General features: G+C 38.4%; 17 protein-coding genes across 22 annotated transcripts; 9 read left to right on the top strand and 8 right to left on the bottom strand.

Moving 5' to 3' along the window:
• Positions 1-1253: 1253 nt before the first annotated feature.
• LOC133529101 (uncharacterized) lies at positions 1254-21608 on the top strand. The gene is made up of 6 exons (XM_061866720.1): positions 1254-1645; positions 9419-9539; positions 17575-17781; positions 17966-18202; positions 18857-19143; positions 20642-21608. The coding sequence occupies exons 1-6, from the start codon at positions 1633-1635 to the stop codon at positions 21043-21045; spliced, it is 1269 nt and encodes a 422-aa protein (XP_061722704.1). The 5' UTR covers positions 1254-1632; the 3' UTR covers positions 21046-21608.
• A 350-nt stretch (positions 21609-21958) lies between these two features.
• LOC133529100 (splicing factor ESS-2 homolog) lies at positions 21959-39861 on the bottom strand. Its single transcript, XM_061866719.1, has 8 exons — positions 39554-39861; positions 38047-38200; positions 36739-36926; positions 29451-29576; positions 28727-28900; positions 23268-23440; positions 23028-23156; positions 21959-22548 (listed from the first exon to the last, which is right to left on the bottom strand). Exons 1-8 carry the CDS (start codon positions 39710-39712, stop codon positions 22245-22247), a joined length of 1407 nt encoding a protein of 468 aa, XP_061722703.1. The 5' UTR covers positions 39713-39861; the 3' UTR covers positions 21959-22244.
• A 10346-nt stretch (positions 39862-50207) lies between these two features.
• LOC133529319 (uncharacterized) lies at positions 50208-53550 on the top strand. The gene is made up of 3 exons (XM_061867015.1): positions 50208-50958; positions 52373-53423; positions 53480-53550. The coding sequence occupies exons 2-3, from the start codon at positions 52724-52726 to the stop codon at positions 53548-53550; spliced, it is 771 nt and encodes a 256-aa protein (XP_061722999.1). The 5' UTR covers positions 50208-50958; positions 52373-52723.
• On the top strand, positions 53400-59141 carry LOC133528922 (uncharacterized). The gene is made up of 2 exons (XM_061866430.1): positions 53400-58094; positions 58899-59141. Coding segments are annotated over exons 1-2 (4380 nt in total). The 5' UTR covers positions 53400-53715; the 3' UTR covers positions 58900-59141.
• A 285-nt stretch (positions 59142-59426) lies between these two features.
• On the top strand, positions 59427-85584 carry LOC133528921 (cell cycle control protein 50A-like). Of its 3 annotated transcripts, none has more exons than XM_061866428.1 (10): positions 59427-59561; positions 59682-59845; positions 62690-62787; positions 64394-64626; positions 65754-65875; positions 68595-68708; positions 68789-68883; positions 69603-69726; positions 71298-71456; positions 75531-85584. In XM_061866428.1, exons 2-10 carry the CDS (start codon positions 59833-59835, stop codon positions 75569-75571), a joined length of 999 nt encoding a protein of 332 aa, XP_061722412.1. In that variant the 5' UTR covers positions 59427-59561; positions 59682-59832; the 3' UTR covers positions 75572-85584. The 3 variants fall into 3 exon arrangements, with proteins under 3 accessions (XP_061722412.1, XP_061722413.1, XP_061722410.1); XM_061866429.1 differs by adding an exon at positions 72026-72059 and having other exon boundaries at positions 59483-59845; XM_061866426.1 differs by having other exon boundaries at positions 59483-59845.
• Positions 85585-87746: 2162 nt separating this feature from the next.
• LOC133528920 (cell cycle control protein 50A) lies at positions 87747-106455 on the top strand. The gene is made up of 9 exons (XM_061866425.1): positions 87747-88021; positions 88101-88234; positions 93043-93251; positions 95483-95631; positions 95964-96083; positions 96562-96647; positions 97839-97974; positions 99207-99372; positions 101227-106455. Exons 1-9 carry the CDS (start codon positions 87970-87972, stop codon positions 101270-101272), a joined length of 1098 nt encoding a protein of 365 aa, XP_061722409.1. The 5' UTR covers positions 87747-87969; the 3' UTR covers positions 101273-106455.
• Positions 106456-109165: 2710 nt separating this feature from the next.
• LOC133529204 (apyrase-like) lies at positions 109166-118495 on the top strand. Its single transcript, XM_061866870.1, has 11 exons — positions 109166-109778; positions 111347-111566; positions 113096-113287; positions 113538-113668; positions 114221-114365; positions 114569-114695; positions 114821-114975; positions 115347-115437; positions 116381-116539; positions 117785-117951; positions 118163-118495. Exons 1-11 carry the CDS (start codon positions 109678-109680, stop codon positions 118286-118288), a joined length of 1614 nt encoding a protein of 537 aa, XP_061722854.1. The 5' UTR covers positions 109166-109677; the 3' UTR covers positions 118289-118495.
• Positions 118496-118983: 488 nt separating this feature from the next.
• On the bottom strand, positions 118984-154734 carry LOC133529194 (nardilysin-like). The gene is made up of 24 exons (XM_061866850.1): positions 154453-154734; positions 154034-154238; positions 144740-144880; positions 144199-144367; positions 143815-144020; positions 137296-137466; positions 135528-135649; positions 134830-134950; positions 133943-134020; positions 132924-133064; positions 130727-130856; positions 129939-130197; positions 129008-129142; positions 128323-128371; positions 127920-128021; positions 127401-127534; positions 126604-126733; positions 125597-125701; positions 124650-124793; positions 123413-123549; positions 122398-122542; positions 122155-122217; positions 121759-121860; positions 118984-120620 (listed from the first exon to the last, which is right to left on the bottom strand). Exons 1-24 carry the CDS (start codon positions 154680-154682, stop codon positions 120420-120422), a joined length of 3420 nt encoding a protein of 1139 aa, XP_061722834.1. The 5' UTR covers positions 154683-154734; the 3' UTR covers positions 118984-120419.
• Positions 154735-155408: 674 nt separating this feature from the next.
• On the top strand, positions 155409-161666 carry LOC133528746 (centromere protein J). Its single transcript, XM_061866197.1, has 3 exons — positions 155409-158882; positions 159331-159535; positions 160770-161666. Exons 1-3 carry the CDS (start codon positions 155578-155580, stop codon positions 160899-160901), a joined length of 3642 nt encoding a protein of 1213 aa, XP_061722181.1. The 5' UTR covers positions 155409-155577; the 3' UTR covers positions 160902-161666.
• A 283-nt stretch (positions 161667-161949) lies between these two features.
• LOC133528747 (large ribosomal subunit protein mL44) lies at positions 161950-166034 on the bottom strand. Of its 3 annotated transcripts, none has more exons than XM_061866198.1 (6): positions 165843-166034; positions 165477-165755; positions 164988-165154; positions 163765-163891; positions 163349-163522; positions 161950-162362 (listed from the first exon to the last, which is right to left on the bottom strand). In XM_061866198.1, the coding sequence occupies exons 1-6, from the start codon at positions 165910-165912 to the stop codon at positions 162205-162207; spliced, it is 975 nt and encodes a 324-aa protein (XP_061722182.1). In that variant the 5' UTR covers positions 165913-166034; the 3' UTR covers positions 161950-162204. The 3 variants fall into 3 exon arrangements, with proteins under 3 accessions (XP_061722182.1, XP_061722183.1, XP_061722184.1); XM_061866199.1 differs by having other exon boundaries at positions 164994-165154; positions 165843-166032; XM_061866200.1 differs by having other exon boundaries at positions 165871-166016.
• Positions 166035-167075: 1041 nt separating this feature from the next.
• On the bottom strand, positions 167076-167997 carry LOC133528748 (DNA-3-methyladenine glycosylase 1-like). Its single transcript, XM_061866201.1, has one exon. It carries the CDS (start codon positions 167686-167688, stop codon positions 167095-167097), a length of 594 nt encoding a protein of 197 aa, XP_061722185.1. The 5' UTR covers positions 167689-167997; the 3' UTR covers positions 167076-167094.
• Positions 167998-171385: 3388 nt separating this feature from the next.
• On the top strand, positions 171386-184492 carry LOC133528924 (uncharacterized). 2 transcript variants are annotated; one of them, XR_009801076.1, is made up of 4 exons: positions 171386-171977; positions 172338-172473; positions 181905-182191; positions 183606-184491. XR_009801076.1 is itself a non-coding variant. In XM_061866432.1 (3 exons), the coding sequence occupies exons 1-3, from the start codon at positions 181198-181200 to the stop codon at positions 183660-183662; spliced, it is 414 nt and encodes a 137-aa protein (XP_061722416.1). In that variant the 5' UTR covers positions 180777-181197; the 3' UTR covers positions 183663-184492. The 2 variants fall into 2 exon arrangements, 1 of the variants encoding a protein (XP_061722416.1); XM_061866432.1 differs by lacking the exons at positions 171386-171977; positions 172338-172473 and adding an exon at positions 180777-181267 and having other exon boundaries at positions 183606-184492.
• LOC133528923 (uncharacterized) lies at positions 172221-178486 on the bottom strand. Its single transcript, XM_061866431.1, has 4 exons — positions 178295-178486; positions 177632-177772; positions 176619-176762; positions 172221-172494 (listed from the first exon to the last, which is right to left on the bottom strand). The coding sequence occupies exons 1-4, from the start codon at positions 178403-178405 to the stop codon at positions 172312-172314; spliced, it is 579 nt and encodes a 192-aa protein (XP_061722415.1). The 5' UTR covers positions 178406-178486; the 3' UTR covers positions 172221-172311.
• A 2707-nt stretch (positions 184493-187199) lies between the features above and the next one.
• On the bottom strand, positions 187200-189286 carry LOC133529226 (uncharacterized). Its single transcript, XM_061866904.1, has 3 exons — positions 189180-189286; positions 188181-188464; positions 187200-187487 (listed from the first exon to the last, which is right to left on the bottom strand). The coding sequence occupies exons 1-3, from the start codon at positions 189247-189249 to the stop codon at positions 187431-187433; spliced, it is 411 nt and encodes a 136-aa protein (XP_061722888.1). The 5' UTR covers positions 189250-189286; the 3' UTR covers positions 187200-187430.
• An 11364-nt stretch (positions 189287-200650) lies between these two features.
• Positions 200651-213697, bottom strand: LOC133528753 (E3 ubiquitin-protein ligase sina-like). The gene is made up of 7 exons (XM_061866204.1): positions 213431-213697; positions 210297-210416; positions 208765-208986; positions 206856-206996; positions 205928-206108; positions 205618-205753; positions 200651-205253 (listed from the first exon to the last, which is right to left on the bottom strand). Exons 1-7 carry the CDS (start codon positions 213460-213462, stop codon positions 204781-204783), a joined length of 1305 nt encoding a protein of 434 aa, XP_061722188.1. The 5' UTR covers positions 213463-213697; the 3' UTR covers positions 200651-204780.
• Positions 213698-216529: 2832 nt separating this feature from the next.
• LOC133529344 (macrophage migration inhibitory factor-like) lies at positions 216530-218140 on the bottom strand. Its single transcript, XM_061867040.1, has 3 exons — positions 217839-218140; positions 217556-217728; positions 216530-216780 (listed from the first exon to the last, which is right to left on the bottom strand). The coding sequence occupies exons 1-3, from the start codon at positions 217944-217946 to the stop codon at positions 216702-216704; spliced, it is 360 nt and encodes a 119-aa protein (XP_061723024.1). The 5' UTR covers positions 217947-218140; the 3' UTR covers positions 216530-216701.
• A 138-nt stretch (positions 218141-218278) lies between these two features.
• Positions 218279-233392, top strand: LOC133529345 (protein Red). The gene is made up of 12 exons (XM_061867041.1): positions 218279-218611; positions 218691-218888; positions 219477-219540; positions 220536-220610; positions 221512-221619; positions 222094-222161; positions 222527-222609; positions 222949-223109; positions 223513-223663; positions 224882-225091; positions 227131-227297; positions 231288-233392. The coding sequence occupies exons 1-12, from the start codon at positions 218463-218465 to the stop codon at positions 231360-231362; spliced, it is 1509 nt and encodes a 502-aa protein (XP_061723025.1). The 5' UTR covers positions 218279-218462; the 3' UTR covers positions 231363-233392.
• Positions 233393-234803: the final 1411 nt, after the last annotated feature.

Below are 234803 nucleotides of genomic sequence, written 5' to 3'. Positions count from 1 at the left end.
AAGAAAACTAAGTAAATTAAAGATAGCAATCTAAAAAATAGTCTCTCGCGCAAACTATTCAGTTTAGAAAAAAAAAATTAATTAGAAACCTCAATATCATTTTTGAAGACCTATCTATAGATACCCCACACGTATGGGTTTGATGAAAAAAAAAATCTAAGTATGGGGAACCCCCAAAATTTAGTTTTTTTTTTTCTATTTTTGTGTGAAAATCTTAATGCAGTTCATAGAATACATCTACTTACCAAGTTTGAACAGTATAGTTCTTATAGTTTTGGAAAAAAGTGGCTGTGACATAAACGGACAGACAGACGGACAGGACGAATCCATAAGGGTTCCGTTTTTTGCCATTTGGCTACGGAACCCTAAAAATGATTCAAATAAATTTAATATGTCAAAGGGTACATATATAAGTACATACTCCAAGTATTTTTTCATTATTATAAGTAATTTAGAGCAACATGGGCCGCGAAAACACCAGTCACAGAAGAAGTCAGGAAAATTATAATTTCCAGTAGTGAGAGTGGATTTTTGCTTTAAGATTCTTTTGATTCCCACTTATTGTTATAGCATGCCTTGCATGTTTCATTTGGAATTAAAGCTCAATTTCTACAATTACCTAATCATAATCAAATATAATCAAACGCGAGTAAGTAATTTAGCACAACGAATGAAGGTGTAAGTACGAAAAAAAACCGCAAATCGATGTACAGCTTAGCCGTTTGGCACACGCATACTGGAGGCCAAAACAAAATATTTGACCCGCAGTTCTTAAAAAAAGTTCCCTTAAGAGTGCTGAGTAATATATTTTTTGTATGGGATTTTTTTTATCAGAAACATATCGCGTGTAGTATGATATTAAAGGGCATTTTGAGGCGATTCTAAAAATATACCACATCATTATATTTAAGCCATTTTACTCAAATTAATACAAAAATAATTTTCAAAACATTTCGACTTTGGGTTTCTCCCTTCCATATGATACCAGTCAAGGTTTCTAAAAAACCCATACAAACTAAATGACTCAGCAAGTCAGCACTCCCCTCCTAAGGGATTATTTTTTAAGAACTGCGGCTCAAAAATTTTGCTTTGACCTCTAGACCTAGAGTACGCGTGTGCAAAATGGCTAAGTGTGCATCGATTTGCGGTTTTTCTTTGGTATTGGGCTCGTATTACGCCGTTCACCAGAAGGCAAATTGCTATAAATCTGCAGATTAGGCCAATGTCATTATAGTCACTGGGGCACGGGTGTTTTGGAGTAAAGAGTTATAATAACGGTGTTTCCTATGGCCGTGATACGGCACTACGGCAGTAAGCGGCCGGCCCGGCCCCGCGCAGCACGCAATCACTCACATCGTGGAAATAGCGGCTAAACCCGAACAAACCCATATTAAAAACGCTGACACACCAATTGTTAAAGCTATATTTATTTATAGCCCATAACACAGTGCCCATGCAAACACATTTTCTGTGAAGAGCAATTAAATCCGCAGTTATGTAAATCACGGGAAACTGGAGAATAAGTAGTGTATGGTATTTTGTTGTCTTTACATGTCGTAGTGATCAAGATTTACAAGAGACCCAATAGAGCCTAGAAATCCTTAAAAATTAAACTATAGAAGAATATCAACTATGGATTTAAGTGGTAAGAGCTGTTCATTTGACGTTAAGTAAATATTTAATTAGCGCGAGCAATCGTCAAGAAAGTGGGCGATCCATAAATAATGTCTAACAATGGGTAAATTGCCAATAACTGGCCACCTCAAAAAATTTAGTTAATTGTATTATTCCGTTAGTGTTCACTCCATTTCTCAGGTGTGTATTTACTGAGTGGTAGTTATTTAATTTACAAAAATATTTACTCCTGTATAATGTTTGCTAATTATTGGAGGAGACCAGTGACGGGTAATACATAATGTGTCCTTGTCCTTGTGGTCATCAAGACGTCATCGTCATCTTAGAGACACTAAAGCCTTGTCAGACGGCCTGCATCACTGCATCTTATCAAAAGTAGATTGTTAACCAAGGGATGAAATGGTGCCTTTCATCCGAGTCAAACACTGTAATTTAATTTCGAATACGATGAAAGTAAAATACCTACATGTGTATTTAAAAAAACATGACTAAGTAAACTTTTATAGTATTTCTTGAGACTACTTTCAATTAACAATTTAAGTAAAAGTATCGTGCTTTAGGGAATTAGGGAGTTAAATATCAGAATGGAAATTGTACTAAAAATCCATTTAATATCAAATTTTAATTGCTTATCGTAATATAAAAGAAAAAAATTACTGCCCGTACTGGGAAAGTTAAATGCTCTAGTGCAGAAACGTATCATTTTCTGTTTCTGCACACTTTTTCTTTTCGTTTCTGAACAACAACGACCCACTTTCAGAGCAAGAGAAATGAAAAAATGACTCGTTGTATAGCTTGTTAGTGTTACAGTCGAACCTGTCTGGCCGGTATGTTACTAATAAACCTTTAAAACTGATAGGTAGTGTGTGAAAGTAACTATAACCAGAATTTACTGCCTTATAAAAAGGGAGGTTTGTATTTGGTTGTAGTAGTAAATAAATAAAAATAAAATAAAATTGTATTTATAAGTTAGCATACATGCTTTTTACAATAACAGGGTAGATGTCTCTTTTTAAGTATTCAGAGATACTTGTGATATAGTAGTACCTGCATCTAATTGTAGTTACCTATATATTTATATTACCTACAATACCAGTAATATATCTTACTCGTTTACCTATTAAATTACATGAAGGAAAATGTTACCTATCCAAGTATAATTTTTGCTCCAATTTGCTCCAGCAAATATTGTAGGTATTTACTACTTGGTTTAATACATCAATTTACAATTTATAAGTTCATAGTTCTGAGGCGAGTTAATATCTATCATGCGTGATTGATTGGTGTTGCATGTTCACATTAACTACAGGATTCTCCAATAAGGTAAATCTAGAAAACTGCTCGTACAGGAAACCGGAGTAAACTCAATTTCGTAAAAAAATTGCCGTGGCAAAATGCCGGGACAACGCGAGGAAGATGATGAGTTGCATTTTTAATACCTAATTTAATTGCTGTATAATTTGTCAATATTTAAAATGGTCAAATGTGTGGAGCAATTAAAAAAACCGGTCTAGTGCGAGTTCGTTTTTTTGGAATGTTCAAGTTGAGCTCTTTCAAATGATACCCCACTTAGTCATTAGACTTTGAAATTTTGCCCCCTCTTCATATTGGGCATTTCCCTTATTTATTTATTATAACCTTCAATGTGTCTGGATTAGCGTTGTTCATAAATATTCCAAATTTCAAATCGATATATTTAGCGATGTGACAGATAGACGGACAGAGTCGCACCATAAGGATTTCTTTTGTCCCTTTTTGGTACGGAACTCATTTAAAATAACATGCCATAATATGCAGGCATTAAATTTTAAAAATATATGTAGTTTAAATCAATAAAACTGGTTTGAATAAAATAAATAACTAAATATTATTTATCCCACAGTATATAGCTCAATAAGGCTTATGTTGTAGGTACCTACTAGACGACGATATATCTAAATTAGGTAGATAACATCATTATAAGTAGTAGATATAATTTTGAAATACATGTACTTAAATCTATATATATAAATGCACGTGTCCTGACTGACTCATCGACGCAGAGCTGAAACTACAAATGCTAGAAAGTTGAAATGTACACACTAGGTTGCATCTATAAAGTGTACAAGAGCTAAGAAGCGATTTTGAGAAATTCAACCCCTAAGCGGGTTAAAAAGGGGATGAAAATTTGTATGGGGTTAAAGTTTTATTTTAAGCTAGGAACTTGACATGTCGTGAAAAGTTATTTTATTTAAATAAAAGAAAACTAATTTCAGCGTTTTTCAAAATTCATCCCTTAAGATGATGAAAAAGGGATTGAAAGATTGTATGGAGATCAAATATTTTTTTTGCTTGCAGGATTTTAAACTTTGTACGTAGACATATTATTAAAACACAAGAAAAGTAATTACAGCGTTTTTAAAAATTTCATCCCCTAAAGGGGTTAAAAAGGGAATGAAGGTTTGTATGGGGTTCAAGTTTTATTTTGAGCTAGGAACTTGAAACTTTGTAAAAAGGTATTTTATTAAAATAGAAGAAAACTAATTTCAGCGTTTTTGAAAATACATCCTTTGCGGTGAAAAGGGGTTGAAAGTTTGTATTAGGTTCAAAGTTTATTTTGATCGAGGAACTTGAACCTTCGTAAAAAGGTACTTTATTAAAAGAGAAGAAAACTAATTTCAGCGTTTATGAAAATTCATCTCTTGGGGTGGTGAAAAAGGGGTTGAAATTTTGTATTGAGATCAAAATGTTTTTCGAGTCCCCTAAAGTGGTGAAAAGGGGGTTGAAAGATTGTATGGAAACAAAAATGTTTTTCGAGCGCGGAACTTGAAATTTTGTATATTTGCATATTGTTAGAAAAAAAAAAGCTATTTAAGCGTTTTTAAAAATTCATCCCCTAAGGTGGTGCAAAAGGAGTTGAAAGATTGTATGGGGATCAAAATGGTTTTCGAGTGCGGAACTTGAAACTATGTACATTTGCATATTGTTAGAAGGCAAGAAAAGTTATTCTAGCGTTTTTAAAAATTCATCCCCTAAATGGGTTAAAAAAGGGTTGTAAGTTTGAATCCATTACCAATGCTTTGAAATTTCTTATAAAGGCATAATAGCCGATTACAAATAAAATTTATGTTGACGTTTTTGATATTTCAACCCCTAAGAGGGGTTAAAAAGGGGATGAAGGTTTGTATGGGGTTCAAGTTTTATTTTGAGCTAGGAACTTGACATGTCGTGAAAAGTTATTTTATTTAAATAAAAGAAAACTAATTTCAGCGTTTTTCAAAATTCATCCCTTAAGATGATGAAAAAGGGATTGAAAGATTGTATGGAGATCAAATATTTTTTTTGCTTGCAGGATTTTAAACTTTGTACGTAGACATATTATTAAAACACAAGAAAAGTAATTACAGCGTTTTTAAAAATTTCATCCCCTAAAGGGGTTAAAAAGGGAATGAAGGTTTGTATGGGGTTCAAGTTTTATTTTGAGCTAGGAACTTGAAACTTTATTAATTATTAATTCGTAATTTAATTTCGAATACGATGAAAGTAAAATACCTACATGTGTATTTAAAAAAACATGACTAAGTAAACTTTTATAGTATTTCTTGAGACTACTTTCAATTAACAATTTAAGTAAAAGTATCGTGCTTTAGGGAATTAGGGAGTTAAATATCAGAATGGAAATTGTACTAAAAATCCATTTAATATCAAATTTTAATTGCTTATCGTAATATAAAAGAAAAAAATTACTGCCCGTACTGGGAAAGTTAAATGCTCTAGTGCAGAAACGTATCATTTTCTGTTTCTGCACACTTTTTCTTTTCGTTTCTGAACAACAACGACCCACTTTCAGAGCAAGAGAAATGAAAAAATGACTCGTTGTATAGCTTGTTAGTGTTACAGTCGAACCTGTCTGGCCGGTATGTTACTAATAAACCTTTAAAACTGATAGGTAGTGTGTGAAAGTAACTATAACCAGAATTTACTGCCTTATAAAAAGGGAGGTTTGTATTTGGTTGTAGTAGTAAATAAATAAAAATAAAATAAAATTGTATTTATAAGTTAGCATACATGCTTTTTACAATAACAGGGTAGATGTCTCTTTTTAAGTATTCAGAGATACTTGTGATATAGTAGTACCTGCATCTAATTGTAGTTACCTATATATTTATATTACCTACAATACCAGTAATATATCTTACTCGTTTACCTATTAAATTACATGAAGGAAAATGTTACCTATCCAAGTATAATTTTTGCTCCAATTTGCTCCAGCAAATATTGTAGGTATTTACTACTTGGTTTAATACATCAATTTACAATTTATAAGTTCATAGTTCTGAGGCGAGTTAATATCTATCATGCGTGATTGATTGGTGTTGCATGTTCACATTAACTACAGGATTCTCCAATAAGGTAAATCTAGAAAACTGCTCGTACAGGAAACCGGAGTAAACTCAATTTCGTAAAAAAATTGCCGTGGCAAAATGCCGGGACAACGCGAGGAAGATGATGAGTTGCATTTTTAATACCTAATTTAATTGCTGTATAATTTGTCAATATTTAAAATGGTCAAATGTGTGGAGCAATTAAAAAAACCGGTCTAGTGCGAGTTCGTTTTTTTGGAATGTTCAAGTTGAGCTCTTTCAAATGATACCCCACTTAGTCATTAGACTTTGAAATTTTGCCCCCTCTTCATATTGGGCATTTCCCTTATTTATTTATTATAACCTTCAATGTGTCTGGATTAGCGTTGTTCATAAATATTCCAAATTTCAAATCGATATATTTAGCGATGTGACAGATAGACGGACAGAGTCGCACCATAAGGATTTCTTTTGTCCCTTTTTGGTACGGAACTCATTTAAAATAACATGCCATAATATGCAGGCATTAAATTTTAAAAATATATGTAGTTTAAATCAATAAAACTGGTTTGAATAAAATAAATAACTAAATATTATTTATCCCACAGTATATAGCTCAATAAGGCTTATGTTGTAGGTACCTACTAGACGACGATATATCTAAATTAGGTAGATAACATCATTATAAGTAGTAGATATAATTTTGAAATACATGTACTTAAATCTATATATATAAATGCACGTGTCCTGACTGACTCATCGACGCAGAGCTGAAACTACAAATGCTAGAAAGTTGAAATGTACACACTAGGTTGCATCTATAAAGTGTACAAGAGCTAAGAAGCGATTTTGAGAAATTCAACCCCTAAGCGGGTTAAAAAGGGGATGAAAATTTGTATGGGGTTAAAGTTTTATTTTAAGCTAGGAACTTGACATGTCGTGAAAAGTTATTTTATTTAAATAAAAGAAAACTAATTTCAGCGTTTTTCAAAATTCATCCCTTAAGATGATGAAAAAGGGATTGAAAGATTGTATGGAGATCAAATATTTTTTTTGCTTGCAGGATTTTAAACTTTGTACGTAGACATATTATTAAAACACAAGAAAAGTAATTACAGCGTTTTTAAAAATTTCATCCCCTAAAGGGGTTAAAAAGGGAATGAAGGTTTGTATGGGGTTCAAGTTTTATTTTGAGCTAGGAACTTGAAACTTTGTAAAAAGGTATTTTATTAAAATAGAAGAAAACTAATTTCAGCGTTTTTGAAAATACATCCTTTGCGGTGAAAAGGGGTTGAAAGTTTGTATTAGGTTCAAAGTTTATTTTGATCGAGGAACTTGAACCTTCGTAAAAAGGTACTTTATTAAAAGAGAAGAAAACTAATTTCAGCGTTTATGAAAATTCATCTCTTGGGGTGGTGAAAAAGGGGTTGAAATTTTGTATTGAGATCAAAATGTTTTTCGAGTCCCCTAAAGTGGTGAAAAGGGGGTTGAAAGATTGTATGGAAACAAAAATGTTTTTCGAGCGCGGAACTTGAAATTTTGTATATTTGCATATTGTTAGAAAAAAAAAAGCTATTTAAGCGTTTTTAAAAATTCATCCCCTAAGGTGGTGCAAAAGGAGTTGAAAGATTGTATGGGGATCAAAATGGTTTTCGAGTGCGGAACTTGAAACTATGTACATTTGCATATTGTTAGAAGGCAAGAAAAGTTATTCTAGCGTTTTTAAAAATTCATCCCCTAAATGGGTTAAAAAAGGGTTGTAAGTTTGAATCCATTACCAATGCTTTGAAATTTCTTATAAAGGCATAATAGCCGATTACAAATAAAATTTATGTTGACGTTTTTGATATTTCAACCCCTAAGAGGGGTTAAAAAGGGGATGAAGGTTTGTATGGGGTTCAAGTTTTATTTTGAGCTAGGAACTTGAAACTTTGTAAAAAGGTATTTAATTAAAATAGAAGACAACTAATTTCAGCGTTTTTGAAAATACATCCCTTAAGGCGGTGAAAAACGGGGTTGAAAGTTTGTATTAGGTTTAAATTTTATTTTGATCGAGGAACTTGAAACTTCGTATTCTTAGTTCTCGTACACCTTATAAATGCAACCTAGTGTGTAAATTTCAACTTTCTAGCAGCATAGCATTTTCATTTCATTTCATTTATTCAACATTTCGGCTCTGCGTTGATGAGTCAGTCAATCAGTCAGGACACGTGCATTTATATATATATAATATATAGATTTTATATAACTAATCATGAAAGCCCGGATGACGTGAGCAAAAACTTTTCTAGTGCTTTTTTTCAATACCACGACGGTGGCAAGCAAGCATACGGCCCGCCTGATGGTAAGCAGTCACCGTAGCCTATGGACGCCTGCAACTCCAGAGGTGTTACATGCGCGTCGCCGACCCTCTTAAAATTTATATCTTTAAATTTTGAATTAGAAATTTATTGATCAAACTCATTATCTTACATGCCAGGTTGTTATTGTTACACAATATTACATCAGGCTTACATTATATATTATTTCAGTTAATTAATTACATACAATATGATCATAATCACGGGAATGATCGTAATAGTAAAATAAGAGTGACAGTTCTAAATAGATACTTTTCTCATAATTTACAAACCTCTTTCATTACATATTTCCTTATCGCAATTATAAACAACCGCTATCTGACATTGACTCAAGTCAATCAGTTTAAATATAGTCCAAAAGTTGAAAGTGCACTTGTCAAGATTACGTTTACATCCTCAAGGCAAAGTTATTCACAATAAATATCAGAATGTGTTGAAGAAAAGCGATGGCGTCGCGTTCAACTTTAAAAATCTTAAATAATTTGATATCTGGAAAAGAAGTGGAACTGCGTAGTACAGAAGTAATTCATAACCACAATGAATTATTTAAATTTGCCCCGATTACTACAGTAGATTTAGAATGGTCCTTTAGTTGGCTGAAATGGATTTTATCACCAAAGCAAAGGAGTTTAAAATCGGAAAAAAAAAATAATAATTGTATATTATGAAAATTACATAAAATATTAAATTAATTTTGTTTTCAACTATAATATTTCTGAATTTCATAACGGTGGTCCAGTACATCGTGCTTTTTTATCGACATTGACTTCTAAAATGTGTGTCCTCGCACTATTGAGACGTCAACATATACCTAATTTCTCCCGTCATCCGGGCTTTGCTAATGAAATGATATACGTTGTAATATGTCTTTAGGTAACCATAATCAAATTGAGGTAGGTCAAGTAAAAGGATCGTCGTTTATTAAGTTAAATATCGGAAATGAATACCAGTTAACCAATCTATTATGGACCGAATTTTCATTGTCAAATCGTAAACAAATAGAATATATACCTGAAAGTAAAACTAGAATAACTAGAGATCTCACTTTGAACCCATAAGAGAAAAATTAACTTGTTTCAGCACAAGAGGTTATCGACGGGATCCTGTCCAAAGAGGCTACCGAGACTCCATCTGACTCGGTCAAACTAGAAGAACTCGACCTTGAGCTGCCAAAATGGTTCGAAGAGAAGAAATACAACCAGTGAGTATGACTTTCATGAATATTACCAATTAACTGCAACAAATAATCAGATATTTTTTCACAACATGTACAACATGCACAACACTGCTAAGGGTATTTAGCATAGTAACATAATTAACATGTAAAAATACTTTGTCTCTAATTGCCAAAAATGTTCAATGTTTGTTATTTTTGCATTTGATAAATGATAAGGGTAAAACGGGACCCTATTACTAAGACTCCGCTGTCCGTCCCTCAGTCAGTCCGTCTGTCACCAGGCTGTATCTGATGAACCGTAATAGACTAGAAGTAGACAGTTGAAATTTTCACAGATGATGTATTTCTGTTGCCGCTATAACAACAAATACCAAAAAGTACGGAACCTTTGGTGGGCGAGTCCAACTCGCACTTGTCCGGTTTTTTTTCAAACAAATATCAAACATTGAACATTTTTGGCAATTAGAGACAAAGTATTGTTAAAAATGTTCTGGTAATTCGTGAAACGGAAAACGACTCTTGCTCGGGCCCGGGCGTCGGGCCTGTAAGACTTGTGGTTGTAATTGGCCCTTAAACCAGTCAGACACAATGCATATTAAGAATTAAGGTCAGAAAACAAAACTTGTCTCAACTTATCATATGTTGATGAATGATGACATTAGTATCTTATTAGGGTCATCAGCTCGCCGATAATTGCATGCGATTAGCTAAGTAGGTGCAAGGAATTCAATTGCTTGATCAATTGCCGGCCGCATGCACTTAGCTCAAGAAAATTAACCCGAATATGGGCAACCAAGGAAAATAATTCGTGTAGTTTTGAAAATTGGTTCTTGCGGTGACCAGATGGACATACTATAAGTCCTCGAGGGTGGGGGGAGCGCTGGGAGGTGCGGTGTTGGAGGGGGGGGGGGGTGCTCCTGGCGGTTCTTCGTGCCAACTGGGTCAAAAACATTTTAGAAAAAGGTCACTTCTGTGGACAATACAATGAAAGTTAACGACTCTGGTACATAGAAGTCCCATTTTTCTTATTTGAGATTCAAGTACTCACCCCAAAATGTATCCTGCCTGTAAAGGTGCCGCGTAAAAATAAGCTTTAGGTTCCCTTAACTTTGCGATGTCTACAGGAAAGACGCGAACGAGTTTGCTAAACAATGTGTATGACTACGTTACTTAAATTCCATTACAATGTTGCGGGGAGCAGCAGGTCCGGGGTACGAATGCCGATTACTTATTTATTTTACAATAAATGTGTTTTTGTATTTTAGCGTAATATAAATAATTAATGATAGCTCTGCATTTCACTCAGGACCACACTACATGATGCGTACCTACCTATAAAAATATTTAATTAATTACCGCGATCAACAAAACTAATAGAAAATACAAAATTATTAAAATACTTCAATATTTTTATTTTTAATAGATAAATCTTTCTACACGTTGTAGGATTTTTTTGATGAGGCATCGGCCTGATCGGCCTGATGTACCAATAGAATATATTATACCTACATAAAACCTATACCTACCTAAACCTACGTACCTGACACCTGTCCTGACACAATTTTGTCTCATTTCATTGAAATAAATGTTAACAATATGATAAAAGTAGGCAAATTAGTTCTTCAAATAATTAGGTTCTAATGTGTTTTCATGTAATGTTAGGTAAACTATTATAATAGTCTATACCATGGTCCATATATGGTCGCAATAATTGCTTTTGCATTTTGCTTATTTTATTCATCCTAATCGACCCACAGCAGGAGCAGATCCGGTATCATCGCTCCGAGTCATATTTAAACTATATTTAGCAAACACATGCAATGCAATGCATGCAATTTTCTGTGAATGATCTGAACCTCAAAATTAGTCAAAATCCCATACAGAATGAGATTAACGCAAACGCGTACGTCACGTCTCACTATCGAATAAATGTACACTAGGGGTACTGAACCTACTACTTTGTATGCTCGAGCTGTCGCGTTCCGCATACATACATAAATAAACAATTAAACCGTATTACTGGATATTGAATCAGCGTCCGATCTAAATATACGTCGTGTAGTCTTGGTTTCTTTGGACATATTATACGTCGAGACGATACATCTGTGGAACGAATTGTAGACCTTGTAGTGCAAGGAAAAGTCGAAGGCACAAGGTCACCAATGCGTTGGTCAGGTCAGACCTAGTGAAAAATGCACTAAATGGACCACTCCACTAATGTACAAGAAGGGCTACAGTACGTGAAGAATGGCAACGGATTGGGAAGCTTGCCGCCGGCCCTGATATGACAACCACGATCAAGAGTGTGACGACAAAGAAGAACTCTGACAAGAGTGTGACGACAAAGAAGAACTCTGACAAGAGTGTGACGACAAAGAAGAACTCTGACAAGAGTGTGACGACAAAGAAGAACTCTGACAAGAGTGTGACGACAAAGAAGAAGTCGTGGTTTATGAGCACTCGTATGATTTCTTGTTTTATGATAGGATTTTTTTACATTTTGATTAATGGGCCGATTTTTAGGGTTCTGTAGCCAAAATGGCAAAAACAACCCTTGTTATATTGTATGTCTATGCAACCCTTATAGTTTCGTCATGCCAGTCCGTCCGTATGTCACAGCGATTTTACTCGGAAATTATAAGACGCAATTTAATAAAATTTGGAATTTGAGTGTATTTTCCGCCGGAGCCGCTACTTAGTTTAGAAGTTACAATTTATAAAATATATATTTAGGGCCGGTACAGACGGACTACAACTCGACTGCAACTTGTATGGGAACTTGGGAACTGCACGTCGACGTTGCAGTTGGAGTACAGTCGGCATGCAGTTCCCATACAAGTTGCAATCGAGTTGCAGTCCGTCTGTACCGGCCCTTAGGGGCTCTATAGTCCGGACGACATGACTGAAAGAAAAATGTTTATAATGTTCTTGTCATCAACATTTGCATGAATACTTTATGTATGAAACCAATTAGCATGTTAACAAATAGGTATGTAGTTTTAGTTAAATTATTAGTTAAGTAGCAAATATAATATTGTATACCCGATGTGGGTTGCCGTTGTGACTCTATGTGTATAACATTGTATTCCATCTTATTGTACACGGTTAACAATAAATGATTTCTATTCTCTAAACACTGATTTAAACTTTCGCGATTTTTACACATCTGGGAACATATCGTAGCTCCCAAAAATCGTCAAGTGAACAAGTCTGGTGTGGCTGAGCATTTACTGGAGTCAGGACCAAACTGCTCGATCGCCAATTTCTACAGCACAAAAGTGCGGGAAGCCATTGAAATCAAAAAACATTGCAATTTCAATCGGGACGAGGGTTTGGGGATCTCATCCACATGGAATCCAGTCATTAGTATATGTAAGCGGAAACGAATATCAACAGTCGAAAAATCGAATAGCCGCGCGTGTTTTACGGGTAAGTAGGTAGTTCGTAAAACACGCGCGGCTAGATGTTGATGTCAACTTTAGACAGCCTTCTCCGAGACCACGGGGACATCACCGTCCTCGAAACGTCGGACGTAAATTTAAAACTCAATACGCGATTAAGCCCCGTTTCTATAATTAACAATCAACTGACGGTCTTTCTACGGGCTGACTATTTTTTTACATCATGATAGCATCTGAACTATTATCTGACAAAGTATTAGCCGGGAGGCGACGACTGATGATATATTCTCCTGGCCCGCGGTCTATTACTCTTGTGACTAGGCACTCCCAAGTAGCACAAAAGTGCCGTCGTTTCAATTTTGAAAAAGCAGACTGGGACAAATACTCAAGGAATATCGACGAGAAGCTCTGTGGCCTGCCACCTCTGGCTGAGAACTATGACACATTCATCGAAATTATCCGTACAGTGTCATGTCGATCGATACCCAGAGGCTGCCGAACTAACTATATCCCTGGCTTGAGTTCAACGACGACAAAGCTGCTGCATAATTACGAAGCTCAATTTGCGAACGACCCTTTCTCTGTTGAAACTATACAGACAGGCATACAACTTATGGATGAAATAGCCGAGTCACGTAGGAAAAAATGGGAAGATACTGTTGCCAACATCGACATAACGCACAACAGTAAAAGAGCTTGGTCAACCCTGAACAAACTCACCGGCGACGCGCCTACAGCTGCGCGACCAGGACAAATCAGGGCCAACCAAATTGCGAGTCAGCTGCTGTTGAACGGAAAACCGCCCCACCGAAAATTATCTCGGCCCCCAACAATTCCGGAATATCACGAAGACGGCAGTGATATTAGCAAATCATTCACGCTAAGCGAATTCCGTGCCGCGATTAAAATCCTCAAAAATGGGAAAGCATCTGGAGTGGATGATCTCACGGTTGAGCAAATTAAACACCTCGGGCCGGAGGCAATGTCGTGGCTTCTCAAGCTCTTCAACAACTGTCTGGCAACGCTCAACATTCCAAAAGCATGGCGAAAGTCAAAGATTGTCGCGCTGCTGAAGCCAGGAAAATCCCCCAACAACGCCAAAAGCTACCGCCCCATCTCTTTGCTGTGCCATACATACAAGCTGTTTGAGCGCCTGCTGCTAAATCGACTGACACACGTTGTGGACCCTCAGCTTATACCAGAGCAGGCTGGATTCCGAGCTGGAAAGTCGTGCACTAGCCAGACACTGAAGCTGACGCAGCACATCGAGGATGGTTTTGAGCTCGGCATGGTCACTGGCGTCGCGTTTGTTGACCTATCAGCAGCTTATGACACCGTCAACATCAGGATCCTGTTACATAAAGTTGCTACCATCACGCGGGACAGGGGCTTTGTCCGGGTTCTAAGTGAGCTACTCCGCAATCGCAGCTTCCAGGTCCAACTTAATGCGGAAAAGAGCCGCTGGCGTCGACAAAAAAATGGTCTCCCACAGGGAAGCGTACTAGCTCCGACCCTTTTTAACATCTACACAAACGACCAACCCTGCCCACCAGGAACGGAACGGTTTCTATACGCGGACGATCTGGCCTTAGCAGCACAGTGCCACTCGTTTGAGAGAGTCGAAGAAACCTTGTCTGAGGCGCTAGAACATCTCGGGACGTACTATAAGGCAAATTGCCTTCAGCCGAATCCCAGCAAAACGCAGACCTGTGCATTCCATCTGCGAAACCAACAAGCGCACAGGCCCCTATGCGTGATGTGGGACGGAGAGGTGATTGAACATTGCCCCTACCCACGATACCTAGGAATCACGCTAGATAGGGCACTGACTTTTAAGACCCATTGCGCCAACACCCGTATGAAAGTCAGCGCGCGTAATAACCTGCTGCGGAGACTTACATCGACCAGTTGGGGAGCGACTGCACATACTATGCGTACTACTGGACTGGCACTATGTTTTTCAGTAGGTGAGTTTGCCTGTCCAGTCTGGCACCGATCTGCACACGCGGGCCTTGTAACAGCCGCACTCAACGATACCTGTCGTACTATAACTGGATGCCTCAAGCCGACCCCGCTTAACAGGTTATACCCGCTTGCGGGTGTGGCCCCTCCAGACATCCGCAGAGAGGTGGCTTGTGCTAGCGAAATGCGAAAACAACAGACTGACCCACGCCACCCGCTGCACGGCCATAACCTGCCACCCGTCCGCCTTAAAAGCCGCAAAAGTTTTACCAGGTGTACCAACCCTCTGGTGGGCGAACACTCCGATGCTCGCTGCTCACTTTGGCGGAGGCGGTGCCCACCACCAGACATATATGTGCCAGTGTCGGAGCATTTACCACCCGGTCACAAAGAACCATGGCCCATCTGGAAGGCGATGAACAGGCTCAGGTCTCAGGTTGGCCGTTGTAAACAGAGCATGGTCGAATGGGGACTGCTTCGTGGCCACTCTACTCAATGTGCTTGCGACACTGCACCACAAACCATGGCGCACCTGCTGGATTGCCCCGCGTGCCCGCACTCGTGCTCTGAATCTGACCTGAGAGATGCCACGGTCCGGGCTGTCAGTACCGCTGCTTTCTGGGCATCCACTGTTTAGGGGAACCTCGACACGAGAGAAGAAGTAGCACAAAACTGCATTATAAGGTGTCACAAACTGTTCACGTCGGTAACTTTAGCATTTATATAGAGTTATAATATGACATCCCAACTGCAATAGCTGAAAATTAAGCTATCGTCTGTATAATAACGTTATTATGCATCACCACTGCACAACTGTAATGCTGCAAGCGTTAATATAGGAAAACAGTTCTATATTATACAGCTTTTAGCAATTAATGGAACTGAGAGCTGAAATGTGGAACTGTAAGCTGTATTGGCGCATTTTTGTGGGCTTTAACTAAGCTATATTCTGAATAAGACGTCACAAGTGTACCCTTAGACGCTTGCATTTTAAGAAAGAACATGTGAACTAGGTACTATATTGCAATCAGTTATTCAGTGATATCAATTAACAATGATATAATGCGCCTGGCTGCATATAGTGGAACATTAGTAGTGTTAATCAGCTTATTCCATGCAATCCTATAATAACACTTATAAAGCCCCCATGATCGCTTTGGATGAATTCATATACTTCTGAATTACAGCAAACTGCTGGTTATTAGATCACATGTGGCTTGTGAACCCAATTGGAGCTGAATACTTGTACCAGCGCGGGCTATTAATCTGCTAATGTAGTTAAATAAGATCTTATAGACTACATTTTTATCGCCTCATAGTTATTTATTTGTTACTCGCCACCAGCGTGGCGACATTGTGATCTGGAAACAGAAAAGAAAAACTGGCGGAATACGCCGAAAAATTAATAGAGAATTTTTGAAATCCCTAAAACTCATACGGAGAGTTTAGTAGTTCATTGCTAATTGTGCCACTATTTGCGTACAATGCGGCCCACAATGATGCTATACACAAATCTATAACTGATTTGTTTGACACAAGATCTCGCCGTGTCAGCTCTTTGCTGACTTATGTACTACGAGTGGACACTTAGACAGCCCAGTACTAGTCAATGTACCTCGAGTGAACACTGAAATGTTTATACACTAAAAGCCGACACTTACCACACAATAAATCATTTATGCAAATTAACATATTAGTGCATTTGCTATATAAATCAGCCTCTTGCTCTGTTTCTATGCATTTTTGTTTCCCACGGATATTTTTTAATGTTTTTTTACAAGACTTGCATTTAATGTTTTCCATTTTCCACTACAAAATGCAAAAAACAAATGCAGATAATATTATGTGTCAGATGTTATCAAAGCTGACACGTCATCGTTGATGTACTTCTATCTGTACATATAATGCCAGTGACTACTTATTGGAGAATCATTTTTTTTTGACATGAAGCACGAACATTTGTGCAAATATTTTTATATGTGTATGTAGTGGGAATTAGTGGCTACTCATGCATATTTTTTTTGGAGGTGTACCTCCGCGAAAAGTAAAAAAAAAATTGGAAGGAAAAAAATATTTTTATTTTTTGCAATGAAGTTTAAGGACAGGATGCTGGTAAAAAATATGCATTTTGTAGTTTTTTTTATTGTTATCAAATATAATTTTGTTTGGTTCACGTAACTTGAATCGTTTATAAAATATGACACTTTCAATGATACCCTAATTATTTTACGTTATCCTGAATAACTCGCAAACAAAAGAGAATCGAGGTCTCATGTTGAGCATGGAGGGTCCTTAGGACCTAACAGTACACTACCAGAAATATCGACAAAATCCGTCGTTGGGGGCACTTCTTGTTCGCTTAGCCTGAATAATTTTTCACCTTAAGCTCCTGTGACGGTAGCGAAACGGAACGACATGATTTTACAAATACAAATATGGTAATCGACTGACGTACCCATTATTACCAATTTTATGAAATAAGAACCGCCTTCACTTACCAGTTTAAAAAGTCATAGGTAATTTCTATTGAAATTGAAAACTCATCTTGATTTCTCCAGATTCCGACCTAATAACTTAACTGCGACTTATAGGTACCGTTCCCAACAAAAAATATAAATCAGGGAACATAAAAATTTGAACCCTTGCAATTTTGATGTCGGTTAAAAAGATGTGTACGAATATTGTGTTGTGTGCAGAGGCCGCCGCTTCTACTGGGACAACTGCTTCTCGCTGACAACTTCGATGCTGATGGGGCTGCTGGCCGTGCTAGCGGTGCCCTCCATCCTCAACATCCTCATCAGCTCGCGCCGCTCCTCCTCGCAGTACACCAGCTACAAGCGATACCTCTCCACTATTCTACACACCAGTTCCTGGTTTGAGTGTGAACTCAAACCGGGTACGACGTACGTACCTACTACTGTCATCTTCCATCTGTCCTGAGAATGAAGTAAACCGTAACGGACGGTTACAGTATACGGTTCGACTTGTAATGGTTAATTGCATTAACGTTTCGTATAAAATGCTGGCGTCTAAGGTAGATTTAATCGTCCGTTCCTCGCCCTGTTTTTACCTCCTGCTTGTTTCTAGGGCTTGGAAGTCGCTATACACCGTCCGCAGCCGTCACCTAAAGGCCGGGCTCGCCGCCAAGCTGCAGGGCCTAGGCGTGGTCTCGCAGCGCGATATCGCGCTCACCCAGTTCGGCTTCATTGGCTTTGCCGTCCTGAAGCCGGACAAGTTTGGAGTGCGGCAGACTCAGGAGTTCGACTGGGACGCCTATTGTCACACATGGGCTGTCATTGGACATATGATCGGGCTGCAGGATAGGTAAGCACAACATTAGCAGTCAAATGAACATCGTCTTATTGCCTCTCAATTCGCCGCGCATGAACGAAGTGCGGTTATAGCCCTGTCCTGTCCCTGTATTGGTGTTACTTAACCTTTTGAACGCTTTGTGCCATAAACACAAACATCACTCAAACGCCAAGCTCCCGGGCGCAAGCGAGCGAATGTAAACCTTACTTGAAAGTGTGAAGATAGTTCTCCTTGGCGCTGTGGGCACGACAAATAACGACTACATTAGGTGTTTTTGGCGTTCAAAAAGTTAAGTCAGTCCGAAATTGTCCCATCTTATCTTGGTGAATCGGAAAATTGGCTTGCTGTTTTTTTTACTTTTAGTTTAAAAAAGTAAAAAAACAGTAAGCCAATTTTCCGATTACAATTTTGCAACTTGTTATTGCGACTTGTTATTAACAAGATCTAAACACAAATATCTAAGTAAGCTGGTGATGGTGACCCGCGTTAAAACAGCGAATTAAGCGCTGAATCTAGATCATTTCCATAATTGATAATGTATTTCTGTCTGTTAAAATTCCTTTTACAATTTTTTTGAAAAAAGTGCTGAACCCTGTTTCGCAATAGATTACCATTTATCGCCAATGCCATCTAGTCAAATTTGATTATTTGCAAATTTCTTTGCAGATACAACCTCTGCCGCAGAAACGTAGAAGAGACCCGGCAAGTCTGTCAGGCGATCCTTGACAGGGTTTACACACCTTGCCTGGAGAACGTGCCCGAGTACTTCGAGCACATGTCTCGTGTCTTGCTCGAGTCCATGTGGTGCATCAACCCTACCATCAACGTCGACTCGGCGTTATACGCAGTGAAACTACTGGCGGATGTGCCGGGGTACATCTATACTGAGGCCGACAGAATAGAACTTCAGAGGAGAATTAGAGAGAAACTCAAGGGGAAACCGATAGACTCAGGTAAGAATATTTTGTGGCAAACTTTAGGCTGTAAATTACATATATTGAAACGCGAAGCTATATACACATCGGGACCAAAAATTATATAATTTGGCATTGCCATGTTAGTTTGTATTGTAATACGGGCAATTTTCGGCAACTCGACGACTGGCGCCCATTTTGCGTGACAGGGGGGGACGTTGGCTACTCTTACCAGCCCAACTCCTCGAGGAATCCTTTCAAACCTTTGATGTTGAGTAGGACCTCGGGGAGGTCTCTCGAGGATCCGAGATGTTTTGCCCTGTATGGGGCCACTCCGCTGCATTCCAGCACCACGTGAGAGGCTGTTTCTCCTCTGAAGTTCTATTCTGTCGGCCTCAGTATAGATGTACCCCGGCACATCCGCCAGTAGTTTCACTGCGTATAACCCCGAGTCTTGTTTAGAACGCCTTTGACTTTGATCCTTATTCTTTCACTGGGTCACTTAGGTTATGTCCGGTAAGATGGCCGCCACTTTTTGATTATTAACAAATTTAACACATATCAGCGAAAGAATAAGGATCAAAGTCAAATGGCGTTCTAAAAGTTTTAATCATGTGTCGAAAGATGGCAGTAAATTTAAGTGGCTACAAAGTTTTCTTTCAGAATACACCTCTATTTCAAATTATCTTTGGTATATATGTACTTGGATAACTACATCAATTATAAAAAATACATGATACGTAAAATTACTTATTATCTAAGTACCTACCTTGTAACTTCGAGGTAACTCATTTATACTCATGAACACTAATATAAGAACATACATAATAGGTTTGAAGAAAAGTTTATATTGTCTCTGCCTCATAACACTTACTTTAAAATCGCTAAAACGATGCTGCGATTAATGGCTACCAACAGTTTCAAACTAAGTGTGATGCTGCCAACTTACAAAATATTCATTAGTTTCATTACGTTGTATAGTAGAAGCAATTGCTTCATAAGTCACATTCAAACGCGCATGCGACACCCTTAATATACCAGCATCCATAGACTACGACGACCGCTTAGCGTTGCTTGTTAGTCTCCATAGGCTACTGTCTACCAAAATCAAGAACAAACTGTCCACAAATTGAATTTAGCAAGCAGCAAAGGACCAGTGCCAGGACCTCATGAATTACGAAGTGTCGCTGACCAGCCCGGGCCGGGGCGGGCCAGGCGTGATACAAAGGGCCTTCATATCAGAATAGCTGGAATAAAATATCCATGAAATGAAAGGAGCAGTTTACTTAGATCAAGATTGTGGTGGGCCTCTACGATATGTTTACCTGCGGCTCCGGCTCACATTGTAACTCACGCCACTAGCCTGTTTTGACGCTTCTTATACAACGGTTGCATAAAATACTATTATCTATACGGAGTATCCAATCTATACATATATGGAGATGTTTAATTAGCTCATAGCGAAAAACAGGTATTTTAGCAAACGGCAGAAATGAGAACTGATTAAATAGTCAATTCGAGTGTTTGATTGCCGCAGGCGTGGACTCCCGCGAGCTGGTGGCGGCGCCGGCCGTGGCGGGGCTGCCGCCGCGCGCGCCGCGCCTGCTGCGCCTGCGCGACTACGAGACCATCGACCACGCCCCCGAGTACAGCTCCCTCCCTTTCTGGTCCAAATATAATTTGACCTTCTCCTATCTCATCATATTTTTCCATACCACCTTCCTAGGACGCGTGTATTTCAAACTAAACTATTTGTATAGCCTCTGGTTGATGAAATACTGCCCGTACTTGGCGTTCTTCAAGTTCGGAATCAGGAATTCTTTCGTTAATATCTTTAAGGAGGATCCCACGGATGATACGAAACCGAAACCTAATTCGGAGTATAACAAGCCGAAACCTCCGGAAACTTGGTTTAGAATCATTTTAGGCGCGTTTTGGTGAATTCGTGATTTTGTATTTGCGTTCATAACATTTTTAAAAATTAGTGATGATTACCATTCATTAATGATTCTTGACTTAAACTTAAAGAACAATCTTTACCTCCATCGCAGTTTAAGTGGTGCAGGGTGAACTCGACGAAGCATGTTATTGCCAATATAAAATTATCTAATAGTATATTGATTGTTGTAACATATCCTTTTAAGCAATTTATAATGATAAATGACATATAAAACTAAGTTACAGTTACTTTACTTTAACCAACTTAAAAATATATAATTTTTTTTTTTATATCTGTTTTAAAATAAATCTTAATTGTTGACAGATTTTAATGTTTACATGTATCATGTAATTGTATACTCATTAATCTTAGAACCCCGAATGATGGGCTAAAGTTGGTTATAAAAAATTATGAACAATTTTTTTGTAATTAGGAATATATATTTACCATTATGATAATGGGTTGACGACGTGATAATATTGAATAGCAATATTTTTAGTTTACAAACACAATATTATGCAACTTTAGATTTTATCGGAGTTATAATAAAATATTGGGACCATCAGCGATATAATTTTTCATTTCTTTATAATATTTTCTTATTAATGTGTTATTAATTATTAACTATACCGGTCAGTATCAGTGTCAGTATACATAGTATGTTTGTATAGGTAAAATATTATAATTTAATTAAACGTCACAAACTTCTATAGCAATTATATTAACAGCTTTTTGTGAAATGTGTTAATTTAAAGAAATAAAATGTCTTAAAAAGTGACAATTATACATCTAGGGTAGGCGCTATAGTTCTAATGGATGTACTTGCTCGAACCGACTTTATTTAACTTTGTGATTTAGTCTTTATTCTGGTGTTAGTTTAATGTAAGTTATTTATTATAAAAAGAGAAGATCATATAAATATTAATAATTTAATGTTTCATTGTAATTTTCCACCGATTCTGTATGTCGATAGTAGAAAGAACCCTTTAACACTTTATTTTAACATCCTTTTGATTTTGGCAGTTTTAATATGTAACGCTTACATAAAAATGCATGCGTTAACAGTGACACACTTAACACTGCAGGCTTACATCGACTTGATGAAATAAACGTCACTTTATAAGACCGCGAGAAAGACACTGTCATCGTCACACCGTCTCATATCCACTTTAGTCTCTGAGAATGCCGAGAAGGGCCTTCGCTACTTGAAGAAATCTTGCGCTTTTAATCTCGATCTCTTCTCCAAATGAATCTGAAGAAGGTTATCCGTCAGGTTGTCGGTTTGGGGTTGAGCGGCGGCCGGCTGGAGCAGGGGGGTGCGAGGGTCGGTGGCGGGGGCGGGGGCGGCGGCGGCGGCGGCGGGGGCGGGGGCGGGCCCGGACGCGGGGCGGTGGACGCCGACGCCGCGGGGGGCGAGCCGGGATCGCGGCGACAGCAGGTGCTTGGTGGCGAGGCGCCGCGCGGCCGGCGACATGCTGGCCAGGCGCTCCGTGTTCGATCTGAAACTGGACACGTCTTCGGTTAGTTGTCCGTGCGGTCGTAAATATAGTCGTTCGATTTGAAGCTGGCCTCGAGTGGCAAAAAAAGGGTCGTATAATTCTAATTGGCACCAGAGCGCGGGCTAGTCCACCGCTCAAAAAAAACAGTGTAGGTGTGCTCTCCGATAACGCGCCTTTGTTACGCATATCGAGGACATATTTTAGATATATTTGGTTCGGTAGCGTTCGACTCGCCGGCACTCAGTAACCGTATAGGGACCACACAAAAAATCGCAAATTATTTTTCCATTTGTTAATTTTGAATCTTATTTCAATTACCATAGGAGTAATTCAATAACCGGTTAAAGTGACCGGACCCTTTTTTTGCAAGTAGTGGCACGCGCGGTTTCACTTAACCATAGACAAAGGATTAGTCGCTCGGGGCCCGATACAAATGTAACGACTATAGGTCCGTCAGTCCTGTTTATGCATGTCGTTATGTATACCTGGGCGTGGGCGGCGCCGCGCGGGGCGTGGTGGGGCGGCGGCGGCGCGCGGCGCGCTCGGCGAGCTGCAGCGCGATGCGCTCGCGCGCGCCCGTGTCCAGCATGCGGTACGCCGCTCCACATCCGACGCTGAAATTAACTATTTATTATTAACCAAATAATTACGTCACCTAGCGTTTATCCTCGCTATTTCCAACGCTATCATTAAGAAAGTCCCGTTTTGTCTATAATAATACTGACTGCGGGAGCGGCGTGTCGCCGCCGTCGAGGCGGAAGGGCGTGCCCTCGATCTCGCCCCACGTCATGAGCGGCGAGGCGTCGGGCCCGGCGCCCGGCGCGGGCGAGGGCGGCGGGACCAGCGAATGGTCTTGCGCCGCGCCGTCCACGCCGATCTTGCCAAGGGCGGTCGCGTCCTGAAAATGAACACGATTTGGTAGTTTTTATAAGATCAGAGGCAAACGATTAAGGCCGGTTGTAAACGACTGATATTTTCGCTAGGCTCGGCGCCGATGTCTCGTTTTCTTAAGTGTAGCTGTCGATAGCCACATAGGTATCTACTACTGGACGTAGTCGAGCAACCCGGTCCGGTTTCCGGCGAAAACACCGGACAACTACAACCGGTCTAAACAATTACCGCCGCCCATGGACACCTGCAACACCAGAGGGGTTGCGAGTGTGTTGCCGACTCTTTTCATGAAGGTTTAAAGGTCGTATCGGTCCGAAAATACCGCGGACGAATTAGCCGTTCGAGGCAGGAAGTTTTTGGAGAATCCAGTTGAGGACTGCCAACCATCTAAGTGGTGAAGATGGAAATGTTGTCGCGCAGAGCGATGGCGGGAAGAAGCGGCAAGAGTTAAGAGTCCGCAGCAAGTTCCGCCGAATTTCACGGGTTATTCCACTACTTACCACCAAATTGTTACCAGTGGTAACTACTGGGATTTTTTTCCCACCTTTTACCACTGGTTTGGTGGTAACTACTGGAAATATTATTTCCCAGTAGTTACCACTGGTAAAAGGTGGCAAATATGCTGGCAACCGACAATTCGAGGGACGCGGTCCAGAAGCAGAAGCTGGTACTGGGGTGCCCAGAGATGAGAACAATATTCCATATGTGGGCGAATCTGCGCCGTGTAAATCTGTAGGCCCACCGCCTACGTCGGTGAGAAATACTTTCTCGATCTTTTGGGCACTCCGAGCTTTTTCGAGGCTAATTTGATCTTACGCTCTAAATAGCCGCAGAACTAGACCTCACTCGAGATGTCGAGCCAAGGGCTCGGTACCGACTCGGACTCAGTTTCATGTAAGAACCATTTCATTATATAGGACAGGGGTCGGCAAACTTTTGAAAGGCAGACCCAACTGCATTAGAAATCACCAGTTTTAGGAAGCTCAAAGAGCCGTAAATGCTGTTTTCAGTGGTGTAGGAACTGTCAAGGATTAATTTAAGGATGGCTTAAAGAGCCGCAATTGCACCTGCGAAGAGCCACATGCGGCTCGCTAGCCGCGGGTTGCCAACCCCTGGTATAGGAAGGTAAAAAATGGAGCAGCAGCCAGCAGAAGTTAGTCAAAGGAGACCGTCGATTGTGTTAAGGCACTAGGGGCCACAACAAACTGGAGCGTATTTGATTGAAACGAACCTCTTATTAATCGTCATAATCCCTAGATTACGATTGTAAAAACTGAATCACGGAATAAAACGGGAATGATGAGCAATCCTGCAGTAAAAACATAAAACTGGCAAGAAAAACATATACTATACATACTATTCCGTAAAAAAAATTACACATTTTGGCGTGTAAAAAAAACTAGAATCACTTTCTCATATAAGTAATAGTACCTGGGCGACCGAGCTTTGCTCGGTTATAACTATTTATTGTAATATGGTGGTCTATAGGTATTAATAATAATCTTAACTACATTTTTTTACTAAATTAAACTTGTCTAAAACGATAAAAAATATATAGGTATAAACTTGAACAAATAAAAAAAAAAAAAACAAAAGTTAATCACCGGGCGAGATTCGAACCCGTAACACTCGTTTAGCAGTCCGCGTTTTAACCCGCTGGACCAGACGGACAGTGGCCGGCAACACGAAATTAGCGACCATATTCTGCGTCGAAAGAAAAACGCATGAAACTGGAAAACACGCGTTTTCCCAAACATAAGACTAATCTAGATAGATTGTATACCCCCAAAAACCCCCATATACCAAATTTCAGCGAAATCGTTAGAGCCGTTTCCGAGATCACAGAAATATATATATTTATATATATACAAGAATTGCTCGCTTAAAGGTATAAGATAAAGTAACGTTTTGATCTTGTTTGTAGTTCATTATATTTTCTAATGAGAGCGACCAGATTGTTAAATGACCATTTGTAAAACTTCACTTTCAACGAAATAAGGTTTATTTAAGGTTGGCGTTGCTCGCAAATATTTGACAGAAGAAAAAAGATGGATGCGTTTCGTTTTATAAAGGAGTATAATAATAATAATATTGTCCTGTTTTGTAGGGCTAAGATGGTCGGCACTTTATCATTTATTTTGTCACCATACCTGTCACGTTCTAACAAGTATATGAGCGCGATAGTGACAGGCATAGTGACAAGTGATAAAAATGGAACCATGATACCACCGCAGAATACATTTAAATCTCCTAACTTTAAATCAAAATGCAAAGTCAAGTAAATATTTTTCTAAACTACGTATTTTAGGCATTTTCAATTTTTTTTTAGGTATTTTAGGGTTTGTAATTTAAAAGGAGGAAATATATAATAAATGATACTGTATTTATCATGGAGATATAAAATGGAGCACACTCTAACCTTTTTTTGTTATAGTAAATTGAACCTTATCACGGAGGCAGAAAGGTGTTCTTACCAGACTAGAGAAAACGGTCCACTTGAGATAGCAAAAGTGGGGCGCGGTGTCTCACTCGCACATGTTGCCAATGTTAAAAATATACCATTGTGTCCATTGTGGTAGAGTCTGGCTATTGAAATATTACACAATATTTTGGCGGGAAATTCAAAAAATCTTGGGCTGGTCACACTTTGTGTAGTAGGAATTATAGTTTTGATACTAGAAAATATTATTGATTTTCTGTGCACAAGTAAGGTACCTAATGAAATAAGTTAATATACGTTGACGTGCACTCAAAGTCTGCTCACGTAATTTCTACTTCTAAGTAAAATACAAAGACATACATATATAGACATGTTTCGCCAAGATATTTTTATATATTTAATATTTTTATATCAATTTACTACTGACCAGTCATTCCACAGATTTCTTCTAAATATTAGTTTTCAGTGTCCGTTTCTTTACACACTTGTCCTGTTCATGAGATTCAGGTATTAATAAATTCACGTACTTAATCAAAGTTATAGGTAAATGTCAGAACTAGTACTTAAAGTATCAAAATAGTAATAGAGCACCAACCTACTAAATTGTTTACGACTTGTAAACATTGCAGTTTTTCGTTATTCAACGCTTCACGTCGACTTCGCACATTATCGTAATTATTTATTTATGAGCTTAAATAATAGTTTGCGGACCTCACTCGGTAAAGTCATTAGTAATATTAAAATAAACCCCTTATAAACCGCGAACAATTTGAGTGAATGACATAAATTGACAACAGACTTTTAGCTTTTTTTAAATCATAGACAATTGGTGATACAACATTAAAATACCTGTCAAAAATATTTGGTTAGTCAGACTCTAGTATTTATATCACTATACTACTGAAATTAAATACTTTCTTATACTATTTTAGTGCTATATACAGAGTGCGGTTCTCAAATCTTTTAAGTAATTTGTAAATAATTATGATGTCAATATTATTAACTGATTAAACCAAGCATGTGCATAACAAAAAAAAACATAATTTTAATATGGTAGACATTGTAGAAACTTTGAATATTAATTGGTATCCCCAACTTGATGACATATTTTCGAGATATTTCCATAACACGTGAATGGTGGAGCTCAGCATTTAATTGCGCAATATTCATAAAATGGGTAAAAGATGTTGTGTGGCAGGTTGTAGAAGTGAAACTTTTGCTGATTGTGGTATATATTTTCACAGGTGAACCACAATAATTCAATTTTACGATAAAAATACAAGACGATAATTGTCAAACTCATTAGGGTGACCATGATGTCGGCACGATGTGAATCAGTTTTACACAATTCTTATTAAGTACTTAAGTAAGTTTATCTAATTAGATATAAATAATATTTCGGCATGATTAAATCGGTGGAATGATAGCTATTACAGAATAATTAATTGCCAAAATTGAAATCCAAAGTCCGAAACGGTTTTACTAACTATTTATATATACCTAGTCGATTCGATATAGGTTGGACACGCATTTCCGTCAGTAGAAAATGGCGGCAAATTTGAAAACTAGTTGCAATCACAGATCTACGATGAGTAGATGACGCTTAAAGAATTAAAGATAGTTGCGATGTGCAAAACGTAAGCCATCTCGCATATGAACATACCATGAGTGCGAAAGAGGCAGACTACAAATGAAAAATCGTGACCATTTTTGAGTTCGACAGTGGCGGCTAACGGCCGCCATTTATTAATTTTCAAACACATGTCCGGCATCGTAACACCTTAAGTTATTTAATTAGAAAATATTTATCTCATCCACATGGAATCCAGGGTTATAACCGCGAAAATCGAAGTTCATCAATTACGGGCGTTTTTCTCTGTCACTCTTATTACGTCTTAGTGAGAGTAAAAGAGAAAGATGCCCGCAATTTGTGAATTTCGGTTTTTGCGGTAGGGCCCCAGTTATTAGTATGTGTAAGCGAGAACGAATATCGACATAAGTTACGGCGGACCACCTTCCTCACGATCGATCATGGTGGCGGTCCGGTACGCCTATCAGCTATCAGTAACAGCTTTTAGGACGACTAAATTAAGTAAGATTTTGTGAAGCGTTTTACAGAAGAGAATAAACTATATCCATCCCTTTTCAGGGGCCATAATACTAGCACAGCAAAAAGACAGTAAGATTCTCTCTGACTATGCACAAATGAGAAAAGATCTTGGCCAAACTATATATTCCACGTTATCCTACTGGCCAAACTATATATTACACATATAATTTATGGTCACCCTAATTAGAAAGAGATGCAACGGCCCACCTTGACTTCGGTTAATCTTATAAGTCCGTGGTATTTATATCGAAATGCACGTATATCAGCTATGACAGACAGTGGCAGTTGGTGTCAAACTAGAATAAAGACTTGGCTACCCACCATAAAATTTAGTATAAAGTCAATATAAACTCCTTGATGAAAAACCCTCACGGTTTAGGTGGAGTTTAGCTATTAAAGATGTTGACGACTACAAAGCTTTTGTTAATAAATACATTAAATTACGGAAACGAACAACATAATGTCTTTTTATTATGTAATTATACTTCCAGATTCATTTACACCCAATATTACGTCTGTTTCCGTAATAAAATGCGAACGTATTATATGTTATAGTCTGTACTGTAGGAAATGCGATGGGCCCAACATTGACGATCCCTTCTCTATCCGTTGGAGTGGTAGGCCGTCGGCGCCCGACCGATTACGTCATTTAAATTTCAAATATGATTAATTGAAATAAAATCTAAATTCCAACAACTCAAAAACGACGTATGCCACTTGAAGAGCTATATACTGGGGGATACCTGGTCCCGGGCGAGCGCGGCGATGTGCGCCCGGCTGCGGGCGGGGTCGAAGGGCGCGGCGCGCAGGCGCGTGTTGTGGCGCCGCAGCGCGGGCTTCGGCGGCGGCCGCTGCGACCCGGCGCCGGCGGGCACGTACATTATGTGGTTGCGGGCCGTGTAGCGCCAGGTGTCCAACTGAAAATATTTACATATTTTAATATTTATAAAGCAAGGGCTTCCACTACGCTTAAAAAGTAAAAATTAAATTAAAAAATATTTATTTCGGACTCTGATTCCATAATTTGTTAGTATTATACACACAATAAACTTACAACTGCAACACTGTACAATTTACTAACAACTAGTGTTAGTAAAACCTTAACCTAATATCTCCGGGGAGAGGCGCCCACTGGAGCATGCATCTTGTCCCAATATCGCATTATCGGGCAATCTACACGTTCAGCAAGTATGCTCAAGATGCTGTTGATGCTACCCGGTACTCTTCGCATCAATGATCAAATTCCGGTGCGTAAAATTGCGTGGAACCCCGGCACGCCCGCCGCCGCGAACATGCCGGACGCAAAAAAAGTTGCATGCAGCTTATTCATATACTTACTTCTACTTCTGAAAATGAGGAAATAAATGCAATGCTTCATAATTTCATAGTGTAGATGACCTTTCTAGGTTCGTTGGGTCAGGTTCATCAACCTTCTCTTTACATATGTCATATGCCATAAATAATTACCTCCAGCGGGCGTTCGGTCTGGTCGGCCTGCTGCTCGACGGTCGGCAGGGCGAGCGCGAGGTCGGCCTTCTCTCGGGACTCGGCCTCGGCCGCCAGCGCCGGGCCTATCTTAGCTGCCTTTTTCTTCTGTGGGAAACAGTATTCCGTTAGGATCAGTTTTTTTAAAAACCTATCCATATTAACCTTTCGTATCGGAACGTGGATCAGTGGAGTAATTATTGAATTATAATTAATTATTAATTACAGCGCATATCTACTGACATGGATCCACTTTCCAGCATATGAATGGTTTACGTATATCGCAAACACAAATGCGAAAACAATTTATTATCTATGCAATATGCATGCTATCTTTTCATGAGAATTCGACAGCTATTAAAGTCCAATCGCAATGGGTGAACATAAAATGGACCACTTTGTTTTTTAATACGTTAAACGTGGGTACTACCACTACCCCACGAAATTAATATCTATCGAACTTGCTTATAAAATTTCACGAGAATCGGTTGAGAAATGCGACCTGTAAAGGAGAAAATACGGAATTCCGGACAGACAGAAAGCATTTTCGCTCAAGCTAAAACAGAGACATTCATTTTCGCTAGGTGTTCAATAGCGAGAGAGTGGACTGTAATTCGAAAAAGGGGGGCGATAGGGAATGAAATTTAGGGGTCGGTTGAGCAAGAAAGTTGTGTTGCGATAAAATTAAATTACTGAGTTGAGCTTGAGTGTAAAAGAACAGTGTAGGGCGAAGTTACCTTCCAGTCCGGGAGTTGTGGAGTGAAATCGTCGGTCGCCGCTGAAGACCGCTGGTGGCGATTCCGGCTGTCCTTTGTCGCAAGCTAGAAGTAAGCTTAGAACCGTTACCTTGAGTCATCCAACTTAGACCTCGGATTTTCCACTTCACGGATGTGCACGGCGTCCTTCGGCTACACAACACTGATACTAAATATGTGCTAATAATGTTACTGGTAGTAGTGCTTTGGGTCAACGCGAAAATAATAACGAGAATAGCGGAACGATGTGATCTAGTGGTAGGTTCGTGACACACTGGCTCTGTCAACTGTATGACAGGGCAACAGTTTGTCTTTTGAATATTTGAATGTCAACTGTGACATGGTGTTGCCACAGTGAATACAGAAAGTATATTATTAAGGCGTAACTGAACATTCCGCCCACCAAAATACACTAGTATTTTGACTAAGCGAGAAAGAACAATGGAAGTGGAACGAGTGCGATAATATTAAAACTAAACGAGGAATGGACAACACAAATGTAGCGCACTAAAGTGACTACGCAGGTAGTGGACACAGCTTGACCACAGGTCGTTTGTACAACCCTGTGGCAGTGCGCACAGTAACCACACGACAGATCCCGTCGGACCCGGGATGTGTATCGATAATGCGACCCAGTGGCCACTTCATTGGGCTCGTCTGCTCGTTCACAACGAGCACAAGTGCGCCAACTTCGACGTTAGGATGTCTGTCATGCCACTTCATCCGCTGCTGGAGAGTATGCATATACTCCTTCGACCATTTGTTCCAGAAGTCCTGGTGCATCTTCTGAAGCAACTTCCAGCGTTGGAGAGGGCTAACCCGAACGTCTGAGAAGTCTTCCTCAGGCACGACCGATAAGGGTTCCGTGGTGAGGAAATGACCCGGTGTCAAGGCCGACAGGTCGTTGGGATCAGTGCTGAGTGGAGTGAGTGGCCTCGAGTTGAGTAAAGCCTTGATACCGGCCTCCGCGAGACCTGAAAAGTGAGGGCTGCCTGGCGGATTAAATTCGAATTTAATCTCGCTATGCGTAGCAGCATCTCCTACTAGACGTTGCAAAATGTTGCTCGCACCGACGAAATTCTTCCCCTGGTCGGACACCAATCTATTACACCGACCACGACGTGCGACGAAGCGTCGAAGCGCGGCGAGAAACGCGTCTGAGGACAGTTCAGTGACGAGCTCCGTGTGTATGGCCTTTGTCGAGGTGCAGACGAAGACGCAAATATAACCCTTGTAAGTTTTGATTCCCCGTCCGCGACCCAGGGCTATGTCGAAAGGTCCTCCGAAGTCGACAGCAGCACTCAAGAACGCCTTGAGCTGAGCCACCCTATAAGATGGCAAATCACCCATGAAGGGCGCTGGAGCACCGAGTGGTCGGACACGGAAGCATTTCATGCATTTCGACGTGACTGCGTAGATAGCTCGCTTCGGGGACAGTATCCAGAAATGCTGCGATAGCAAATTCTGAAGCGTTTGGACGCCTGGATGCATGAAACGCTTATGATACTCGTCAATCAAAAGGGAGGTTAGCCGACTGTCGCGAGGTAGTAAAAGGGGATGTTTAACATCAAACTCGAGAGAGGTTCGCGACAGGCGTCCGCCCACCCTCAAGAGACCCGCGTCATCGAGGAATGGGGACAGTTTTTTGAATGACTTCGGGAGGGAGTTCGAAAGATTGTTCTTCACCTTCTCGATCTCCGAAGCAAAATGGCATTGTTGCACAAAGCCCACGAGAAACATTAGAGCCTGTTTTATTCCCAGGGGTGTTAAAGGGCCATCCAACAGGTTGTTAGACGTCCTTTTATTTCTCACGTTGTGCACGAAACGACGACAATATGCGAGGACACGTTGGAGTGTCCTCAGCGCCGAGAATTTGTTTATTAAATTGTCAGTCCACGTCTCCTGCACTGAGACGGAGAGGACAATCACCTTGCGCTCTTCGTGTAGGACATCCACGTCGACTGACAACGTTGGTTTAGGCCAGTCAGACTTGTCCAGCACGAGCCAAGATGGACCCTTCCACCAGTTACTATGGTGGACCAGGTCGTCCGGCAAAAGCCCTCGCGACCCACAGTCGGCTGGATTGTCGCCAGTCCTAACGTGTCGCCAACAATCAGGAGGGATAATCTCCTGGATGTGACTTACCCGGTTAGCCACGAAGGTTTTCCACTTGGAGGGGCAAGACTTTATCCAAGTCAACGCAACGCTGGAATCAGACCATGCATAAACCTTATCAATTTTGTGGAGAGGCTCTAGAGCCTCTGCGACCGACGCTACTAAATCTGCAAGCAGAACTGCGGCCAGCAATTCCAAACGTGGTATGGACAACTTACGAAGAGGGGCCACTTTAGATTTACCACAAACCAGCTGGACGTACCGCGTTCCGTTCTCACCCGACGTTCGAATGTAGATCACCGCGCAAAATCCTCGCTCTGAGGCATCGCAGAACCCGTGGACTTCGAGCGAGACAAAATCCTTGACCATTCGGCGCGGGACTGACACGGATCTCAACGAGGGCAGCTGCGCTTTGAACTCTTGCCAGTCGGAGGCAAGGTTCTCTGGCGCGTCGTCATCCCACGAGACACCTGAGACCCAGAGCAACTGCATAAGATATTTCGCGAAGAATGTTACTGGTGATAGAAGGCCTAGAGGGTCGAAGATCCGAGCAATCTCCGAGAGAATGGTACGTTTAGTGCACCGACGATCTTCGACAGCCACCTGAAAGGTAAAGTCGTCCCCTTGAGGTAACCACGAGAGGCCAAGAATTTTTAGGGAAATGTCCCCAATGGAGTTAAACTCCCGAAAGTTCTCAGAATACAGGTCTGAGGTGGGGACACCATCGAAGAACTCCTGTTGGTTCGACGTCCACTTCCGTAAATGGAAACCACCAGAAGCTAATATTGTCGACAACTCTGACCGAAGCCTCCGAGCTTCTTCAACAGAATCAGCTCCAGACACCACATCATCGACATAGATGTCGCGGTCTAGAACTGTTGAACCGGAAGGGTATTCTGCTACCGATTCCTTGGCCAATTGAGCGATTGTTCGGAGAGCTTGGTAAGGAGCGGACGAAACGCCGTATGTAACGGTCAGCAGTCGATAGTCCCGGACAGGCTCATTGACAGACGGACGCCAGAGGATACGCTGATATTCAGCATCTTCCGGGGACACTAAAATCTGCCTATACATTTGCTTGACGTCGGCCGTGAAGACAACACTATGCCAACGAAAACGAAGGAGCAAGTGGAAGATGTTGTTTTGCAGCTTCTGCCCTGGCAGTAGCGCGTCATTTAGAGAGATGCCTCGGCTGTCCTTGGCACTGGCGTCAAATACGACCCGGAGAGGAGTGCTGGTCGACGAGGGCCTCAACACTCCATGATGGGGAATGTAGAAGAACTTCCCCACATCCACCTTCGGGGGGTCACATTCCTCAAGGTGGCGACAGCTTTCGTAGTCCTTCATAAAGGCTACATAATTTTTGTAAAAATCGGAGTTACTCAATAACTTCCGCTCTAACGACGAAAATCTCTTAAGAGCGATGGCCCGAGAGCCCGAGAAAGTGGGTTTGTTGGAAGTGTCAGTAAAAGGTAGAGGAACGACAAATCTACCTTCTTCTGTGCGACGAAAGTTAGCGAGAAAATATTCCTCGCACAACTGATCCTCCTTCGACAAAATGACAGTGTTCGGGGAGCTGACATCTTCCAACTCCCAGAACTTCTTAATAGAGTCGTCAATTGACAACTTGCCCACGACCAGTTGACAGCTGTTGCCACGGAACCGAGACCGACAAATCTCCGTAGCACCGTCACCCGCGTCACCCATCAAAATCCACCCGAAAATGGTGTTTAGGGCAGTCGCCTGGCCAGGGGCCCCACGGATTAAACCGGGGCGCAACGAGGAAGCGAAAATGTTGACATTCAGGAGCAAGTCAACAGGCCCTGGAATGTGCCAATAGGGGTCGGCTAATTCCAAGCCCCTAATATGTTGCCATGAGGAGACATCAATCTGTTCCGTTGGCATTTCTGGACAGATTTTTGGCAACAAATAAGCCTCCAATGAAATAGAGATATCAGAACTTCCATGGCTTGGCGAAACGGTACATGACAATGTGCCACCGGGCCTAGCCTCCACTTCACCGATACCAGTCACAGAATGCTTCCCATATTCTGCCCGAAGACCAAGCTTTTGTGCACATGCTTCGCTTAAAAAGTTGCAACCACTGGCACAGTCAAGCAAAGCCCTTACCGCTACTAAGTCACCTTGGGCATTTCTCACCAAAACCTTGGCAGTTGAGAATAAAGAAGAAGCCGCAACATTACTTGCTACCATTGCCAGCGGACTTGATGTGTCTGATGGAGGTGGCGAGTTATTTACACCTACTGCCGGGGAAACAGGCACATTTGCCTTATTAAAATGTAACAGCGTATGATGGGAGAACCGACACTGCTCACACCGCTGTTTTGACTTGCAGGTCTTGACAGAATGAGACCCCGACAAACACAGAATACACAACTTGTTCTCTTTAACACACTTGAATCGAGCAGCGGGGTCATATTTAAGAAAAGTTGGACATGATGTAAGGCTATGAGCCTGCCCACAGATCACACATATTGGAGCGGAGACTACTAAGGCCATTTTTGGCTTACTCGAAGACTTACTACTACTAGGCTGAGGAGTACTAGCAACAAATCCCATTGACCCAGCAGCATCTAGCGCTCGGTGTCGTCTTTCAATAAAATCCTGCAACTTACTATATTCTGGGATATCATCAGAGTCATGCTCCAGCTCAAACTGCTCCTTCGTGTTCCTATCCAACTTCGACCACAGTAATTGTAAAAGTAAGAAATTTTTGTCCGGCAAATCAAAACCCTTCAAAATCGATAAGTTTTCAGTAAAAACCCTATGAACCCGTTGTAAGTCACTAGCCCGAGACGCTTTCACTGGCTCACAATGTATAAGTTTGTCATAGTATGTAGTTGCAATTAATCTAATTTTATTATATTGCTTGTACAGCGCTTCATATGCAACCTTATAATTATCATCGGTCACAGGATAATTCTTTATAAGGTCGTACGCCTCATTCTGCACACTCGATAGCAAATAGTGTAACTTTTCTACAGGGGCAATGTCTGTTCGCTTATCTACTAACGAGTTAAACAATTGTATAAAGGTTACCCAATTTTCAATTTTACCATCGAAAGCTTTAATTTGTAATTTTGGCAACTTTGGCAAGACTGGCTGTGGTGCCCCCGAACCTGCCGAAGCCCCAGCGAAAGATTGCTTTCCATTCTGCAATCGCGATCTCACTGCCCTAACTTTCGAGTCGAACATCGCGGTATGGGAGCAAATCTCGCGGTGCTCGCTTCGCGGAGCATTGCTTAGAAGCCTTATTTGTGCTTCATGAAAGTTCTTTGCAATTGTACACAATTCATTCTCGTCACATAAAGCTAATTCCGAATCCGATAGCATCTGTAAATACTCTATTCTCATCACTTGATAGTCACGAGCAATCATTACCGTGTCTACACCATCCTCTTTCTCGACAGATTTATCACCGTGCGACATGTTAATAAACACAAAACACTGCGATTATTAAACAAAAAAAACTTCAAAACAAACTGCAATTCACTTAGCTTCATAGACATACAACATAACCTTAGCTTACACTTCAATGACTGACACTGACAGCTGACAGTTGATACTTGACAACTATCAAAAACGTTGCCAGCAATATTAACAAGTGACCGAATGATTTTATTAAAGCACCACTACACGACCAACTTTCTTGCTTACCCTCGAACTTTTTAATAAGTCTACCCTAAATTTTTAATGCAAAAGATGACAAAACAAATTTGAGTAAGCAACTATAAAACGAGAAACGACAAACCATAGGTACTTTATCAAACTATGCGGATCGAAGGCCAAAATGTTCAATAGCGAGAGAGTGGACTGTAATTCGAAAAAGGGGGGCGATAGGGAATGAAATTTAGGGGTCGGTTGAGCAAGAAAGTTGTGTTGCGATAAAATTAAATTACTGAGTTGAGCTTGAGTGTAAAAGAACAGTGTAGGGCGAAGTTACCTTCCAGTCCGGGAGTTGTGGAGTGAAATCGTCGGTCGCCGCTGAAGACCGCTGGTGGCGATTCCGGCTGTCCTTTGTCGCAAGCTAGAAGTAAGCTTAGAACCGTTACCTTGAGTCATCCAACTTAGACCTCGGATTTTCCACTTCACGGATGTGCACGGCGTCCTTCGGCTACACAACACTGATACTAAATATGTGCTAATAATGTTACTGGTAGTAGTGCTTTGGGTCAACGCGAAAATAATAACGAGAATAGCGGAACGATGTGATCTAGTGGTAGGTTCGTGACACACTGGCTCTGTCAACTGTATGACAGGGCAACAGTTTGTCTTTTGAATATTTGAATGTCAACTGTGACATGGTGTTGCCACAGTGAATACAGAAAGTATATTATTAAGGCGTAACTGAACACTAGGTCAATAATTGAAATGTTTACCTGTTCCAAGGCTATAACGCGGTCGTAGCTGGCATTGTCCTCACTAGTGTGCGCCGCGAGGAACGAGTCCAGCGAGTGCTTGTCGGTGACATCCCTGGGCTTTTCTGGCGCGCGTTCAGTGCTTTGCTCTCTGGGCGGAGAGCGCTGGTGGTTTATGTCAGGGGTGTCAAATGTGGCTGGGGAGTTGTCTGAAACCGGTATATGGAGGTGGTTGGTATGAAGTTATTATGATCAGCTACGGATTGGTTGCAGGCTTTTTTTTATGTAATAGGCAGCAAACGAGCTGCCTGATGGGAAGCAGTCTTCGCCACCCATGGACATAAGCAACATCGGAGAAGTCACTTATGCGTTGCCAACCTTTGAGAACCCTAAATATCTACCTGGTTCTTGAAAACCCCCATGTCATAGCGCAAGGGACACACCTCAGAAGGTAGCTTATTGCACAACACGCACGCAACTTGCACGTTCTGGGCAAAAACGAGCGAGATGCCCGCTTGTTCTTGGTTTGCCATGTGTTGAAAAAGTGAGGATGAACTTTGTTTCTTTGCTGGCGGGAGGTGCGGTGATAAAAACGCGACCGCGATAAAAATCTAATATACATTATAAACTAGTTTTAGCTCCCAAAACTCAGCCAATTTAGACTAGAAATTCACCACGCAACTTCTTTACCAACTGACTGTGGTAAGTGGTGAATAAGTTGTACAGTGTGATATTCCGTTGCTTATCCTGAATGTTTATTTTCACCACACCAGCTCATAAATCATAGAGGCTCTTGCATTGCTCGAATTCTACTTTTCTTCTTTCATTCTTTTTTTTATACTTTTGCTAGCTCGGGTATCAATATTAGCAACTTTGCCCCCTTTTAAAACAAATAACTATTGCGTCCAGAATAAATCAAACATTTTAGTTGCAGATGTCTGTAATGGAGTTGTGATACCAGTAATGGCTCTTAGATAGGTTTTAATTCACCAGGGGGGCAAATTAAAACAAAAAATGTTTTTAAATTTTGAATTCCATATAAAATAAGAGTTTTTTTATGGTTAGGTACTTCACTACCATCCACATGCATATAATTATGTATATATAGAGTTGAGTTGTACACACACAAATAAATCTGTTTTGAAATTAGTGTTCTATCCTACTAATAGCAATCTCATATAACTGCAAACTGTACATTAGGCTAAAAATTGTTCTTCAATATTATGCTAAGTGCATCACATTCATTCACTAAAGTTTTACTATTAGGGTTTTATGTAGGTGTGTGTGTAACAATTCACGTATTTTTTTCTGAAAATACCTATAACTTACAAGGTTCAGTTGGCGGCCTCTGCCCACTGTACTTGCGTGTGAGCTCTCGCAGTCGTGTATAGTCCTTGTTCTCCGAGGCTTCCAGGTATTCATTCTGAGCTTTCAGCTTCTCTAGGTCCGGGAAAAAGTCTCTTTGGATTATCTTGGCAATGCCCTAAAATATAAAAGTGAAATTTTACATTGTAATAAATAATAAAACCCAAATATTAATTTATAAATATAACAGTTGCACCCACAACTCAAAAGGCTATATGTTAAGTGTGTAATAATACTCTTGACTCAATAAAGGCCTGTGCACGCCGGATGCGTGTGTGTAGACGTGCACATGCATATGCATACTGTATTGTCGTAAAATATGGCAATTCTTTTTCTTTACTTTTTTTATGACTTAGGAGGCAAATAAGGAGACAAATCGCCTGATAAGCAATTGCCGTCGCCCATGGACACCTGCAACACCAGATGGATTGTGCATTGCCGGATTGTGCACTGCAAGTGCATTGCCAGCCTTTATAGATGGGGAGTACACAAGTTTTAAGATGAGCTGCGGCCTTTAAGATGGGGCCTTTAAGGTGGGAGTGGGGATTGCAGTATGGGATGGGATGGGAATTCACATGCATTCTGATCAAAACCATGATATATTTTGTTTTCCAGTGCCCTATCTCCCATAAATTTTTCCTACACTTTTGGAAATTTTTTTGTGATATAGCAATAATCTTAAAATTTTCAATTTAAAAGCATGGCAATATAATAGGTACATGAAAACCCTAAAATTTAATGAGTCAAAAAGTAATACTTAGAGTAGGTTAAGACTCAAGTCCTTTAAGTCCTCTGCTTTAAAACTCGACTCAGTTTTTCAGACAGTAGTCATTAAGGTTTTTTTTTTGTTGAGACTTGAGTCCTCATAGACACCTAAGTCTTTTGTAAAGACTTGAGCCCTTTAAAGATACCTCTCAAATTATGTACAAAAGTTTTCCAAAAAGGCATTTTCTCTACATTAAATTCATGGGTTATGCACAAATCTTCCTTGTATTTTATGTATAAAAAAACACATAAAATTTATTCAAAGACTCAAGTCCTTTTAAGTTGCACTTAAAAAACTCAATAAAGGACTCAACTCGGGACTTAAAACAACTGACAATCTAACTAAAAAAATAGCTGGAGTTGTTCTAATTTAGACTTAAAACACTCAAGTTCAACTCAACAAACTAGTAATACTTCAATGAAAGTGTAGTAGAATGGCACTATTTACATGGCTTCTCTATAATTGCAGAAAATCACCTTCTAAGTTTTATTATTCTAAATTTCTGATTTACAAAATATAATTTTAATCTAAATTTGTCACCGTATAACACAGCCCAAAAACAATCAAGGTTGTAAATTATGTGAGAAGCAAGGGGTTTTGTTAGTAAAATACGGTTATTCTGTGGCCATATGAGTGACAAGAGAGACCCAAAGGTCCTAAATTTCCTTTGTTGGGTTTAAAACACAAAAACACATTTTCTCTAACCTCTACGTACACTTCTTCATCTAGAACCGTTGCTCGTTTCTTTTCCTGTCTTTTTTGTGGCACTTTAGGAACTTTGAAGACACTGCTTTCTCTTTTCAACAGCTGCATATTTTTAAGCGCTGCTTCACCTGGTCTTGATACAGCTGATTCTTCTGCCATAACGATAGCATGAATTTTCTCCTTATTAGGAGAATATAGGAGAAAACACAAAAGTATCAATACAGTATTATATTGTTAAATATATTATGAATTCGACAACAATAGAAAAAATAGTAGCATTATTAGTATTGTCACATTTAGTTTTTGACATTGACATGATTGACAATCTGACACATATCTGGCTATAACATAGCTATAACCGCTAAAATCGAAGTTCGTCAATTGCGGGCATTTTTTGCTGTGACTCTAATAGGGTTGTTTCCATCTACAAATCTTAGGGCAGAATTATATCCCAATAAATTCTTTTGGATTATAAGCAATGAGCGGAAGTCTTCATGGCAAAAATCAAACTGTCAGAGGGATTGACCTAACTGTTTTATCGACTTATCGATAAATATTTGTCACTTAACGAGACAAAGTTAAAGTAATGAAATCAGGCTTTTGGATATACATACAAACAAATTAACGGTGTCCCTAATTAGCTGACCGCCACTGTATTTTGGTATAATACTAAAGAATAAAACAGAAAATACTTTTATGATGTAAATGAACGTAACATTTAGAGCAATATATTGTAGAAGAATCTTCTTTGAAACTGAAATAAGAATCTTTCTGTATCCATTTTTTTATTGTTTTCTTTTAGGATTAACCATTTTAGTAACACGGCACGGAAATCACTCATGAAAACTCAAGTGACATAAATGACATATGTGACGCTGACATGATTTACTTTAATACGGAGATGCAAGTTGCTTATCAAAGAGGTCAAATGTTACAGAATAATCTTTTAAGTTCTTATATAATGGGAAACATACAGCACATAATAAAACAAGATGGTAAAAACTAATCTAAATTAAAATATATCTAAATAAGGCCCCCGCGGCATTGTGCCAAAGATGCTGGCAGCATTCCCTCGCTGAATGGCAATACTAATGCGCTGCGAGAGAAAGCTGCCAGCTCTCTGGTCACCGGTCGAGTCTATGAGCCTTTTACTCATTTCCTTAAAAAGTATCTTGGCGCTTGGACCCCACGGCCCTAGTGTCTCGACTCCAAACGCCACAAAGTGGTATTGGGGGCCGAGACTTCGATATTTGAAAACCTTTTTGGTTTCAGCCGCCTCGGCAGCTGCCCCAGCCTTGGCCGAAGTTCTTGGTAGATGGGACGGTGCCAGTGTATCGACGCATGTGGCGTCCCAGACTAGCACTCGACCCATCTTCCATGGGACCAGGGTCATACCGTCCGGTCTCTTGCCATCGTCCCTCGAAACGCCGTTTGGTTCAAGGATAGCCGGCGCGTTGACGGTAGCAAGAGATCGGCGGATGATATCGTTTAGGGCAGCGTGCCTGGAGAGGCGACCGGCACTTAATTGACAACAAAGGCCGTGGTGTCCAAGCACGTCGACGGTTGCGCCGCAGGGGCATCTGTGGAGGGCGCAGACCTTTACTCCTAATCTAAGGCTTGCGGCTAAACGGAGGGTATCCGGCTCTAGATATGTCCCGGTGGGGGGGGGAGGGGTAGGCATGCAGCCACTGGCCGGATTCTAGTTCTGCAGCTGCGAGGAGCCGCGCGCGTGTAGGACCAACTGAGCTGGAAAGTAGTTTATCAAAGTTAATTTTGCACAACGTGTCGTCCCAGCAACGTTGAATGTTTAATTTTGAAGGTAAATTTTGACCCGGAAAAGCCGTCAGCCAGGCGTTTCTGGCCTCCGTCAAGCACGCCGTCTCGTAGTTTAAAGTGCAGGCCTTTAATATTTTTCCTACGAGGGAGGACGTGCCATGGACGGAAGATAGAAACGCTGGTAAAGCAACACTAGAAATTTTGCGCGTACCCAGCCCGCCGAATCTGATGGGCAGGGACGCCTGGTTCCAAGAATGCTCGCTAAGTTGTATATTTAGAATGGATTCTAGGGAAGATCTAATAAGGTTGTCAATCGGTGTTAAGGAGTTTTGGTGTTTCCAAAATGGACAGCAGCGGAGCAAATAAGTAAATTTTGGTACAAAAAGGCAGGATTTTAAAATAGTCAGAGCGGAATGAGAATTGATGTCGAGCAAGCGATCGGCGCAGTTTTTGAATATAGTAATCGCGTTTGTAATGATGCTGGGAATGGCTTCTTCGAAAATTGGTGACCCTAGGAGGTTTAGTGAGTCCTTGTTTACTACTTTTATATTAGGGGTGATGGCTTGAAATTTTGATACGATGTCGGGATTACAACGGTTTAAAAATAATTCGCACTTCTCGAAATTTAATTCCAGGCCAATTAGCATAAATTTACTTTTTATTTCCGAAAGGTCTGCTAGTACAGTGTTAACATCGCCTCCTAGGGTACCATCATCTAAATACCAAACGTTAAATTTTGAATTTAGGTTTTGAACAATTGGATTGATAGCTAAACTGAAGATGGCTGGTCCGAGAGGGTCGCCCTGCTGACAGCCAACTTCGGAGGAAAGTTCGTGGTTTTTGTATAGTAATTTTGATGGATTAGCATAGCAATTTAATAAATAGTTATAAAGTTCTGGAGCGTGATTGTTGACTTCTGTAAGCAGGGCGTCCCTATTAAGCGAGTTGAAGGCATTTTTGACATCAATTTTCAGGAGTACCTCACACTGGTCATTGATCAGGCAGGTGCGGAGGGCATGGACAGCGGCTTCGCACCCACCTTTAGTACCGAAACCTAGTTGTACCGGTTCGAATTGTTTTTGCAATTTTGAAAGTATGTGTCGGACGGAAATTTTGGAAGTTAAACGCCGAAATGTTGAACCAACAGCAATGGGCCTGATCCCCCCATCTTTTATTGTGAGGGCTATAAGATTTGCGCCATAAATAATGGGAATAAAGAGGGGGTTGACTTTTCCAGAAAGCATGAGGTTAATAAGTTTGGTAAGTGCGATAATGAGGCGTTTGCCTGTATCGCCGACGCAGTGTGAGGTCAAATCTTTTAGGTGTTGCGGAGATAATCCGTCGAGACCCGCTGCAGAACCTGTTTTGAATGAAAGAATTGCATTTATAGTGTCTTTATCCTGAACTAGAAGGCACACGTTGGGTTCTGTAGGCGGATCTAGGAAGTATGGTGTTGCTGGGGCGGACGGGTGTTTGTCACGTAGAGCCAAAAGGGTTTCAGTCGAGTCCACAGACAGAACGTCGGTTGAAAAAAGCAACCGTGCGGCTCCTTTCAGGTCACCATCGCTCACTTTTCCCTCTACAGTCTTTTTCAGAATGTTGCAAGACCGGTGAGAAGGATGGTTATTTTGATGATAAATTGGAGTCTGGAGATTAAGGGGGTGAGCACAGTTGTTTTTTATTTTTTGAGTAAGTGTTAGTCGGTTATTGTCTGAAGTAGCATGAAGAGTCGAAAATGAGAATGTAAGTAGGTTTTCCCACGAATCTAGGCTATTGCTTTCCACGCAGGTATTGATGACATCGGTTAGCCGGATTGCTACGGCGATTCTTGCACCTCGCGGAATTCTTTTAATTATAGGAATGTTGTTTTTAAGGTGGCTGAGGTGGAGATGGAAGTTGTACACGTTCTGCTGAGGTGTTGACGGGCTGGGTTGGAGTCCTAAGGCGGGTGGGCATGTAGCGATGTTGGACGGATTTATAGTTTTGTGGCATTTACCGATGTGAATATTCAGGCCGCGGGTTGTTGAAAATGATTTGTGGCACTGATTGCAAGGAACAGCTTGTGAAGACGTGCTGCCTGTAGCTGGTGTAGAGGTCGGCATCCACCCAGGCTTAAAACTAAGAAAGTGTAAAAACTAAAACTTAGGCTAAAATAGGATAAACCATAAGAAAAACTATAAGATATCACACTGTTTACAAAAATAATAAAAACTGCGTTGACAAATGTCAACACTGTCACTTATTGAGGGCGCAGCCCTCGGGCGCATGTGGAACTTCTTTTTTCTTTGTAGGATGCTGGGTTATTTTCGGCCTTTGGGATCTACCGCAGGTAATAAGACAGCTTTGCACGGTTCGACAAGGAATTCTTTTATAGGTTAGTGCCGTTAGTGGTTTGACATATGGAAAATATCTTGTAGAATATTTGTGAAAATATCCACTCAAATATATTTTTTGGAAGTGAGCAAGTATATTTAATGTTGTTAAATCGTTTGAGTACCGTTTTAGTACTTAAAACAGTAATTAAAATATATTTTGTGTCCGGAATTTTATTTTGACTTCCGTCGAATTTTTCTTTTAAGTTGATTATGGATACCTAATGCGATATTATTCCGTAACATCGATAAGTCGATAAAACAGGTCAATCCCTCTGACAGTTTGATTTTTGCTATGAAGAATTCCGCTCATTGATTATAAGAACATGTTAAACTACTTTTAGGGGACCTGTAATGACTATATTTTTGTAAATATTGAATTTAAAATATCTTTTGGCACACGTCACGTTACCAAACTCGAAACGTCATTGAAGATTCTGATGACGTCACAACTCTCGGATTGACACTGTTGACAGTTAGGCGATAAACAACAAATGTCAGTTGACAGTTTGTATCTTCTACGTATGTATGTAGTTATGTGTCAAACCGTAAACTGTGACGTCACACAATTTTCAAAGAGCGTTTTGGGCGCGAAAGCATCTGTCAAAATATATTTTGTTAAAATAACATATTTTAAAGCCGTTTTTGGGATAAAAGTTGAATTTTAGGGCAACTTTTAGTTAATGTAGAACGTAATACAGGCGTTTCAAAAAATTGGAAAAATATTACGTCTTAGCAAGAGTAAAAGGAAAAGATCCCGCAATTTGCGAATTTCTGTTTTCACGGCAGGCCCGCTGACACCATCATAGACAACACATTTTACATAAGGTCTTATAAATTATCAATTGTGGGCATTTTTCTCTGTCACTCTAATTACGTCTTAGTCAGAGTAAAAGAGAAAGAACCCCGCAATTTGCGAAATTCTGTTTTCGCGGTAGGCCCCCTGAATTCATAATTTTGCGCATGGTAACTCGAATTGGTTTATGTTTTGGCGTCTTCCAGGAGGCCTACCGCGAAAATCGAAGTTCGTCAATTGCGGGCATTTTTCTCTGTCACTCTAATTACGTCTTAGTGAGAGTAAAAGAGAAAGATCCCCGCAATTTGCGAATTTCGATTTTCCCTGTAGGCCCCCAGATTTTGTACTTTTTGTTTATATAAGTTTAAATTTATCCTAACAAAAAGTGCCGCTTCCAAAATATAGATAGAGGGATTCGTGTGACAAGGATAATCCATTATAACGCTTTCTCTGCTACTTATACTGAAAGTTCCATAAGAGCATGCAGAGTAGGGATTGCAATCCGGTCCGGCGGATCCGGGATTCCGGCCGGATTCGGCACTTTTCAGGCGCTACCGGATCCGGTAAAAATCCGGTCCGGACGACCGCTTTGGCCTAGTGGGTAGTGACCCTGCCTACGAAGCTGATGGTCCCGGGTTCAAATCCTGGTAAGGGCATTTATTCGTGTGATGACCATGGATATTTGTTCCTGAGTCATGGGTGTTTTCTATGTATTTAAGTATTTATAAATATTTATAATGACTAGTATGTAAGCACTTTGGTACAATACTGTAATGCTTATGTATGCTGAAAATAAAACAAAAAAAAAAAAAATATATATATATATATACCTACTTTCAACGTGTCGGGGTTAGCGTTGTTCAAACTATTCCAAATTTCATATCGATAGCTTAAGTGGTTCTCGAGATATTTAGCGTTGTGACAGACGGACGGACGGACAGAGTCGCACCATAAGGGTCCCTTTTGTACCTTTTTGGTACGGAACCCTAAAAACAAATAAGATAGTTTTGCAGTTATTTAAGAAATCAGGCGAAAATTGATCCCTTATCTCCGAAATGACTGTCCAATTTTTTTTGAAAAAAAAAAATACCCACAGAAATTATATATGTAGGTAGTTTAGTTTAGTAGTTCTTCTTTTTTCTTAAGAATAGGTCTTAAGAAAAAAACTTTTAATAAAATTGTGTTACGTTTACCCTTGAGCGCGACTTCGAATCGCTCAGACAGACGAAAGAACACTGACCATATCAAACGTGTATCAAACTGATCCCATCCCACCCTAGCCCATCAGCCGATATACAGGAGCATGATATAAAACTTTAACTTTTACTCTTACTATAATTCTATCTATCTATATATTTTAATTTCTATGTTTTTTCCTCCATTTCATCCGCTATGTTGCTTGCCTTAACAATCTATCATCCGCTTCCCGCTCTTTTTACTAATGTTGGTATTATGTCAAATGTGTCATGTCATGTGTTTGTCTGTGATGTCCATAATATTTGTTTGTTTTAGGTTCCCAGTCTATCCTTCCACAAAAATCAAAATTAAACCGAACATTCTCTGCTCACATAAGTCAAAAGTCCACACCTCGACATTGGCAGAATCCACCTTGCTAAATTAGCGAGGAGTAAAAGCCATTTATGGAAAAAAAAAAAAAAAAAAGTGTCCCTTAGGGATCGACCCTCCCCACCTTCCCCTATATATATTATATATATCGTTGTCTAAGTACCCTCAACACAAGCCTTATTGAGCTTACTGTGGGACTTACAAGGAAAGGTACCCAACTGTCCGGTTCCGATTTGATTCATATTTATATATGTTATAGAGTAGTCTAAAATAACGGATACGTATTTTTTTTTTAGCTGCCCAAACTCAACCTATTGGGAGAAATTGTCCTCCAAAGTACTAAAAAGTACTAAATCTTCTAACTCCTATAGAAAGTGATGCTCCAGTCCAGCAACTTGCTAGGTAATGGCTGGTTTGAGTATATGTTTGAAAGCAGCAAAAAATAATGAGCACGTGTTTTGTTATATCTGCTTAAACTCATTTTTTTCCTAAAAAAATCGACATTCGAAGTTTTATAATATCTTATCGCTAAAGTTACACATAAAGACGGGTGTTTTTTTAGGAAAACTTGAATTTAAGCAGATATAACAAAACACGTGTACTTACATTATTTTTTCCTGTTCTCAAACATATACTCAAACAAGCCATTAACTAGCAAGTTGCTCGAGCATCACTTTCTATAGGAGTTAGAAGATTTAATAACTTTTAGTACTTTGCAGGACAATTTCTCCCAATAGGTTGAGTTTGGGCAGCTAAAAAAAATACGTGTCCGTTATTTTAGACTACTCTATAACATATATAAATATAAATCAAATCGGAACCGGACAGTTGGGTACCTTTCCTTGTTAGTCAATTTGTGTAATAATGTCCTATAATACATTTTTTTTTAAATTTGGCCAATATAATTTTGTGTAAATTAAAAAAAAGTAATTTTTTTTAAATCATACAGTCTACTACTTTCTTGGGCAAAAAATGAGGGAAAATTTAATATCATTTTGGTTATTAGTAAAATATCTTATTTTCTTACTAGAATGGATGTCAACGTAACAAAAAAACGTAGTGATTATATGCTCTTTGGTCAACGTTATAAAGAATTCAATCAAGGAACAGTTACGAAAACGTGTCTTTTCAAGGAGTTCCACCTCACATCCCATTACCGGGCTTTGGAAACTAATCAAATTTATAATTGTAAACGAAAATTTGAGCACTTGTGAGTGGTTATATATAATAAATGACCAATTTCATATTTTGGTTTTTAAGTGATTTTGACAATGTCACACTATTTACTACTTTTAGTTGTTTATTGTTAAGAAGTTATTTATTAACTTCAAATTATAGATTTAGGAATACGACCGTATTACGGAAAAAACTAGAAAAATATGTCATTTAATTAACTTTGATATCCCTATATCAAACCGGATCCGGTCCGGCCGGATCCGGCCGGGTTATGGCCCAAATCCGGCCGGATTGAAAATCAATCCGGTTTGCAATCGCTAATGCAGAGGTACACTAAGTATAGAGATGAAATGGTAGACCCGGCAGATGACCGTACGAGGTGCTCTTATGGAACTTATTATGGAACTTTGAGTAGAGGAGTACCTAGCAGAGAAAGCGCTTTGACTGTTTGTCCTTGTCACAGTTTCATTTTTTTATTCCCCCTCGCTAATTTTAGTATAGATTTGACAGGACAAGACAAGACAAGACAGAGCATTTATTGCAATCATATTAGGTACATAAAATTACATAATATATTATGTACCCTGCAAGGGCGACTTATGGTGGGCAACAAAAACCCGACCACATTACGAAGTTTATTTTTGGTATGTTGTCAGAAATGTAAAACGTGTTTTTCATTTAGCGCATTGAGTATATCTGTCCCTCACGGGCTCACGCGTATAGCACATCTAGTTGATCCTACGATCTATGCTCATCAGCCACCCTCCACGCCAGACATATCTCCACCTTCCGTAGCCAGACATAAACGCTTCGACATAGTGATTATATGCTCTTTGCGCTTCGATTTCACCACGCCCTCCACTTCCACGAAACGTCAAACTCGTTTTCAACAGTAAGATACTTTGACACTCAAATACGATAATTCTCTTCCGCTCACCTGGCAACAATGCCGTCATCATCAATGGCCAGAATAATAAGCAATGGCCTTTCCAGTGCTGCCAGGCGTACGATAATTCTCGTACACGTACGATAATTTGGGCTCCGGTACGATGTACGTTCCAAAGAGCATTATCGTAAGCAAATGTACGATAATTTCAGCCCTTGGACTATGCCACCCAGAAAACGTTGTTTTTGAAGCAAAATATGACACTCCTTTTTCCTTCAGAAATAGGCTGTCGCGACGGACGCGAAAATCCGATGCCACAATACTAATTCACCTGCGGCAACACCGAACAGCGCCCTCTATGTGGAACTGTGGTAAGTTAACCAACGTAGTAAGTTGGTGAAGCTAGATTCAGTATGGCGCGAAACGCGCTAGTTCTATAAAATGTGATATAAAGTGAGGAAGCCTACAGCTGTCCGGAATCATCTAAAGCTAAGTATTTTATTTACTTGGTGAAAGCTCGCAGTAGTGGTATGGTTTCTCTGTGCGATTATCTCCTTTATTCCTTTCTGGTTCGAGCTTGCCACGTGACCTTGACGTGGAAGCTATTGGGAGCCCATCTTAGGTAAGGCGGACTAGGGACTTATGATTGTGTAGGAGTCTGCGGCTTCGGCCGCAGATCCTCCTATATCAATGTGTAAGAGAATGGCAGGTTTAGCTGCTAGATGCTCCCCGTAAGGGGGGCGGCTACTATAGAGAAAGGCGTTAGGAGTTCTGTGGCTTCGGCTGCTAGGTTCTCCTTTATCCCCGTGTAGGAGTAAGGTGGCTCCGGCCGCTAGTTACTCCTTTATCAGCACGCAAGGGGCAGCTTCGGCTGTGGTACGCCCCCTTGAAACCAGAGAAAGGCGTTAGGAGTTCTGTGGCTTCGGCTGCTAGGTTCTCCTTTATCCCCGTGTAGGAGTAAGGTGGCTTCGGCCGCTAGTTACTCCTTTATCAGCACGCAAGGGGCAGCTTCGGCTGCGGTACGCCCCCTTGACTATACAGCTACTTAGGTAGTTGGCTTTGTGTAACCTACATCCGGCCGGGTAAGATGGGGCTCACTAGTAAGATATATAGATTTATGTGTGGAGGTTAATGGTTTGGAGAATACCATGTTCATAGAGCAATTTTACCCACAGATCTCGGGTGTCATACATTCAGCCGCCTTAAGATAAGCGAAGCAGATTAAGGCTCCTCTGGCCCAGGAGTTGAGGTGCAGAGAGAGTGAGGATGAAGAGTCCCTTATGGGATATGAAGGTATGTATGCGATGCATTCTATTTCCCAATTAGATCCCCCCATATAATAAGCATATATATATAAGTTGCCGCCTTTCCCCTCTTTACGGTCTCATTTATATACCGTAGGCGGCTAGGGGAGAGGCGGCCACAATGGTGGTTAATGCTGGGATTCAGCAGTTAAAGAACCAAGGCTTTGTTGAGAATAAATAATATAAAGAATGCAAAGCATACATCTTCACTATAGGCATATATGTTTACTATCGGAAATCATAGATGGCGCTAACAGTAGCGAAAACTGCGAGGTTTTATATTTTATGTGTACATTTTAAGGTGTTTTCTTATTACATCTGGTTCGATATTAATTTAGGCTTGTTTAAATAAAGAGGCTGGCATTAATATTCATCAATTGAAGATATTTTGAGTTAATAAGTCATGTTTTTATATACGTGAACGGCAGAACATCAACATTGTACGGAGCCAACATGAAGAAATTACATCGCGGTGACCGGAAGCAGTCACACGACATTTTCATAATGGATGTATTTTATTTTCAAATTAGAATGGAGTCGCAAATTAGTAAAAGAATAAACAAAGATGAATAAAAAAGGGATTGGTGCATTTGTCTATATTTATCAATTATGATATTTATTACTTTAAATTAAGTGATACACTATTGTGTAATAATGCCTTCGAGTTACCAACGTAACCGGAAAAATAGGCGGCGCGAACCGCCTAGAACAAGATGGCAGGTGTTGCCACACTAGGAAGATTATCCACCAAATCGCGGAAAATGTGCGGATTATCGGGATTCTCAAGAAAATTAAAGAAGAAAGAAAAATTATGTCGCTAAGCTGATTCAACATAGAAAAGTTATACGATAACCAATTTCCAATAAGACGCTTCAGTAGGTACGTCATAGCAAAGCGTACTTAGATATAAGTAGAAGATTTACTTTATTTTATTATACATTAGTTGTTAGAGTTGTGGATTTAATATGATTATAATAAGTAAACGTATGCGAGTCAGAATAACTAATAAGCATCTTATAAGAAACGTACGTGTAGTAGATAAGAGTTTGTATGAGTAAGCACTCTACATTTTACCTTTTATATTTACGTTATACTTTAGAACTTAAGTAGTTTTAAGAACACAAGGATGCAATCATTTATACGGAATCAACATAAAGAAGAAAGAAATTTGTTAAAGGCCCTAAATTCATTTCATATTTATCGAAATTTATGGGGTTTGAGTTGACTTTGGCAACACTGACTGTTGCAAAGCGAACGTTCCACCATTTTGAATCGTTGGCGGAAGATCTCCAAGCAGACGCGAGTTCCCCGGGAAGGTTCCTCAAATTATGCTGGTAAATATTGAGAATATTATAATTTAAAGGGCACCAACAAAGGGATAAGCGTGTAGATAGGCAAGATTGTGAAAAACTACGTATTTACTTCATAGGTACAGTGAACTCGCCGCCGCCAACCACACCGGACAAGACAACTCGGATTTGACGAAAACCCCCCTGATTAGACCTGCTATCGGACTAGACTATTTCTCGGTAAGTTTTTAAACATTTACTTCACAGTGACAGAGCTCTATTCTGTAAAACAAATGCGCGCGACGAAAATTATTTCATAGCAAGCGATCCGACAGCATGGCGGCCATGATCATTTGGGTTTCTAACAAGAAAAGGAATCCGTTTTTAACTAAGTATCCTTCCGTATGTATGAATTATGAGTCGATTTCGTCTCCTACTTTATTGAAATAATTTCACTTTCTAGAAGTTGATAGTTGGGGACGACCGTAGACAAGAGTCAACCCTATTGTTTAGGTAACACGGCTCATATTAGTACGACTCAGTTTTAGAAATATCTAGAATTTTCCAAACAAGAGGCGAACCTTAGTAATTTTCCAAGCTTACTATAGGCCTTCTGGAATGTTATCTCGGGTTCCCTAGTTAGATAGTTTGGTATTATTACGCTACCTTATTTAAACTAAGAAAGACAATTTATTTCTTTATGAATTGTTTTACGGCGTATGTACAAAGGATTTAGTTGAGTAAGTAAACGTTAAGTAAGAAGTATAATTATATACAATATTATGTATATAGGCCTAAAGGGAACATATACCTGATTTATTTTACATGCATTCCATATTGAAGTCCATGATTATATTATACGAAAGCAATTGTGGTGTGTATATGTATATATAAGTTAACATCTTCTTTCCAGATTTATTGTGGTGACTTTTATGTGCAATTAGACTCATTAGATAAGTGATTCTTTGAAGTGTTCAAATAAATAAAATTAAAATGATTACTAAATAAATAAACCAAGCAAGTGAAATAAAATTAAAATTATTACTAAATAAATAAACCAAACAAGTGAAATAAAAATAAAATAATCATTAAATAGATCAATAAAACAAGTGAAATGGAAATAAAGTATTAATTTTCGTTGTGCTACGAGTGAGCTTGAATCAGAGACACCAACATTAGAGGTTGTGTTGTGGCAACAGTGTATAAACGTCAACATCACTTACTGACGTCGATGACGCTTGTATTGGTGTAACCTATAAATTATAAAGATAAAACTAGACACATTTATATGTAGGTGTGTATGTTATGTTGCCTTCCATCCTTGTTTTACTCCCTCTCATGATATTTAAATGAAACATCGGATTATAATTGGGTCAATGGTTTCATTCATGTAATTTAATTGACTTTGATTTTTATTCTTTTTTGGTTTCAAATTTGAAAGGATTTTAGAGATCATTAGTTAAATTTAGATTTCAATATTTTGAGATCATTAAAATAAAGAATAAATAAAATAATTTAAAATTAAACAACCTAAAGTAGTATGAAACATAGTTACTGCAAGGCAGTATTAATTAAATCTACAAGCGTAATCATTTCATACATAAGCAAATAAATAGGACTTTAGGTTAAATGGGTTTATTTCTATACGTTACAGGATTAAACAAGAAAAGAGCTTATACAAACAACATAATGGACGATTTGCTTTTAAGAAGGCTTAGGCTCATTAACGACAAACTCACCACAGACATAGAAGTTATTCCTGTTACCATTAATTCAGAGAACTTAGGGCAGGCTCAAATTACTTACAGTAAATTAGATGCATCTCTGAAAAGACTTGACAACGACTTGATGGAGTACTTTCGCTTGGCTTCGACACCTGCTTCTGATGAAATATGTTTACTGAGTGGATTGCAACTTCAAGCAGAGGAGACTTTGGCTGAACTTAAAGTGAAGATCGATCAAATAACTTTGAAAAGCAACGCTACAGAGAAACCTCCGGAAGCGAATGCCTCGTGCCGACTCCCTAAACTTCAGCTGCCGGTGTATAGTGGAGACGTGCTCTTTTGGTGTGTTCTGGGACTCCTTCAAGAGCAACATTGATTCAAGAAATCTGCCTGATGTTGACAAGCTCTCCTATCTTAAAGCCTCGGTGACGGGAGATGCCAAGAAAGCCATAGATGGTCTGTCTACTACTAATGCTAATTATAGAATAGCCATATCAATCCTGAAGGAGCGTTTCGGCAAGACCTCTCATCTCATTGACGCGCATTATGCAACACTATATAAGGTTAAGATGGCCAAAAGCACCGCTGAAGACTGTAGAAAGACATTCAACGAAGTTGAACGAAATCTCAAAATTTTGGAATCATTAGGTGAAAACATCAATCACAATCATCTTCGTTTTATGTTGCTGGAGAAATTTCCACCCGATCTAGTTTACGAAATTAAGCTGAAGGTTAATGATGATTCTATACAAGAAATCAGGAACCAATTAGATAGAATTATTACCGCAAAAGAGGATGCTGAAAGGATTTCAGGAAGAAAACGCACGCATGAAGCAGAAGATAGTACAGTCGGAACTCTACATATAAATGTGAAACGTGCAAGAAGCGCATATCCACCCAAACAGCAACAAGGTCCCCCTAAGAAACAAAATCCTCAAGGAGCTTTTGATAGAAGACCGGAAAGGAAGAATAAGTTTGATAGTATTAATAAACCCAATAAATGGAACAGACCAAAACAAACTCCGACTTCTAACAAGGATCAACCAGAACCTCAGCAGGGCTCTTCGAAGGGGAGAACAGCGTGGACATGCATCTTTTGCAAAGGTGATCATTACAATGATAAGTGCTCTGAAGCTACTACCTTAGCAGAAAGAAAGAAACGACTTGGAAAGAAATGCTTCATGTGTTTGAAGTTAGGCCACTTTATAAAAGACTGCAAGAACAAACGTAAGTGTAGCATTTGCTGTAGTGAGACACCGCATAACAGAGCTTTATGCCATTTAAATTTTCAGAAGAATACTGCAATGAAGAAACAGTCCTGACGGTTCTAGGAAAGGGATTCACTACTCTTCAAACTTCTGTTGTTAGGGCTAACCCCCTAGATGATAAAAATAAACAATATAAATATAGACTTCTTTTAGATCCAGGCTCTCAGCGCTCCTATGTCACATTTCAAACTGCCAAGGAATTGAAGCTTCCCATTGAAGAGGAAAGTCATTTAACTATATTTACCTTCGGTGAAGATCCTCCTAAAGAAATACATAGTCCAATAGTTACTTTACAATTGCTGTCAAGGACAAATAAGAAGATAGTTATACAAGCCAACTGCGTTGAACGTATTTCAAGAGGATACATACCCACTGTCAAGTTGAAGGACTTACCGGAGTCATATATACTAGCGGATGACGGCTCGCTAAGCGGACAGGTGCAGATTCTGGTTGGAAACGAGTACTACTTCAACCTAATTTACGAGAAGAAAATACAATTGGGTAGTAACCTGTTCCTGGTCGATTCTGCCCTTGGTTGGATAATAAGTGGTAGAACAGAACCACAGCTTAGTGACGAGCCCTATGTAGTGACTTACGCTCAGACTTGTATAGAAACGAAGCTTCATCAACCTGACCCACCCCTTTGTGATGGAGACATAAAGAGCCTCTGGGAACTAGAATGTATAGGTATTAGTGATTCACCGAAAGCAACTAGAGAAGAAGAAGCAATCAAGTATTTTAATAATACCACTCTAAAATTAAATAATCGTTACACGGTAAGCTGGCCGTGGATAACTTACCCACCGGACTTACCCAATAATTATGGAATGGCTTTTGGTCGCTTATCAAGCTTATTGAAGCGTATGGATCAAGGCACGTTGTTATCATACGATGATACGTTTAAACAACAATTAGATAAGGGTATAATAGAAGTTGTACTTGCTTCAAGAACGTCAACGGATAACGTAGTTCACTACCTACCCTTCCATGGAGTATGCCATCGAGGGAAACCTATGAGAATAGTTTATGATGCTAGCTCCAAGAGCAGCAAAGACACCAAGAGTCTGAACGAATGTTTATACAGAGGACCACTCATGTTAGAAGACCTCACAGGTTTACTCATTAAATTTAGAACTCATCAGATAGGACTAACCTCGGATATTGAAAAGGCGTTCTTACAGATGGCGTTACACGAAAAGGATCGTGACGTAACCAGATTCCTGTGGCTCAAAGATACCTCTAAACCGATATCTCAAGACAACCTATTACACCTTAGGTTTTGTAGAGTTCCATTTGGCGTCATTTCGTCACCGTTTTTGCTAAATGCAACAATCAAACACCACCTGTCTAGTGCGGAACATCAACAAGTCAGACTAAAAGCAAATGACATATATGTGGACAACTTTGTTTCGGGTTCCAGCACTACAGATGAAGCGATGGAGCTCTACAGAAATCTAAAAGGATCTTTTCAAGATATTTCAATGTCACTCAGGGATTGGAGCTCAAATTCTCGAGAATTTATGAAGAAAGTTTCTGATACATGTAAAGAAGATAAAGTAAAGGTACTTGGTTTAGAATGGGACATTAAGAAAGATACTCTTCAGTTGAAACCTAACTTGCAAGAGGAAGCAGTCACAAAAAGAGGAATACTGAAGACTATTGCATCAATCTATGATCCATGTGGTTATGCCGTGCCCTATACTCTATCATCTAAACTCTTTCTACAAGGACTCTGGAAGGCTGGAGTGTCGTGGGACTCGCCATTGTCAAGCGAACTAACAGAAGAGTGGAACGTCATCAGACAGAACTTAGAAGCCATTAGGGAAGTGTCAGTGAACAGATGCTACATGAAGACACCAGTGGGAAAAGGCTACCAACTACACTGTTTCACTGACGCCTCCCTACAGGCTTATGCAGCATCAGTCTTTTTAGTTTGCGGCTCGGGGAAAAGCTTCATCATTGGTAAATCCCGTTTAATACCAAGTAAAGATCAGGAGAGTCTCAAGATACCCCGTCTTGAACTATTAGGAGTACTGATTGGCAGTAGATTGATAAAGTTCGTTCTTAAATTCTTCCAGCAGAAGATAGCAAGGCAAGTCTTGTGGACCGACAGCCAGATAGTCATAGAATGGTGTAAATCTGACAAACTATTACCACCTTTCGTTGCCAGGAGGATAGAAGAGATCAGAACAAATAAAGATCTGGAAATCAGATACCTTCCAACAGACCTAAATCCAGCAGACGTAGGCACCAGACCCACCTGTTCGAGAGAGGACGGGGAGAAATGGCTGAGTGGTCCACAATTTATAGTAGAAGATCCGAAGACGTGGCCAACTACATCCGGCAGTGGACCCACCAGTTCTCTCTTGACTGGGGAGGGTCTTGGGATCCAAGAAGATGAAGAACTGATGGAAATAGATGATCCAGATATACCTAATGTTAACCCGGTGGAAACGGAAGATGGCACAACTGCAAAAGAGATAATAAATCAAGAGAATGGTCAGATGCCAGACAATAAGTTTCAAAAATTGAAAGAAATTCAAGCAGAGTATTTTCCTCTAGAAGTAGAGGGAAAAGTAACTAGTTTAAGTTTGAATTTAGGCATATTTAAAGATATAGATGAGTTACTGAGGTGCAAAGGTCGTATGAAACACACAAACTGGTCATTTGACAAACGCTATCCTATACTTATTCCAAAAAATTCAGATTTCACCAACGAAATTATAATAAAGACTCATCAAGAAAATAAACATGTTGGAGTGAGTCACACGTTAGACAAGATAAGGGAAACATACTGGATTCCACAAGGAAGAAGCCAAGTTCAAAGGATCCTGAAGAAATGCCCTGAATGTATGAGACATGACGGAGGGCCATATAGACTACCGGAAACTCCTGCTTTACCGAAAGAGAGAGTCAACTATAGTTCTCCATTTACATACGTTGGTACCGACTACCTGGGACCACTTCTAGTTAACAATGGGAATGGCAATTGCAAAAGGTGGATTAGCCTTTATACATGTTTGGCTGTAAGAGCCATTCACCTAGAAGTTGTAAAGGACCTAACAGCGGAAGAAGGTTTATTGGCCTTACGCAGGATGATTTCAACAAGAGGAGTGCCTATCTTGATAACGTCTGACAACGCAGCTCACTTTAAGTTACTCTCGGAGATTCTTCAGAATCCATACTGCGTAGATAAAGAAATAAAATGGAAATTTATACCACAGTTAGCACCATGGCATGGAGGATTCTACGAGAGATTAGTCGGATTGGTTAAGAACTGTATGAAGAAAACTTTACAGAAACATTTATTGAATGACAGCCAGCTGGTTACAGTGGTTAAAGAAATAGAAGCGGTTCTTAACACAAGACCTTTAACTTACGTGGACTCGGAGCCTGATCATGTATTAAAACCTTCAGACTTTCTTACCATGGGAAAATGTATCATTATGGAAACGTCAGGAAAGGATCCTACTACGTCACAAGGAACGGTGACTAAAGACAATTTAATTAAAGGTTGGAAGAAAGCACAGATAATTCTAAGAGAATTTAAAGAGATGTTCGAGAACCGGTATCTCCTAAATTTGAGAGAAAGATATTCCCACCATCCTAAAGAACCTAGGGTAATATCCAAGTTGGCTCCAAAGATAGGTCAAATCGTGCAGATCAAAGGTGACACGAAGAACAGAGTCAATTGGAAAGTTGGGAAAATAGTATCTTTAAGAAAAGGCGCCGACGGTTTATGTAGGGTTGCCACGGTACGAGTAGGAGATACAGAGTATACAAGATCTATCGCGCATCTCTACCCGTTAGAGATCGAAGATGGAGAAGAACAGTGTAAACAAACATCATCTTACGACGAAAGCGCAGAAGAACCTCTGCAACTTCCTAATCTACCCCGTTCGTCACGCAGAGATGACATGACGGTGGATTCCGTCAACGATGTTGCCGAATCCGAGTCTCTTTCTGAGCAAAGATGCACGCAAGCAGTCAGAGATAAGCCAGAAGAAGAAGTACAACCTTATGCCTCGCCAGTAGAGGGAAGGAGTTCCTCTCAACGAATCCTAGAGCCTATGTATAGTGAGTCAAACGAGCCTAAGCCTAAGTCTATGTCCGAACCAGAACCGTTCGCGGTCGTCGACCTCGAATCTTACGAGCACACTAAGCCAGAATCACACAACCTGGAGGAGGTTACGCTAGGCAACGAGTCAAGACCTAAGAGAGCCGCAGCTCTTCGAGCCCTTGAGAAGATCAAAGAATGGACCAGCAATCTAGTCGCCCTATTCCTGCCTGTGTTGGGGAGTGTCGCGACGGACGCGAAAATCCGATGCCACAATACTAATTCACCTGCGGCAACACCGAACAGCGCCCTCTATGTGGAACTGTGGTAAGTTAACCAACGTAGTAAGTTGGTGAAGCTAGATTCAGTATGGCGCGAAACGCGCTAGTTCTATAAAATGTGATATAAAGTGAGGAAGCCTACAGCTGTCCGGAATCATCTAAAGCTAAGTATTTTATTTACTTGGTGAAAGCTCGCAGTAGTGGTATGGTTTCTCTGTGCGATTATCTCCTTTATTCCTTTCTGGTTCGAGCTTGCCACGTGACCTTGACGTGGAAGCTATTGGGAGCCCATCTTAGGTAAGGCGGACTAGGGACTTATGATTGTGTAGGAGTCTGCGGCTTCGGCCGCAGATCCTCCTATATCAATGTGTAAGAGAATGGCAGGTTTAGCTGCTAGATGCTCCCCGTAAGGGGGGCGGCTACTATAGAGAAAGGCGTTAGGAGTTCTGTGGCTTCGGCTGCTAGGTTCTCCTTTATCCCCGTGTAGGAGTAAGGTGGCTCCGGCCGCTAGTTACTCCTTTATCAGCACGCAAGGGGCAGCTTCGGCTGTGGTACGCCCCCTTGAAACCAGAGAAAGGCGTTAGGAGTTCTGTGGCTTCGGCTGCTAGGTTCTCCTTTATCCCCGTGTAGGAGTAAGGTGGCTTCGGCCGCTAGTTACTCCTTTATCAGCACGCAAGGGGCAGCTTCGGCTGCGGTACGCCCCCTTGACTATACAGCTACTTAGGTAGTTGGCTTTGTGTAACCTACATCCGGCCGGGTAAGATGGGGCTCACTAGTAAGATATATAGATTTATGTGTGGAGGTTAATGGTTTGGAGAATACCATGTTCATAGAGCAATTTTACCCACAGATCTCGGGTGTCATACATTCAGCCGCCTTAAGATAAGCGAAGCAGATTAAGGCTCCTCTGGCCCAGGAGTTGAGGTGCAGAGAGAGTGAGGATGAAGAGTCCCTTATGGGATATGAAGGTATGTATGCGATGCATTCTATTTCCCAATTAGATCCCCCCATATAATAAGCATATATATATAAGTTGCCGCCTTTCCCCTCTTTACGGTCTCATTTATATACCGTAGGCGGCTAGGGGAGAGGCGGCCACATAGGCTACAATTAGCACCTTTTAGGTGTTCGGATCCTTGGTTTGCGTCAAAAATGTTGAAATTTCCTATAAACCATTTGGATCTATCACAAAAATACACAAATAGCAAACTGATTTTTGCTCAATTTAGACGAAAATTGCGTTTTCTTTGATTATACATTGGACATGTAGGATGTAGGCTTATTTTGCAAGAAATTTAGGGAGTAATGCCTTATTGATAGGCGTACGATAATTTTTTCATCGGTACGATCATTTTGACACTCAAATACGATAATTCTCTTCCGCACACCTGGCAACACTGGGTTTTTCAGTGACATTGACATTTAACAAATTGAAACGTACTGATTATTTATATGCTCTTTTTTTAATATCAGTGCTTTCAATAACTTTTTTATGGTGGTGAAATGAAAAACGGTACGGAAAGTAGCCAAATGTATGAACTCTACCCCTTACAGCAATTGCTAGATGATAATAGAAAGTAACCCGTGAAATAGTGAATATATATTTATAATTATGGTCTCAATTTAATTTCAGGATGCCAAATCAAATAAAGCACCGACTCGCGCAACTACAGAAAATATTGAAAATGATAAACTTTCAGCACCTCAAACTCGGCACCTCGTCATAAAATCGTACGAAGATCTTATATGAATGTCGTATCTCTGACTGAACAGGATATCTCAATATGGCAACTGAAAGTAAGTTCAATTTTGTTTTCATATACCTATTACAAATTTAACTTGACTTTTAAGTCAAAACTCAAAAACATTTGAAGGGACAGGATGTGGTGTCTTCTCGGAGGACCTAAACATACACATCTCAAAACCCCTGGGAGAACATAACACGGTATTCCAAGCAGAATGTGTGGGAATAATAGAAGCTTGCAATGCCATAACAAGACGACAGGTGAAACACGAAAATATACTAATACTATCAGACAGTAAATCAGTACTACAAGCGCTATGCAGCGACAAACTTAATTCAGAGCTCATACTCGAATGTCATCGAAGCCTCACGGAAGTGAGCAAAGAAGGCAACAAAGTAACAATTCAATGGATAAAGGGGCATAGTGGATCAAGAGGAAACGATGCAGCGGACGAACTGGCCAGGAAAGGCTCAGAAACGCCGGCATATAGACCCGAGCCCATCATACCCCTACCAATATCCTATATACACAACCAGCTAGACCTACATCACAGACAACTGCACAATAAATACTGGAATGAAATGGACACATGCAGGCAGACTAAGGATTTTCTACCGGAACTGAACCACAAACTCACCAAAATACTACTGAAAACACCTCGACACCAACTACGTAAAATAGTAGGATTAATTACAGGACATAACACACTTAACAAACACCTACACAATATGGGTAAAACGGACAGCCCCATGTGCAGAGCGTGCATGGAAGAAGAAGAAACAACAAAACATATTCTCCTAGACTGCAAACAGGTAGAAGTATACAGGAACAAATATCTAGGGACTCCGTGCACACTAGGAGAGGCAATTAGCAACCTGAAAACTTTGCTAGGCTTCGTGGAGGAGCTGGGGTGGTTAGAGTAGCGCTACCTCGTTTCACGCAAAATAGGCACAATGGTTGTCGATTTGCGGAAAATGCCCAGAAGCACTAACTAACTAACTAACTAAGTCAAAACTTACCATTGCACCAGACAGAGCAGTTGTGTGATACCTATAATGTGTACAAGTGTAACTAACGAATCTTGGCTTCAAAAACGAGAATGTTATTATTATTATATATAAATAGGCGAGCACCTATTTAGCTGATGAGCCTATGTCACACAGTGTCCTGTATTATACAGTTCAAAGTTTGTAAAGTTGTATGAATGTGCCACCTGTCCTTATCCTGCGTAACTTACTGCCAGTTTGTACACTAATTTGGTTTGCTGTTATAGTCCGAGTAACCTTCGACGAAACTTCACTTGATCATGATTAGCCAATTTAAACCACCCGAACTACGATTGGTCTATTTTAAAATGAGGCGCTGTGATTGGCTGTAGCGTCAATGGGAACCAGCTCTAGGTAGACGGTTTCATGCAATATAGACTAGTTTTAAATGCAATATTTTTGTATGATAATTTATTATTTTATTTTAAAGGCTTATTATTTGTTCGTTTATTGCACGTGTTTAAAGGCAATTAAACCTTCGAACCAATTAATACATTGTGTTGTTCATCTTACAGGTTACCTGTGACGTTTAGTTAGGTGGCACAGAAATATGTCAGATGTAAATTAATGTAAATTTGATAGGTCAAAATTGGAAAAATACAGCTGGCATTTGGAATTTTGTATTTTACTCTGATCAAGATGAAAATCGATATCTGAGGATCCGAGAGGCCTTTTATTTACGAATATGAGATCAAAATTAAAAAAAATAGCCGCGGGTTGAATTTTAGAATTTTTTCATCATATTTGGTAAAAGCGCCCCTTCATTTTCATTCATCGTTCATCATATAAAAGCAAACACTGAGAAATATAAGATGTTGGGCGTTTTTGCCAAATTTGATCTCAGAATCATAATGAAGGGTCGCTCGGATCTTTAGATATCGATTTTCATCTCGATCAGAGCCAAAATGCAGAAATCCAAGATGGCGGGCGTTTGTTTAATTTTGACCTCATATTTATTATAAAGGTCCTCTAGGATCCTCAGATATCGATTTTCATCTTGATCAGAGCAAACATGCAGAAATTCGTATTGAACACGTCGTCATAGGAACAGTTTGTATGGGAATAGTACATTACTATAGAGGACGGGAAAGGAGCGTAGTGAGGTCGGCTAGGGATACGCGACCGGCAACCCCGTTTCTCGCCGAGATTTGTATAGTGCTTTTCTCAAACTTGCAATGGAAAAAAAAATAGGATGATGATGATGATGATTGTTATTATTACTCTCGGGTTACTGGAAGGGGAACGAAAATTTGATTATTTTTACGCTACGACGCACGGTTTAGGAGATACAGCCCTATAAAGATTTCTGCATGACTGAAAAAAAACTTTATGGGGCTGTATCTCCTAAACCGTGCGTCGTAGCGCAAAAATAATGAAATTTTTGTTCCCCTTTGAATCCCTGAAATGCTATTTATCAAACACAAAAAAGAAAAAAAAACACAAAAAAGCCAAAAAAAGAAAAAAAACATAATGGCAGAATTTTGCTTATAGGTTTTTTATGGTTGAATGCCAAGACGTGCCATAATTTGACGTTTAAAAACAAAAGAAAGAGAGGGGCTGATTTAACCCATCTGATACCGAAATAATAGTTATAAGTCTGTCAAGGCTTCTCCTGCCGAAACCTGCAACCTTGACTGCAGACGAGATTATGTAAGCAAGTTCACCTTTGGTATCCCTAAATATACCCATCTGAGACCACCATGAAACCAATTCCAGTCGGTAGATATGAACCTTCATTTCAGAAATATATAAGTCTGCCAAGGCTTTTTCTGCCGAAACACCTTGACAGATGAGACAAGTTTAGGTAAATATCTATCTATTTTGCCGATAACCCAATTCATTTATTTCAGAGTCAGTAAAAACCTTGATTTTAATTGGGGCTGGAGTTCTAGCTGGTGCAAGTATCCTGCTTGGCGTTGGAATTTGGTGCCTCGCCTTTGTGGATGTGGTTTGTATTTGCCCTTACTAATTGTAATAAGTTTTTGGCAAAAATACGCAAAAAGAGGGGTGTTATATGTTTGACTCCAATGTCTGTTTGTCTGTGTGTGGCATAGTAGCTCTCCAACGGATGGGCCGATTTCGATGCGGTTTTGTAAGTGAAAGCGAGTTTTCTTATGTTGGTTCTTAGCTATGTTTAATAGAAATCGATCCAGCAGTTTGAAGAATATCAGATGTTTTCCAAAATGATGTTAAGCATTTTTGGCATACAATGGATTTTGTTGTTACATACTTATATAGTGAAGTAGTTGGTTTATCACAGAGTTCCCAAGGCCACTTCCTGTCTCCATCATCAGATTAGCTCCATGTTATCATAATATTGCAATGTCATTCGATTTAAATATGTATGCATAATTTCAGCTCAACCGGAAATCGGGAAGTGGATCAAATTTAGCGTCCAAAATTTGACCCACAATATCTAACAGGGCAAGCTTGTAATAAAAAGATTGTAAAAATTCACGATTTTGATTTGATTATTAAAGATTTCATTATCTGAGTTGATTCGGATAGGAGTTCGGATAAGAGCACATACTTTTCTACCTTAGAGTTGGCCAAGGCGCCGCCTGCCCGGCCTGTTTGAGGTGCGGGCTGGCCCGAGGAGGACGCTCCAAGTGGGCTTGGTGAGCCCGCTTGTGACGCGCTGGAGGTGGACCGTCGAGGAAGAGGAGTGTCGGTATTGCGGTGAGCCGTTCTCCCTATCCTCGACGGCCGAGGTGGGATCGCAGGGGAAGAGGCGTGATGGTATCACGATGCGCCACTCTCCCTATCCCCTGCGACCTTGGCGGGGCCGTTCCGCTGTAGCGGCGTTGGTGGGGCTGCAGAGGAAGAGGAGTGTCGGTGTTACGGTGTGCCGTTCTCCCTGTCCTCTGCAGCCGAGTTGTGGTTTGCGGCAGAACCATGGACCTCATCTGCCGCCGGGCGCTGGGGAGTTTTCTGGCGCCCGTGGCCTCCTTGTGGCGGGCTCGGGGGGGGTCCGCTACACTGCAGGACGGAGGCCGAGGAGGAAAGCGCGTCGAACCATCTGGCGCGCCTGGCGTGAAGGGCCTTCGGGCATTCGCGAAGGAGCCGCTCGCGGGCGGCTGCCGCCGGTGGGGTCGCGGATGAGTACGCAAGCGTTCCTGTAACCCCACCAATAAGGCGGCGAGGTGGCATATGGGGGGTTTTAGTGGGTATACCGTGGGCCTCATTAGCCTAGACGGGACAAATTTCATCCAATAGCGCCGTGATTCGGATGGCCTAGTGATGATGGCATCTGCCGCAAATGCAGAAGAGCCTAGTTCGATCCCAGCCCTGGGCACTGGAGGCCTTAGTTACTTTTTGTTTCGTATATGACACCTATATTGGCTATATTAAAGATTTCTCCGAAACCATTAAATTTCTCTGAACATTTATGGGGGCGAAAGCTCTAAGGTAAACAAAGAGGTTATTTGCCTTCGATAGACGCACAACCATGTTTATATTTTATATAGTAATTTAGATATGTGGACGCTTTTACTATGAATAAACTGTTGGTCCTATCCTGAAGTTTATAATTCTACTGCCTATATTTATTTCAGCCTGTGTCAACGAAATTCTACTGGGAGTACATGCTCGTAAACAAATGTAACGACACCGAGATAGGAATGCCCTGCATCAACTTCACGACCTCAAATACGCCTGATCGCAAGGGTTTGTACAAGTGTGACTGCGAATTCCCTTTGGAGCTGAAACATGACCTTCAGGGCGCGGTCACTTTGTATTATGAACTGCCAGAGTTCGACCAGACCAACACGGCTTATGCATCCTCCAAGTAAGTTTGTTTTTCTTGACACTCGTTTCCTTGGGCACTACTCCTAAAACCTTTATTTTTAACCCCCAACGCAAAAAGAGGAGTGTTATGTGTTTGATGCCAATGTCTGTCTGTGACATCGTAGCTTTCCAATGGATGGACTGATTTTGATGCGCTTTTTTAGGTAAAAGCGAGTTTCCTTGCGATGGTTTTTGCTATGTTTGATGGAAATCGGTATAGCAGTTTGAAGAGTATCAGTTCTTGTCCATAATCATGTAAGGCCTTTTTGGCATAAAATGGATATAGCATAGGGGGTTTAAAATAGTAGATTGTACAACAAGGGCATAAAGCGATCTATTTCTATCCGAGGCAATGGACATTTATGCACTCTGCTTTTCACTTCGATTGCGAGGAATTTATACAAAAATATCGAATATATTAGGTTATTTTGACGTATTTTTGTCGAGAAGAAAATCATACTTAGGCCGGTCGAAGCGCGCCTGTTAGGAGCAGGCCGGTCGAAGCGCGCCTGTTAGGAGCGCGCCGGTCAGGAGCGCGCGGTGTGGGGCAGTTTGTATGGCAGATTTTGGACTTTATAGCTAAGTTAATAAGGGTCGTAATAGATGATTTTATAATATGAAATTTTATGCAGCTTACACGTGACTTAAATGTCAATTTTACGATATCATGAGAAGTGAAACAAAATAATCTATTAAATATTCACTAGTATTCTTGAACTTGTACTAGGGCTAAGAAGGCCCACTGTCAGTGCGGGTAACAACGCCCGGACCCGAACCGTATAGAACGTAAGGAACCCGAAGGCATAATTAATCAATCAATTGAGTATGCAAAATTTAACCCTATTCAACTTTGAAATAAAGTTCAAAATCAGGTGGGAAACATATCCCTCTGCTTTATAAAGGTATTTAACGGAAAAATTATTTTTTTTATTTAAAAATATCTCGTAACACCTGCTTCACATAAACCTCGATTTTATGGGGTTACTCCCACCCAAGATCTCTTGATACCATTTTCGATCCCGAAAGAAATTAGGTTTATTGGGGAAAATGTTTTCAAGATTTTTTTATAAATGATGACGGCTTTTAGTAATGTTACTCGTACTTAATTAATTTAAACTATAATTTCAGGGATGACCAGCAGTTGACGGGGAAACCGGGCGACCGTCCCGCGGAGTCATGCGGTAATTTCAGCTACAGCAACAATACGCCCATTTTTCCCTGTGGCGAAATAGCGGACTCTTTATTTAACGGTTAGTCAATATTATTAAATAATAATAGCTACTGCTGTGCCGACGGGACGTTCCCTATGTTGCAAGTTTTTAAGATAAAAAAAAGACTATTCAGGTACAGTCAGCCAAGAAAGTGGTTTACAACTTTTCGACTCTATTACTTGAAAAATTGAGTCGAAAAGTGGCAAACCACTTTCTTGGCTGACTGTACTTAAAATGATTTGAGTTCAATTTGTTGGAATAAAAAATACTTATTTTTACTAAGAATGACTGTATATACAGGGGAGGAACGACACGAAGGGTCTTCCCGTCGTTTAAGTGATATAGTATACTAAGATTAGTAATGATTAGAATCATGAATCACTACTTTTTAACTGTGGTGATAACCCTATGCGGTAGCATATGCACATCCGCTTTAAGGAATCGCTGTCGGGAAAACTCGGAGATTATCTACGTTTATTTCTGAGCGTTGACGTAATCACACTGATGTTTGAATGACGCATAAATGACGCTTAAATGAAATTAGTGCGCAAAATATTTATATCAATTACCTACTTTATTTCACATTCACTTACATTGTTCAAATGTTCCTCCTCATCTTACAATGCATGATGCAGCCCGTGCCCGAGTATGAGACAGGTGTATCAATTAACCTTTCTTTGGATTCTGTTCAAAATACCTCAGCAATATTTCTTCTAGTCTAGCCGCGAGTTAGACAACACCTCCACGTTCGTTCGTCATTCTGAGCTTGTTCGTGGTACATTGGGCAATCGAAATGACGACCAAAATGACGTAAAACCGTCCTACGGATATATGCTTATCTATTTATAAGAATCAGCCGCATTATAGTGCCATGTCAATAAGAGCAAATTTAAATACCTAAAGCCATTAGGTAAAATGTCATTTTTGTGTATGTTAGAAAGAACGAATAGAATAGAACGAAAAGAATAGGCGTTACTTTGCGGAAATCCATATTAATTAAAACACAAAACATTACTTTGCTAATGCGCGAAAAGATAACTTGCTAGTCAATCAGTGCTAACCCGTTATACTTGCGTATTTTTACATGCAATACTAATGTTACCCTCCCACCGCAACAATCAACCACCGAAAGTACAAAACTCGACACGTGTTTCGCCTTTCTACGAGGCATCCTCAGGAGATGTTGACAGTCCGAAGTCCGACGACGGAATGAGCTGTCTAGAATGGTCGGTCGACCATATTTATACCTTGGCCTCTACTGTGCAAGCGCGAGTGAGATGAAAATCGTAATAACGGCGACGATGCGATGCAACATTCAACTGTTCGTTAAGAATCATCCCCCTATTGTTATACCTAATTATTTCTAACTGTTCCAGAAACGATCCTTTCTCGCAAACATAAGGTAGTTACAAATTTCTTTGAATGTGTATATGAAAGTTCAGTATCTTGGTTACATTAAGTATGAAGATAAGCATTCTGCAACTTTGGCAATGTATTTTTTCGAAGGGAAGGGACAAGTCGGTTATATTATACATATTTCAGTACGAATGTGTCGTGAGGGAAAATCGTTCAGAAAATTATAAAAGTAGGTATTATTGGTTTGTCTTTTTCCTCGTTATATTTAACGGAAAGCGTAGTTAAATTTAAATAAGTAATGAAATAAAAAATTTCATTAGACCTTATTTGAAACACTGTGACGACACTACCAAAACTAAAAACACACTACCTACACACCTAAAATTAAAAAGGTGACAGATATTAAGTAGGAACTATACCGAAAAATCGTCTTTAACGTTAGGTAGATTTGGTTTGTAGGTAGTTAGTAGGTAGACGTAGTTATATTTACAGCATATCCATCTGACAGGGCGACCAACTTTGCCGCTGCAAGCTGGAGCTAATATAGTTTCAAGTCACGTAAATTATTTTACTGTCACTGTGCACTATTGCCTTGAAGTAGGTAGGCTAATCGTAGGTATGCTTGTAAATAAAAGAGGTAAATTGTTACAAAAACTGATTCAGAGCACTCTATGATACATCTGGTCTTATTTAGTGATATGAACGCGTAAATCGCAACTAAATTTGCATTATTTTTACCTGACCATATTCCTAAATATGTGTCTCTTTTTTAATCCTGATTTGGGCCCTACACTTTTTGAGCAGTACAGCGATCAGGCAGGGGGGTAAAGCTGGGGATAATGTTGAACCCTTCCGCGCCCAGACTTGAATTTACTACTCTGGAATACTCCTACAAACCTTGCGCTCCAGCGATAGGATTGAAGCGACTCAACCTGGGTGTGATGATGATGTGGGAGCACGGTCCTTCTGTGGTGGTATAGTGTGTTTGTGTTTAATAGTCTCCATATTTAGCTCCTTGAACTACCTGTTGACTTTTGTATGAATTCTACGTTTCCTGCCACATAAACGTTGTCTGGAAGAGATCGCTTTTTAGCGATAAGACCGCCTTTTGTTACCTGGTTCTATTTTCCTTTAAAATTTATTTGTAGTTTTACATGTATCTAAAATGTATAATTGTTGGTGCAATAAAAATATTTACTTACATTACCTTACTCTGAACTTTACCATAGGTTGTATAACTTATGGAATGTGATGCGTTTAAATGACATGGGTTATATTCTGAGAATACGTCTGCGGTTGCGTCTAATGCCACGACTTTTTTCACACATTTTGTATGGGTCGCGGTAATCAGACCGCACACAAATATTTATTTGTATGATACATGGTGTATTTTTTCTTTCAGATACTTTTACTCTGAAAAAAGTAGTTTCAGAAGAAGAGGAGGTTACCCTAGAAGTAGAATATACGAATTTAGTGACCGGCGACACATCTAAATACAAAAACCCTCCTGAAGAAGGTAAGGTTGCATCCAAATTAATTTACTTTAAATGCTTTGTTTGGACTACATGACTGACCTTACCCATTATTCTTATCCAGTACGAAATAAATTTACGAGACCAATAAATTGGGGTGGAGATCCCGACACGCAAAATCTGCCGTGGGAGACTGGTACGAGCCTAAAAGGTGTTGAGGTGAGACTAGAAACTTTTTTAGTGGTAAATCGCTTAAGACTCCAAACTCTCCCTTCAAATCCTTCTCGCCAAGGCTAGAAATATTTCTGAATTTTTCTTTGATGTCACTACTCACTATTAAAAACGGGGTATTTACCATGTAAGTACATTTGTATTAGGTACTATTACCTAGTTCCCCATTTTTTGCCACAGTTACACATGCCATCTTCAGAGAATCACTGACGGCGATGTTGAAATCAGAAAGAGACTGTTTCGGCAAAAACGCGCGTATTGATACTGTAAGTTCGATTATTTTCTATTCTAAACATATCTGACAGACCGGTCTGTGGATATAAGGAACACATTTAAAACTCGAAGCACATCACATCATGCTACTTCGTGAAGATGGCATGTGCGACTGTGATGAAGTTCCGGGAATTCATGGAAACATATATGTACGTGGTAAATATCTCCCATTTAAAAGTAGTTACATTATAATGTTTGTAGTACCTACACTGTACACTGAACACTGTTTGTAATGTTTGCAGTGCTTAGTGAGTAGGAATGGATGAGTTTTGTGTTCTTGGTAAAAATCGCCGAAGGCCCTAAGGATATGCTGTGAACCGATCGCCTGATTTGTGGAAGATTTTCCCATACAATTTATATAATTTATTTCAGCATATTACATCTATATATATTACATTTATACTCTCTAGAGTGTATGTGTATTTACTTTCCAGAACCCGGCATTCCAAGCGTGGATGGATACGAATCTGAAAAGCAAGCCAGTGTGGCGAGTGAAGAAGAAGGGCGAGTATGAGAAGGGGTTGCCGGCCGGAAACTACATTATGTTTATTGAAATGCGTGAGTAAATTAAGATATTGGAACACTGGACGATTTTAGGTCAATATGTAAATTATAAAAATAGACATTATATTTCGTCACTTTATTATTCAGATATAATTTCATTTTATTAATCATGTAGTTTCCCTATTGTACAGGTAGCATATCGCACACATTTCAGAGTAACTATTTTGATTAAAACTGTCAAAGCAACTTCCGCCCACTTCCGGTTACCGCTTACGCCGGTAAGGTGGCGGCCGCTCCGCTCTCCATTTCTTTAGATATTTGTGCGTGGTAGCGTCCACACGTCGGTCTAGTTGCCGAACAATTCGGCACAAGACCACATTGTTTTTTTTTAAAAGATCTTCGTTGCGTACTATGGTGTTATAGTAAAAATTTTTTAAGGTTGCAATAGCGGTCATTGACTTGACCCCTAACCCGAAATCGTAATTTTCTAGCGATAAATCATCTAACTATACAAAACTGTCGCAAAAAATTCATCGCTTGTGTATCATAATACAGGGTAGGATGGAGCCAAGAGCTCATTAGGTGCGTACGGGTGTCATTGCAAGTGTTAATTTAATGATAATATGTCATTTTTACATCCAAAAATAAATCTTAAATACGTTTAAGTCTGTTTGTTTATTTCTACATGGAGATGAAGTAATTTTTAATAATAAAAACATCAACTGAGCACTAACACCGCCGGCAGTACCCGCTAACTACTCAGCTATCCGCGGCTGGCGATACCACAGCCTTACATTTTATGAGTGTCGAGAGTCAGGGGTGGGGCACACTCGGTCCCATCCGTGGCGTCGGTCTATAGCTGTGAGACTACAAACCATAGTTGAATAAAGCAATAGATGTAGTTTGAGTGGAGTCGCTTGTCAGAGCTTCATACTGTCTTATTCTTATGCTAGTATTAAAGTCCAAAAAAAGGGATGAGATAAGTGTTTTTATTTTACTGTTACCTTGGAGGATTTAACAACTGGGTTCGCATTTAAGAGCTTGCCCCTCTGTCGAAAACCTCGGCCAATTATCATATGTATTGTATGGACTGAAGTTTGTCTGACATGGCTATTTGTACGTTCCGTACAAATAGCCATACATTTGACATGCCCCTCCCGCGCAAAAATCGGCAGACTGTTTGTACAGAAAATTACAGACAAGGCGTCTCCAGTTAAATCCTCCAAGATTGTTACTGACAAAATTGGTTTGCCAGACTATTACTATGCTCTGAGATATTTTTGCTTGACTAGTTTGTAAGGGTGTAATTAAAATCAGTTTTTAGCTTAATCTGGAAGTCAGTCAGATCCACTTATAAATACTATGGAAAAGGGGGTATTTACCCTGTATATATGTTTAGGCAAGTTCCCCATATTTTGCTCACCATACAAACCATAGCATAGCATGCTGCGAGGATAGGTCGCAATTAAACTCGCAGCACGTCAATTCAAGCATGATGTGGGAATGCGCCAATACAAATATACATGATTGATAACCCATTTTCAATATTATTTCACATGTAGGTGACTAGTCAGATCCAATCCAAGGTTTAATATAGAAATAACCGAGATTGTAACTCGTTGCAGATTATGGAGTTGACCGATACGGCGGGCCGAGGGTCATGATACTCGAGGGAATGTATACTGAAACGTCCCGGAGGAGCACGGCCGGAGGCGTTTGTCTCATACTGCTTGGGTTACTTGGACTCGTGCTTGGAGCTGGATACATAGTAATGCAACGCAAGAGTGAGTAATGAAATGTATTATTATACTTATATAAATAGATTATTTACATTATTTTAATAATACATTTTATAGCAAGTGCGCGTATAAAAATTAATCACAATAACCAAAACATTTAATACCGAAACACTCGCACAGTTGCAATTTAACATGAATTATTTTGACAACATTTAATTTTGAGTGAAAATACCGGGGGTGTGATTTTCTTTTTTTTTTTAGATCTTGGATGTATGAATTACAATCAAACATAAATTTTAAGAATTTGGAAAAGTTAAAAGCACTGGTTTGCAAAAACGAATTTTGCGAACGCTAAAAAAAAACAACTGTATCAAAAACCCTTGATTTGTAAATATATCTGAATTCTGTAGAGTTAGACCAAGACGATTTTGATAGCACAAGTGTTATTTTAAACGTCTAACTTCTATGAAGTTATAACGTACAAATAACACTTGCACTGCGTGTGGTATCAAAATCGTTGCCGACTTATCTTGATCTGACTCTAAACGTTTTTTTAAGTATTTGATATTAGATTTTTTATAACTAAGAACATGCATATTTTTAATTGCAAGCAGACTGGAGTCCAGAATGGGCGGCACAATAATAAAAGTACGTCATCTTGTACAGTCAGCATCAAAAGTACCTTTATCGTAACTGGTACTGTGGCACAGATTAAGTACCGTCAAATAGGGTTATTTGGAATTGAGCTATTGGACTGAATTTATCCTATATTATAAATAACTGTCATTTTTAAATAGTTGATGTCATATAACCATTTTAACCACGACATAAATTTTTTAGACTCGGCTTATTATTGCCAGTTCCAAATAATACCATAATATTCAAATACTCGTCGATATCTTAATTTTTAGGCCGCGGGCTGGATGCCAGCGGGCAGCGGGACAACTAGCGGCTGATCAAGGTCGTTCATACATTGCGTTCAATCAAATGTATGAAGGGCCTTGAATTGCAGCTCGGCGCCCCGCTGCCCGCTGGTGCCCGGTCTGTGGGCTTAGAGGCTATTTGATGCTGGCTGTTATTCTTATATTCTAGCATGCCCTCCTCTTAAAGCACTCTTTATGTTCTATGCGGTTCTCAATCGGGACTATCGGACTCGCAATGTTTATCGGATTAACTAATATGTACCTTTGTGCTTTTTAAATACTATGCTTGCAGCCTTGCACATAACGTTCGGCCTTAGCTCTTCAAGTGGCATATATCGTTTTTGAGTTATTGGAATTTTGATTTTATTTCAATGAATCAAATCTGAAATTTAAATGACATACCTAATCGGTCGGGAGTCGATGGCCTACCACTCCAAGGGAGTTGGTCAAAGTTTTTTTAAGATTACTTACTTACTCTTCTTCTTATTCGTCTTCTTATTCGTGTAAAGGTATCAAACTTTTTAAATTAAATTCTTGTCTGCCAATGCTTTGCCACTTCTAGCGCTCTGGGTGTAGCCCTCAGGAGATCTTCCTCAGTGCACATCGTTGAGCACAGGGAACATTCGATCATGTGCTTTGTTGTTTGGAGGACTCCACACTCGCAGAAAATATCACCTTGTCGGCCAATACCCCATCTCAGAAGATTATCTTTTGACCGACCAACACCCGTTCGAAGTCGGTTAAGGGCTTTCCATACTGCCCAGTTTTCCTTTCCCCCTGGAGGCAGGAGTTCCGCAGCTGGTATACGTAACGACGTGTCGTTGAGTTGTGAGTTCCATGATTTTAGGCGAGCCTCCTGGGGAGTTTGGTGCTGCAGAGCTGAATTTGTAACGAAGCTCTTCCGGGACTTAAGCCTTGCAGTAACTGGTTTGTGGTTGTGCAGGGGGTGACGCAGGTCGCGCAGTTGTTTTCCGCGCTCAACAGCCCCGGCTACGTCTCTGCGTATGTCCGGCGGTGCAATTCCACTCAGTTGGTATAGATGGTCACGTTTAGTAGGTTTTAGACAACCGGTTACTAGGCGGCAGGACTCGTTGAGGGCTATGTCAACCTGGGCAGCGTGTGAAGAATTTTTCCAGACTGGGCATGCATATTCTGCAGCGGAGAAGCTGAGAGCGAGAGCCGTTGTGCGTAGGGTATGTGGGGTTGCCCCCCATGTGGTACCGGTGATACGACGCAAGATGTTGTTCCTCGCCGCCACTTTCTGTTTGGTGTTGAGGCAGTGAGCTTTGTAGGTCAGTGACCGGTCCAGCGTCACCCCTAGGTATTTAGGGGCGGCAGTGTGTTCTAGCCGTCTGTCTTCCCAAACGATATTCAGCTGTCTGGTGGCCTGGCTGTTTCTTAGGTGGAAGGCCTGTGTTTTAGATGGGTTCGGTTTAAGCTGATTTTCTTTATAATACAGTGACAAGCTCGCCAAACCTTCCACAAGACGATTCTCCACTGCCTCGAAGGATTTTTCTTGCGATGTGAGTGCAAGGTCATCGGCAAAGAGGAAATGTTGTAGGTTATCTAAGATCGGTTGGTCGTTCGTATAGATATTGAAAAGTGCTGGTGCCAGCACGCTACCCTGGGGAAGACCATTTTTAAGGGACCTCCACCTACTTTTTTTCCCTTGGAACGATACACACACTTACTTACTCGAAAAATTGGAATGAGTGCCTTGATCTGGGTGGCTTTTAAGGGTTATGTGTCCGCCGCGAATTATTGATTTAAGAAATATTACGTACGTACGTAACGTAAGTACTGTCAGATTTATCTACCTAATTCTGGGCTATAACCACGAAAATCCAAGTTCAGAAGTCTCTGTCACTATTGACGCCCTAATCGGAGTAAAAGCAGGGCCGGATTTAGGGGAGGGCAACCGGGGCTACTGCCCCGGGCCTCCACAAAAGAGGGGCCCCCACAATAGAGAATTCGGAAAATTTACCATTTTATTTGGAAAAAATTTGGGGCCAGGGGGCCTCCACTCCTTTATTGCCCGAGGCCTCCAGACCTCTAAATCCGGCATTGAGTAAAAGAGAAAGATGCCCTAAACTTACGAACTTCGGTATTGACGGTAGGCCCTCTGGCCTCTGAATATATGCTAATTTTGAATCAGAGATGGCTATTACCTATATTTGGCCAATGAGAAGATACTCACTTTTGGCCGTAATATATAAGACGTGAACTGACGTTTGCGGCTACAGTCCAATATCAACCGTTCAAAGATAACTATTACCGCACTTAGGGCATAAAACTGGGTTTAATAAATACTATTCGTTCGGACGTTCAGACACTTTCTTGCATGTGAGTTCGCCATTCGTTGGCTAAGGCTGAAAGTTCACGATAAATAAAAAGATTGCTAATGGGTAAAATTAGGCCAATTTTATCCGGACATAAAAATATCTGTCGGTAATAAGTATTGTTATTTGTATTCAAATTATATTTCTCACATTATATTTGCTTAAAACTGCCTAAGATGCATGTTGCATGCTAATAATTCACTAGCTACTAACCTAAGTAACCTAACGAATAAGTACCTGAAGTTAATGCGACTCAATCCGTCTACGGGATATTACTTACACCAGCCCATTTTAGCAATTTTTTTTCATCCTTTGACGACAGCGTACCGCCTGCTTTTAACTCCTTAAGCTAAAAAGCAATTCATCGACAAAATTAACAATAGTGTGCTGTAGGAAAAGCGCTCGTGTATGGAATTTTCCGTAGACGGATTTAGCCACATGACCTTACCTTGATAATAAAATTTAGATAAAAAGTAAATATTTGTCCATGTCGAAGTTATATTTAAGGAAAGTAGATATAAGCTGTTTTTTAAACTATAAATACGCCTTATGTACATTATCTATGCAAGAAACAAGTGAGCGTTCCATACTATTTCCACTGGGAAAAAATATAGTAATTCATAGTTAAAAACAGACTACCTATAGTTTAGCATTTTAAACTAGGTCTATGTAGATTATTTTCATTGCCTCTTTGTCCAGTTATCAACGAAAGTTCCTTGTAATATTCAACTCGATGCGCACATACACGTTCTTGCATATCAATATGTAAAGGTAATATTACTTCTGTTGCTGACTGCAGGTACAGTTAGTGAGTTTGCGGCGTAGCTAGATCCTACTAACATTTAATCTTCTTACAGAAATGGGAGAAGACCGCTGGAAAGCTGCCTACAGGCGATAAGGCTTTTGAAAAAAAAAACCCTAAAATCTGTAGGCTTTTTTTAATATGTTAAACGTACCTACTAATAGCAACATTTTTAACCAACCATAGTAGATAGTCCTTTTGCAGCTTGCTGTACCAGGAGGAGTCTTCCTAAGGCCCACGATCCTACCCATATTACTAATTACTTCAAAGTAATTAAAACTATTTTCAATTTTAGCAGTTACATTTCTTTTGTTTATTAGATTTCAAAACAAATGAAATTTAACCATATTTCCTAGATATTTGGTTTCGAATTCAACTGACATGTTTGCTTGAATGATGGGCCTTAGGAGGATAGATATGGTTTACGAATGATCTATTAACTGTGTCCACGATTGTATCAGCAGTTGCATGTTTGCACACACATGTACTTACAAGTTACTAACTAAAAGCATATGGCATGATTGATTCGTGTTCCATGTAGTCTGTTACAAGCTTACGATATAAGGCGTTTCTGTCAATTGTTTTGTGTGATACGACCCTGCAGCACCCTCAGCTTTGTTATGGGGTCCCCCGCGGTTTCCATCGATTTTTGACAAGTTCTGAGTCGTTACTCCTGCATTTGCACTACAGATAGAATTATAAGACAAACGGCTTTCGGTTCTTCGATCTTTTATCTCCATTCTGGTGTGCCGAATATTGAAAAAAATTTATACTTATTTTTTAAGATTTTTTTAAACGTTGTCTCAAAAAACACTTTTTTTGTTACTCAATTGCTGTGCAGTTACGTTCTACTGGTCAGATATTTTAATTTTAAATTAATTAACACAAAAGTTATGGCCAGGTTTTTTGTCTAAAATTTTCAACTTTAATGCCACATATCTTGAAGACAATGAACATTGAAGTAAATATGAGATAGTATATTGCTTAAAACAGTTGCTGTTAATATGATAACTTGATAAGCTACTAAAACATTAGAAAACTAAGGGATTCAGATCGAAGGTCATTGGCGCCAGAGAGCCCCTTAATAAAATAGCTTAATACTAGTTATAAATTCCTTGCACTTGGTCCAGCTGCCGAGCGAATGTCTTCAAAGTACTAAATTATATGTAACAGGTAAATCGCCTTTTTTGACCCGATGTATTGACATGAGTTTCAGCGGTCATGGTCGTTAAAAACAGAAATCCCACCGATTTTATAAAATTGTTTTTAAATCACAAATTGGAACAATCACCCTTACTGATAACGTCACCCAAGGCACCAACAGTCTGTTGTGATGACTTCTTTGGTGTACAGAGAACGTAAGACGGTGAACTCTAATTTCTATAAATATCTATAACTATTAAAAAAAAAAAAAATCACAATTTCGTTATTTTTAGTACATACCACACCACAAACTGTTTGAATTTATTGAAGCTACTGACGGTCGACCTGTGGTTCCGCTGGGTAGTATCACACACTTTTTTTTATTCCTTAGCACAGAACTGGTAATATGTATGTACACATGTACAGAAGCTCCACTGCCTAACTAAACCGGCTTTTGACAGATGAAGACCACGAATATAGATGAAGTCGTAGTTCAGGATTCGTAAATACTATTTTACAGCTTTTCCGAGAAAAAATATCTACTCATGTGGTACTCTTAGTTTCGTTCACTGTAGAAAAAAAACACCTTACCCCCCCCCCCCCCCCCTATCCTCTATCGAACCTCGCGTGATTTGTACACAAGCTCTTGTCAATGTCACTTCGCTTTCAGTATGGATCAGACGAAAAAAGCCAATGAAAAAAGATCTTCAGCTACTTATTAGATTCCGAAGAACATCATGGGGTAGTCGGTAGTTTTTATGGTCCCCTATCCTTCGTTCGATCCGTACTGAAACCGACACCATATTAACACATAAGTAATAATAAGTATGACCAAAAAAACGCATTTATTTGTATCCAATAAGAACTCAACGTTTTTTTTTCTGTTTATATGTCTTTATAATAACGATATTAATTATCTACCATATTGTATTATCATATAACAGCAGGCAAATGTACCTATCTTATAAACATACCCCGGGTTTGGATGCGGGAAATATTGTTTGTATTTATAACTTTGTGTATTGTAAAATAGTTACTAAATTATTAGTTCAAAATAAGTATTAAACTCCAAATGTATTATTTTTACAGTTTTTACCGCACCTAAAATTCCCGGGTATGCTTATTATAACTTAATGTTAAGATATAGGATAAGATGAAAAAAATTATACATAAGCATCTCACCCTTATTTAGATTTGTGATTGAACGTTTTCAACTTGTTTATGTAAGTAGGAATACAAATAAAATATCCCACCCGTTGCATTGTGATACCCTTTAAGGTTTCGAAGAGGTTTTTTGTAAGATATTGTTTTTTTATGTTAAGCGCTTCAAAAAAACCGACTATTTCGATTTACAAAATTTATTTGAATTTCCTGTGTCGTTTTTGTGTGTGTGTGTAATGTAATGGCATTTTTTTGGGCTAAGCCGGTAATTTTTTTTCTGGGAAGAGATAATATCTCTCTGCTGATAAGATAAGAGATATATAACTAGGTTAGGTACACACGATGAAATTTAATCGGTGATCAGGAACCATTTTTTTTAAATCGGTAACCGATGGCGATTACATTTATGTAGCTCTTAACAACTTTTTTTTATCATAGAAACCTAATTTTTAAGTTGAATAAAATTTTATTTGAAATTTATTGTCACCCTACCAATGGTTTTAGTTAATCCAAAGAGTTTAAAACTTCTTTCAAAAGTAACAGCCATAAAAAACTAAAGACTTAGGAGCTGTCAATTTGTCATTGTTAAATTCCCCGCCAATACAGCCGAGGAAATGGATTCTTTAGCAGTTTGCGGTTCAAGTATTTAAATTTGGTTATACCTACATACTAGCTGTCCAATGTTAAGTGAAACGTAAACTGCTAAAAAATGAATTTCCTCGGCCGTAAATCGTGTACATCGGGTACTTCCCTTCAATAAAGCAAGGGTATCATTAACTGTAATTAATTAGATGATGAAGTAAATTGCATGAGATTTCGCATATTGAATTCTATTTAAATTTGTAATTAATATTTTTTTACTGATCACCTATTAAAATTCACCGTGTATATGCGGGGTCTGCATATTTACAAGCCAACGCAACGTTCCAAATAATAGATTATACACCAAGGGGATAAAGTACTGTTTTATGTCACGGGCGCGATATTAAATCCTAAACGTAAGGAAGCGAGGGGGTTATTAGTTAGTTAATTCCGATTCCGAGCGAAGCGATTCCATATATTTCCGACATGATTATTATTTTTGTAAAATGTAAAATTGTTATGGAATAAATGATTATCTATCTATCTATTACTTAAGATTGAGTCCTGACCTGAGTGTAGTGAGGGATTCAAGCGCGCTCAAGACATAAACAGCTTTATCTCCGAGGAGTATACTCTACTTTTCTTACCTCCTGCGAGACAATAAAAAAAACTAAGGCTACGAGAAACAATATTTTATTAATATAAATCAAAAATGGAAATGAATGATTAATACATAGCGTCAAGCGTCTTGTAGCACTCGCGGCTTTTGTTTTTTTTTTTTTTTTTTTCAATTTATTTATTCATAAACAATATTCAACTTGTGGCGGCCCGTACGATTTTCGAATAAATAAATTCTATTTTCAAATCGGTGCGGCGCCGGGCTTCACGAAATTAGACTTTAAAAACATAATAATAAGAACTACGAGAAGTGATATCACATTATAACCTTATATTAAGTTTATGTATAATGAAATTCAGTACAATATTACTACCCGGCTAAAACCAAGGGCTATAATGATTTGCTTTCGGTAAGGTTTGCATGATATATAATTTGGCATTGTCGAGCAGGTGGTGTGAAAAATATATTTACACGAATGAATTGTCACGAGTAAATATTTATATTTGTGTAACGGTGGCTTGTAAATATGTTTGTGAGCTCAACACAAACGTATAGTCAGACGCGACTTATCTTTAGCTTAGTGACAGACGTCAAACACCAAGAATGGCGAACACAATTTGTTCTCGCCAAATTCGATTCGATTTGTTCGTTGTTGCTGTTTGTTTTTGTTGTTGTTCTAGGAGTACTTACATATAAGTCAATGACATAATAAGGAGGTTTGTTCTGTTCTTTACTCATGTGATCGAGCCTCTGGTTTTCTCGGTCAATTTTTTATTAAATAATCTTGATTGTTTTACTTAGTCAGTCTTTCATATATTATACAATAATGTTTATTTTGATGTATTATGATTTAAGTATTAGTTTTAATTTATATCTTAGATTTAAATTGTAATCAAGCCATCATTTCGATTATGTATTTTATTTGCTTCAAGTTTGTACAAAAATACCCCGAAATAATTAACTGGGGAGTATCATTGTTGGTCTTTATATACTACATTACCTTTATATGCTACATTGAATAATTAACTGAATGTCTAATGGTTCATCAACATGTCAAAGGCCCTAACGCGAAATACGAAAACCATTATTTTATCTTCTATTCTATCGCTCGAATATGCAAGAACGATATAAAGAGTTTTCGATTTTCGTTGTTCGCGTAGGGTAGGTATAAGGGGTATAACTGTAACTACTGTAAGTAGTCGTTAGGAGCTATAGAGATTATTGGTGAGAAGCATTTATGGTGTCTGAGTAGGTAGGTAGATACCTAGTACATAGATATGCTTGTTTGCATATACAGTAGCGGAAAATAATCTATCATATTTGTGTTTTTTTTTAAGTATTTTTTTATGAGAACGAATAAGGCTGCCTAAACGATTATCATGTGAAAGTCCTTTAGATGGAGAGTAAAATCATATACTACATTTGTATGACACCATATAAGAAACTCGTTTTGTACGAGTTTATTAAAAAGTGCATAAAATAACTAATACTCGAAATATAGGTAAAAGTGGTTTATTAATAAAGAAATATTAGATTAGTACTTGGTACTGAAACCCTTTGAATCAAGAACAGCTTGGCATCTTCGGGGCAGGGCAATCTTTCGTTGACATTTCTTGCACTCACACGACGACCTAGCTCCTTCCATAGGTTTTCTATAGGATTCAAGTCCGGACTTTGGCTGGGCCATTCCAAGACCCTCACTCTACGTTCTTTGAACCATTGTTTAACAAGATTAGACGAATGTGTCGGATCATTATCTTGCTGAAACATAAACGCTCTGCCGAAATTCTGGCGAGCCCAGGGAAGAAACACATGTTGTAATATTCCTTCATAAACTTCCTTCGTCATAATGCCGTTTATTCGAGTAAACTCCACTTGCACTGAAACAGCCCCACACCATAAGGGAGCCGCCGCCGTATTTGACTGTAGGGAGCTGATACTTGGGGGGGGGGGTTGATTATGAATTAGCACGATATTGAAACACAGAAAAATGAATTCAAATTGAATTTCGAAATATGTACCGGCCTGTTAGCGTATAATTGGTTGAGAATAAATCAATATAACCTTTTTTAATTAGTTATCAACAAATGCAGTTCTTGGTTTCATCTAATTTAAAATATTTTACAGAAAAATCACAATATGATAGATTTTTTCCGCTACTGTACGTGAATTATCAAAACTGCACTTACATTTTTTAAATAATTGTATTTGTATACTTACAAAATTACACTAGTAAAATGTTAGATTTAAGGTACACAGGTTATTAGATTGAACCATTCAGGATATTATATTCTAAGAGAGAGAGAGAGGAAAACAATATAAATACTGACTTATGTCTGTCGTTCTCATCAGTACGTGCCGAAAAAAAGGCTATCCAATAATCCTTGAAACGGCTTCCGTCGAAAGTGTCTTGAGATTTTCCGTAGTTTTATAACCGAGTAAATTATTTACTGGGCGTTTTCACTTAAAAGTGTACCATTTACTAAAATGATAGTTAAAAAAAGTAAATGTACTATTTTTTCTGAAAACCCCCTATTATGCATTTGGAATACAAACTATTTGAATAAAAAGTCTGTAAAACGTAATTCCTAAAGTAGGTACGTATCCTTAAAGGGAATAGCTAATAACTACTTCTATATTTTAGGGATTCTGTTGTTCTGCCAAACTACCTCATATGCATTGAAAGTACAAACCGTAAAATTTACCGTTGTTTCAAAATATAGTAAGTATTCGATCTAAAGCGAAATCGAATAGTTGATGAATAGTAGTTGTTTGGAATAGTAGTGTATCTGTAATTCTGTCTTCTTCTTTTCATCCTGTTACCCCCTGCTGGGGTGTAGGGCTCGAACCATTTTCTTCCACTGACTCCGGTCCTGGGCAGCTTGGGTAACCTCCTCCCACCCCATCCCCAATACACCCAACTCTTGCTCCACGGAACGGCGCCAAGTAAATTTAGGGCGACCATGTTTCCGTTTTCCGGGCATCTTCCAGGTTCAGGGCCACCTTGGATAGGTGGGTGTCAGGCTTCCTGAGGATATGCCCTATCCAATGCCATTTGCGCGTTTGGATCTCCTGTAATTCTGTATAAGCTGTAAAATATGTAAAAGCGAAAGTATATTTTTACATACCTAGTTACATCGTGGGATGAGTTGTTGTCATTATTGGGCGCTTTGTCACGTTTTACCGTCACGATAAAAGAGGGGACCTAAATGTATGAGATTATATGCAGTTGCTTTTAAATTACCGTGGATGTTGACGTCCACGATATATTGAAAGGGACTGCATACGATAATGCAGGGGTTACCGTGCCGGTACCGTGGACGTCGTGGAGGTTACAAAGTAAAAAGCATTTATTTCGCACATACTCGTATTACACAGTATGTAATTATATAATAGAATAAAAAACTCCATATTATAATATTTATTTAATAAATACAAGCATTTATAAAATAATGTCTAATTCATATCCGCAACGTAGGGTTCGTCAGGAGGGTACAACCATAAATCAACAACAGGCGTCGTCATTGCACACAAACAATAAAGCTCAGTCAGGCTTCGTCATTAATGTCACTAACTTAAGAAATACCTATCCACTTGTGGTTTGTTGTCCGGATTTGTCGTGGATTTGCCCAAACATTCTGGTTGCATTTCTTAATCTTTTTGTGGCAAACTAAAGTGGTACAACCGCGAAAGGAATAACTGCTATTCTATTACACTCGCGATTTTCTAATGACATTCGTGGTTTTCCAAGTCGTGTCGGTTTTTTGAAAATCTTCAAAGTAAACCTCCAACCTATGAAGTATTCAACCACACACAGCAACTATCAAAATGCACGTAGCGAACACGTTTGCTAATTAACGTCACATGTGCCAACTTTGAACAGTTTATCTTCACGTAGGTATTGAAATGGAACGTGCACATCGACGTTGTGTGTCAAATTGTCTGGTGCATGTTTTGCATGGTGCAGATTGGCGCGTATTTGCCTCAACAGCAACTCGGGCCCAGTATTTATCGTTGTTTTACTATCTATAGTACTTGTGAAAACGACTACGTCTCTTTATTAAACATCAATATTAAAAATATTTTCCTATAATAATATTAATAATCGATGACATTATTTATATAATAAATGAAAAAGTTACTCAGTACCTAAACATTTTTTTACAATTCAGTATAAAATACATATTAGCTAACAATTTAATTCAATTTATTGTCCAATCATTCATTATTTAAACGCGCAACGCACAAAGCTTAACGCAGATGGCGCTGCAATCGTTTAAAATAACATAGTCAGACCGAGATAAGTTGGCAGCTAATTTGACAGCCCCGCTGACTTCTATGAAATTATGACGTTTACTTAACACTTGCGCAAGCTGGGCTATCAAAATGGCTGCTAACTTAGTTTGGTCTGACCTAGCATTGGCATATGTAATGACAAAGCTTTGTGCGTTTTCCTCATTATTTATTGCTTATTGAATGTTAGCTGTGCACATATTTCTTACATATTAATATTAGGTAAGGTACATAATAATATTATAAATGTATTAATTTATTCCTAATTTAGAAAACGTATAGCCTGACTAGTAATACATATATGATCACGCGCCATTGCGGAATATCACTGGAACTTTTCATACTATACTGAACTGTCACCCTAATCACCCTATACGAGGGCGGTTCCAAAAGTTGTTAGTTGCTCCGGCTCTACTCGTGCGATTACAATATTATTTATACCATTGTGAGGGATATTTTAATGCTAATGATGGGCATGTTTTTTAATTAATGCGAATAGTTATTTGTTATATATTTTTAATTGTAGCTGTTTTATATGGAGTTAAGAATTGCGTAGAAAAAAACGGCAAATTGAGGCATAATTAAATGAATTATGTATTGAAATCTTTGAAAAACTAACTTAAATTTACTAGTTATTCTGTTCCTTCCTATTTCCAATGTATAAATCGGTAAATAATGTTAGATATATACAGTTTTTTAAATATTTGAAATGAATGACCGCGGGCGACAAAACTCCCCACTTTGTCGCTTGTAATAAGGACAAAATTTGTGTGTATCTTTATAAGAATAACCTGTCAAGGCATCCTTTTTTACTTTTAATGAAATGACTCTTTGTTGACAGTGTCGACACCTATTAAATCATAATAGAGAGAGATTCGTAATTAGCAGCACCTAAAAAAACTAACTGTTTTTTTAACAAATACTGTTTACAAAATAACAGCACATATGGAGTCTCAATTACTCATTTTCATGACTAATATATGTAAAAACTAAGCGTTTTCTAAAAATGTTGTTACACCTCTTTAGTACCTAAGTACTTACTGAAAGATCCCTCACAAAGGTATAAACTAACTAACTAACAACTAACAATTTTTGGAACAGCCCTCGTACATGAGAATAACAGCGCCATCTTGACAATGATCATATATTACTGGTCAGGCTTTACTTAACATACTTTTTAAGCAATTTTTATAGTAGGTACCAAATTGCTATGTATTTTTTAATATTTTATGATTAAAGCCGGTCAAACAACTTTGTCAGTAGAAAAAGGCGCGATATTCAAATTTTCTATGGGTCGATAACCCTTCGCACCTATACATAGAGTCGGACCAAGGGAACTTATTTTTTTAAATTTGCCGATTTTTCTATTGAAGCCTAGCCTCCTAAGGCCCTGTGTCATAAATATATTACATAGAGTTTTTAGTCTACATTAGTGCTGAAGTTGAAATTTGTCTGAAATAGATGACGTCACCGGGCCTTGGGGCTAGGCTAGACAATATGAATAGAGTCCGGCTGATCCTAACTCTTCACAGAATTTGATGTCAGAAAGTGTGGAGTGCCATTATAAACGATTTAGCTTGGCTAATTATTCACGAACATTTTGGGATAGGTAAAGTGAGTAGTTTGCCATTAATACCTCGTATGTGTATAAGCACTGATCAGTGCGAACGAATTTAAATTTAAATTATATTGTATTAAGCAATGAATTTAAATTCATTATCTCCTTAATGGGCCAGTGGGCCTATTACCACCACACTCGCTATGGTCCCGACGTCGGGCCTGAGCAAGAGAGTTTTTCCGTTTCACCAAACATCAGCACATCTTTTACAATATTTGACATGTAAAAAATACTTTGTCTCTAATTGCCAAAAATGTTCAATGTTTGATATTTTTGCATATGTACCATTATTTTACATTTCAATTTAATTAGCATTTATTCTATTCTCATATCTCTATTAGTTTCATAAGGCCAGTCCAGGCGGGAACATTTTTTTGCCAACCTGATTAAATTGTCTGATCAAATCAGGTGGTGCGGAAACGCCCATTTCGACCGCCAATTATGATTATGACCGATATTATTCGCGACTGGGGGCATTTTTTTATTTAGAGCGCTTAATTATCACCATAAATGTATAATTTTGACGCCCATTTCTTTTCTGATCAAATCAGTTGATTTGATCATCTCACCTGGACTGACTTGGACCGACTTTATCTTCTAGTTTTTTAAATCGTAACTATTGTCTTTATTTTGATTATTAATTTATGAATTAAGTAATATGATATCAATTAAAATGTTATGTAAACAACATAACACTTTTTTATTTATCACTTGATTTGAAAACCTTAGTAGGGCTTATTGTTAAATAAAAACCGGCCAATTGTGAAACGGACTTGCGCACGAAGGGTTCTGTGCCATTACGCAAAAAAGACAAAAAAAATTGTTGTATGGGAACCCCACTTAAATATTTAGTTTATTCTGTTTTTAGTATTTGTTGATATAGCGGCAACAGAAATACATCATCTGTGAAAAGTTCAACTGTCACAGCCTTGGCTATAACCGCGAAAATCGAAGTTCGTCAATTGCGGGCATTTTTCTCTGTTACTCTAATTACGTCTTAGCAAGAGTAAAAGAGAAAGATCCCCGCAATTTGCGAATTTCGGTTTTCGGGCCAGATAGACATAGACAGTGGATTCATAGTAATAGGGTCCCGTTCTTACCCTTTGGGTTTGTATAACAAATTTTTCACAAAAGCTAAAAATGTGACAATTACTCCTAATAGGGTTCCGTAGCCAAATGGCAAAAAACGGAACCCTTATAGATTCGTCATATCCGTCTGTCTGTCCGATTATGTCACAGCCACTTTTTTCCGAAACTATAAGAGCTATACTGTTCAAACTTGGTAAGTAGATGTATTCTATGAACCGCATTAAGATTTTTACACAAAAATAGAAAAAAAAAACAATAAATTTTGGGGGTTCCCCATACTTAGAACTGAAACTCAAAAAATCTTTTTTCATCAAACCCATACGTGCGGGGTATCTATGGATAGGTCTTTAAAAATGATATTGAGGAGTTTTTTTAATACGTCATAAAATTAAAAAAAAATGTTTTCATCAAACCCATACGTGTCGGGTATCTATGGATAGGTCTTCAAAAATGATATTTAGGTTACTAATATCATTTTTTTCTAAACTGAATTGTTTGCGCGAGAGACACTTCCAAAGTGCAAAAATGTGTCCCCCCCCCCTGTAACTTCTAAAATAACAGAATGAAAAATCTTTAAAAAATATAGAATATACATTACCATGCAAACTTCCACCGAAAATTGGTTTGAACGAGATCTAGTAAGTAGTTTTTTTTAAATACGTCATAAAATTAAAAAAAAATTTTTTTTTTCATCATGGATAGGTCTTCAAAAATGATATTTAGGTTCCTAATATCATTTTTTTTCTAAACTGAATAGTTTGCGCGAGAGACACTTCCAAAGTGAAAAAATGTGTCCCCCCCCTGTAACTTCTAAAATAACAGAATGAAAAATCTAAAAAAAATATATGATATACATTACATGCAAACTTACACCGAAAAATTGGTTTGAACGAGATCTAGTAAGTAGTTTTTTTAATACGTCATAAATGGTACGGAAGCCTTCATGGGCGAGTCCGACTCGCACTTGGCCGCTTTTTATTATTAAAACACGCAAAAAAATTTAGCTCAAAAACATGATATATGCGGTCCCGATCACGGACATCCATCTCGCTCACGCTAACGCGAATATAGAACACGAACGGCCTTATGTTATACGCATGAAAGTGTGTAGCGTATGCTATAGATCACACACCCAACAACGCCGTAGATAAAAGAAAGCCGGTCAAGTGCGAATCGGACTCGCCCACTGAGGGTTTGCGTGTAAACTTACCTATGTAAATATTTTGTTGTCCGATCCCTTCAAAGAGAAAAACTGTACCGAGGCACAAACTTAAATTTGCTGATGGAAAGCGTTGTCCCCATACATCGATTCATATTTTTCATGGTTTCCGACATCTATTATCATTCTCTCTCTCTCTCTCTCTCACCAATCGTATTTGTATAGGACGATAAACCTTCGCGCCAACATTTTTTTTATTTGCCGCTTTTTTCTACTGACAGAAATGGATTGACAGACTATATATATACGTAGTATGGAAGGTAGAAGCAAGGAACAGAATCTCCTTAGGCAGAACTGTTGCAAAAGTATCCAGCTGTCAGCTATAAATAATAGTTCCAAATCTCTCCACAGTAGCGCTAGAGTAGCTAAGAACCTAGGCGTTGTTGACGGAGTGAAGTGATTAGATTTTTTTCTCAAGTATTCTATGTATTGTAGCGCCACCTATTTATGGAGATTCTGTTCCTTGCCTCTACCTTCCATAATATGTAGTAGAGAGCGCTTTATTTCCTATATATTATACTACTCTGGGAATTTATTAAATAATTAAATATCCTTCCTTATTTATCAAAAATCGCTGGGTCTGTAGAGCCCAAAATGTGACACTGGCATCCTTGCTCGACAAATCCTGGCCACATTATTGTGACGTTTTGCATGCCGTCAGACCATCTGTCATTCCGAGTTTTCCTCCACTTACGCTATAAGCTTAATTTCTGGCATTTATCTATTGTAATATCAGACATATTTTATACATTAATAAACAAGTGTTAATTATGGCTTCTAGTGAGACGTCGGATCAAAATGTTAAGTCTCGGCGGCCCGCAGGTGAGTTGTAGACACACCTAAACCGTCCTTGTCTTATCGATTATTAGTTTTAAAGACTTCTGACTATGATATCTTTCAGAATCTGCATTTAAACAGCAGCGACTGCCTGCTTGGCAGCCCATACTTACTGCCGGAACTGTACTACCAACGTTTTTTGTGATTGGGATTGCATTTATCCCAGTTGGGATTGGGCTCCTATACTTCTCAGATGAGGTAAGTGTCCCAAATAGTACTGTTTAGTTATAGTAGTGTTTATGTGTCCTTGAAGAGGTCTCGTTTACGAAAGCCATTCCTAATTTAGGGAAAATAAAACATGCAAGACATGACAGTGTAAAATTTTATAGGACATACAGAAATAGAATTATATAAATTAAATATGCAAATTGTGTTCATGGTCACACATCTGACATTTGAATTGAACTGGACTAATTAATAGGATTCTTACTAATATAAAGTTTCAGTGTCAATATATCCATGTGTAAAAGAAAATCAGTTTTAGTCGCACACAGTACAAATTATATGTTAATAACAAAAAATAAAAAATATGGGGCAATCCTAGACAAATCGATCCACTGTAAGCTCAATAAGTAATATGTTGTAGGTACTAGACAATGATATGTATAATAGATAGATATAAATAATTATTTAAATACTTCCTCCTCTAGTATGTAGCAGTGGTACAATCCGTATTTAATAATATAGCAGTTTGCACACGTTTTTAGACTTCCGTACCTCAAAAGGGAAAACCGGAATCTTTGTAGGATCACTTTGTTGTCCGCCTGTCTGTTAGGACCCTTTATCTTGGGAACACATGGAGGTATCGAGTTGAAATTTAATAAATATACTCAGATCTACAGTCCCTTGAAGCTGTGAAAAAGTCAGGTTAATGTAAAACAAAGATACGGCCGTTTATGCTGCATAAAACATATATTTCGAAACTCTCAAGTATTGTAGTGTAAATATGTGACATCCCACGGGCAAAGGTACCTTATGGCAGGTATTGAGTTAAGCATACCCTAATAATCTATAGCTTTTAAGCTATCGATAGCATAAAAAATCAGCTTCCTAGGTTGCATAATTACCGAGATATAAATTTTTGAAATTTGCATTGCTAAATCAGTGATTTCGAGAAATTGGCGAATGAAGTTTAATTCTTTCAAAAACTATGTTCCTGCTGGAAGTTACATAGTGGGCTACGAAAAATGATTCTTTGGGCTTTCTTTTATCAGAAAATATTAAAACAAGTCATGTAATATACTACCAAACCTTTAAATTTAACAATTAATATGCCTACTAGCCAATTTTTAAGAAATCGTGTTTAGCTTAAGTTTTCCTTTTTTTCGCAACAAGAAGGTCAGATTTGTATATCTATGTATTGTACAATGACTACCAAAGAAAATAAATAAAAAAATAAAACAAAAATTCAAAGGAAAAAAATATTTTCAATATTTTCATGCAAAATCACAGATAATGACAGTTTTTAGTCTTAGAGTAACAAACTATATATTTTTTCTACATAAATCAACAAAAGTCTTTAATTAACATAATATAAAACTTTCAAGAACGTTATTAGACACTAATTTTTACTTTTTGAGGCACTTAAAGTTACATAAATATAACAGTCTTTGTTCCATACATTTACGAAAAGGTACCTTATGGAGATTAACATCTACTACGTCAGTACAATCAATCAATTACTATGTTGTACATTCTCAAAAACGCTTCCATTAATTTCTATTATTCTCTTAATACTTAATAATTACGAATATAATCAGTTCTTTGTCATAATATAATTTAAAAACAACAAATACACTACATGCAAAGAAAAGGTGCCTTATGGCTCAGTTACATGATATTAAGGATTTGCTTGTTCAGAACGCCTTTTCTTATAAAAATAGACACTGCCTCATACTTGGTTTCTATGACCCACCTCACCACAGTATGCGCATGTAGGCTTCTTACGTTTTGGAACAGACACCAGACCACTGGAACTGGGCTGAGACTGAGGAGGAAGCACTTCGGGAAGAGCTTGCAAAGGAAACGCTTCGGGAAGAGATTCCAAAGGATCTTCATCCCATGATACTGGGAGTTGGGGTGTGGGGCAAAGTATGTCTTTTGATTCAGGTGGAACAAATTGTCTAATTTTTTCAAAAATATATTTTTGCCTCTCATGCGAAAGCCCTTGTGGTTGGATAACTTCAGGCATTTCGTCGTGATCAAATGTATTTTTAAACACAAAGTGCTGGGCATCAATTCCGTCAGATATTGATTTATTGCATAAAACTTGACTAATTGAAGATGGGTCAGTATTAAAAGGACTGTACGAAAGTAGCTGTGGTACGGTGAATGGTTTCTTGAATTTAAAAAAATTTACCCAATCATAAGTTTTTACATTAATGGTATCACGAGACTCGTTCCCGACCATGAATGAGATTATAGAATCCGTCTTTCGGCATGCTGATACAGCTGCTTCGCAAACGTCTTTCACCGTACTGACTTGTAATTTTCTAACATTTCTAAATTACACCGCCATAAGGTACCTTTTGTACTAAACTTTAGAAGCATATTATTCAGCTTGTAGTTCACCTATAATAAAAATAAAAACAGGCAAACACGTGTTTACTAAATAGACATAAAATAAAAATCACTATTTTTACCGATTTTTACAAAACATTGAATATCTCCGTAACTAGAAACCCTCATAAGGTACCTTTTCATGTAAGATGTCACATATTACTTGCTTGATGGGCGAGTCCGACTCACACTTTCCAGTTTTATTTCATTTTATTTAAGCACTGGGAGTAACCCATTTGTATGATGGGTTAATCGACCACCATACAGCAAATTGATGTAAAGCAATTTGATCCATATTGATCTGTCATAACACACGTTGGATACTGAGTCACTACAACCCAAATTAAGTTAGTATCACACATGTGATACTTAGGCGCTTCACGGGTTAAGCATAGATAGTTGTCAATGTCAAATGATTTATTATTACACATTCTTGTAAATTGTACACAACCACAAACATGAAGGAATTTTACTCACCTTTAACAAGTATTTCTGCTCCATCACATTTAAATGATTCCTATACCTCAACTATAGTATCTTAAGGATAGAATACTTCCAATACGCACCCCGAGACGACCCAGAAAAGACCACTCTGAAGACTAAGGATTAGGAGAGCCGACCCCAAATAGAGATGGGAATAAGGCTTGAAGAATAAGATAGAATACTTCGAAAAAAATGCATTGGTGGCCTAGAGGTCAGAGCATGCGACTTTCAACTTTTCTGGAGGTCCTAGGTTCAAACCCCGGCTCGTAACAATGAGTTTTAAGGAGCTTATGTATCAAATATCATTGATATTTACCAGTCGCTATTGGTGAAGGAAAACATCGTGAGGAAGCCAGACTAATCCCATTAAGGCATAGTTTACCCTCTGGGTTGGAAGGTCAGATGACAGTCGCTTTCGTAAAAACTAGTGCCTACGCTAATTCTGGGGATTAGTTGTCAAGCGGACCCCAGGCTCCCATGAGCCGGGGTAAAAATGCCGGGACAACGCGAGGAAGAAGAAGAAGTTAGTGGATGAAAGAAACCTGCAATAATATGTTACTTTTTGAAGGTCGTAAAAATATCTGACACGCTCTTATGGCTATCTCGTAAGATATTTTTGTGGCCTTCGTTGTATAACATATTAGTGTAGGTGACTGAACAATATTTGTTGTCTTCTAGTCCACAGATCTGTAGTAGATATGAAATCGTTATAACAATAATAATAAAAACGAATAATACAGCCTATATACGTCCCACTGCTGGGCACGGGCCTTCTCTCATGCGCTAGAGGTTTCGAGCTATAGTCCCCATGCTAGCCCAATGTGGATATCTTCTTCTTTTCATCCTGTTACTCCCTGCTGGGGTGTAGGGCTCGAACCATTTTCTTCCACTGACTCTGGTCCTGGGCAGCTTGGGTAACCTCCTCCCACCCCATCCCCAATTCACCCAACTCTTGCTCCACAGAACGGCGCCAAGTAGATTTAGGGCGACCATGTTTCCGTTTTCCGGGCATCTTTCAGGTCAGGGCCACTTGGATAGGTGGGTGTCAGGCTTCCTGAGGATATGCCCAATCCAATGCCATTTGCAATCCAATGCCAATGTGGATATAACAGGTCTATAATAAATCTATAGATACTGTGGTATGAAACCCTAATAATAGATGGAATTAAATATATGAAAAAGATGATTTAACTCAATAGGAGTCAATAACATAATTAACTAACACTTAGAATTAAATTGTATTAAGTAATTGAAACACCTAACACTTCATTTGAATTGTAAATATACATAATTGAATCAATAAAGTGATAAATAAATAAATAAATAAAACATTAATATTATCATTAAATATGTTAGCCCCCTTATTCATAAACGTCTACTAAAGTTAACAAGCCGCTAATAATCGTTTGTCCCTTTCCATCATACCCATTCGTCGTTCACTTTAGTAAACGTTTATGAATAAGGGTGTAGTATATTGGTTGAAACAAGATTTTTAGTGAAGAAATCAATTTTGCCACCACTGAGGTGTTTTTGCTTATCACATCGATGAATCACATAAAAAACAAACTTGAAAGGTTGACTTTTTAACTGGCATGTAATAACTAATAAGCTAGGAACTTTATTTAAAAAAATAGGTTCTCAAGGAAAACCATTGGATGTTACTAAATCAATCAATCAATTTTAGTAAAAATATATTGTAAACTCAGCAAGAGTGCGCCGCGACAGTACCTCGCGCGCGATTTAGATTACCCATCTTTTTCTATGTATATAAATTTAATTATAAAGAGATGGGTGGCGTATCTACCGCGCAAGATACTGTCGTGACGTACTTGTGCTAAGGACGCTGATGTGATCTTTAAAAATAACAAACCAAATAATATCTATTGTCATGCTGGATGACGTAAATGACCTTGTAACCCTTTGAAATTGTTAGACAAAAAATACCTTTTAAAAATTTTTTTCAGGTCAAAGAGCATGTAATAGACTACACAAATTGCATTAGAGAAGGTGATGAAAGCAACACAACATGCGCTACCTATATACAGAATAAGACTATGTCAGAATGCCAATGTTCAATCTCCTTCAATCTCACCGAGGATTTCAAGGGAGATGTCTATTTCTACTATGGACTTAGCAACTATTACCAGAATCATCGTCGATATGTTAAATCAAGGTAAACATTGCCCCCTTATTCATAAACGTGTACTAAATTTACGATGCCGCTAATCATCGTTTGTCCCTTTCCATCATACCAATACGTCGGAAAGAGACAAACGATGATTATCGGCATCATAACTTTAGTACACGTTTATGAATAAGGGGGTTGGAATATAAAGTTGAAAGAGGTTAACACATTCAGTGCCATCGCGCGTGTTTACGCTGCGAGCGTAGCCAATAACATGCGAAATCCCGTATGTAGCGAAAAGCGACTACGAACTGAGCGTCCACCTGGTGGGTTGCTGGCAATGAATGCGTTAAAATCGAACATTGTATTTTTTCTTTCCTTCTCAACTTATCAAATCAAACTATTCAGACAAAGTTATTTACAAAGTTATCCTATAAGTATTGTTTTAGAGTCAATAAATTATAAGCATAATGTACGAGTATATATTTGGCATTTGCTATCTTGAGCTAGAGAAGTGTCACGTGTTTTTCTCCCCACTCACCTTGGGGCGTGTCTAGTCGCAAAAGGTTCGTGAATTTACATATGTTTGTTTACACATTTCCGCGATTGAGGGTTTCTCAGAAGGCCATTTACTACATTTAATTCTTTAATTTATAAAAGAATCATATCTATTATAATGGACCGTTTTATTTAGGCTGCACCACTTTTGAGGGTTCCGTACCCAAAGAGTAAAACGGGACCCTATTACTAAGACTTCGCTGTCCGTCCGTCCGTCCGTCTGTCACCAGGCTGTATCTGATAAACCGTGATAGCTAGACAGTTGAAATTTTCACAGATGATGTATTCCTGTTGCCGCTATAACAACAAATACTAAAAAGTACGGAACCCTCGTCGGAAAGTGGGCGAGTCCGACTCGCACTTGTCAGGTTTTTCATTGGAAAATTTTATGCTATTTCAGCTCTGAAAGACGAGCTCTTTCGGAGATGATGATGGAGATCCTGATGGGAAAAAAGTGTCCCAAACTAATTACATACATAAATACATATAATAACACCTATTTCCCGGAAGGATAGGCAGAGACCACGGATTTTTATTTGTTGCACTTTCATAACATTCCTCATATGCGCTTGCTGGTGTAAAGTTCCCTTGACCTGGCCTTTCTTCAGGATTTCCCCGATTTGATCAGAGAAAGTCCGCCGATGTCTACCCCCTTCCAGCTCCTTCTTCTACTTCATTACATCTACGAAAAATGGTATCGGAATAAAAATCTGGGACACTCATCTCTTATACGGATCAAGAAAGCACATGATTATGAAAATATTCCAAATATTAAATAGGGGGTTGTTAACTTTAGATAAAATAGTTCATAAGTTCTGTCACAAAGGTTCACACAACCTTTAAATAAAAAAAGTTTGCCATGATCTAAAAGCTTGTTTTATACTGATCAAGTGATCAAAATGTAATATAATTATTTTAAAATTTAGATCGCGTCTTTATTTACTACTTGTTTACTTTGGGATTGTCATTAGACGCAAATACGTGGCTGGATTGTGAAAAATTATACTTAACAAAAGGGAGTAAAAATCATTGCCACATTCATAAAATAAGTAAAATTCTGTATTTTTATGAACCTACTTTATTAGAACGTTATTTTATCACCAGCATTTAGTTCTCCGACAAGTCTGTACTTCAGCTATTTCCCTTCAAACTTAGGGTACTTTTCAGTGACTCATCCAACGAGTAGGGTTGGTAAAACACGTAAGGTTCCAATTTTGGCAATCAAATACACATGAATTATATATTTTAAGAATATAAAAGATCCAGCTGGATCTTTTAATAAGGTAAAAGATCCAGCTTTTGTTTTATGTAAGACTCAACCATGTAAAAAAGAAAACGAAATAAATAGGGATCAAAGTCACCTTGAACAGGCCGCGTATTTTTTGCATGTTTTTTACAACATTTTTTCGAATATTACATAGAATGTTGCTATTATTTAATAAAATGAAAAATAAAATAAGTTTAATATTTACAATGATTAGAATGAGTAATAAAAACTATAAGTAAACTAAAACTTATGCAAAACTGACACAGCAAATTACGTTAAATTATATTGTAAGTAATTTCAACGCATATATATGAATAATAATCTGTACCTATAGCTTTTTTACCTAGAACTTATGAGCTGACTAAGTATATCTACTACTGATGCTACAGGCCCTTTTTATCTGGCTATTTAATCCCACTGTTTCAGATTGTATGACCGTGTTATAACGTTACAGAGACGACAACCAGCTGCTTGGGCGGCTGTCGCTGACGCCGTCGTCGGACTGCGAGCCCTTCGCATACGTCACCGAGAACCCCAACACGCCCAACGCCAGGAAGATACCCGTGGCGCCCTGCGGGGCTATAGCCAACTCCTTGTTCAACGGTATCTATTATAAATTTTATATTTAATTTATGAAAAAAAAAAACTCATCTGCATAGCCGAGCAAGATAGAGTTAGACTAAGCTATGTTGGCACAGTTTGGGCTATCAAAATCGCTGCCAACTTAGCTTGATCTAAGTATCTTAATTTGCATAGTTCAACAGAATAAATAATACCTATCTACTTGTCTAACAAAACCGATGTTTGGCAGGGAAGGTTCACGTTGTCCTCCCCTAATGCATGGCCAGTTCTCTTGAATTTGTTTTTATGTCTGAGTAGAGTTAATCGATTTGTTTAATTTTGTAAAAAGATTATTTTTGTTTTATTTGCGACAGACACGCTGACGGTGTGGTCGGAGGACCTGGGCCGGACCGTGCCCGTGAGCCGCACCGGCATCGCGTGGGACTCCGACAAGACCATCAAGTTCCGCAACCCGCCCGGGGACCTCAAGACTGGTCAGATATCCTTTTCCGTCTGCACAAAATAAGTACCTTATCGTATAGTTAAAGGTGTCCATGTTACATTATGAACAACTCCTAAGTAACATTCGAGCTCCTTAATAAAAAATCTAACTATACTATTACCCCCTTATTCATAAACGTGTACTAAAGTTACGATGCCGCTGATCATCGTTTGTCCCTTTCAGACGTATTGGTATGATGGAAAGGGACAAACCATGATTAGCGGCATCTTAACTTTAGTACACGTTTATGAATAAGGGGGTTAATGTATAGGTAGGTAGTAAAGTACAGAAGATTCTGTCACCCAACGTTGAAATTTAGTTACTTATTCAAAATAATTGTTTGTGTTCACCTGAGATCTCCGATTTTGAGATTATCTGAATTTACTATAGCCCAAAGCAACTAAAAGTCCGAATGGTGTGCATTTGAATAATGTCTGTTTATTTATACTAATCAACAATTGTAATTGCAGCGTTTGCCAACTTCAGCAAGCCGGCTAATTGGGCCAAGAACATTTGGGAGTTGGATTTGGAAGACGACAATAATAACGGTTTCCAGGTGTGTATTTCATGTTACAACTAATTCTAGTAACAGCCTATTAATAGATTAATCAGTTAGTTGTTTGTTTAGTTAAAAACACCTGTATATGATTAGTAGCTTTAACAAATAAAGATCTTATACGTGTAGCTTTGTAAAATCCTGTTACATAATATAAATTGGAGCGTGCTGTTGCTGTGCGCTGGACTATTTAGGGAACTTTTTTATACTATTACTATGAAATTTAGTCGATCACCGTTGTTAATTTGCGCAAAAACAAAAGTATGTCTGTTTTTGTTGATTTTATTATCATTATTATCTGTTTTGTATGAAAGTCTTAAATATAAAAAATGTGCTATAATGACAAATTGATCATTGTATCAATTTTATCACTTTATCTTTAATTTAAATTAGTTTTTGTGGTTGACCTAATGAAATTATAACAGAATAGTACATTAGGGGTCATCCGTTAATTACATCACATGATTAGGGGGTGGGGGTCAAGAAAATTTGACATGTTATGAAAGGGGGAGGGGGAGTCACAAACTTGTGACGTCGATTTAACTTCATCAGAATCATCAGTAAGCGAAAATATGTTAGTTTTTTAAATTTGCTGTACAGTTAAATAACAATTTTATGGAACGATAATCATTTTTATTCTTTTAATTTTCTTTCCTAAACAGTTTTGAGTTATAAAATTACTAATATTTCTTTTTTCAAAAATATTTTGATAAAATATGAATGATACCTTGATGCCTAATTCGATTTACCGATTTCCTTGAAAACAAAATGGCCAAAAATGTGACGTCACACCAGGGGGGTAATGGCTCGCCAAATGTGACTAAGTCTGACAAGGAGGGGTCAAAAAACCTAGAAATTCGTGTGATGTAATTAATGGATGACCCCTTACGATACACGTACGAAAAATAGGAATTTCACAACGATAAATTAAAACACGACCGAAGGGAGTTACGAATTGCCTATTCGCACATGTATCGTCAATATTATACAATACATACGGCCCTTTAAATTTTCGACATAGTTACGTAATGTGCTAACTATCGCACTAGTGCGGTAAAATAGCACCATATGTTCTGTAAAAATATTTAGCGAATACGTTAAAAAGCTGCATTTAAATGGAATATAATCCGCACACGTCCTCTTTAAAGGCTAAAGTGAACTGTAAATCTGAAGTATTAAGGTCGTTTTCAGAACGAGGACCTAATCGTGTGGATGCGCACGGCGGCGCTGCCGACGTTCCGCAAGCTGTACCGGCGCGTCAAGCACGACGAGCAGGGCTTCGCCACCGGCCTGGTCAAGGGCCTCTATACTCTCAAAGTCGAATACAGTGAGTATCAACCTTATTGCAACGACTTAAAGTCCTTATTAGTCAAGCACGACGAGCAGGGCTTCGCCACCGGCCTGGTCAAGGGCCTCTATACTCTCAAAGTCGAATACAGTGAGTATCAACCTTATTGCAACGACTTAAAGTCCTTATTAGTCAAGCACGACGAGCAGGGCTTCGCCACCGGCCTGGTCAAGGGCCTCTATACTCTCAAAGTCGAATACAGTGAGTATCAACCTTATTGCAACGACTTAAAGTCCTTATTAGTCAAGCACGACGAGCAGGGCTTCGCCACCGGCCTGGTCAAGGGCCTCTATACTCTCAAAGTCGAATACAGTGAGTATCAACCTTATTGCAACGACTTAAAGTCCTTATTAGTCAAGCACGACGAGCAGGGCTTCGCCACCGGCCTGGTCAAGGGCCTCTATACTCTCAAAGTCGAATACAGTGAGTATCAACCTTATTGCAACGACTTAAAGTCCTTATTAGTCAAGCACGACGAGCAGGGCTTCGCCACCGGCCTGGTCAAGGGCCTCTATACTCTCAAAGTCGAATACAGTGAGTATCAACCTTATTGCAACGACTTAAAGTCCTTATTAGTCAAGCACGACGAGCAGGGCTTCGCCACCGGCCTGGTCAAGGGCCTCTATACTCTCAAAGTCGAATACAGTGAGTATCAACCTTATTGCAACGACTTAAAGTCCTTATTAGTCAAGCACGACAAGCAGGGCTTCGCCACCGGCCTGGTCAAGGGCCTCTATACTCTTAAAGTCGAATACAGTGAGTATCAACCTTATTGCAACGACTTAAAGTCCTTATTAGTCAAGCACGACAAGCAGGGCTTCGCCACCGGCCTGGTCAAGGGTCTCTATATTCTCAAAGTCGAATACAGTGAGTATCAACCTTATTACATTGATTTAAGGTCCTTATTGGTTAATCACGACGAGCAGGGCTTCGCCACAGGCCTCGTCTGGGGGCTCCACATGCTCAGAGATGACTACAGTGAGTTTCAACTTTTAAAATGTGACAATGTGTAGGAGCGGAGAGAAAGGTAAGTGAATGGTACTCACACCACATCCTTACAAGAGGCTGTGGTTGTTACTTAAAATTAGATTGTAACTACTGTATAAAAGGTTCAAGTTTCTTTGGCTCTAAGACCCGCCATTCGTTAAACGTGAAAATGTAGTACACAACAGATTATCGCCTCACTTTACACATAACATCGTTTCTCGCAGGATACCCGGTGACCGAGTTCGACGGCAGCAAGTCGTTCGTTATCTCGACGACGTCGCTGCTCGGCGGCAAGAACCCGTTCCTGGGCGTGGCCTACATCGTCGTGGGCACGCTGTGCCTGCTGCTGGGCATCGTGCTGCTCGTCATACACGTGCGGTGCTCCAAGAGGTAACACAACCGCCCGATCTTGGACTTTATCTCGTTGGGATAAGGGCTACGAGTGGTTATCTCTATGCTAGTAATAAGTCGTTCGTAATCTTGGCGACGTCGCTGTTTAGCGGCAAGAATCCGTTCCTTGCCGTGGCCATGTTGTGCGTGTCGCTCTCCTCGTCGTACACGGGTGCTCTAAAAGGTATTTGCTTTAACATTAACTGACCAATGTAAACCCTATTGTAACTTGATAAGGTCTACCAATAGTCAGATAAATATTGCTCTTAGTACCACGTTAGGTCATCTTAATAGTGCTTTGATATGATTACGATAGAATGTAGGATAAATTTTAGGGTGTTAAGTAGGATCCTCTATCTAAACAATACAGGAAGGGGCCAAATAATCTGATCAATTTATTTTAACAATATATTTCGTTGGCATATTAACCTTTTGAACGCCAAGAACACCTAAAGTTATCGTTACTAGTCGTGCCCACAGCCCCAGGGACAGCTAAAGGTGTTATGGCGGACGCTGTCAAAGTAACCTTCACACTTTCAAGTAAAGTTTACTTTCGCTCGCTTATGCCCGTTAGCGAGGCGTGACAGTGATGTTTTTTTATGATGTAAAACGTTCAAAAGGTTAAGTGTTAAACATTTCTCTGAGTAAAAAAAATCAATCAACGTCATACACCTCTCATTGTCAGTTGTAACTTGTCAATACGCCTAATGCGCTGTGAACAAAAATGTACTTAACGAAATTTGATTCTTTTTTACTCTACATATCAGAATACGTGCTTAGTGTTTCGGGTTATTGGTGGCCACTCTGTATAACCTTTCATTTCCGCTTCTTTTTTAGCTGATGAACGCTCTAACCCTATTCTCCTTATAACCTTTCCTGCTCCAGCATCATAGGTCCTCCTCCCGATTCCTTGCTCCTAGAAGTCACCGAGAGCCAACCGACTTGCCAGTAAGTTTTATGTGGCCAGATCTTAGAATGGATCATTTCATTTCACATCGTGAAAAAGTTAAAACTAACCTAACAATATCATGAAATGATCAAATTCTATGATCTGGCCACGACACACACACAACTAGCCATAGTAAAAGGAAAGCTGTCGCTTTAGTATGTAGTATTTATTTTATATACCCTAATTTAAGAAGACAGAATAAAACAAACATTATGATAATAGAGTGACATTAAATAGTAAGTAAGTAAATATTCTTTATTGCACCAACAATTATACATTATAGTACATGTAGGTAATGACATTATTTGTAGCAAAGATTAATGTCGGACCTATTTTGATAAAATCTCATCTCACACTGTTACACAAAGTTGAAACGCAGTTACTCTTTATGCATTCCATACATCTAGTCTGTCAAGCCGTTTTCGTCAATTGAAAAAAGCGGCAAATTTAAAAATTAGGATTCCGTGCCTTTTTCTACTGACAAAGTTGTTTGACAGACTATACTTATTACATTTTTCTTTTGATTGACAAAGCATGGTACGAGTTTTTATTTAAGTAGGGACGATTAATTGTAACTTTTGTTAGAATTGTCGCGATGATTAGTTGCCTGGAAAGAAAAGTACAGTCAGCGATAAAAGCTGGTACCACATTTTTTTTGCCAGAATTTTAATTATTTTTATCCCTTTCAGTTTATTGAAGTATTTCTTTTTTACAAGTCTCTCGTCTATATGGTTTTATTATTGCATAATGATGCTCCCACATTGCCTGTTATTATAACCTTATATACCATCGTGAGACAGGGAAAGCATGACTGTTTGGATACTGTTTTTTTTGTTGTCCCTGTCACACTAGTGTGGAACACCATACCATAATCTTTAAATATTAAACGCTGTTTTTATTTCCAGTACCACCGAGATGATCAACGTGAACCCCCGAACACCGTACTCCTAAACGATGACGTCTCAGGTAACGCTACTAAGCAGAATCAATCCGTCTCTATCTACAAAGTAGTGCCAGAATGGGACGAATAATATCTTTATCATCATAGGCCGCTAGGTCTAATAGAAAACGATATCAGTAACAAAATGAAGTAAACGTCAAAAATGTCATAATTATAATTGGATGGTAGTGCTAATAATAAAACCGGCGTGTGGGGTTCCGTAGTTGCTCGTCCGTCATAATAGGCAGAGTTCAAGAGGAATGTGGAGGACCCGCACGAAATCGTTTTTTCACACAAACGTAGTCCCCATTTTCCTCTCTGGATATTAACATTGTTGAAAATATTTTGACACAATTGGTTGTATATCAACAACAGCTATGCCCGTAAACGATGATTTTTTTCAAATTTTAAATTTTTGTAAGAGTTTAGAGCATTTAAAAATGGTTTGAAATTTGTTTTTCGCTACTATTTTTTACAATAATAAAAAAAATTAACTTAGGGGCATAGCTATGGTTAAAATACATGGAATGTCAATATCCAGAGAGGAAAATGAGGACTACGCTTGTATGGAGAAGCGACCGTCCCCTTTCCTCTAAAAGGCAAATTCCTAATTGAATATGGAACCCTTATTTTTGAATTGTTTTATCATTTTGCTACTGATATAGTTGGCTATTCCACTTTAAAGTGCAAAACACTTAACACCAATCAACGCAACGATGCCTTTCTAAAACTGCTGTACTACCAAAGAGTTAGTTAAACAAAACTGAAAAGTTGCGTAAAATAGAGTCGCTAGATTGCCCCAAACACGTTTATTAATGTTTGAAAGTTGCTACTATTTTTAGGGTCTGTTTCATAATGTCCAAGTCCTGCATAAGCTACTTGCCATTAATTACAGCACACGAATTTCTGATCCCCCCCCCCCCCTCCTTGTCACACCTGGTCACATTTGGCAACCCCCTCCCCCCTGGTGTGACGTCACATATTTGGAAATCTTGTTATTAACGAAATTATTATTGAGTTAATAGCAATTTAAAAATTTCACGCATAAAAACTATATATCGTTGCAAAACTAGTTATTTAGCTGTACTGGGAATACAAAAAAATCTAAACAGTTTTTGTATACAAGTTAAGTGACATCACACAGCTGTTCACTCCCCCTCCCTCATGTCACATTTTCTGTAGCCCCTCCCTCCGCCTAAACGTGTGACGTAATTAATGGATGACCCCTGACGAATATAGTCATCGTTGGCGTTTCACAATCCTTAAAAAAAAAATTAACTGGTGGCAAAGATACATTGTTTGAGTCAGATGCGAAAATCTAAGACAATTTCGTGCTTCGAATTTGACAGGTAAACAAGATGGCGCTGTACAGCTCCATACTTGCGGTATCTCTGATTGTCAAAAGTTGACGTTTGATAATTCAGTGACCGCAAAACAAATGGCGTAGTACAGCGGCACGTAGTACGGGGCACGTTCTTAGGGTTCCGTACCATAAAGGTACAGAAAGAACACTTATTTTCTTACCCCCTTATTCATAAACGTCTACTAAAGTTACGAAGCCGCTAATAATCGTTTGTCAGGATGGAAAGGGACAAACGATTATTAGCGGTTTCGTAACTTTAGTAGACGTTTATGAATAAGGAGGTTAGGGTTTACCTCTCCATTACAATCAATGCTCTTTACTGGTAGATAAGGTGCTAAGTTTTGAAGGAAGTTTTATCTGGCAGTTAATTTATTTGTTAGTTAGCTATCCAATACTTTGCTCAGGCTTTGTGAAACAGACCCTTAATGACAAAGTACTCTGTTATAACCTTTTTGCTCTCAGTACCCCTAGTGTAACTTTGATCGACATCATAACGTGACGAACGCGTTTGCGTTAAGTCTCATTTTGTATAGGATTTTGAGTTTCCAAAACGTCCCGCTTGGCGCGCTCTTTCTAAATCCAATACAAAATAAGACTAAACGCAAACGCGTACGTCACGTTTCGAAATCGAATTTATTTACACTAGGGGTACTGATCCTTGAAACTTTTACTGTCAAGTATATAAATTTTATTGTCAAGTACAACTATTATCATTGACATATACTAAAAAGTCGCACGTCCATGTTTTATTTTGATGAAATTTAAAAAGGTAAATTAAAATACCTGATAATGTATAGAGGCCACGTAAGAATACGATTTGCTTTGCAGTTTGTCCATTTATCCCTTTATTTTATTTACAGTTTTGTAATTAAAAATGAAATGTCATTGAGATTTAAAATAATGAAATGTATTATTTCATGTATGTGGTTGTGCGTCGCCCCTTGAAGGGCGTCCATAGGCACATGGCACACTGCATCAGATTTGCACGTCGCTGCGAAGTTAGAGCGAGACAACGGTATTTGCGTATTATAGCGTGCAAATCGGAAGCAGTGTGCCATGCGCCATAGGCTACGATAATCGCTTTTTGTAATCGCTTACCATCCGGTGGGCTGTATGTTTGATTATTTAATTAATAAAAATTACTAGCAAACATTCTACACTATTAACGAGTTAATGAAAAATTAAAAATTGCACAATTTCATATTATCGATTTAAAAAGTACTCGTAACATCAAGTTCCTTATTAATGTTGATTAATTATTGCTTGATTAACTAATCAACTTTTGTGCAGGATGTGGGTATTTAAAGTTTATATTTTACATATTTCTACATTTTATGTAGAAATGGTATATTAACAAATTATTTGGTGTGTTTAACTGTTTAAGTATTGTTTAATTGTAATATGAAATATTTCAGAATTATTGCACATGATACTTAAATAAATTACACGTAGACGTGTTAGATTTTTGTTAATTTTTTAAAGTAGATGCGAACATAAATATCGGCTTCGTATATAAATTGATTATAATGCATTTGCTAAATAATGAATTGACGGTACAGTCAAAGTAAAAATAGCTTAGGCCTACCACTTGATGGAGGCGGTTGGGAAGAAGATTACAATAAATATTTTAATTAAACTTGTCGCAAAACTAAGTGGCGTGTCAGGTCATAATGCCATCTCTTTCACCCTTGATTGGTCTTAACAAGAGAGATAGTATTATGATCTCAGTCGCCAGTTAGTTTTGCGACAAGTATAGACTAAAACTTAAAACCAAGCTACTGCTAGAAAACCACCGCGCAACAACTTTGCCAATCTCTCGAGTTAAGTGATAGGCCTTTACATGCGAATCTGTTAAGTAAATTAACAAGTATTGTGTTGATATGGTTGCATTTGAGTTTGTAGACATATGTGACACAAAGAGGCGGCCTGTCACATATAAATATATGTGACAAGCCAAAATTTTAAAAGAAAATTTAAAAAGAAAGTAAATGTTTTCCCGCCAAACATTGTCTATATATAGTTTTAAAAAGTATATATGATTGGCCACCTCTTTGTTTCATATTTGTCTATTGCAAAACTTATCTAGTGACCTATTTAAAAGACATATTCATGCGATTTGCGCTATCGTAAAAGGATAAGTTCCTTTTGATTTTTTTGTATCTCGCTCTTTACTTAAAATTGAAGTGATGCTAACTTGCGATTTATTTATCAAAATATTTTTTTATTTAAAATAATGTTAGTTTATTAGTATTAAACTTAAATAATAAATGTTAATGAATTTTATTATATACTAATTAAGATTTCAAGTGCCTTCTTGTTCACAGTAGACGCTTTTGTGTAATATTCGAGCATTATTTCCATTATTATCGATCGTATCGTATTTGTAGCATTCTAATTAGCATCATAAATAAATTAAAAGAACGATTTAATAGAGTGCATTTATCTATAAAAAAAGCGCGCTATCGATTAACCCTTTTCCTGCGCAAGACGCGATCACGCAGAAAGCCAAATATTCATTGTATCAGATCCACATCTTAAAATCTAAGATAAAATAGTGCGCTCGAGTTTAATAGCTGAAGATGGCGCCATCTGTACGTCACGCGCAATTGGACAACGTTAACTTTTGGCAACCAGAGTGACTGAATAACGTACTCGTATGGAGTCGTGCAGCGCGATTTACATTAGCTATCAAATTCGAACCACGAAGTAATTTTTGACTACACATCTATGGGTCTTTGCAGAAAATCAATGTGACGACTTTTTCGGTTTACCGGTTTCAATACGCAACGGTTTTATTAAAACGCGCGCAGTGAAAGGTTACATAATGTGAACAACTACCCGTACCTAAAGTCATAAATATAGTATAAGAGATATAATAATACCTATGAATATTGTAATATTGGAGCACTTGGACCAAATCATGAAATATAATAGCTTTTGATATGTATGTATAATGCTTTTATTATTTACTAAGTCAGTATTAATGCCCTCTGGATTCTAAACAATAAGACAATAGAATCAATGGATTTTTCCATATTTCATTTTTTTTTACAGTAAATTGAAAACGTATTGATCTCCATAAACATTGTTTATCTCGCTTCAAGTACAAACTTGTATTATGTATACTCGTTAAATGTGGATGTTATGTTATGTACTGAATTGTTTGCCTCAAACCAGTTCGACTTAAATAAACAATAAGATTTTCAGACACTATGCGCCAGGGAATGCAATGTTTATAGATAACAATAAAATTTAAATCCTTACAAAATAATGATTAACCTTTTTTATGTGTGTGGTTAAAAAACATGAGTTCAAACTTCGGTCATTAAAAAAATGATTTCGAAAAAAAAGCTAAAAAATCGGTCAGGATCATAAACAGACGAGAGGTTAAGAATGAAGCGAAAAACGAACTACAAAATTATCATATTACATAGACAAAGGCGTAAAGTAGTGCGAAATATTGTAGCTACAATATTGAGAGCTGGAATAGATGGCGCTGTACGGCGACACGCTTTGTGGTGCACAGTCCAACGTTAGCTACCCCATAACGTACGGGGCCGTGCAGCGCCATATACTTTGGTTGACAAATTTGTCACAATTTGTTTTGCACTATTTTATTTGTCTGAGATACATTTTAATCAACTTTTGTTAAATAATTAACGTAATTTATTATAATTATTTCTGTATGTACATTTATTTTGCAATTCGGAATTAACTACACTTATTGGATCTCTAGGTACAATATGTATTGAATATTTTAGATCAATGTTTTTATGTCTTAGGATTAGTTGTTACATATGAAATAAATGTTTAGATATTTAAAGATAAGAACTTCGTTTTATTTAGCAATTCCTCTATAAACGCAAAATTTTAATTACTTATGTGTGCACATATCGAGTAAAAGTGCATTTTCATATTGTCTACGTAACTTAGTTATTCTCATAATCAAAACGAGATGCAATTGTGTAGTTTATTTTTCCTTAGGCTCACATTTTTTGGTTGTAGTTCACATTCCCCTTTCAGTATATCACGTGTCATAGTCGAATGCGGTTCACAAAACTAATGCGTTTGATTTCACCGCAGCGGTTGACAATAGATCGTCAGTTTTTTCTTCCCCGCTAAATACCCGTTAATATCCTGGTACAATATAATTAAAACGCTTAAGTACGTTAGATTTCTCAATTTCTGCAAAATATAATATCTTAGTCTCTACCAATTTAGGCACCTAACTGATCAATGGTAATTTAAAGTTGTCTATCAGAATAATTAACAAACGATACGTACCAAATCGAATCTGCTCTTGATTCGTCTAAAACGTAATACATACATACACACTTGAGTAGGCATGATCGGAAAGGACTTATTTCATATCTATGCATGTGATAAGTACATATGTTTCGTTATCGTCATTCAGAAGGCTAATTATTCAAAGATATGAAAAACGATCGTCGCACGCATTTTCTTTGTTTCAATAATGACACCGTATATTAAACCGAGGTAGGCCCAGGACGATTTGTGGTACCTAATTTCGATTCAATTGTCTATCTAGCGCACTTTACTTAGGTATACCTAATAATCATATGGCTAATTGTCTGTTTTTTTTAACCCTTTGAGCGCTATGCCTATTAACCTCCTAAGTCCCAGAGCCCCCTAATAAAGGCTTTATTCCAAAACGTAATTTTAACTTTGATTAACACGTTCACTGAACTCCCAAACTGAACTGTCAACCTTACGGCTTGAGCTTGAGACTTGTCGTGACCCATATACGGGGCACGGACAGTGAATGTGTAGATAAGTCAAGGTTCCAAATTAAAAAAGCGGCAAAGTGCGAGTCGGACTCGCCCATGAAGGGTTCCGTACCATTTATGACGTATTAAAAAAACTACTTACTAGATCTCGTTCAAACCAATTTTCGGTGGAAGTTTACATGGTAATCTACGTCATATATTTTTTTTAGTTTTAGTTTATCATTCTCTTTTTTTAGAAGTTACAGGGGGGGAAGGGGGGGACACATTTTACCACTTTGGAATTGTCTCTCGCGCAAAGTATTCAGTTTAGAAAAAAGTATATTAGAAACCTCGATATCATTTTTGTAGACCTATCCATAGATAGGTACCCCACACGTATGGGTTTGATGACAAAAAATGTTTGAGTTTCAGTTCTAAGTATGTGGAACCCCCAAAATTTAATGTATTTTTTTCTATTTTTGTGTGAAAATCTTAATACGGTCCACAGAACACATCTACTTACCAAGTTTCAACAGTATAGTTCTTATAGTTTCGGAAAAAAGTGGATGTGACATACGGACGGACATACAGACAGATAGACATGACAAATCCATAAGGGTTCCGTTTTTTGCCATTTGGCTACAGAACCCTAAAAATCGTATTTGTCTATAGCAGGCATTCTTCTACTTCTTTGCCTACCCACAGGGCGGATGACTTGCCAGGGCGTCAAATTGTCTACGTATTTCGCTTCTTGCGGCAAACCTACAACGTGCCGTCGTCGCGTAACCGACAGCGGTACGTACCTATGTGTGCTGAAAATAATAATAACATACCGATTTGCTCAAATTACCTACTTTTCAACAAAAACATGTAATTTACCTTAAATTTAAATCCCTAAGCTGTCTACGCCAATTGATTTAATGACATTATTGTATACTGTGACAATTCGCTGTATAATAAGTCAATGCTCTATGAATCGTTGACAATTTTCCCTAGCTCTTAGGGTCAGTTCTACCAAACACAGTTAACAGACTGATCAACGTCACGTAACAGAGATCTATGAACTTCCCATACAATACAATTTAGCGAACGCTTTAACGATGACAGACGGTTTGGTGCAACCGACCCTTACTTAGTCTACATTCGCAATAAGTATATAGGTAATGCTCTCGATAAATATCGTTATGACATACATCGTTAGAATCGAGCATCTTTTTCTAATGGAACATGAATCACAAATGTAATGCACAACAGATAAGTACTATAGTATTACCAACAATAAGGTCGACTCGTCAAAGGGTATTGCGGATACTGGTGATTTAGTACCTAAGTGGTTTAAACGACGGCGCACATACGGACTTATTAGATACACACGGTCGCCGAACACTGCGATGTTGGATCCGATGACTCTTGCAAGGCTCCTCCGCCCGGCGTGTCGAGTCTGACGACTCTGACGTCAATATTGCCAGACAATTACTAATCGACCAACAAATAACGGAAATAGTCTTTTCGGGCAACGGGAAAAGTTGTTGTTTAATCGATCGTGAATATTGATACCCGAGCAAGCGAAAGATTCCAAAATTGAACAACGAGGGTAGCGAGTGGTTTCAAAAATGGAATATTGAGGGTTGCGAGAGTTTCAAAGCACGAGGGTTAAACAAATTTTGCCCCCGAGTGAAACACAAAAAAAAATATTTTTCGTATTGTGTACGCTCGACGGATCATGGCCATGAATGGGTTAAGATGATTTATTAATTTAGTTAGATAGTACATAATATGTACTTAAACGTTAAACACATAATATTATTATGTGTTTAACTAATAATAATAAAAAACATGTAATTGTCAGGCAGTACAATACTGACATCGGACTCGAAGCGCCCGGTGAAAGAGTCATCGGCTCCCATTCGCAAGTGCCCGGCGACCGTGTGGATCTAATAAAACAAAGTGCACAATAAATGAATACCCACGTATAGATAGCCTTCTATCATTTTATAAAGTGAAATATTACTCTGTGAACGATACATATCAGTGGTGTAGCTTCCACAAAATGCCGATTTGCTTATTTTGAGACGACTGCTCCTGAAGAAAAAGGAAAAACCTTAGAACTTGCCTATTGTCTAAGGAACTTGTAGGCGTGACTCTCCGCCAATGATCTGATGAACCGAGATTCAGAACTCTTTTATCGCATTGAAATATCGCCGATATTCTGGCATTCCGTTTATCTGAACGAAATAAAGTACCAAACTAATCGTTTTATCTTCGATACGCAGCGTTTTGAGGATTACCGGTAGTTGTGGTCCGTCGTCCGCGTGTTGACGTCGCGATGGCCAAGCTAGTCGTGTGGGCGTGTCTGTTGGTCGCCGTCGCGGCACAGGACGACTTATACGAACTTAATATTATACACTTCAACGACTTCCATGCACAGTAAGTACATTTTATTTTATAAAAACTATATACAGTTGTGTGCGATATAATTAGCAGTACATATGAAAATGTAAATTGGGGATAAACTATAACTTTAGATTAGATCAATAATATTGGATCGTTTTATATAATTCTTCTGCATTACTTGACATTGTTTCAAAATTAACTGTAACCTTTACTTAAACTAAACTAAACTACAAACCAAGTAGTGTAGAGTAGTGTAAAGTCTAGTAGGTACCAGTAGCGGCGCGAAAAAATTCGGGCTAGGCAACTCGGAACAAAAAAACACCTTAACATTATGTACTTTTTTTTCATGATAAAAGTGAGGCGTGCGCTAGGTGTGTCCTTGGGCGCGACCTTTTGCAATTAGTGTATAACCACCTTTGCTATACTATCATACACACAACATACAAAATATCACTGGTTTAGTAACTTTATATATAAATTTGTGCACACAAGTAAGTAAAATCACATAAAAACATTAATTAAAACTCTAATAATAACAACAAGCCTTGGTAACAACCGGGACGGGAGTGTTCACAAACACAAATTCTAAAACCTATTACTACAAACCTACAAACAGTACTTTCTTTGAAGAAACGTTCTTTATCAAATTATTAAACTTGAGACTACATAAGATTCTTGGATTATTCTATTAAAATTCATATTTTTTTTTTTTAAGTTTTTTACAAAAATTGTTATCAATGATAGCAAAATACTGTACAATTTTATGGATTATGAATATGTGCGTGCATTTTTCCGATATAAACCTTATGCTATTACGTTTAAGGTTTTTATTCAAATGAATAACCCGATACAAGACCGAGTTGCTTTGAAGCTCTTTCGCGTGGACTCTCTGTAGCAAACTTTATGAGAGTGTGCGTGAGTTTTCGTATCTGTTTAGTGGCGCATGAATGAATAGTCAAGCTTAGCTTCACTTCGCGCGCCTGCTATGATTAGTGCTTTAGTAAATCGTGTTTTCAATTCCAAGGTAACGTAATACGTAGTGTTTTCATTATGGATATATTTTTAATTTTAATGATGATATATAAGTTTGGTTTATTTAGCAATAAATTTTAGGCAAGCCGGTGGGAATCGAGTTGTATGGACCCGCCGCCCCTGGTAGGTACCTTGGTATATGACAAGATGGCTACTTACTATCACCACACCACCCGCCGTCAGCACGGTGTCCATCCTCAAACCCTAGAAGCGAAATGTTCTCGCACTGGTGCGGTTTAAGAGGAACTTCCTCCCACAGACGCTCCGGCTGTAGACTGAGCTACCTGCCGAGTTTTCCCGAGGGTCTACATTATGAGGTTCTTCAAAAAAGTAGTGTACAGATTTTTAAAGGGTCGGCAACGCACATGTAACACCGCTGGAATTGCGGCGTCCATAGGCTACGGTGACTGCTTACCATTAGGCGTGCCGTATGCTTGTTTGCCACCGTCGTGGTATGAAAAAAAACTTTTCTACTGGTGTTGGCTCTTCTTTTCAAAATTCTGCCGCCCCTGACCTATTCCACCCGTTGCCTAAGGAATTATTCCAATGGTGTGCTACGAATATTCCAGCTTCGAAGAAATCAGTCCCTCGGGCTCAATATGCAACCCCTCCGACTCCTGCATCGGCGGCTACGCGCGACTCTACACCGCCATCCGCGAGGCACGCGAGGCGGAGCCCGATTCGCTGGTGCTGAACGGCGGTGACACCTTCCAGGGCACCATCTGGTACAACTTCCTGCGGTGGAACGTGTCACAGCACTTCATGAATCTGCTGCCGCATGACGCACACGTTAGTGTCTTATTACCTTTAAATCGATCCGCATATATCGCGTCAGCACTTGCAAATCACTGCAACTTCAACATGGATGCCGTACCAATCTGATTACAGCCTTTTGCAACGTAATAGTGACATGAAAACTCTTCATATTTTGCCATTCCTTTTATTGAAATGTTGGAAAAATAATATGCAGCAACAATAGCAACCTAATTATCACCTAAATATTTAGGTAAGTTGCACGGAAACAACAGTCATGTTGATGACCATACATACTTCCAAGTCTTCCAACGAAGTACGTAGGTCTTTAATTTTAAGACGAATGTGGAAGACCCGCGAGAAATCACCTTTTCATACAAGCGTAGTCCTCATTATCCTCTCTGGATGTTAACATTATTGAAAATATTTTGACATAATTTGTTGTATATCAACATTATCAACCACAGTTATGCCAGTACGTTTGATTTTTTCGAATTTTTAATTATTTAGTTACAAGCATATAAAATTATGTATGAAATTTGTTATTCGCTTTTAATTTTTATAATAATACAATAATCGAAAAAAGTCAAACGTCCCCTACGTTTGCTATTAATCATAGCTATCAAATTATGTAAAAATATTTCCCAAAATTTCAATGTCCAGAGAGGAAAATTCGTAGTGCAACTCTTTGCATTGAGAATGAGCCCCTGCTCATTCTCATTATAAATAAATAAAATAATAACATCAAGTCAGTCTTATATTATCAGTCTTAATTTACTTAATCCATATAATCAGATATGTAATAGTAATATAAGTATGGCTATAAAAATATCGCAAACAAATTGATTTGACAACCTGATTAATGGGTTCGAGTAGGTATTTTGTCTGATTGATTGATGTATGACTTCAACTTCTGTTCGGATAAATATTTTTACAGTACATATGGGGCTACTTTATAGCACTAGTGCGAGAAGTAGCATATTACGTTACTGTGTCGAACATTTAAAGGGCCATATGTACTGTAAAACGTTGTACGATACATTGCGAATAGGTAATTCGCAACTCGTGTCGATTTAAAACACTCCCTTCGGTCGTGTTTTAATTTATCGCCACTCGTTTTGAATTTCCTATTTTTCGCACTTGTATCGTAATGTACTATTATCAGAACGTATATACCTATGTTTTATTAGGTACGATAATCTTACAGGGCAGGAACGCGGAAAAGGTAATCACATATATGTATAGGTACACTCAGTATTTTTTATTTATATTGGTCCCATCCAATTGTTTAGTATAATCATCAGGTACAGAACTACAATCACTTAACCGTTTTCCAGGTCGTACCAATCTACAGTTTTCCATAAATTATATAATCCAATCTGGCCTTGAGGAAAAGTCATATTTCCTGAAAGTGCAACCTAATTTGAACCTTAAATCATTCTAATTTAAAGTTAAAATTATATTGGCGTGTACGTGGTCGAGTCGATAAATCGTGGATAATATGCCTGGAAAAGGGTTAAAACAGCGAATTTTTCGGTCAAAACTTGAATTTTGTCCTCACCCAGGTGCTGGGCAACCACGAGTTCGACCACGGGCCCGAAGGCCTGCTTCCATACCTGGAGCGACTGAACGCACCGATGCTCGGCGCCAACGTGAACACCACTTTCGAGCCGGAGCTGACTCCTTACTTGCGCAACCACATCGTGCTGGAGCGCAGGGGGCGCAGGATCGGCATCATTGGAGTGCTGCTTAGAGTGGTTTGTATCTATATTCCATTGATGTTCAGTGTTCGCCACATCCAAATACTGGGCAACCACGGGCACTTTATATGGCCGATAGCCAAGGGGAGGGGGAGGGGGGAAATCATACGGTAACTAAATATTAGGTTATCAAGCGCAAACTCTGTTATTAATAGGTACTAACAAGGTATGACAGAGCGCTATCTAATTTAGTTGTCAAAATGGAGGTAAGATTTTACCTTAAGACTAAAAACTCTTATGATTTCAGTTCTCAGCGCCAATTGGAGGCGTAATAATGGAAGACGAGGTGGAAGCCATCAACCGCGAGGCAGTCATCTTGGAGGAGCAGGGCGTCGACATCATCATAGTGCTGTCTCATTGTGGCTACACTGCCGATTTGTAAGTAGATAGGTAATGGGGCGGCGGTGCCATCGCTGCAGGCCACAAAACAATCGGAGACGTAATAATGGAAGACGAGGTATTAGAAGCCAACAACTGCGACGCGAGGCGGCCTTATTGGAGGAACAAGGCGTCGACATCATCATAGTTCTGTTTCACTGTGGCTACACTGCCGTTTTGTAGGTAGATAGGTGGCGGGAGAGGTACCACCGCTACAGGTGACAAAACAATCGGTGGCGTAATAATGGAAGACGATGAAGCTGGAATAGATAGATAGATAACGGGGGAGGGGTACCATCGCTACAGGCCATAAAACAATGCTTACCACCAGAGTCATTGTTCATCACGATTATTTTTATGATGATGATTAGGTATACTATCAGTAGGGGTGTTTGGCAGTTGAGTGTTCTAATAATATAATCTGAAAATCATAATGCAAGCGTACGCCTCTCGTCTCTTAAGCTTAAAGATACTTCTGCTTGTAAGACAATGCAAGAGACTTGTCGCCAATCTGAGGCAGTAGAATATTCGAATAGGTATGTTCATTTTCAGGAGAATGGCGGCGGAGATATCGTCCTCCGTGGACATCATAGTGGGCGCTCACTCGCACACTTTGCTGTACAACGGGGACTCCCCGAGCGGCGACTCGGTGGGTGGGGATTACCCTACGCCTGTAGTGAGGAGTGATGGACATCGTGTAAGAATTATAAGAAAAACCTTTACATTGCATAATTTCTTAATTATTTAAGTGATTCTTTAGGTGCTTATGTAGGTTTCCGCATAGGAATAGGATCACAGATAACGGTCCTAAACAGTCTAGTCAAGTTTCTACATTAAAATATAGAGCCTATTTTATGTACGAAAGCGGTCTTTACCAAACAAGCATTAATGTTTCCGTAGATCCTGGTAGTCCAAGCGTCGTGCTACACTCGGTACCTGGGTAACATCAAGCTGTTTATCGATGACGCCGGCATCATCCAGGGTTGGGAGGGAGTGCCTATTTTCCTGGGAACCTCGATCGTACAAGGTATGAGTTAAAATTCGTGTAGGTACTTAAAGAAAAAACCTTCAGCGTATTTTGAAATTGAGAATTTTTCTCTGATGCGTATTTTTTTCCTGTGTGTAATGAATATCTCAATCCAATGATGGCAGACCCTCAAATGATGGCAGAATTAGAGCCATGGCGCGCGGAAGTGGACGCCGTGGGTAAGGAGGTGCTGGGCCGCTTGCTGACTCCCCTCAGCCGCTCCTGCTACTCGCGGGAGTGCAACATCGGCAGCTGGGCTTGTGACGGCTTCCTGCATCAGGTGAGAGTAATGGAGCTTGCGCGATCATTGCCCGAGCAAGCGCGAAGCATCCCAGCTTCAGTTTTGTCAAAAGTGCTTTTGTCTGAATTCGACTCTCCGACTCTACAGGACGCATTCTTAATAACCGATTTTGCGAGCAGGTTTATTAATTATATGGATTTTAATGTCAATTCAGAGTTTGCATTTTTTCTATAATGCCGGAGACATGGGGATTCACGAAATCTACAGTACACAAAGCCACTAGTAAATAGCTTGTGCAAGTTGAGATGTGTGACAGAAACACAAGTAATGGACTAAATGGAAAATACGTTTCAAGAAGTCTCTGCCAAAATATCATACGGACATTTATTTGTAATTAATGGGTATTACAGCTGATGGAGCGCGCTAAGGATGGCTCGTGGAATGAAGCGCACGTCTGCTTGATCAACGCCGGCGGCCTGCGTGCGGCCATCGATCGCGGCGGTAACGTCTTATTAGATCGTGTTTCGTATTATTAATAATATTATAAAATAACTATGGCAGCCTCTAGCCAAATAGATAAACTTAATTAACAAAACACTATAAAAATGTATTATGAGCCAGATATATCGATGTAAAGCGAATGAAGAGAAGCTACGAAAACATTTGGGTCTGGTTAAAAGACTGGACAATAGCAATTTAATCTGACCTAACTTTTAAGACCTGATTCTTTGATAAGCAGGGTGGACCAAATTAAAAGGCTTAATTTGTTTATCCCCACTTCCTAACGCGTTCTAAAACGCTAAAATGTTAAACGCGAATTAATAATTTTATGCCGTTTTTGCAAAGGATATACAAAGAGAATTTGAAATAGAGGTGGATTGGAAAGGTAAATTTACTGCCATCCATCGACACATGATTATTAAAACTTTAGAACGCCATTTGACTTTGATCCTTATTATTTCACTGATATGAGTTAAATTTGTTAAATATCATAAAGTAGCGCCATCTAATAGATCAAAGGCCAAAGGTGACGGCATCGTTTTGAGCGATGGCGCCACAACTAAAGAGTAAAGTAAGTATATATGCCACAAACTTTAGCCGATGCCCGGTAAGACATCAGTGTAAGAATAAGGTTCTAAGTCAAATGGCGTTCTAAAAGTTTTAATCATGTGTCGAAAGATGGCAGTAAACTCACTGTGGCTACAAAATTTCCTTTGACAATCCACCTCTACTTCAAATTCTCTTCGGCAGATAGCTACGGAAACTATAACCACTCACTTGCTTTTGGTAACTGTAGTTACCAGCTGTCACGCTTATTTTATTATATTTAATAATAGAAGTCACTGAAAAATATGAAGCATGTGAGTGGTTAAGTAAATTGAAAATAAACAAATTGTTACGATCCACATTTTCAACAAAAATCAATAATTTCCCGTTTTCACAGAGGTGACGACAGAGGCCCTCTTGATGGCGATACCGTTCGAGAACTACGTGCAGGTGTACGACCTGAAGGGGGAGCACCTGCTGGAAGCGCTGGAGTTCTCCGTGGGCGTTTCCATGGAGCCCGGGTTCTTCTACAGCGGACGCATGCTGCAAATCGGAGGTGAGTTGGCGTTTACAAATGGGATCGACCTACTCCTCATGATACTCCTGTTAGCGATACCGATACAGAATGACCTGTATGTATGACCTGAAGGGGGAGCATCTGCTGGAAGCGCTGGAGTTCTGCGGTGGTGTCTCAATGGAGCCGGTGTTGATGTTAGAATGAAATGTAAGTCTCGTTCCGTTCCGTTAAAATTGTCTAAAACTGGATAGAAAAAGTTGAGGTTGCTCACAATATTTTACGATAGTCAGTTGAGAAATGCGACATGTAGAGAACAGCCGGACAAACGAAAGTCGATATGTTTCGTATTATAATTATAACTGTCGTTACTAGCTCTGACGTCTGGCACCGTAAGAAGTGTAAAAACCACATCATCAACTCTCCTATCAAAGTATTGACACAATAGTACATTACTATAGAGGACGGGAAACGAAGGGTTGCAGACCAAGTAGATATAGGGATAGGGGTACGCGGCCGGCAACCCCGTTTCTCGCCGAGATTTGTATAGTGCTTTTCTCAAACTTGCAATGAAATAATCAAAAAAATAGGATGATGATGATGATGATTGTTATTATTACTTTGGGGTTATTAGAAGTGGAACGAAAATTTAATTATTTTTACGCTACGGAGGAGGAGGAGGAGATACAGCCCTCTAAAGATTTCTGCATGACTGAAAAAAAAACTTTATGGAGCTGTATCTCCTAAACCGTATTCTCGTCGTGGCGCAAAAATAATTAAATTTTTGTTCCCCTTTGAAGCCCCTGAATAATATTTAACAAACACAAAAAAGACCCGGCACTACCCGTTCAGTGTTGTAAGTTCATAGTTTCTTGCTACCCAAAGGTTGTCTGGAAGAGATCGCTTCTTAGCGATAAGACCGCCTGTTGTTACCTAACTTTTACGTGTTTTTTCATTTCCTGTCTATTTTTAACTGTATGGTGCACAATAAAGAATATTTACTTACTTAAAAGAAAAAAAAAAAACAATAAAGACAAAAAAAAATAAAAAAAACATAATGGCAGAATTTTGCTTATAGGTTTTTTAAGGTTGAATGCAAAGACGTGCTATAATTTGACGTTTAAAAACGAAAGAAGGTTGCCTTACAGGCCTAGGTGTGTAAGGCTGTATGAAATTCCTTACCATATCATCTTGACTCATCGCGCCTGATATGTGGTATTTCCGGACCTAATTTGAAGTAAGTCATGTCCACATTTCATTACAAGTTTGAGAAAATACCGCTTCCAGGTCTGCGCGTCGTATACAACGCATCGCAGCCCGTCAACTCGCGCGTGCAGGCGGCCGCGGTGCGCTGCGTGCAGTGCGCCGTGCCGCGCTACGCGCCGCTCGACCCCGGCGCCGTCTACCGCGTCGTCACGCAGAACTACATCGGCGACGGCGGCGGCGGCTACACGGTAAATAGGGATGATGAGATTAGGCCGAGGCCAGTGCTACGGCTAAAGTAAGCTAGCACGAACAATTTCGTACATTACCCGCCATTTATTACCTCTGTCGCATGCGAATAATTATATTGCTGTCCCGCTCGCAGTGGCATTGACCGCTGATATCATGAACCAAGAAATTGGGTGTTGACAGCCTCAAGTAATGCTTATCCCAATATTTTAGATGCTGTCAGAAAACCGCGAGAACCTGGAGAACCTGCATCTGGACTACATGATGCTGCAGGAGTACCTGCGCCACCAGGACGCCGTGCTGCGCGACCTGGACGGACGCATCGAGATCGTCTTTTAGAAGTTTACGACCAACTTGGCATGTCGTCAATATCCTGATATCCGATTTTATACGGAGTTAAGCAATTCACGTTAGTCAAATATCATTTTAAGATTCCATAATGGCTCAGTTTCATTGGTCGATGGGGCCCGCGTGCGGGGTGCGGGAAATTACCATAAAGCATGCCATAGGAATTCGGGGAACTGTTTTCATTAATCGATAGGGCTCATATGCGGGGTGTGGGAGATATCCAAAACGCATGCCATTATGAGTTTATATCGACCCAACTATCAACTTATGAGTTTCACTAGTCATTATACCGCCTGCGGGGAGTCCCCGCACGCTTTATATCGACCAATGAAAGTGAGCCATATGGGGCCACGAATATAATTCCCACCTTGAGTTTTATTTCAAAGTAGGGTTCAATTTGGTACAATTTCTGATTCGCTTTGTATCCGTTAAATGGATAATGTCAACATATATTTGATATATTTTACAGTCGAACTTGAAAGAATCGGTCAACTACGTACAAAATCAGGTGTTAGTGCTCTATTCTATACTGTTTTAAGTATTTAAATAATTAGAAAGGTGACAACGCGACAACGGCCGCGCTGTCACGTGTTGAGACCCGATAAAGTAAGTCTAGGATTGATAAAAAAGTTGTAGCTGTTGTAAAACAGTTACCATATATTGTAATATAAAAAAAAAACATCTAATCCAACAAAACGAGTTTTATTTGTTCCACATCATTATTTGCAATAACTATATTTAAATACAAAACTTATTTACATTTTTTTCCTGCACTGCTACAGTAAAGTAGCACATAAGTATTTGCAATTTTTATAAAATAATTTATATACATAGCATTATACTAATATTTTTTACAAAGTAATAAAATAAGCCAGCAAATATATAAACAACCAAAAACTAGCCTATGTGACTATCTATGATATATATACGTCTGCAATAATGCAACAAGCCATATAAGACCTCTATTTTAAATTCGCATATCGATGTCAAGTACTTCATAATAGTGAACACAATTTTATAAGTGCACCTGTTACGCCCTTAGCTTACATATTTGTCAATAACATTATGATTAAATAAACAAAAATATTATTACAATCAGTAAAATTGATTCTGCGTTCAAAACAAAATATAGCTAATAATGATTTTGAGTATATTGATATAATAATTCAAGTCTAGTTTTTTTTTCTTTTTCTACTTGGAACTCTGAAGATCACAAGCTTCAAGTCCGAATATTTTGTCATTTGTCATAGTTATAGTAAGAACGTTATTTTACGTATTACATGTAATGGCTTGATTTTAAATAGCCCTGTATGTACCATTTATACATTTCATGTTTACATATTGCACTAAGATATCGGCTGTCATACGCACTAAGATAATATAAATTAATATTTTATACTTACTGTATTTTTTATGCTGTGGAGACTTTAAATGGGCACCTAAGAGGCAACCGAGGTTTAAAATTGACTTCCATTTATATGGTATATATATGAAAGGCCGCTTTCGATTAACGTGGAGTGGACTGCATAAAATTTACTTCACAAGTAAGTTTCCTATAATAACAATAAGTTAACGAAGGTCTGGGAACTCGCATGTAAGTTTCGTAACATTGCGGTATTTTTCATTTGACCGTATTCAGTATGGTTGGTTTTTCCCTTCATTCAGTACGGGAGGCAAGCTTTCAGTAGTAGGGTCAAAATTATTTTTGTTGTTTTGTTTTTTGTCCTCCAAAAATGACTGGAGTTTTTTGTATGGGGCGCTAAATTTCATACGTTTTGATATTTCTCAAGAGAATTATAAACTACAGCTATATGCAATAGCACTGATTTAAAAAAAAATATTTTATAAAAGACAAAAATAGAAGCGTGACAGAGTGGTCAGAAACAAGACAACGAAAATAATTTTGATCTAGTAACCATACACAATAGCACGGTTTTAGAGAGTAAGATAGGAGCCGAAAAAAAGTTCAGTTCTACTATGCTTAAGTGGTCGAAAATATAACAAAATTCGAATGGATCGCGGGAAATGAATGATATGTGACTGAGAAAGTATAAACTCTGGCTGGAAAGAAAACCAGACGGTTCCCGTTCGGGCGACTTACATAACGAAGCCCCCCCCCCTCCTAGCAGGTGGCGAGCCGCACGAGCGGCACGGGCACGAAGGGCAGGCGCTGCTTGAAGGCGCGCACGTCGGGGATGAGGTCGCGGACGCTGTCGGCGCCGTCGCCCGGCTCGGCCGTCGTCACGATGCGCAGCGCGTAGCCCACCGGCGCGGGCGCGGGCGCTGTCGTGTTGTTGGGGGTGGCGGATTTGTGACCTACGATCTGGAAATGTTTTTCCATTTTATTGTATGGTTCGAATAAAAAGGATTTAGGTCTTGTGGAGGAGTACCCCCAAACCAAACCGGGACCGAACCTCTGGAGTCTTAGTTTGGGAGATCTAAGTTTCCAGCCAAAAATACGAGTGTAGGGGTTCAAATTTAAAATTTAGTGTGGTCGGGAGCGTAGAGGGTCTAGCGGGGCTTCAGCTGGCTTCCTCAAACTTCAACAAATGTGTCAAGATGATAAAGCAGCAAATTTGCCCACATAGAGATATTGCACGCACGAAATAAAGCACGAGATGATTACGAGAATAACGTAGACACCACGACAATAGTTATTTTTTAACACAATTTATATTTAATAAATCGGATGAAACTAAAAAAAGTGGTGACTTGACCGTGACATCACTTGTGTAGTTTTCAAAACTGATTTGACTAGTAAGAACGTGCCCCATTGATGTCTACTACTGCTAATTTAAAATGGAATGTAAATGTATTGTTTAGGAGGTTCAAATTTCTTGCACTCTCAATAATATGCACCTCAACTTAAGGGGCTACCAGGCCAAATTCGCTCCTTTTACGTCGCTATAGCATGATTAAACGTTGTATAAACAATAAAGTTCTTTCCTTAATTAGGTCTACTGATATTTCAACAAACAGTATCACTAGTTAATATTTTTTTCCGAGAACCCTTTTCTCGAGTTAAAATCCGTATAAACTCCCTCATAATGCAACACTTAGACATGAAACTTTAACCAATAGTGAATTACGATTTACACTTCAATGACGTCTGCCGATTTTGCAATTATATAAATAGTTTTTGAGAAATCGATACTATTCAAGTTCGTGCGTTGCCCCGACGCGCGGGTCCCGGCGCGGGCGACGCGGGGCAGTCGCCGCTTGGCCGTCGGACGGGGAAGCTGTGTCACTGTGACTTTTGAGAGTTTTGAGTTTAAACTGAGCGAACGGACGCAATAATTTGTATGCTTGTGGAAATTAAATTGTACAAGTAAAAGTGAATAACGAGGGAGTTGGAACGCGTGAGGTCATTCAGATAGGGGACGGCCTTAAATCGCTGATGACAATCGTGCTTCATGTGGAATTCGTTCGGCGTATGTTTATTAAAATGCTAGTTAAAGTACCTGTATGGAAAGTTTCCTGAATTTCGACTTGTTTCCGGTCGAGAAGTGGTTCTCGACCCAACTCTTGAGATCTGACAGCTTGATTTTTTCAATGGCCTCCGCCTAAAAACCAAACACATGATTACATTAACCATTAAATTGTACTGCGATTATGTCAAACTGAATATTATTATAACGACTTATTTCGTTGTATTTACTGTTATTTAAATTGATGTGAAATTTTATCGTTATTAATAAAGTTCGTCGCAGTTCTAAAAACTCACAAACCCATGAATATTATTATTTTTATATTAAAAATGCAACCCATTCTTTAGTTAACCGAGATTAATTCTCCAATAGTAAAAAAATATAAGCATTTAAATCATGCTATTTTTTCTGTAAGTATATGTATCACACCTCTAGGAACAGCCTTTGGAACTGGTATTCCCTGCTAACAATTTCTCTCCAATTCCTTTCGACCTGAAATAAATCATACATATTAAATTTTTCATAATTAAAAAAAAAATGTACGTGTAGTGTCGCTTGTCTAGTGGATTACTTCTATGACAGCAACACTTTTTTAATTATTTTTTATTGCCTTGCACATTTTCACCTTTTTCTACCAAGTATTAAGTAAGTAGGTAAGTTTGTTGTTGTTACCTCCTCTTTGAGCTCGTAGTCGGTGGTATGCTTGAGCTGCACCAGCGAGCTCTTGGTGGCTTGGAGAGTCTTCTCCCCGAGCCGCCGTACGTCGCGTGAGAATTTCTTCATGAACGCCTCTATACGGCTGTCCACATGTGAAACACTGACAACAAGAAAATTAATTTTAAAAAAATAGGTCGTTGTAATTTCGTTGTAATGATGTATTAACTTAGCCAAATAAATTTTTGAATTTCGTTTAAAAGGCATAGGTAACTTGGTAATTAATGTCATTTGACAACAGACATTGATAATGTAAGACTTGTTAGATACATGTTGCTACAACTGTTTTTTTTTTTTGCAATAGTATTGATTCTGTTATTGTTTCTATTTCGAAGCATGCTAGATTTGAATCAAGTTAGATAAACGAGTAAATATTAACACTTAAATAAAGCAATTTGGGTTACATAAATATCCCTACAACGGCACCGTTGAAGTATGGATGGTGCTTTGCAGAAAAAGTTCTTAAAATGCGTATTAGGTTTTCATTAACTTTAATATATAATTTTAGATAATATATAGTCTTAAATAATAGGGAAAATTACGCGAAACTCTGGTAGTGGCGCCCCCGCCACTATCGTAATCCATCACAATCTGAGAGCCTACCGCGAAACAAGACAATCGAAATTCCGTTATCCAACCTCTCTATCAATCGCATATTCGAGCGATAAAGAGGCAGATAACTAAATTTCGATTTTCCGGTTCCCGGTAGGCCCTTTGTAAACAAACTGCCTTGATTTATCAATGTCTTATTTTATTATCTGTGAAAACTTGCCAAAAAACAATTTAAAGCATGTATAAGTTATCTCTCTCTCTATTCTATTCTATTTTGCTCTAGTGCTGCACTCTGGCGGCAGAACATTGCAGTAATACTCCCTATTGATTAATTACTAAAAAATCTTGAACAGTAACACACTTTGAACCTTATCTCCTCGCAGTAAGGCATTGAACGGTCAGTTCTACGAATCAATTGTACCTGAACTTGTCGGCCTGCGTGTTGACCGTGACGCTGACGCCCAGCACCCCGAAGGTGTACCGCATCATGCTGAACACGCTGTACCCCAGCTGCTCCTTGGTTCGCAGTACGTCGAACACTGGCTCTTCCATCACCATCTGAAAATACATCTTGATTACTGCTTCAAACGGATTAAAGGTTGTCAAATGCTTGTGAAGTTCTAAAGTAGAACTAATTGTAACCGCGGCCGGTAAAACGTCCCACTTTGTCGCTTGCCATAACGCCGAGATTTGCTTGTATCTTTATACGAATAACCTTTCAAGGCGTCCTTATGGCAAGTGACAAAGTGGGACGTTTTGCCGGCGGCGGTCACAATTTTAAAATGAACACGCCAACAAGGACTAGATAAAACTTATCTAAAAACAAAATAAAACTTATAAAGAAAATCCATCGAATCCGAATGCAGATAATTTCACACTCGTTATATTCCGAACGAAAACCCTGCCATATACCACACGGTATATTATGACAGCAGGGTAAAAATATTGGCGGGGGTTTCTACATTTGAAGATAGGTTTAGCACGAACACGAAAATGATAAAACATATACTAAAATTAGTTTACTTCATAATAATATGGGCAAGAATTTGATGTGTCATTTTATTGTATCAGCGACCCTCATTTAGAAATCTTGACAAGAAGGATCAAACTTTACTGGAAATATGTAAAGCTATATTCGATGACGTTTTGCTGTCATCCCCCATCAAACAACACACGGCTATGTCTGAAACGTGTGAAGAGTCTAAAAGGGATAGTGTAAGAATAGGGAGTATTACTGCAATGTTCTGCCGCCAGAGAGCTGCGCTATCACATATCCTAAAATATTCTAAACCATAGAGTAACAAACATACTATGCCTTAAAAAGTTTTTGTTTTCAAGATTTGTTTACAGAGGCCTATCACGAAACGCGAAAAACGAAATTTCGTAATCTGCCTCTCTATCGCTTGAATATGCAATCGAGTGATAGAGAGGCAGATAACGAAACCTCGATTCTCGTGTTTCGCGGTAGGCCCTCAGTATGTGCTAAAGGCGCCCTCTACGCAGAGTTTTGCGTAATATTCCCTATAGGTACATTAGAAAACATATTAGAAATTGGGTATTGAGTATATATAACTTTTTTTGTATAAAAAACTCTTGGCTTTTGGTGAAGTCAAGGTAGTTTATCACAGGATGCTGTATTATACAGTATGAGAGCTCACCATGAGAACTTCGAGTGTGGCGGTGTCTTCACGGGTGGTGGCCTCCCCCTGGTAGTAGTTGGTGACGATGCTGTTGGTGGATTCGGTGTTGAGGCTCATCACGCGGATCTTCTTCTCGCCGAGTGGCAACTGGTGCACTTGTAACTGCAAATTGTACTTATATTAAAAACAATCCATTAACGCAGCCCCGTACAAACTTTCATATATATATTGCTTCCCCTTAGAAGACGACTGAGGAGTTATTAAGTTCAACTTAAAAGCAACGAATGTCAACACAGGCGTCGAAAATCCCTTAAGAGTCCCCGGCAAGCTCAGCCGAATTCCACCTCCATACAAACGGAGTTTCGTTCTCATTTTAAAACTACGGGTTGGATTGTAATGAAACTTTGCACACATATATGCTAATTACAGGACTAGATATACCTTATCCTATTGTAAGTATAAAGATTCAGAGAGCAATCTTGCTAGTCGTTTCAATATGAGAGTTATGTGACTATGTTTGTATGAAGAACTGAGCTTTCTGGGGGCCCTTACAACATGTTTAAAGTTATTAGTTTAATTTTATTTTATTTATTTATTTCAAAAGACAACAATGGTCCATAATGGTTAGTAACATTTAAGGTTTAAAACTAAGTGTTAGTAGAACAAATACAAAAAGAAAAGCGAAAAGTACAGCAAGCAGTTTAAGCTTGACAGATTATTTTTATGGATTTGATTGTTTACCTTGTATTTGGGCGGCCTGATCTCATATATGGCTTTATTTTATTTGGGTTATGGTTGCATAAACTAACTTTGATATACGTGTACGCATCTTTCTTGCAAAACCCCCAAATAAATTAAAGGATCCTCGAAACAGATCGAAATGTGTGCAACGATAATTATCCCATTACATAAGTATCCCATTAAAAAAATATTACCTCAATAGCAATAATTTGTTATATACTCACATTAGGAAGCTCATTTTCAGCAAGTCCTTCCCATCGGATCGTAGACAAAACATTGTCCGATATCCGAATGGCTCGGTCCCACTCAATGTTGCCTTGGATCAGCACCTGTCCAACGAGACAATAGTCATGAGTCGATGATAATATCTAGTAGTCATTACTATGCCTAGTCAGTCTAGGGTATTCAGTAGCAATGTACTAGAAAAAGTTGTCTCCTCTCTTCCCGAAAGTTAATTTCAGGGACTCGACCACCCTTTAGAAAAAAAAGTCTTTAACTGGCTTAGTCGTTTATGGAATAGTCCCAACGATTTGCTCTCCCTTTGAATTGATTACCCGTTAACTTTGCTTAGCTCTATAGGGTTTCCCTTTCAGAGCCACCACTACAAATGAACACCTCTTCCTAATTAAAAAAAATTATGACACCTGCTGTGCTGTCAACGCGCTAGATATCCGGTCCTTCACTTTAAACATAAATTAGCAACATTAATTATATTTTCAAGAGAAAGTTGAAAATGACATATGCATTATAAGGGATACACTTTTAAGAGGTTAGCGCTTAGGAACGGGTATCAGACATTCGGAAAGAATACTGCTTACTCGTATTATGAAGCGCTTTAAAAGCCGAATGAAAAGGTTTTAGAGAGCAAAAGCTTTGGTAAGCAAAGCCTTAGGAAATATCCCGGTATCCCCATCCAAAACCCTCGAAGGGGATACCGGACCGGTCCCTAGACTTTATTTAATGATACTGGAGCCTAATTTCTGGTTGTGGCTCTACCGCTATAACGACGCTATATCAGGTCTGCAGAGATCAAGATTGAATTCTACATTTTAAACTTTTAAGTCGGTTTATGGAAAATTTAGACCCCTTATTATCGCTTATTATGTATATATATGGCTTATAACCTATTAAAATCTTTGGCACTGGTTTCATCAACGTTTTAATTTTCGGGAAAACAAAGACAAGTAAAAACCTAAGTCTGTGTAGAAAATGACCAAAGTGAGAGTCTAACCTGCAAGTAGAGTTTGCTAAGCAACTGCTTGCTGAATTCCTTCAGTTCGTCTAAAGTGACGTTGTGCACAATGGACGCCTTGTCTCGCGGTGAGATATACGGCTCGAGCAGTATGTTCATCCGCACATCTCTGTAAAAAAAGAAGTTTCATCTCTACCCATTCGAAAAAAGTCAAATTCAAGGTTATTGTGACTAATTGACACCTCAAATCATCCAGCGATTATATTATGGTAGTAGTATTTTCTTCGGCGATGCGGTATCGTAGCGGTAGGAGTTGACGGGTGATGAGTAAGCTTTTATCTGATTGGCGAGATATGTAAATGTTCGTTGATGATAGTTTTGTATGGTAATGCGAATCATGGCGCCTGTACGTATGAAATTTGTCAATGAATAGAATCAGGCGTCGCTTTGCGGAAATTAAATTCATATTAATTAAAACAAAAAATATTACTTTGCTAATCCGCGAAAAGATAACGTGCTAGTCAATCAGTACTAACCTATACTTACTTCCGTATTTTTAAATGCAATGAATATCTAGGGATTCCTCGTAGAGAGGCGAATCACCTGTCAAATTTTGTACTTTCGGTGGTGGGTTATTATATTTATTTGCATATTTATTTTTGCGGTGGGAGGATGGGAACATTAATTGCATGTAAAAATACGGAAGTATAAAAGGTTGGCACTGATTGACTAACATGTTATCTTTTCGCGGATTAGCAAAGTAATATTATTCGTTTTTTTAAATTAAATTTGTCTTCTTTCATAATAACAAAGTCGGGTAGTGAAAGTATATTAACTTGGCGAGCTTGTGCGGCTTGATGAGCACGTTGTGGTAGGAGCGCGCGCGCACGTCGCGCACCGCCTCGAACAGCGGCGCCGGCAGCGCGCCGCCCGTCTGCGGCATCTCGCGGGTGATCAGCTCCACCAGCAGCTGTATACAGACACCGTATTTGTGGTTTATACACAGGAGCCTGATTCAGTCTACTTTTTGAATTTACACTCCCAGCGACCCCCCCGAGGGACTGATTATTCACGGGTAGGGCCGGTTTTTTGGATATAATGACTGTACTAATAAGGAAGGTGTCTTTTTAGACCCGGACTACTGGGTCTAAAAAGACACCTTCCTGAAAAAGATGGGTTAAATTTAAAATAAGGGATACCTCCCAATAAATTTACTATAAAATAAAATGACAGCTTAAATCTGCCAATGTATTTGATAGGCTAAATTGCTACCATATCACCATATAAAATAAAACCCTGGGCAGAATAAAAAATCTATAGACAATGTAAAATTATATACTAATCGAATGACTCACGTGTAAATTTTGACTGTACCCGGACACTTTGAGCGTCAAGCCTTTGTCGGAAACGTATAGTGAGTGCGAGAGGTCCGCCATATTTGCCGGATAAACTTCTTCCTGAAAATACGTACTAGACATTAAACAGGTCAATAAGTGATGTGTTCCCATTTGTCCCCGCCGGGCACAGGTTGCAATAGGTGCTTCATATAAATCATTCCTATCAGTCCGCGCCTCATGTACGGTAGCCGTCATGTAGGGCGTTAAGTAGTAGGGAATACATAATAAGTAAATCACTTCTACCAATCCAAAGTGATCCTAGGGGCCTTCCTAAATTTGATATAAATGAACAGTCATCGTAATTTTTACAGCAACTTAACATTCGTAGTCCTCACATTATTACACAAAAAAAAATACTCACTTTGAGCCCCTGTTGTAAAACGTCCGTCCACAAATCCAGAAGGCAAGCGCTGTGAAAATATCGGCATGTTTTAGTAGTTATTGGGCTATTTTCATAGATATTTCAGTTCGAACGCAAAAACCATGAGTTCGGGACGCGTGGTCAAGCGGGGTCAAATTTCTATTCCGAGGATCTCGTGTTGGAATTGAATCAATGTATTTTCATTATAATAGATTTCTTGATTATAGTACGTTTTTTTAACACTAGAAAGAAGGTAAGCGAATTTGACGTATCTTTTTTTTGAAAAATAAATCTCGTCAAATATGTCACAATGATAAATCAAATCATTTACAATATTTTGCTTTAATAAGTTATAGTTACTGATTTATAAAAAGCGTTTTTCAATAAAAAGACGTCAAGATTGTTTACCTTTTTTCTAATGCTAAAAAACGAACTACAGTTTGTCAAGGATATTAAGTTACACCTCTCCATATCGAACTCAAATCACGTGAAAATGTATTCCTTAAAATAATAACCAGCGCTTTATAATTGATATAATTATTTACGTTTCATATGATATTTTCTAATCGAAATTGCGTGATCTATAAAATCAAGAAAAGTTGACTTTACAAACATTGTGTATGTAATCACGGGAATTATCATTAGAGAGCAAAACGGTTTATAATTTGTATTCTAGACTACTCACTCTCTCGGAGACTTCAGGCTAAGTGGCGTGATGAAGTAGAAGTAGAGAAGCGCGGTGGGGAAGCGGAACTTGAAGTCGGGCTTGTACCACAATTCCATGTGCTTGTTCTTGCGGAGCAGGTTGGGCTGGTCGAGCCTGCGAATCAATGTGGGCCTTAAACGCTGGTCTTTATGATTCAATATTGATTGTACGTAATACATATCCCAAATGGACGCAATCCCCAGACGATCACCTTTTATACAAAATAATAGTCATTAATTTCATTGACATTCTATTGTGGGTTGGAACGTTTGTGCACAACTGTTATTTGTGTTTTTTAAGAAGTCAACTAGTCACACTACAATATAACAAATTATAAACTGAAATAGATTTCATATAATTCCTATTTCCTTGGTCTGAATTAAAGATTATAATAATAATATAATATAGAAAACGTGACGAAGCTCTCCAGTGTCTTCACCATTGCACCTTTTGTAAGTTAACGTTAACACATTGCAAGTTAGAATAAAAGCTAAAAGTAAAGTATCGGGCGCCACGGGTTTTTCCCACTAGTTACCACCAAGTTATTACCAGTGGTAACTACTGGGATTTTTTTTTTAACGCTAACCAAATTTTGGTGGTAACTACTGGGAAAAAATTGTCATCTTTTACCAGTGGGAACTACTGGGAAAAAAATTCCCCGTAGTTACCACTGGTAACAACTTGGTGGTAACTAGTGGGAATAACCCGGCGCCACAGTGGCGTCAAGGCGCTCGCGTCTTAAGACGCACCCACGAAAAAAGTCGGTACTTTTGGCGTGTTTGTATGTGTTGCGCCTATACGATTTCTTTAAATGTGCGCGTAAGTGTTCTGGGGCTGGGCGCCAATGTAACATAGCGTATATTTTATCATTGTTATTTGGTTTTTTAAGATATATAGTATTAGTTTTTACCTGAAATTATTGACAGTGGCCATGAGATCATCCTTAGAAAGTATCGTCGTCTGTTCCCCTCTCTTCTGTGTCCTCTTGTAAATGTCTTTAGCAGAGCTATTAGCCAGATCTATGCCGAGTTCCTTGGCCGCGTCGAGGTAGGGCTGCGGCGGCGGCGCGAGCGAGAAGTCCGTGGTGAGGTACACGTTCTTGTCGGGGATGTGGAACTGGCTGTACGGCGCCACGTTGAGCCAGCGCTCCAGCCAGGCGGGCGGAATTGCTAGTAAACGAAAATATACCATTGAAAATACGTTCGAATAGCATATTTTAAAGACTTCCGCCGATGAAATAACCTGTTTTCAATGTTATCGGTTATGCAAATGTACCGGTACACTAAATTCGACTAAATTTAGATTTTTTTTTTCTTAAAATGTATGAATATGGAATAAGAAAATTAAGTACTATAGAGACCGTGCGTTTGAATCGAAAGCGAAAACAATTCACGCTTCTAAGTAGGTGCTGCCCCCTACACCTCAGGCTGGCCCTATTTCGCATAGTAGGGTCTTCTATCTAGTGGCTTAAATTTATAAATGGAAACTTGATATAATGTTTTGCTCCAATGGATAGGGGGCTTCGGTGCTGCCGTCTAGTTCATGTGCGCTCCCTATTAATGAGATAAAGTGCCTACCTACCTGTGTGTACCTGTTTGGTTACAAGGTACTTGACTGTTAGAGAGAATGTCACATGGCATTAAGTTGGCCATTTGTAATTTGTGCAAAAAAGTAAAAATAACTAAAGTCGTTCCATACCTTCCCTGCGGTACTCTGTACCGAACCACTTCTCCTTGGCGTCGTACTCGATCTTCTGCGAGTGCTTGTTGGACAGGATCATGATGTTCACGCTGTCGGCGCTCATACACTCCAGTACCTCACGGATTCCCTGTAACATTACTTCCATTAAGGCCCCGTAGCTTCGTGTTCTTCTCTCACTCTGACTGAGCGTAAGCGTGAGCGGAAATCATATTATTGAATTTAAATTTGTTGTAAGTTTTAACAAAAAAATAGTAATCGACGAGTTTCTTCAAAAATAAAATTGCGCATTTTTTAAGGCAATTTTCATATTTTTCGCTGTTGTGCATAAATTGTTAGAAGTATGTGTTAGACCTATGTTCGTGATTTATTTCTATCGAGCGAAAGTCAAAAATTCAGGATTCGAATCGCTGAAGACACTTGATACAATCCTCAAGATTGCTAATGACATTTTTAGCAAACGTATTGTAATAAAAAAAAGCGGTACGATTTTTTAAATTACGCCGCTTTCTAACCTACAGCACCTAAAGAGGGCAATATTCCATGTGATCGTCCATACAAAAAGAGAAAAGGTTTTTCCACTTCTAAATATTTTCCATTCTCCCTGTTTTTTTAGAATGTTATTTACACAATTAAAAACTAGGTTTACAGGATATTCTATTCTTCCCTTATTTTAGTTTAATGAATGGTATAATAATGGTATTATTGTAATCATGGTAACAATTACAGGCACTCCTGCCCTGATAATGTTCCTAATTAAGCAGTAAACGTACCTTAGGATCATATTTGTAGTAGAGGCGGTCGCCGGTGATGTAGTGCTCGGGCGGGTAGAAGTGCATGTTCTAATAAGCAGTAAACGTACCTTAGGATCATATTTGTAGTAGAGGCGGTCGCCGGTGATGTAGTGCTCGGGCGGGTAGAAGTGCATGTTCTAATAAGCAGTAAACGTACCTTAGGATCATATTTGTAGTAGAGGCGGTCGCCGGTGATGTAGTGCTCGGGCGGGTAGTAGTGCATGTTCTAATAAGCAGTAAACGTACCTTAGGATCATATTTGTAGTAGAGGCGGTCGCCGGTGATGTAGTGCTCGGGCGGGTAGAAGTGCATGTTCTAATAAGCAGTAAACGTACCTTAGGATCATATTTGTAGTAGAGGCGGTCGCCGGTGATGTAGTGCTCGGGCGGGTAGAAGTGCATGTTCTAATAAGCAGTAAACGTACCTTAGGATCATATTTGTAGTAGAGGCGGTCGCCGGTGATGTAGTGCTCGGGCGGGTAGTAGTGCATGTTCTAATAAGCAGTAAACGTACCTTAGGATCATATTTGTAGTAGAGGCGGTCGCCGGTGATGTAGTGCTCGGGCGGGTAGAAGTGCATGTTCTAATAAGCAGTAAACGTACCTTAGGATCATATTTGTAGTAGAGGCGGTCGCCGGTGATGTAGTGCTCGGGCGGGTAGTAGTGCATGTTCTAATAAGCAGTAAACGTACCTTAGGATCATATTTGTAGTAGAGGCGGTCGCCGGTGATGTAGTGCTCGGGCGGGTAGAAGTGCATGTTCTAATAAGGAGTAAACGTACCTTAGGATCATATTTGTAGTAGAGGCGGTCGCCGGTGATGTAGTGCTCGGGCGGGTAGTAGTGCATGTTCTAATAAGCAGTAAACGTACCTTAGGATCATATTTGTAGTAGAGGCGGTCGCCGGTGATGTAGTGCTCGGGCGGGTAGTAGTGCATATTCTAATAAGCAGTAAACGTACCTTAGGATCATATTTGTAGTAGAGGCGGTCGCCGGTGATGTAGTGCTCGGGCGGGTAGTAGTGCATGTTCTAATAAGCAGTAAACGTACCTTAGGATCATATTTGTAGTAGAGGCGGTCGCCGGTGATGTAGTGCTCGGGCGGGTAGTAGTGCATGTTCTAATAAGCAGTAAACGTACCTTAGGATCATATTTGTAGTAGAGGCGGTCGCCGGTGATGTAGTGCTCGGGCGGGTAGTGGTGCATGTTCTAATAAGCAGTAAACGTACCTTAGGATCATATTTGTAGTAGAGGCGGTCGCCGGTGATGTAGTGCTCGGGCGGGTAGTGGTGCATGTTCTAATAAGCAGTAAACGTACCTTAGGATCATATTTGTAGTAGAGGCGGTCGCCGGTGATGTAGTGCTCGGGCGGGTAGTGGTGCATGTTCTAATAAGCAGTAAACGTACCTTAGGATCATATTTGTAGTAGAGGCGGTCGCCGGTGATGTAGTGCTCGGGCGGGTAGAAGTGCATGTTCTCCGCCAGCGACTCCACGTAGTCCGCCGGCTGGGACTCCTCCTCGAACCGGAAACTTGTTTCTTCTATAGTCTGAGGAAAGGAACAGAATCATTCATTTGGACCCGGGAATGTCCTTAAACTACGTCCAAAAGAGAGGTATGGGCACTGTGAATGTCATCTCGCTTTGTGTGGTAGGGCACAGCGCAGCGGATGTCATTCCAGATCTAGAGCGGAGCCCAACTGGGAACTAGAACCTAGTGTTGTATTCCTGCTGGTGAGTAAGGTTGCCAGAGCTCAACGAGGGTGCGGAGTGGGGTTGGCAACGCGCATGTAACTTCCCTGGAGTTACCGGCGTCCATAGGCTACGGAGAACGCTTACCATCAGGCGGGATGTATGCTTGTTTGCCACCGACGTAGTATTAAAAAATCATTGAAGATAAGACATTTTACTGATATTTGACTGAATAATAAATTATTGTCAAAACTATCTTTTTTCTTTTACGGACTGTACATTTCTTTCCACATGCAACTAAGACTCATCGAGACAATTCTAACAAACCCACAGAATTAGTTTGCGTTGCTTTATTACAGAGTTCCCATGACCACCTCGTACCCACCATCTAATAGACCAAAGACCAAAGGCCAAAGGTATAGCAGCATCGTTTCGAGCGATGGCGCCATAACCTTTAGGTAGTGCCCGGTAAGATGGCGCCACTTTTTGATATTTATAACTTATTTATAACAAATTGAACACATATCAGTTAAAGAATAAGGATCAAAGTCAAATGGCGTTCTAAAAGTTTTAATTATGTGTCGAAAGATGGCAGTAAATTTATGTCGCTACAAAGTTTTCTTGGACATTACACCTCTATTTCAAATTCTCTTTGCTAAAGCATTGTTTCTATTACGTGGGAAATGACAAGAAATTTATTATAAAATAAATAAATAAAAATACAAGCTCCGCTTACCTTTATTTCATCGTAAATTCGTTCCGATGGTCCCAAGTGTTTCAGCATGTTTATATATGAGAATATGGCTTCCAAAACCTGTAATAACCATACATTACTCAGGAGTTAGGTCAAGGGTTATGGCATGCCTGACTTTAAATTGCCAAAAAGTAAATTATGGCTTATTCTGTAAATCATAGATCATAAACCGCGGTTTTCTACGAAGGTGCATTTTTCTGGCAAAAGTGCTGCGAATGCGCCCGTGGGCGAAAAGATCGCATGTTACGCGAAAATGATTCGTGAATGGATGTGTCCCAAGTGTTTCAGCATGTTTATATATGAGAATATGGCTTCCAAAACCTGTAATAACCATACATTACTCAGGAGTTAGGTCAAGGGTTATGGCATGCCTGACTTTAAATTGCCAAAAAGTAAATTATGGCTTATTCTGTAAATCATAGATCATAAACCGCGGTTTTCTACGAAGGTGCATTTTTCTGGCAAAAGTGCTGCGAATGCGCCCGTGGGCGAAAAGATCGCATGTTACGCGAAAATGATTCGTGAATGGATGTGTGAACGGCTCGCCAGATCTGGACGCGGCTTAAATTCCTATTTAATCCAAAATTAACCAGTGAATTTTTAGCCTGTAGTATATAAAATAGATTTGATGTTAGATTGGGTGAAAATTAAGCGAAACAAAACAAATATAACTCTATTCCGCTAGAAAATTATTTAAACTTCTTCGACCTCAATAAGAACTATTTACTAATTAAAGGAAAGGTAAGATTAGGATCGTGAGCCTTACGAGGTGAAGGCAAATACGAGGAGGAGGTATCTTCAGTTATAGTATTATTCTTGCTTGCTTTTCATACGGTAATATAAATAAGTGTCAATCGTCTCTTAGTTACCTCGTCGATGTGGTCCAGCCCGTCTTTAGTGAGCACGATCTGCGTGGAGAACAGGCTGTACATGGAGGTGTAGTCGATGCCGCTCTCCGAGTTGCCCGTGTAGATGCCCAGCGCCCACACCCTGTACGAAATAACCATATTATCCACATCGACGAATAATCGATTTAGATTTATTATTGTATGTTCTAGATGTTTGTTTGAAAATGTCTTCAATATTGTTGATCCTATTGTCATTAAAATCAGGAACACAGTTCAAGTTGCCCGTGTAGATGCCCAGCGCCCACACCCTGTACGAAATCACCATATCATCCACATCGACAAATAATCGATGGAGATTTCTTATTTGTATGTTCCAGATGTTTGTTAGAAAATATCTTCAATATTGTTGATCCTATTGTCATTAAAATCAGGAACATAGTTGAGATACATACTATTTTTAAATCTAACATGAGGAATGTCGGTCTTGAGACCTAATGAGACAGGGAGATCATAAGGAATATTTGTATTGTTTGCCTGAAAATATGTTTTGAGTGAAATATCTAATAAACGGTCTGAACACTTCTAAAGTAATTTTTCTGGTATTATTTCCTTGAAAATTAAATATGGTAGATTATACGGGAGTACGCTTAAGTGTTTTTATGCGGACGACGATGTCAACAATAAAGTAGCGTAATTAATAATCGAGCTAGCCAACTCACTTTTTCCTAAGATAGGACAGAAGACTGCCCTTGCCCTCGTGCCCCAACAAATAAGAGATGTACTGGTGAGGCTTCGACTCGTATTCGGAGATCAGGGACCGCATGCTCCATGTTAGGTGAACCTGCAAAAAACGTTGCATTAAAGCGCACGTGTGAGCTCCAATCAGACACTTGGTGGTATGGTGGTGGTGGTATGGTTAAAGCTGATCAGGTTTTTCGCACTGTGCATAATTTAGGCATATAGTTTAGTTTGTGCACCTTTCGTGCGCTGCATTGTTAAATGTATAATGGAAAGATTGACCCACCAAAAGTCACCCACAGTGATATAGTAAATGTGATACAGTTCGCCATTTGTACATTTTTCTTTATTTGTGTAATAAAGTTTAAATAAATAAATAAATTACATCTTGCATAAGCAATCTAGTGAATAGAATAGAATTTGTTTTAATCATAAACACACAAACAGTAATAGACAGACATAAAAGTGAACACAGTGAGAGTAAAGTGTCACGAAACGGCCTCATCTCAGCATGTTGCTGGCGACTTCCAGCGCTGATCTTCCGATGTGACCATCGAGGGCGAAATAATAGTACATCATATTTCTATAAATTTAAATATTTCTAAAATAATAATAGTAATTCTGTTTTATTCCATTTGTGTTTTGGCTCATGTAATAGTCATATTCATATAATTTATATCCCGTATTGTAAGCTGTGTGACGTGTGTTTGCCAATAAAATAAAATAAAGGAAATACCTGATGTATGTCCTGTCATTACTGGGAACAAGGGTAAGTTTAGCTAACTCCTCGACATTAAACACCTCGTACAGATCTATAGGAATTACAATTCGAGATATACGCCGAGGAGGATATAATAATTTCCAAAGCGTTTAACCCAGAAAACTGTCCTCATCAATTTTAGTGTCAGTGGGTTACTTTGTCAATAACAATCGAATTGTATTGTAATATAATATCCTGTGAATGAGCACACGATCAGAAAAATTGTGAAATACTAAATGATCGATTACGATTTCGTATCGAGCTGTTATTTACCAATTTACCTACTGACAACCGATGATAAGGCTTTCGCGTGTGCAGCCCCACCAATCGGTATTGGATATGGTCACATTACTATAGGGCGGCAAGGACTGACAGGTGAGCATCGCGGCAATGGCGGCGTCAAAATGGAGTTTCCCAAGTTATGTCTGTTTTTATTGTATTAAATCCTTTATTTGATGACGATATGTTATAGTATAGCCAGCAAACGAACAGATGAGCCTCCTGATGGTGATGAGAAGCGGTCATCGTCGATCATGGACATAAGCAACATCGATTCGACGACCGGTCTGGCCTAGTGGGTAGTGACCCCGCCTATGAAGCCGATGGTCCCGGGTTCAAATCCTGGTAAGGGCATTTATTTGTGTGATGAACAGTTATTTGTTCCTGAGTCATGAGTTTTTTCTATGTATTTAAGTATTTATAACCCTAAATACCCGCATCTTGAAGAATCCCATGTCGTAGCGCAAAGGAGGCAACTCATTCTACATTCTGCACGCTCTAGGAAGAAACGAGTATTAAGTTTAACACTACGTAACTATTGTAACAATACTAACAATGAAGTCTAATGATTCGAAGGTGGTTTTAGGAACTGTGTAATAAATCAAAGTAACAAAATTGAGTTTAGGCTTGTTATAATTGTCATAAGGAATACTAGACGCCGCCGACGTTTTCTCTGGACCCAAAAAAAATTGCATTCTATCTCAACTCACCTCAGTAGTATCGCTGACGGGTTTGACGTAGTAGATGCTCCGGAACTCAGGCGTGACGAGGTCTGGTCGGAACATGTAATCGGTAAAGTCGTCGCCTGGCAGCTTGTTCGAGTGGATTTGGCCGAACGTGTTCACGACGTATTTTTCTAAAGTTTCTAAATCCATTCGAGCCTGAAAAAAAAAAACAAACCTCTTAATAAATAAAATAGTTTATAAATACTACACATCAACCGCACTTTACAGATAATTAATACTTTAGACCCCACTGGCAAGCAGTACTATACTTAAGGCGCGGTGTATAGTAAAATGCGCTATTTTTAAATCGATATTTACAGGCTTGTACAAGGATTTCATCGATTATTTTCTAGTATGTATAACTTCAGTCTTTGAACTAGCCGTATGCTTGTCAGAAACACGATGGCTCATCTTTTTCTCGATAGATTATTGCTTTGAAAATATGCTTATAACTGTATTTATTTCGATATTTTAGAAGTACTATGACGAATATCAATATGAAATTTACTTCATTCGATAGCTTTTAAGTAACTCTAACATTTAGCTTGTCAATTTATCGATGCGTTAAATTTTTCATTCATAATTATGAATTCAACATTTTGTCTACTAAACGTTACCCTGCGCGGCAATACCGTCAGTACGCCAGTACGCCCGTGACCACTGTCAGCGTCGGACCTGTGCTAGTTTAGCGGACGTTACATAAAATGGATAATCACACTATAAATACACAAATATGTCATACACACAATGTTTTCATCACACTTACGAAGAAAAAACTAAAGTTTAAGCTACTTGATTCTAAAATACGGTGACATTTCAGACATCCGTCCGTCATATTATCTTTTTTGTCAATTTTTACACACGCACCGTCCGGTATTCAGCCACGATTAACCAAAGGGTGAAATGGTGCCTTGCACCCGAGTTAAACACTCTACTTTTCATTTTTAATACGAGGAAAGTAAAATATATATGCATTTAAAAAAAACACGGCTAAGCGTAAACTTCAGTAAGGGTACTTTTAATTATAAGTTTAGGTAATATATAATTATTAATGGAATGGGGAGTTAATTATCAGAATGGAAATGGTACATCAAATCCATTTAAAACCAAAATTTGAAATGCTTATCGTAAAATATATTGCTTCTTGCAAGCGTACTAAGAACGTACAGTGCTCTAGAGCAGTAACTTATCTGCACTCTTTTGAGAACAACAAAGACCCACTTTCAGAGCATGAGGAATGAAAAAATATTTTAAATTGCTATTACAATGATAATCAAATTGAATTTCTTAAACGTAAACAAATAAAATTAATCCGCTTGTTTAATTTATATGTCATTGTATTGGAACACCTTCAATTTAAAACATACAGAATGTAGGAGATATACTGGATTTAAATATGTGGGAGTGCTTAGTGAAAGGTACCATTTCACGACTTTTAGTTTCCGAGTTAAAATCTTAATTTTATTTAATCAAAATCAAGCATTAATAAAATAATGACAAATTCATATCCGCAACGCAGGCTTCGTCAGGAGGGTACAACCATAAATCAGCAACAGGCGTCGTCATTGCACACAAACAATAAAGCTATCCGCAACAGGCTTCGTCATGTTCAATACACAATCATTTCATTTGAAAAGGACCACCCCGAATCGCATCTGATCCAAAAGTTCCCATTACGCTAGCAGCGTTGCCACGTTGTATAGCCAATGAAATCCCTTGCACCAGATACGACCCGGAGCGTGGATCACAGCCCCTATCCCTAAGTCGGCGACCAAGTTCTTTTACAAAAGCCTTAGCCTCTGTTCCCCAGGGTCCCGCAGTCTCCACTGCAATTGGCACAAAATCGTAGATTGGTTCCAGGGCACTGTACTTAGCGTGCTTGAGTTTGGCCGCATATTCAGCAGCTGCCCCAGCAGATCTAAGCGTTAGGCTAAGGTGAGACGGTGCAAACGTGCTGACACACGTGGCGTCCCACAAGAAGCACTGGCCCTTTTGCCATGGAACCAATGTAAGTCCGTCCGGCCTTTTGCCATCAGTGCGAGACAATCCTGGAGGCTCCAACACACACGGAATGTTGGCTGATACTAGAGCCCGGCGAATCGCATCATTTATTGCGTGATGCCTTAGTCCATGGTGGCCATCCTCCTCGACCATGACGCCACAGACACACCGGTGCGGCTCGCAGACTTTACAACCTAAACGCAAGGCAACCGCTATCCTCAGAGAGTCATTATCGAGCAAGGTGCCTAGCTGAGGGGAAGGTAATGCCTGGAGCCATGCTCCCGATTCGGGCCTAGTTGCGGCCTTGAGACGCGCTAAGTTCGACCCAGCCGTGCTGCCCAGCAAAGTTGCGAAAATATCTTTACACAAGATATCATCCCATGCTCTCAGGGAACTGAGGTTATCAGGACGCTCATCAGTTTGACAAATCGTGGACCACCTAGAAAAAGCCTCAGCTACTAAAGGTATTTGGGTATTGTCGCCATTATAGGACAAAATACGAGCAACAAGCCCCAAAGTCCCATGAGCTGAAGCAAGGAATGCCACCACACCCTGTATGTTTGCATGTTTCCGAGTTACATGCGTTTTTGTGGATGCGTAATAGTTTTGTGTTATATAGCCTGTTCCGTTAAGTCTTTTTACAAGAACTAATGCTGATTTTGGTTGGTATTACTGGCTTATTAACTCTCATATTTTAATGTATCATGGAATACATATAAGACTTCATTTACATTTATCGATTATTTGATTTTGTAAGGTGAGCAGGAGTGATATTTACCCTTCAAGTCCCATACAAAATTTTCGCAAGTTCGGATATATTTGTACCTCTCGCCAATATTTTTATTTGACTAGTTAATTATTCTGTAAATTCGAGAATGATACTAAATTCCATTTATGATAATACTAAACATAAAACCCTCTGTAAAAGTTTGGTAAAGTTATATGGGTTTGAATACTTTTATACCATGCTATTTCTATTTTGTATGAAAACTGGTGACATTTTATTTCTTTTATCTAGTATAATTTTCGATGACATTCTGCCGCCAATTTCAGGTCTCAGCAATGATTTTACCTTCTTCTTTGAAACCTTGGACCTTGTTGTCTTTGTGATGTGCTTTTACTATTTTTCCTGCACATTTCAAAATATTAGTGGAAAATCGTTCGAAAGTTTCGCAAAAGATATTTTCTTCATTTTTGTATTAGGGAGCGTATGTGTAATATGTATGTATTAAAATGGTTTACTTTGAAATTAATCACTAGTCAAGGCCTATAACATATCCCTTCAAATGGCGGCAGCGAAAACGTGAAAAGGAGTCAAGTGGCGGGAGGTGTTCAGCGCGGCTTTAGAGAATATTACAAATTCAACTATTTAAGCTTATCTATGTATAAAATTATATATTGAAGCGTATATCGTTAGAATAAGCAGTCGGTCCCTCAATGCTGAGGATCGTGACATCACGTCCTTCTGTTGTCCTTGTTGTTGTTAAATTATTGTAATTTTTATGCATTTCGCCACATGCACCTAACTAATCAAACCTAGCAACAGTGACAGTTTTCCAGTTTCCTTATTAAAAATGAGTACCTACCACCACAAAACAAAGTTATGATTGGAGGTAATTGTTAATTAATTTTCTACGTAGGGCTTAAAATTCAAAGGTTAAGTCATAAAAAGTTCCCGTGAAGAAACGGATTTTTTTAACCACGTATTTCTGAAGTCATAAGAAGAATTTTATGTACAAATATATGTCAATTCCGCCAAAAAAAAAAATTTTTTACTTTTTGTATGTTTTTAAACGTAATAAGTTCATGTTCTTGGAACATTTATGGATTAATATAAATTGGTACTTTTTTTTCGTAAAAATTAGTCTAATCAAAGGGTACCTTGTCACTTTGATATCTGCCAAGAAGGTAGTCTAGACTAGGTCCCAAAGTGGCGACATAGCCATCAAAAAGACGTAATGCACTGAAACACAATTATTTTTTTTAAATTGGTATTAACTCTGAAACTAGGCGAATTAAAAAAGTTTATATGACATTTTTGTCTCTAAATACGATCCGGAATATACTGTTAAAATCTTTCCGTTTCGTCGCGGGCACCGTGTACTTACAAAATAACCTCTTTAAAAATCAAGATAGAACTGGACCTAGGCATTTGCTCCTGGATGAACAGTCCTTAGCAACCAAGCGTTACCAAACGTGTGTATGTATGTTTTCCTTGTCTAACTTGCTAGCTACTTTTGGGCGCTAGAAGAGCGTAAATATACTTCAAAGCCTTCAATTTTGCAACTAAATATGGCAACACCTTACTAACCACCCTTTGTTGGCCGACAGCTTACTGGCTATCGCATCGACCCGTGAGTGGTCGTCCACCACTTGAAGGCATAAATAACATAGTTAAAGATAAAATAATTTTGTTCATCGGAAAGTTTTGTATATTAATTTAATAATACTATTTTATATTAATTTTGTATATTATTTTAAGTATATTAATTAACTTTACAGAACAGGTCTTAATTGTACTTCTTTCCAAAGGAAAATAATACTCATTGAGACAATCCTAATAACCTCAAACGCAATTAGGTTGCGATACTTGCAATATTTTGACACTGAGATCCTATGGCCACCTCCTCTCTCATGCATCAGATCAGCTCGATAGTACCATAATATTTCATTGTCACCCTACTTACATATGTATACAGATTTTCAACTTCATCTGAAACCTCAGTGGGTCAAATATACTTGTAATATTTAATTAGAGACAGAGTAATAGACAACAGACTGCTTCTGTATTAGACATTAATTAAAGTCAGTGAATTATACTCATTACTATATAACTTCGAAGTAGAAGTGTATTTTTTACCATTATAAACTTTAAATAATAAATAACAATAGCAGTTTTCTCGACTTTTGCATTTAAAATTTATAATCGTCGTCAATTCAAAAAATAATAAAGAAGTAGTTGTTACCGTTAGAGTCATGGTTCTTTTTTGAGAAGATAGCAAATTTTATCTACTTTTTGGAGCTACATATGCTTATGCATACCTTGTGCTTATGTTTTGAGTTATCTCAATACCTGCAAAAAAATGATACCTTTTTACGTTCACTTCCACAAATTACTTACCTTTGCTAGTATCCTTCCTTCTTTCACTACTTGCCCCAAATTGACTTCTATTGCATTTTTAAGGTCAATTAAGTTTTGAATAGGTATCTATATATGTATATGATTTAAAGCAGACAGTTGTAACTTAAATTTTGTCTGAATTAGTAAGTAATATTATTTCGTCACAAAACGATTTGGTATAATTTTACTAGGTTCTCAATTTGCCGTGGTATACTCTCTAATTTTTAATTTCATTGAGTATAAATCATAATCAATATAAATTTCCGGAAAAGATCCCAGAACTAACAAACCAGAATACGGATGGCGTCAGAATAAGGACGTAGGCGTGCTGCGGGCGCGGCGCGCGGGGCGCCCGCCTGCCTGCTTTACCACTTCGTCTGCTTCACCCCCTCAAAAACCTAAAATCCGACTATAAGAGCGCCTTAAAAGTATAGTTATTACATAATACGTCCTAAGCAGAATACAAGATACGATAAAATTGTTGAAAACTCTCACTCCATCCACATTTCAAGAAAGTTCGATTTAAAAGTATATACCTACCTAGTGAAATCACATCACATCTCATTGATAAAAACGCGTTTCGACCTAAAACGTAAACTTAACCTAATTATTAAATCGTAAATTAATCATTTATCGATTTAAGAAAGGCGTAGTACTATTTGGACACCTACTATCGAATTTATGTCACTCGGTCGATCTTCGAATCGATTCAATACCAATGGTTAAATCGATATAGTGATTAACGCATTTAATTTAGTATTTGTATGGCAGGTGTTCATAACAAAATGTCGAACACTGATCTGATAACCTCTATTTAATAGGATCTATGACTCGATCCTAAATCTACTTTCTTCGCATTTCTATAATAAACAATGGTTCTACAACCTATTTACTTCGAATTTTATATTAATTTAGGTAAGTTAACAAGATATATTAATGAATTGGTGTTTAACGTAACATACTTGTGTACTATACAACTTTGGGAATAAATTAAATGTTTTGATTTGTGTTTTTAAGTCGTCACACTACTATACATACATATATAAATTATAAATCAATTAAGCTCTCCAGCGATGAAGGCTTCAGAACTACAACGCGCGTTTTATATGTGTAAGAGATTTTTTTAATATAAAAACACTAGTCATCTGTAGGGAAGTTCGTGTTTCACCGCTCAAGCTTCTCGAGATTCGTCGATTTGAGCTTCAGTTACCTGCACGGCGAGCATTATTCTGTGCGCGTTATAGTGGCGCTTCCTGAATTCATGGGCAGTTTTGTGTAGGTGGTCATCCGCGATCCGCGACCATATCCTTTAGGCTGCTGCAGCAAAGCTAGTGTGTAACCAGTTAAGCCTGTCCCGATCCCACGTTTAGAGATTCAGTTACCTGCACGGCAAGCGTCATCCTGTGCGCGCTATAGTGTCGTTTCCTGAAGTCGTGTGCAGCTTTGTGTAGGTGGTCGTCCTCGACCATGTCCTTCAGGCTCTTAAGGTTGCCCCACGTGAATGTCCGCGCGGGGTGTCCTTCAGGGAACAGGCTGGACAGCAGCTGATCTTTGCGGTTGGAGTCCGATGGCGCGGCGATAGCAAACTCTGTAAACGTGGACTTAAAATTTGGAAGGAGAATATTCTAAAGACTAAACAAGAGCCTAAACTTCGATCATGCTAAGTTTGCACCGAATTCATAGCATATTTGACGAAGCATTTGGCATGAAAACTTGGCGTGGTTGGAGTCTTATTTTATTTTAATATAAAAATAAAGAAAACTCACCTGACTGTATTGCCTCTCGTTCCCTCTGCATAGCCTCCTTCATCATGAGGGGGCTCACGAAGAACTGGCTGAACATATCCATTGCGTGTGGGAGGTGCTTCTCTTGGATCTCGAAATAGAACGTCGTCACCTCGCAATCCGTTGAGGCGTTGTCTGAACCTCCTTTTTTCTGTAGACAATGGCCCAAATTAAAAGTTTGTTGACTCTATTCCCTTCAGCTCGATTTTTTGCGAAGGTCACCATTTATTTTCCCGGTCGTAGGACCGCTATGTGAGAATAGGCAGCAAATCCATACATACTATATACCTACCTACGGATAGCACTCAAGTTAGCTATTATTCCCAAGATAGAGGAAGCTCAAGTTAACTGTTCGAAAGCATCTTTAGAACAGTGATAAGCACACTACTTTTACGAGCAACTTGACATGACCCAAACCGAACGTCTATCACCAATGATCTACTTGACATGTTTGATCTCGGATCGTTACACGACCGTTTAATCAGAGAGACTAGACGTTCCTTGTTTTGGATATTACATTCACCTTGATGAAAGCGTCAAACTCGTTTTCCTTGGGGTACTTCTCGCTGCCCATGAACACCATGTGCTCGACGAAATGCGCCAGCCCCTGTATGTCGGGCGGGTCGCTATAGCTGCCCACGCCCACGCAGAGCGCACATGCCGCCTGAAACAATTGGATATTTATAGATCTTACTAAAATTACTCTAGTAAAGGACACTTTGCGCACAAATACTTTGGAAGGGAAATGAGCCCAGTGAACCCACGCTTGTCTCCCACACCAGGTGCTAGCCCAGGTGTCTGGCCACAGCGCACATTCTTCCCCTCCCTCCCGTGTTCGAATTCCGCTTTCGTGTTCGAATTGTAATTGGTGAATTGTAAACATAGGCTTCTAACGTGTCGCGTCATTCTAAAGCATGTAAGTATCGTAAGTAGGCTTAACTTGATAAGCCTAAGCCAATTCTAAAACTCAAGCAACATAGTAAGACTTTAAAAGGTTATAAACTGCGTCAGCTTAAGCCTTAAAACCTTAAAAATTTACTCCGACGAGGTTTTACTCATGAAATTTAATTAAATACTGTCATATGTCACATTTTATGATCGCGTTATTTGCGCAATAATTGGATGAAGGAGACGTCACTTTCTATAGCTACGCGTTATCTTGTTACTGTCAAATATTTTTTTTATACGGTTTGACCGATTATATGACAGTTTTCTCTGGAATAGCCAATTTATTTCACCGTACTAAAGTATGAGTATTTTGTTAGCAAAAACAATATGAATACATAATATACGTAGGTATCGTTGTATGACCTTTAACAGGTCTGATGATTATTTATAGTCATTTAGGGCCGTATACATTAAGCAAATCTGCCAACAGACCATACTAGTTTTTATGTCATTTTTTACCTGTTTTGTGGGTGGGTCGTAAGAGGCACCTCTACAGTTTTTACAATATTAATAACTTTACATAAACTGGTGATTATGCGAACGATTTAAAGTTGATAATTTCAGGTATTGTCGGAATATAATAGCAAATCCTGTAACCGAGAGAATGTCACGCAACAGCGTTGGAACCCAAATATTGCGTAAGTAAACAGTAACGTAACGCGAGCCAATTGTAAGACCAACTGTGCTACTACCGAGGTACGCAGTGTAGACAGCAGCTTACAAATTTTTACTGAATTTTTACGGTGTACGGCGTCGGTGACTATGTACGACGGTACATAGTCACCGACGCCGACGGGTCGAGTATACATTTGTGCCATACCCATATGCCACTTAAGTACATTCATTTGCAGGAGAGCGAAACGAAACAAAAAATATATTTTTCGAAGTTTTATATTTAGGAATTATTTAACTTATTTATCATTTGGGCAGATATGTTCACTATTAATACATACAAATATTTTGAAAATAGTGGTAATCATGAAATAAAAGCATATTCATTATAGTCATATACCTATTATCCGTTTTTGATCAGTAAATGTTAAAAGTACAATGTATGATATAACACAAAATGTTGGATGTCACAACTTTTGTGATAATTTTCTGTTAACAGAGTGTAAATTATTCTCGTAAAATGCGGAAATGGCACAGCATTCTTGAAAAATGTTTTTTTATTTTTATTTTATCGATTAGTGTCAATTATAGCATATTTTTGTTGCTTTAGGGATCATTAAAAAACGATTTTGCTCAAAAATGGATATGGCACAAACGTATTCTAAGCCGACGATGCATGTAATCCAGTTGACAATACAATCATTCAGTATTGACCTGATCTGATGATGAGGCGAGCACGCAAACAGCGAAACTGTTAGCAAGTTTTAGGCGTATATACGCCTTAAAGAGTTCGACTCACATTTATTGAAACTACATGTGTGGCTAAACAAGAGTTATGAAAATAAATGGCAGATGTAACGAGGAAGATTTTTTTAAAGTACTATATTATACTCTGTTAATCTCACATCTGAGGATGCCGAAGACCGGGCAAAGTGGAGAAGATTAAGTAGGAAAGCGGACCCTGGCGCTAGGCCGGGAAAACGCTAGGTTGAAGAAAACTATATTATACTCTGTTTAGTCATCCGTGTCTGTGGCAATGTTGGTCAACTGACGTTTTTGTCAGAACATTTGTTTCGGAAACGATTCATTTCCCAACCCATATTTCTTCCTGAAACCGTTTAAAGTTTCGCACTTAAAACGAAAACCTACGATGTTCTTGCTCCTGACGCCAAGTACATATACGTCTATGTGTCGGTACAAACAGCAACACTGTTAACTGTCCATCGGTAGACCTTATGCCTTTTGTAATACGAGTAAGGTCCACCGATGGACAGTTAACAGTGTGGGCGATGGTACCTACAGCTATGCCGGTCGTCAACAAGGCATTAAACTGAAGAAAAAAAAACTTACTGATTATGAAATTAACACTTGTTCGTAAATTCTTGTTAACCGCCCTTAATATACAATGTACTATTACTGTTATGCAAACATTTTCTTTCAGTGTATATGCAAAAAAATGCATACTAGGAATCATCTTAATCGGTAACTGCCAATATTTTTTCCTAAAAAGGTCGGTAGTCCCATTTATTGTGAATATGTTCCATTTTCCAGTGGTATCAAAAATATACCTAATCTAAAGTATTTTGCCTTCTATCAATGAATAGTTACAAAATATTGCGATAAGTAGCGTTTCCATTGCCGCTATTGTACGCTTACGTGATTCAATCACGAGCTGTTATCAACGGAACGTGTGTAACCCTGACCTGAACCAGGTATCGATTTCTAGGCTTTCTAGACATGGGGATATCTGGAAAGTTTACGATTTCATTTTAACTGCCTTAATAAAGAAGTCAAGGCAGGTTAATTATCGTTTTAGTGTTATTTTTCTATGATACATCGACGTTGCTACACGCTTTCACTTAGCTTCTCACTAGCTTAGCTTATATATTATGCTGTCGTAACAGACATTATTTACCATACGTGTTAAATTTACATAGGAGTTTACTTGCATTCAAAACCACTGCCTTTCTCGCCATTTCAAATAAAAACTACTAGAATAGTTAGACTTAGTAAAACCGGAATATCCAACAATGAACTGAAATAATGATACGTTACGCTACGCAAGGCTGGACACAATAACACTGCAATTTCACGACACATCCACTATTTAGTATTTACCAGTTATTTCCATTTTTTAGCGTTTAAAGAAGCGACTGACAAACTTAGTAACCAAGAACTAAGCTATTTTTCGTATCCTAGGTACTGAGTTAATTAGCCAATATCCCATTAAGCTCATTCTAATTTTGGGCAACTTGTGTATTAAAATAACAGAATCGAATTTTACTATCTGATAAATAAAAGCACTCATTTACCTTTTGAACGCCACGCAGACGGCGATAGGAAGGAAAATGAGGACTACGTTTGTATAGAGAAACGGTCGTTGCCTTTTCTCTTGGCTGAAAAATTTCGCTTCCAGTCAACGCAACGTCAGAACCAATATTTTACGGTTATGAATTGACCCTTATATATATATGATGATAAGGCTATAAGTTGAACCGTATGGCTTCATATATAAGGGTCAATTTATAACTGTCAAATAGCATTCTAACGTTAAGCCTACTATAATGATTGATAATTCGAAACTCGTAATTTTTTCGTAACAAACAATCTGACATGTGATAATATATGTCTAACATCTAATGGTGACAAGTTGCATATCGTCTTCGCAACTGGAGCAATCATAGCTTACTTATTTGGTAGGAATAAATGTTACTCATATAATCTAAAATACTTTTTATTAATCCTCCACAATATTCACTTGGAATATCTTGAAATTGACTCCGGGCAATTTAAAAAGGGTAAAAGTTATATTCGAACCAGTGCATAGAACTAGGTACAGTGGGTAAATTTGACCAACTTTAACAACGTATTCCTAACGGCGTTATTTTTTTGTATACTGTGCCCTAGGTCGTGCTTCGCTGCGGTAGTAACAATAGACAACTGACAGCCACTGGCGTATGGGAACCAATTGAATAGGATGAGTCAGACATAAGGATTTTAAACTTGAAACGGGAAGAATATCTCGTAAACTAAGCAATTTTGTGACTACACTCTAAATAAAGCATTGAAATCTATGGCTAAAGTTTGTCGGGTTACTTCCTCCTACTGTGTGTAATGTAAAAGTTTAAACTCTAATTACCCTATGACAACCTGCAACCTACGGCGATAGTCTTAGAGCTCATACCGTATCGAGAGTTAGGCCATGAAAGATATCCTTGCAGCGCTTTATACATATTCTCTTCAAGAATGCCTTTAGAACGCGTTTGGACCGACGCACCTGTCGAGACGCATAGAATTAATGTAATACTATAATACCTACAGAAACCTATTTATTATTTATTTGAAGACCGGTCTGGCCTAGTCGGTGGTGACCTTGCTTAAGATGACGATGGTCCTGGGTTCGAATCGCGGTAAGGGCATTTATTTGTGTTATTTGCGCCTGAGTCAAGGATGTTTTCTATGTATTTAAGTATTTGTATATTATATAATTATATCGTTGTCTGAGTACCCTTACCCACAACACAAGCCTTCTTGAACTTACAGTGGGGCATAGCAGTTAATTTGTGTAAGTATGTCCTATAATATTATTTATTTAATATTATATTATATTATCTATAAAGGCCTACAGCTACGATCGAAAATAAAAAAAATACAGTAAAAAACAAACAAAAAATGTTTTTTTCTGAAATTGGCCTAAAATTATATAACATTTTTTCCTTCTTTTGGCCTCAAAAATTTGTGGTTAAAGTAAGAATTAGGTTACTTCGAATAGCACTAAAAACGGCCAAATAAACAGGCGCCTAGCGTACAACATCGGCAATAATAAACGCAACAAAAATCAAACCGGTCACACACTGAAATTTCTTTCTCATTAGCTGGGTCCACACAGAGCGAGCATACGCGTGAGGCAAGACGTGCCTCGGCCGAGGCGGCGCGATGCGTTTTCCTCGCCCGAGCGCGCCGCCTCGGCCTAGGCACGTCTACGCTGGCCGTTTTATGCGTGAGGAAATTGCCTCGAGCGTATGCTCGCTCTGTGTGGACCCGGCTAATACCGTACCTAAAATTTCGTTAGGATTTGTTAAGTTTTGGGGGAGAAAATGTCGAGAGCTAAACCTCGATCTCTGAGATTTTGACGATTTTTCGCATAAGCTGCAGTTGTCCTTATAGCACTAAGCCCCCGTCAGCGTAAAGCGTATAGAAACTTTATGCAGGAATGCATAGTTGCATACCACACTCATTTGCCTAAATATACAATACAAAAGCGAAGACTACGTCTTTGCACTCCAAGTACGCGCTTCCATAGATTAATAGATATATGTTATTATTACTATAATACCGAGCATACTCGTAAAGGGGTAATATTTAAAAAAGAATACGTGGCCGGCATATAAAGGTCCTCAAGGCCCATCATCTAAGTCATCTTGCTATTTACTCACGAGTATACCGACCACTACCACTAGGCTCCATCAAGACCTCTAAACCTAAGCTAACCGGACATATAAGTATACGTTATATACCGATATTCTTGTTAAAATGAGATATTTATTAGTTGCTGACGTTGCTGTATCCTGTAAGTCCTTAGTAAGTATCTACTTTTTTTTTATACTACGTCGGTGGCAAAGAAGCATACGGCCTGCCCGATGGCAAGCAATCTCCGCAGCCTATCTACTATACGTAATACAACTAATATAGTCTACCAAACAACTTTGTCAGTAGAAAAAGGGGCGAATTTCAATTTTTTAATGGGATCGTTATATCTATTTGCGCCTACATTATAAATTTGCCGCTTTTTACTACTGACGGAAATGGCTTGACATTATGAAAGAGTAAGGTTTAAACACGAAATTGGTTTTGAATTTGTGGATTATTGAAGAATTAATTATTCGCCGGAACGGAACATTGCAAAGAGCATCAAGATTGAATTGTTCGCGCAGAATGGAACTTTTCAAAAAGCAAATAAATTACATACTTCATTATCATACATTCAGGTTTTGCCTCCTAGCGTTAGACTACTCAACAAAACATTCCAACTAGTGTGTAACTATAATTTATCAACAACTTGTTTAACATACTTATGCCGGTAAACGGGTTTTAGTGAAAGTATAGGTAAATAAGGAAAATATTTATATTATTGGCATTATAAAATTAACATGCAGCCATAACTAATTGATATCAGGATCAGATTTGGTTAATAGACAAAAAATGTAAGTCCAAATAATATTATGGATCTTATATCGTTACACTTAAGGTTCGTAATCATTTAGGTGCTAAGTTTGGTCAGTGGAGCATTACACAGCATGAAGATGAAAATTAAACAAGAATAACAGTAGGCCCACTTCGTACAAAGGGCGTCTAATCGTAATAATAAAGAAATACCGTTAATCAACGGAACATAAAATAGCATTCTTGTATCTAATTATTTAAATACCTTAGACAAAACAAACAATATAATCAGAATCCGATTCCGACACACCCGCCATGGAATTTAAGCAAAAATATCCAATTTTACGTCACTTTCGTTATGTTACATGAATATGAATATTTCTGGAAATAAGCGAAGTGGTGCTGAAAAATCATTATTTTCACGAACAAAATCGGTGTCTACAGTGTTTGTCTTAATCTGTCATTTTGAATAATGTATGTGTAAGAAAGGGATAAAACATAAATTAACGAATTGAGGTTGTAGTTTTAAATAAGGTGGAAAAAAGTTTCCCTACTTTTTACCCCACATGCGAAGCATAGGAGGGTGGGTAATGTGTTGATTAGAATGATCAGTCTATGTATGAATGTTTCTTTCTTTGTGGCACTCTATGAATCTTACGTCAATCAATTTGTCTTAGTAAAGATTAAACACTATGGCGACAATTAGATGTCATATTGTGAAAAAAAAAACAAAATGCTATGTTATGTTGAGTGGGGTATCGTTTTATAGGGATTTGATAATTATAATCTTTAGGTTTCTTAGACATTTTTAAAATTTTGAATGACCACTATGGACCTAGAACAAGCTAAACTAGTTGGATTTACTATATTTTATAATCCTTGATATAGAAGTTACCAGTCTGTTTTTTAACAATCCAATTCCATACAAACAATCAAAACCTAACAAATGAAGACCTGAATCTAAGTAAAAACAACTCAAAACCTTCTAACTATGAAATAGGGTAGGTATACAATTCAAAAATTTTCGAAATATGAAAATACTCATTTAATTCAATATAAATTTAGATGTTTTGTCAAGTAGAGTAAACCTTCTGTATTTGTTTCTTTTGTGTACAGTCAAAAAAGCGGTCATGCCAGTATGAACTTTGTTGAATAATTGATGTGATCTATTTAATATGAAGGTTGACTTTTTGTTATACAACATTAATTGTAAACATGGTCGTTTGGTCAGGTATGGCTGCACTGTAGGCTGAAATTCGGCTCTTATGACATAGAAACCAAAGTTGATATTTTTAATTTTTTATTTTATTGAAATAGGTTTTGCTCAGCATCGTTATGGTCTTATAGTGAATCCAAAAAAAAATTGAAATAGTAACTTTGGTTATGTTCTATTTTTCATAAAACAATAAACGAATTAAAAATAATAATAATAATAATTCGTGTTATAACCATTTTCGAGGATTATATTGGTTTTTTGTTCCCGTTCCATACGTTTTTATCGAAAAAAAAAAATGACGACTTTTTCAAGCCAAATCCTTTGAAATTCATAGTTTAGCATGCAAAATGTAAATTTCGGTTTTTACCACTTTTCCATAGAAACAAACAACGATGTAAAAAAACGTACCCGTGACGGAAATATAAAGTATGACAAAAAATCACAAATAATTGGTAACAATAACCATCAGCGAGGATATTACTTTTTGATGTTTGATGAATTGATCCATATATTTATTTCGAAAAAAATCATAACTCGACACTCATAAGTTACCTTAACAATGCTGGGTAAAACCTATTTCAATAAAAAAAAAAAAACAATTTTGGTTTGTTCGTCAATTTCAACCACAGTGTGGCGTCAAAAAGCTTCTTATTCTGAATTATTTTAAGTGCATAATCATGATCTTGCTTTAAAAATGGTATCATGTTTTTAAGTATCTCAGAACCTAAAATGCCCTAATTTGTCTAACAAACAACAGCTAACTATAATTCTCGTACAAAAACAGGGTGAATGGGTAGTTCATTGGCTAATTGTTATTTTAGTATAAGGGTCATAAAAACAGAATTATAAGAATCAAGCCCCCATGGCCTAGCAATAAGAGTGTGCGATTTGCTATCCGGAGGACGCGGGTTCAAACCCCAGCTCAAACTAATGATTTTTTTGGGAACTAATGTACAAAACAGTAAGGTGAGGAAATTGGACTAATCCCAATAAGGCCTAGGTTACCCTCTGGGTTGGAAGGTTAGATGGTAGTCACTTTTGTAAAAACTAGTGCCTATGCCAATTCCCGGGATTAGTTGCCAAGCAGACCGCAGGCTCCCATGAGCCATGGCAAATATGCCAAGACAATGTGAGGAAGATGATGATTATAAGAAACGAGCCCATTGTCAAGAGAGTACAGGTTTCTTAAATTTTATATCTATATGGTTGGTAGATAATTTTATACAGGGGCTGGTAAAACCCGACAGATTTTAACCATGCATTCCTGAGGTCATAAGCAAATTTTGGTCAATTTTTTTGCGTTTTCTGCACAAGACACATTATTTCTTTTACATCTTGGCGAAAAAAAATACAGATATAAGTAGTTTTTTAAATTTACAGACTAAAATTTCGAGCTTAATGTTTGTCAATAGGTATGTTTAAACCAAGTCACACAGTGGCAGTGTCATAGCCAAAAAGGCGTTTTTCACTAAGTTATTACAGAAACAAATATTTACAACAATTGTCATTATCTCTAAAACAAGACTGATTTCAGAAAACTTTGTGATTTCAGAAAAATTTCATACACATTTCAGTTTCTAAATGCGGTTAAGAATACACCTTTAAAATCTGTCAGGTTTTACCAACCCACAATGTATATTATTAAAGAAAAGAAAATTGGTAATACTTATACCTATTCCCATAATCCATATTATTACATTATTTGTATCTCCTTTTTTGTAAATTTAAATGTATGTATAAAATTTTAAAAACTACTGTCATAATACTTTTATTGCAGAAGCATGTTTTTGTAAACAATCTTCTTATGAATCAATGGAAGCATAATCAGATTTACATGGATTGATTAAACAAATGAGTGTACGTGATTTACAGACTTACCAGCTTCTCTTCATTGAAGTCATTGTGCCTTTTATTCCCATGTTGGTCGCTGGTTCCGGACCGTTCTGACTGTGTGTCACTCTCCGGACCACTGGTATCATCCGAACTGCTGCTCTCCTCCTCACTGGATGTATCATCCACTACATCAAGCCCAGTTGGATCTGATATGAGTAGAGCTGTTAAACCATTTTCTAACCTAATTGTTCTGAAAAATTATAAAAAACAATGTACTTTTACATCTAAAGAATTATACTTTGCCAATTATTGCCAATTACCTGTTTTTTTACACTTTGCATTTGCATAAATTATGGTAAACAAATTTGATGAACTGTAAAAATATATGATTGAACTTCTTTACATCACATTTCATCAATGTTATTTTTATTACCTATTTAATAAATAAAATAAGAAAAACTTACTTGTAAAGCTTTTTATCAGCTTCAGATTTTATAGGTTCAGGGAGAACCTCAACTTTCTCAGTTCTGAACATGTTTATGGTGGGCTTAGGAGGCTTTTGGACCACTTTCACTTCGGGCTTAAATTTAGGAGCTCTATGGAAGCCACTTCTTTTGGACATGATTACTACGCTGTGTTTTGCTCGTGAATAATCAAATGATTTTTGAATAAAGATGGACAGAAATTTTGACATTTATTGGCTACAGCATGGTTCAATGTTGCAATATTTATAACGCTGATTGGCACATGATAAAATTGAACACATGACAACACAGAATTATAAAAGTGTTAATTTAAGTTGATTAAAGAATATAATTAAAAAAAGATTGTAAAAGTAATCATTTTACTTTGATTGAATAATATGGGAGCTATATAATTAAAACTAAATAATTATTATTGTTAAAACAAGCAGTTGGCAGCTTTGACTAAAAATTTTCCTCACGTTTGCATATTTGGACTTATCTTTGGACACCATCCCTAGATTATCTGTGGCATCCTCATGAAAAGTGGCCAGCGTATCTAGTTTGCGTAATTTCTGTACTTTATAGAATTTCAGTGTGATTTGTTTTTTTAATGTTAATAAAGTTAAGGAGGCGGTTGTCCGTTTCATATAAAAACAGTTAAATGATTTTGAAATATGGGTTCTACATACCTAACTGCGGCATTTAGTCAATCGATTGAATTTGATGTATCTCAGGGTGGTATTCCTGTACAATTTCTTGGTCCAATGTGCATTGCGTCTCACTCACTCATTATGCAAAATGTAGACCAAGGACCATTGGGTGCTAGTACTAATGTAAGACAAAGACAGTACTAACATAAGACAATCGACAGTAGAAAACGATAGCAAATTTAAAAAAGGTCGCCTACTCACGAAAGGATATCATCTCTTAGAATATATTTGATTTCGCGCCTTTTTCTACTGACAAAATTGTTTAACCAGCTCTATACAAACATTTGGTTTTCTGGAAAATTTGAAAATTAAGTTTGGCAACACTGGAAAACTGTGCCTGCTGCTGTCACTGTCATGTCAAAAGTTTCAGTTTGTATTTGTAACGCTTAGTTTTTATCAACTTTTTAGAATTTTTATGGGATTTTTGTTATTAGTGTTTAGCTGTTGTATAAAATGTGCTATTAAAACAACGCTTGCAATGAACCAATCGTATTCTGAGAGCGACGTGTCGCTGTCCCCCACACAAATATTGGAGCGACTACATCTGTTGCGCCAGCTTCAGTTGCTGCAACAAGACAAACTTCTTAAACAACGCCAATTGTATCAAGAGTCGCCGCGGAACTCCAGCATCACGGAGATCGTCAGTCAGTTTAGTGCAAGTACGAGCTTTAACACATTCCGGAGCCTGCTTGGAAGTTCCGAATCTTCAACTGACGCCACCCCGCGACTCCACTCAAGTAAATCGCAATTAAATCAACAGGACTTAGTAGAAGGCGTGGCTGTCCTTAACCTATCCCAAGAGTCGGAATTCATTATTACTTCTCCTGTCTCTAGCAGAAGCAAAGCTTCAAATGCATCTCAAGCACCAACCAAGTCTGGTACAAGAGCAGGGGCTCAGTCTATAGCTGCTAAGAAACAAATATCTCTTGATGATATGCCAGTACTGACTCCTAAGAAAGACTTTGAAGCCTTAATAATCGAAAAACTTAAAAATGAGTTGGATGCACCTAAACCCAAAATCATAGAAAAGGAAAATTTGCCAAGTAAAAGCAAAAAGCCATTTCTCAAGAAAGGGGAAGGTATGTCCCGATTTGGGCTGCATAAAAACAAACCTGTAATACAAAGTACATATGCTTTGCCTTGGAAGCAAGCTTCTAATGCTAAAAATGTACCTGTGAAAGCTAAAGCATCTGAAAATTCTAAAAGGAAAAATGTAGATGTTCAAATTGTAGTTTCTAAGCCAAAACCTGAACCTAAAAAGAAACCTGCTGTTAATGACAAAGTGCTTCAGCCAGAAGAAGTATGTAACAAACAACCCAATATTAAAGTCACTCAAGATTCAAAGCAAGGGAACAGTAAACAATCAACTACTGCAGTTGATTCTAGTAATTGTGAACTGCATGGTCCAAAACCACTCTCACCACCAAAACAAAGAGAAATAATAATACAACTACCTAAAGGAAAACATCCTTTACTGTCAAATAAGGGTAAAACCTGGGCGGCAGTCCTGACAAAGGAACAGGATGATTTGCTTCGGCAACTCAAGCAAAGTGACTATTATAAAAATTTTACTTCTCCTGCCAAAAGCATTCTCTCAGATATCAGCTGTGATGAAACACTTATGAAACTGAGACAGGAGAGGGAAATGGCAGAGCAAAATATGTTTGAATTGCTTGAAAACAAAGTAGATCATGAAAGCTTCAACTTGAACAATTCATTTATGAATAGATTTTTACAAGGTAGTAATTTAGAATGTTCAGGAGAAAGTACTCCTGTGATTATGCAGAGATGTCTAGCCAGCAATCCTAAACTGATGACCTTATGCCCTGATGTACACCAGACTAGAAATGTGAACAGTCAGAGTGATATTGACTGCAACAGTGAATACACAGAGTATTGCAGTGAAGCATGCTCTTCTGCATGCAGCTGTTCTTGTAATAACACTATAGAAGAATCCAACAACCTCCATGATATCTCTAAAAGTAATAAAAAGCAGATTGTCCAACATAATAAAACAAACAAAACAACAAAAGAGGTTGATAAACAAGCAGAAGTCAAACAATGTCATAATGACAAAGAAATTGACAGCATGAAAGAAAACATGGCAGAAATGAATGCTAAATTAGTTGCTACAAGTGAACTGCTAAAAGATAGACTCCGTGAATTAGAGGATGAAATTGAAACATTTAGAAAAGAAAATGCAAACTTGACTAAAATGAGAGAAGATATTGATATGGAGAAGCAAAAATTTTATGAAGAAAAATCTACCTTTGAACAGAAGTTCAATGAGGAGAAAATTCTATCAGAATATTATTTAGCTGAGGAAAAAGAGAAATTGACAAAGCAAAAACAAATCTATGAAAGACAAGTGAGGGAGATGAGAGGTCGCCTCAATAAAAAAGATAAAGATGAAGTTGCTACCCTGAAGAAAGAAATAAATGACCTGAAGGAAGAAATGAGACTTAAAGATGCTAAATACACCACTGTTGCGGCAAGGCTTCGCAATCAATTGAAAATGATAGAAAGAGAGAAAAAAGATTTGCAGGAAGAAGTAGAAAAGTTGAAAAAGGAGAATCGCAGGATCCAACACAGCAATGACATTACCAGGCGAATGACTAAAATTAAATATTTGGAACAAATCAACAAGAAGTTGTGCAATGCAAAGAGTGCTCAGAGGCAAGTAGTGCCTGACGATGATATAAAATATAAAACATTTGAAATAGAGAGGAAAAGTAGAAGTAGGGTGCAGCCCGCAGCAAAGAACCCACTTAGAGCCAGAGCTAAGAGTGTGCCCAATCTTAATGTAACTTCTCGATATGCAAAGTATTTTAGCCAGAGGGATGTAGTGAGTCCAACTGAAAGAAATCAAACTTTAAATATAGAAAGATATCACTCTGATTACGTTGATGATGGGCGCTATGATCATGAAAGTGAAAGTTTAGAAGATGCAGAATCTGCTAGTGGGAGAGATGCAACAGATAATGAAGATGACAATAGTTTAGAGAAAATTTACATGCAAAGATTTCAAGAACATTCAAAAGATGTTGAACCAGTTGACAAACAAAGATCTATCTGTTCAAGTTCCAACCACAGTTTTGAAAAAACTAATCTAAACCAAAAAACAGATGACTTTTTTATTCATAGATCTAATTCAGCTTCAATAAGAGAATCCAAGTCTCCAAAGCAGATATCACCTTGCAATCACCCAAGTGGATCCAGTTCTAATAGATCCAAGTCACCAGTGTCTATATTAAGTCACAGGTCAACTGGCAAATCACCAGTTACTGTAATTAACCATGAACCTGATTACTTACCAAGTACCAGCAGATCTAATCACTCTCACGGCAGATCTACGTCACCTATATCTTCTGTAAGCAACCACACATATAGCTGTAGCAGCCAAAGAATACCCACTGTCATAAACCGAGAATATTTAGACAACAGATCATTCCCTGCGCCACCTCTAAGCAAAAGCAGTATCACAAAAACAGAACTTACCCCTACTGAAATAAGGAAGTCAGATGGTTCCAAAGAACTTAGATTTCCAAACGGTAATGTGAAGTATTTGTCGGCAGACGGCAAATACAGCAAGTTTGTGTACTACAATGGGGATGTGAAAGAAAACTTTTACAATGAAGGGAGGATAAAGTATTATTATGCTGAAACAAAGACCCTTCATACAACTCATCCTGATGGATTGGAAGTTTTGGAGTTTCCTGAGTAAGATTCTTTAATTTATTGATTGGCTTTAATATTTTATTTTTTTACTATCAGAAGATAAAATATCATTTAAATAACTTTCACACTTTAAATACGTACTGTATATGCTTAATTGAGTTATTCTAGTTTATTTATACCTTGTTCAATTTGTCTAATGCCTTGATGCCGTATCGAGTACAGTGGCGACCGAGTGCCTTTGGCCGAGAAAAGGCTCACAAAGGGTGTCTGCTCACCGATCAGCGGGTACAGATGGGAATACACCTCACAAAGTACACGCGAACTGGGTATTCTCGCCACTGTACTCTGTACGTGTGATCAAGGCATAACAGTGTCATATTATTCTAAGCAGTCCTGACAACTCAGTTTGACTCATTTCATCATATCAAAATGTTACTTTTTTTTTCAAATTTACTGACAAGGAAATTTTACTAAAATGTATGTATTTCAGTGGCCAAGTAGAGAAACGTTACAAAGACGGCTCGTCCGAGATCCGTCTGCCGAACGGCACCGTCCGCTACTTCGACCCCAAGAACCCGCACGTCCGCGAGGAGTGGCGCTTCCCCGACGGCGCCACGCTCACCGCCTCGGCGTCGGGCGAGCGCCGCGTGCTCTTCCCCAACGGCCAGGTGGAGGTGCATACTAAGGACCATAAGGTGACTAAACATAACTTAAGTCTGGCAAGCCAACATTGTCAGTAGGAAAAATCGCGAAATTTAAAATTGTATTCATCAGGCAGGTCCACACAGCGAGCAGACGCGCGAAGCAATCTCCTCGCGCACAAACCGGCCAGTGTAGAAGTGCATCGGCCGATGTCGCGGTGCGCGCGTTTTCCTCGCCTGAGTGCGCCGCCTCGGTCGAGGCACGTCTACACTGGCCGTTTGAGCGCAAGGAAAGAGCGAAAAAAAAAAAGAAAAAGAGCGCGTATGCTCGCTCTGTGTGGACGCGGCTAAGCACCTCCGAGCCTACATTTTTGAAATTTGCTGCCTTTTTCTACTGACAAATTTAGCTTGCCAAATTATTGTACATATGAATTTCTATTTCAACTACATTTCTCCGCATCCGGCTTCCGTAGACTCTGGAATGATAATAATTTAAAATAGTTATTTACGATACAAATGCGAAAAATAGGAAATTCGTAACGAGTTGTGATAAATTAAAACACGACCAAAAGGAGTGTTTTAAATCGACACGAGTTGTGAATTACCTATTCGCACATGTATCGTACAACGTTTTACAGTACATATGACCCTTTAAATTTTCAACATAGTTACATAATGTGCTAATTTACTCACTAGTGCGGAAAAGTAGCACCATACGTACTGTTAACAATTTTTCAGTACATATGGTGCTACTTTCCTGCACGCGTGCGGGAATGGTCACTTTCCGTGCATATGTCGAAACTTTAAAAAGCCATGTGTACTGTATGTGTAATTGTGTATGTAGTTACATAATGTGCTAATTTACGCACTAGTGCGGAAAAGTAGCACCATATGTACTGTAAACAATTTTTCAGTACTAATGGTGCTACTTTCCTGCACGCGTGCGGGAATGGTCACTTTCCGTGCATATGTCGAAACTTTAAAGAGCCATATGTACTGTAAACGTTGTACGATACACGTGCGAATAGGTAATTCGCGACTCGTGTCGATTTAAAACACTGCTTTCGGTCGTGTTTTAATTTATCACCACTCGTTGCGAATTTCCTATTTTCTGCACTTCTATCGTAATAGTACATTACGATACAAGTGATAGCATTATGATCTCAGTCGGCAGTTAGTTTTGCGACAAGTATAATGAAGTTGATTTTGATATCACTGGCAGTCATTTCATTGACAAATATAAGAGGTATAGGAGGAAAAATGTATCATTTTTTAACGTTTGTTACAGCGCCGCGAGTTCCCCGATGGCACGGTGAAGCTGGTGTACAACGACGGCACAGCAGAAACGCGCTATGCATCAGGCCGGGTTCGCATCAAAGACAAACACGGGAATCTCATCATGGACTCTGTGCCGAGCTGATTAGGACTTTAGATAGGCATAATAAAGTGCAAGATTGCGCGTCATGAACGAGACTCAACCAGATTGTGGACTCTGTGCCGCTGATTACGACTTTTAGTACACAGAATAAGGTGTAATTTGGTTGAGGTGCGTTACACCGGGCGAGTCTGTATCAAGAACAAACATGGCGACCTTATTATGGAATCTGTGCCAAGCTGATGAGGACTTCCTGTAAACGCAATAAGGTGCCATTTGGCTAAAATTCGCTGCGCGTTTAGGCGTGACCGAAACAAGGATGACCGCGGCAATCTCAACATGGACAATGCCGAGCTGATTAAAACTTTCGGCAGAAGCAATAAGGTAACTATTGGCAAAAACGCGCTGGACGCTAGACGTCTCCGCGTCAAGGGTGAACACTGCATCCACACCTCGCCATAACCGTTAACTAAGTGCTAAGCTGATTGCAACCTTTGGTAGACGAAATAAGGTGCAACTTGTTGATGACATGAAGTGATAAGTTTACATTTACAATATTCTTCAAACCCATTAGGCCAAAGCGCAATTTGCCTCGTGGTAGTAAACTTGTCTACAGTAAAAGTAATTTGAAATAGATTAGTCTCATTTCTTTAATATGTTATTTAGGTAATGACACCAAATTATTGAAAATCTGGTTGAATGAGAGCTGATGCAATAATTGATTATAACAAGCCACCCGCCCTGGCTTCGCACGGGTTACACAAAACCTTACAAATTATACACCTAAACCTTCCTCAACAATCACTTTACTGATAGGTGAAAACCGCATGAAAATCCGTTCAGTAGTTTTTGAGTTTACGTTACACTAGCATTCAATAATTGCATTATTTTAACGACCAATAATTTGAATTTGTATATTTGATAATTTAATTCCAATTTGATTTGTATAGAACGCTGGCGTATTAAATATTTACTTGACTTCTTATTCAATAAAAATGTTATTTTTTGACAGATAAAATGTGCCAATGTATGTTTTGTAAATTTGAATATGTATAATGTTTTATACCTAAGCCAAGATGTTTAATTAAAAAACTTGTTTATATATGTCTAATTTTATTTATATAAACAATCAACACTACAATCCTAATTACGGTTGTCTTCAAAATACCACTTTCAAAATTACGAATTCTCAATACTATAACCAGGCTGCCTACTGTATATAAATATTGTATCCTCACCTATAGTCTCAGGCCACAGATAGTGGGGTTTCTAAAAACCACAGCCTAACGAATTAGAATAGCGGTATTTTAAAAACAAGCACATAATTCTTCACCCTTAGAGTTGTATTTCAACTAGCAGCAATCTGGTATCTGGTCTCCGAGGTGGGTTTGGGTATGCCCTGGAGCTGGAAGTTGATGGGCTTCATGTGGTCTTCGGTGCCGAAGACCTTCTTGAGAGCTTCGCGCGCTGCCATCTCTTTGGCCGTGGATATGTTTTCGCCGAAACCTGTGAAGGTATTTTGATGAGTTATTTTTTGTCTGTTGGTTGGCACATAAGAATAAATATGAATCAGTCCTTTGGACGCTAGGAACCTTTAACCTTTTTGAAGCCAATTACAGGTATATCCGCAAAGTCCAACGTCGAAGACAGTTTAATCCGTCACAGACCACAGAGCAACACAGACCTAGTCCATATGCGTAAAGTTCAATTTCTGTGACGTGGCGTCCGAGTGAGAGCTTGTGCTTTACACGGCGTCGAAAAGGTTAAAAGTTATAGCATTATAAGTTACAACGATTATTGCATAATTATGCTATAAAATCAAGTAATCTTTGTACTTTCTTTTTCGTTGTTAATATGTACCAATGATATCGGTGTGTGCGTGATAATTTTGGATATAACAGGACGGGCAAAAAAGACAAGTACCTAATAAAGCAGGAGGAAGGATTTTCACCATTTATCACTTATAAGGGTGAACGTAAATCATTTATTTATGGAATCGTAACTCCACTCAACAGATAAATATATTAGTATTTTATACAAACGACAATTTGCTGAGTTGCCTTAGTAAGGTACGAGATTGAAAAGCTAAAAAAAAAGCTGAAAGTATTGTATACAATACTTTTTCTACGAGTCATTGAAAATAATACTTCGTTTACTATAAAACCTAAATAATTAATGAAAATTGGTAAGTAACTCAGTAGACAAAAATGTTGTATAAAAGATATAAACGCGCGACTATATAGTCCCGCCCCGCGCCCTTTTTATGGGAGTGCGGCAGCACGTCATTGGTAATTTTTTTTTTTTATAGTTAACTAAAGCGTATTGAAATGAATATTATAGTTGAGTTGGAAGCCCTTACATGAAAAGTACGCAATTATAGTTTGGTATGAGAAATCTTAATTCAACCATGTAATCGATGAGTAGAAAAAAAAACTATTAAGTCAAACATGTTATATCAGACATATACCTATATGGTTGAAATTGGCATTTACCTGCTGAAATCATCCTCTTGTCAACATAAAGGCCAACTCTATAGCAGGCCAGCAGCGTGTTCTTTCCGACCTCGCCGATCAGCCGGGGTTCCACTTCAGCCCCCTGGTTTTTCAGCAGACCAGTCAGCATGGCCCAGGGGTCCTCTATGTGCCAGTACTCGTTCACATCTTGACCTAGAAACAAGGAATTATTTATTGGATAGTGATTTATTTTTTATTATAGTCAAATTAGCTACTCTTTATGGAACGTAAAAACGATTATTACAATGAAGTTTTCAGTTTCATGATGATGAAGTCCCTGACGAAGTGTTTGAACTTTCTCCTCCCTGCAAGACTGGAGTAGCGCACCCACTATTGCTTTGCGTGCTGTGGCTGTGAGAAGACTTATAGTAGTAGTAGTACTGTCTTAAGCTGACCTTGCAGCTGCGTGATGATAAAGTCCCTGACAAAGTGTGCGGCTCTCTCCTCCCCGCAAGACTGCAGTAGCGCACCGACTATTGCTTTGAATGCTGTGGCTAATGTGTAGTTGTCCACTGGATATTCCTGCAATGTATTATTTATTCTTTATTTTTTTCAGTTGTTGGAAATTTGGTTTTATTCCAAGTAATCAAATTTACCACTGCAAGGGTTAACTGCAGCTACTTAAATCTATATTTAATGTTTATTTTTGCAGGTACAAATAGATTCACATCTCTTCGGTATGTGTATATGTATTGATACCCACAGTTAAGTGCTATATTTTGATTAAACCCTTATCTCCATAAAATAACATTCCGTTTTTATTAACTTGAGTGATAAATTCATTACTTGGAGTGTCATTTATTGGTTTAAAACTATATATGACACAAACACATAAGAACTTAAAATATTGAGGTTACAAGGCACATAAATATAGGTATATCAATCAAGCACCAATCTTTCACTCACAATTCCTTCCAATAGGACGCGCACATACAAGAAATCCTTTACTGTCCATGCCGTTAAGTTATGGAACGAGATTCCGGTGTCCGTGAGGCAATCCCAATCTGTAGCATCACTCAAGGAGAAGCTTAAAAAATTGTGGCTTTCCGATACTTTGGTTAAGACTTCCTAGTTCCATCAAGTACTTCTACGTTTTTTTAATTTCCTTTACTTTTCTGGTTCGAATTCATTTCTATTTATATTATATATTGAATATTTATTTATTTATATTTATATATATATGTATGCATTATTATATGGTTATTTTTCTATGTATGTATATTTGTATCAATGTGTATTCAAAATGTGCATTTCATTAATTTCAGTGATTGTACACTTTTTTTGTGTTTGACATTCATTAACCGTTACTTCTGTTTTACTCATTTCCTCAAAGGTTAACTGGAAGAGATCCCATAGAGGGATAAGCTCGCCTTGGTTGTATTTAATTTACTCTGTAACTGTCTTTTCCGTGTTTTTATTTCTATGTACAATAAAGTATATACATACATACATACATACATATATCTGTTTCATGGACACAACTTATATCCCAAACAACTTAAACATTTCAATATACATAAGAGATGTAGATGTAGTGTAGGGACACCCAGCCAGAAACAGGCAGTAGATGCAAACATTTCAATATAACCATAAGCATTGTTTTATTAAATGACTTTACACTGACAGCAGCAAGTATGATGTCCTTGGTGCCCAGATGAAGAGAGACTTTGGCTAGAGTATCTTCACTGGTCAGATGCTGTCTCACTCCCGCAACCCCCTCCAAGGGGAACTTGGGCAGAGCGGCTTCTAAGTATAACTGAAGGTACTGTTTAATGAATTTTTCACCTGTAAGGTAATACACCAATCAGCAATTTCCAGAATTCCCAATTTAACGGTAAATTTTTATTCAAAACTGCAAATTCACAACTAAAATAATAATTTTACCAATACTTCTCAAACTCAAGTGCTTTAGACACCTTACTTAATTAAGTAACTGACAATAGGGACACAACAATACTTATAGCTGTGTCCAATATGTATGAAACATTGATCTTCCTTGTTATACCATGATACATCTACAAACCATTGCCTGTGAATCGATAATCTGCTTAATATTTGTCACCGATTGGTGAAAAATTCGTAAAAACATTAAATAGGGGAAATTTACCTTCTTCAGACAATTTTCTATTGTCCTTCATTTCCAATTTGAATTCCATTTCTTTTTGTTTCATTTCTTCTTTGATAACATAAGATCTGTCAGTGAAAGCCTGGAGTAATAGATCCGAATCGAAGTCTTCATTTAATCGCTTCCCAAACGCGTATAATTCAGCTTCTAAATTCCACTCAAGGAAAGTATTTCTGGGGTTAGTTATCTTACCGCCCTGCTTCTTCTCTCTTCGCTTAAGCTCCATCAAAGTAGGAGCAACCCATCGGTGAATTTTTTGAGCTAGAAATGTGAAGTTTAATATATAAAAAGAATAATATCAAATTCAGTTTTAAATAGTGTTTTGGTATGTTATGTGTGCAATATTACCTTGTTGTGCTACGGGGTATAATCTTACCGTTCTAGACAAAAATGGTAAGCAAAGCTTAACAAGAGCCATTTTTACACAATTTAAATACGATACAATGTATTCTCAATTGTTAAAACATTTTTATTAGTTTTATTACCACTAATATACCACTAACCACTAATCTGACAGTTAAAATTTTTTTGGTTAGGTTACAGATAACATAACAAAGAGGCTATAGAATTATTATTCTCATTTCTTATCTCATTCAATAAAGTCTACCAACAACATTTTACTTCCCATAAAACCTAGTACTCACGATAGTCACGATTCTTTTTGCAGTCCTGAGACTCCTGAGTTAGCAGAGCTAGAGCAGGAGTTTGGTAATACCTCTTTCTTATTCTAGTAAAAATCTACCTGCTACTATGGTCTTCCAGGACTGCATACACCGTGTTTATTTAAACCTACCTCTATTGTGGCCAAAAAGTCTGAGCCTTGACCAAATAGCTCGTGCCGTTCCTAATACACATGTACAACTATACTATAGGAATATAATATAAGCATTGGGCTATACGTAGTATCTTCTTACTATATAGATTGTGATTGGGCTTTAACTAAAGAATAAAGTATGCTATAACTACCTAGTTTGTTATTTTTGAGGAACAAACTTGGAAATAGAACAAGTGATTCCATCTCTGCAAGACATATAATCAAAGAGAGAATTATATGACTTCTATTTTAGTGAGGTGGATGGGAATACTTCATCAACATTTTCAAATTAATCTGCATAAATTCCATTGAATTTTTAGATAAATGATGTTTGGAAAACTCTTCACACACCTTACTTATTTCAATAACTAAAAACATGAAAAAAATAAAATAAAACAAACATAGAATTGATAGAATAATGGACAAAGCAAACATAGAATTGTTAATGTATAACTGTGTCTGTGTCCCTCATGTTCCTGTCGTCAGGTCAGTACCTGAATTAAGTATGGTGTGTGAAGAGAAGACAGCAAAAGTTTGTGTAGTGATCTTTACTTTATAAAAAATCAGTAGTCTCTTAATTTTTTGACCAGAGGGACATGGCCAAACCTAAATTGGTGTGGGATAAAACTTGTATTTCATGGCTGCTCATGTTATTATGAACTTTTTAAGCTTTCTAAGAAGCCAAGCTTTTAGCTCTTCCAGTTCCTTCTTGCAGACAGGATGGCAGCTGTAGATTAGAGGTTTGAGACCCTTGCTTAAATGAAATATTTTTTTTTTAATTATGATTTATTTTTTAATGCGGCTAACACAATTTAATATATGATCATCTACAAGTCCACAAGCTTGCATAAATGCATAACAAATGGTTGACCCAATAAACTTGAAGCCTTTAGCTTTCAAAGCTTTGGACATGGCTTTTGAATGTGCAGTCTCAGTCGGAATTTCTTTGTGAGTACTCCAGTTATTTATTATTGGTTTATGGTTTACAAAACTCCAAATAAATTCTTTAAAGTTATCACCTTCCGCTTTCATTTTCAAGAAGCATTTTGCATTGTTTATAACAGATTCTAGCTTCCCCTTATGTCTAATAATTCCAGGGTCCTTCAAATATGTTTCAACATCACTTGCCCCTAACTTTGCAATTTTATGTGGATTAAAATTATAAAACAGTATACGGTAGTGATCACGTTTTTTTAAAACTGTTATCCAAGAAAGTCCTGCCTGTTGTCCTTCTAAGCACAGCATTTCAAAGAGTTTTAATTCATCATATTGTGGTTTCCCCCATTCTTCGTCGTGGTAAGCGATGTAAATTGGATCTTGATTTAACCAGCCACATCGAATGACCTCTGCACCTGTCTCTGTAGACTTTGTTTCTATCATTATGTTACTGGTAAAGTTAATAAATCGAAAGTTCCAAGTAGGTAATAATCGTCCCTTCCATTCATTTATCGTGTCTCAATGGTCTCGTTACTAAATACGATATTCCAACCTTAAAACAATGTTATTACCTATTTTAATACTCATTATTACAAATAATAAATTTTATTCACGATTAATAAAATAAGGTAAATATGCTTTTAAAATAATAAAGTGCCTGACAGTGACAGAACAGAGGGCCTACCGCGTACCACGTTCGACGTGTTGCCTCTCTGCCGCACTTGGAAATTTGTACATAAGTGTGACATGAGGCAACCCGTCGAACGTGGTTCGCGGTAGGCCCTCAGATGTCATGATGTCATTTATGAGCCAATTCATATAACGGGCCCGATGTCGTTTTCCGTTTCACGAATAGCCAGAACATCTTTAACAATTTTTGACACGAAAATAGTTATTTGTTTTAAAAGGAGGCAAAGTTGTTGTTTAACCGCTCGTGCTAATATTCATACCCGAGTAAGCGAAAGTTCCCAAAATTGAACCACGAACGTAGCGAGTGGTTCGAGCAGTGGAATCTTGAGCGTTGCGAGGGTCACACAAAATTGGGCTCCGAGTGAAACACAACATTTTTCACCACACCAACCCGAGGAAAATAACTAACTGAAATACCAAAAAAATCAAACCTAAATGAATGTCATACAAAATGTATAATTTAAAACAAAATCATCATTTGAATGTCAATAGGGTTATTTCCATCTACAAATCTTAGGGCAGAATTGTATCCCAATAAATTCTTTTGGATTATAAGAACATGTTAAACTACTTTTAGAGAACGTGTAATTACCATATTTTTGTAAATATTGAATTTAAAATACCTTTTGGCACCCGTCACCTGACCAAACTAGAAACGTCTTTGAAGATTCTGATGACGTCACAACTCTCTGATTGACACTGTTGACATTTAGGCGATAAACAACAAATAACAAATGTCAGTTGACAGCTCGTATCTTCTACGTGTGTATGTAGTTATGTGTCAAACCGTAAACGGTGACGACACACAATTTTCAAAGAGCGTTTTGGGCGCGAAAGCATCCATCAAAATATATTTTGTTAATTTAACATATTTAAAGCCGTTTTTAGTATAAAAGTTGAATTTTAGGGCAACTTTTAGTTAATATGGAACGTAATAAAAGCGTTTCAAAAAATTGGAAACCACCCTATTCTACCATCTAACATGAGGAAACAACTCAAAATTTGCATCTGATTACTTTGCCCCACATGTGGATAAAATGCTACTTTCTCATTCGTTTTTGAACAATCAAAAGGACTTTTACCAGTTGCTGCAGTGAAAAATACTTTTCTGCAATAATTGAGTTATTTTATTATAAGTATCATAAAGTATTCATTATCCATTAGCATTTCTATGATGTTAATTTTTTGTGAAGATATCGAAGCTTCAATTAATTGCCCACCACCAAAATGGCTACGGCTTGAGTAAGTATTAAATTTTGTACTGAGAACAGACAACGGGGGGCCTACTGCGAAAACCGAAAATCGCATATTGCGGGGATCTTCTCTTTTACTCTTACTAAGACGTAATTAGAGTGACAGAGAAAAATGCCCGTAATTGACGAAATTCGATTTTCGGGGTTAAAGCACAGTGTCAAACCGAGAGTTGTGACGTCATCAGAATCTTCAATATCGTTTCGACTGGGTCACGTGACGTGTGTTAACAGAAGATATTTTATATGTTTTATAAATTCAATATTTACAAAAATATGCTTATTAGAGGTCCTTAAGGTAATTTAACACGTTCTTATAATCCATAAGAATTTATTGGGATACAATTCTGCCCTAAGATTTGTAGATGGAAACAACCCTGTTCTGCGCTATAGAATATAAAAAATAAATAACTTTTTTGATCTTTTTTAGAATTTTGATTGAATTTTGGGATGACACCGAGAATTTCCGCACGGGGTGCCACCCATGCATACTACGCCACTGACACTTAACCATATCAAAATTTACGGTGGAGAATAAAAAAAATAGACTGTGACAAGGACAAACAATAATAGAGCTTTCTCTGCTACTCGTACTGAAAGATACATAAGACTATCCCGTTCGGTCATTTGCCCCTACCACTCATGCCTAATCCATACTTAAGTGCCAGTTACATTCACACAAATTTTTTGTTTAAAATGGTCCATATGCAAAAATATCAAATATTAAACATTTTTGCCAATTAGAGACAAAGTATTTTTAAAATTTCAAATAATGTTAACGATGTGCTGATACATATTTGGTGAAACGGAATGTGGATGTAATTCTTGGGCGCAGAGTGAGGGCCGGCCAGCATTTTGTGTAGTTACAGTTACCTACCTATGTTAGCAAACAGATTTGATTGCCTGTATCAGAATAACTGCTGTTTGATAGTTGATACACGCCCGCTAGGGGTCACAAAACCGGTTTCACCGAAACCGAAAAAACCGGAAAAACCGGGTTTTTCGTCGATTGAAAAAACCGGCTTTCAAATTTGAAAAAACCGGTTTTTCGAGTTTTTCGGTTTTACACTTAAATACTTGATAGTTGTAAGTATTATTTTGATTATCTGTTTATTACTACTTATAACTTCTTCTTCTATTTGTAATTTCTACTTTTTAGTTTATCAGTAAATATAGAATAGAACATATTATAATTGAATTAATAAAAATTAGCTAATTACCCCACCCTACGTATAGTTTGTTTTTCAATACAACATCTTGTAGAGCCAGAATTTGACAATGATCCTATGTCTGTGATAAAAGTCGAAATGGCTCTCTACGAAAACGGAGGTGTTAAGGGCAAAAACCTTTTACAGGTTTATAACATTTTATTGAAAGTGCCTCCCACCAGTGTAGAGTCCGAAAGGGTGTTTTCGTCAGCAGGATACCTCTGTAACCACTTAAGAACATCGCTGAGTGATGATACATTAGACATTCTCTCTATCCTAAGATCCCATTATCAATTCGTAAAGAAAAACCAAAAATAATCGCTTGCCTTGATAGTTGATTTAGCCTACCAATTAGTAAAGTTATTAGCAATAGTCTAATACTAGTAGTCGAACTTTTTATTGTACGAACCACAAGGTAAATGCAAACTATGAAAAATTTAAAATTATAAGTGTGCAAACAAATGTGAACTTATCCCTGCAACGAATATCTCTATATGCGGGTTATTATAATGATTTATTCTTAATTGCCTGGCTGAAAGAAGGCAAGAAGAGGGATTATAATTACATTATTTTTTTCACTGATCTCCAATTTAGTAACTTAACCTATGAAAGAAATGAATATTGATCTCAAATGTTAAGTGTATTTAATAAGTATTTACTTTCGTAAAAGGAATATACGATGTTTTGTGTTATAATGATAACTATTTGTAGTTAATTTTGCGTTCCAGAAGTGCATGGAGGTTATTAATTTAGTTATTTTGTTTTTAATTTTTGTTCCTAATAATTATAAGATATAAAAAAGGTTTTATATCCATTGTTAAATGACTGAATATTAAAGTTTAAATTCATAAAATGCAGTTTTTTTCACTTTTTATATGTAAAACCGAAAAATCACCGAAAAACCGGAAAACCCGGTTTTGTAATGTACAGAAACCGAAAAACCGGTTTTCAAAAATACTAGCGGTTTTGTGACCCCTGTCGCCCGCAGTAATAAATAAAAAAACGTAGTTATAGTTATTAAGTATATGTACAATTTTAACACTTGAATACAATTATTTATTTTACTAACACACAATTATCCTTGATGATCTTAAATACAGAATATATATATATTTTTTTTATACTACTTCGGTGGCAAACAAGCATACGGTCCGCCTGATGGTAAGCAGTATCCGTAGCCTATGTTATCCGTAGTTTTTTATTTTAATTTTATTTATTGCATTTGTATTATTATTATAATTTTGTATTGTTCTATTTATACCCATGTTAGTTTCAATTTTAATTTTTATATATTGTATTGTGAATAATGATAATTTTAATTAAGAGCAATTTTTAAATGATTATGTTTATATATTTTTGTACAATATTTTATGATAGACATTTATACGATTTAGAATTAAGACATGTTAAAATTGATTATGAGCCTTGTAGCTTGAAATAAATGAATTTTATTTTTATTTATTTTTTATATGTACGCCTGCAACTCCAGAGGAGTTACATGCGCGTTGCCGACCCTAACCCCCTCCCACCCCTCGTTGAGCTCTGGCAACCTTACTCACCGGCAGGAACACTACACTATGAGTAGGTATGGTAGTAGTAATTTATTATTATATTATAATATAACCCATACAGCTCCATTTATAATTTTGCCCCTTTGTGCTATGATTTGGCAAGCCATTTCCGTCAGTAGAAAAAGGCGACAACTTAAAAAAAATCTAGGCGCAAAGGGTTGACCTCCCATAGAAAATTTGAATTTCGCGCCATTTTCTACTGACAAAGTGGGTTTGCCAGAGTAAATTTAGTGGCACACGAAATGATAAAATAAAACTTGCAGTTATAGAAATTGTTTATTTGACAAATAAAGTTATTGGACATTATATAAATAATGTAGTACTCAGAACGATAAATTTGCATGGCGATTAAGAATTTTCCTTATTGTCCACAGTCTTAGCTTTGACAATCTGCGCGTGGATATCGAGACACATGATCGTGGCGGCGGGCTCGGCGATCTCCCACCTGATTACCATGGAGCCGTACCAGATCTTCTGCACCACCATGTGGAAGACTGCATCCAAGTTAAGGTTGTTGAACTCTGCATTTATCTGATAAATAAATATTACCTATACATAGAACCAGTTTCGACACTTGAATTCGTGTTGAATTTGTGGCATTTACTTAGTCAGCAATAATTGAAAGTCGCATGCAAGCCATTAAAAAAAAAAAAATATTAAAAATATAGAGTTCCGTACCTCAAAAGGAAAAAACGGAACTCGTGTATAGTTTTGTCTGTATCCGTCTGTCAAAGCCAATTCCTCCGAAACTACTGGACCGATGAGTTCAAATTTTGTACACATTTATTTATTTAAACTATTGCACAACAAATAAAGTACAAATGGCGAACTTGATGCCTAAAGGCATTCTCTACCTATCAACCATCAGGCTAAACAGAAACAGTAGTACGTGCAGGCGTGAAACAAAAAAAAAAACCAGAAAAAGTAACTTAAAACAAGCAATATAGCGATAAATAATATATAGAATACACATTATGTTAATAGTAAGTCGGTGATTTTGGGACGTGTAACGTAAATATCGTAATTTTTAAGAGCAATTCCTAGCTGAGCAACTTTTCAAATCTCGAATTTTTGAAGCTATGTTTCTGTCGCGCTGCGGTGGGCGGGAACGGGAGCTATCTAAGTGTGAGTGCGCGCACACAGACGCGAGACTCGAGCGCTCGCTCATTGTGCACCGTTCCGTCGACATCATCGCCCGCAAGCCGCACGGAATTTATCCTGCGCTGCCCGACGCAAGTTATTTTTGTTGTTATCACATAATATTTTTTTTCATTTTTATATTATACTGTATCTATTAATTACCATATAGGTAAAAACTGCAAAAAAGAATGATGTCCCTGCTTCGGTCGTCGTCGTACAGTCAAGTGCAAAAATATGTATCGAAAGAATCGTCTCAAAATATAGTACTACGCTCTTATTACACTGGAATAAGATGCTATGGGACACATTTTTGAGTAAGATGTGTACACCCATATTTTTACACTTGACTATACCTATCCGTTTTTGTAACTAGGTATAAATATATATTTATACCTACTACCATATGGTTAAACTACAATCTATTTAACTTGTAGTACGATGGGGCTAAACTTGGGCCGCCTTATTGAAGAACGTATCGCAATGACAATCTGGGTAAAGTATGTTGGGGTAATGCCGGACAATTTTGGGACCAATTGAGAGAATTCGTGAGAAAATGTTTTTTAGAGATCTCAGGACGTGACAGATTCTTGAAGTACGGAGCGAATCGTTAAATAATAACCGTAGATTAGGCCTGAATTTTGGTAATCTTCAATATAGAACGGTTTTAGTTTTGTACCTGTGTAAAGATGAGACATACTTTTTTTTAGGGTAACGAGTGTTGCCATCAAGGGAGAACATTGGATGGTGAAAAAAAGTTGCTTCTAATGGAAAGAGAATAAGGTATCACAAAGAAATAGGTCCGGTGTCTACCCTTTTGTATCCGATCTTAACCCTGATACAAAAATTGGTAAAATTGTGGCTCTCAAACTTTGATACCTATGTCATAAGGCAATTTGATAATTAAACAATGTGCTAAGAAACCTCTTATTGTAAGGTTTATCCGAAGTAATAAAGTAAGAAAAACCACTAAAATAATAGATAGGTTTCGAAGTTTTGACAATTTAAGATCTCGTGAACTGTACAGGTTTAGTGAAAGTGTAAATGTATTGTTTATTGAAAGGAATACAATATAATACAATATAATAGTACTGGAAGATATTAAGTACTTAAGTAGGAGGGACAAAAATCAAAATAAAAAATAATCGTGCCCAGTCATTTTCAATGAAGGTCGCCAAAAAAATAAGAATCAAACTTAGAAATCAAAAAGATTAAGTAGTTCTTTAAAAAGGTCAAGGTTTTTTTTTATACTACGTCGGTGGCAAACAAGCATACGGCCCGTCTGATGGTAAGCAGTATCCGTAGCCTATGTACGCCTGCAACTCCAGAGGAGTTACATGCGCGTTGCCGACCCTAACCCCCTCCCACCCCTAGTTGAGCTAGCTCGCTGAGAGCCCATCTTGAAGTATGGAAAATAAGTAAAATTGCGATTTTGCTGGTATAATTTTGCAATTATGTATATATATATATATATATATATATATATATATATATAGTTGATATACAATCTTTATTTTATAAAATGTAAGGAAGGATCGTATGTAAAGAGTAAAGTAAATATATAGGAAAAGAGAGCCCTCTTGAAGCATTTTAAGGAAACTAATTTCGTTGCCCTATCTCTATTTTGTATCCTAAACTAGCTATGTATGTATGCGTGCACATCTACATATGCATCCGTATGTGTAGGTACTTTATTGCGAAAAATTGCTCATTTGCTATCTATTTTACTCAATTTTGTTATACAATTCAACATGTATCATCATCCCTATACGATATAAATACTCTTTATTGCACACCTCAATAAAAGAAAACAATACAAAAGAAAACAGAAACATAAGCACAGGTAAACAACATGCGGTCTTATCGCTAAAAAGCGATCTCTTCCAGGCAACCTTTGGGTTGCGGAAATTAAAAAAAATACATTGTCAGTAAGTAGGTGTACATACACATACAATATACAAACATACAAAATAGACTGCCGAAATCTCTTCCTTTTGATTTACCGTCGCGCTGGTAGTGGTACTGGATAAAGATAATGGTACAAAAACAATAAATGTGATAATTAAGTAGGTCAGTAGGTAAATTGAAGAAAATTTAAAGGTTGACAATCACTGCTGTTTTTGAAATAGGTAAAGATCTGATTGTTTCTTTCCGATCTTTACCTAGAAGGGACAAGATCGGATAGCGGTCTACAGCAGTGCTAGGTCTGTTAACACAATTACAAAAACAAACACAGTTTCATCACAATACGCAAAATAAATTACAGGTGGTAGATCGGATAGAAGAAAGAATTCGCGTAATTTACCTTGCTCTCTGTGATTGCGCATAGTACAAGCCCGACTCCCTGAGCGACGCGGGGACACTGGCAGTCGAGGCGCAATGAAATGGCGTCTTACACAATGTTGCCAACATCAAAAAATAAAGCCAAATTAGGGAGAAATGAATGTCCTAAGTTCTTCACCCGCATCCGGTATTTACCCAACATACCTTAATCGTTGAACCGCCGCATTTCAAAATGGCCCTTATTTTGATATCGGCTAGCCGTAATGTAATACGGCGGATTATACAATACGACTGCGATACTTATATGTATATAAATCCCCTTGTCAATGTAATTTCATTTAATTTGCTATCTAGTGGCAAACATCAATTATCTTTTACTTGTGACGCACAAGTGTGAGCAATGTAAAATACTATATTTCAAAAAAAAAACTCGATTTGTTTATTGTGATTATACGTAGTAAAAGAAAATGTGAATATTAAATTATAATACGCAATGTGGTCAAATCGCAAAATGCTGTCGTTTTATTTAAAATAATGAAATAATTAGACCAGTTCCAAAAGTACCGGGAAATCCCGGTTCTTTAAAACAGTACCGGTTCTGCAATCCCTAATAAGGATGTTATGCCCATCACTATTCCTCCTGTGTACGTATATTTAGAAACTGTATCCGCCTCCAATTCGTGCGATAAGGACAACTGCAGCTCGGACCGAAATTCACACGCAAAAAATTCAAAAATCGAGGTTTCGCTCTCGACTGTTTCCTCCTCCAAAACGCAACCAATCATTATGAAATTTTGGAAATTGCAAGAGGAAGAAATAATCTATGCCGCTATGTTTTGATTTTTTGGATATTTGTTGTCATATTTGTATACTGTGCCTTTTTTTACAGCCAATTCAATTGAGCCGTTTTTGCGATTTTCGAGGCGCTGTAATTTTCTTCAAAATAAAATAATCCAAAAAAGCAAAACATAGCGGCACAGATATTGATGATATTGATCTTATTTGAAAAAATCATTGCTCTAGGTTAAAAATCCAGGGAGGAGGGAGGAAACAGTCGAGAGCGTTTGTATGGAAAAATCACAACTAGGAATTCCTCTTAATCATCAGCTGCATGGGAGCCACTTCTGCATGGTGCTTATAGAAATAATTAAAAAAGTTTTGCTAACTATATAAAGTCTAACGGGGGTAACAAATGCTTTGGAATCTTGGAATTAAAAAATAAGCAAACACCCTACCGGTTTCATTGTGCACTTCTGACCATTGTAGGGTATGCCAAGTGTTTTGAGCACCATCTGTATGATCGTATTCTGGCAGTTCTGGTTCTTTATCTCGAAAACTTTTATCTTGCCTTGGTCTAAGTAGTATGCTTGAATGCGGAACTGTAAAAGAAACATAAAATAATGAGTAATCACTGACTTATATATTATTTGAAATCTGCGAGTATAATAGTTAAGTATTCACCGGACCTGTTATATTTTTGCTAAGAGGGACAGGGTATCAACTGAAAGCAGAAAGTGTCCCTCTCAGCAGAATGTGCACTGAAAAAGGATAAGTAGGTGTGATAATGTAATAACCGCTCTACCTACGTAACTTTTGATTCAATGTTTTGATGATTTTCGTACTTACAGTCAACTTGGAATGTTATCTCTCACATCGAAGAGCGAATATTAAGATATACAATGTGTTTGTCCACGTATAGTAGAGCCGTTAACCACGTATAGTACGATGAATTTTATCTACAAAATACCCCCCATACCTATGTTTATTCTCAACCATTTTAAAACTGCACCCTTTCAAAGTTTTATGGTGCGATACACTACTGCACTTGGTTAAAGTACCATTATCTGCCCATTTACCTATCGATCATCTAAAAAATAATAATTATTCGATAGCTTATGAATTAGGGCATAAATTTGAAGCATAAATGTCATAAAAAAATTCCACAATTACTCGATAATTATTAACAAAAATAAAAAACGTCTTCAAAAATTAACTTTTTTTACATATCTTTTTTTTCGAAAACGAGATCGTTGACTAGTACTTTTTTTATTGTTAAATGATAGAACAGGATATCAGCTAAAAGTCGACATCAAAATGGTAGCCCTAGTAAAAACATTTCACAAGTTACACGAGTCCAAACAAGACCTTCTGCAATGAGCGTCAACTTAGTTCTAAAGAATAATTTCCCACCGCCCGATTATCATTTGGAACTAACGCAACTTTAGTTCGAAACCTGTTCGAATCTGACCTTGACGTTTTTTATTTCCTTCTTGTTGACGATAGTTCCGTGGAGGACATTCTTGTCTTTGAAGACTGTGACGTTGGTCTGGAACCAAGGCTGCTCCTTAACGCAGTTTGAGGTGTTGTACATAATCAAATTGAATGGACCCTGGAATCCAAATATGAGTTTTTTAGTGAAAGCTTAAAGCATTGACTGGCCCTAACTTGGTAAGATATTTAAGCTGAATAACATGTTGGTCCACACAGCTAGGATGCGGAAAAAACTTAAAAAACACCTGCTCTCTCTAAGCCTGATCCAGACCAGACTCACGTTATACAAAACCCTGCCCGCGTAGCCAACGTGCCAATCGCTGCGCTGGCCAATCGTTAACGCTCCGTAGCGAATGAAACGCAACTGTCACTGTCGCACTAATATGGAAGAGTGATAGAGAGAGATGAATACGATACGCTACGGAGCGTTAACGATTGGCACGTTGCCTACGCTGCCTGTATGTAATCTTATCTCTATCTGTGTCTCTTTCTGACAGATACGGTGATGAGAGTGACAGACCTTATGCTAGACATTTCAACGAGTCGAGGTACTCGTAAAAATCTAGAACAACGCTAGCATGTGATAATGATAATGTTCTATACTTCTATAGTGTGACGGTTAGATTTAATATTAACTCACCTCTTCCGTGGTAAATGTTCGGCACATGACTTCACCAAGTCCAAATGTGACAATAATCATACCAATAAAATGTAACTGCATTGTGTTATCTATAATATTGCACTCCTTCATGAAACACCGCCGTATTTAATACTAGGCTCAGATCATAATATATCTATGATACTAGGTATGCTGTTGCGCTTCAAATACAACCAAATTATCTGTAAGTACCTACATTCATCATTATTATTTTTACATTAAATGGAAGACAGATTGAGATCTATTTAGGTTCAAAGCTGAATACATATAGGTAGGTAATTCGCTTACGAATACTGAAAAATGTTTATCAAGCTAACTATATCCTGTGACATATAATATGTGTTGTGAGAATCTCATTTTTTTTTAAATTATTTATCAAAAGAAAAAAAACCGTGTTCGTTTTACTCACGCGATCGTTCCGTACAAACTTCGAATTATCTCGTATATCTATAAAGGCGAAAGACTTATGATCAGAAGCAATGCCGGATTTAGAGGTCTGGAGGCCTCGGGCAATAAAGGAGTGGAGGCCCCCTAGCCCCAAACTTTTCTAAAATTTAAGATGGTAAATTTTCCGAATTCTCTATTGTGGGGGCCTCTCTTTTGTGGAGGCCCGGGGCAGTAGCCCCGGTTGCCCTCCCCTAAATCCGGCCCTGATCAGAAGTACATATACTTAGTATAACTGTGTAGAGCGCCATCTATCGGCGAATTGTCTAACTAATTTGCGCGATGTAATGCACGTATGTTGGTTTTTCGAGGATAATTCTCTATCATGTGAACCGATCTTAAAAATTGTTCTTTTATTTGGAAAAAGGTGTCTTTAATGTAATTTCATTTTCAAGGGTAATAAACACACGTAAAGTTGATTAAATTTCAAACTGAATTCGTAAATGTCATTTGTTAATTAAAAAAAAGTTACCAAGATAGAGGTCTGATTATATTTCTCCTGTAAAATTTATAGTAATGTAAATATTATGTAAAAAAATCATATTATTAAAAGAGGGGGAATGGTTTTTTTTCACATATTCCTTCATAATTTTTTTTTCACTACGAAATAAAGAATAATATGTTTTGGAATGTGAGCTCTTTCAAATGATACCCCACTTGACCTAGTCACTATAGACTTTGAAATTTTGCCGCCTCTTCATTTTGGTCATTTTCCATAGTTAATAAAAATAAATTTCAAAATAATACTTTCAACGTGTCGGGGTTAGCGTTGTTCAAACTATTCCAAATTTCATATCGATAGCTTAAGTGGTTCTCGAGATATTTAGCGTTGTGACAGACGGACGGACGGACAGAGTCGCACCATAAGGGTCCCTTTTGTACCTTTTTGGTACGGAACCCTAAAAACAAATAAGATAGTTTTGCAGTTATTTAAGAAATCAGGCGAAAATTGATCCATTATCTCCGAAATGACTGTCCAAATTTTTTTGAAAAAAAAAAAATACCCACAGAAATTATATATGTAGGTAATTTAGTTTAGTAGTTCTTCTTTTTTCTTAAGAATAGGTCTTAAGAAAAAAACTTGTAATAAAATTGTGTTACGTTTACCCTTGAGCGCGACTTCGAATCGCTCAGACAGACGAAAGAACACTGACCATATCAAACGTGTATCAAACTGATCCCATCCCACCCTAGCCCATCAGCTTGCTTGCTGACGCGACGCGAGTGACGCGACGCGCTTGGACAGGGATGGACCATAGTGTCAGCGGATTTCACAAACAATTTTTTATACATTAGATTTTATCTAATAATGGGCACCTGCCTGTTATTGCACAATTTACTTCATACGAGTATAACAATCTTATACCTATCCATTTATTTAATCATTAAGTAAGTATACAAATACAGTATATAATTACTTTATTTCAAATGCAAAAACATTACTTCAAATCGTGTATGATTTTAGGATTATTATTTACGAGGCCATACTATCAGTAGGCTGTAATTAGTCTTAAGTTAATTGATTCCACTGTGTTACGAAAATTAACCATGTAAATTGTATTGTAATGTATTAATTGTACTTAATTCATACACTTTCATGCGTGGAACTTAAATAGAAACTGCTTAATTGTCGTAACACAAGTTAGTTAGCTAAGACTAAATTACAGCTCCTTAACTATGTACATTTTTTTGCAATTTACACTGGTATCTAATCTTTTACGAATGGATCGTAAGCTAATCCAGCTATCGAAGTACACTAGATTACCAATTCACCAGCAATAAAAACGAAAAGATTAGTATCACGGACTAGGAAATAAAAACTACTGGTCGCTAGATTACCATTGTTGTAGATCTAGACCAAAGATTTAGACACGCGGTAGCGTGTCAAGCGTTAACTTAATATTACTTCATATAGATACGCCTTACGGGCAAAAACAATAGGTACAGTCAGCTGAAGAATTATCTAACTAGGGAATTAGGGATCTCGTCTGGAGAGTGACAATAATATATTACATGATGTCAGTTTTGAGTGTTTCGACGCCTCCCTGCTCATCTTCCCGCATAGAAATGAGCGTGTAGTTGTGGGATGTGCCATTCAGAGGATTGTTAGATACAAACGTTTGTAGGTACATTGAATCGAGATTGCCAGTGGTTATTATTTACTAGTCTCTGACAGCAAGAAACACAATTAAAGATCAGATAAATATAGATTAAAACTAATTATAGATAAAACTAATATGTGGCTTTCCATCACAGAGGGATTCTTATGCTTCAAGTGCAATAAGTACGATTTTCTGTTAGAATTTCAAATATAAACGTCCTTATTGCACTTGAAGCTTAAGGACTCTTCTGTGATGGAAAGCCACATATAAAACACACGGTTTTCTTGGGAATTGGAGATTGTAAAGGTCTTGTGAAAGTGCGAGACGGACGCTATCGCTATGTCGTTCTTTGGGAAGCAGTTTAAGAAGGTTAAGGCTGAGAATGCATCGGAGGTCCTCGGAAAGCTAAGTGAGTGGTGATTTTTTACATTTTCATGTGACCAGTTGACGGTCTTTCCACCGTGATGCAACCGGCTGATGTTTTTTTTTAAATTTAAAATAGCATCTAAATTATCATCTGACACAATATCAATCGGGAGCTTCGGGACTAACATTTTTTTTACATGTTTATGTAATCAACTGATTGACGGCCTTTCCATCGCGATACAACCGGCTGACTATTTTTTTTATTCATGATAGCATCTAAACTATCATCTGACAAAGTATCAGCCGGGAGGCGATGACTGACGATATATGCTCCTGGCCCGCGCGGTCTATCAATCAGTCCTGTAGTTTCGGAGCAAATTAGCTGCGACAAACGGACAGCCAGATGCACGACTTGCACAAGTGATCCTATAAGGGTTCCGTTTTTTACTTTTTAAGTTACAGAACCCTAAAAAAAATGCACAGAAAAACCCAAAGCGGAAACAGTTGAGAACATTATCATAGATAATAATAAAATAAATAGACCGCCTGTTGTTTCCCTCTTCTCATCAATGTGCGGTATTCTTTGTATTGTTTCTGTATTGAGGTGAGGTAATACGAGGAGTATTTGTATTGTATATTATCATAGAAAATTACAGCTAAGGTTTATTTTAAAATTCCAGATCTTTCCGACCAAACCGTGTCTCTCATTACCAATCCTGACACCATTTCCACCTTCTCCAAAAACACCGACGGTACCCTCCAGTACGTGGTCAAAAGCAGCTCTGGCGCACTCATACTTGATCAGAAGATCGTCCTGGCAGAACATAGAGATTTTACAAGCCCTGATGGCATGGACACTAATGTGAAATTTGTTTTAGACGGAGATGTACTAAAATCGCATTTCCATTTGCCTGATGGTAGTGTTGTGTACATGAACAGATATTTTGAGGCTAACGGCATGAAAATGGTAAGTGAAATTCTTTCAAGGGTACCGAGGGTAAAATAGAGCGATGGATGAAAAAAAAACAAGAATTAATAATGTTATTCCATGTGTTATTTAATAAACTTTTCTACGTCTATCCTCTATCCGGATTTCGTCTAAGTCAGACCAAGATAAGTTGGCACCGATTTTACATAGCCCACCCTGTGCAAGTGATGTAAACGTAATAATTACATAGAAGTTTGACTTTTAAAATAACACGTGCACCCTCTACCGTCTAGGCTAACAAAATGGCTGCCAACTTAGCTTGGCCTCAATGTATACGGATTGGCGGGAATGTACAAATGACAAGGTTGAGTGGAAGAACCGAGGGGAGGTCCAGCAATGGGACACTAATTTAAGTTAAAAAATATATCCTTCTCGGTTTAAGTATACCTACTCAACGTTCCCTTAAGGGGGTCCCTAACGCCAATGACCTTCGATCTGAATCCCTTAGTTTTCTAACGTTTTTAGTAGCTAATCATATTAACAGCAACGGCTGTAAGAAATATAGTATCCCATATTTACTTCAAAGTTTATTATCTTCGAGATATTTGGCATCAAAGTTGAAGAATTTTAGGCCAAAAAACTGGTTATCTGGCCATAACTTTTTTGTTAGTTAATTTAAAATTAAACTCTCTGACAAATTTTTAGAGACGTCAAAGACGAACCCAAATATGTAGATCCTTCATAGCAATCTAGTTACGAAAATAGTGTTTGTTTAGACAATGTTTATAAAAATCATAAAAAAATAAGTATTAATTTCTTTCAAAATCCGGCAGACAAAAATGGAGATAAAAGATTAAAGAACCGATAGTCGTTTGTCTTATAATGCTATCTGTAGTGCAAATAAAGGAGTAACGACTCAAAACTCGCCAAAAATCGATGAAAACCGCGGGGAGCCCCTTAAGCTTAACCTTATCCGACACCGCTGCTCAAATTCTGTACCACTGCTCGCTGCTCGCAGGATCGTGATCCTTTATAATTGAAAAAACTTTAGAAAAGACTAGGTACAGGCTACACTATTATGTTAATCATTTTAATGTCTGCGTAAATAACATGCCTAAGATAAGATTAAGATTACCGTTTTGTTCACTATGGAGTGAACGATTGGCATGTTGGCTAGGCACCCAGGCGCTATCACGCCACGAATGGTAGATTATGCTTGTTGGTACAGTATTGTGTTTGGTAACAGTTATCATGAGTTTTCAATGTTCATTGTTTTATGTTTTATCATTATAATTTATCGCACATGATAATCTCTTTCATTAGATGCATTTTAAAATAAAATAGAACATTGAGCGTTTTAGATTGTCTTAAATTTATACAGTTTTTATTCAAGTAAATTTCATGGAATACGTTATACGCTACTAAACTTACTAATAAGACTGACTTGTTTCAGGAAATGTACATTAAAGGTGCTGCCGAAAAAGCTACAGTTTATTACGAGGTTGTTTAATTAATAAATCTTTGTATTTATTTTAATTTTAATAATGTTAAGTTTCGCATAAATCACCTATAGAATTTTCTTCGGAATGATTATATTCACATTATCAAAAAAATGTTGTTTAATACCATAATTTGTTTTGAAAGACCTATCCATCGACACCCCGCGCCAAAGGGTTAAAGTGAAAAAAATGCCATCCCTACTTAAGGGGTACCCTAAAAAAATTACCTCTTTGTCGGCATGATTGATTTATGTAACAGTCAGGGATTTTTATTATATTATTCTGTTACTTATTGGGGGTTAAACCTTTATTAGGGCACAGACGAGGGGATCGAAAAGTAATGTTAGTTAAATAAAAGGTGGATGAAAGCAGTAAAAAGAGGTATGATTTTTTTAAAGCGGTTCCTGCTTTTCTCAAACTTGCAATGAAATAAAAATAAAAATAGGATGATGATGATGATGATTGTTTCATGTCCTAATGTGATAGGTTATTCAGTGCGTGGGGTATTAAAGGGAAACCAAAATCTGATTATTTTGGCGCTACGACGCACGCCATTACGTTTTTTTTCTTTGTTGTTTTTTTACTGTTACTTTAGGGTTATTAAAAGAAATTTTGATTATTTTTGCGCTACGACGCACGGTTTAGGAGATACAGCCCGATAAAGATTTTTTTTTCATTCAAGCAGATATTTTTATAGGGCTGTATCTCCTAAACCGTGCGTCGTAGCGCAAAAATTATCAAATTTTCGTTCCCCTTTGGGAAACCCTGAAATGATACTAAGAAAACACAAAAAAGAAAAAATAATAGAAAAAAAGCATAATGGCAGAATTTTGCTTATAGATTTTTTTATGGTTGAATGCCAAGACGTGTCACAATTTGACGTTTAAATTAAAAACAAAAGAAGGGTGTATGAAATTTTTTTACATATCATCTTCATTCATCGCACCGGATATGTAGTATTTCCAGACCTAATTTGAAGTAAGTCATCAAAGTCATGTCAACATTTCATTGCAAGTTTGAGAAAAATCAAGCACTGTGTAGCGTGAGTCATCCTTTATTCGTGTGTTGTCAGAAAAAAATGCGTGGAAATGGTGAAAGCTGAAATGAGCGCCGTTACTAAGACCTTCTGTTTAAAAGATGGGTAGGTACTAAAGATATGCTGCACATTAAATTAGCGGGAATATTGGGGGACTCTAATTCTCCATATTCTATGTTGCACGCTAGTGCAAGCAGTTTAACCTGGGTATAACATCAACTAATGACGAACACCGCGAAAACGTCCTTACTGAAGACAAGGTAAAACAAATCACGACAGATAGCTATCAGGCATCTAGTTGAGCTCACGAGGATCTCGTGTGGCAGTATTCAAAAAATCTTAACGCATGAATTACTTACACATGAAAAATGTCTCCGCTCATTGGGTGCCTAAAATGTTAACGGCCGTTAAAGAAAACGAATTATTCAAAACATTTTAAAGAGGTTGCAATGTGCGTAATCTCTTTTGCGACTAAATTATCTGGTATGGGTATAGGTACCTTATCCTTTATTTTTCTATTTTCTGGTATGAAATACCAACTGGATTATTTTGAAAAATATATATATTGTAGACCTTTATATAAGTAATAACGCAACAAAGAACTGTTGGTGTCGCTCTTCTAGAAAGTAAGAAAAAATACTGAAGTTTAATTCCTACATTTTTCCATGATTTTTTAAAGAAAGATAAAATATTATTTGTAAAATATATGAGTATCTATACAGAGATTACAGTACCATAATTTTACGTAAATCGCATTAACATTAGTTCCTAAGTTATACTAATAAATATGGATGGATGTAAATCTGAAATAAATATTTTCAATTTCAATTAGCCGGTGTGGTTATAAAAAGTAAAAAAAAATCATATCTCTGAAAATAACAGAAATAGGAAGCTGAAACTTTATTAAGGAAATAATACTTATCATGAGGGCTTTTAATAAAAAAAAATACTGTAAGGATTTCGTGGAAGGGCCGCTTTTCCATGAAAACACGGCTACGCTCTTTAGTATGGTTTATGGTGGGCAACAAATAACCCGACCAAATTACGTAGGTTGTTTTTGGTATATTACCGTTGTATGTTAAAACGTTTTTTAGGGTTCCGTACCAAAAAGGTACAAAAACGACCCTTATGGTGCGACTCTGTCCGTCCGTCTGTCTGTCTGTCTGTCAGTCACATCGCTAAATATCTCGAGAACCACTCAATAGCTTATATCGATTTGAAATGTCGAATAGTTATGAACAATGCTAACCCAGACACATTGAAAGTATAATTATTTTAATTTATTTTAACTATAGAAAATGCCCAATAGAGGGGGCAAAATTTCAAAGTCTAGTGACTAGGTCAAGTGGGGTATCATTTGAAAGAGCACAAATTGTACAAAATTGATTTATGAAGGAAAATGAAAAGTGAAAAAAAATACCGTCAAAAATACCGCGCGATTCCTCCTAGGTGATATATATATATCTATCGCGTAAATTAGTTAGACCATTTGCCGATAGATGGCACTGTACACAATTAAGTATTGGGAGCGTGCACGACTGTCACGCAACCTAGTGTCCGCAAGTCTAGGGGAAAACGTCCATTCACTACATCTTATAAAATTACTCCAAAACTAAAAACTACTGAACGGATTTTCATACGATTTTCATCTATCAATAGAGTGATTCTTGAGGAAGGCTTAAGTATATAACTTGTTAAGGTTTTGTGTAAATTGTTTGAAATATAACGATGTTTTCGGAAAAAATCACGCTGGCTAGGAGCTTTAATCGAAAACGCTGCCTAATCCGTTTGAGCTATAACAACACAATGTATGGTGGGGTTGTTTCTCATTCATAGGTCTACAAAAAAGTCCGCGATGTTAAATGTCTATCTTTTAAGGATAACTTACTATATCTATTCTTAACTAGAAAAAGATCACGTAATATGTGGCATTTGCAAAGCTATTTGCATGGATACATTATTAACAATTATCAAAATAAATACGTTAGTTATATTAAGCATTTCATACAGACTACAATGGTCCGTAACACCATACAATTTAAATGAATATTTCAGGAGTAATCGTAAATCAAAGTTTCATTTCGAGCCATATAATTGTACGAAATGTTAAAGACGCTATCCGCAGTTAGTTCAAATTTTTACCACCTTATGCGCTGGGATCGCTTTGCTTGCCCCCACCATGCACTTCGCACGGTCCCAATACTAGTACGAGATCATTCAAAGTTTGTACGGAACCCTCGGTTATTTATTTTATTTTGTCGCATTGCGTTAGTTTTGTCCCACGGGTGCACGCGTAAAGCATATCTCTAGAAAATATACTATATATATATATCTACGGGCTGCAGGCTGTAGCCACAGGAGTCAGTTGACGACGCTGACGTATTTGGTTAGCAATGAGTTAAAGGAAAAATATACATATTAATTCACTGTCGTTCAATGCATTACTGTCATGGTGTCATTAATTACTTAAATACCAGCAAAATAATATTTCATGAATAATGAAAATCAAACGTTATAAAAAATATTTTATTTTATTTTCTTTAGACTATGGTGTTGAGAAATCTTCTGCTTAATAAATTATTCTTATAATAAAACTTAAATCTTATATCTTCAGTTGCACACACTTCCATTAAGTGTAAGGCTGTACATATCTCATTCAACTTAGTACAGTCAGTAGTAAGTATAAAGGGTCGACTTGCTAATAGGTAATGGTAGTTTGGGCAACAGAGCGACAGTTATTAACTTAAACATTAAGGTAGGTGACGTTAGCCTTGAGGTCCAGACCCTCCAACCAGGCGTGCTGAAACAGAAGGATTTAATTTATTTGGCTTCATGTTACTTGAAACATCGTAAATAGGCGTAGGCAGGTATAGGCAGGGGAGGCAGCTGGACACCCCCCTCCCCCCCCCCCCGAGCTCAAATTTGACATACAATGTATTCCCCTCTGAGTCGCCTCCCCCCCCCCCCCCCCTCAGGCGTCATACCAAAATCAAATGAATAAACAATATATGCGGTTGAAATATTACCGTCGACTTGAAGTTCATTTCAGACATAGAATGCAACATAATTGCAAGACTGGTTTTCCAGTGTGAGCTTGCGAGGTTAATTTCTAAGATAAAGATACCGACATAATTAATTTAATTTAATCTAATTACCGACATTTAAAGAATACACGATTAACCATTCAACCAATAGTCGAAAGGCTTGAAACAGTTGAAACATTTAACTGCTTTAACTGAAATGCGTTGGTTAACTCTTTTCTTGGCAAATTGGCAAAAGGCTTTGGCAAAAAGCGTAGTGCGCGCCTATACTCTGCCAAACAAGTTTGTCAGAGGAAAAAGGCGCAAAATTCTAATTGTCTATGGGACTTCAACCCTTCACGCTACATTTTTTTAACAAAATAATGTGGATCCTTGGTCTGAAATAAATATTGTATTATTATTATTAATATAGGTACTCTGTAAAAAAAAGAGTAACATTAACATCAGCGTACCAGAATCATTTTATCAGCTCCAAACTCCCGGTCTAAATGCAGCACCTTTCCATCAGGGAACTTCATCACAGACTTAAGCGTCTCTCCCTCCCGGGTGAAGGTGTTCTTGGTGTCAATGCCATCAGGCGTTTTGAAGTCCTTCTCCTCATCTAGCACGATATTCTGGTTGATGATCTCCTTGTCACCAACAGTGACGACGTACTGGATGCTACCATCTCCGTTGTTCAGAAAAGTGGAGATGCTCTCAGTCTGACGGAGGAGAGCTCTGGTCTTCTCTGGGACCTCTGAAATTCAAATGGTGGCAAATCAGCAAACAATCATCCTGCAGTTACACGTCTATAAAACCTCTAACATATAACCTATACCAATTTATATTATGGTTTTCGTTCCGACAGATGAGTCAATATTTAAGAGGGAAGGAAGTATATATATATTAATATTCTTGGTTTATAGGATACGATAAAAAAAATTGGTGTAGGTATTGCAAATTAAAAAAAAGGAAAACCTATAAATATGGAGAATGGAAAATATTGAGAAGTGGAAAAACGTTTTCTCTTTTACAATCACGTGGTATACTTCCCTCTGAAGTCAAACTTTCATGTCTCAATGGCCTTTATATAAATTGGTCAAAAACAAATTATAGGTAAGTACGAGTTGGTAGGATAAGTGTCTAGTTAGGAGACACATTTTTTCATGTATGTCAAGTCAATGCAATGCGATTTGTCAGTGGCAAACAGGGGGCCTACCGCGAAAACCACAAATTGTGGGAATTCGTCTCTTTTACTGTTACTAAGACGTAATTAGAGTGAAAGAGAAAAATGCCCTCAATTGACGAACTTCGATTTTCGCGGTAATAGCCCAGGTGCCACGCTGATGTGGCTTTCATGATTTGTTAAGTATTAGGTGAAAATGAAGAAATGAAGTAAGTAAATACTAATGATGTATATTGTACTTTGAAACCGAATGTTCATTTGTCTAAGTAGGTACTTAGTTACTTACCAAGTTTGTCCATAAGCTCTAGGACATTTTCAAAGTCGCTCTTCTGCCATTTCTTTCCGTAAAACGCCATTTTATTGGACGGATTTGGTAACACTGATTTAGTAAATCAATATCAGTATTTTTTATACTGACGGCCTAATCTAGCTGAAAACTTTATCTGATAAATTGTTTGCAGAAATCCGCATTATGTCACATTCGCGTTAAAATAATGTCCTATATTTTTAGAGTAGATATTATAAAATCGACCTAAACATTTGTATATAGGATTCATTTTTTGGATTATAACTGTAATGTAGAATTGCCTTTTGAAATGAAACCTGAAAATGTGCAGTGATTTGGACTTAAGGTTTTTGTAAGTGTATTTCGGGGGAAAAGGTTAATAAAAATATTAAGACTATTTTTTCATTGATAAACTCTTGGTTTTTTTGAAGCACTAGGATGCGTATTCAGCGCATTACTGCAATCAAATTTCAATCTTAGTGCATTAACGCACAAGTGGATTTTCTTTTCTTTTTGGACCTTAGAGTTAGAGTTTGAAAATGTTTATCACTAATTAGTAATCGGGCGATTACAGAACTTAATTATTGCAACTGGCGATTATAATATCCATTTTGCGTCATTGTTTATCGCAGAGTAGTAGTAGTTCCCGTCATAGGATAGGACGAGATGGGGTTGTAGATATCTTTAAATAAATACATTACAACCCCCAAAAACGCGGTAAATTAAGAAATTATCATGCCAAACTTTGTTTACTTGGCAAAAATACGAGGGTTGTTTGAAAAATTCGCGGAATGGCCAATAAAAAAAAAACTTTTTTCTTTTTTCTGCCGCCATTTTTAACTATCATTATTCAACTGTCTTCCCGCGAAATTGCAATTGGCTTCTATATTTAAAAGCAATTTTACGGCATATTTAAAGTTACGTGTCGGTAGATATCGTGAAAATGGAGAAATTAGAGTAGCGAGCTGTGATTAAATACCTGCATAAAAAAGGATTGACACCGAAATGAAACTGAAATTTATGATGATATGCAAAGTACATTAGATTCAAGCGTGGACGAGATAGTATCGCAGATCACCCTCGTCCCGGGAGGCCAACAACGGTGACTAACACGGACAATGTGGCAATTATATGCGAAATGATAAGGAAAGGCCGGCGATTAAAGGTGCGGGAAATAGCTGACATCGTAGGCATCTCTTAGGAAAGAACTCAAAATATTATAGTCAACGAATTAGGTTTTTCCAAGGTGTCGGCGAGATGGGTCCCGAGGCTTCTTTCAGTGGAACAAAAAATCGCTCGCCGTACTAATTCACGTGAATATCTAGACCTGTGTGAAGCCGATACTCAAATTTTTTTGGACAGATTTGTAACTATGGACGAGACGTGGGTCCACCACTATACACCAGAGACCAAACAGCAATCGAAGCAGTGGGTTTGTCCTGGATCTCCACCTCCCAAAAAAAGCCAAAGCAATTTTGTCGGCCAATAAAGTCATGGCATTTGTTTTCTGGAATGCAAAGGGAATAATAATGGTTGACTATCTCCAGAGAGGTAAAACTATAAATTCCGACTATTATTGCGAGTTATTACGCAGATTACGCGAGGCTCTGAAGATAAAAAGACCTGTAATGTTGACAAAGAAAGTTATCTTCCACCAGGACAATGCACGTGTTCACACGTCACTAAAATCGATGGCGGAGATTGCCAAATGTGGGTTTGAATTATTGCCCCACCCACCCTATTCAGCCGATTTAGCACCATCGGACTTTCATCTGTTCCCCAATTTAAAAAAAACATATGGGTGGTATGAAATTTTCAAGCAAACCCGAGGTCCAAGCTGAGGTGGATGCCTATTTTGAAGGTCTCGAGGAAAGCTTCTTCAAAAGTGGTGTAATGGCTCTGGAATCCAGATGGAACAAGTGCATTCAACTCGACGAAGACTATGTAGAAAAATAAAAATAAATTAAAAAACCTGTTTTGTTTTTAATATTCAGGCCGCGAATTTATCAATCGACCCTCGTAGACCGCGAGCCAGGAACATATTTCCATGACCAATCGCCTCTCGGGCGATAACTTGTATAATGGTTAACGGATATGTATGATAAACCCTTGTGGACGTCAGCTGCCGCTCCGTTGGTGGGTTGAGGAATGGCAGCCACCAAAACACATAAAAAAAATGTAATCGCGTGTCGTTTGATACTTTGTCCGATGATAGTTCAGATGGTATTGTTAACTAAAAAAATCGTCAGCCGGTTATATCGCGGTGGTAAGAACGTCAACCTTTTATGATAGCAATGACAAATCATGAAACTTTGCATGTAGCATTTCATCAAGTGAAACACCTGAAACGCCATAAACGGATTACACAATATACACATTACGCATACTTTGCGGACATAAAGTGGTAGGTATGGCGCGTATTTTTTCATGTTCATGTCTTTCCACCGCGATTCAATCGGCTGACGGTTTTTTAAATTTATAACAGCATCTAAACTATCATCTGACGAAGTATCAGCCGGGAGGCGATGACAGACGGAATATGCTCCTGGCCCGCGGGTTAACACCACATTAACAAAATAATAGTCATGCATTAACAGAGCTGGCCACCGTTAATCAAAAATGTAACTTCGTTAATCGTTACTCCGTTAATTAAAAAGTTAATTTCGTTAAACGTTAAAACGTTAATTTTTAAAAGTTTTAACTGAAGGTAATGTTAATCGTTAACTCGAAATTAGTAAATATACGCAATAGGAAGTAAAACTAATATCATACATTTTGATTTTTATACAAGACTAATTAACATGGTAATCAATGATTACCAATCATTACTATTTAATAATAGCATAGCTAATAAAAATATCATTCACTAGCATCTGCCATAAGGTGCATGCTCCCCTTCATAAACATGAGCATATTAAATTTGTCGTCTGATAGCGACGCCCATTTTGGAGAAAGCGTTCCACAGCAGCACTCGAAGGTATACTAGTGTTATATTTGAGGAATAATCCTATTAAAATTGGTTCTCCTAAGAAAGTACCATCATCAAATGAATTTTTCGATTTCATTACTAGCCATATTTTTGCCAAATTTTGAGCTTTACTTTCGCTATGTAAAGTTGCACTGCATACAAACCGCAAACTAGTCGGAACGTGATCGGCGCGGCGCGGCAGCGCGCGGTCTTGGTGTGAATAGGTACTTAGGTATTAACGATTACCGGACTTAAGGAAAGTTAACGGAAGTTAACAAGTCCGTTACAGGTTTCTAAAGTTAAATTAAAAGTTAATCCGTAACTCGAAAACTTAACTTCGTTAATTAACGATTAACGGTTTAACGGATTTCTGCCCAGCTATGTGCATTAGGTACCATTTACCAATAATCTGGGAATCATTTGGGAGTTTTAGTACCTAATCTTTTGTCACGAAATGTTCGAACTTTGTTCAACCTTATCATTCACAGAATTACATGATAATTGATACCATAGATAGATGGATAGATAAGTAGATAAGTACAACTGCAAAAGCCGGCGCGGCGGCAGAGGCGGCCGAAAAATTAAAGAAGATCAAATATAGGGGTCTCGGCCCCGAATACGATTTCGTACCTTTTGGCGTCGAGACCCTTGGCCCGTGGGGTCCGAATGCATCTACACTGTTCAAGGAATTATCCAAAAAAATTGCAGACGCTACCGGTGATCGTAGAGCTGGCAGCTTCCTCGCACAGAGAATAAGTATTGCGATACAACGAGGAAATGCTGCCAGCATCTACGGCACCATGCCGCAGGGGGATAGTTTTTAATTATTTATTTTAAGATTAGTTTTATTTATTTTTAGATTTAGATTTAAAGTTTTATATGTATTATGTCGTGTTTATAAATACTTAGATTATTTTATATATACCTAATATAATATTTTATCTCCTAAAGGATAGTATATAACTTGTCAAAGTTCTATTCCAAAATCACTAATTAAATAAATAAATGAGTAGATAGATAAATCATTTATTTGACAGCTGCAAAAACACACAATATAAAGTTTAAATCATCACAACAAAAACACAAATTATTACAGTAACAAAATAAAAATAGCACAAAAGAAAATTGAAACAACAAAATAGGAATAGTAAGATACTTAAATATATTTTCGTAAATGTAAATATTTATTTATTACCGTTTTAAAAACAATCTACTTAGCAGACATATCATCCAGAACGATATACATAATACTGAGATAATAGATAAGTCGGCAAGGGTGTGAACAGTGTGTAGGCCTCCTAGTCCTCGTGACTGCTATCTCCACCATGTTAGATTTTCAAATCTGCGACCAAAAAGCCGTATAGAATACCAGCGGTTTGGTTTTCGAGGAGAATCTTTTTAAAATTATGTTTAAATGATTTTTTGGATTTCAGCTCCCTCAAAGGCAGGGGTATATCATTCCAGCATTTGATCGCAAGATAACGAAAACAACCGGTAAAGGCAATTGTCATATGAGGATGTACTTCTAAAAGGCAACGTTGAGTAGATATTGTGCCGTGTTGAGTGTGAAAAGAAGAATTTTTTTTTCGAGTGAAGATACATAACACCGAAGAGAAGACATAGATAACATTTTCATTGTCCTTCTAAAGCTTGGTCCTCACTTGTATCATTTTGCCGATCACCATCATACGTATCGTATCGAGCTCGCGTATCCTAAGTATAGATTTGGACTTGCCGTATCACTAGTATAATTGCATGAAAAAATGTGTCCATACTAACCATAGCGTATCAACGTATCGTATCATACGCTCACTTTGGGCATAAAGTATCACTAGCATCGTATCGTATTACCGTATTATTTTGTACTGTACAAGGTGCCTAGCCAAGATGCCATTGTTTGTGCTACGACAACGAATCGCTATCTGTCTATCTCACTAATATGCAAGAGTTATAGAGAAACATAAAGCATTTCGCTGTCGTAGCACAAACGATCGGCATCGTGCCTAGGCCCTCTGAGCTGCGTGCTGCTCAAAAATGTCGCCTGCTGAAATCGCTCACCGAAATGTATTATCAGTACACCTGTTTCATAATATAGTCTGTCAAGCCATTCCTGTCAGTAGAGAAAAGCGGCAAGTTTACAATATATCTGTGTTGGCCGTAATTGTTAATTATAATTAACCATTAACCAATTGCATTAACTATTAATTCCGCAATTAGTCAATTGCATTAAGCATTAATTGAATTAACGTTAATTGGCATAAAATTTTTGACATGTTAATTAAAATTAATTATAATTACTCTCAATTGCATTAACGTTTAAAGGAATACAATAATTTCGTAAATAATTAATGTTACAATTACTTGAAAGCATATTAATACAAGCTTCAGTGAATTATAAGATCGTTATGTTTTAAAATGAGACTCAACAAAATGACCCTGAACCCTGGCAGTACCTAGTGGAGCTCACAATTGGAGCAACATAAACACACGCCGATTTGTTCATGCGACTCATCTTGATGAGCGCTTGGGAGAGCGTACCCAAGATAGAGCTGATGTTGAACCCTGGAAGTACCTAGTGGAACTCAGGGTTGGTGCAACATAGGCACACGCTGTTTTGATTATCCGACACGTCTTGAAGAGCAATTGGGAGAGCAGTACCCAAGATAGAGCTGATGATGAACACTGGAAGTACCTACTGGAACTCAGGTTTGGTGCAACATAGGCACACGCTGTTTTGATCATCTAACTCGTCTTGATGGGCACCTGGAAGAGTAGTACCCTAGATAGAGCTGATGCTGAACCCTGGCAGGACCTAGTGGAACTCAGGTTTGGTGCAACATAGGCACACGCTGTTTTGGTCATCCGATTCGTCTTGATGAGCACTTGGAAGAGCAGAATCTAAGATAGAGCTGATGCTGAACTCTGGCATTTCCTAGTGGAACTCAGGTTTGGTGCAACATAGGCACACGCTGTTATGATCATCCGACACGTCTTGATGAGCACTTGGAAGAGCAGTATCCAAGATAGTGAACCCTGGCAGTACCTAGTAAAACTCAGGTTTGGTGCAACATAGACACACGCTGTTTTTGTCATCCGACTTGTCTCAATGAGCACTTGGAAGAGCAGTATCCAAGATGGAGCTGATGCTAAGCCCTGGAAGTACCTAGTGGAACTCAGGTTTGGTGAAACATAGGCACACACTGTTTTGGTGAACCCTGATTCAGCATCAGCTCAATCTTGGATACTGCTCTCCCAAGTACTCATCAAGACGAGTCGAATGACCGAAACAGCGTGTACCTAAGTTGCACAAAACCTGAGCTCCACGAGGTATTGCCAGGGTTCAGCATCAGCTCTATCTTGCATACTGCTCATCAAAGCGCTCATCAGGACGAGTCAGATAACCAAAACAGTATTTGTCCATGTTGCACCAAACCTGAGTTCCACTGGGTACTGCCAGGGTTCAGCATCAGCTTTATCTAGGATACTGCTCTTCCAAGTGCTCATCAAGACGAGTTGGATGACCAAAACAGCGTGTGTCTATGTTGCACCAAACCTGAGTTCCACTAGGTACTGCCAGGGTTCAGCATCAGCTCTATCTTGGATACTGCTCTCCCAAGTGCTCATCAATACGAGTCAGATGACCAAAACAGCGTTTGTCCATGTTGCACCAAACCTGAGTTCCACTAGGTACTGCCAGGGTTCAGCATCAGCTCTATCTTGGATACTGCTCTTTCAAGTGCTCATCAAGACGAGTCAGATGACTAAAACAGCGTGTGTCTATGTTGCACGAAATCTGAGTTCCACTAGGTACTGCCAGGGTTCAGCATCAGCTCTATCTTGGATACTGCTCTTCCAAGTGCTCATTAAGACGAGTGTCTATGTAAAACAGCGTGTGTCTATGTTGCACCAAACCTGAGTTCCACTAGGTACTGCCAGGGTTCAGCATCAGCTCTATCTTGGATACTGCTCTCCCAAGTGCTCATCAATACGAGTCAGATGACCAAAACAGCGTTTGTCCATGTTGCACCAAACCTGAGTTCCACTAGGTACTGCCAGGGTTCAGCATCAGCTCTATCTTGGATACTGCTCTTTCAAGTGCTCATCAAGACGAGTCAGATGACTAAAACAGCGTGTGTCTATGTTGCACGAAATCTGAGTTCCACTAGGTACTGCCAGGGTTCAGCATCAGCTCTATCTTGGATACTGCTCTTCCAAGTGCTCATTAAGACGAGTCGGATGACCAAAACAGCGTGTGTCTCTGGTGCACCAAACCTGAGTTCCACTAGGCACTGCCAGGGTTCTTCAGGAGGATTAGTAATAATATATACTCAAAACTTATATAAGTTCAGTCTTGCAGACCCTTAATCCCTTGGACGCCTTTTATAAATTTACGATATTTATTCTCTTTAATTGTTAATTATTAATCATGTTTTTAATTTTCATTAACAATTTATTTAATTTTTAATGGTTTGTGAAGCAATTGATGTTAATGCAAATTAAAGTTAACAACAATTAATAATTAATTTTCCTTAATTTGTAAGGGTTAATGCTAATTAACCTTTTTAATGGTTAATTGCATTAACGTTCGGCCAACACTGTAAAATATAGACGCGAAGGGTTATCGTCCCATAGAAAATTTGAATTTCGCGCCTTTTTAAGGAGATTATAAAACGATATACATAATATAATCCAGTACAATATATCATCAATATATAAACTTTATAAACACAAGAAACGATTGCTACGACAGCCCTGCACTAATCAGATACGCGCCTTGCATGATTGCGAGCTATTTGCGTTCACGCTAACAGTCATGATACTCATGATACGCATCGGAGCTACGCGACGCCGACGGACATACGATACGGCGAACTGATACAAGTGTGGACGTTCTCTACTACCTATGTTTTTTTAACAACCTACCTAGGTATTCCTACCTACTCCCTGGCCAAGATAATAATATTTTCCTACTCCTCTACTGTTATCTGTCATTTATGCATTCATTAACACGAATATAAGAACATACGTAAAAGGTTTCAAGAAAAGTCTATATTGTCTATTCCTCATAAAAGCTCTTGTGCTTTTAATCGCTATAACGTTACTGCGATTAATGGCTACCAACCTAACAAAACCAAAACGAATACAGTTTTAAACTAAGTGCATTGCTGCCAAGTTACAAAATATTCATTTGGTGGCATAGTAAAAATAATTACTTCATAAGTCAGTAACACGCACGTGACACCCGTAATATAGCAACACCCATAGACTACGAAGACCGCTTAGCGTTGCTTGTTAGTCTCCGTAGGCTACGGTGGCCAAAATTGAGAAAAAACTGTCCAAAAATTTAATTTAGCAAGTAGCAAGTACCAGGGCCTCATGAATTACGAGGAGGTGTCGCCGACCGGCCGGCCGCGGCCCGGGGCGGGCCGGGCGCGTAACAAGGTATGCTCGCGCGTCTTGGCTATATACTTTTGCTGTAATTTGTTTACCTAAATTAAGATTTATTTTTGTTGACTCGTAGGAAAAATATTGTATGCAACGTTGTATAAGTAGGTCAAAAAATTCTCGTGGCGTATTCCTTTACAATGTTCGCCTACGCCTTCGGCTCCGGCTCACATTGTAACTCACGCCACTCGCCTTTTTTGACCCTTCTTATACAACTGTTGCATAAAATACTAAAACATGCTGGATCAACCGATATGCATGTGGCATTTCGGAAATCGAAATTATGTCACTCAATACATGGAGATAGGTCCGTGCTCCAATATAATTACTGTGATGGCTATACTACTCTACATCCATATCGTCAAGATAATAATAACATTTGAATTTCGATGTTCGCACTGATTCGCACCAGCTCCTCTTGATTTGGCGCTGCACTGACTGACAGACATTGATGAAAAACAAATGTGCGATAGACGCTGCCAGGAACGGGATAAGGGCCAATTAGATCCATACGTTGAAACGGGCCCGATGTCGGGCCTGGGGCCTATCGCAAAAACCGAAATTCACAAATTGCGGGGATCTTTCTTTTTCACTCTCACTAAGACGTACCGTAATTAGAGTGACAGAGAACAATGCCGGATTTAGAGGTCTGGAGGCCTCGGGCAATAAAGGAGTGGCCCCTGGCCCCAAATTTTTTCCAAATAAAATGGTAAATTTACCGAATTCTCTAATGTGGGGGGCCCTCTTTTGTGGAGGCCCGGGGCAGTAGCCCCGGTTGCCCTCCCCTAAATTCGGCCCTGACAGAGAAAAATGCCCGCAATTGACGAACTTACATTTTCGCGAGTTTTTGCTAGTTGTTTCCCGTTTTACGAAATATCAGCACATCGTTAACAATAAGTATATAAAATGTGAAAAAATCTTTCTAGTGCAATAATATCAAATATTCAACCTTTTTGGCAATTAGTGACAAGGTTTTTTTTACATGTCAAATATTGTTAAAGATGTTCTGGTATTTCGTGAACCTGCAGAAAACAGCTCTAGCTAGGACGCAGTTCTATCCTGACCGACGAAAATCACCTTATTAGTAGGAATAGTACATTACTATAGAGGACGGGAAACGAAGGGTTGCAGGCCAAGTAGATATAGACGGCCGAGCGTAGCGAGGACGGATAGGGATACGCGGCCGGCAACCCCGTTTCTCGCCGAGATTTGTATAGTGCTTTTCTCAAACTTGCAATGAAATAATTTAAAAAAATAGGATGATGATGATGATAGTTGTTATTACTTTCGGGTTATTAATAGGGGAACGAATATTTGATTATTTTTACGCTACGACGCACGGTTTAGGAGATACAGCCCTATAAATATTTATGCATGACTGAAAAAAACTTTATGGGGCTGTATCTCCTAAACCGTACGTCGTAGTCGTAGCGCAAAAAGAATGAAATTTTTGTTCCCCTTTGAATCCAGGAAACAATATTTAACAAACAAAAAAAAGAAAAAAAAAACATGATGGCAGAATTTTGCTTATAGGTTTTGTTATGGTTGACTGCCAAGACGTGCCATAATTTGACGTTTAAAAACAAAAGAAGGTTGCCTTACAGGCCTAGGTGTGTAAGGCTGTATAAAATTCCTTTTCATATCATCTTCACTCATCGCACCTGATATGCACTTTACCGTGTCAAGTGTGCCTAACAGCCTACTAGATACAATTAGTAGCAATAAACATATTGCCTTTAAAACTTCCAACATTTAACACGATTCGGTTTTCAGTGAAAGAAAACTATTGCGCGTAAAATGGACAAAATACCATGAGGCCTAGTTGTAAGGGTTAAAGATCTGATAACTAGACGAATTTAAATTATCATAGGTATTTATTGTTGGTTAAACATAATAAATTGTTATAGGTACATTATATAAGTTATTATACTCTGGCAAGCCAACTTTTTCGAAAGTTGTAAGGTTAACTGGTAGAGAATTCCTCGTGGAATTAAGTCCGCCTTTTGTACTGTAAGATTTTTTCTTTTGTGCAATAAAGATTAAAAAAATAAATAGCTCAGAGAATTGCCAGACTTAAGTGATAGTGGGCGGAGGGCCACATTGGTCGCAGAACCGATGGCCGATGGGGCAAAAGAGGTTCTCGAGTGGCGACCATGTACCGAAAGATGCAGCGCAGCTGCGTGGGAAGGCCCCAGACTAGATGGACCAAAGATCTGGTTAAGTCGCGGGAAACCTACTCAGTGTTGTGTTCCTGCATTTAGTTCCTGCCGGTGAGTAAGGTTGCCAGAGCTCAACGAGGGGGAGGGGGGATGCTAGGGTCGGCAACGCGCATGTCAACTCCTCTGGAGTTGCAGGCGTACATAGGCTACGGAGACTGCTTACTATCAGGCGATCCTACACCTGTTTGCCACCGACGTAGTATAAAAAAAACCGTTGGTTGAGGGCAGCGAATAGCCGTTTGTTGTGGAGATCCTTGGGGGAGGCCTTTGTCCAGCAGGATGATGATTATGATACTGATAGGGTCGCCTGGAGCAAGCCATTGTTTCCTGAAGTACTGAGAGGCGAATGCCTCGAGATAACACTGAAGTGCAAATCTGTTTTTGGCCAGTGGCGGCGTCTATCTGAGGACCGTAAGTATTTTTTTACATCCAAGTATCGAAATAATAAAAGAAACATTTGGTACCTGACAAACTTCGTTTGGGATTTTTCTCATTCATATACCTAATTAAAAAAGTAATGACCTATGTGGTCGCTACTGCATTCACTTGTGGCACTCATGTTTTAATTGATTTCGCACTTTAAATAAATAGGCACAGTTACAGTAACACGTTCCTTCTAAGTGGCCGTTTGTCTTGATAGCCAACCCCATTATTAAATTTATTGACTAATGATTTGTGTGCAATTAAGTATAGGCAATCAACCCGCAGCTGCGAAGACCAAATTAAGAATATCATTTGCGGTCATAACACAATACCTCAGTTACAGTACAACAACACAACAGTACTGCTGTGTACAGATTATTATATTTTTTTAAAGACAAGAAATTAAACCATCGAAGTGAAAATGCAGCATACAATACGTTTATTAGAATAAAATAAATTGGATTAAAACAATATAATATTAATGATTAAATTTAAACACTTCTCAGAGTTACTTATCATTCATACAACAAAACAACTAGGTAAGTAAGTAGCAACTTAAAGGGGCCCACTGATTAACAGTCCGCCGGACGGTATCGGCCTGTCAGTTGTTCGGAATTGTCAACTTTTTGTTCTAACTGACAGGCCGATACCGTCCGGCGGATTGTTAATCAGGCCCACTGATTAAAGCAGGCCTTTAAAAGTTATGAATATGTACTTAGTATCCGTTTCAGGGGCGTGTTTTCCGAAAGGTATTATTATATGGAAGGTAGAGGCAAGGAACACAAACTCCTTAGGCATAATTGTTGCAATAGTTCCGAATCTCTCCTGAGTAGCGCTAGAGTAGCTAAGAACCTAGGCGTTATTGACGAAGACAGTGAAGTGCGCTGTCTATGATTAGATTTTTTTCTCAAGTATTCGAGGTATTGTAGCGCCACCTATTTATAGTTTTTTGTCGGACACTTTTATGTTTACTTTTTGGCATATAGGGATTTTGTTCCTTGCTCTAACTTCCATATATTATTAGTTCAGGAACTGTCAAATCATATGGACCATGCTATTAATACCGGCCAATTAGTCTTAAATACTATCGTAAATTTCGAAACCGTTTCTCAAAATATATTAGAGTAAATAATATTGACTAAGTATGTTGTGGTAATCCATCAAATTAACATTTTGTGGAATAAATGATTTTAGTCTAATATCGTTAAGAGGATATAATTCTAAAATTATAAGACATAATAAATTATATAAATCATTAGTTACGCACTGATACATGTACTTACAGGCCAATTCGATCGTATAATGACATCGAATGATACCTATTTGAATGTTGTCATTTAGTTATTGTGCAGTGAGTCTGGCGTCTCGCCTACGTCATTACAAGTACGGGCAAGTACGACCGAAATGCACGATATCTGAATCTTACCTAAGTGCCAAATTAATAAGAACACTAACAAGTACAATTTATACACTAAAAATCTAGAGAAAAACCACGCTGGAAACAACATAAGTTTTTGTCTTAACTCCATGTCTGTTCATGTAGGACTATATTACCAATCCACCGGTGAACTAGGCTACTGCCTAACTAAAATGTTCGTGTCTGACTTCAAAAAATATCACCATTATGCGGTAGATACCATAATAATGAATATAGGTACTTATATATATCTATCCTTGGTGCAACACTCTTGCCGGCGTTCCGCAGGGTGGCGTTCTATCACCACTTCTCTTCTCGGTTTTTATTAATTCAATCACTAGTAACATTGTCTCTTCTTATCACTTGTATGCTGATGATTTACAAATTTATTCTCAGGGTGTGCTTGATGATCTACCATCCGTTATTAATACTACAAATAATGATTTGGAAAATATTTTAGACTGGAGTCATCGCCATGGTCTCATTGTCAATCCGTCTAAATCGCAAACAATCATTATAGGTAGTTCAAAATTAATCTCCCGAATAGATTTTTCCAACTTACCTACGATTTTATTTAACGGCACACAGATCCCTTATTCTTTTCAAGTTAAAAATTTAGGCATCATTATGGACCGTACTCTATCTTGGGTTCCTCAGATCAATGAGGTTAGTAGGAAAATGTTTGCTGCAATAGGATCGCTACGGCGGCTTCGTAACTTTTTACCGCTCGCTACCAAAGCTGCGCTTGCTCATGCTCTGCTTCTCCCCATTTTAGATTATGCGGATATCAGTTATCCCGATCTTACTGAAGAACAACTAAATAAACTCGAACGTCTTCAAAATCTATGCATCCGGTTCATTTATGGCTTGCGAAAATATGATCATGTCTCCTATTACCGTTCGCAGCTCAAGTGGCTTCCCATACGTTTGCGACGCAATTCGCATATTCTTGCTCACCTGTACGGTATTTTATTCAACCCCTCTACCCCACTCTACTTGAAGGAGCGCTTCAAATACCTCTCTTCTTTGAGATGCTCCCAAAATTATATGCTTGCCCAAATTTCTTCTTCTTCAAAATTCTATAACGATTCTTTTACCTTCAAAGCGATTCGGTTATGGAATGCCCTGCCGTCTGAGATAAGACATGCTAAATCGCTCCCCATTTTTAAGGCTCAACTCAAAATACACTATCTGTCCCTTCCTCAAACTCGTTAATCATTCGATTCAGTCTCTTTGATTCTGTGTTGTGTGAAATATGTATGTATATGTTTATATATATATATATATCATATTTATGTATATATTTATATGTTATACATATATTTGTGCTGTTTTATTTTTTTCCTCTGTTCTGGTTCTCCATTTATATTTGCTACCCTTATACATATTTCTTCCTTACAGTAATTTCTACTACCTGAAGGTTGTCTGGAAGAGATCGCTTTTTAGCGATAAGACCGCCTGTTGTTGCTTAGTTTTTTATGTTAATTACTGTATTTAATCATGTTTTCGTTGTGCACAATAAAGAATATTATTATTATATTGTATCTCCTTGGATTTCACGGGCCTATAAATCCCGGTCTTTTGATAGGCTTGCATGGGGATATAGATCCAACACGTAGAGGCCTCTTGGAGAGCTTTAATGTCATGTAGAACGCCTGCTGGAACCCGTTCACGGGCGCAACAATAGACACCAATGAACCGGTCGCAACAGGCATTGGGACTATTGTAGTAAAGTGAACAGTATAACGGTCTATGGATTGAAGTTTGGGAGGACAATGAGACTGGGTTATTGCAAAGACGTCCGGACACCTGCCATAACAATGTTTTCACTAGTTATCGAGGCAGGCGGTGACTCGCCGCCCACTAGATGGGCCCCTGAAAATGCCGTCGTGAAGACGACCAGGAGCAACACCGCTATTATTATTATTATTATTATTATCCTTGAATCCCTCATGTAACAATAATATCTTATTAATAATTTGCCTCTATGATCAATCGTTTTTCTTTAAGCTGTATCTTCTATTGAAGTGTGCCAATAAATAGTATTCTATCTATCTATTTCAATATAATTTTCACAGATGTCGTCAGTTTAGGAGAATATTCCGTAAACCCATTCTAAGTAGGTGACAACCATGAATTAAAGCGCCACAAAAAATGGAGGAGGACTACAAAAATCCGACCACCTACAACTCCTCCTTGGCCAAAGCCGTATAAAAAAGGCATAGCGACTCTGGCGGCTAAGTGCCATATTAATAAGGTATTTGACAACTGATATTTTGTCAAATATTACAGAAGTTCACATTTTTGCCACGCTTTGCGTTGCTATCGCCTTTAGTTTTCCCACCTCGCAATATACCTATATAGATGCGTTATTAGATCTACATTAGAATCCTTTCTTCTAGTCGTTACGCTTTATCTCATCCGGTAATACATAATTAGGTTAGTTCAAGGTTCATAACAATGTAGAAACTATGTATGTAATTAGTTTCATAGTTATCTTAGGTTAGGTACTACAAATAAGGAGCTAAATAGAATAATTACGTCGGTATCATAACTACACTTCGACGTGCTTACTTAGCTAACATTAAACAACCATTAAGATAATTCACACAAATAAAACTTGTATAGAGTTAAAGCGAATGGAATATGTAAACAATAATAAATTAAAATTACAAAGTCGTTTTTTAAAATAGATTATTGAAAAAACGTGGAGAAAATTTGAGGAATGACCAATCATTGTGGAAAATGCTCCTAATCTCTATTACATAATATTTAATCTTTTTTTCATTTGCTTTCCTTAAGATACAATGTTAAGGACATACCTACGAAATGACAAAGAAATCGTAAAGTTAGAGAAAAATAAGTATCTAATTGTACATTTCAATCATAGTCATATCAAATAATAAATTTGTAGGTACATAAGAACAAAACTGAACCTAACTCCATTTGGTGTGATATACGACTTCATTACTCAGAGCTTGTATGGCTCAACATTCAACTCCAAGAATTAAGTCAAATCGACATGAACTTAAGTTACTAAAACCATACTTAGTACAAAGATTAACTTGCCAGGGCCGAAACAGGGCAACTGCAGCTGGCATGTAGTCTATTCCAACCCTAAATATTTGTTTAATTGGCATCGTTATTCCTGGGACCTCTCCTACGTCCCCGCTGGTTCATTACCTTCTTTATATAAAACTTGTACGTCAAAGCGCTTTCATTGACGAAAGTCATGGCGTAACTAAGAGGCAGAGTAGCACACTGGCTCTCTTTGAAAATATCCGTAACAGGAGTACCGATTGACTGACAGCTGTCAACGTAGAGATATTTCCTTAACGGTTGTCTTTTGTTATATACGTGGAACTCATACGTCCATTTGTCGGCACTTATTTTCGTGCCTAGTAACTGAACAGTCATGGAAATTTTACGTTCTTTCTCGTCTACTTTAACGTGAACTAAGAAGTTGTATGGACCATTCTTTATAAGAAACAATTTATGGGTATCCATACATATGTTGAACACGTACATCTCCTTGTCTATTTCTGCGGCGCGTTGCTCCTTGTGGCACATGTCAAAATGTGCAGCCATGTCAGATACTTTGCCTGAAAATTAAAAAAAAAAAACTGTAGTTCCATATGGGATCCCAGCGCGCACAAGTTTTCGAAGGTTGAAGTAACTGGTGACCGAAGAGCTGGCGGCTTCCTTGCACAACGTATACGACCAGGAAATGCCCGTCAGCATCCTTGGTACAATGCCTCAAGATATTTAAAAAAAAATGTGATCAAATATCTCCAGGATTTAAGTCAACATGTCCAAATTCATACTTGAGCACCGATTTAGTAATCCAGCCATGATTAGGTAATAGATCTTAGCCAAATATACATACTTTTGCATTAGTATTTTTGGATTGGTTTAAATAATTGAGGGGTAAGGGAAATAAAATATAAACGTCATTAGTTTACTTACATCGAGTTGAGCATTGTCCAAAGACTGCGCCCATTGGACAGTCCATCTCGCCAAACGGGCACTCCTTGAGGTGACGCTGCATCCCATCGAACTTAAAGCGTAGCGTGCAGCCTTCGTTCTGACAAGTAGTATTCAACTGTAACATAATAGTAGATTGTACAACAAAGCGATCCTCGACTATCGAATTTTATGCCGCTAACACGCGACTTAAATGTCAAATTTTACGAGCATGAGGAGGAACGATCTTAGTGGTGGGTTTCTAACCCCATTAGAGGCTTACGAGGGTGCAGAAAAGACAAAATATTCTTACGTCTGCTATAACGGTTTCCATCGCGATGTTCCTCATAGCTGTGATGGGCGACAGACATTTGCCGCACGACCTCTGAGCCAAGCGGCAGTCCTGGCAGGAGCCGTGTCCGTTGCTGCACTGGTAGATGCTGAGCCCATAGCGCTGGCCACAAGTCGGGCAACTGATGTCGTTGTCTCGACCCCTGGAAAGTTAGATAAAAATAATGTGCCGGTTAGATGGTTGGCAGTCCTCAATTGTCAAACTTTCAAGAGAAGAACGTACTACTATCATTAAATACCGCACGCACAACGCACTTATAACCTCTCTTGTATTGCGGGTGTGAATGGGCGACGGTAATCGCTTACCATCAGGCGATTCGTCTCCTCGTTTGCTTCCTATTACTCGTACATAGAGTCAGACCAAGCTAAGTTGGCAACAATTTTGATAGCCCAGCCTGTGAAAGTGTTAAGTAAACATCATAATTTCATAGAAGTTTGACGTTTAAAATAACATTCGCTTGATTCGCTGCCAACTTATCTTGGTCCGACTCTAAAAAAACATGTATATCCTACGCTCGTGGCTACAGCCTAACATTTCTTTGTAGTGCACAATAAAGTATTTTTATTATTATATTTTTGTATTTTTATTTCTGCATTCCGACAAGAGTTTACGACGATGCGCCGCACACGATAGGCGAGGCATTGAAAGGATTTATAATATGATTTAATACCTACGTGTTCACATAGCGAACATTTAAAATGTATTGTATAGTTGCGCGGACTGTACAGCGACCTCACATATAGAAGAAGACAAGATGTCCACAAATATCTGAATGAAGTCTCAATTATCAAAACGTTAAAATGAATGTTCAAATTTTTGAGCAGTTTGGCCGTTCCTCCATATCTGATGGCGATTGAACAAGTTAAAAAAAAACCTAATTTAAATTTACCTGCCGTCTGATTTCGGTCCATTCTTATTGGCAGAAGGCTTTGACTTCCAAGGGTCTGGTGCATTACGTTTCGCATCTGATAGTGCTTCCTTTTTGTTGGTACAAGCATTTACCGACTGCGAGGTTCCGGGAGCATTATGACTGCCAAAAACAACGATTAAGTATTGTTAGGTAACTCGTGTATGGTAAGACAATTAAGCAGTCACATTCTTAACATAGTTGAAATTTTATAAACCGACCGTTTACCACTTGCAAGCTTATCTTGTGAACAATAACATTCTTCTCTTGCGTTTATTGCTACCGCTGATAACAGCAACCCGTATACGTAGAACTATACCTGCGAATAGTTATGCGAAAGTTTTATGGGATGACTCACGCTACGTTGGGCTCGGGCTGGGCGTCCGACAATTCAGTTTTCTATAAGTATAGAAAGCATCCCGTTATCACCGATCACCTGTCATAGAAAAAGAAGTGTTGGAAGCCTCGTCCTGGGCCGATCTAGGATTAGATAGCCATCTTTAAGGATGCGACTCTCGAACCTTCGTATAGTCTCCTACATATTCGCCAATCCATTTGCGGACCACCTTAAGGGGGTCTCTAACGCCAATGACCTTCGATCTGAATCCCTTCGTTTTCTAATGTTTTTTGTAGCTCATCATTTTAACAGCAACGGCTGTAAGCAGTATAGTGTCACATATACTTATTAGATATTTGGCATCAAAGTTGAACAATTTTAGGCCAAAAAACTGGTTTTCTGGCTATAACTTTTGTGTTAATTAGTTTAAAATTAAAATCTCTGACCAGTTTTTAGAGACGTCGAAGACGAACCCAAATGTGTAGATTTCGTACATTTAAAATCCTTCACAGCAATCGAGTAACGAAAAAAGTGTTTTTTTAGACAATGTTTAAAATAAATATAAAAAATAAGTGTTCATTTCTTTTAAAATACGGCAGACCAGAATGGAGATAAAAGATTAAAGAACCGATAGCCGTTTGTCTTAGAATTTGGTTTGGGCGGAGGTTACCCAATTCGAAATCTATATTGCAAATGTAGGAGTAATGACTCAAAACTAATCAAAAAGCCATGTAAACCGCGGGGAGCCCCTTAAGAGGTAACGGTTATTTTTCTATGAAATTGCATTTCGGGAGCAAACGGTTTCCACTATCTTAACAAATCATTTTGATACTTAATATATTCGTTTCGCCTTAAAAAATATATATACTTATATTTTTTATACATTGCAAATTTTGAATAAAAAGGAAAACCTATAAATCTGTTTTTCAATGTGTCAATAACATACTAAAAAATCACGGAGAAACGAAAATATTTAGAAGGGGAAAAGCGTCTCTTATTGTATGGAATTACATGGTATACTTCCCTCTTAAGTGTCAAATAAGGCCTTATAGTACGGAACACACCATCATGAACAGCACGATCTATAATGAAGTTATCTACCTTGAATTAGATAGTGGTGGCGGCCGAGGAGGAAGGAATTTTGGCGAAGCGTTGACACGGGACACAGATGCAACCTTTTGTACCACGTTGGTCTGGGAATCCTGGGATAATGGATGTATCGTAGTAGGTGATAGTGCTGACACTTGCGATGCCCGAGGCGTTGAATGAGGGCCCTTAGACGCGTTGAGTAGAATTGTCCGTATGTTTGATATTTCGTTGACTGAATTACATTGTTTGTTGAATTACCTAATGTTGCGGTTTACTCCCGAGTATTAATTCCTCAGCATGTCAACATTTTCAAGCTCTGAGACCGTTGTGCGTTGTCAGCGCTTCGCAACACGTCACACGACTCACACGAAATAACTGAATGAGTATTCGTGAATAAAACCATATAATTTTCCATGGGTGTGTTTAGTAGTGTTAACTAAGTATGAAAGTTCAAATGAAGGGTACCTTGGTTGTCCATAGTTATTCACGTAAACAAAGCTGTCTTCGCCTCGGCTCACGTTAAGGTTTGGGTACAAATTGGGAGTTTGCTTGATTCCATGCAAGTCCTCAGAGTTGTAGTTGTATGGGTTGCGTGATCTTTCCAGAACATGTGGTTGGCTTGTTTGTTTTATTACACTTTGTAAGTTTTCTGTTGTGTAACTGTAAGTTGTTCGGGATCTCTCTGTACTGAAAGTGATATCAATATATTTAACTTTTTAACGACAGTGTCTTTGGTGCATCTACACGAGTGATTGGTAAGCATGGTACCTAAGCCACGGCACACCTAAAAGATGCACTTACTCCTCGGCAACAAAACGCAACCTCAGAGGTTGCGAGTTGCAGTTAATACCCGCTATAGGTACTTTTATTAACCAATGTACCTATTATGGCTGTCGGCGGCGTTAGAGTCGACTTGAGCTTCGAGCGTTCCGTGGCCCTCGTTTCGCGGATAGGCTTGCTGTCAGGGATCGGAAACCGGTATTTTTTGTATGGGAACGAAAACGGTATTTTTTCGTTCTTTGTTAATTATTTCATTCCTAATCGGGCAATCTAATAATACGAAGTTGTTATCTAAAAACACAACTGAGTCCTACATTTTGAGTATAAAATAAACCGAAATATATGGTTATTTCGATGTCTTTGCAAAAAACCGGTTCCGATCCCTTTGCTGTAGCTTGTCCAGGATTGGATGCACGCACCTTAGTGAACATTAGTGACATACAAACGAGGTTTCAACGCAAATTATATGCTCTATGGGATTTGTTCTCCCATCATGGGAGGTGAACACTTTCTAGTGAAGTGCACGCTCTCTTGTACCTTCAAAAGATAATTATCTTAGGACCTACCGATATCGCATGCAATTTTTGGTATACAACGTGTATTTTTGATACGACCGCATATCCAAAGGGTAGTTAGTTTAGGCTTTAATGAACACACTTTCAAAGGTTTTATAAAAGTCATACTACTTTTATTTTTCCATATAAAACAATTCAGCAAGCAATGTATTACTACTTTGTTTTAACTCAAAACGTCGCATTTAATGACGCGACGTGACAAACTGTCACAAGTGACCATGATGTACGAAATACATTGCTGCTCGAAATATTTTCAGAAATGAATAGCCGGGTCCATACAGAGCGAGCATACGCTCGAGGCAATTTCCTCACGCACAAAACGGCCAGTGTAGACGTGCCTGGGCAGAGGCGGTGCGCTCGGGCGAGGAAAACACTCGCGCCGCCATGGCCGTTTTGTGCGCGAGGAAATTGCCTCGCGCGTATGCTCGCTCACCTCGCTCTGTGTGGACCCGGCTAATTATGCTCTGATAGTTAAAAAAATTAAAACATTCAAAAAATATTTTAGAATTGATTTTATTGCATTAAAACCTACGCCTAGTTCATGTTTGCGGTTATATCAAAAATAGGTTCGAAAACACACTACGAGTATATTGCGGCATTTGATCGGTCGATGGCTTGTAATAGAGGCCCTATTTAACTTACGAGCCTATTTGTCTTTGTACAGGCGACTGATACGTCCCACTGGAAGTCTGTACCGATTCCTGTCGTCTCTGTTGCGTGACATACTGGTTGCGCTGTTGTCTTTCGTCTTGTAATTTGGATCTGAAACAGAAGGTTAAAGATATAACACTAATTTATTGACAAGTTAATAAAAAAATTATATAAGTAATACAATAGGGTTGTTTCCAATTTTTTGAAACGCTTGTATTACGTTCTACAGTAACTAAAAGTTGCCCTAAAATTCAACTTTTATACCAAAAACGGCTTTAAATATGTTAAATTAACAAAATATATTTTGACAGATGCTTTCGCGCCCAAAACGCTCTTTGAAAATTGTGTGACGTCACAGTTTACGGTTTGACACATAACTACATACATACGTAGAAGGTACAAACTGTCAACTGACATTTGTTGTTTATCGCCTAACTGTCAACAGTGTCAATCCGAGAGTTGTGACGTCATCAGAATCTTCAATGACGTTTCGAGTTTGCCAAAACGTGACGTGACGTGTGCCAAAAGATATCTTAAATTCAATATTTACAAAAATATAGTCATTACAGGTCCCCTAAAAGTAGTTTAACATGTTCTTATAATCCAAAAGAATTTATTGGGATACAATTCTGCACTAAGATTTGTAGATGGAAACAACCCTATTAACTAAACTAAAACTACTATATCAAACTAATAATCTAAATCTAAAATGGGCCCCCGTGGCAAGGTACCGAGGATGCTGGCAGCATTTCCTCGCTGGATCGCTATGTTCAAGCGTTGGGCGAGGAAGCTGCCAGCTCTCTTATCCCCTGTCCCATCCACCAGCCGTTTCGCCAATTGCCGGTATAGGCCCTGTGCCGGTATTGAAGGTTAAAGGTAGGTCAGTTGACTGAGGTAGATAGGCTCAGCGGTGATACCGGTATCAGCAGACGAATTTGGCTCAGAATGCTCAGTAAGTTTATTATATTTTTTGACATGTTTTTTCTTCATCTGGCAAATCTAGCGAAAAATCACTGCCAAAGTTGAAGTTCAATTTTAATTCATTTTTACGTGAGATTTGACAATCAACCTTGCGGATATCATTCACACTTACGAAGCTTAATTAAAATCCAAAACCATTAGTTTTAACATAGAAAACGATTCAAACATATTTGAGGATTCCTATGGGGTGAGTACGGATATGTTGAGGGGTGAGATGGGAGGACAACAGGGACAGTCGGGTCATGATGTCATGAATGGCGAGACTTGGTTTTACGATCGGGGTGAATACGGATGATAGATGGGCGACTTACTGTTTATAGGCCAGGGTTGTCAATTATGTCAATTTACATGAGTAATCAAAAGTCTCTTATAGGTATGAAGGCTCTTTTATAATTTGCGTATGCGTTATCTTTACTTGAAATTTAATGATACCAGTACCTAATTAAATAGAAAATGGTTTCCCGCTCGCAATATTTTACTTCGCTGCTACGCACTGTGGGCTGAAATTCGGCTTTCATTGACATAGAAACCGAAGTTGTTACGAATTATAAAAAAAAAATATGGAGCAGGAACAAGAAATCATTATTACTCAAGAACCGCTAAACAAACCGTAATATCCTCGCAGGTGGTTATACTACGAATTATTTGTGATTTTTTGGCATACTACATATATCCGTCACGGGTGCGGTTTTTTAAAATCATTAATAATTGTTTCTATGGAAAAAAGCACAAAAACCAAAAACAATTTTAGGTTTTTTTTAATGAAATTGGTTTTGCTTAGTGTGTTTATGCTAAGTTATAACTAAAATTCATACGGCAGTAACATTTTTATGTATAAAAATCAACGTACCGCATCCACACGTTATAAATAAATAAAAAATTATCGAGGTTTGAATGTGTGTTTCGTCCCTATTCACCCCATTTTACGTGATTATATTCGTGCAAATTTTAGGACAATGTTCGTATAGGTCCCTAAATACCTACCCTATGTATGCCCCGGAAAAAAACAGATGTGTCTTTATTTATTAGTTGTACGGATTGTTTGTTTTCAACCAAACTTTTACAATGGGACCAACCCTGAAACTGAGAAAATATTCTAGGCTAGCATATAAATATCGCCATCTGATAGACCAAAATATATGGACGAACACAGCCAAAAAATTTTTGCTATTTCGGGGTTGGTTCCATCCATAGTAAAAATAGCCCAGTATGATATTCAACTCGCAAATATAAATAAATATGACCCTTAGGTTAAAAAAAACACCCTGTATAGAAGCTGTAGGTATACATAGCAGCAAAGGTGCATATTCATTTTATGAATGATTTCTATTCATAAAGTGGGTATGTACTTTTGCAGCTCAATGTATCTATTTTCCGCCGTTTCCGTTTCCATACAACGAACGCTTGGCTGGCCACAGCCTCAGGGATTTTTTATCCGGTTTCCGATTTTTCGGAATTATATGTGTAAACGTGACGTCGCTCTACACATGCATAGCGCTGTCTCGCTTGCACATGTCATTTTGTACGGAAAATTCCGTGCGTCTTGGTCGCACACACACGGAATTTTCTTAAATGGTAAATTGCCAATTTTTAAACCCATTAGGCGAGTCCACACAGAGCTATCATACGCGTGAGGCAATTTCCACGCGCACAAAACTATCAGTGTAGTGTAGGCAGCGCGTGCTTTTTTCTCGCCCGAGGGCGCCGCCTCGAAGGAGGCACGTCTACACTGGCCGTTTTGTGCTCGAGTAAATTGGCTCGAGCGTATGCTCGCTCTGTGTGGACCGCCCTATTCAGGAAAAAAAAATACAATACCAACAGTAACAAACAACATGTAATTCATTGCAAGCCACGAACTCAAATGTTTAATTACGTAGGTACCTTACCTCCTTGGTGTTAATGTAACCTATTCAACTGTATAACACTATTATTTAATAACCATTCGTATGTGAGTGGTGGTCTAAAATTGGGGGTTTCAAGCCTTGGCCGTGCCGTACAAAGCAGCAAAAGTCGATCTCGAAAACAATGCAATATAAGGATAACCTGAATTATGTCAGGATCATTATCGAACTCAAACGAAAGGTTAATGGGTACATGGTTAATACTAAGAAATCATTCGCTGATAATAGTTATCATTTCCTTACTTGTTTTCTTCCTTCGAGCTGTCCGCACCCATATCGAATCACGACCACTATTAACAATAATTAAATCTTAACTTTAACACTTAAGTGTATCTACGCGTACACAACCAAAGCAAAATACAATACAGCTTTGTGAGAGGGTCAAACGACGAATGGATGGATTCAAGTTTCAAACATTAGCCACACGTGTTTGTTATTAAGTGCACCGCAAGCAAATGAAGCCTTTAGCGGAGACTATTGTGAATGTTATCGATATCGATATAAAGTAAAAAAGATAACTGATATTGATATAGTCGGACCGAGCTAAGTTAGCTTAGCTAACTCTGGAAAGCGTTTGCAGTGAAAAAATGTGGCAATGTCAGCATTCATATTAATCTCAAATTTCTATGAAAACATGACGTTTATAAAGACATTACCTCACTTTGATTAGACGGGCCTTATTAGGAATACCTATAACAATAATACAAATGTATCGTACGTTCTTAATCATAAAGATAGTATAGAAAGAAAATTTAGGTTCTTTCTGGTTTCATGAAAAAAAATATTAATCAGTTAGGTAGTTGTAAAACGATTTTTTTTCTTATTAACTAGGATGAACGTAAGGTATGCAATGGAATTTGTAAGAGGCTTCGTCGGCTTAGCATACACAGTCGCTGGCGCTATACGGACAAATTTGCTGTCTTGGCCACTTTAGGCTTCAGGGTGCCTAGCCAACGTGTCAATGGTTAACGCTCCGTAGCGAAAAGTAGCCATCTCTCTCTATCACTCTTCCATATGAGTGCGACAGAGACAGTTGCGTTTCATTTGCTATGGAGCGTAAACGATTGGCACGTTGGCTAAGCACCCTGGTCCTGTAGTAAGTACTAGCCGCCCCTTACTCAGCACCCATCATATAGACTGCAGCTGTCCCTAATATCTTACCGCCAAAGGCTCGGACCTACTGAGCCTACCGGGGCTAGGGAAAATCTGTCACTGCGCGGCCCAGACTACAGTAAAATGGACATGGTTAACATACTGATTCTCATTATCATAATAATTAATTTCAATCCAATCACTACAATGCCAACAGGTATGTTAAGTAAAAATATAATTATTGGTGTCAATACTGTCAATCTAATCTAGCGTCCACATGTAGGTACAATATCCTTGAATATAATTGTTCGAAAAATTGCCTCGTCTCGACTTAATATAATGACGATTATTAGCTAGCAATCATACAAACTAATGTAAATTGAGAATCTATTTACAAGTCGGTTAATAGACTACTATATCGACATAAAGTCGTCACATAATTTTGTTGTCGAAAAACTTTGTCACATGTCGCATCACTCGCATCGCCGGAAAGAACCAGCCATAAATATCTATTTTGTCTTTTGTTTGCAACAGCACAGGCAACAGTGACCACAGACAGTCCAAAATGGGAATGAATAAAAGGCGTGTGTTTGTGTGTTCCGTTTTCTTTTTGCCAATCTAATTCAGATTCAATTGTCTAATAGATGGTGCGCACAATTCGACCGATATTAAGCGCCAATTACATGCACACTTCCCGATAACGGACCCGAAACCAGTCCCGATTTCGGGCCTTATCCGTTTCACGGAATATCAGTATATTCTCATATGTTCAATAAATTTTAGGGTTGTTTCCATCTACAAATCTTAGGGCAGAATAGTATCCCAATAAATTCTTATGGATTATAAGAACATGTTTAACTAACCTTTAGTGGACCTCTAATGAGCATATTATTGTAAATACTGAATTTAAAGTATCTTTTAACACACGTCACGTGACCCAAGTCGAAACGACATTGAAGATTCTGGTGGCCTACCGCAAAAATCGAAGTTCGTCAATTGCGGGCATTTTTCTTTGTCACTCTAATTACGTCTTAGTGAGAGTAAAAGAGAAAGATCCCCGCAATTTGCGAATTTCGATTTTCCCGGTAGGCCCCCTGTTGACCTCACAACTCACGGTTTGACACTGGGCTATAACAGCAAAAATCGAAGTTCGTAATTGCGGGCATTTTTCTCTGTCATTCTAATTACGAGAGTAAAAGAGAAAGATCCCCACAATATACGAGTACGATTTTCGATTTTTGCGGTAGGCCCCCCGTTTTTTTTATCTTTATTTATTTATTGAGGCAAAGATTTAAACAAATAGGCCCCCCGTTGTCTGTTCTTAGTACAAAATTTAATATTCAAGCCGTAGCCATAATTAACATCATAGAAATGCTAATGGATAATTCATACTTTATGAATAACTCAATTATTACAGAAATAGTACATTACTATAGAGGCCGGGAAAAGGAAGGGTTGCAGGCCAAGTAGATATATACGGCTGAGCGTAGCGAAGCCGGATAGAGATACGCGGCCGGCAACCCCGTTTCTCGCCGAGATATGTATAGTGCTCAAACTTGCAATTAAAACAAAAAAAATTATACTCGGCTCGCCATTCTACCAGCGCAGCGGTGTACAACCTTACGCGCGTAAGTCCGCGCGCCTGCGCGATGCGCCTCCGCCGTTTCTTAGCAACGAATATGCACAACAGGGCGGCTACCGGGAAAATCGAAATTCGTCAATTGCGGGCATTTTTCTCTGTCACTCTAATTACGTGTTAGTGAGAGTAAAAGAGAAAGATCTCCGCAATTTGCGAATTTCGGTTTTCGCGGTAGGCCCCCAGATCACCGTACCAAGCTAACTGATGGTAGAAGCTAGTTGATGGTTGGATGCCAAGACGTTGTGTCACAATTTGACGTTAAAAAACAAAAGAAGGTTGCTTTACAGTCCTAGTAAGGCAGTATGCCAACAGAGACCCTGCTTGTACAGGTGGTAGTCTGGTCTACGGAGCGTGTGTCCCATCCATCGCCATTTCCTTACAAGCATTTCCTTGTAGCTTTGTATTTGTAAAACGTTCAATTGTTTTCCAATGCTTGTTGAATTTCGTAAGTTGTTATGGAAACTAATAACTGTTCTTTGCATGTGAAGCATTTACGATTATGCACTTAGTATAAAAAAATTTTTTTTAATAACAAATGTGTTTTAATTTTTCAGTATTTTTTTATTTGATATGATAATGATGGCTATCAAGTAGTTAGTAAGAAACACAGATCAGAAACAGTGTATATTTATTTTTTGCATTTAAATATATTTTGATTATAAATAAAGGCTTTTATTAACTGAAAATAGTAGTTATATTTTTTTTTTACTTCATGGCTATACTACAAAGATTGTATCTTAAATGCCTTATAAATTTAAACATGTTTGAAGAGATTCAATGTATTTATCCAAAAATGGCATGGAAGGTAGTTCCCTTGAAGCCCACATTGCCTGTTGGCTCATCTTGGAAGGTGATGTACATCCTGAAAAAAAAAAACAGAGCATTAGGAGAGCTACAAGTTTGACATGGTGTTGATGACACTTTATTATTTCATTGACATAGTGGCAAAAAGGTTTAGCATAATTCATTGTGTGTTTCTGCACCAATTTCCACAGTGAGTCTGTTAACTCGGTAAGTAATTTAGCAATGACTAACCAGATATCAAATGGTGCTGCCACTTTAATCAGGTTGTATAACCAATACAATAGCATGTTGTTTAATATGGCCCATAGAGTTTCCATTGTTTCTTTTTACTAAACTGCTATGAATCAATTTAATATTGATTCATAGGTTAACATATATATTCTTTATGTAGCTAGTTAAAATCGAATATAATCTATTGTGCATCAAGCAATTCATTTCAAGTATGTGTAGATACCTACTATGTTAGTTATGAATGCAGAATAAAATATTTCTTTTTCTATACCATGTCGGTGGTAAACAATTGTATATGTGGTCCGCCTGATGATAAGTGGTTTTTGCTGAAGGCTTTAAGATTTCAGCAGTTCCACAGCCAGCTCCTTGAAATCGCAGGGCTGTGTAATGCATTGTAGCAATAAGGAATATTTAAGTTTTCAGTTATATTTTATAATATATCTAGTTTTAAAGTTGCCTGGTAATATAGATATTTCATTTCATTACAAACCTGCACACTATTTTTATAAATATCTCATACTATAGTCTCTTGATAAAATCTTAGTAACAATAATTTAAATACTGATGACTGCATAAGTATATATGTTATTAGTTTAGCTTACCGGTCTGAAGGCACTCCTAACTCTTTTTCTACAAGTTCAAAAAGGACTTTGGCATGTTTCTTGTTTTGTTCCACACCCAGGGCTCCAATAGACATCACATTACCAATAGCGCAAGGCGCAGTGGATCCACTGAAGCTCATTAACACGTCAGGATGAACGGACACCACGCAGTACTACGAATCAAGTTTAAAAAGACAAATTATCAACAGAGATAGGTTGATTGAAAAAAAAAAAGTTTTTTTTGTAGTTTTATTGTAACTATCGTATTAAACAAATTGGCTACCTGTTCCGGTTTACCAAGAGCTTTAGCAAGTATTGGCACTGCCTTGGAAACAAAATCCTTTGGGATTTGGTCCCGCGGTACATTTGTCTCAATCCTGAAATGCGGCATGATGTGAACTAGCCTCTGTTCACAGTGGAAGTTGTATAAATAATGCTGGTATATTTATTTAGCACTTTATTTCACTCTACTTCAATTCAGAAACTCAATACTCCTAAAAATACGTAGCTCCTGTAGTCGAACGAAAACCGGCAGCAAAGCAAAGCAAAGCAAGTAGTGAAATTTGAGAAACATCATCATCAATGTTAAACTAATGTCACTACTGTCACTAGACTTGACATATAAGAGAATAAGTTGAGTGTTTATATCTTTATCTCAAACAGTGTATGATATTAATAGAATTATTAAATTGTCTATGGTATTGTGTGTTGACATTGACAACTGTCAAGTTAAACACTTAAACAGCAATAGCAGTAGCACCTTGCACTGGCTGTCGCTTCGCTTGAAAATTCTATGTTAAAAATATTTAGTGTGTAGTGTGTGTTGTTCTAGTGACGCCTTTATTAACAATACGTCTGATCAATAACATTTTGATTTGAGTTAGGACAGCGCAGGAAATAACTAATCATGGACGAGCATCGCACTGGGGAGGAGACCCCGATGTCTCAGAGGCTCACAAACGAGGATTTCAGGAAACTTCTCATGACCCCGAGGGCTACGCCTGCAGCCGGCGCTCACCCCGCTGGCTCTGTGCGCGAGGCCATGGCCAATGCTGGGTAATTTTTTCTCAATTACTCAAATGCAGCATAGAACTACTTTATATGCTAATGTCTTTTTTAATACTTTGCTTTTTAGTTCCATGCCACCACCAACAGAAAATAAAAGTGAGCTTCGACGCAAGAAAAAGTCTTATTATGCTGCCTTAAAGAAACAGGAAGACAATAAGTTGGCTGAGTTAGCAGAAAAGTATAGAGACAGAGCTAGGGAGAGAAGAGACGGGTCCAATGATATTGGGCCTACTGACCCCACCAGCAATACCAGCAGTGCTTACAGGTAAGTATAGAACAAAGACTAGGAGATGGTCCATGGAACAGAATTATGCTCTTCTATTTATCAAAAGAAAAATATTTGTGTCTTTTTAGACTTTAATAAAACTGATGGATTTGTGGCGATTGTTTATATAAAACACAGATATTGTTGTTTTATGGCTGTATGACAATATCATATTTAATTTTGCTTGTTATTGCAACCCAAACATCAGTTAAAAAGGTAATTTGGCACTATATAAATATGATCCTTTACTTATTTTAAAATTTATGGGAACTGGCTTTTTTATAAATAAAGTACTTAATACTAAATCATTAAACACAAGGGCCGAGAGGTACCTGGCATAAATGCTGTAGGTGTTGTTTCATTGTTGGACCAGTGATACATGTTGCACTAAATGCGCCGCACCTGGGGTCAGCACTTTTTTCATGGAGGAGCTGACTTATTGATAATATTTTACTGCCTTAAAGTACATGTCCATAGTGCATAGAAAACAATAATCAATTTAAAAAAGTTTTAATGTCTCAATGTCATTAAAAAAAAAATCATTAAAATTCCTGACAACTGGATTTGATGTTAATGTCTTATTTTCAGAGCTGTAGCACCAGATCTTAAATCAGGAATGGATGCCAAGGAAAGGAGAAGACAACTTATTCAGGTATGTTTTGTAGTATATAATACTGTACTGATGGCAATATGAACTGGTGATTGAAATAGTAATAAAATAAGTAAATACATGATGATGATGATGTTGATGTTGATGATGATGATGATGATAATGGTATCCTGTTATATCTCATCAGGGACATAGGTCTGTCAGAAGGGATTTCCATATTTTGGGATACTCTTATTTGTATTGATTTAGCCCCACAGTAAGCAAAATAAGGCTTGTGTTGTGGGTACTAGATTATGATAGGTAGATATATATAAATACATAGAGAACATCCATAACTAGGAAAAAATATTTGTGATAAATACACAAATAAATGCCCTTACCAGGATTTGAATTCGGGCTCTTCTGCTTCATATGCAGAGTCACTACCAACTGTAGCCCAGTTGCTTCATAGGCAGAGTGACTCTGCCTATGAAGCAGGAGAGCCCGGATTCAAATCCTGGTAAGGGCATTTATTTGTGTATTTATCACAAATAGGCTAGGCTGGGCTGGGTAATGCTATTGGTTTCAACCTTGGTTAGTTACTAGCATTACTATTGCCTTGCTTACCATAAATGCAGGATTTGCATTTGAAAAAAAAAAAAGAACTTATTAAAATAGATAAACAATAGGGTTGTTTCCATCTACAAATCTTAGGGCAGAATAGTATCCCCATAAATTCTTATGGGTTATAAGAACATATGTTAAACTGCCTTTAGTGCACCTCAATGATCATATTTTTGTAAATATTGAATTTAAAATATCTTTTAACACATGTCACGCGACCCAAGTCGAAACGACATTGAAGATTCTGATGACGTCACAGCTCACGGTTTGACACCGGGCTATAACTGCGAAAATCAAAGTTCGTCATTGCGGGCATTTTTCTCTGTCATTCTAATTACGTCTTAGTGAGAGTAAAAGAGAAAGAAGAAATAAAATGATTTGAATTAATAATTTAACTATAGCAATTATCTCAAAACAAAATTCTATATTTTCAGGAATCCAAATATCTTGGTGGTGACATGGAACATACTCACTTGGTGAAAGGTCTTGATTATGCTCTATTGCAAAAGGTAAAATTACAAATATTTTTTTAATGAAAACACAAATAAAACAACCATGGACTAGATCCTAAGGTAGGATAGGTCTGATCACTCTGAACCTGAATTTAATGTATGCTTTATGTTATAACATTTAAAACGCTTATCACCAGGTATATAGCGAATTTGTACCCCTTACCCTTTGTTTACCGACCTGTGTCGAAACGTCGGTAAATAAAGGTAGTAACAGTGTTTCCAGGTGAGCGGAAGAGAATTATTGTATTTGAGTGTCAAAATTATCTTACCGATGAAAATATTATCGTATGTCTATCTAAAAGGCACTATCCTAAACATTTCTTGCAAAATAAGCTTACATACTCAAAGATAACGCAATTTTCGTTTTAATTGCACATTTTGTTTCAAATACTAGACTTGTTAGTTAGCATCCTCCAAGGGCGATGGGCGAACGATGATGCTCTTTGGAACGTATATCGTACCAGAGCCTAAATTTGCGTACATGTACGATAATTATCGTACGCCTGGCAACACTGGGTAATAAAATAAATTCGCTATAGCCTATAGACCCGGTTGCTACATGTTAGTTGATTACTGAGTATGCTGTGTGTGTCTTGTAAAAGTATCCATTCATAACAAGTTTTTGTATTAATATACTACATCGGCAACACTAGTAAGAATACATTCAAATAGCAAGCTGGTAAAATTTGGGTTTTATGAATGTTAAAATAGCTAAGCATAATTTAAAAAGAGTAATAGGTAATTATTTATAATGCGAATATTAATGTGATCAGTAGGGCTAGGATGGTCGGATCTTTATCATTTGTCACCATGCCTGTCACGTTCTAACAGGTATGTAAGTGCGAAAGTGACGGGCATAGTGACAAGTGATAAAAATGAAACCATGCTGCCTCCGCAGGTGCGTTCAGAGATCCAAACGCGCGAGCAAGAGCAGGAGGCAGAGATGGAGCGGCTCGTGTCGGCGCCGCCGGTGGAGGCGGTCAAAGAGAAGAAGGAAGTTGCCCCTGTGAGTATCTTAGAAGTCTCTGAGCTATCATTGGATAATAAACTGAGATTTAATTGGATATTTTTTACACCTGCGACGAGCTCAACGACAACAAGGTCAACGAGGGTGCGGTGTGTTAGGGTCGGAAACGTGCATGTAACTCCTCTGGAGTTGCAGGCCTACATAGGCTATGGAGACTGCTTGTTTGCCACCGACGTAGTATAAAAGGAACCTGCAATTATGCCTTCCAAGCTTAAAACACAATTCGCTCAAATATTTGTGTTACTTTTTGGATGTCGACCTTCATCTTCATCCCTTCAAACCAATAGCGTCTTGATATGTTATATTGCTGACATTCGTTATTTATCTTATTATTAATGTTAATGTCTAACATATTGTATTTATTAGATTATTTATCTTTAAACTAATTCATTGCTTTGCAGTGTGGTTGTTCATTTGATATACATTTTCTATATCTATATCTGTATTTTTCAGCAGGAAGAAGAGATTCAATTCAAAACGCAGATGGGGAAAAATATTTACAACATGGTTATGGATCAGAAGTACGAAATATTTCATCTTAATACCAATTTTAAATCATTACGGTTATATCTGTTTGGTAACCTTTATATTGTCAAAATGACAAGATAGCATAAGTATATGATTGCGAATTCGTTTTTTAAATGATATGGTTTTTGTCTTATGGAAATTTTGTTATGAAATCATAGTTTGAAATACACATTATTTAGTTGTAGTAGTATCCGCTGGGCTGATGTCGTGGAGGCGGACCTGCGTCGGCTGAAACCGCGCTGGATCGGGACAGGTGGCGTTCTCTCATTTCGGAGGCCAAGATTCTTTTTGGATCACTGAGTTAGTTAGTTGTAGTAGTATCATTTTTATTATGTATAAATTTGTTGATGTATTGTAGAAACAAGAAGGTGACCCGCAACGAGCTGTTCGCACCGGGCCGCATGGCGTATGTGGTCGAACTTGACGAGGAAGGAACTATAGGTATGTATCACCTTAGTGTTTCACTACTTAAATAAAATATTATATACGATTAGGTTTAATAAAGTCTGCCATTTGTACATACATTGTTGTTTGGTCTTTGTGCAAAAAGTTAAAATAAACAAACTATTCCTTGAATTTCCCTGTAAAGTACTGTCATTTGCCACTATTTTATAGGAACGTTTCTACTGCTGCCCTTAAACAATGTTGACCAAGTTGATTATCAGGAGGGGGTGACATTAGTATACCTACATAGTTTACTCTGTTATTAAAATTGTACACTGATTTGACAGACTTAAAAGTTGTTTTTAATTGTTTCAATGTTTTCCTTTGTATCAACAGATAGCGACATCCCTACCACGCTGACGCGCAGCAAAGCCGACGTGCCCGAGCCAGACGAGCGCAGCTCGGCCGCCAGCGCCAACGACGTCGTGCTGGAGAAGCTCACGCAAATATTCAGCTATCTACGCCACGGGCGACACAGGAAACTCAAGAAGACTAAGGTCGGTTTATGTCTTAAGGACATTAAAATCGCTTACCGAGTCGGTTTCCGATTTTGTGTTAATTTTTGTCAAATTTTGTTTCGTTCGTCATAAGTTCGAGGTTCTTTATTCGACTTGCAGTAGCGAAATCGTGTAAGGCGCTTTAAGCGAATTGCCAATGCCAATGTGAGACTCATGGGCACAAGAGTGTTGACCTCAAAACAAAAGATGCTGACCTATAAATCAGGGTGGTTCTGGGTATGAGCCTCTTGTGCCCTTTAGCTAAAGATGACACTGCTTATGTCAATAGTCTCAGTAGAAGATATCGCTAACCTCTGCCGACTGATAAAAATATAGAACATTATTTTGTATAGGAAAAAATCTAACTAGAAGGTGAAATTAAAACGTATTTTCGTTATTTTAGGACAAGAACGCAGAAAAGGGTCGCAACGACGACTCGATATACGGCGACATTGGCGACTACGTCGCGGGCGAGCGACGTGAGCGAGAGAGACGGGACGAGCGGCCGAGGACGGGCTACTTCGACAAACCCGTCGAACAGGACAAGGAGGAAGGTAGGATACTTTTTACGGCGAATTACGTTTGAAAATCTTGTCGGAATCGCGAATTGACGAGAAATAAATCGGCCAAGAGCATGTGGGTCATGGTCAGTATAAGGTTTCGTAGTTACCATTCTATCAGAACAGGCCTAACGGGAGCTATGAATAAGTAAGTATCATGTACATTACAAGCATAAGGGAGTACCTTCGCAGCGTCTTTTTACTAAGAAGAGACGATATCTGAAATAACTCAAGAAGGCCGGACCGATCGTGTTCGCTATAGTTTTAATTGAAAGTATTTACTAAGTTTTTGTTTCACGAAAGTTATTCACATATTTATTCTTTCGGAGCGATTATTTCCGAAAATATTAACCTTATCAAAAGTGGTTTTTGGAGATATTTATTCGTTTTGATTTGTCTATCCAACTATACACCACAATATTGGATATATATATATATATATCGTACATTTATTAATTATAAATAAAATATTTTATTTTGTAGTGTTTATTTTACCGTTCTGTTACCATGCATGATTTATGTATTCATGCCAAATTGCAGTTTTCTACCACTAACGATCACGGAGCAAAGTCGCGGACGGACGGACAGACACACATGGCGAAACTATAAGGGTTTCTAGGTGACTACGAAACCCTAAAAAGGACATTGTCATAGTCGATCAGATCTTCTTCACTGTTGAGTCCAATCCAAAGGCAGAGCAGAAATTGTCTTATTCCATTTTGCTGTCCATTTTATCGCAAGGCGACGTTAGGGCCTCCGCTAGCTGGCGCGGGTGCACGGAGCGGACGAGCGGGTTAACGAAAAATAGTATGAGCGACGCTAACTGAAGCGAACGCCTGCGGCGGATTTGACCTACAAATAGCACCCGCGTCCGTGCGCACGCGGCGGGCGTCCGCGTCAGCTAGCGTAGGCCCTTAATCGTATGTTACCTGCTTGGCTCGAATTAAGGGGAACATGCTCGTTTAACTGCACCTTTCGTTTGTAGTATAAATATGGTTCGTTCGTACGGGTGTTCCTTCCCCATAAAAATATTCTTACAACTTTCATGTATTTTTTGTATCAGTCTGCGGCATCATATTTAACTCTCAAAGGGATGATTCGAGAGCGTGTCCTTTTTTGTGGGTATTAAATTATTATAAACTTTTTATGAAGTCACGTTACTCATAGTGTAAAGTTTCTTATTTTGACATTAAACATGATGAATATTTGTAGGACCCGGTCCACTGCCCCGTCGCACCGGCGGGCCGAACCCCGAGGAGCGCGACAAGCGCTCCGCGGCCCTCCTGTCCCGACTCGCAGCGGAGCCCGAGGGCTACGCCGAGTGCTACCCGGGGCTGCGCGAGATGGACGACGCCATCGACGACTCCGACGACGAGGTGGACTACACCAAGATGGACGCCGGCAACAAGAAGGGGCCCATAGGTGAGTCCTACTAGCCCGGGGGCTACGCCGAGTGCTACCCGGGGCTGCGCGAGATGGACGACGCCATCGACGACTCCGACGACGAGGTGGACTACACCAAGATGGACGCCGGCAACAAGAAGGGGCCCATAGGTGAGTCCTACTAGCCCGGGGGCTACGCCGAGTGCTACCCGGGGCTGCGCGAGATGGACGACGCCATCGACGACTCCGACGACGAGGTGGACTACACCAAGATGGACGCCGGCAACAAGAAGGGGCCCATAGGTGAGTCCTACTAGCCCGGGGGCTACGCCGAGTGCTACCCGGGGCTGCGCGAGATGGACGACGCCATCGACGACTCCGACGACGAGGTGGACTACACCAAGATGGACGCCGGCAACAAGAAGGGGCCCATAGGTGAGTCCTACTAGCCCGGGGGCTACGCCGAGTGCTACCCGGGGCTGCGCGAGATGGACGACGCCATCGACGACTCCGACGACGAGGTGGACTACACCAAGATGGACGCCGGCAACAAGAAGGGGCCCATAGGTGAGTCCTACTAGCCCGGGGGCTACGCCGAGTGCTACCCGGGGCTGCGCGAGATGGACGACGCCATCGACGACTCCGACGACGAGGTGGACTACACCAAGATGGACGCCGGCAACAAGAAGGGGCCCATAGGTGAGTCCTACTAGCCCGGGGGCTACGCCGAGTGCTACCCGGGGCTGCGCGAGATGGACGACGCCATCGACGACTCCGACGACGAGGTGGACTACACCAAGATGGACGCCGGCAACAAGAAGGGGCCCATAGGTGAGTCCTACTAGCCCGGGGGCTACGCCGAGTGCTACCCGGGGCTGCGCGAGATGGACGACGCCATCGACGACTCCGACGACGAGGTGGACTACACCAAGATGGACGCCGGCAACAAGAAGGGGCCCATAGGTGAGTCCTACTAGCCCGGGGGCTACGCCGAGTGCTACCCGGGGCTGCGCGAGATGGACGACGCCATCGACGACTCCGACGACGAGGTGGACTACACCAAGATGGACGCCGGCAACAAGAAGGGGCCCATAGGTGAGTCCTACTAGCCCGGGGGCTACGCCGAGTGCTACCCGGGGCTGCGCGAGATGGACGACGCCATCGACGACTCCGACGACGAGGTGGACTACACCAAGATGGACGCCGGCAACAAGAAGGGGCCCATAGGTGAGTCCTACTAGCCCGGGGGCTACGCCGAGTGCTACCCGGGGCTGCGCGAGATGGACGACGCCATCGACGACTCCGACGACGAGGTGGACTACACCAAGATGGACGCCGGCAACAAGAAGGGGCCCATAGGTGAGTCCTACTAGCCCGGGGGCTACGCCGAGTGCTACCCGGGGCTGCGCGAGATGGACGACGCCATCGACGACTCCGACGACGAGGTGGACTACACCAAGATGGACGCCGGCAACAAGAAGGGGCCCATAGGTGAGTCCTACTAGCCCGGGGGCTACGCCGAGTGCTACCCGGGGCTGCGCGAGATGGACGACGCCATCGACGACTCCGACGACGAGGTGGACTACACCAAGATGGACGCCGGCAACAAGAAGGGGCCCATAGGTGAGTCCTACTAGCCCGGGGGCTACGCCGAGTGCTACCCGGGGCTGCGCGAGATGGACGACGCCATCGACGACGAGGTGGACTACACCAAGATGGACACCGGCAACAAGAAGGGGCCCATAGGTGAGTCCTACTAGCCCGGGGGCTACGCCGAGTGCTACCCGGGGCTGCGCGAGATGGACGACGCCATCGACGACGAGGTGGACTACACCAAGATGGACGCCGGCAACAAGAAGGGGCCCATAGGGGAATCCTTTGAGTCCTATAAAACCCAGGAGCAAGATTAAAATTGGTGACGAGGAATTAAATCTTGTGTCTCTAGCTGGCTGATGTTTCAACTGTGTTGATTAAACATTGAAAACGAAACTTTTCCCAACTAAGTTAGGTACACTTTGTGTTAATTTGTATATTCTATATCCAATAAATGATTTATATATATATTTTTTATTTGTTAGGGCGATGGGACTTCGACACGCAAGAAGAATACTCCGCCTACATGAGTAGCAAAGAGGCGCTGCCGAAAGCGGCCTTCCAGTACGGCGTGAAAACACAGGACGGCCGCAAGACAAGGAAGACCAAGGATAAGAGCGAGAAGGCAGAGCTCGACAGAGAGTGGCAACAGGTTAGTATTCGTCTAGGTACATGAGCATCAAGGAGGCGCTGCCGAAAGCGGCCTTCCAGTACGGTGTGAAGAAAAAGGACGACCGTAACATATGGAAGACGAAGGATAAGAGCGAGAGGGCAGAGCTCGACAAAGAGTGGCAACAGGTCAGTATTTGAGTGGATTTTTATTTTTCACGTCAGCAGCTCGAACAAGGGTATTTTGCTGCTTAAAAACAGTGAGCAAAATCGCATTTTGCTCACCGAGTGAGACAAAATAACATTCAAGTGACCTTTAGATTCGAATGTCATTTCAACGTGCGGGGCCTAATACAAGTTCGAAATATTTGGATTCTATTGTCTTTATCCCTTTCATGTCATTAGCAAAAAGAAAGAGACAAAAAAGTGCATACGTAATTCAACGGTATATTGACGGTTTATAATAGACCCCCGAAATAAGTCAGACTGCATCGTTCCAAAACACCCTACGAGTCTTCATTCGTAATAATTAATTAATGAAATAAAAGTTTAAGATTTAATAAAAACACCATATTTTACGTATTTTATTATACAATCAAAACAATGAACTTATACAAATTTACGCAATTGTTACGCAGTAAATAATTTTACTTAACTACTTTTAACGATCTCTACTATAGTTGACAAATAGTAGTATCCGCAATTCGGACCGGATCTTACAGTTTTTTTTTTTACAAAAAAAAAGTTGTTGATTGAACTGTCAATTCATGTTCGTTAATTAATTATTTTCGTATTATTTTACTGAAATTTCTTTCGTTTTCTTTTATTGCGGTAATTAAAGTTAATTGTTAGAATACCTTCAGAAAACATTGTCATTTGTCACCATGCCTGTTGTAATAGGCAGAGCGCCGGGGTGGAGGGGTTGAATCACTTAACACAGTATACAGGTTAACAGATGTATTGTCTCTCAGCTTGTCCACTTGAATCCCCAAATACTTGCTATTCTATCATTATATATATTTATTGTACGTGACAGAAGAGGAAATCCCTTATCGAGTGGAGGCGCAAGATCTACATTAAATGTGCTGATCACTCAATATGCACTGACGTGCCAATATGAGTGTCTGCCTATCGCACCTCCCCTGAAAAGGTAGGGGTTCCCTCCCCTGAAAAGAACACTATTGGTAATACAACTTTACTCTATTCTTATGTACTAAATAAGACCCTATTATGTCCTTTATTTTACATGGTCCTAAATATAGGTCATTTAATTTATTGTAACATTCATTCTTAATTAATACTAAATCACCTTAAAATTAACAATGCTTGAATTACAATTTCCTTTTAAAATTAAATTATTTTTAACACAACCATTGCATTTCACAAGTAATATTTCACATTTAAAAGTTACAACATACTTATATCATGTTTTATCCAAGTCCAACCAATCTAAAAGTTACTCCTCAACAGATGCTGTAGCTGTGATAGGTAGTTATAAATTATAACTATAATTATTACCTTCCGTTTGCTAAACTTCTGCTCCTGACAATCTTTACATCGTTTTACATAATTCAGTTTTCCCAATAATACTCGTACCTCTTCTGGATACCGTTAATCATTCTAGTTCTACCAGCATATCCACTATTTAGTAACAGTAATAATCCTTTAAATCATTTCCCGATCGGTAAGTTCGTTTATAAGTAAAAACTAAATAGTTCCTACATAACCTAGGTAATTCATCATGTCCCGCGCGAAAGATTAATTCATCAACATTGTAACATACTTTTTACTTGTGCTCATTTTAATATAGAACAACTCTACTATATTTAAACTTTTCCACAAAGAGCCATAAATAATCCTAATGTCTACTTTGGGACCTTTCCATACCATGATCAAGTCTCGTAACGATACGTCTATGCGTGCCTTCGTTCATGGAGAATCTTGATTCATATAAATTGTAGAGTTCACACAACAGCATTATCAGTATCATATTTTAAACTTCTGCACTGTATAACCAAGTCTCGTAACGATACGTCTAAGCGTGCCTTCGTCAATAGAGAATCTTGATTTATGCAAATTGCAGAATTTACGTAACAACATCATCAGTGTCATTTTTACCGGGTCGTTCCTAATATTCTATCAAATTATCAATTCTGTATCTTCCTGCGTCCCTTTCATGATATCTACTACTCTAGGCTGGGTAAGCTCCAAAGACGTAGTATCATAGTGTCGTGTCCAGTTTATTTGTTTAAGTATAATCCGTTAGAATCCTCAACCAGTAATCCTTATCTATTTATAATCCGTAAAAAACAAAACTTGATAATTCCCTTTCTAAACAAGTTACATCTATGTGATAACTAGTATTATAATACGAAATATTTACATAATCTTCGTTAGACACGAAAAACACAATTCATTACATACACATGTCATCCACCTAAATCACGTGCTGACTAACATTGACATTACACTATCCGCCTAACGTACAGAAACTACATGATTTCTGCCTACTCGCGAAAACACCCGTCCTCGACCTTGCTGACTCGCACTAATCGCACCGCGATTATAGTTTGAGTGTGCAGAAATAAATTCGATACAATCATTTTTAGAATGCAAAGAAAGAGGCATCTCTAAATAAACACCGGTAATTTTCGATACTCGTACCGTATCCGACCTTAATAAATTAAAAATCCCCGATTTGCTAATCACCGAGAATATCCGCTCACCTCAACATCAAAATCCACAGCTGCAACTTCTTTTCCTTACAATATTGCTCTACTAAGGACTCCAACTTTTAACACTTGGCTCCCCTAATAACTTATCTAGACTACTCATTAAACAAAATAAACACATATATAACACTTGAATATAAAAAAAAAAACTAATAATAAACATATCACCTAAACATTTTCACGAAGAATCGCTCGCCGTACCGCTTGACACTCCAGCACCCGGCAGCAATGCGTAACCAGACGCGTAGCCGACGACATCCCGAACCTCCGACAAATCCAAACCCGCCGAAGCCAATGAAGCAATACTGATATTGGCAGCGGTTACCATAACATTGTCCTTCCTTTATCATTATGATCTCATTCTCCGTTTCAGACCACCCATCTTGGTAGGTTGATTACCCAAATTAACAAAACAATAAATTACTGAGTAAGCTGGACGCCGCCGACTCGTCCTCAAAGTCCTCTTCATTGTCGTCGTCCATGATGATTTTATATCCGCAGTATCCTCACACAGGATTCATGCCCACGGTCGCCATGTAATAGGCAGAGCGCCGGGGTGGAGGGGTTGAATCACTTAACACAGTATACAGGTTAACAGATGTATTGTCTCTCAGCTTGTCCACTTGAATCCCCAAATACTTGCTATTCTATCATTATATATATTTATTGTACGTGACAGAAGAGGAAATCCCTTATCGAGTGGAGGCGCAAGATCTACATTAAATGTGCTGATCACTCAATATGCACTGACGTGCCAATATGAGTGTCTGCCTATCGCACTGTCCCGTTCTAACAAGTATGTAAGCGCGAAAGTGACGGGAATAGTGACAAGTGATAAAAATGGAACCATGCTGCCACAGCTGGATTACATTTTTTCAGGTTGTATTTTTTGATGGCTGACTGACGTGAAAATTTTTGTGTACTACACGAGATCAAAGCTATTTACATCTCGTGCGCTTTTGAGTCCCTTACTACGCTCAAGATTCTCGCTCACTCGCTACGCTCGTGAATCTATTAGATTCTTTCGCTTTCACGGCACTCAAAACAAGCACTCGAAGAAATATCAAACTTTGCTCTCTTGTTGTACAAATAACTATTGTTGTCGAATTCTGTTTTCGTAGAATGTCGATACAATTTGGTGGAAAGATAAACTTCCCTATTCTGTATAATATAAGCTCAATTTCACCGTATCTCCTAAAAATACATTAATAATCCATGAATAGTATAAAAAAAATCCTTAAAGGCCAATTTTTTTTTCAACGCTTATATAGCTTAAACTCATTCTATTTTTTCCTTTTTAGATTCAAAACATAATCCAAAAACGCAAGGCGCCTGCAACAGGAGACGAGCCAGGATACAAGACCCCGAAGTACTAGCAAAGGTTACTGATTTTTCTTCTAACCGTAGTTTGGAATTATACAGTCATAAGTATTTGCTTTTTTGACCAAAATATTGTAGACCGTTGTGTATGCCAAATTATGCTTATCAATTTATGACCGTAATGTGATAGGTTTAAAGTTAAAAATGCTTAAGTGCTGACCTAAGAAACATATGAGAAGACATCTTGTAATACTTAAATGATTAGTTGTTTTGTATATACAAATGCTTGATAACGATAATAGGGCCGATTTTTATTTGATAAAAGGTGTATAAATCGAGTACACGGTTCTGTACAATGTAAGCGCAATTTCAAAGTATGTCCTAAAATATCTTTCTCTAAGTTACGAAAACGACCCTACGGTATTTTCGTAAAAAAAAGATTCAGCCTATGTAAGTACGTCCCACTGCTGAGCACAGGCCTCTCATGCGCGAGAGGGCTTTGGGCTATGGTCCCCACGCTAGCAGAATGTGGATTGGGGGCTTCACATACACCCCTTTCCTTTTACTTGATAATTTCGTAACTTAACGGTAAATTACATATTTTCGAGACTAGTTTTGTTTTCATATTTGTTCCGCCCAGAATGGGGCCAAATTTCATCCACATCAAAAATGGGCCCAATAACAATACAATGGTGTTGCTGATTTATGAGTATTAAATAAAAGTAACATTGAATTTTCTAAGATTTGAGAATTTTAGGTAAATATCTCCGTCGCGCTGACGGGGGCGGCTCTTAAAATTAGTGCGATAAAGACAACTGCAGCTTAGGTGTAAAATCCTGCGTAAAAATCTCAGAAATCGAGGTTTCGTTCTCGACATTTTCCTATGAAACTTAACCAATCGTAATGAAAATTTGGGAACGGAATTAGAAATAAATTATCTATGTCTGATTATTTTGGTTTTTGCGTATATTGTTGGCGACTTTTTATGCTAGGCGACTGTTTGAAGCAACCTAGTTCTTTAAAAAAAAAAAGAATATACAAAGAAACAAAACATACAGACAAAGGTAATATTAAACTCCTTGATTTAAAGGGCAAAAATCCAGAGGGGAACGTTTCTGTGGAAAAATTACAAATAATGTTTCCTCTTAACCGTATTATTTTAGTGAATTAGTTTTAAAGTAACTTGGTGACAATAATAATAGTAGCATGAGAAATCTCAATATGGTTCTTGCAATTAGGGCCACACTATTATGGGTCGTCCTGGTTTAAGTTTACCTAAGTTGTTAGCACGTTATATGAGTATACCTACAGTTTACTTTTACTTGGAATTATACGTCTTACTATGAGTGAGAACATAAGACGAAACGAGACGAAAGAACACTAAATTACAAGGTTATTTAGAAAGCCAAAATTCTGTGGGCCTGTTGGGTGTTAGAGGTACACCTAGCTAAGATTGTAGCGATTTTGAGAGCACAGACTGTGAAAGTGTTATTTATATCACAGTCTTTGCTATCAAAATAGCTGCCAACTTAGCTTGGTCTAACTCTATAATGATTTATCATCAAATGGAGGTAGAACATTTAAACGAATATTCTGAAAAATATATTTTGGGACAAAGTTTGGTTTCGAACATATATAAAAAAAAAAACCTGTACGTAACCAATAGTGATCGGCCGGCAAAACGTCCTACTTTGTCGTTTGCCATAAGAACGCCTTGTCAGGTTAGTCGTATAAAGCTACAAGCAAATCTCGTCCTTATGGCAAGCGACAAAGTGGAACGTCTTGCCAGCCGCGAACATATAGGTATATAATTATATCCAGATTCTTTGAGAGGTATAAGTATTTTTTGTATTTAAGTATCTCGAACTGTGTAACTGTGTTTTGCCGTGTCTCATTTCTTGTTCATTATCTGTACAATAAACCATATATACATTTTAGTTCACATATTGTGTACGGTATTTTTTTAATGTAGGAATAAGTACGAATATATATTTGTGTTTTGAATTTTGGGAAAATGTAATAATACATTATTTGATTTTGCTGTAAATATAGTATAATTTTCCTAATAAATAACTTTAAGATCCAATTCGCGTGCTTATGTTGTACTGTTATGAAAGCTTTTACAGAAACCTTAAGAACTGAATGAATTCATAATTTCTGCCCTCCCAATACGCAGCCTCTGAAAAACAAATAACTTAGAAAATTTAATTTTCGGTTACCTATAGAATTTAAGGTATAATGGCCCTTTGATCCACACCCAGTAATCGAATCCAGCACTGGAATGTTATTGGAATAATGTGAACCGGCTCTGGAATATACTCATTCCAATGAGCATTCCAGTCCAGTGACTGGATTAATGGTCTACTTCTTGATTCCAGTGCTACTGGAATAGGGTAGACGGCTAATTAAATGGCTTGGATGATGAAAATGACGAATGAATGTAAACGATATGATCCAATCCAGTGCTGGTGTCGATCACTCGCCTGGAATGCTACTGGAGTAGATGTGACCGGGACATAAGTTTATGATTTGATTTCTTGCAGGGCAGCATTGTACAGTCACGTCTGAAAATATCTAGGCAATATATATATATATATATATATATATATATTTTGCCTATATATATATATATATATATATATATATTAGGCAAAAATATGTATACACTACGTTAATATGCGGGCAATAAAGTCGTGTATACATATTTTTGGCACTTTTTTCGTATCGATATTTTCAGACGTGACCGTACTATGATGATTTGATGACAGCTGTCACATAAATCTTAAGGACTGAAAACAGTGAACATGTAAACTAGCTTAAAAAAAGAATATCGTGTCAGTCAGTAACTGAGTAAATCTTTTGATTTATTCATATTGCTTCACCAATCACTTTGAATCAAATGGTAGTATAAATTACCGAACTTGTTAGGTAATATGTGGGTCGTTACGGCCTATTTCATATTCATTATTATGCCATTAGAGTTATAAAACTAGAAATGGCTAATTATACTGACCTTGCATGTCCAGCGAAAATTCTATTTGAACGTACCGATTTGATTTGAATATTGAGGTGATAAAATTTACTAACATATCAGATCTAGATACCGATAAGCTGTTTACTATGGAAGGTGCAATCTCAGTGTAACAGAAACATAGGTACAATTTGATTGACGACCTGACTGCCAATCCTGGAATTTACTTGTCATGTACTAGTCGCTTTTCGGTAAAGGAAAACTTCTTGAGGAAGCCTGCATACCTATGAGAAAACCAGGGAAAAATATCATAGCTCAACTGGGGATTTCACCCCATTTGGCTACTGTTGGAACATATAAATATTCTATGTATATATAATGGCAAGATGTCAACTCGTGTTCTTATTGTTTGTGGACAGTATATGCTATGTACCTACTCCCATGGTAATCAATTCGATATTAATCAGGGCTTATCACCCCTTATTAAAAAATATTTTTCTCCTAAGGTTAACCATAAAAAATCCCC

The sequence above is a fragment of the Cydia pomonella genome, chromosome 20 (genome assembly GCF_033807575.1).
Source record: "Cydia pomonella isolate Wapato2018A chromosome 20, ilCydPomo1, whole genome shotgun sequence".
Lineage (NCBI taxonomy): Eukaryota > Metazoa > Arthropoda > Insecta > Lepidoptera > Tortricidae > Cydia > Cydia pomonella.
Note: the sequence above shows the minus strand (reverse complement) of the source record. Positions and strands in the feature narration are given on the sequence as shown.

Bases quoted from the DNA above. Each gene is read 5' to 3' on its own strand.
- LOC133529101 (XM_061866720.1), top strand. The intron at 9,540-17,574 runs GTGAGTATGACT...TGTTGTGTGCAG, and splicing joins GAAGAGAAGAAATACAACCA to AGGCCGCCGCTTCTACTGGG. The intron at 18,203-18,856 runs GTAAGCACAACA...ATTTCTTTGCAG, and splicing joins ATGATCGGGCTGCAGGATAG to ATACAACCTCTGCCGCAGAA.
- LOC133529100 (XM_061866719.1), bottom strand. From the start codon at position 39,712: ATGGCAGAAGAATCAGCTGTATCAAGACCAGGTGAAGCAGCGCTTAAA. The intron at 38,201-39,553 runs GTTAGAGAAAAT...TTTATATTTTAG, and splicing joins ATGAAGAAGTGTACGTAGAG to GGCATTGCCAAGATAATCCA. The intron at 23,441-28,726 runs GTATCCCCCAGT...GTTCATTTTCAG, and splicing joins CCGCGCTCGCCCGGGACCAG to GACGCGACCGCCCTTGGCAA.
- LOC133529319 (XM_061867015.1), top strand. From the start codon at position 52,724: ATGCCTCGTGCCGACTCCCTAAACTTCAGCTGCCGGTGTATAGTGGAG. The intron at 53,424-53,479 runs GTATTAATAAAC...ACTTCTAACAAG, and splicing joins AAGGAAGAATAAGTTTGATA to GATCAACCAGAACCTCAGCA.
- LOC133528922 (XM_061866430.1), top strand. From the start codon at position 53,716: ATGCCATTTAAATTTTCAGAAGAATACTGCAATGAAGAAACAGTCCTG.
- LOC133528921 (XM_061866428.1), top strand. The intron at 62,788-64,393 runs GTTTGTATTTGC...TATTTATTTCAG, and splicing joins GCCTCGCCTTTGTGGATGTG to CCTGTGTCAACGAAATTCTA. The intron at 68,884-69,602 runs GTGAGACTAGAA...TTTACTTTCCAG, and splicing joins CGAGCCTAAAAGGTGTTGAG to AACCCGGCATTCCAAGCGTG.
- LOC133528920 (XM_061866425.1), top strand. From the start codon at position 87,970: ATGGCTTCTAGTGAGACGTCGGATCAAAATGTTAAGTCTCGGCGGCCC. The intron at 88,235-93,042 runs GTAAGTGTCCCA...AATTTTTTTCAG, and splicing joins TCCTATACTTCTCAGATGAG to GTCAAAGAGCATGTAATAGA. The intron at 99,373-101,226 runs GTAACACAACCG...TTTTATTTCCAG, and splicing joins CACGTGCGGTGCTCCAAGAG to TACCACCGAGATGATCAACG.
- LOC133529204 (XM_061866870.1), top strand. From the start codon at position 109,678: ATGGCCAAGCTAGTCGTGTGGGCGTGTCTGTTGGTCGCCGTCGCGGCA. The intron at 114,366-114,568 runs GTAAGAATTATA...ATGTTTCCGTAG, and splicing joins TGAGGAGTGATGGACATCGT to ATCCTGGTAGTCCAAGCGTC. The intron at 114,976-115,346 runs GTGAGAGTAATG...TGGGTATTACAG, and splicing joins GTGACGGCTTCCTGCATCAG to CTGATGGAGCGCGCTAAGGA.
- LOC133529194 (XM_061866850.1), bottom strand. From the start codon at position 154,682: ATGTCAAAATTTCTGTCCATCTTTATTCAAAAATCATTTGATTATTCA. The intron at 133,065-133,942 runs GTAAGCGGAGCT...TCCTTTCCTCAG, and splicing joins GAATTTACGATGAAATAAAG to ACTATAGAAGAAACAAGTTT. The intron at 120,621-121,758 runs GTACTTTAACTA...AAACATTTCCAG, and splicing joins TCAGGAAACTTTCCATACAG to ATCGTAGGTCACAAATCCGC.
- LOC133528746 (XM_061866197.1), top strand. From the start codon at position 155,578: ATGGGATTTTTGTTATTAGTGTTTAGCTGTTGTATAAAATGTGCTATT. The intron at 158,883-159,330 runs GTAAGATTCTTT...TATGTATTTCAG, and splicing joins GAAGTTTTGGAGTTTCCTGA to TGGCCAAGTAGAGAAACGTT. The intron at 159,536-160,769 runs GTGACTAAACAT...CGTTTGTTACAG, and splicing joins TGCATACTAAGGACCATAAG to CGCCGCGAGTTCCCCGATGG.
- LOC133528747 (XM_061866198.1), bottom strand. From the start codon at position 165,912: ATGGCTCTTGTTAAGCTTTGCTTACCATTTTTGTCTAGAACGGTAAGA. The intron at 163,523-163,764 runs GTCAGCTTAAGA...CCTTGTTTCTAG, and splicing joins TATCATCACGCAGCTGCAAG to GTCAAGATGTGAACGAGTAC. The intron at 162,363-163,348 runs GTAAATGCCAAT...ATACCTTCACAG, and splicing joins CAAGAGGATGATTTCAGCAG to GTTTCGGCGAAAACATATCC.
- LOC133528748 (XM_061866201.1), bottom strand. From the start codon at position 167,688: ATGATAGAAACAAAGTCTACAGAGACAGGTGCAGAGGTCATTCGATGT.
- LOC133528923 (XM_061866431.1), bottom strand. From the start codon at position 178,405: ATGAAGGAGTGCAATATTATAGATAACACAATGCAGTTACATTTTATT. The intron at 177,773-178,294 runs GTGAGTTAATAT...TTTGGATTCCAG, and splicing joins GAACATTTACCACGGAAGAG to GGTCCATTCAATTTGATTAT. The intron at 172,495-176,618 runs GTAGGGTGTTTG...TTTATTTATCAG, and splicing joins AGAAGTGCACAATGAAACCG to ATAAATGCAGAGTTCAACAA.
- LOC133528924 (XM_061866432.1), top strand. From the start codon at position 181,198: ATGTCGTTCTTTGGGAAGCAGTTTAAGAAGGTTAAGGCTGAGAATGCA. The intron at 181,268-181,904 runs GTGAGTGGTGAT...TTAAAATTCCAG, and splicing joins GGAGGTCCTCGGAAAGCTAA to ATCTTTCCGACCAAACCGTG. The intron at 182,192-183,605 runs GTAAGTGAAATT...GACTTGTTTCAG, and splicing joins AGGCTAACGGCATGAAAATG to GAAATGTACATTAAAGGTGC.
- LOC133529226 (XM_061866904.1), bottom strand. From the start codon at position 189,249: ATGGCGTTTTACGGAAAGAAATGGCAGAAGAGCGACTTTGAAAATGTC. The intron at 188,465-189,179 runs GTAAGTAACTAA...TTTGAATTTCAG, and splicing joins AGAGCTTATGGACAAACTTG to AGGTCCCAGAGAAGACCAGA. The intron at 187,488-188,180 runs GTACGCTGATGT...CTTCTGTTTCAG, and splicing joins GAGCTGATAAAATGATTCTG to CACGCCTGGTTGGAGGGTCT.
- LOC133528753 (XM_061866204.1), bottom strand. From the start codon at position 213,462: ATGGGTGCGGACAGCTCGAAGGAAGAAAACAA. The intron at 210,417-213,430 runs GTAAGGAAATGA...CTTCTGTTTCAG, and splicing joins AGCTCGAAGGAAGAAAACAA to ATCCAAATTACAAGACGAAA. The intron at 208,987-210,296 runs GTAAGTTAAATA...TATCACTTTCAG, and splicing joins GTACAAAGACAAATAGGCTC to TACAGAGAGATCCCGAACAA.
- LOC133529344 (XM_061867040.1), bottom strand. From the start codon at position 217,946: ATGCCGCATTTCAGGATTGAGACAAATGTACCGCGGGACCAAATCCCA. The intron at 217,729-217,838 runs GTAGCCAATTTG...CTTGATTCGTAG, and splicing joins CTCTTGGTAAACCGGAACAG to TACTGCGTGGTGTCCGTTCA. The intron at 216,781-217,555 runs GTAAGCTAAACT...TTTTTTTTTCAG, and splicing joins TTAGGAGTGCCTTCAGACCG to GATGTACATCACCTTCCAAG.
- LOC133529345 (XM_061867041.1), top strand. From the start codon at position 218,463: ATGGACGAGCATCGCACTGGGGAGGAGACCCCGATGTCTCAGAGGCTC. The intron at 222,162-222,526 runs GTACGAAATATT...GATGTATTGTAG, and splicing joins AACATGGTTATGGATCAGAA to AAACAAGAAGGTGACCCGCA. The intron at 222,610-222,948 runs GTATGTATCACC...TTGTATCAACAG, and splicing joins TGACGAGGAAGGAACTATAG to ATAGCGACATCCCTACCACG.